Source organism: Peromyscus californicus, unplaced genomic scaffold, assembly GCF_007827085.1.
Source record: "Peromyscus californicus insignis strain IS unplaced genomic scaffold, ASM782708v3 Scaffold_7__1_contigs__length_154581171, whole genome shotgun sequence".
NCBI classification, from domain to species: domain Eukaryota; kingdom Metazoa; phylum Chordata; class Mammalia; order Rodentia; family Cricetidae; genus Peromyscus; species Peromyscus californicus.
The window spans coordinates 66,085,359-66,373,716 of record NW_026294595.1 but is presented as its reverse complement, the minus strand read 5'-3'; the positions used below and the strand labels follow the sequence as shown (position 1 = coordinate 66,373,716).

The 288,358-nt window shown below is 45.6% G+C and overlaps 1 protein-coding gene across 1 annotated transcript; it reads left to right on the top strand.

The window, feature by feature from the left end:
* Positions 1-97,665: 97,665 nt before the first annotated feature.
* On the top strand, positions 97,666-260,103 carry Ptprj (protein tyrosine phosphatase receptor type J). Its single transcript, XM_052723411.1, has 24 exons — positions 97,666-98,027; positions 211,233-211,251; positions 217,329-217,586; positions 219,489-219,701; positions 220,758-220,955; positions 224,856-225,119; positions 226,309-226,566; positions 229,080-229,337; positions 230,296-230,568; positions 231,865-232,155; positions 234,452-234,583; positions 236,280-236,490; positions 236,604-236,728; positions 237,704-237,791; positions 240,118-240,159; positions 240,978-240,986; positions 241,102-241,189; positions 242,390-242,480; positions 246,743-246,816; positions 246,906-247,040; positions 248,668-248,787; positions 252,612-252,772; positions 253,466-253,601; positions 256,415-260,103. The coding sequence occupies exons 1-24, from the start codon at positions 97,785-97,787 to the stop codon at positions 256,571-256,573; spliced, it is 3,846 nt and encodes a 1,281-aa protein (XP_052579371.1). The 5' UTR covers positions 97,666-97,784; the 3' UTR covers positions 256,574-260,103.
* The last annotated feature ends 28,255 nt before the right edge of the window (positions 260,104-288,358 follow it).

Sequence of the window (288,358 nt, the reverse complement as noted above, 5' to 3'; positions counted from 1 at the left end):
CTTTTTGAAGTCAGTTCCTTTCATTTTTAAATGACTCTAGGGATTGAACTCAGGTAGTCAGTCATGTGTGACCAGTTCTTTTACCTGCTCAGTCATCTTGCCAAACCCCAAATCAATTAAATAATGGCTACAAGAGCTAAGTTTTACTAATAGAAATTTATTTACTCTGCTAAACTCAAATTTTTTAACTCTAGATGGAAACAGTGTGTTCATTTCCTGGATTGTATCATGGGATTTAAACTGAGAGGTTGTGATGGAAAAGAGCTCAATTAGGTTTCAGTGAAAAAGATAGGATGTGAAATTCGATAGTGAATAGAATAAATCTAGTGTCCAACACTGCTTCCCTTGCTAAGGCATGTTAGAATGCTCAACACAGTCAAATTAAATTTCATTGTAGGCTAAAAAAGGATTTTCAGGGCAATGGACAACATAACTTATTTTTTTTTTGATACTGGGCTTTGAACTGCAGGAGTCACATATGCTAGGCAAACTGACTACTACTGAGACACATTGAAAATGACTTCTTGATTTTTAAAAATAATTATTACTATTGTATGTGTATTGTGTGTGTGTAAGGGTGTACACATGCTTCAGGATGTGTGTGTGTGTGTGTTGAGACAACTGGGACTTTTTAAAAGGGGAATTGTAAAAAAAGAAGAGTTCCCCCCCCACCCCCGAGTTAAAAAATGGGAGACACTATTACAATGGAGGGAGTTATGTCTCTGTATGATTCCACAATCATAAAATGGAACAATTAAATGAGGGGATAATTAACTTAGTTGTGACTTACATAGTGTTAATTATAGTCATTATCAGTCTGGTAATTCTTGTTTTATCCCTAAAAAAGTTGATTGATATTAATGCCAAATATGAGAAATTGACTGATAATATGCAAGCCCTACAACTAATTACTAAAGAAAATAATGCAATTTTGACTGCTAAGTTAGAAGCCTTAAAAAACTTATTAAAACAGATAATAGAGATATTCAGACAAAGACAAAGGAATTTAAGGGAGAACCAACCTCAACATTACATTGTTAATTAGAAAGGAGCAGCCCAAGGTTATCAAAAAACCAACCTTAATTTATCCAGTCACCATAAAGGAATAACTGCCAAATGACAGGTACCCCCAAGGCTATGTAAGAGCTGACTGGATTCCTGTGGAAATGTTAGATTTGAGGAAACTTAATAAGCAATAGTCTCATATGGTATGCATTCACCTTTTGTGAGGTAGATATTAAATTCATGGTCAACTAGTAGCAGAATTCTCCCACAACACTGGAAAGACTTGGTTACAGCAGTATTGGAACCTGACCCTCAATTACAGTGGAGAACTTGGTGGAAAGATGAGACTAGGACCATTGAACAACAAAGTAGGGCTAGAAGTATTGAAATTTCCCAAGACCAACTTCTTGAAGAGGGCAATTATGCTGATGTACAAAGACAGTCTATATATGATGACCATACCTTGGCTCTATGCCATGTAGTAGCTTTGAATACTTGGCACAGAGTTGAAGATGTCAAAAAGAGAACAGTCTGTAGCCGGAGTTATCTCCAGTCCCGCCTGGGCCAGCAGCCACTCAGGCTCAAATAAACATACAAACACTTATATTACTTAAACTGTTTGGCCTAATGGCTCAGGCTTTTTGCTATCTAGTTCTTATATCTTAAATTAACCCATTTCTATAACTCTATACCTTGCTGGCTCATGGCTTACCGATATCTTTGCATTTCACTTCTCATGGCGGCGCTGGCAGCGTCTCCTGACTCAGCCTTCCACTTTCCAGAATTCTCCTCTCTCTTTGTCCCACCTATCCTATACTTCCTCCTGGCTACTGGCCAATTAGCATTTTATTTATCAATCAATCAGAGCAACACATTCACAGCATAGAGAACATCCCACAGCAACAGTCATTTACTAAAGTTATACAAGGCCCAAAAGAAACCTTCATTGATGTTTTACAAAGATTGACTTAATCTGTAAATAGAATGATACCAAATTCAGAAGCTAGACATAATAATTGAATCTTTGGCTTTTGAAAATGCTAATTCACAATGCAAAAAGGGTAATTAGGCCTTTAAAGGCAAGATCACCACCCATAGAGGAATGGATCTGAGATACCATCAATATTGAATCTCATAACCATGATGGTGCTTGGATAGGAGAGGTGATTTCCAGAGGCTTGAAGAAAAATCAAGATGTCAGATGCTTTAATTATGGTAAACAAGGTCACCTAAAAAGGGATTGTAGGCAAAGTGTTCCTAGAGACAATGTTTTTTCTAGGAATAATCCAAACAGAAGACCCCTGCCTTCTGGAGTATGCAGAAGATGTGGCAAAGGCAGACATTGGATGAATGAATGCAGATTAACAGGGAACAGACATTTTCCTTAGTCACTGGAAAATTCCTTGGGGGACTTCTCATAGCCCCCATGTCATATTTGGTTCAATCATTGCTTGTCACCATAGGGGAAACTCCTCCATAGAGCAATTAAAGGACCTAATGCCTGTTGTAAAAAAAAACCCACACTACTCTGGATGATAGAACAGCTTTAGAACATAAAACAAAATTTCAGGAGAAACCATAAAGCAAATATTTTGTCAAACTTCTATGAGTGATTAAAGGCCAAAGTTAAAAATACAAATAAATGATATTGTAATATGTCTTGTAGACACAGGGGCAGATGTAACAATAACTGCACCAGAATCTACACATCCAAATTGGCCTCTTCAAGAGGTAAATGTTCAGCTTTTAGGGATTGGAACATTATCTCAGGTAAAACAATGGGTTGAGTGTATAGGGCCAGAAGGACAGAGAGGAAAATTAAAGCCATATGTGGCCAACATAGCAATGAATTTATGGATACATGATTTGTTACAGCAATGGAATAACCAGATTAACATTCCTCCAATCTCAGAAGCAAACTACAAACTAATGTACATTTCTGGGGAAAATATTAAAAGGCATTTTAAAGAGTAGTCACTGACTGTTCAGGTTGTACATAAACAGGTCACAAAAGATGCTGATCTTTTAAAGGTACCAACAACCGCCCTACTTTTAAAAAAATATTCTATTTATTTATTCATTTATTTATTTAAGTGTCAATTTATTTATTGAACAAATATAAGTGCCAACTTTGTACAAAGCACTGTTCTATATATTTGAGAATCCTATCACTGAACAAAATAAACTTTAAAAAATGCTTCCTTATTATAGGAGATAGACAGGAAACACATAAAACCAGTATATCATAGAGACTCCTTTTTTAAACATAAAAACAGGTTATAATTTAAAAGTCCAGGGTTATTTGAAACTGGAAAATATTTTCTCTGTAGAAAATAGTAAAAATGATAACATTTCCCAATAAGCCCCTTTAAGCCAAATAATAACTGAATTATACATATAAATTCATTAGATTCTGGCATACAGAAGAAACCTATCTTCATCTGTTCAGAGAGCTATGTTTTACTTAAATTGTGTAAATGAGATTCCTATTCATCTTCCCCTTCACTGTTCAATTTATGGCAGACATTTTTCTATAGGCTAATCCATAATCTAAAAAGATTTTAGCCTCCCCTCCTGGAAGTACAGCCAGCATAATCTTTCATCAGCTTGATACGGTAAAAATTCTTATCTTAATAGTGAAATTTTTCACTAAAGCTTGCCCAGTCATCCTAGGGTTCTCCCTCCTTCGTAGCCTCCCTGGATCTGTGGGTTGCAGTCTGATTGTCCTTTGCTTATATCTAGTATCCACTTCTGAGTGAGTACATACCATGTTTGTCCTTCTGAGTCTGGGTTACCTCACTTAGGATGTTTTCTAGTTCAATCCATTTGCCTGCAAATTTCATGATGTCATTGTTTTTCTCTGCTGAGTAGTACTCCATTGTGTAGATGTACCACATTTTCTTAATCCATTCTTAGTTGACTTCTTTGTTTTGTTTTTGTTTTTGTTTGTTTGTTTGTTTTGTTTTTTTCGAGACAGGGTTTCTCTATGTAGTTTTGATGCCTGTCCTGTATCTCACTCTGTAGACCAGGCTGGCCTTGAACTCACAGAGATCCACCTGCCTCTGCCTCCCAGTGCTGGGATTAAAGGCGTGAGCCACCACCCCCCACTGCCTGCCACCCTACTTTTAAAATGGTTAACTGACAAACCTGTCTGGGTGGAACAATGGCCTTTGACATCAATAAAATTACAGGCCTTAGTACAGCTGGTACAGGAGCAGATAAATGCTCAACATATTGAAGAATCTACCAGTCCTTGGAATTCTCCTGTATTTGTTATTAAAAAGAAATCTGGAAAATGGAGAATGTTAACAGATTTGAGAGCCATAAATAAAGTAGTTCAGCTGATGGGCTCTCTACAGCCTGGAATTCCCCTGCCTTCTCTATTACCCAAAGGATTGTCTATTATAGTGATTCTTCACTATACCTTTACAAGAACAGGACAGGGAAAAATTTGCCTTCATGGGGGTGTCTATTTATAATAATTCTCAGCCCGTTAGAAGATATTAGTGGAATATTCTCCCACAAGGGATAGTAAACAGTCCCACCCTTTGCCAATATTTTATACAACAGCTTTTGGAAATGATTCATAAACAGTTTCCTCAATCTATAATTTACCATGATATGGATGATATCTTACTAGCTGATTCAAATGTAGATACTTTAGAGAAAATGTTTGAAGAAGTAAAGAAAATATTACCCTGCTGGAGATTACAAATTGCTGCTGAAAAAATGCAAAGAGGAAATTCTATTAATTACCTAGGATATAAGACAGGTTTACAAAAAAATTAAACTACAGAACATACAAATCAGGAAAGATCAATTACAAAATCTTAATGATTTTCAAAAATTTCTGGGAGATATTAACTGGCTATGGCCCATAATTGGATTGACAACTCAAGAACTAAGTAATTTATTTCAAACCTTACAAGGTTATAAGGACTTAAATAGTCCAAGAAAATTATCAGCTGGGGATGAGTGAGAATTGGCTTTGGCAGAAAAGAAATTATGGGATGCACATGTAGATCATTTGGACCCACAGCTTGATTGTATTCTGGTTATCTTGCCTTCTACATGTTCTCCTACTGGAATTCTAATGCAGATAGAAGATAATATTTTAGAATGAATATTTTTACCACACAAACAGAGTAAAAAATTAAAGACCTATGTAGAAAAGTCTTCTGAGTTGATTATAAAAGGAAAATTGAGAGTTCATCAATTAGTGGAAATTAGACCCACCAGAAATTGTAGTACTTTTACTAATGCTGAAATTTTCTCTTTTTGGGCAGAAAATGAATATTGGCAAAGAGCTTGCAGTATTTTTTGGGGGGAGAGATTAACAACAAATATCCCCAAAACAAGAGAATGCAGTTTATAAAGAGAATTAATTGCATCCTTCCTCATGTTATATGAGGAATACCAATTTCTAGGGCCCCCACATTCTATACTGATGCAAACAAATCAGGAAAGGCAGGTTATAAGTCAGGAAATTTAAGTAAAGTGGCTCAAAGCCCTTATGATTCTATTCAAAAGTCAGAATTATATGCTATTCTCATGCTATTATTAGATTTTCCAGAACCTCTTAATAGTTACTGACTCTCAATATGCAGAAAGAGTTGTTTTACATACTGAAACTGTTGAATTTATTCCAGATGATTCAGAATTGACCTTATTTGTTCAATTACAAGAAATAATCAGAAATAGAAATCATCCCTTATATATAAAATATATCAGATCCCACATGGATCTACCAGGCACTTTAGCACAAGGTAATAATGAAATTGATCAACTATTGGTAGGAAATGTGCTAGAAGCCTCAGAATTTTATAAGAAACATGTCAATAGCAAGGGTTTGAAGAAAGATATTCCTATCACTTGGCAACAAGACAAGGAAATTATAAGGAAATGTTGTAGTAGGAAGATTTCCTGTGTCTCAGCCTGCCACTTGCCAAATCTCTCCCATTCATGTCCCCCAAGTAAACACACAGAGGTTTATATTAATTCTAACTGCATGGTCATGGCTCAAGCCTTTTGCTAGCTAGCTCTTATATCTTAAATTAGCCCATAACTATTAATCTATGTCTCACCACATGTTCTGTGGCTTTACCTGCATCCCATTACATGTTGCTCCTTGGGTGGCTCACTGGCATCTCCCCCAGCCTTTTTCCTGTCTCTCTCTTTGAATTTCCCACCTCCTTTAAGCTGCCTTGCCATACACCAAAACTTTATTTATCAACCAATCAAAGCAACACATATTCACAGCATAAAGACATTCCCCCATTAAAATGTCCTACTTGTTCTTTGTATAACCAAATTCTACTACCTGCACGAAGTAATCCAAAGGGTACTCAAAGAAATGAAGTTTGGCAAATGGATATGTTTTATTTTTCAGAGTTTGGAAAATTAAAATATGTATACCATACCATAGGTACATATTCAGGATTTCAATGGGCAACTGCTTTGAGTTCTGAAAAAGATGATTCTCTAATTACACATCGATTAGAAGTTATGGCCATCATGGGGATATCTGTACATGTTAAGATTGACAATGCTCCAGCATATGTCTCTAGTAAAATGAAACAGTTTCTTTGCATATTACAACATAAAGCATATTACAGGTATACCACACAATCCTACAGGGCAAGCAGTTTTAGAAAGATCTAATCAAACTCTAAAAGATATGCTTAATAAACAGAAAGGGGTGATAAAGACCCCCACAAATAGATTGCATAACGCTTTATTAACTTTAAGTTTTCTAAATGCTAATGAGAAAGGAACAACAGCTGTGGAGAGACATTGGAAAATAGAATAAACTGCTGAATTAGGTCAGCCTGTATACTTTAAAGATGTGATGATTTCAGAATGAAAACCAGGATATGTGTTAAGTTTGGGAAGAGGTTTTGCTTTTGTTTCCACAGGTGAAGAAAAGCTATGGATACTATTGTTGTAGAATGTTATTTTAGGTATGTTACTTTTGTTTATGTTGTATTTGCTTAACTCTGTGAAGCTGTGTTACTTTGCCTGTCTAAAACATCTGATGGTCTAATAAAGAACTGAATGGTCAATGGCAAGGCATGAGAAAGGATATGCAGAGCTGGCAGGCAGAGAGAATATATAGAAGAGAAATCTGGGAAGAAAAAAGGAAGTAGCCAGAGAAGGCAGAGGACTTCAAGGGCCAGCCACCCAGCCACCCAGCTACACAGCAAGCCACAGAGTAAGGGTAAGATTTGCAGAAGTAAGAGAATGGGAAAAGTCCAGAGGCAAAAGACAGATGGGGCTAATTTAAGTTAAGGAAAGCTGGCTAGCAACAAGCCAAGCTAAGGCTGGGCATTTATAAGTAAGAATAAGCCTCCATGTGTGATTTATTTGGAAACTGGGTGGTGGGCCCCCCCAAAGAGCAAAAACAACAATATACCATCAAAATTGATAAAGATTAAATTCTAACAAGAGAGACCTCTTGAGTAGAAGAGGCAATAATTCATCAAACAGCATGGACATTCAATCTAAACTAACTTGTAAGACTAACAAATGCATCTCATTTAATCAGATATAACTTGCCAAAAGGGAACTTCCCCAAAGTTAGGCTTGGGGCAGGTGATAGGGATTCACAATACGCCCGGCGGACCTAGACACTTCTGCCTAGCCATTTCTGGGTCAAAATAGCCATTTCCGAGTCAAAACGTCTCACGTGACCAGGACCCCGTGGCTTTGCGTGGTTGCGTAAAGCGCGATGCGCAACCATGTGATCTACGTGTATGTGTGGAGTAGCCACATGAGCCTGTGTGCGCAGGCGTGGCCCAGCCTTTGTAAGCCGGCGCCATATTCCCGGCTCTTCTCTTTATTCATGTGTGCTTTCACAGGCCTGTCACATCTGTCTCTCTTTCCTATCTTAATAAAACTCTTGTTAGTGGATTCTGTCGTGTTTCGTGACATTTCCTCGCAGGGTAAGAGCGCTGCAAATAACTAACAGCAGAGTTTTGTTTTTGTCTTTTCAGGAGAATGAAGGAATCCAGCTGAAGAATCTGAAGACCACTGGACAAATGAGGCATGTGAAGAAAAAGGATGAATTATCCAGAGAAAATGTCCCAAGAAAAAGAGTAAATTGGCCTAATGGTATATCACATTTCCAACAGTATTACATTTTATAAATCTTCCCAAATGTTTTTTTTTCTGCTGTTCTCTATAAACATATAATGCAAATGGTATTTTTGTAGTCCCAGTTCAATTAAAAATTAAAGCTGACTTTGGAATTGGAGCATGACTCTCTCCTTCTCTAAACCCAAGCATGTTTGTTAAAGTAAAATGCAAAATCTCTGTCTCATGTCAGAAGAGCCACCTGATATGGGACAGAAGCAAAACCAAAATTAAGGGACTATTCTATTGCCACTAACCTCATAATCCTTTGCTTTTGACTCTTTAAAACTTCTCTTAAGGTATAAATATCTCAAAATTTATAAAAATAATATATATATATATATATTCAACTATTTGTCATGATATTAATAGTCATATAGAGTACTAACTAATTTTAGAAAACGGCTTCATTTAGCTTTCTATACAAGACTTCAGGTTTGAGTCTCTATCAGGTAACTAGGAATTAGGTTTTTGTATTCTGGATGTACATAATAAATTATGGTCCTTTAACACCTTTGAGATCTGCTGCAAATGACATTTAAAATGTTTAAGTTTTCTGCAGTAAAACATGACTATGCCTAACAATGACTTTTGAAGTCTCCAAAAGGAGGATGGGGCCCCACAACAGCGATTTACCCAGAATCTGGTAATGACATTAAGCTGACAAACACCACTTAAAGATTTGCTTTGGACTACAAACTGCTCAGGACAATTTCAAGGTGGCTATCTGAGATGGTCCAGCCTCACAGACTACTCTAGCCAGGATTTAACGTAAGCCCTGCACTTTCCCATGACACAGAGATTGAACAACAAATGGTACAGCTAGCTCTTCCAGGACTTGACAATTATCCCAATTTTTTTTTCAGGGTCCCCTAAAGATGCTGTTACCCCCCAGGCAACAGGAAGTAATTTTAAGAACATGACACCCACATTCCCAAGAGATGGGGTAGGCAGTTTTTGGTCATTCAGTGGGTTATAGATATTTGTCATCTTTTAGAGGGGTGGTTACAAGTTATTATTGGTTATGGTCAGGAAAAAAGCTGAACAAAGGAAATTATATTCAGGGATCTTGTTCTAAAAAGAAAAAGGGGGATATAGAAATAAAACAAAAGGGTAGATTATTGAATCCACTTTTAACCAAAAAAGCAACTACTGGTCTTAAATATTTTACATTGGTATAGATTTTGTATATTGATACAAATTGGATGGTATTTTTGTTATATATATATATATGTTTCTACTCATTTAAGATATTTTTGCATATTGATACAAATTTAAGGTTATTTTTGTTAGAACATACTGTACATAGTTTCTATTTTTGTTTAAGGCATTGTACCTATACAGCTCATTTAACAATGTAATATAAATTTCCAGTCCTTGAAAATTATTATTACAAACTATTTGGAATAATAAAGAAATACACCGGGCGGTGGTGGCACACGCCTTTAATCCCAGCACTGGGGAGGCAGAGCCAGGCGGATCTCTGTGAGTTCAAGGTCAGCCTGGTCTACAAAGCGAGTTCTAGGAAAGGCACAAAGCTACACAGAGAAACCCTGTCTTGAAAAACCAAAACCAAAAAAAAAAAAAAAAAAAGAAATGCAGGTTAGTAGTTAGTCACCTATTATAATCAAACTTGTAATTGTGTTAGGTATGTTTTCAAGATCCATCACAGATATATTTTAGATAGACAGGTGATCTTCTAAAACTTCAGAGTCTACAGAATATGGCATTTAAGATGTTTAATAACATAAGGTTCTTTTTTTTTTCAAATGATAATGAGACATGTCTACTCCTGGCAGCACCAATCTACTTCAGAGAAGATAATGGGCTTTGAAGAAACTCCATATGGAGTTTACTTTCTTTGTGGCAAAAGTTAGTCACTGGGAAAGAAACTGCCCCTGCTTCAACTGCTAACAGTATGCTGTCCAAATTGGACAGTCAGGACACAAAAGTATGTGACTGCTGAACTTTGCCAAGACAAGGTGAGACAGTCCTTCAAAATTCCTGTTTCACAGAAAAGTCTGTCACGTATTCTAGGCCTGCAGGCTGAAGATGGGTGCCCCCCTATTACAGAGGAACCTTGGATGACTGACCAGGCAGCCAGTTGTTTCTGTCATTTCTTAGTTTTGGACGCTGTTTGCTGTTTACTCAGCTAATATTATATCCTTCTCAGGTCTCTGATGGTGTTGAAGACTAGATAGTTATCGTTTTCCTTGTTACCAGATGCAGAAGAGAAACTCACAAAAAAATGTGTAAAGTGTATAAGGTTGAGAGACATAAAAAGATAGTTTGGGGTTGGTAATACAAGTTAGGATAGAAAGTGAATTAGGTACAACACTTTGGACTTACCAAGATAGGATAGATAATGGAGTATTTTCTCTGAATTTGCCAATTGAAAATGGACTGGACATTCTTAGTGTAATTATTGCTGTATATATTTGTATATAGTTATTGTACTTATTGTATATAGTTTTACTTTGTTAGTTAAAACCTTTGCTTTTTATTTAGACAAAAAAAAGGGGAAATGTGTGATATTTTGATTATGTTCTGACAAACAAAGCTTGCTTGGGGTCAGGGGTGGGGCCAGCCACTAGCTCACAAAATTAACCATAGAGGCTTGGAGGATTGTAGACAGAGAGGAGACAGGAAGTAATAAGGTGGGATGGAGAGAGGATCATGGCCTCTTTTGGATGGAGGAACTGGAGAGGTAGGAAGTGACTGAGGCTGCTCCCCTGCTTCTCTGATCTTTCAGGTTTTTACCCCATTATCTGACTCCTGATTTTTATTGATAAGATTAATTAGATTAATGCTTCATAGGTCAGAGGACAACCATTGGGAGTTGGTTCTCTCTTTTTGCTATGGATTTTGTGAATGCTTTTTCCTGCTGAGTTGTCTCACTGACTTGAGACTTAAAAAAAAAAAAAGAGTTTGCTAAATTGCCCCAAGCTGTTCTAGAACTCTGTATATAGCCATGATGGCCTCAAAATTGAGATCCTCCTGCTTATCTCTCAAGGACTGGAATTACCTCCAGTGTGGCTTTGAACTTCTGATACCACTACTTCTATCTGCAGAGCACTAGGATCACACATGCACCACCATGCCTATTTTACGGAATATAGAGGGTTAAACCCTGGGCTTCCTGCATGCTGGGCAAGCACTTTACCAACTGAGCGGCATCCCTATCCCCCAACTAGCTTTTAGATATGGACTTCCTGATTTGAATCTTGCTTCTTCTTCTTCTTCTTCTTCTTCTTCTTCTTCTTCTTCTTCTTCTTCTTCTTCTTCTTCTTCTTCTTCTTCTTCTTCTCCTCCTCCTCCTCCTCCTCCTCCTCCTCCTCCTCCTCCTCCTCCTCCTCCTCCTCCTCCTCCTCCTCCTCCTCCTCCTCCTCCTCCTCCTCCTCCTCCTCCTCCTCCTCCTCCTCCTCCTCCTCCTCCTCCTCCTCCTCCTCCTCCTTGGTTTATCAAGACAGTGTTTCTCTGTGTAGCCCTGGCTGTCCTGGAACTCCCTCTGTAGTGTAGACCAGGATGGTCTCAAACTCATGTAAATTTGCCTGTCTCTGCCTCCTGAGTGCTGGGACTCAAGACATGCACCACCATGCCCAGCTTGAATCTTGTTTTTATACTTTACTGCATACTTTTTATATCTAATTCATTGCTACAGTGTTTACATCTATAAATTGGCCTTAGATGAAATATGAATGAGTGATTAAACATTGTGGATAGGAAAATCCAGAGAGAAATTAGTTGTCTAAGGTAGCAGACAGTTTCATTTATAAGAGGTCTGCCACAAATTGCCCATGGTGAAATCTGGGTGTGATCATGCATATCTATAATTTCCACACTTAGGAGGTGGAGACCAGAGGATCAGGAGTTCAAGACTAGTCTACATGAGACACATCTCAAAGAAACAAAAATTACCCACAGTGAAATGTAGATTGTGTGAGATGCCATGGCAGTTCTCACAGTACAGAAAACTATAGTAATGTAGTGTGACTTGCACTCAAGTCAAAAGGACCAGGAATTGTTAGTGAATGGCAAAGCAAACACCTCCAGTTTTTTGTTTGTTTTATTTTGTTTGTTTTGATTTTCCTACAAGAGAACACAGTGACCCAAAGGAAGTGGTTCATGGTGGGAGGGTACAGAAAGTGGTAACAGAAGACTAAGACAGCATCACAGGGGGAGGGTAGTGGTGCCATGAAGAAATTGAAAAAGGATTTATTGAAAGGCAAGTTCATAAGCCATCCAAACCAGGGTCATAAGCTCCCAGAAAAGTGGCTATAATTTCTGGTGATGAATTGGAGGAAATTTGCAATAAGGAAAAATACACCCATCTGAAAAGAAATCCAGTTCAGAAGGTCAGTCCAACCCCAAACAACCTCGGGGAACAGGAATTGGGTTCACAGAACAATACAGAGCTTAGCTGTACAGCAGCCAGCTCATTCCTTTCCAGAGTGCACACAGTTCACACCTAATTTTGTACAGAGAACTTAGACAGTCAGGAACCTTCCCCAAAACGTTTCACTGTTTCTTTGTACAAATGCATGACAGACTCTTTCACAGGATTAGTGACTGTCAAAAGTGAGACTCCAATGAAACTCCTGGAGAGTGTCACCAGAGGGTATTTTACATTAAATTTCAGCAAACAGATAGGCATGATGGTCCACACCTGAAATCTCAGCACTTGGAAGGCAGAGGCAGGAGGAGGATGAATTCAAGGCTAACCTAGGCTACATAGTGAGATCCTGTCTCAAAACAAACAAACAAACAAAACAAAACAAAAAACCAAAGACAAGGGCTGTGAGTGCAGGTGCCAGTGGTGGCCAGAGGTTCCATCCCTCTGGAGCTGAAGCTACTGGGCTCAGTCAGTAAAGTACTTGCATCAGGCACCTGCATAGGGACCCGAGTTCGACCCCAAGCACCCATATAAAAAGCCAGTGTGTGGTGGATGCTTGTAATTTCGATGCTGAGGGTGCAGAGACAGGAGGATCCTGGGACTTGTTGGATAGCCAGTCTAGCCAAGTAAGTGAGCTTCAGTTTCAGAGAGGCCCTGTTTCAAAAACATAAAGTGGAGAAACAACTGAGGAAGACATTTGGTGTCAACCTCTGGCCTTCACACACATGCACGCACACTAATCAATGCCCGTACATGGACATATGCACATCAAGTTTTTTTCCATCTTAAAAGTTTAATAGAGTTTGAAAGACAAAGCATGATTTTAAAAAAAAAAGCAGCCTTACAAAGTGTGAGATACAAAATTGATCATGTGACACAGTGTTTCAAACCTTAGTGAAAAATGAAATGGGATTTTAAATGTCTTCTCCAAAAATGATACTCCACTTAATGTCGGCAAGATTTTTTTTAATTAAAAAATATTTTTAGATAGAACATTACAGTTGAACCTCATTATAGTCGGGCCTGGTAACTAATGTACATAAATTTTTTTAAAAATCACAAACACAAAAACAAGACAAAGTAAATACTGAGAAATGAAATGCCCACAGGTACCTATAAAAACACAATCCCCATCTTATGTATACGAGGATCATTATATCTCATACCTACATAGTGATCACTGTGTGCTAGCCACTGTGCTGAGCTGTTTTATTCGACCCTTACAACAATCCTTGAAGGAAGTCACAGATGTAGGTACATATAAGCCTTCCATTTTCCATGTGTCTGTATCTCACTGTCAGACTTTCCTAGAAACCACTCTTTTTTAATCCTTTCAGACTCTTTGGGCAAGGCCCCGCTAAGAGTCCTTGGGAAAGAGGCAGTAAGTCTACCGTTCACGGACTCCTACCTCTGTGGGTTCTCTGCTAGCAGGGCTCAAATTCACATTCTTTTTGTTTGTTTGTTTCTGATACTGTGCAGCCCTGGCTGGCCTGGAACCCACCATGTAGACCAGGCTGGCCTCAAACCACAGATGCCCGTCTGCCTCTGCCTCCCTAGTGTTCGGAGATTAAAAGCATTAAAGACATGCACAGAAAACATATGTGAACAAAACACCCATGCACAAAAGGTAAAATTTAAAAAGAAGTTGAACTACTTATTTCAGTTACTTCCTATGCACCCTATTGGAGAGCGAGCGCTCCTTGCCCTGCTGTTATAGTGAGAGTCAGATACAGTACAACTACTACCGGACAAGTGGGAGCAACAGCGTTATCAGGTAAATGTGCTCACCCTGAGGGACTCGGCCACACAGGGCCAGAGGGGGTTGCACTCAGGAAACTGCAAGGGGCTACAGAAGGTAAGTGTAACAAGAGGGTGAGGTGCCCTTTGCTCCCTTAGGAAGGATATGGTTGGCTTGTTTGGATAATCCTGTGGTCTGGGAGGGAACTGAAGCCTGCCAGTCAGGGAGGAACAGGAATTGCACATGGCCTATGTGATAATGAGGTGTGTGTGTGTGTGTGTGTGTGTGTACTTGAGAGTGTGGGGTTGGACCAGAACATTGCTAAGCACATCCTCTATCACTGAGCTGCATCCCCATCCCTTATACAATGGCCCAAGACAATGATGACTGGCTAGGGACTGTATCCTCAAGAGCGGAGCGAGAAGGGAACCTTGTAATCAGGCCCTCAGTTTTACCAGACTTCAAGGCTGCACATGGTATTGATTTAACTGATACACTGTGCCAACGATGCACATAAAGGATTAGAGTCGGGTTGTACAGCTCCTGTTAAAACAATGTGGGTCCCAGGTGTAAGGATTATGTCCTTATCACGTCACCAGCCTGCGACAGTGTCCCAGCCTAAAAAGCGGGCGTGCCCTCTCTGTGCCCCCTCTTTTCGTATTCCCTCTCTCTGTATTCCCTCTGTCTTTCGCGGGTCTCTCTCCTCTCTCTCTCTCTCTCTCTCTCTCTCTCTCTCTCTCTCTCTCTCTCTCTCTCTCTCTCTCTCTCCTAATAAAGCTCTAAAAGGTAACCATAGCTCGTGATTCTTCCGCCACCATAGCATCCAGCACTCTCTTCAGCCAGCATGGCCGCCAAGGGCGGTGGCCAGTCACGAGCGCCATCACTTAACCAACACCAGGGATCGAGTGTAAACCGATTGGAAGTCTTAGAGGGAAAGACCATTAATTAAGGATTTGGTCAGATAAGACATGGAGCAGGGGCTGGAGATATAGCTTAATTAGTAGAATGCTTGCCTAGCAGGCATGAAGCCTTTGGCTCTGATTCCCGGAACTGTATTACCTGAGCATGGCAGGACACATCTGATCCCAGTATTTGAGAGTTGGAAGCAGCAGTATCAAGAGTCCGATGTCAGAAGCTGGGTGTGGTGGCTGATGCCATCAATCCCAGCACTGGGGAGACAGAGGCAGGTAGGTCTCTGTGAGTTCAAGGCCAGCCTGGTCTATTTAGTGAGTTTCAAGCCACAGAAGGATACACAGAGAGACCTTGTCTCAAAAACAAAACAAACCAAAACCCCAAACGACGACAATAACAAAAAGAGTTCTAGGCCAGGCTGGGGAGATGGCTCAGGTGGTAAAGTGCTTGCTGAGCAGCGAGAGGTCCTGGGTTCGGATCCCTGGCAGCAATATGAAAAAGCCAGGCATGTGGGTGTCTGTAACCCTGGTGTGGGACCAAAGAGGCAGGGGATGGGAAGGAGCAAGTGGGTTCTCAGAAGGGGCTGCTAAGCCGGTCTAGGCAATTGGAGAATGCTGGGCTCAATGGAGACTGTCTCAAAGATGAAGTGGAGAGCCATCTGTGGTGATATTTTCTTTGTGCACCCCAATAAAGCTTATCTGAGGATCAGAGGACAAAGCCAGCCACTGTATTAAACACAGAAGTCAGGCAGTGGTAGCACATGCCTTTAATCCTAGAATTTGGGAGGCAGAGATTCATCCGGATCTCTGTGAGTTCAAGGCCACACTGCGAACAGAGCCAGGCATGGTATCACACACCTTTAAACTCCAACACTAGTTAACCATAAAGGTTTGGAGGTCTGTGCAGACAGGAAGTGACAGAGCTGGGCAGAAGAGGAAGTGATGTAGCTGGGCAGAGAGAGGAAGTGAGATGGCAGGGACAAAGGATATAGGCATGGATATACAGGAAGTAGCTCTCTTTGGCTGAGGATTTCTAGTGGTAAGAACGTGGCTGGCTTCTTTCTGCTTCCCGAATCTCTCAGTTTTTACCCCAGTTTTTTATTAATAAGACCATTTAATGATTCATCTTACAGCCATCAGGAAGACACCGATGCAGACCTCTGGCCTCTACATGCACACCCATATGTACACTATACACAAACACAATTTTTTTTTGAATGTGTCATTCTAATCCCAACATTCTGGAGGCAGAAGCAGGCAAACCTCCATGAGTTTGAGGCCTGCTTGGTCTACATAGGGAGTTCCAGGTCAGCTAGGCCTACATAGTAAGGACCCTGTCTCAAACACACACACACACACACACACACACACACACACACACACACACACACACACACACAAATAGCTCAAGGTCATCCTTGGCTACCTGGAGTTTGAGGCTAGCCTGGACTATGCAAATCCACGTCTCAAAAGAAGACAATGGAGAAGAGAGAGATGGCATTTGTTCTGGACTCGTTCAAGCACCCGTAGGGAGCGTTCAGTGAACACACCTGTAGGTTATCTGGTGCTGTCGCCCCTTGAGGTGGAAAGGGATGTGTCTGATTACCAGTGCCTGCTGTCATTAAGCTTTTTGTTTGCTTGTAATTTTTTGTGGTTTGTTGTTCTTATTTTTATAAAACATTTTACTTACTCTCCGACAGTTTCATTCATACATACAATGCATCTTGACCGTGTCCATCCCCACCCCCTCCCACACCACCCCCCAAAATGTCCCCTTTCTCCCTCCCTCATGTCATCGATGTCCTCCTCCTCCTTCATTTTCTTCTTCTCCACTGACTCCAAATACTGCAAGAGCATGGACAACCTTCCAGCGGCCACATCCCTGAAAAACAGCAACAGCAACAGCAACAACAACAAAACCAACCAACGAAACAAAAACTCCCTCTCCCCCAACAACCATCAGTAGTTGCCAGAAGCTCCTCAGCTAGGGGTAGAGCCTCATGAGACCTTCCCCTGTCTGTGCCAGAATTTTGACTGTTGTGATCTTGTGCAGGTAACTACGCTGCTGTCTGTTCCTGAATGCAATGGCCGTGTCACGTCATGTCCAGATGACACTTCACAGCACTCTTCCATATCCTCCCGCTTTTACATTCCTCACGCCCTTTCTTCCTCCAGCCACGAGGGTGGGGTTGGGGGTGGGGTTGATGTAAACGCTCCCTTTATGTCTGAGCACTCAACAGCCACCTATTCCCAGTTCTTTGGCCAGTTAAGAGTCGGCATTGACTTCTCCCTCCTGTAAAAAGAGACTTCTCCAAGGAAGCAACACAGATACATAAATATTTGTAAGACAGTCTGACAACATGTCCATTTGCCAAAGCAACAGTAACAGGCTTCCGCTGGGGCCTATGACCTCACCTTTGTGGAGGGACTGGCCTGCTGCATGGGCAGTAGAGGTCCCAGGGCAGTTCCTTCTCATTGTCCCCTCCATTACTGGCTTCTTGATGGTGTTGTGATGGTTTGTAACATTTCTAGATGTCTCAAGGGTTCCAGATCTCTCTCTCTCTCTCTCTCTCTCTCTCTCTCTCTCTCTCTCTCTCTCTCTGTGTGTGTGTGTGTGTGTGTAAAAGCATGCATGCAAAGGGTTGAGTGAAGGGACTCACACATGCTAGGCACTCCACCAGGCCCACATCACAACCCTGCACTCCCTATTCTCTGTCAACACAACCTTTCTCGATTCAGTGGTTCTTCAGTTTTCTTAGCCAGGCTGAGTGCAGAAAACCACTAGGGAAAGCTTTGCCGAAAATGCTAAATGCAAGGCTACAGGGTTAAAGCAAGGGTTCCTCACTAGGCTGGCATGAACTGTGACCCCGGCCCACCACACGTATTATTTAATTCTAAAATAACAGAGATAATACACAATGGACTTTTTAACTTGCTGCTTTCCCCTTATCTTTTTTCCCTTCGTGAGCCTGAAACATCATGTTCTTTCATTCAGTCCCTCAGGAAAAAAGTAAACCCCTTTGGCCATTCCAATTCCCTCCTGTCCTGGAGAAGAACAGTCTCTATCTGATATTTCAGCTGGAAGGCAGGGTGGCAGATTCTTTCCAATGGGGTGGCAACTTCCTCCCGACTTTCAGAACACACCCCTTCCCAAAATTCCACCCTTTTGGGCCAGAGGCGTCAGTACATGCCCACATCCCTTCCTTTTCCTTCTACGCCCATGTCCTGGGAATGGCACAGTGCTTGGGGGTGAGGGGGGCACACTGGCAGTCTCTGGAGGGCCTGGGAGTGGCCTGTCATTCATCCCTTGCCTTCTTGGTTCATCTTTCAAGTTAACTGTCAGCAACGATTTTCCTGCATCTGAAATGTAATCATGATTTTATCCCACCTGCTAAAGAACTGCCTTGGACCCCAGCAAGTGTTTTCAAACTATGGCCTGGTATGGTTTCAAACCATAGCATGAAAAGATCACTTTATCCAGATGCAAGTTCTAGAGCTTCTGGTAGACCTTGGTGGCGGGGAGGTCTGTATATCAGTCTAGATTCTGTAACCTACAAGTGATAGAAACTCAGATTAGCTTAAGGTCTAAAAAGGGACCCATTCTTTCCTTTGACTAGGAAGTACAGAGACAGAACTGTCTTTGTCATACTCTGTGTGTGTGTGTGTGTGTGTGTGTGTGTGTGTGTGTGTGTGTGTGTGTGTGTGTGTATTGTATTTTCTTTTGAGGTGGAATCTCATATATCCTAGGCTTGCCTCTAACTCTTACATAGCTGAAAATGGCCTTGAATTTCTGATTGTCCTGCCTCCACCTTCCAAGAGCTTAGATTAAAGACATGCACCATCACACCCAGTTTATGTAGTGGTAGGGATCAAACCCAGGGCTCTGTGCATGGTAGGCAAGATCTATGGCAACTGGATCACATCCCTAGCTCCATATAGGATTTTAATTTATGGAGATGTCTTGTTAGAATTCCTAGCCACTCTCCCAGCTACATGACCATGCATGTACTGTCCAGTAGTCAGGCAAGATGCTTAGTCATCCTAGGACTTTACATCCTACATAATCCATGCACTGTGTGATCACGTAATCTATGCACATGTGTGTCATAGCTACATAAGCTCATATGCGCATGTGGGGGTGGGGGACACCTATAAAAGTGGGTTCCACCTATTCCTTCTCTCTCTTCCTGCATAGTCATTCCACAGGCCTATGCACATCTTTTCTATTCCCTTTTCTTAATAAACTCTTTTAGTGGGTTTTGTTATGCCTCATGACTTCTCTAGCAAGGTAAACAGCACCGCTTAATAACATGTCTGAGTGACACAGAATTTATTATTTATGTTTCCACAGGGCCCCATGGAGAGGGACAGGTCTGGTAACAAAGCAAAGGGGAGGGAGGACAGGGCATAGGCTGATGTCCTTTGTTGAGGTTTCAGTAACAAAGGCAGAACATAAAGGGTGAAAAGCTTGAAGAACTGAAGTGTGCTCTGGGGCCCAGGGGCTGGTACCTGGTTCTAGGTTGGTGTTTTAGGGAAGAGGATATATTGGCTTGATGTGTGCATGCTAGCTCAAGGAGATGATTTGGGAGAAGAGGACCACCGTGACTGGTGACGACTGTCAATAGAAAAGCACATATTCTAAGAAACCCAAATTCAAATGAGTACCTCCTCCCTCGGTAGGAATGAGCCAGGGGGCTGTTGCTTCTTCAGAAGAAATCAGCGTATGTGCACATACGTATCACAGCTCCCTGTGGAGGTCAGAGGACAGCTTGCAGGAGTGAGTTCTCTCCTTCCTCTCTTTGCATGCTGTGGCCTGGGGACAGAACTCAGGCAGTTGGCAAGCACCTTTACCCACTGAACCCTCTTGCTGTCCCCTGGCTTCAGTTGTATAGTGCTTCCTTGGGGCTGGTAGTTACATTTAGAGCAACCCTGTCCAATAACAACATAATGTAAACTACAAAAAAAACAACATTTTCTAGTAGCCACACTAAAAAGAGTAAAAAGAAACAGATGAAATTGATTTTAGGAGTATATTTGATTTAACCTAATATTGTGAAGATATTACTGTTTGGAAGGAGTCTGGTGGAAGACCCACCTCAACTCCCCTCCCCATCTCTTTCCCTAGACCCACCCCTTCAAAGCCCGCCAAACACAGCTCCTCCACCAGAGAGGCTCAAGACCACTCCCACAGGGTATGTAAGTGGCATCCCCCCAAAACAGACACGTGGTTCTTCCGGTCTCATGTCCCCATCTCCTCTCTGCGGGGCCTGGGAATCACCCAGGAATGCTTTACCCATTAAACCTGGGCTTTCCAATTCGGTCTGATTCAGTTTGCTGCGTCAGCAGAGAGGCCTTCAGGAGGCCTAAAACTTATCAATTACTCCAACATTATATCTACATATCTCCTTGACATACCTTACATCCCTGATTTCATACTAAGTCTGACAACCTGAGTTTGCTCTTGGATTCCTCACATGGTGGAGAGAGAAAGGGGCTCCTTCCTCCTCTTGGATGCTGTGGCGTGGGTATACCCACCCCTCCATCTCACCTCATCACCTGCACACAGAAAAAAACAAAACATAATAAAAATGTTTAATATTTTTATACCATGAAAGTTAGTCCGATCTATATTATGCATTTTTAAAATTCCTGTGTAAGTGAGAGCATCACATCGGTCATCTCCATCCCTCATGCCAGGCCTTCTGGATTCTGCTTTGCTCTGTCTTCCACTCAAGGTCTCACACAGCTTCCATTAAAGTAGTTTCTTGGCCACATTCTAATCCAGAACTCTTCTAAGAAAGAATTAATCTCTAATCTCCCTCAGGTTGTTAAGAATTCATTTCCTAAGGGATGAATGTCAAGGGTCTCTGTTTTCTTGTTGCCTGACAACTGGGAGCTGCTGTTAACCACTGAGGCTGACCACTGTCCATTGCCACGTGGGCCAGAGTCTCTTTAGTGTGTGCTGTGAGGATGGAACTCTGTCCCTCTTTGTCACACTCAGTTGGTTGCAAGGAAGTCAGCTCCCAGGCAGAGTGTGAGTCCAGGGTCTCCCAAGAGTTTGCCTTCTTAGGAGGTGTGATGTGTTGAGTCTGTTGTGTACCAGACAACATCCTGGGCACTGTTCATTAGCTGTTTAATCCTCAGCTAATATCGTGAGTTACACTCTATTACAACTGTTCTACCTTTGGAAATTGAAGTTTTGAGAAACTGACTGGATTTGTGATTGACTTTTTCAAGGTCCTACAACCAATAAGAAGCACATCTGAGACTCAAACGCAAGTCTGTTTGATCTTAAAGATTAAACCTTCAAAACTTTCCATCGAAATAGAACTATTGAAATAGTTCATCCCCTCTTCTTCTCTGTCCAGGGTAACACAGAAGTAGGGAGCACTCAGTCTCAAGGTTGGTCAGAACGGACTCTTCCTGCTATGTAGAAACTGGTTCTTTTAGGAATGTTGCAAGCTGCCTGAACAGGGACAACTGTCAACTGGACCTTGTCAATATCATTAGAAAAGAATTGCAGTAGCACTCAGGCTGTTCCTAAAGTAGATTTTAGAGGCTTTCCTCATCCTAAACAAGTATGTGAAAGGATGGTATGGTGATATTTTATTTGTACTGAAATGTGATTTTATTTGTATGTTAATAAATAAAGTTGCCTGGGGGTCAGAGCTACTAGCAAGCCATAGTGAAAGCTGGGCATTGGTGGTGCATGCCTTTAATCCCAGCACTTCATAGGCAGAGCTAGGTAGATCTCTGTGTGTTCAAGGATACAGCCAGCATGGAGATACATGCCTTTAATCTCAATACCAACCATGGAAGACCTGGAGGTCTGTACAGACAGGCAGTGACAAGGCAGTCATGTGGTTGGGTTTACAACCAATGAGAAGGCAGAACCGAAAGTCTTTATAAAGGCAGACACACAGGAAGTAGCTCTCTTTTGGAGAGGTAGGACCACCATGAGAGGAAGGGTAAGGTTTTTAGCTCTTAGCTCTGACCTCTTTGCTTTCTTCTTTGCATTGGTTCTGTGTTTCTTATTGAATAGGACGGTTACTTCTACAGGATGGACTTGCCAATCAGTCCAAATTAACACTTTCAAATTATAAATACATATGAAGTGTCATATGTGAGGCTGAGTCAGGAGTCGCCAGCCAGACACAGAGGAAGCAAGATGTAAAGTACCAGTAAACTACAAGCCACGTGGCAACTTATAGATTAATAGGAATGGGTTAATTTAAGATATAACAACTAGATAGCAAGAAGCCTGCCACAGCCATACAGTTTATAAGTAATATAAAGTCTCTGTGTGTTTACTTGGGTCTGAGCAGCTGCAGGAGCCAGGTGGACACAAAAAACTCCAGCTACATTACAATGCACACACTTATTTTTAAGACTAAACTTAAAAAATTACTATTACTGTAAGTGTATGTAAGTGTGTGCACCTGTGTGCCAGGGCATGAGTATGGATGTCAGAGAACAAAATACTAAATTATTTGAAAAATTAAATAAAAAGGAAGAATTTAGTTTATTTAAAATCCTATTTCTGGGCTCAAAGAATCTTTTATCTTTTTTTCTTCCCTGCTTCCCCGCCTCCCTTCCTCCCTCCCTACACTGTCCTTCCCTCTTTCTTGCCTTCTCCTTCTTTTTGGTGCTGGAGTCCAGCTCAAGGCCTTGCACATGCTAGGTAAGCATTCTGCCACTGATGTGCAATGCAGCCCAAAGCCATTTCTTCTGTGTGGTTTGTTTACTTCATTTGCCTTAAGCTCCGCTAGGGATAATGAGATCTAGTGTTAGGGAATGTCTGCCCAGCGTCCTGACCACATCATCTTACATGAAGTCCCCTTTAAGAGAAAACCCCTCCCCTTCTCTCTCTCTTCCTTCCTCTCTCCCTCTTCCTCTTTCCATGAGGCTATGTGCACCTCCGCTTTCTCTCTTTCCCTCTCTTTCTCCCTGTTCCCTCTCCCCTCCCCCTTTAATAATAAAACTTTCCACGTGGATGCTGTGTCTACATGGTGTGAGTAACTTTCCACTAGGCAACACTGCCTGTTTTGTCTGCAAGGCATGTCTCCTTCACCCACTACGGGGCGCCTTAGCTCAAACCTTCCAAGTCTGCTGCATGCCGTTTTACAACACCTAGTTTTTCCCAATTGGATGTAATGGGTGAAGTCATTGGTCTTTGGTCTATTTTCCTTTTCTTTTTCACTCATTTCTTTTCCTCTAGGAAAAGGGAGAGGAAAGGCAGCTTCAATTTCCCTTCTTAGAAGAGGAAAGTTGTCTTACTAGGGTTTCCATTGCTGTGAAGAAACACCATGTTCACGGCAATTCTTATAAAGGAAAACATTTAATTGAGTGGCTTACAGTTTCAGAGGTTTAGTCTATTACCATCATGTCAGGACATGGCAGTGTGCAGGCAGACATGGTGCTGGAGAAGGAGCTGAGAGTCCTACATCTTGATCTGTAGGCAACAGGAAGTGAACTACCTTCCACACTGAGCATAGCTTGAGCATAGGAGACCTCAAAGCCCACCCCACAGGGACACACTTCCTCCAACAAAACCACGCCTACTCCAACAAAGCCACCCCTCCTAATAGTGCCACTCCCTTTGGGGCCCATTTTCTTCCAAACCACCACAGAAGTTAAAATTTTATCTGGTTTCCCAATTTTGTAATTGCATCTCTCAAGTTCAAAGTTAAACAGCATCATGACTCAATGAGCAGCTGTGATTCAGCAATTGGAGAAACAACAGTTTAAAGTGCACAAATAATATGTAAAATATATGTTATATATATGCTTGTTTTATTGTCTTATTATTATTGATTTATTTTTGAGACAGAGTCTGTCTCACTATATAGACCAGACTGGCCTCAAACTCACAGAGACTCCCCCTTCCTCTGCCTCTCGAGTGCTGGTATTAAAAGGCATGTGTCACCACACCTGGCCTAAATATGTATATGTATGTGCATATCTATATCCATATCTCTATCACTGTCTATCTATCTATCTGTCTACCTATCTATCTATCTATCTATCTATCTATCTATCTGTGTGTGTATGTGTGTGTGTATAGTCTCCCGTATCTCAGGTCAGCCTTGAACTCCATATGTAGACTACGGTAACTTTGAACTTCTGATCTTCCTATCTCTACCACCTAAGTGCTGAATTGACAGGCATAGGTTACCATGTCTGTCTTATGTGCTGCTGGGACTAGAACCCAGGGCTTGAGCATGCTAAGCAAGCACTATTCTAACTAAACTACATCCCAGATAAGTTAATGAAATTTATATGCTGTATAGTCAGTTTTAAAAAAATGGCTTACTGGGCAATAGTGGTGCATGCCTTTAATCCCAGCAACTCAGGAGACAGAGGAAGGCAGATCTTTGAGCAAGTTTGAGGAATTCACAGAGTTAATTCCACAAGAGCCAGGGCTGTACAGAGAAACCCTGTCTCAAAAAAGCAGAAAAGAAAAGAGGCTAATGATGGTTATTTCCCTTGAACATCAGAGCAATAGCTTCAGAGTAAGAAAGGTTACTTTTGAAACTAGCACCCAATTTTTTTTCTTTTGTTTTAACATATTTGTCTGCTTTCCTATATTAAATGAAACCACCCCCACCTTGTTTTCTTAAAGCTTCTGTGATATCCAGTGGGGTATGCTATAATGAGTTTTCTGGCACTGAGAGGGGAGTAGTTCTTAAAACACAGGTCTTCCAGGGGTGGGAGATGGTGGTGGCCAGGATAGTTCTGTCACTATCGACAGATACTTGGGCAAGGGCTTGTCACTTCATGACCTTTATTTGGGCACTGGTGGGGAATCAACCATGTGTTCATTTACACATGTTCACTTGTGTTACACAGTTACAGCATGTGTCAGGCATGGGCACACACCCCAAATGAAACCTGTGGCTCCCACCGTCGAGGGGCTTAGAGTGGAATGGTCTCAATGGATGCTAGAATGAAGCTGAGCAAAGCATCGTTTACAGATTTCAAGGACAAGAACAGCTACTTAATTCTTCCTACTAGCTTAGAGAAAGTTCCCTGGGTGTCCACTGGACAGCGGAGGAGGTAACAAGGTGACAAGGAATGACAGGGTGTTTTAAGGAGAGAGAACAGCAAATGCAGAGGTTCAGGGAGAACCAAGAACTCGGCAAAGAAAAGTATGACTTCGTCACAGCAGGAATATCGGAAACTGGAGAGGATGGAGGGATGGGCGGGCTTCAAGGTCCCATTTGCAGAAATAAAATCAGACAGACTCAGCCAAAGTCTCCAGTGCTTAATGATTTCTGAGAGGTGCCTCAAGATGACATCTGTTTTGAGAGACCTTTAGCCTGAAGAAGGTGCCATGTGAAGAACCCCCAGGTGGGAGCTGGGGTGGGGGGTGGCTCAGCAGATCTCAGATTCAGTCTCACGTTGGGCTGCTCACAGCCACCTCTAACTGCAGCTCCAGGGGATCTGATGCCATCTCTGGTCTCAATGCACCTGCATACATGTGTGTATAACTACACACAGACATATAAATCAACAACTCAAGCAGGGGGCCCATGGCTGATGGCTGAGCAGGCAAAGGTGCCCACTGCTAAGCCTGACTGAGTTAGGTCTCCTGGGCTGTCATGGTGGAGAGCATGTCACATGCTCATGCTTACCACTAGCCCATTAAAAAACTGAAGAAGCCAGTTGATTGGCTTGATCTGTTTGGGAGACATCCAGGCAGTGGGACCGGGTCCTGTGCTCATTGCATGAGTCGGCTGTTTGAAACCTGGGGCCTATGCAGGGTCGCTTGGCTCGGCCTGGGAGGAGGGGACTGGACCTGCCTGGACTGAGTTTATCAGGTTGATCTCAGTCCTCGGGGGAGGCTTTGCCCTGGAGGAGGTGGGAATGGGGGGTGGGCTGGGGGGAAGGTGAGGGGGGGCGGGAGGGGGGAGAACAAGGGAATCCGTGGCAGATATGTAGAACTGAATTGTATTGCAAAAAAAAACAAAAACCAAACCAAAACAAAACAAAAAAAACCTGAAGAAGCCATTAATCGGGAAGCAGAGGGAGAGGTAGGTGGATCTCTGTGACCCTGAGGCTAACTTAGGCTACGTAGTGATCCCCTGTCTCAAAAAATACCACCACCAAAAAGAGAAGAGTCTGCTGGTGCCAGTCAGAATGGCAAATGGCCATAATCACAGCACTTAGAAGCCTGAGGCAGGGGGATCATGAGTTTAGATCAGCTTGGGCTATATAGTAAGACCCTGCAATCTCCCTCCAAATCCGCTGTCATTGTGGCCCAGTGGCAGAGTCTCCTGTGTGTGAGGCTCCGGCTTATATTTCCAGGACTGCAGAGAAATGAGGAAAACAAAACGGAACCTGTCGGCATCACCTCAAATGCAGCTTGTGTTTCTGCTCTTGCCTGGGCTTCCTCCTCCACTTCTTTGAGCCTGTTCCCTCATCTCTCTCTGCACTAGGGGATCACCTCAGCACAGGCAGTTTCTGGTGCATACCCATTTGATCTGACAGACGCAGGAAACAGATGCATCCTTCCAGTCCCAGCTCCACTCATGGGGTTTCTTTCTTTCTTTCTTTCTTTCTTTCTTTCTTTCTTTCTTTCTTTCTTTCTTTCTTTCTTTCTTTCTTTCTTTCTTTCTTTCTTTCTTTCTTTCTTTTTTTCCTCACCAAAGCCAGATCTTGGTTTCAATCAACACAGGGGAAAAAATAATTATTGAAGTATTACTGTTACTATTATTTCCCGCTAGGAACTGCCACATTCCTTTCTTGTATCTGATTTTCTCCCTGGTCGGGGGAGGAAATCTAAAAACAGTCCTGTCTTGGCTAAAGAATATATTAATTATTTTTAATCCTGTTTGCACTGGGGAATCTCTTTGAGGCTTTGATGAAGCAGATAAACTTCTCACACCCACAAAGTATAACAGTTTTAAGAGGCTTATACACCTCTTGAAGACTTGAATGCTCAATAGAATCCATGGACCCCAGTCAGGAAATTCTGCACTGCTGGATGCCGTGGGTCAGGTCCAGTATCCCAACACTTGGGAGGTAGAGGTGGGAGAGTCGAGAGTTCAAGGTCATCCTTGGCTACCTAGTCTGGCCAACACGAGACCCTGTCTCAAATACAACAAAACAAACAGACAGACAAATAGTAAGGTGGGGGGGGGGAGGAGAAGATACCCATGCCAACACTTAGCAGAAGAAAGTTAGAATAGCCATATTACCATCTGAGCTACGGTATCCTTAAATGAATGATGACAGCAAGAATAAGGATACAAGGCTAATGTCTGAAAGTCAATCATTTATATACCAGCAATGAGCAAACAGAATTTGAAAATAAAAACACATTGCTGGGCAGGTGAGATGGCTCGGCAGGAAAAGTCACTTGCCATCAAACCTGACGGCCCAAGTTCGATCTCCTAAACCCCCAGGGTTGAAGGAGATAACTCTCCCAAGTTGTCCTGTGACCTCCACACACAGACATGAACACACACACACACACACACACACACACACACACACACACACACACACACACACACACACACACACGTTAAAATCCCACATTGCCATTTACATTAGCACCCCTGAAATCTTTTTTTAAAAGACAGTGTGGCCTAGGCTTTTTTTTTTTTGATTTATTTTAAAATTTGTGCATGGATATTTGGCCTGGATGTATCTATGTACACCATGTATGAGCCTGGTACCTCAGAGGTCAGATCCCCTAGAGTTGGAGTTATGGATGGTTGTGAACCACCACATGGGTCCTGGGAACTCCCAGGTCTTTACAAGAGCAACAAGTGCTCTTAACCCCTGAACCACCTCTCCAGCCCCTCTAGGGTAGTCTTGAACTCAAGATCCTCCTACCTCAGCATTCTAATCTCTCTCTTCTCTCTCTTCTTTTCCTTTCTCCCTTATTTCATAATTTATTGCACACACCACTAGGGTGCAGCGGGCAGGATAACTAGATACCACCTGCCCCGTGATATATTATTACCTTTTTAATGTCAATGAAGATCTGTAGTGATGATGTCTTATCTTTCATTTCTGAGCACAGTAATTTGTGTCTTCTCTCTCTCTCTCTTTATGAATTATCCTAGTAAGAAGCTTGTTGATTTTATTGACCTATTCAAAAGAAGGCATTTGGTCTGGTTCACTGACAGTTCATAATCATGGATGGGAAGACTCAGTAGGCCTTTCTGTTGCACACAAATGCACTCATGCATTTGTGTTTAAGCCTAAGTGCTTAGGAACACACTTCACCTTTTAGTCCTGTAACCCATCACCAAATTCACCCAAATAAAATAGTCACAAATAAATAAATAAAAAGGTCATAGCCAAGGAAGTCAGGAAAGGTCCTTTTGTGGGTGTGGACACCACAGACACCAGACTGATTTGCTCTGAGGGTCAATATTTCTGCTCTCAGACCACTCTCCTGGCCAGGCCGCCCCTCTGCTCCACACAACTTGCAGTAACTGCACCAGCAGGTGGGAAACACTTTCACAAAGCTTTGTGGACTTGTTCTTGCTGTGTCTGCCACCTCAGGTCTCAGGGGGCCTTTGTCTTTCTAGAGCAGAACTGAAAGTTCACCTGTGCAGCCAGCTCTGGTGACCCCATGACTTTCATTTCCTTTTTATTCTAGGGAGAAAGTACTGAGAATGGAGATTTTACCGAGAGAAAGTGGGCCCCAGGTGAGTCGAGGCTGTCTGGGCTCTATTCGCATCCATGGCTCTAATTATCAAAATCAACTTCTTATACAGATATCTAGTCCCACCTCAGACTTCCTCTGATGGAAGTATGGAGGACAGGAGACTGTCAATTTTCTGCTTCTGATGCCTGTAAGTTTTAGGAAGCGGTGGGTGGTGACAGGGGCTCCTTGTCTCTTTCTGGCTCAAGGTGTTCTTCCTTCCTTCTGTTCGATTACATCCCCTTTTCATGCTTTTCTTCCTATAACACCGAAACATACCTTCTTTAAAAATACATTTTAAAAAAAGATTTATTTATTATGTATACAGTGTTCTGCCTGCATGCCAGAAGAGGGTGTCAGATCTCATTACAGATGGTTGTGAGCCACCATGTGGTTGCTGGGAATTGAACTCAGGACCTCTGCAAAAACAGCCAGTGCTCTTAACCTCTGAGCCATCTCTCCAGTCCCCGAAACATACCTTTATAACGGATGTTTCTTACATGATATCATATGCATTTATATATTTCCTCCCTTGCCTGGCTAAACTATTTAAGGCCAGGAACTGTACCTTATTAGTATTTTCTTTCATGCATTCAGGACTGCAACACAGTGTTGTGCAGGTTGGGTAAGTGGGATTGTAAACAGGGCTAAACCCCAACCTGATTCAGCAAGTCTTTAATTGTATCCTCTAATGATTAGAAGGAAGGATGTTTTTTCTAATACAACAAAGGCTCCAGGTAGGCTACTGCAGGCTCAGTTTGTACCTGGCTTCATAACAGTGTGAGAAAGATCTGAGCATCTATTCAAGAAAAGCAGTTTTGGGATGGGAGTGGTGGTACACACCTTTAGTCCCAGTATTTGGGAGGCAGAGACAGGAGGATCTCTGCATTTGAAGCCAGCCTAGTCTTCCATAGTGAGTTCCAGGACAGCCAGGACTACACAGAGATACCCTGTCTCAAACCAACCCCCGCCCCCCAAATAAAAGCAGTTTGGTGGTTTTGGTAGAGGGTGGGTGATCATACAGTGTTTGCCAAATTGAATAGAAAACCTTTCTCATCTCTGTCTCCCAAATCTTGTTTTATTTTGTTTATTTACTTGTTTGCTTGTTAGTTTGAGACAAGGTCTCTCTATAACAGCCCTAACTGTCATAGAGTTCACTGTGTAGATCAGGCTGGCCTCGAACTCACAGAGATCTGCCTGTCTCTGCCTTCTGAGTGCTGGGATTAAAGTCGTGCACTACCACCACCCTGCTAAAGTCTTGTTTTAAAAGTCCCAGACTGAATTTTACTTCTAGATGAAGTCCCCCTAGAAGCCCAGTGCTTTTTCTTCCTCCAGAGACTGCAGCACCCGGCTTGCACCTTGAGCAACATTGCATGTACTGGAGACGATCTCCTTCTCCCTCCCCACTCTCCAAGTCCCCATAGCCATCTTCCTCACCTGTGTTCAAGCAGTCCAGTGCACTTTATTAGATGAATGACTAGTGTTTACACAAGCATGCCATCCCAGCACTGGGATGAGATGGGATGAAATGCCACAGGCCAATGCCAGCTTGAACTACACAGAGAGAACCAGGCCCTGGGCTTCTTCCGCTCATGTAAAGGTGCAGTAACTTTAACCTCCAGCATCAGAAATGGGAGGTGCAATTCCAGAAATCATTGCTAATTCAGTTAATTACATGTACATAAAAGGGCTGGGATGCAGTTCAGTGACAGAGTACTGTCATATCATATAATATTATATTGGATTTATTTTTACAAACAAATCATACATAATTACATAATATGTATCATAATAAACATGTGATTATGTATTGTAACATATAATTAGCTTGGGCTGGAGTGATGGCTCAGTGGTTAAGAGCACTACTGCTCTTGCAGAGGGCCTGAGTTTTGTTCCCAGTGTTCACGTGGCTGCTCACAATCATGTGTAACTCCACTTTCAGGGCATCTGACTTCCTCTTCTAAACTTTGAGGGCACCAGGCACACACAAGGTACACAGACATGCAGGCTAATCACTCATACACATAAAATAAAAATAAATTTTAAAATATTTAAATAAAGACACAAAGGAATTATAAAATAATATATAATTAGCTATCATATACTATAAATATATTATGTATTATATGTGAATGCCAATATAAATCATGTTACATCTGTAACAGGTATATACACATATATTTACACATTAGCACTGTCTATATCAGCTTTCGCAGGCTACACCGTGCCAAGTTAAATAGATCCTGGCAGACCACATTGCTTGCCCTCTGATGGCATGTGAGTGTGTCCAGCACTGAGTTAGTCTGGGGTGATGGAGTCCGTGTTTCTGTTCTATTGAAGCATGCAGTTCTCGGGTTGCTCCGTGTTTGAAACTTTCTTCCAGGAGGGAGATGAGGGGAGGGGATGACATCATAACAGTAGCAGAGACTCCCCTCTGACTTCTGAAGTGTACCAATAGCATGGAGCATGGTTGGAGGAGGTAAGCCACACTCAGTTATGCTACCTCCGGGCTGTGGTCAGGACAGAGCCCTACCTTTTGATTGATCAGATGAACTTGACTGAGACAGCAGGTTTTTTGGAAGTCAGAGGAAGTTTGGGATTCTTCTAGTTTTGTTTAAATGAAATTATATTTTTACTTATTTAGTGTGTATGTCTGGCACAGCAAACTTGGACATCAGAGGACAATGTGTAGCAATTGATTCTCTCTGTGCATTCTGTGGGTGCCGGGCTTGGTATCCGTGCCGGTAATGGATAAACCAGCTTGCCAGCCCTCTTCTGCATTTTATTGGCAAATGAAAATATGAAGAAGTTCTAAAGGAAGCATTATACAAGTTGCGGTATATTTAAAATAGTTACATTTAAAAGAAGGCTGTTTTCACCAGAAAAGTTGAAATGTGACTTTACAATGTGTTGAATGTTGGATTTTGTAATAATATTAAAAAATGAAGCCTTTGGGGAAGTGAGTAAGCCAGAGCTTTGTCTCTCATGAATGAAATTCGTGACCTTACGAAGGGTGTGGAAGGTTGTGACGTTCCCCTTCCACCATGAAAGGGTGCCATGAGAAAATGCCGTCTTGAAGCAGAAGGCTCTGAGCAGACACTAGATTAGCTGACACTCAGTTCGGGACTGTGCCCCACAACTGTGAGCAATAAATGAGGAGGGGGTGGGGCGGCTGACAGAGAGACAGAGAGGGCCAAGGCTGCAGGCAGGGCAAGGGGGCTGTCACGAACGAACCCAAGTGCTAAGCGGGTATCCAGCCTGGGTAGGCAGAAGAGCATGCACAGAGTGATTAGAAACCCTGTTCCAGCACGCAAATGTGGGCCTTGTGTGGGCTTCCCATGGGACTGTGAAGGAGCAAGAGCTTGTTTAAAATTCAGGCGCAGTGTTGTTAAGAATCTCTTTGGTGTCGGGCGGTGGTGGCACTCGCCTTTAATCCCAGCACTCCGGAGGCAGGGGCAGGCAGATCTCTCTGAGTTTGAGGCCAGCCTGGTCCACAGAGTGAGTTTCAGGACAGCCAGGGATATTCAGAGAAACCCTGCCTCGGATAAATAAATAAATGAAAATAAAAAATAAAAAACCTCTGTGGTTTTCAGAGAGAAGGCCGCGGCAGCCTCCTCTTGAGTTAGATGTTACATACAGGGTGCGGATATAGAATGGAGTCAGTGAGGGCAGTTTCCCGAAAATCCTGTTCTTGTTTATGTGCATTCTTTCCCTTTGGGCTGTGAAGTCATACACTCTTCTGGAGCCCCTCTCCATACCGGAAAAGGAAGGGACATACGGCAATCTCGGAGGTCAAGGGGATGGAGAACAGCCCTAGGCATGGTACAGTTTTGGAATTGCGCTGTTTGATGGCCCCAAATTGAACCCTGATCTTGATCACAGGTTGACCCATTATCCCTGTTAAAGACAGCAATCAAGAAGGCAGGCTACGTTTTATGATAGACTGGGAGGTTAGCAATTTTTAAAATATAAATAACCAGAAGGGATATAGGCTTTCGGGGCCATAGAGTGTCTATCAGAATTACTAAACTTTGCTGTATGAAAATAACTAGAGACAATATGTAAATGAACAAGTGTGGCAATGTCCCAATAAAATTTTACTTGCAAAAGTGATAGGGCTGGGGATATAGCCCAGTTGATAGAATGCTTGCTTAGCATGAAGACTAGGGCTTGTTCCCAGCATTGCATAAAAATAGGTGTATTGGTGTGTGCCTGTAATCCCAGCACTTGGTACGTAGAAGCAGGCAGATATCTGAGTTCAAGGCCAGCCTGATCTATATAGTGCATTCCAAGCCAGCCAGAGCTACATAGAAAGACCCTGTCTAAAAAAAAGAAAGAAGTATTAAGAATGAGGGGATGGAGAGCTGACTCGGGGGTTAAGAGCACTGGATGATCTTGCAGAGGACCCAGATTTGATTCCCATCACCCACACAGTGGCTCATAGGCATCAGTAACTCTTGTTCCCGAGGATCTGATGCTCTCTTCTGACCTTCATGGGGACCAGGTACACATATGGCAGACAGCTATGCACAAAGGTAAAACATTCATACCATAAAAGTAAAGCTATAAAAAAATAGGTGGTGGTGGCACTCGCCTTTAATCACAGCACTTGGGAGGCAGAGGCAGGCAGATCTCTGTGAGTTCGAGGCCAGCCTGGTCTACAGAGTGAGATCCAGGACAGCCAGAGCTGTTACACAGAGAAATTCTGTCTTGAAAAACCAAAATAAAAACAAACAAACAAACAAACAAAAAAAGAATTGAAGATTTGTATAAGAATGTGCCTGTTAGCTGGAGAACTAAGAAGGAAGCTCCATGGCTCATAAGCCTGCAGGGTGTTTGATCAACACACACACACACACACACACACACACACACACACACACACACACACACACACACCAGGGACATCCCTGGACTCAGTTCTAAGGCACACCTGCCAAGACATTGAGCTGATCAGGGAGTTGCTATAATCAGCCTAGCCTATCTCCAGCCACAGGCTTTGATTCAAAGAGGCAGAAGGCAAATGCTAGGCCAGCCAGGAACACCTACCAGAAAGCAGGTGGATTTGAGCATGGAAGCTTGTGACCTGAGCAGCCAGGGATAGCCTTCTTGAAGGGAGGAGGTGGAGCTGAGAGGAAAAAGGAGAAACAGAAGGAGAAGACCGGAAGAAGAGGAGGAGGAAGAATGAGAAGAAGGAGGTAGGGCAGAGGAGAAACTGGGCATGGGTATATTCTTTTGGGAAAATAGAGAGATTCAGTGGCAATAGTTGAAGCTCCTGTCCAAGAGGAGTATTGAAAAAGGATGTTATTGTCAGATTAGGAAGAGGTGAGAGCCTTGGGTGTGGGCTAGGAGGTTTTTAATAAATATATAGGTAATTGGAAGATACTGAAAATACTTCATTACCCTTTTTAGAAAAACTAATGAGCAGTATGTGAAGGGTAGATCGGTTTGGCACAAGAGGAGGTCACTGGTAGGGACCAAAGCAGCCTAAAGACTGGACCCTGGCACAGCAACAAAGAGCTGGAAAGAGGAGAAGGAAGTAGAAAAAAAGATGACAGATTAAGGGTTCCATTTTATTTCTCATTTGCTTATTTATTTAGAGTTAGGGTCTTACTATGCAGTTCTGGCTGGCCTGGGGCTCTCTATGTAGACCAGGCTGGCCTCAAACTCATAGACATCTGCCTGCCTTTGCCTCCCAAGTACTTGGGCTAAAGACCAGTGCCATCACATGTGGCTATTTTGTTTTTTAAAAAGCCAGGGTCCTATCTGGGCATGGTGGTGAATGACTTTTAGTCCCAGCACTTGGGAGGCAGATCTCTGTGAGTTCGAGGCTAGCCTCGGCTACACAGTGAGTTCCAGAGAGAGCCAGAGCTACCTAGAGAGACCCTGCAAAAACAAAAACAAAAACCAACCAAACAAAAAAAAAAATGGTCTTATGTATCCTGCGCTGGCCTCAAATTCTCTACGTAGCCTAGTATGACCTTGAATTTCTCATCTGCCTGCCTCCACTTTCCTGGTGGTTAGATTAAGGCATGCTACCCAGTGCCTGCTCTGTGCGGTGCTGAGTCTCAGAGACCTTCTCTAGCCAAGTCTCCGAGAGCTGAGCTGGAGCCCCAGTCTGGACTCAGAATCTTAGAAGAAACCCTTGTCCCTTACTGAGGCCCACACTGAAGGCAAGGCTGGACACACACCGCCTCAAGTTCTTGGGTGGCTTCTCTAGGCCAATAGTTTATAACCCCAAAGGGTGAGTGCAAAGTATGAGCGGGACACTGACAAGAAGTAGAAGGTCCCTTTGCCTCAAACATGCCAGGCAGATGTTCTGCTCCTTAGCTGTATCCCAGCCATAAGGCATGCTTAGGTACATTGTGAGGATACAGCATCTTTAACGCCTCGAAGGGGTGTTAACTGAGCAGGTACACCTTGGCAAACATCAGGATGAATTTACAGTCCTACAACATACCTTTGAAAGGGTGGCGTGATACATATCAATCTGTTGAGATTTTCTACTCTTTTTAAAAAAGCTGTGTGATTCTGGGTAAGTCGCTCACTTCCCCCTTTTGGGGGTTGGGGGTAGGGTTGCATGTAGCTAGGGCTGGCCATAAGCCAGCCTAATGTGCTTACGGATAACTTTGCCCTCGTGTTCTTCCTGCTTCTACCTCCCAGGAGCTGGCATTACAGGCCTGTGCCGCCACACTGGATTCACTTTTCTTGTCTTAGAAATGTTTTTAGATTTATTTGTTTTTTATTTTATGTATGTGAGTGTTTGTATCTATGGATGTGTACCAGGTGCTGCGGGCGTGGCACCTGAAGAGGTCAGAAGGTGGCATCAGGTTCTCTGGAGTTTTGGATGGTGATGAGGCACCACGGAGGGGAGGGGGCGACTGGGACCTGAGCCTGGGGCCCCTGCAAGAGCAGCAAGTGCTTTTAACCTGAGGGCTATTTCCCACTTCCGCTTTCTGAGACAGTTTCTTCCACTCCAGAGAGGGGAGCCACAGCTAGCTTCTTCCCAGAGCTGTGGTTCTCACTTGCCGGTCTCATGGGGAAAAGACCTGCCAGTGAACAATAAATAAAAGGTAAACAATTAAAGGTGAAACACATAGAAACAGATTGAAAACAAGAAATAAAAGGTACGTTTCAAATCCTTCTTCCTCTCTTTTCTCATCTGCTTCTTGCTTGTGGGTGGCTGTCTGTCCACAGGGACTATTTTGGGCTAAACAGCCTGTTGTCATGTAGACTCTAGGACTGTCAGTCTTCTAGATACTGTCTGATATATAGGTTCATCTGGTTCTAGATTTATTGACAACCCAGATGCCTCCTACTTAGTATTCTATAACATGCTCTATAACTAACACAGTTCTTCAGGGTGCTGATTTGCTTTGGGAGCTAAATACTTCCTCACACATATAGCAGTTGGGCAAATCTATTTTCTGTTGTTGTGACAAAATAACTGAGCCTGTGTGCCCACATAGAAGAAAGGTTCATTTCACTGCATTGGAGGCTGAAAGCGTGGCCCTGCTGCTTTCGAGGTCCCCCTAGCAACGTCACATTTCAGAGGATACGGTAGGAGCACTCAGGGAAGAGATCAGACTGTAGGACAGGAAGCTTGAGGAGCTCAGTGGCCAGGCATGCTCCCCTTATAATGAGCTGTTTTTATGAGAACTGACTTACTTTTAGACCCAGCTTTAAGCTCTTCTCAGGACAATGATCCAATGAGCTCACACCAGGCTCAACCTGGTAATGATCCCACAGCTTCCCAAGATCATTGCATGAGGGGCCAAGCGCGTGACCCTTCAGTGGACAAACACTGAACTGGGAGAAAGAAGTGCTCTTCCGCAAGGGCACTGTGTGCGCGAAACACTGCAGTTGATGCGTGCCGCGCTGGGTGAACACAGGGATGGCCGGCACGCCAAAGCAAGTGTTAAGGCCACAGACAAAGTATCATGGCTGTGTAGGGGACAGTCCACAGTGCTGAGACTCCTGGGGAGCTTGCTCATCCTTCTTTCTTTTCTAAGCATATGATTTGTGTCACCCAGCCAGGATAGGACACAGCTCCTGTCTCCCCAGGATTACTCAGCACTTCGATTTCTCCCCTGGGAGCCACATTGACTGTCAACTAGACGGCACAGGAAGAAATTAGATTGCTCTAGAGTCTTTTTGGATGCATTTTATTATCTCTAAAGATAAGGCCTACAGGGACCTCTACATTGCTTTCCTTGAGTCAGTGCAGAAAGACATCTGTTTAGCATTTGAGGCACATACCTGACTCACTTCGGTTGAAAGAGAAAAAGAAATACTAAAATACAACAATCCATAGAATCACTCCTTTTGTGGCTGGCTTGCCCACTGCTTTGAGTCCTGACTAAATCTAATTTAAATTTGGGGCTGCCAGAAAAGGATGTCCCTGCCCTCCGCCCCATTTCCTCTTCTCTTTTGAAGTGGACTCTCTTTATATTGCCCATGCTTGTCTCAAATGCCTGGCCTCAAGAAGTCCTCCCACCCTCCAGTACCAGATATCCTTGCTCCAGATTAATCAGGAAGGCTAAAGATCTCCCCAAGAGAGGTCTGGGATTCCCTTCTAGAGTCTTACCTTTGGGTCTCGTATGAGACTGAAAAAAGTGCTGAGAATCTGCAAGAGTCAGAGATTGAAAGAGACATCCGCTCAGCAAACATCTTCCTTTAATTGTGAAGTACATAAACGGCCAGGGTGTTGGATACCTGCCAATTGCCTCTCCAGGCCTGTTCTCCACCCTTTCCACCCTGCACTGTCCTGGGAGGCTGGCTGGCTTGGGTGAGCTGTGCCAATGGGCTAGGCCAAGCAAGGTCCCTATACAAGGAGATGAGAGGCAGGAGGAGAGTGCAGCAAGGCTGTTATCTGCTCAACCCCCTCCCTGCCAGGACACTGGATGGGCTGTGTCTCCGCTCTGAAGGCCCACAGCTCTTACATGGTGGCTTGCTCTATGCAGTGATATCTCTGCTGAACTCACTGCCTCTCTCTTATTCTCTCAAGACCTGGGGTTAGCAAGGAGTTTTGCATCAAATCCTGAGATACTGCACTCTATTCTGTGTGTGCACCTTTGTAGAAGTCCTGTGAGTGCCCTGTAATCAAATTAGGAAGAAGCTTAAATGTACCATCTGCTTCCTGCTGGAAGCCTGACTGGGATGCTCAGAGAGGCTTAATGACTTGCCCAAGGTTGCAAGAGGATTTGATTGCATACCAGTGCTACTCATAAAACTATTACAGCATTTTTACAGTTCCTAGGAAACTTTCAAAACCAGTCTCAGGGTACAGGAAAGTCATTAAGCTTTCTACTCGCAGGCTAAGAAATTAAATTTTCAGTAAGATATGGGATTAGCTACATCCAGTGAACGTCTGTGCCTCCTCCCCCAGACCTAACTCATGGCCTATGACTGCCACAGCACAGCTCACCTCCAGTCAGAGAGGAATCTTTAACTCTCATCTAACCCAGCTCCACACACTGAGCATCAGGAAAACAAACATAACCCGAATTCCTTCTTCTAGGCCTAGAGCTTCTGATGTTATACATCCAATCCAACACCCCACGAGGCAAATGGCATTGTCCCTATTTTGCATAAGATAAAACCAAGGTTCAGAAGGCTAAATATCCTACCCAGATTCATACAACCAATATTAGGCTCCATTAGAACGCAGGCCTGCCTGCCCTACTGCTCTTTCTGCTACACCACACTGCCTCCAAGTATGGGCCGGGATGTGGGTGTCTGAAGGTACCACAGGCTGGAGGTCCAACACATGCGCTGCATTTTCTCCCTTCAAACTAGTCCCAGCTTGGCCTTCAGACTACCTCTCGGCTTCAGCACGGTCTTCCTGTTGGGCAGCTAAAGAGGTTTTTGTAGATAAAACCGATAGAAAATGGACTGTGCCTGGTGTAGAGCAAGAGATAAGAAGGCCAGGCCAGGCCGGTCCTTTGTCCCAGAGGTCCTGAGAAAATGCATTTGAGGTCTGTTTGGCTATGGAGGGGTTAGGGTTGCCAAAGGGTATTCTTTAGTTTTGACAAGTGACTCCTCCCCCTGAATGGCTGAGAGGGGTCCTCTGATCTGCCATGGTAGATCTGGTCAAATTTTTTTTTTTCTTTTAACCCTGGAACCCATTAGCTTTTAGAACATAAAAGCAGAGCCCTGGGGTTGCTTCCTGTCTGTGTGGCCCCGAGGGCCCACGTCCTCAGTTTGAGTCCTCACGGCCTCATTTCAGACAGGAGGGCGACAGATCCATAGCTCTGTTCCTCTCTTCATGAGCTCAGGGGCCTGGGGAAAGATGTGAGCCTTCCAAGATCACCCACCCTCCCTCCTTAGCAGAACGCGGGGGCACACTGTGCCTACACCATGCGTGGTACAACTTGGTTTGGAGCCAGGACAGGCTTGAGTTCCGGACCTCGCCTGGGAAGCGCTTTAGACTTCTGTCCAGCTCTCGAACGGTGTTTTGCAGTCCAGGGAGTGTCGCATATGAAGAGCCAACTCCGTCCTCCCATTACGTTCGCGGCTTCTCCTTACAACAGAGAAAAGGGGAGACTGGGGTCCTACACGGATTGCTCAGTGTTCACGGTGACCCCACACTAAAGCGGGTCCTCCAGCCTCCCTGTGTGCTCGACTCTCATTGCCAAGGGAGACCACTGGGGTGCTTGGTAAAGATCTTCATGTGTGGCTCCCCAGTTTAGGTCTGGGGATGTAGTTCACTGGGCAGAGTGCTTGCTGAGCATGCTCAAAGCCTCGGGCTTCATCCTCAACGTGAGACATAGGATGCAAAGGCACCTGCAAAGCCAGCAGTCGGAGGTGGAGGCAGGAAGATCACAGGTTCAAGGTCATCCTCGACTACATAGCAAATGGGAGTCTGGGCTACATGAATACACAACTAAATAAAAATAGATAGATAGATAGATAGATAGATAGATAGATAGATAGATAGATAGATAGATAGATGATAGGTAGATAGATAGAGTTACTGGTTTGGGGTTTAAACAGAAACGATAAACAGTGTAGGGGAAGGCAGCACAGAGAGTGTCGAGAAACAGGGAGAAAAACAAAAAGGGGCGACCCGTTGCCTTGCCAGCTTTTGAGAGCGGCAGGTTTTTTTGTTTTTTTTGGTTTTTCAAGACAGGGTTTCTCTGTGTAGCTTTGCGCCTTTCCTGGAACTCACTTGGTAGCCCAGGCTGGCCTCGAACTCACAGAGATCCGCCTGGCTCTGCGTCCCGAGTGCTGGGATCAAAGGCGTGCGCCACCACCGCCCGGCGAGAGGGGCAGGTTTTAAACTCAACAGCAAGTGAGTGTCTTCTTGCTGCTGTTGAGGGTTCGGGACCACTCAGCTTTGGGGAGGCGCTTCACCAGAGTGCCTGGGTTCTCAACTCAAGCCAAGTGGTGATGCAACCACTAGCGGAACAGAGAGGGTGAGTCTCCACCTGGGGAATGGAGAGATGGGTTCCTAGAGGAGGGTACACCCAGAGGACGGGGAGGTCCTCGGCTAATCTACAGGGGGGTTTGTTTGGGGGAAGAGTTGCCTCCTCTAATACCCAGCGTTAGATGTTGGTCCTCCTCCGACCTTAATAAACAGTTGTTTATATTTACATCTAGGCATCGAAGTCTCTGCTTCCTTTGGCCAGTTAAACTCTCCTTCCCTCCTTCCATTTCCCCTTCTCTCTCTCTCTTTCTCTCCCTCCCTCCCTCTTTTCCTTTCTCTCTCTTTCCCTCCCTCTCTTCTTCCTTCCTTTATACATTTTCTTTCAGGTAAGGTCTCTAGCCCAGACTGGCCTTGAACTCCCTATATAACTAAAGATGACCTTGAACTCCTGATTCTCTTGTTTCTACCTCCCAAGTGCTGGCATTACAGATGTACACTACCATACCCAGTTTAGGCAGAACTGGGGATAAATCTCAGAGCCTTGTACATGTTAGTCAAGCGCTCTACCAATTGAGCTATATTCCAGTTCTTGTTTTGGAGACAGAGTCTTATCATACAGCTCAAGCTGGCCTAGAACTCATGATCCTCCTGCCCCATTCTCCTAAGTGCTGGGATTATAGGCATGAGCCATCATACCTTACCAATATAGAACTTCAGCATGTTAGAACTTGTAATGAGTTTTTTTCTGTTCCACCAGCTAGCTCCCAAATAATGACACAGAGACTTCTCATTAATTATGAAAGATCAGCCTAGAGCTTAGGCTTGTTCCTAACTAGCTCTTATAACTTAACCCATTTATGTTGATCTACCACGTGGCTTTTTACCTTTCCTTCATTCTGTATGTCTGGCTCCCTCCATGTCTGTGGGAGCCCTAATTACTCAGGGTCAGAGAATCTGAGCTTGTTTTACCCAGCAGGGCTGTGCAAGGAGATGATTTGACCACAGGCATGTTTATCAGGTGTTTGGAAGGGTCTACACTCAGCTATACGGTGTGCTTTGATCTTGCAAGGGGAAGGTCTTTTGCCTCTCCCCTTGGCATATTATAAAAGGCCCTTTTGAGTAAACCTCTGGGCAGCTGTGTACAGACCCAAGGCCCTCCCGAAGCTATCCTGTGTCTCTGTCTTTTTAATCATCTCCTTCTATCTTTCTATCTAATATTTCCTCATTCCTCTCTCCTCTACCCAAGAACCCTTGGACAGGTGGGAGCAGGTTGGAGCTGGACTCCCACAGACTCCCACACATGTCTCATTGGCATCTCTTCTGTGCCTTGATTCTTCCCTTCCTTTCTCTCCCCGTAAGTCCTGCCTGTCTCTCCTGCCTAGCTATTGGCCATGCAGCCTTTTATTACACCAGTCACAGCAGCACATCTTTACACAGTGTACAAACATCCCTCAACAGGAACCAACAATGAGCTAGAGCCCCTGTAGCCTTGTCCACATGTAGGTTAGTATGTGGGCAAACGAGGATTAGCGATGGTAAGGACTCACTGGGCGTTCCATGGTCAGTTGCTGGCAGTGCCAGGCCTAAGGCACGGGTCTTCTGATTCTCTCAGACTAGACGTCTACTTCAGGTTCTACTTCAAGCAAGTAGGAAACGTCCTCAGCCAGCATGAGGTGCAAGGGGAGCTGGTGCTTGTAAACAGGTACTTAGTCACCCTAATTGCACACCCATAATAATTAAGAGTTGAAATTTATTGAGATTTTTATGATGTGCTTATTATGTGCTAGCGATTTTATGGTCATTACTTCATTTAATTTCTGCGGTTAACCCGTGAAGGACATGCTGTTAGTCTAGGCTTTTCAGATGGAGAACTTGAGACATAGAAGAAGCAGGAGACAGCTCAGTCAGGGAAGTGCCTCCTTTGCACACAGGGGACCTTACTTTGATCCCTAGAACACATACTAAACGACAACAGCAATAACAAAAGGCGGGTGTGACAGCATGTGCTTGTAACCCGGCACTGGGAAGGTGGAACCAGATATCCCTGGAGTTCGCTGGCTAGCCAGCCTGACCTATTTGGTAAACCTCGGGCCAAGGAGAGACCCTGTCTCAAAAAAGGAAAAAAAAAATGTGTCTGTCTCCTGTGGAATAACTGATCTTCTTGGAGCCTCCACAAGCGTATGAGACCCTGTATGTATGTGCACACACCTGAACATATACGGATACATATAAAATAAGTGAAGTATGCAGCCCAGGGTCACATGGCCAGTATATAATAGAATGAGAGTGAGAATTTAGTCTCTTAAGTGTAAAGCCCCAGCTCTAAACCACTAGATTAATATGTAATAATCCTTTAAGATGTGGGCTCACGATGTAGTCCCGGCTGTTCTTGAATTCACAGAGCTCCGCCAACTTCTGCCTGAGAGTAAAGGTGTGGGCCACCATGATGCTGGGCCACAGAGAACTTTTCAGCATCTCCTTTCTTCATAGTCTACTGTTTTAAATTAACCCATCTAGGATGGAAAGTCACAGTGTAAAGCCGTAGTTAACACGCTCTGGCATCCTCCAGCCTCCCTGATAGCTTCCATAGCTCCGGGTTGCTGCCCTGTCCTCCAGAGTTTCTGCCGCAGGAGGCTGGGAGTGGAGACGAGGATGTGTTGTTCTCAGCACGTTCTCTCACGTGCTGCTGCGGTGGTGCTGCTGCTGCTTGTCCCACACTTGCGCCCCAAATTAAAGACTCAAAGACAAAGAAAGGTTAGATGAATTTCCTTGCCCTGGGTTTCACTTTCACGTAAGGATTTAGGAATAAAGTTGTCGCCCTCGGAGCCAGCGATTATTCTTGTGAAGAAGTAATAATATAATCTGTCCTGTTTATCACTCCCCAAGGGCTGCAGAGGGGTTTCAGTTGGGATGCGTTGTTGTTGAGAGGGCTAAAGGCTGTGGCTGATGAGCGGAGGCTGCTACAGAATCAACGGAAGGATTCCAGGCCTTTATCGGTTCTGTTTACCACTGCTTGAAAGACTAAGGAGTCCTGGGTGAGAAAAGGCAAGCCCCCTACACTTCGGTCACATGACCATTCCTGACTCACTCACCAGGGTGCAAGGAATACGATGTTCTGGTTGGTCAAGCCTGAGTCACATGCCCCTCCCAAGCGGAAAGGAAAATGGACTCTGGGAAACAGATTCCACGCAGAGGCAGAGCTGCAAGTGCTCCCTGAGGAAGACGTGGGGAGAGATGATGGCACCAGGAAGAAGGGGAAATCGATGCCAGGTGGCCAGAGCGGTCACATATGGTCACCTTCCTAGTTGCTAAGCAACCTTTCGCCTTTCCGTTTTGGTTAGTCCCCTGTTCCACAAGCTTGCCTCACTCAAGGGCTAATCTTCCAGCATGGAGGAGGGTGGAACTCAGGAGGCCTTGAGTGAAGCAGGAAGAGATCCGGGCCAGAGCTTTGGGTTCTGGCCTGATGCTGGCACAAACGTCCTTCTTTTCAAAGCCTCTTGTTTTTCTTTTTCCTTGTGACAAAGAGACTGGGCGGAACTTCTATGGGGCCTTGCAGCTCTGTAAAAGACTGCAGTTCTGGTCAAGGTCACAGGCTGTGCCTGTATACCACATGAAATAAATGGAAGCAGCTTTTTCAGAACGTGGGTGATAGCTACCATGGACTGATGTCACCTGCTCGAAAGGGCCTTGATCTTGACATCAGATTCCTGACTTAGTTGTGGATCACCTCTATTGCTGTGCAACCGGGGCAAGTCACTACACCTCTCTGAAGCTATTTTGTGAAATAGAACTCATAATACTGTATGCCTTTGGTCGCAAAGGTTAGTGAGAGATTCAAGTGAAGCAATGGATGTGAAAGTTCTGTGTAAGCCCCGGAGAACTGACTGAGTGGAGGGCCCACTGGCGCAGGACTCCCTGACTCCTAATTCAGTGAGGTTCAGGGACTCCCTACTCCTGAGGAAGGTTAGCACCCAAAACCTGAGGGTCTAGGATGTGGCTCAGTTGGCAGAATGCTTGGCTACCATGCACAGAGTCTGAGCATGGTGGCACATACCTGTAACCCTAGCACTTGAGAGGTGGAGGCAGGGGCATGAGGAGTTCAAGGTTATCCTTGGCTACATAGGGAGTTTGAGGCCAACCTGGAATATATGATATCCTGTCCCTAAATGAATAAACCTTGTTATTCTACAGAGCAGTGTGGTGATATATTGTGTACCCCAATAAAGCTTACCTGGGGATCAGAGGACAGAGCCAGCCACTAAATTAGACATAAAGGTCAGGAAGTGGTGGCACACACCTTTAATCCTATTATTTGAGAGGCAGAGATCCATCTGGATCCTTGTGAATTCAAGGCCACACTGGGCTACGTGAGAGAAACAGAACCAGGCAGTGGTGACACACGCCTTTAATCCCAGGAAGTAATATGGCAGGACACAGAAAGGCATATAAGGCGTGCGGAAACAGGAACTCACTCTCTTGAGGCTGAGGATTTTGGAGAGGTAAGCCAGTGGCTTGCTGTTCTGCTTCTCTGATCTTTCAGCTTTCACCCCAGTATCTGGCTCTGGGTTTCTTTTATTATAAGACCTTTTGAGATTCGTGTTATAGAGCAGTGGCATGCTAGGTGGTAAACTGAGGCACCTGGGATCAGGGCGAAGACCAGAGATCACCAATGGCTCCAAATCACTCGGGGGGAATGGATCCTGGATTCTCAGCCTGGAGACAAAAGACCCAGCAAGTGGGGCCGAGGGAGCAGGAAGCGAGGCTCCACTCTTTAGTGACCAGCCTATCCTCCCAGGGGCCTCTGGACAGAGCCTCCCCTGGCCTGTTCTGGTGTGTGGTGGGAATCACATCCACTGGGAAACAGTTATGTCAAGTTAACCTTTGGAATGAGTCTTATGATCTGTCTCTACCTCTGAAACATGTTTTGTTGTATTTTTTACAATTTCATAAATGTCATCTGTAGCCATTCAGTCCCCTCCACCCCCGCCCAACACACACACACACACACACACACACACACACACACTCACACACACTCTGTTATCAAGTCCTGTCTGTTCCCTTCTAAAGCACACTTCCATTTTGGCCCATTCCCACGCTACTACCCACCCGAGACTCTGTCCTCTTTTACCTACTTTTAGTAACTATTTGGGGTTTTGTTCCCCTCCATCCCAGAATATACGCACCAGCTGTTGTAAACCTTCTCACATACAGATCTGATGTCATTACCGCCCCTCTTACAACTCCTCAAAGGCTGCTGGGTACATCTGGAATGAACTCCACAGTCCTCGGTGTGGTTACAGAGCACACCCTGTGGACCTGGCCCCTGCCCACCTCCCTGGCCCAGCCTCCTCTCTGCATGCTGTTCCAGTTCTAGTCTCTGTTCTGCTTATGAACAAACTAGTTCCTGCACATTGAAATATGCTGATGTGCTTTCCTAGGCCACAGTCCTATCTGACCAGCCCTTCTCTTTTCTTCATATAGCTCTTCCTGTTAATGGCTCAAGTCCAGGTTGAAGAAGGCCACACACGCTGTCAAAGAAGCATTCCCTATCACCTCTTCGAGTAGCACCCTGCCCCTCTTTACTTCTAGTCTTTTAATTTTAGTGTGTGTGTGTGTGTGTGTGTGTGTGTGTGTGTGTGTGTGCACGAGTTAATGGAAGGGGAGAATCAATTGTCCTGGAAGTTGTCCTCTGACCTACAAATGCTTTGTGGCAACCTCCTCCCCCCACATCACACTCACATACACCTCCACTGTGGTAGTTTGAATGTAATTGGCCTCCATAAGCTCGTAGGGAGTGGCACTATTAGGAGGTGTGGCTTCGGTGGAGTGGGTACGGCCCTATTGGAAGAAGTGTGTCACTGTGGGGGTGGGCTTTGAGATTTCCTTTGCTCAAGCTTTGCTCAGTGTGGCACTCAGTTTACTTCCTGTTGCCTGCAGATCAAGATGTAGAATTCAGCCGGGCAGTGGTGGCGCACGCCTTTAATCCCAGCACTCGGGAGGCAGAGCCAGGCAGATCTCTGTGAGTTCGAGGCCAGCCTGGGCTACCAAGTGAGTTCCAGGAAAAGGCACAAAGCTACACAGAGAAACCCTGTCTCGAAAAAACCAAAAAAAAAAAAAAAAAAAAAAAAAAGATGTAGAATTCTCAGCACCTTCTCCAGCACCATGTCTGCCTGCAGGCCACCATGTCTCACAATGATCATAATGGACTGAACCTCTGAACTGTAAGCGAGCCCCAATCAAATGTTTTCCTGTATAGGAATTGCCATGGTCCTGGTGTCTCTTCACGGCAATAGAACCCCTAACTAAGACACTGAAGCACACACACCTACCACACTGAGTGCTCAACCCCCCCCCCACATCTAAATAAACATTGAAATTGTGAATAGTGAAAAAATACACCATAATTTTTTTCACCAAGGAATTAATTGATATTTGAGTTGGCAAGCACCTTTACCCCCGAGCCATCTCTCTGGCCCTCCTCCACTTTCTCTTTCTCGGTGGTCTTTGTGTTCCCTCCATGACAGCTGCTGAAACTCACATTTATCCTGTGTTCAGACACTTGCTCACTGACTAATCCATCATTCTACTCATTTCATGAAGGCAGGAAAAACATTTTCCTGCTGTATCCCAGGGCTTTGAAACTCCACTTGTATTTCTGTTTGTATTTTTTTTTTTCATGGTGGGGTCTTGCTGTGACCCAACCTGTGGCTCAAGCTTCATGTGACCTCAGCCTCCTGAACAATTGGGACTCTAGGTGTGCATACCGTACATCGCTCTCCACAAAAAGTTAAAAGAGCCGGGCGGTGGTGGCGCACGCCTTTAATCCCAGCACTCGGGAGGCAGAGCCAGGCGGATCTCTGTGAGTTCGAGGCCAGTCTGGGCTACCAAGTGAGTTCCAGGAAAGGCGCAAAGCTACACAGAGAAACCCTGTCTCGAAAAACCAAAAAAAAAAAAAAAAAAAAAAAAAAAAGTAAAAAGAAGGACGAAATGAAAAAGAAAAAAAAATTGAGACTGGGCCCTCGATAGTCCAAGCTGGTTATGTAGCTGAAGATAACTTTAAACTTTGGGTCCTCTTACTTCCACCTCTCAAGTACTGGGATACAGGATGTGTATGTGCTCATAAACTCAGTTTATGTGGAGCTAGTGACTGGGCCCAGGGCTTCGTGAATGCTGGGCAAGCACTCCACACCTAATGATGACATCTTTAGACCTCCACAAATATCTTTTGAGTCAAAGAAGAAGCATTTGCGAAATTACAGACACTATTCCTGTGCCTTCTTCAGAAGACTTCCTCAGGCCTATGAACCAGTCATTCTAGGTAGAGAGGACAGTCCTGGCCCAAACATTGGCAACTGACTTAACTCCCTTTCCAGCCCTGAAAGTGCCTGCCTAGGGCTGAAGGGGCGGTTGAGATCCGTCTTGCCCAGCCCCTCCACAGTGGCATATGTGTCTAGCTGTGTCCCAGATGCTCAGGGCCTCTAAACTACGGCTGTACTTTTCTGCTCACACATGGCAGCAGGTGTAAGTGTCTAGACCTTTAAATTCTTCTAAAACAGATTTCATGGGAAAGGACCTGATGAATGCAGAAATACTGAATTGGGGGCTGAGATGACTCAATGTGTAAAGGGTCTTGGCCATGCAAGTCTACAACCCAGAACCCACGGGGAAGGAGAGAACCAATTCCTGACAACCCAGAACACACGGGGAAGGAGAGAACCAATTCCTGAGAGTTGTCCTCTGACTCCCACGTGCTCTGTGGTACCCCACCCCCACCACACATCTCTCTCACACACAAGTACATAAGAAACACTGACATTGTGAATGGTGAGGAGGAGACACTACAGTGTTTCTCACCAAAGAATTAACTGACATTTGTGGTGGACAAAAAATTTTGGGAGCATTTCCTCGAGTACCGAGTGCATAATTTTCAAGGCCCAATTCAACATGAATATGTGGGCCCCCTTTTAAAAGTCAGGAAAAGGGGCTGGAGAAATGGCTCATCAGTTAAGACCACTGGCTGCTCTTCCAGAGGACCCAGGTTTGATTCCCAGCACCCACAGGGCAGCTCACAACTGTCTGTAACTCCAGTTCCAGTGGATCTGACACCAGTGCCCATATTTTTTTTTTTTCTAAGACAGAGTTTCTCTGTGTAGCTTTGCGCCTTTCCTGGATCTCGCTCTGTAGACCAGGCTGGCCTCGAACTCACAAAGATCCGCCTGCCTCTGCCTCCTGGGTGCTGGGATTAAAGGTCTGCGCCACCACCGCCCGGCCCCACCAGTGCCCATAAAGTTAAGTAAAGAAAGAAAAGAAAAAGTCAGTTTCAAGATGGCAGAGCACTCAGCCAAGTGTAAAAGCCCTACAGTGCCTGGGCCATACCCCTGCCTGGGTCACAACCCTGCCTGTGTCACACAGCCAGGAGATTGGTTCAGATTCCTGAGCTGCCCATGCACTGTTGTGGACATCACAGCTTCCCAGATCCTTCCTTTCAGTGTCCATAGATACTTCTTGCAGATATCCAAGGCACACCAGGAATAGAGGAGAGTGCTGCCACTTTCCCAGAAATTTCCTTTAAGCACTATGGTTCCCAGTGAAGTTAGCTGACTCAGAGCAGAGCCAAGTTTATTATCTAGTAGCTGGAGGAAGCAGGGAAGTTGTTTTTGTAAAACTCTCTACAAGGTAAACATGACGTGTTCTTTCATTCTGTTTACAGGACACATTGGCATGGAGGGAGTTTCTGTTGTCACCACAGGCTACTGTTTACCTGTCCTTTACACACACACACACACCTTCAGCAGAAGAGGCAGCTGCTACCAGGCCCAGCCTTCCTCTTTGAAGGGAGGACCAAAGCCTGAAGAAGAGCTGTGACCCAGGGTGGTGACTGCTGGAGAATGGGAGGGGTCACTGGCTGACACTTCCTGTAGGCCGCCAGAGGAAGCTCCAGGGCATTTGCCAGCTCCTTCAAGGACATGTATTTATACGGAGTTGTCGATGTGATTATGCATTTAATTTAATTCTTTTTGAAAATTGCAATACAGTCTTTTTTTTTTTTTTTTTTTTTTTTGGTTTTTCGAGACAGGGTTTCTCTGTGTAGCTTTGTGCCTCTCCTGGAACTCACTTGGTAGCCCAGGCTGGCCTTGAACTCACAGAGATCCGCCTGGCTCTGCCTCCCGAGTGCTGGGATTAAAGGCGAGCGCCACCACTGCCTGGCCGCAATACAGTCTTAAAACTTAAAAAGTCACATGAAAGTTTGTGGTTAGGGGAAAAAAAAATCCCACTCAAAACAAAAGACCTCTTCCTTATTTCCAAATAACCCACTTCCCTTCCCTGGAAGAAGTCAGAATAACTAGTTTTTTGTTGTTGTTGTTATTGTTTGTTTCCTGGCAGCGATAGTTTGTATAAACAATGGATGTGCATGCATCTTCCCTCTTCTGTATTCTCCCCCATCCTTTTAAGACAGTGACAGTCTGCCTAAACCCTATTTGGTACCTCGCTTTTCCAGTTACTATATCCTGGGGACCATCCTATATTGCTTCACAGGGAATTTTGTCTTTATAGATGTGCATAGTATCCTGAGTACACAAATGTACCATAGTTTATGTACCCAGGCATGTCAGGTCCCACCTCATATGCTCATTCAAACTCCCTCTGAAAGGACCAGAGTTTGGTTCTTACACCTACATCAGTTTACAACCACTTGTGACTAGAGTTGTAAGGGAACCAATACCTCTGGTCACTGAGGAGCACTCACACTCACATTTACATACCTATGTGTGCATGTGCACACACACATAATTAAAAACAAAAAATATTTTTAAACAGTCCCTTTAAGACCAGACTGTGAGCCGGGCGGTGGTGGCGCACGCCTTTAATCCCAGCACTCGGGAGGCAGAGCCAGGCGGATCTCTGTGAGTTCGAGGCCAGCCTGGTCTCCAAAGCGAGTTCCAGGAAAGGCGCAAAGCTACACAGAGAAACCCTGTCTCGAAAAACCAAAAAAAAAGACCAGACTGTGTACATTGGATACGCACTACCATTCAGCTCTGCAAATTGGGCAGTGTGCATCCAGTACCCACTTTATGCTAATACTGGAGACACAGCAGGGACATCTTTGGGCCTGTCTTTTCAGGGGTACAGAATCCAAGTAAAGGGAGAAGGCATTTGAGAGAGTGGTAACTGTGGAGGTGATGTAGTGGAACATGGAGTGCTGTGTCACTGGCATCCAGGATGACTCCTAGATAATAGACGTCTCTTGGAATGACGGAGCTGTCCTTGTGGGGGTGGAGGGATGGTACCAGAAGAGGCAAAACCAAACTCGGTCCTTTGGATTCGTGGGATTTTATTTTATTTATTGTTTGCTTTAGACAGGGTCTCACTATGTAGCCTTGGCTGTCCTGGGGTTTGCTATATAGATCAGGCTAGCCTCAAAGTCATGGAAATCCACCTGCCTCTGTCTCCTTAGTGCCGGGATAAAAGGCATGCAGCCCCTCACCTGCTATGGATTTGTGTCACTTTAAGATATTTCAGACTCTGTCCCTTATCATTTGGTTGCCTAAATAGCAGCACTTAGTTTCATAGGAGTGAGGGGTGTTTAGAGGCCTTCTCTTCCCCTCCCACTACCACTCTCTTTGTTTTTACAAAAGAGCAAACATTTTTTTATGCTGACCCCAATCATGCATGCCCCTCATACTGTCTGAAGACAGACCTCAGAAGAGCAACCTTGGGGTGGCCTGGGAGTCCTTGGTACAGACTCAAGCTGCTTGAACTCAGAGTTCTCCTTCCCTCAAGTGGCCCACAGCCTTCAAAAACTGTGTCCTGCAGGTGCCTTATGGTGGTGGCAGTTCAGCTGGAGGGTCAGTGACCATCATTCCTTATTGCTCTCAACCATGTGCTTCAGATGCGTAAAGAACCTCAGGGCTCTGTGAAGGGATGCCTGACTAGAAACCCAAGGGTGTTGGTTGGGAATGGTGTTCAAGACTTGGACCCATCCGTTCAGCACCAGCATGGACCAGTCAGGCAGAAGGCGCTCTGGACCAAATGTGCCTTCTACTCCTGGGGCCGCACATGCTTTGCCACGCTGTTTGCCACCTGCCAGGCAGACAGGTCTTTATTGACCTGGATTTTGAAAGCCTTCTCGGGGCCAGATAGATGGCCCAGTGGGTAAAGCGCTTGCTCTGCAAGCCTGGGGACCTGAGTTCAGCGCCACATCCTTCGTGTGAAAGCAGGGGACAGTACACCTGTCACTCCAGAACTTGCTGGGGGAGAGCAAGCAGATCTAGGGGTCTCACTGGCTGCCAAATCTGTGAACTCCAGGTTCAGTGGGAGACCTCTCAAAAAATAAGGTGGGGATAGAAATATGAGTGAGTGATTGGGGAAGATGCCTGACATTAACCTCTGGCCTCCACATATATATCATGGGCAAGTGCATGCACTTGCACACAATCACACACACACACACACACACATTCTCACCTTCCAAATCCCAACTCAAATATGCCTTGTCTATGAAATCTCCCATCTTCTAGGCTAATTTAACCCTTAGGGTGATAGCAAGCATCACCCCTTTCCCCTGTGAGGTCTTTTGAAGCAGAAACTTTTCTGTTCCTGAGCCTGCACGATAAAGCATCGTCCATAACAGGCCTACAGAGCACACAGTTGAGTGAGTGCGGAGTCAAAGTGCTGTCCCTGACTTGCCCTGACACTGTGCCTAGCAATGCGTGCTGGCAAAGCCTAGCAAAGGGCGATTAGCACATTGTTGTTGCTTGAAATTGTTCTAGTGGGTCTATTTCCCACCCAAGTCGACACTGTCTTATTTTCTATTTTGGGTCCCATTTTACCAGAATGATTAAACAAAAGGGAAATCATCAAAAACCACAACAGAGCCTGATGGGGTGGAGGAAAAGGCAGAAATGAACATGTGGGGTTTCGGGGAGGGTGATAAAGGAACTGGGCAAGTCTTAGAGATGGGGTGGCCCAGGCTAAACCTGGACCAAGAAGCAGATGCAAAACAAGACCAGATGGCAGAGCATTCAGAGGAACAGCTTCATGAGAAGTCAAACTGAGTCCAAATAACTTCACCCTGGGAACCAGTCAGCTACCCTAACTTGTAAGAGAAGGAAGCCAATATTGTTCTAGAAGTGGCTTTTTTTTTTCCTGGAAAGAATACTGAACAGAAATTCCAGCTTGATCCTGCCCTCTCTAAGAGTTCTTTGGGACTGAGTGTGGATTTTTTTCTCTCTCTGGAGAACAGAAACCCACTGAGTGCATTCCATTCCTGGGGGCTGCTGGGAGAGAGGCTGCTGGCTTCCCCAATTCTTCCCCTTGTGGAGGAGGCTGAAAGCAGACACTCACTAGCTCCCAGTCTGGTCCCTAACGGGTCCAGAGGCCTGTCTAAGCCTGGACAGCCCCACAGTGCTGAAAAAGCCCTGCAAGGAAGAAGAGGCCCTAGCACCCCAGGGAGTCACACAAACACAATGTAGCCCAGGGAAGGGGTCCACAAAAGGAGTGCCAAGGAGACACGCCTCTTCTTGGAACCGCAGCTGCAGCTGCTGCTGCGAGCTTTTGTACCAAACCCCTCCATCAGGGCCCACAGACCCTCTGTTAGCTCCGTGTATCCCACATCCTGTCCTTCAGAGATCTGAGGCAGAAGTACTTCAGACTGACATTAGGCATAAAATACACCCTGGATTTTAAAGTCTTGCTGTGGAAAAAGAATATGAAAGACCTATTTTATAACTTTTATGATAATTACATGTTGATCTAGTAATATTTTAGGAATACGAGTTTAAAGAAAATTGTGTTTTGCTGGGTTTAGTGGTACACATCTTTAATCCCAGCCGTTGGGGTGGGGTTGGGGGCAGAGGTGAACAAACCTCTCTGGGTTGGAGGCCAGTCTTGTTTACAAACAGTTCCAGCGGGGACTACATAGTGAGACCCCGTCTGCAGGAAGGAAAGAGAGAGAGATTTGAAAGTAAGAAAGTCTGATGCATGTGCACATGTATGGGGGCAAGGGGAGGTGAGCACTCAGACTTCAGTCTTGTTTTGTTTCGTTGTTTTGAGACAGAGCTTCTCTGTGTAGTCCTGGCTGTCCTGGAACTTGCTCTGTAGACCAGATTGGCCTTGAACTCACAGAGATCCGCCTCTCTCCAGAGTGCTGGGATTAAAGGTGTGCACCATCGCACCTGGCCTTAAGTCCTATTCTTCAGGTAATGGCTGCCTTGTTATTGACCGAGTCTCTTACTGGCCTGGAGCTTCACCAACGATGACGAGGCTAGCTGGGCTGGCTGGCCGGTGAGCTCTAAGGCCCGCCTATCCACATCTTCTCAGTGCTGGGGTTCTAGTTGCCTCCCACTACTCTTGGTTTTTTATATGACTTCTAGGGATCCAGCTCAGGTCCTTTACTGACTAAGCTACCCCCCCAAACTAAGAAAATATATCCTTAAGTTTTACTTAACCTGTTCCTTTTCTAATTTTTTTTTGGCCTGTCCTAAATTGTTATTAGCTCTGTATTTTACAGACATTACTTGTGTTAGCAGTGGTGGAGGAGCTGGGGAATATTGTACCTTCTCCAAATTGCATAGCGATGTCCACCTGAGGTGCAGGCAACCTGTAGCCTTTTCTAAGACCAAGAGCCCCTATGCCTATGGTTCCAGCCCACCGTCTCCCTGAGCCTGTGGGCTGGCTTGGTGATTCACTGGGTGTCAGGATTTCTATTGAAGACTTTATGAATGGATCGATGAGAAGAACCTCAAGGAATCTGGATGTGGTATCTTCACCAACCCACTAGGTATTCCTGACTCTCAGAGCTCCACAGAAGGGTAGAAGAGGGGGTTCAAAGCCCCGGGAAATGGAGTTATAGATGGTTGTGAATGGCCCAATATGAGTGTTGGGAACCAAACTCAGATCCTCTGGAAGAGTTGTATGTGCTCCTTATTGAAGAACCACCTCTCCAGCCCCTCCCCATTAAAAATGCATTATTTCATTTGGCCAATCATAAAAACCATAGGAAGAAGGAGATTCTGGTACATTCACCATGCCAAGCAAGAGACAGACCCACTAACCTCTAGATTAGAGGACCCTTAAATGGCAGGAGCTCAATATTCTTTCTACATTTATTTTAAAAAAAATCTTGTTTTGGGTACTCTACTGTATACATGTTCTAGGGGCTGGGAGTCTAGTCTGGAACAAACCAGAGTTTTGTGTCCATGGAAAAGATAACCTTTCAGTGAAGAGTTAAACAAGACACAGGCACATATTGACAAGAAGCACCAGAAAATGTATACCGTGGCAGGGGATGCATGCTAAGTACGGAGAACAGAAAGGTCGACTGTGGATTTTGAACATGGTGGTCTGGGAAGGCTGCTCTGAGAACAGGACATCGAGGTAAGCCTTAGGGAAATGAGACAGTGAACTCTGAGGGACTCGCAGAGGAAGGCCTGCTGGGGCTCTCAGAGCACCAGGCCCTGAGCAGGAAGGGATCCGACTTGCTTTGGGCCAGTAAGGAGGCCAGTGTCTGCTGGAGGTCAGGGAGAGAAGACGAAGTCAGGGACCCATGGGGAGCAGACACACTGGGATCTCACAGGCCATTCACCTGCCTTGGGCACCACTCTGAGTGACTTGGGGCACTTGAAGAGGGATGGGCTTGAGGCATGGTGACCTGACCGACTTTACCACAGGATCAGCGGGAGGAAGTTGGGGACATCAGCGGACAACACTTTAATTAGGATGAGATGAAAGGGCAGCCGCTACCAGGGTGGTCAGGGTAGAGACGGATGATTGGTCGGGCGCTGCCTGGGTGGCCTTCTAGGTTTTCATTTCTTTCCCACAGGGGAGGCAGCAGAGCTATTCCTGAGGCTAAGGCAGGGACAGCTGGCTGGCGCTGTCCACTCCCTCACTGCTTTCTTCTGTCTCCCAGCTGCCACTGACCCCTCTGGTCGGTTGGTTCACCCAGCTCTGCTTGTCTTCGGGTGTTTGTTCTGTGGATGTGACTGTTCACTCTCCAGTTGATTTCTGGTCAGTATTCAGCTGTCTGCTCAGATGCCATCCTTCAGACAGGCCTTTCTACAGCACAGCCTTCAGGAGCCTCTAATGCTGTCAGTGCCCATCGTGACACCCTGTTTTATAACTTCTTGGTGATATTTATTTATTTATTTACTTCCTTACTGTGGAGACATGGCTGGGGTCACTGCTGTGTCTGCAATGACTAAGGCAGGGCTGAGAGGATGATAGTAGAGATAATACCCAATGCAATAAGCCATGGGTCTGTCTGTCTGTCTGTCCTGTCCCTTTAACTGGAGGTAAGGAGGCAAAAGGCATGGATCTGGACCCAGCTGACTGTGTTCATTTGCTTCCTATGGTGACCTTGGGCAGAATTCTTCAAGCCTTGGTTTTATCGTTCATAAAATGGAGATAATCTACATACTCACCTCATGGGGATGTTACAAGGGAAGATGACAGAGGGAAAAAGGAAGAGATTGGCCCGGCACCTGGCACTGTCGTGGTCACTAACAAACTTCCTGTGTCTATCATTCTCATTCTATTGTCTAATGTTTTTGTTTGATTTTTCAAGACAGGGTTTCTCTGTGTAGCCCTGGTGGTCCTAGAACTCACTCTGTCGACCAGGCCGGCCTTGAGCTCACAGAGATCCGCCTGCCTCTGCCTCCTGAATGCTGGGATTAAAGGTGTGCGCCACCATCACCTGGATATTGTCTAAATTTTTGAACTCTGGAGCTGGAGAGATGGCTCACTCCCCCAAATCAATGATTTTTAAAGTATTTATTATAAAGTATTTAATTGGCTGGGTGGTGGTGGTACACGCCTGTAATCCCAGCACTCAGGAAGCAGAGGCAGGTGGATCTCTGTGAGTTCGAGGCCAGCCTGGTCTATAGAGGTGGTACAGGACAGGCTCCAAAGCTACAGAGAAACCCTGTCTCGGAAAAAACCCAAAAAATAAAAAATAAATAAATAAATAAAAATAAAGTATTTAATTATAAAGATAAAATGGGTGTTTGCATAATTAATGTGCAAATTAATCATATTATACATTATATATACAGGTATGCAGCTCTTTGTACATAATTATAATTCAATGAAAGTGTTTTAAAATAAATGCAGTAAATAGGAAGAAAGATGGAATTTTACAAGATTTATTTTTATGTTTTATGTGTGTGAGTATTTTTCTCTGCATGTCTGTATGTGTGTCCCATGCATGCCTGGTGATGGGAGAGGTCAGAAAAGGGTGTCAGAACCCCTGGAACTGGAGATACAGGTAGTTGTTAACCCACACGTGGGTGCCGGGAACCCAACCTGGGTCCTCTGCAAAAGGCTCTGAAACACCGAGCTGTCTCTCCAGCCCCTAGATGAAGTTTTGACCAAAGTAGTTCTTTATTCTTTAGAGACTGTCTAAGTCAGCCCATTTCTCCCCCAAAAGTATCTCACTCCATAGCCCAGGCTGGCCTCAAACTCAGAGCAATCCTCCTGTCTCAGCCTCCTGAAGGCTGTAACAACGGACATGAGCCACCATGCCCAGCTGTCCTTTCATCTTATAAATAAGGAAATACAACCCAAGGGGGAAGTAACTTCACCAAAGCCCAAGACTCCGACCCCAGCTCTGTGCCTTTCTGTGAGGCTTACAGTAGATGGCCCACATATTTTTCCAATTATTTTTCCTAAGAACAAAAGCAATTAAAACACAGCTACACTACTAAATCAATCCAGATTTTCAGATTTTGTGTTCCTACTACTGAGCCTTTTGGACAGATCTAAGTTTTAGCAAAAAATGTTTGGTTTTGATATATAGAGACAAAAACACTAAGACATTCTTTGAGTTTTGTTGGATGAATGACTGTTTATCAACATTAAAAAAAATACTGTATTGTATTTTAAAATCCCAACTACTCAGGAGGCTGAGGTAGGAGGATTATTTCAGTCCAGAAGATCAGAATCAGTCTGAGAAATGTGGTGAGACCCTGACCCTGCTTCTTAAATACACACACATACACACCCATACATATACACCACACACACCACACATACATACACCCCCCACATATATATACACATACATACACCCCACACACACATATACACACACACACCACATACACACCACACACACACACACACACACAAAAACACACACACACACACACAAACACACATACACACACACACACAGAGTGCGAAGCAAGCAAGGTGGCATCTGGCGTCTATAAAGGATTATAGCATAGCTAAGAGGTAGTGGCAGAAGGATTTGAAGTTCAAGGACAGCCTCAACTACATAATGATTCAAGTCCAGCCTGGGCTATATGAAAAAGAAAGAAATTAGGCATAAAAACGCCTCTAGTTTTCTAAAGATAATGTGAAAACTAAAATGTAGGCAGGGGTGGTGGTGAGGAGATCACCTACAGTGTTACCCCTGGATGTTTGAGTCTTTTTCTAGACACTGTAATTTTCTATAGTGTATATTGTTCGAATTGTCCTCTTGCTTTGACTGGGGTGCAGTGGCATGTACCTGCAGTCCCAGCTACTCCAGAGCAAAGGCTGGAGAATCTGGGGTTCCTAGTCAGCCTGGGCTGGAGAGTCTAGCGTTCCAGGTCAGCCTGGGCTGGAGAATCTGGGCAATGCTTGTCCTTAACAGTATTCCGTTCTTTTCAAGTGGCTTCTTAGAACTCAGAACAAATTTGCAGTCCACCACAGACAGCATGTCCTCCTCTTCCTGAAAGACCCCTCATTCTGCTGATTAATTCTGTCTTAAAATGTTACGGATCTCAGCGTCTTGTTGAACAATCTTTTTAGAGGAGGGTAAAGTGTGGGCTAGAGAGATGGCCCGGTGGTTAAGAGCACTGACTGTTCTTGTGGACCTTGGTTCAGTTCCCAGCACCCACATGGCCATTCACAACAGATCCAGGGGGCCTGATGCCCTCTTCTGACCTTGGGGGGCACCAGGCACACACGTGGCATGCATACACATACACCCTGGCAAAACACTCACACATAAAATAAATACATCCTTTAAAAAAAAAAGAGAGAGAGAGCAAAGTAGAAATCAATGATTCAACACTATTGAAGAGTAGAATCAAATATCAAATAACATGAGGCTCTTCTTTCCCGCCTTCCCCTTTCTGGCCAGAGCGAGGAACAGCCTCAACAGACGGATGTTGACAGGGAGAAACCACACAACTTGTTTCTCTTCTGTTGTCTAATAACTCAGGGCTGAAGGCTGCATATGGCTCTTAGCACAGTGCTTGCCATGCACACATGGATTTGAACCCATGTTTGGACACCCAGCACTCACCTAAAAAGCTGGACATGAATGTATGTTTCTTACCTGGGAAGGTGAGGACAGGTAAACCCCTGGGGCTCATTGGCCATCCAGTCTGGCTAAGTTGGTGAGCTCTATGTTCAATGAGACCCTGTCTCAGAAAATACAATAAAGAGCAAGTGAGGAAGACATCCAGAATTGACCTCTGGCCTCCACATACAGACAGACACTGGTGAATATATACCTGAATGCACATATATACATGAATATGTACATAACACACACACACACACACACACACACACACACACACACACACACACACAAGCATCACTTTACCTTAATAAAAAGTCCTACGAGTGTGACTGACTATTGGCCTGTTTTGAAACTTTGCAAAATGCTTGGTTACACAAATAAATACATATGCATAATAATTTTCTATATAATTAGTGCACTTTTTTGGTAAGCACATGATGTTTTGTTAACACAAAGACAACTGAACTTTTGTGGTATGACTGCCTGATTGTAGTCATTAGGAAAACACCCAATAAACCCAGATAGAGCAACTTTCTGCAAAATCCCTCATCTCCTTCTAAACAACAACAACCCAATAACTTAAAAGACAAAACCAAAACAAAACCAAAACAAAACAAGACTTAGAAGCCACTCCAGAGTGCAGGAAAATAAAGAGACAACACTAGAATATAAGATTTTTCTTCTCCTGCAGTGGGATTATGGCAATAACCTGAGAAATCTGGATAAAGTCTCACAATTGAATAATAAGGTTGCCTCTCTATCAATAAAGTAGATAATATAATCTCAAATGATTCAGAACAAGTATATTTGGAGTGTGTAGGAGGAAAGGAAGAAGGGGGAAGGAAGGAGGGAGAGAGAGGAGAAAGGAAGGAAGAGAGAAGGAAAATGATAAATCAGTAACTTATCAGTTGGTGAATCTGGGTGAAGAACTCACTGTAATTCTCGTTTTGTTTTTGCAATTTCTTTTTAAGTCTGAAATTATGTCAAAATAAATTAAAACCTGCAAACTTTGAAATGTCCCCGATGAATAGGGTAGGCACAGATCTTTGAAACATAAAAAAGAAGACAGGCTTATTATTATGTTTTTCTTCTCATTTGTTTTGTAAAACTAGCTCACAATGCAGACTTGTTACTGTTTTCATAAGCATCTGATTTAAGGCTGTAACAAACGCTGGTCCAGGGCCTCAATAGAGGGCGCTGCGGCATTGCAAAGCCTAAGCCACAGCCCATGTGCCTTGGGGATCTCCACTAAAGAAGGACTCTGAAGTGTTAACCGGTAGGACGGTGGCGTTGAGATTCTCAGAGCTGAACTGTATCTACAATTTATTTTACAAACCATCCCGCTAAGATGCAGAGAGGGAAAACATGTTGCTCAAAGCCATCGACTCAAGCAGCGTCCCCCTCGTGACTTGGAGAGCACAGCTGGCATTTCTCCAAGGTTTCCTAGGTTCCCAGTCTGCACTGAGTGCTTTGGGTACAGCACCTATTTAACTGTACACCTCCACCCACTTCTATTTCTGAGCTGAGATCTGGTGGGTCAGTACTTTGTCTGGTGTCTCAACAAACAAACAAAAAAGGAAAGGAAAGAAATTCTGGCTGTACCTACAGTTAACGTGGCATTCCACAACACAGCTCTGCCTGCGAGTTTGCTCTGAAGGAACTCACCACATAAAAGGGGAAGCAGAACACAGCCGCCAGAATAGAAGAGAACTGAGAATCTCCTGATGGATACATGGTTGCTGACAAGAAGCCAGGGGCCCAGGGAAGGAAGGTTGTTGGGACTGAGGGAGGCAGAAAGCAGGGTGCAAGATCTAGCCAGGCAGTAAGAGGCCTATTACATGGGGAAAGTTGGGCTCGGCAGATGGTTCCGGGGCTAAAAGGTGCTTGCGGCCAAACCTGACAACCTGAGTACCATCTCCGGGAGCCACATGGTAGGAGAGAGCCGCTCCCACAAGTTACGCTTTCCCTCCACACTTACACTGTGGTACACACACACACACACACACACACACACACACGAATGCGTGCACATGGACATACACACGCACACATGCACACACGCATGCACGCACACAGCACCCAATCTAAAAAACGAATAAGATATGTTTGAGACAGTGAGAAAACAGATATGGAGAGAAAATAAAGAGGGAAATGAAATAGAGCAGAAAAGCTCATTGAACAGGCCCAGAAGAAGTGTAAAAATCTTGTTTTTTTCCTTTCTATTACCTTAGATCCTCCTATTGAATCTAGAAGCTAGTCTTTGTTAGGGCATCCACCAGAAACACCCAGGACCCTCTGCTTCTATCTATACCCCCGTTCTACTCTGGCCATATCATTTCCAACAAGACCATCCACACTGGTCCTCTTGCTTCTTTTCTTGGACTTCCTGTGACTCATTCTCCATGAAACAGCCAGAATCACCTTTTTTTTTTTTTTTTTTTTTTTTTTGGTTTTTCGAGACAGGGTTTCTCTGTGTAGCTTTGCACCTTTCCTGGAACTCACTTGGTAGTCCAGGCTGGCCTCGAACTCACAGAGATCCGCCTGGCTCTGCCTCCGGAGTGCTGGGATTAAAGGCGTGCGCCACCACTGCCCGGCCAGAATCACCTTTTAAAACATACACCTTAAAAAAAAATTAGTTTTTAAGCATATGTGTGAGTGTATGGCATATGTGTGTGGTTGCCCTTGGAGGCCATAAGAAGGTGTTAGATACCCAGGAATACAGTGGTAGATGGTTGTGAGTTGCCCAGCATGGGTGCTGGTAACCGAACTGGGTCCTCTGGAAGGATAGTGAGTACTCTTAACCACCAAACTGCCTTTCTAGCTCATATATATATATATATCAGCAGCTATGCTAGAAGAAGTAAAAGTTGGTCCAAGCTGTGCCACACCTCTGGCATTCTTCTATGAGGACAGAGATGTGAAATTTGGTTTGGATTTTGCTTTCTAGAGGTAGACATGAGAAGGCATACTTCTGTCCAAGGATTAGTGCTTCAACCGTGGATTGAGCCCTGAAGACTTCTTCTTTTTTTTTTTTTTTTTGTATTTGCAAAGGTGATAGGAATCATCCTATAATATTTAATTGTGATTCAAAATAATTGAGCTAATGTTCACAGTAAGTTTATTTCTGGAAAAACAAACTTTCATGCACCTCATAAATGGACTCTACTGGGAACAGCTTCTAATCAGAGCTCTCCACTGCTCTCAACAAGTCCAGAGGCCTCTCCAGGCTCCGCCTGAGTTGGCCCCTCCTGATACACCTCTCACAGAACCCTTTCTTCCTCCTGCTGCCTTGAGGACTTGTACAAATGGTTCTCACCTGAGGACTCCGTACTGACTTCTCCTGGAGTCTGGAACATTCTGTGGTCCGGCTGCAGATGGTTGCCCCCTTCCTCTCTTGTAGGTCTTCCCTAAATGTGACCTCCTGGAGAGGACTGCCTAACTGCCAGATCAAGGGTGACCACATTGCGTATCCATCCTGTGCCCTCCTTTGTGACATCACATGGTCTGGTGCTTTCTCTTCACTTGTTTCTTATTATGTCCGTCTTTTTTCTTCTAGACTTTTTTTTTTTTTTTGAGACAGGGTTTCTCTGTGTAGCTTTGGAGCCTTTCCTGGAACTCACTCTGTAGCCCAGGCTGGCCTTGAACTCACAGAGATCTGCCTGCCTCTGCCTCCGGAGTGCTGGGATCAAAGTCGTGTGCCACCACCGCTCAGCCCCTCTAGAAGATAGAATCTTGTTTTGGTCATCATACTGGTTCCCTGAGCTGTGTTTGCCAATAGTAGGGATGTAGATATAGTAAATAATTGTGAATGAATGAATGAATGAATGAATGAATGGGCTGAATGACTGAAACAGAACCTTATGGTGAAATACAGTAGAGGGCAGGATGGGGAGAAATGTTTGAAAGTCTTAGGGCAAGATTAAGGAGGCCCATAAAGTCTGGGAACAGCAAGGAAGCACTAAGAGTTGTTGATTTCTGGAAATGCAAGGCTTGCTTAACTAACAGCAAGCAGTGTTCATGAGGAATTAGAAAAGAGCTTGGCTACTGGGCGGTGGTGGTGCATACCTTTAAACCCAGCACTCCAGAGGCAGAGGCAGGCAGATCTCTGAGTTTGAGGTCAGCCTGGTCTACAGAGCTAGTTCCAGTGACAGCCAGGGCTACACAAAGAAACTCTTGAAAAACAAACAAAGCCAAAAAAAAATCTTAGAAGGAGGGTGCTGAGTTAGAAGTCAAGTCAGAGATTGATTGATGATTGATTGATTGATTGAAGGGAAAGGCTTTAGGGAAAGGTTTCCCAGAGGACTAATACCAGAGCCAAGTTTTTTTTTCCCCTCCTATTTCAGATAGGATCTCCCTGTAGCCCAGGCTGGCCTCAAACTCTCAACTCTCTATCCTCCTGCCTCCACTTCCCAAGTGCTAGGATTTCAAGTCAAGGTCACTACCCCTAGCTATTCTTAAACTAAATTTCCTGCTTTGACCACACACCAGTAAAGACTGAAGCTCACACTTGGACAGATCTTACCGCCAGAGTTTTCATCCGTGCACCTGGCTGGAATGCCTCTCAGAGGTGGGGTGGGGTGAAGAGGCTTCTGCAAGAGAGCTAGAAATAAAATCTGATTAATGAGATTGCAGTTCTTCTGGGTTCTGCGTCTGCGGTTTTCAGACAATATCATTTGAGTCCACCTTTTAAAGAGTTAACCATGGGTCACAGGATTTAAAGATTTAGAAGTCTCAGCCCCAGAAGGGACCTAGTGACTTGCTTTTTATTTTACAGATAAAGGATAATGAGATTAGAGTTGGGAGGTGGCTTGCCAAAGGCTCAGAGGCAGCAGCCTCAGAAAGTGTCCTCCTGAGGAAGACACGGAGGCAAAGTCTTCTGCCCAGGAGCTCGTAGATGCAGTGAGAGGTTGGGAGCACACAGCAAGGGCCTCATGTGAGGCTTTATTCCCATTTGGCCATAACTGCCAGCTTAGCATCAGCTGAAGCCTGGGTTCTTTCCCCAACAAGCTTTTATTCAGTGCTTACCAATGCGGGTCTTGTTCAGCCACTGAGACACTGCAGTGCACATGGCCCTTGCAATTCTTACTCTACTGGGGCTTACTTGCCAGAGGGGTGTGTGTGTGTGTGTGTGTGTGTGTGTGTGTGTGTGTGTGTGTGTGTGTTCAATGATCAGAAATGCTATGGAGAAAAGGGAGGCAAGAAAGAGGTAAAAGAGCTACCAGAGGTACGGGAGGACTGAAACTGGAACTGTGTGTGTGTGTATGTGTGTGTGTGTGTGTACCTGGGGTAGAAGTGGGGTTATCAAGGAAAGCCTCTCAGAGAAAGTGACCCAGATTCTGGGATAAATCTAGCAATGAGGAAGGAGAACTTTCCTTTTTCTTTGGAGAAATACCTGTTTCAAGGCAGCAGTCTGGAAGGGAAGGTGACTGTATTGCGTGGGGTTAGTGGTGGCACCACCATGGATTGCAGAGATGAAGTCCAGCCTTCAGCACTGTTTCAGAACATCAGATGGAATTAATTAGCTGTTTCCTTCCTGGAAACGCAACCGAAAACAAAGATTTCAGAGGTTAGCAGAGATAATTGCACTAAGACTCACCCTTGGGTTGTCATATTTCTCCTCCTTCTCTTTGTGTGTGTGTGTGTGTGTGTGTGTGTGTGTGTGTGTGTGTGTGTGTGTGTGTGCTGAGATATTATGTAGCCCAGGCCGACCTGGAACTTGTGTTTCTCCTGCCTCTGCCTGCCAGGTGCTAGTAATATAGTCATGTACCATCACATGTGGATTCAAATCTTCTTTGAGTAGCTTTCGAGTGGGGTGGGACCAACACTGGATGAGCCCTACTATATGCTGAGTGTCTCAGTGTCTGTGCTACTGGGATTCTGTTCAGGGAGTTGTCTCCTGCGCCCTCTCATTTCCCTCATCAACAAATCTGCACAATAACACCTCCCTTGCATTATTGAGTATAAAATGGGATGGTATTTACAGAGCCTTAACCCTGCACTTAGCACATGATGAACAACTAATAAATGGGACCTCATGAAACTGAAAAACTTCTACAAGGCAAAGGACACCCTCAGCAGGACAAAGTGGCAGCCTACAGAATGGGAAAAGATGTTTACCAACTCCACATCTGATAAAGGACTAATATCTAAAATACATAAAGAGCTCAAGAAAATAGATATCAAAAAACAAATAATCCAATTAAAAACGAGGTACAGACTTAAACAGAGAGTATCCAATAGAAAGAAATGCAAATGGCTGAGAAACACTTAAAGAAATGTTCAACATCCTTAACCATCGGGGAAATGCAAATCAAAACTACTTTGAGATTCCATCTTATACCTGTCAGAACAGCTAAGATCAATAACACAAGTGACAGCTCATGCTGGAAAGGATATGGAATAAGGGGAACCCTTACTTATTGCTGGTGGGAGTACAAACTTGTACAGTCATTATGAAAATCAATATGGTGGTACCTTGAAAAGTTGGGAATGGATCTTTCTCAAGATCTACCATATACTCTTGGGCATATACTCAAAGGATACTTCTTCCCACCACAAGGACACTTGCTCAACTGTGTTCACTGCTGCTCTATTCATAATAGCCAGAAGTGGAAACAACCTAGATGCCCCTCAACAGAAGAATGCATAAAGAAAATATAGCACATTTACACAATGGAGTATTACTAGTCTGTTTAAAAAAAAATGACATCATGAATTTTTTCAGGTAAGTGGATGGAATGAGAAAAAAATCATCCCGAGTGAAGTAACCCAGACCCAGAAAGATAAATATGATATGTATTAACTTATATGTGGTTATTAGCCATTAAATAAATGGTAACCAAACTATGATCTGTATATCCAGAGAGTTTAGGTATAGAGGAAGGTGCTGAGAGGCCCTGCTGGTCAGAGGTTGCAGTCTACCATGGCCTGGCAGCTCTCTCCGAGCTCAGCAACATGGACAACACCTACCTAGGGTAACACCAAATACTACTGATCTAAAAAAAAATCATTAAAATGACTTCTAATGATATTCTGCTATACTCATAGATCAGTGCCTTACTCAGCCATCATCAGAGAGGCTTCCTCCTGCAGCAGATGGGAGTAGACACAAGAGACCCACGGCGAGACATTACATGTGGAGTGAGAGACCCTGGAACACACAGTTCTAAATGGATGTCTCTATCAAATCCCTCCCCTCAGAGCTCAGGGAACCCTATGAAAGAGGGGGCATAAAGAGTGTAAAGAGCCAGAGAGGGTGGAAGACACCAGGAGAACAAAGCCCTCTAAATCAACTGAGCAAGGCGCTTATGAACTCACAGAGACGGAAGCAGCAAGCAGAGGGCCTGCATGGGTCTGCACCAGGTCCTCTGTGTGTACGTTCAGTATTCCTAAGGGACTCCTGAGTGTGTGGAGGAGTGGGTCTCTGACTCTCGTGCCTTCTCCTGGGCTCCTTTCCTTCTGTTGGTTTGCCTTGTCCAACTTCGGTATGATGGTTTTTATTTTATTTTATCACATTTTATTCTGTCATGTTTGGTTGTCATCTCTTAGAAGCCTGTTCTTTTCTAATGGGAGCCTCTGGTAGGGAGGAACTGGGAGGAGTAGAGGGAGGGGGAACTGTAATCAGGATATATGGAAGGAGACAAGAATCTATTTTCAATAAAAGGAAAAAAAAAAGAAATGAAGTTACTTGCTGAAGGTAGCTCAGCAGGTTAGCCCCAAAGCTTCTACTCCAGGGCCTCCCAGGTCTACCTCTCCTCTAGTCACTTAAAGTTTCCTTTGATGACAAAGATGAACAGCTGCCAGGTCTATAGAAGACCTGATATTCACTGCAGGAGACCAGGAGTGGAATGGGAATTAGGCCTGGACTCTATACGCTTCCCTTGCCATCCGCAGTTGGGGAGCAAGAGAAAACAGGTCTGGTTGACTTCTGCTCAGATTTACAGCCCAGCAGTCTTTATTCAGCAGAGCAGGGTACCAGACACCAGGTAAAAAAGTGTGAGTATGGGACCAAGGCTTGGTCCCAGCTCTCCAGGCCCTATGGCAGGGTAACCTTCAAGGCTGTGATGCTTTCAAGCCTTGAGTGATGCCTTCAAAGCCTCGGGGCTACCAGGCACTTCCGGTGACGTCTCTCAGGGCTTATGCTTCTGGCAGAAATTGCCAGAAACTATCCACTCCTGTGTTTGTCAGTGAGCAGTGAGAATTTAGAGCGTCTATAAAAATGATTATTATAGAGAAATAGTGGGGCTAGTTAGCAGCTGAGAATCGAGGGGGTGGTGACGAGGCCTCACAAGCTGCACAGACATGCTTTTCAAAGTGCTTTGAGTCGCAGGGTGGTGGTGGGCACTGAGCTGCCGCGTGGGTTGGTTGTCTAGGCTCCACAGCCACTGTGTGAACCTAAACTGCAATTGCAGTGACTAACATTCCACTAGGCTCCGTGCACTGGCCGTGCTGCCGCTCAGGGCCCAGAGAGCAGGGGTGTACCAGAGACTCCACTGAATGGAGCGATCTCAGAAGCGGACGTGATTTTCATTTAATACTCCCAGGTTACTCCATGATTCTTCCGGTCTCACAGTTGAGAGGGCGGAGGCTCAATGGAAATTAGAATTCAAGTCCGTCCTAGGCTCCTTACCCCATCTGTTCGTTGCGGGTGTGTGTGAGATGGTGACTTAATTTTTTCCCCCTATTTCAATGAGAAAATGCCACGTGGCGGAGGTGGGGAGCGTGGGAGGGGTGCTGGCAATTTCCGTCCGTAGGAGTGACGGCTCTCTATTCCCAGCTGCCTCCCTTTGTTTGGGAACTTCACCAGGATGGGTCTTTCTGCAAACATGAGGCAAATTCCTGCTCATCATCCTTGGGGACCAGGGTGGGGTCGCCCCAGTTTCTACACACTGAAGTGAATGGAGACGCTTGCCAGTAGACTTTCACCCTGAAGAGTCAGGGACACAGTATTCTTGGAGGGAGATTCCATCCGGATGGTTGGCACTGGCCATCAGCATTCATTCATTCACTCACTCATTCCTTCATTTCAGGAGCTTTTCCGGGCCTTGAGAAAGCTCCTGAACTTTGGGCAGAGGGATTGTGTGGTTCCTCAGCAAAGCCGCCCAAATCACCAAATCAAGATTGTAACTGAGAGGCTGGAGAGATGGAGTGGGTTCAGTGGTTAAGAGCCAGTATAGGCTTGCACAGGACTGGGGTTCAATTCCCAACACCAACATCAGGTGGTCACAGCACCTGTAACTCCAGCTCCAGGGGATCTGGCACTTGCTGCTGGCCTCCATGGGCACCTGACTTAGATGCACAAACTTACACTCACACACACACACACACACACACACACACACACACACACACACACAATTTTAAAATTAAAATTAAAAAAAAAAGATAGCTGCTGTGGATATCACTGTATAAATAAAATGCTGATTTTGTTTCCACAGAAAACAAGAGGCTATGGAATTGTTCCAGATTAAGATACATCAGGTTTGACCAGCCAAGACCCCCCTGAAAGGTCTCTGATGACACCAAGGCCCAGATGATCCAACATCCAGAACCTTTTCAAGGCAACTGGCTCAGACGATACACCCTCACGGACTACTCCATAATCCTAAAATTTTCTTTGTGTCCCCATAAGATACAGCGCCCCTCCTCCAGCAGGAAGTAGTAAGAGAAGCTACGCCCAAAATCCCAAATATACCAAGTTGGCTTTGGAGATGTGTGAAAGTTAAAACCTTCCTTTAAAAAAAAAAAAAAAGAAAAGGGGAAGTCCTGTGGATATCACTGTATAAATAAAATGCTGATTGGCCAATGGCCAGGCAGGGAGTATAGGCGGGACAAACAGAGAAGAGAATTCTGGGAAGTGGAAGGCTGAGGCAGGGAGACACTGCCAGCCGCCGCCATGACAAGCAGCATGTGAAGATGCAGGTAAGCCATGAGCCACGTGGCAAGGTATAGATTTATAGAAATGGATTAATTTAAGATGTAAGAACTAGGGGCTGGAGAGATGGCTCAGAGGTTAAGAGCACTGCTTGTTCTTCCAAAGGTCCTGAGTTCAATGCCCAGCAACCACATGGTGGCTTACAACCATCTGTAATGAGATCTGGTGCCCTCTTCTGGCCTGCAGGGATATGTGCAGGCAGAACACTGTATCCATAATAAATAAATAAAAATCTTTAAAAAAAAAAAAGATGTAAGAACTAGATAGCTAGAAGCCTGAGCCATTAGGCCAAACAGGTTAAATAATATAAGCGTCTGTGTGTTTATTTTATAAGTGGGCTGTCATACTGCTGGGGCGTGATTGGACCTGGAGAGAAAACTCTCTAGCTACAGATAGCAACTGATTCTGGTGTCAGGGAAACCTGTCCAGGGTCTTAATATCATCGTGGTGGTGCCCTCACACAGAAAAAGCATTTTGGGGGAGAACCGGAAGCTTTGGGTAATATTGATACTTGAGTATTTTTAAGTCAAGAGTACCTAGTGGGACGTAACTCTACAGTTAGAGACCAGAGTCAGGGGATGTGGCCTAGAGTTGTGCTTAGCTGCTGAAGGTTGTCTTTAAAAATTGAATTTAGATGCCAGTAGGTGGGAGGGAATCACAAACTTTCCTGGTACCCACAGCTCCCTAGCCATCCCATCTGATTCACAGATTTACCAGCCACCTGTCTAGCCTCTGGAACTAGCTGGGCTGTCTATACTAACAGCAGTTGCTTGTGAGGGGTCATTTATTCAAGCGACAGTGAACTGAACGTGGCCTTGTGTGTGGTGTGGTTTGAAACTTTGAGACTTGCTCTGACTCGGTGGTGTAAGGGAACAGCAAAGGGGAACTTTATTTGGTAATTTAGTATTTTAGTAATAATGGGAATTGATGATTTTTAAAAGAGGGTGGATAAGTCACTCATTTCACTGGTGTTTTTTGTAAGCTGTTTCAAGCCAGGCAGCATTCCAAGTGCTGGGAATACAGCTGTGAGGAAAAGATAAACACGGAGCTAGAATTCTGCTGTGGGTTGTGGGAAATCAATAGACATGATCCGTTGTTGGATAGTGGTTAAGTGGAAAAGAAAATTGATGTTAGCAGGGTGTAGTAGTGCACGACTTTAATCCTAGCACTCCAGAGGCAGAGGTAGGTGGATCTCTGTGAGTTCGAGGCCAGACTGGTCTACAAAGTGAGCTGCAGGACAGCCAGAGCTATACAGAGAAACCCTGCCTCAAAACTCCCCCCCCCAAAAAAAAACCCACAAAGCAAAAAAGAAAGAAAACAATGTTAACAAAAATTATGGGAAGCTGTTCTTTCGATTGGGCATCTTCCGACACTAGACCTCACAGGACGGGACCAAATCAACATGGAGTCACTCACACTAAAGCCACAAGATGAAACTGAAAGTTTCAAAGGACAGAGAGCAAGTTTCCCTAAACAGGAGGCCCTCGTCTGCCTGACTCAGTGTGAAAGGGAAGATCCCTCTTAGCTAATCAGGATTTATTTGTTTGTTTTTAGGAGTTCAAGAGGTTGAAATCAGGGCATTGGGCATACCAGCCGGCATACTAGGCAAACTCCGGCAAACCCTCTACCAATGAGCGCATCTCTAGCCCCGCCCCCTTTTGTTCTGTTTTCACCTTATAAACGTACTTTCTGCCATCCCCCCCCTCCCCCGGGATTGCTCAATCTATTTTGTAGACTAGGGGCTTCCCTGATTTCATGAATTGCAAATAAAAGCAATTAGATCTATAAAGTCTTATCAAGTCAAGAAGCAGCGAGGCCGAACTTTTGTTTTTTCTCAGGGGCCGATATTAGAGGAGGTTTATAAAATGGACATTTGGCACAAACTACAAGTCAGTGAGATTAGCTGGCCACAGTCACCTAAAGGCGCCGAAGTGGGGCCAGGCCTGGTATGTTGCGGAGACCTCTCCTACCACACTCTAGCCTACGTTTTCTTGCTCCTGTGAGGAGACCACCATTGTTTTTCTCATTTATAGATGGGCTAACTGTGGCCAGGAGGGCCAAGGAATTTGTTCCAGGCTGCACAAGAAACCAAGGCAGAGTTTGTGCTTCTAAATACTAAGGTATTAAATGGTTGCAGAAATGATTTCATTGGCCTGGGTAGACTCAGGTACCAGAGTTCTACCTCCAGCTGTAAGCGGACTTTCCCAGTCCTGGAGGAAAACCCTGGGTGTGGCAGTAGGAGGGAGAATGAGTCAAGCCTTGGCTGGCTTCCTGCTGAGTCACAGCTACTGGACTGAGGAGGGAGGCCTGTGGGGCTCAGTCCTCATCTTCTCATAGTGGCAAGTTCTTCTCTTTGCAGGAGACGCCTGTTGACAGGCCTTAGCTGCACACCAATACTGAATGAAGTGGCCTGACTTTCCTAACAGTTCCATTGTGAAATTGCGGTTGGGCTCCTCTTCTTAATGGGGCCCTGCAGCCAGCAAGAGGGCACAGCCATGGAGGCTGTCTTTCTGCACAGCCTAGTACTTCATTCTCCAACATGTCCTTGATAGACACATCCTGTCCCTTGTCAGTCCAGGTCTTATCCCTCTGAGGATGACCTGTTCAAAAACAGTCATGTGCTTGTCCTGCTGGATAAGAATGGGTGGAAATGCAAAGGGGAGCTGCGGATAGCACTCTGGGCTCCTGATGCTCCATCTAGACACATTCATAAACACAGCAAACAGGGAAAAGCTAAAGCATGCCAGATCTGTAGTCTTCAAAACGCAGGTTCATGAGTAATAGCCATAGCTAACACCTATTGTGCATCTCAATGGTGCCAGGCAATATTCTAATCACTTAAAATGTCTTGACATGTTTGATTTCATCTTTATGACTTTTATAACATGTTAGAAGGGATGAACTGCCCATTTGCTAGATAAGGAAATGGAAATTTACAGTTGTCACAGATGAGAGAGCAGAAAGGGAACAGGAACAAAATCCAGAAGTGAGGAAAGTGCAGGCTGGCTTGGGACTGAAGCAAAAGGACAGGGGAGCCTGGGCTGCAGCTAGTGAGCGAGTGTTGGCTGAGCATGTGTGAGCCCTGGGCTCCATCCCAAGTACCACAAAACAGAGCAGGAAAAAGGGGAATGAGTTGCGGTGCGAGAAAAGTCTGGAGGGGACAGCAAGGGCAGACTCAGTCAGGGTTTGCTCTTAAGTTCATGGGTGGTAGAGAGAAAAGCATGGAACATTATTTTCTTGGTGTCGGGGATAAGGATTGTGCATGTCAGCAGAATCCTCCACTTCTGAGCATCACCTTCAAAATGTCCTTTAAATTATTTTAAAAGATAGGGTCTTACTATGTTGCCCATGCTAGCCTCAGGCCCCTGGGCCTAAGCAATCCCCCTGCCTCAGCCTTTCTTGTAGCTGGGACTACAGGTTTCTGCCTTTGAACCTGGTCCCACTGAAACTTATTATTTTATTTTATTTTTTTGAAACAGGATCTTGCACTGTAGCTCAAGCTGGCCTTGAACTTGAAGCAATTCATCTCCTTCAGCCTGCAATTGCTGAGTTTACAAGCTTGAGCTACCAGAGCTGGCTAAAATACCTTTGAGTTGATTTCTTCCAAGCCTCAGACCTACATGCTTGCCGAGGTTGTTTAGGGTTATCTTGCAGAATGAATAGTGGGATTGAACAAAGACAGCAGGAAGAACTCAGGTTCTGTGGCCAAGAGACACATGATCTGAACCTCCTGCCTCCACCTGGTGATTACAAGCCTGCTCCACATATCTGGCTTATTTTGTGCTGGGAATTGAACTCAGGGCTTCATGTATTCTAGGCAAGCACGCTACCAACTGATATATTCCTAGCGTGGTATTTATTCTTATAGCACCTTATTCTTTTCCTGGGTGATACCAAGAACAATTTGCAACCTTGTGTGAGGGCCACCCACTCATAGGATTATGATAACGATTAAGACAGCGTAGGAAAAGTGCAGAGCTGGTACCTGTCTGAGGGGAAGTTGTTCTTAGTTATCCTTATCACCATACTGCCTTCCTTCCTGGCTAAAACCACTGGCATACCTACAGTATTGATAATTTCATAACATCTAAGGTATCATCAGCTCTACTCCACATCATTATTGGTGTCTTTTTAGGAAATTAAAAGACCAGAGAGAAAAGCTTCCCTATCACCAGAAATTTTCCTGCTCTGAGTATTCAAAAGGCTCCTTTAAGTCTGACTGTGACACGTATTTTTATTTTCTAGGAAGCTGTTTTTTTCCTGGCCTTTGAATTGTTGTCTTTCCATTTATTTATTATGTGTGAGTGCATGTGCGAGCACTGCATGAACATGGGCACAGCATAGGCACATGTGCCGTAAGCTCACGTGTGGCGATCAGAAGACATCATGCAAGAATCAGTTCTTTCCTTCCACCATACGGATTCTGGGATCAAATCCCCATCATCAGGTTTGGCAGCAGGCTCCTTTATCAGCTGAGACATCTTGCTGGTCTATTTTTGCCTTTTAAAACACTTAAAAAAAATCTCCTGGAACCCAGGATGATGTGAACTGTGGATCCTCCTGCCTCTACCTATTGAATGCTGGACACCCATGTGGTTTATATAGTACTGAGGATTGAACCTAGAGCCTCCTGCATGCTAGGCAAGCTCTTCTTAGTTACAGCCTCAGTTTCAGTACATAATAACTCTTCATTTTAGTGCCAAATCAGCTTGGGAATTTTTGAAAGACATAAATGGCCATTAAACTGGTACTTGTAGTACCAACAACGCAGCTTCCTAAACAGTGCTCTATAACAAGTCTCTTAAGATTGAAACATTCCATCTTGCAGGGAAACTCCTTCTGCAGGAAGGTAAACAACTCAAAATAGCTTCAGGAAGTACCTGAAACTGACCAGATTCACTAGGCCCCTCCCTGTCCGAGTAAGCAATAAAGCTGCCGGAAAAAATTCAGACAAGCCAAGTTGCAAAGAAGATTCACAGAGGAGAAAAGCTTCAAAGAAGGTCCAAGAGACCAGCCCAGCTGCTTAGGGAGAAGTAGAGATCAGCTGAGCTACCTGGAAGGGGTTTAGATCCACTGAGTCACTCGCAAAGAACAGTCTCCGACATAAAGAGCTGCCTGCAGGCTGTGTAGTGAGCTCCAGGTTCCCAGCTTTGTGAGCTGTCACCTGCACTGGGGTGGGCTTTGGTGACGCGGCTGTCGGAGAGTCATTGCTGCTCCTGTAAGTAACCCCTCACCTATATTCCTGTAAGTCACCCCAATAAAACTCATTGCTTCACCAGGTTGGACTTTGGTGTTGTCCATACTTTGGGTTGTCCAGGGCTCCCTATGTGGGGTGAGTAGATGTGTGTGTAGCATCTCTCCAGGAATAGTTTCATGACATGATAAAGGAGCACTTTGGCCAGTTTGTGCCTGTGTAGGCAATGACAACTACATTATGACTATTGTTAGAATAAAAAAACTGATCAAGAGAATAGAATCTCTGGCCTGGGTGCGGAGCTTCTCCAGGAAGCTCTTGAGATTTGTAGCTTGCCTGCCCTGGGGGTTTTTCTTTTAAACTTTAATGAAATTGCCCTTGAGCTTTCCATTTGAGTCCATTCTTAAATTCTTGTATTAATAAGACTAGGCACCCCAAGGGGGCATGTAATTTCCCTTTTATCATCTGACAACCATGAAGGGAGCCCCAGATTCCGGTAGTTTGTTAGTAATTGGAAGTGCCACTGATTCTGTATTGATTTGCACGTCCACGTAAAAATGTGAAAAAAAGTGTTGTGAGCTTGATGAAGTGTGTTAGAAATTAAATGACACCCCAACAGATGTATGTTTAGTGGACTTTTTTGGTTACTTATTTTTGGGATTGTATTTTAGTTATAACATTTCTCTCTTCCCTTTCCTCTCTGCAAACTCTCATACACTCCTCTCCACTCTGGTTCAAATTCATGGCTTTTTTTTTTCTTGGTTTTTTGAGACAGGGTTTCTCTGTGTAGCTTTGTGCCTTTCCTGGAGCTCACTTGGTAGCCCAGGCTAGCCTTGAACTCACAGAGATCCGCCTGGCTCTGCCTCCCGAATGCTGGGATTAAAGGCGTGCGCTACCAGCGCCCGGCGAATGTATGTATTTGTATATACACATATATTCCCAAATATAATCTGTTGAGTCAATGAATGTTACTTGTATGTTTTCAGGGCTGACTGTGTGGCGCTGGACAATCGCTTGGTGTGCTCCTCTCTTGGGGGGTCATCTCTCCTGCCCGCAGCCTTCCTCAGTTGACTACAGTTGTGAATGGTGAGGCTTTAGGGCTTCTCTCCGTGCCATTTGGCATGTTTACTGGTGTCCTCCTTGTTCAGCTCATGTTTGGGCAGTCATGTTGGCAGGACTTTATGGGTATAGATTCTGATGAATCTATGGAAACTCGGCCATGGCTTAAACCAAACTTGTTTGGGTATTCTAAGTCTTGCACGTGGCTTTGCGCCAGTTCAAGTGTAGCTAGTGGCTGTAACAGATAAACCCGAAAACCTCCTCAGTTTCTCGCTCGTGTAAAGTTCAAGTCAGGGTTCCTTGTTGGCAATAAGTTCTCTTTATAGGGATCCAGGCACAGAGATCTTGACGGTTTCAGCAGGTCATTTCAGGAGTTGGCATAAGAATAGATGGTCCCGCGTCATACCTAGAAAAAGGGTGCACAGGACGTTCTTACATTCTCCGTGGGACTGTGAGTGCAAGGCGACATCTAACCGCAGAGGAGTCTGGGAATGTAGTCCAGCAGAGTTGTCAGGAAGAAAAGGATGGATGGGCTTGGGAGCAGGTAATGACTTCTGTTCAGGTTTTTTTTTTTTTTTTTTTTTTTGGTTTTTTGAGACAGGGTTTCTCTGTGTAGCTTTGCGCCTTTCCTGGAACTCGCTTTGGAGACCAGGCTGGCCTCGAACTCACAGAGATCCGCCTGGCTCTGCCTCCCGAGTGCTGGGATTAAAGGCGTGCGCCACCACCGCCCGGCCCTCTGTTCAGGTTTTATAGGAGAGGGGTTTATTTTGTTTCTGGTTTGTTTGTTTGTTTACATTTGTTTGTTTAGTGTGTGTGTGTGTGTGTGTGTGTGTGTGTGTGTGTGTGCGTGCGCACGCGTGTGATTGCATGTGTGTGGAAGTCAGAGAACACTTGTGGAACTCAGTTCTCTCCTTACAGCATGTGGATTCTAGGGCTTGAACCCAGGTCACCGGGTTTTGCAGCAAACACCTTTATGGGCTGAGCCATCTTCTTGGCCCCATGAATGAAAATGAAGCACTGTGATAGTCACGGAGGAGAGCTTAATTCCTTTCACCCTCAAACACCATAGTGAATATTGTTCTCTTTTTTAAGATGAAGAAGCTGAGGTACAAGGAGGTGAAAAGCTTGGCTAAAGTCATGTAACTCCACAGTCATAAAGCCAGAGTTGAGTTCTTGTTTGTAGACACTTCCCATGACATGTGTTTGCTCCTCTGAACTATACAAGAAGGTTAAAAAGGGAAAGAGAGAGAGAGAGACAGAGAGAGACAGAGAGACAGAGAGACAGAGAGAGACACAGAGAGAGAGAGAGAGAGAGAGAGAGAGAGAGAGAGAGAGAGAGAGAGAGGCCATTGGTTCTTATGTATGGGATGTTTCATGTGAGGGAGTCATTTGTCCTTCCTTCTCCTGTCCCTCCTCTCTCTCTCCCCTTCTTTGAGATAGGGTTTCACAATGTAGCACAGGCTAGTCCAGACTGGAGCTTGCTATGTAGACCAGGCTGGCCTCCAATTTGGAGTGATCCTTCCGCCACTGATGGGATTGCAGGTGGGGGCCACCACACGGAGCTCTCATTTCTCTTTGTCCAAGGCCAGTGACTTCACCACTTACCAAGGATGGGATCAGGCTGTGGTGTTTGCTGCCCATAAATGCTGAAAGACCAGCAGGAGAATATATTTTGGGAACAATTTACATATTTATTTAATAGGCATAGGCAATGAGTTATATTAAACATATTTAAGAGCTATTGCAAATTCTGCAGAATATGGTAACAGTGCTGTGCTAAGTAGGAAAATGTACTTTCTTTTCTTGGCACAAGGTCTCATGTAGCCCAGGCTGGCCTTGAACTTGCTATGTAGCTGAGGATAACCTTGAATTCAGGATCCTACTATCTCTCCACTTCCTGGATTCCAGGCATAGGCCACCGCACTTGGCTGAAAAACTGTGTAGTTTTCAGAGATGGATACTGATGCACTCAAGGGTAAATGTTAAGATGTTTGCACTTGAATATAAAAGGTCACCAGCAACAATAGCAACAGAAAACAGATAAAGCAAACACGGCAAATGCTAAGAATTGTTAAAGGTGAGGGGTGCATGGATGCTTTTTATATTTTCCTGTGACACGTCCTTCTGAAGTAAGACAGTGGGACATTTGGATGAGGCTTAAATATCACTATCTAATACTTTTCTTGTGTTTGTTGTTGATCAGTCAATTTATTACTGCCTCCACTTGACTCAAACTACAGGAAAATGGGACTTTGATAGTTTTCTTTCTTTTTTTAATTAACAATAGTTTTTTTTGGTACAATACATTCTGATTATGGTTCCTCCATCCCTCACTTCTCCTAGCTCCTCCCCACCTTCCCTCCCATCTGGATCCACACCCTTTCTTTCTTCCTTTTTCTTCTTTTATTGAAAATAGATTTTTTTCATACAATATATTCTATCATGGTTTCCCCTCCTTCTACCCTTCCTAGTTCCTCCCCTCTCATCCTGATCCACCTTCTTTCTGTCTCTCATTAGAAAACAAACGAGTTACTAAGGGCTAATAGTGAAATATAATATAATATAATATAATATAATATAATATAATATAATATAATATAATATAATGTAATGTAATGTAATGTAATGTAATATAATATAATATAATATAATATAATATAATATAATGTAAAAACTAACACACTGGAATAGGACAAAACAAAGAGAAGGAAAAGGCACGTGAAACAGATATAGATGCAGAGACCTACTTGTTTGCAGTCAGGATCCCATAAAAAACTTAACTAGAAGCTATAATGTATAAACAAAGGTTGTGTATACCTAAAAAGTATTGATACATAAATAAAATAAAATAAAAATTAAAAATAGGATTTTTTTTTTTTAAAGGAAAAGCCCTGACACGACATTTTGAGACAAGGCACCTCCAAACACCCTCTTGAGTTCATTTCCACTGCTGGGCATGTAGCCTGTCCTTAAGAGTGGTTTGTTTCCCCAGCGAGACTCACTTGGAGAAAACTAAATTTTCATTTGCTAGTAGTTATCATTTGGAGATTGCTTCTGGGTTAGGGACAGGGGTACGTGTCCACGTCTCCTTTCAGCTCTAGAACCCCATCTGGTGTAAGCCCTGTGCATGTTGCCTCAGTCTCTGTGAGTTCATATGAGCGGTAGTCTGGTTGATTTAGAGGGCCGTGTTTCCTTGGTGTCTTCCATCCCCTCTGGCTCTTACACTCTTTCTGACTCCTCTTCTACAGGGTTCCCTGAGCCCTGAGGGGAGAGATTTGATGGAGACATCCCATTTGAAGCTAAGTGTTCCATGGCCCCTCATTCTCTGTGTAATGTCTGACTGTGGGTCTCTGTTTTTTCCATCTACTGCAGGAAAAAGCTTCTCTGATGATGACTGAGCAAGGCACTGATCTATGAGTACAGCAGAGGGTCATAAGCAGTCATTTGATTGGTATACTTTTTTTTTTTTTTAGGATAGTAATATTTGGTTTTACCCTAGATCTCTGGGCTATCTAATCTCAGATCTTTGGTCACCCAAGCAAGTTGGGTGTGGGTTCCATCTCATGGAACAGGCCTTAAGTCAAATCAGATAGTGGTTGGTTACTTCCATAATCTTTGGGCCACCATTACACAAGCATATCTTGCAGGTAGGACACCATTGTAGATCAGAGGGTTTGTGGATGGATTGGTGTTTATGTTTCTCCTTTGGTAGGGTGCAGACTACCTTCCTGTGCCAAAGAGACTAGAACATAGGGATGAAGGCTCAGGAAGATGGGAATTGATCTACCTCAAGACCCAGCTATATGGTGCTTGGGCATATCCCCAAAGGACACTTCATCCTGCCAGAGACACACTTGCTCAACCATGTTCATTGCCGCTCTGTTCATAATAGCCAGAAATTGGAAAAAACCTAGATGTCCCTCAACAGATGAGTCGATAACGAAAATGTGGTACATTTACACGAGAGACTATTACTCAGCTGTCAAAAAAATGAAACCATGAAAATTGCAGGTGAACTAGAAAAAAAATCATCCCAGACTCAGTAAGACAAATATGGTATGTGTTTGCTTATATGTGGATATTAGCTGTCAAGTCAATGATAACCAAGCTACAGTCTGTATAATCACAGAGGGTAAGTATAGAATAAGGGACTAGGTGGGGACAAATAGATCTCCCTAGGAAAGGGAAATAGAATAGTTAATGACGGATGGGGAGTGGGTTGGAACATGAAAATCAAGTGTGGAGAGATGGGATGAGTGAGGGAATATGGGGAGAGAGAGCTAAAATTAAGGGCCTTTTGAGGGGTAGTATGGAAACCTAATACAGTAGAAACTTGCTAATACATATGTATACACAACACATACACACATATATATGTATACATATGCACATATACATACATGCATATACACACACACACACACACATATATATATATATATATATATATATATATATGTGATTATATATATTGCTTCCTAGAACTTGCTCTGTAGACTAGGAGATCTACCCACCTCTGCCTCCCAAGTGCTCAGATTAAAGGTGTGCATCACCATGCCAATTTATTTAGTTTGTGGGTTTTTTTTTTTTTTTTTTTCGAGACAGGTTTTTTCCGTATTTGAGTTGATGGTCTGGGATTATTTATCCCTTGCGTTTTCTTTAGGTTGGTGCTTTCTTTCTAGAGACTTCCGAAGGGCTGTATTTGTAGATAGATACTGCTTAAATTTGGTTTTAGCATGGAATGTATTACTGTCTCCATCTATGATAACTGAAAGCTTTGCTGGGTACAGTGGTCTGGGCTGGCATGTGTGTTCTCTTAGAGTCTGTAGAACATCTGTCCTGCCCTTCTGGCTTTTTGAGTCTCCATTCAGAAGTCTAATGGTCTAACCTTTATATGTCACTTGTTACTTGTCTTTTTTCTTTCTTTAACAGTCTTTTTTTTTAATGTTTAGTGTTTTGATTATTATGTGCCAAGGAGAATTTCTTTCATTTATTTATTTATTTTTTATTAAGGAATGTTTTAATTCATTTTACATACCAATCACAGATCCCCCTCTCCTCCGTCCTCCTGCCCCTCCTGCCTTCCTCTCCCAATTCACCCCCTATTTCTTCCTCCAGCAAGGCAAGGTCTCCTAGGGGGAGTCCACAGAGCCTGGCACATTCAGTTGAGGCAGGTCCAAGCCCCTCCCCCTGCCTCAAGGCTGTGCCAGGTATCCCACCATAGGTAGTGGGCTCCAGAAAGTCAGCTCACGAATCAGGGATGGATCCTGATCCTACTGCCAGGGAGCTCCTTAAATAGATCAAGCTACACAACTGTCTTGCGTATGCAGAGGGCCTAGTCCACTCCCATGTAGGCTCCACAGCTGTTGGTCTAAATTTCATGAGTTCCCACTAGTTTGGTTTGGTTGTCTCTGTAGGTTTCCCCATCATGATCGTAATGCTCTTGCTCATAGAATCCCTCTTCTCTCTCTTGAACTGGATTCCTAGAGCTCAGTCTGGTGTTTGGCTGTGGATCTCTGCGACTGATTCCATCAGTTACTGGATGAAGGCTCTATGATGACACTCAGGGTATTCACCGATCTGATTACCAGGGTAGGCCAGCTCAGGCACCCTCTCCACTATTGCTAGTAGTCTAATCTGAGGTCATCCTTGTGGATTCTTGGAACTTCCCTAGCACTCTGTTTCTCCCTATCCCTATGATGTCTTCATTTATCATGATAACTCTCTCACTGCTCTCCAACTCTGTCCCTCCAGCTGGACCATCCTATTCCCTCATGTTCTCATCCCCCATCCTCCACCCTCCATTACCCCCTCTCATACCCAGTTTACTCATGGAGATCCCTCTTAGGTCTGCCAAGGAGAATTTCTTTTCAGGTCCAGTCCGTTTTGTGTTCTGTATGCTTCTTATACCTTGATAGGTATTGTTTTCTTTAATTTAGCTACATTTTCTTCTATGATTTTATTGGAAATATTTTCTGTGCCTTTCATATGGGTTTCTTTTCCTTCTTCTATCCCTATTATTCTTAGATTTGGTCTTTTCATGGTGTTCCATATTTCCTAGATGTTTTGTACCAGGGATTTTTTAGATTTAATGTTTTCTTTGTTGGAGGTATCCTTTTTTTTTCTTTAATATCTGAGATTCTCTCCTCCATTTCTTATATTCTGTTGGTGAGGTTCCTGTTTGTCTTCCTAAATTTTTCATTTACAGATTTCCCTCAGCTGGGTTTTCCTTATTGCTTCTATTTCTGCTTTCACATCTTGAACTGTTTTGTTCATTTCCTTCCATCTTTTTTTTTTCTGTCCCAGCAGCAGTTTGTGTTTTCATAGATTTCCTTAGGGGATTTCTTCATTTTCTCTTTAAGGACCTCTGTCATACTCATAAAAGGTACTTTAAGGTCTTTTCTTGTGCTTCAGTTACATTGGGATACTCAGGGCCTGCAGTGGTAGGGTTGCTGGGCTCTAGTGGAGACATGTTGTCCTGGCTGTTAGTGCCTGTGTTTTTACGCTGGTGTCTAGGCATCTGGGTTTGGGAAGACTCTAATTCCAGGGGCTGATGTCTGGTCTTGTCTTTGTCAGGTGGGTGTTTTATTCCTTTATTTCCCTCTTTGGTTCTTAGGAGAGTGTGGTAGCTGCTTGTTGCCTGGTAGGAAATCCTGACCTCCTGATAGGTGTGGCCACTGGGGGTTCCAGGTAAAATGTGTTTCTAGGTATTGGGAACTGACACTTAAGAATGGAGATGGAGAGGGACTGATGGGGGCCACAGGAGGGAGGAAAGTGGGTTTTTCCATCAGAATCTGCTTAGTCCCCTGGGAATGGGGGTAAGCAAGGAGAGCTCACACAGGTAGTTTGCTACAGAGCTGGGAATGAGGCTGGGGGACTTGATATGGAACAGAGGCAGGAGAGTGATGGTCTGAAGCTGGCCTGCTTGCTTCTCTGGCAGGCATGGCTTTTGGATTTCCAGGGAATGCCTACCTGAGTTCTTGATGGCTAAAGCAATGAGTAAGGAGAAGGAAGTCTGGAGGGGAAGATCTGTGTGATCCACTGGAGACGGAGACAGAGAGGAAGGGGAGGCCACAGTGGGGGGTCTGCTACAGAGCTGGGATGAGACTGGGGGATTGGATTTGGAGGAGAGGAGGGAGAAGTGAAGATCTGCGGTTAGCCTGCCTGCTTCCCTGGCCCGAGTGCTGGATCCACACCCTTTCTGTCTCTTGTTAGAAAACAAGCAGGCGTAAGAAATAATAATAATAAAATAAAACAAAATCAAATATAACAAAAACAAATCAGAATAGAACAAAATAACCAAACAAGAAAAAGAGCCAAAGAAAACGTACACGAAACACATAAATGTAAAGACACATGCATTCGCACACACAGAAATCCCATAAAAAACACAAAACTGGAAGCCGGGCGGTGGTGGCACACGCCTTTAATTCCAGCACTCAGGAGGCAGAGGCAGGCGGATCTGTGTGTGTCAAGGCTGGTCTGGTCTACAAACCAGCTCTAGGACAGCCAGGGCTACACAGAGAAATGCTGTCTTGGAAAACCAACAAAACGAAAGAAAACAAAACCAAACCCACAAAACCGGAAGTCATAATATGTAGGCAAAGAATCTGTGAGGTTAAAGAAAAAAAAAATGCCCTTACTTAAAATTAGGAGACAAAACCCACAAGATGCCAGATGCGTTGAGTTCGCTTTGTGTCGGCCGTCCGCTGCTGGGCGCGGGCCTGCCCTGGAGACTGGGTTGCTTCCCCAGTGAGAGTGCCTTGGAGAAAACTAGTCTTTCATGTGCAAGTGGCACTCCTGGGGGAGGGGTGGGTGTCTGACACCTAGCACAGCGGCTAGCACAGCTTGAGCTTTTAAAGTTAAAATTGTTTTCTAGTAAGTTGGATTCCCAGTGAGGTGGTGGTGGCTCTGGTGGGCCATCCCTGGCTTTGTGTCACTTCGTCCCCTCCCTGGTGGGGACGCTGTCTCTCCAGGTTCACCACTGTCGTCGTCGGCTGTGGCTGTCGTGATCTGTCCCGGCTACATCCCTGTTAGGCTGCTGGCTCCCCTAGGCCAGAGTCCTGGCAGCCCCAGGTCTTTCTCCACCTGTCTGTCTTGCTGCCACCGCACCCAGAAGTCATTTGGTTTGTTGATCGCTAACAGATCACACTCTTGCTCCAGCTTTTTCTTTCTTGATGAGAAGTGCCTGGGCTTGGGAGATAGTCTAGTCTAGAGTGAGGAATTGAGTTTGACCTCCAGATTCTGTGTCAAAAGCTGGGTGTGATGCTGCACTCGTAATCTCTGTACTAGAAAAGTGGAGACAGAAAGTCCTGGCTCAGCCTAGCTTAATTGGAGAGCCCCCCAGGACTCTGTGAAAGATGTTGTCTTAAAAAAATAAGGCAGGTGGTTTCTGAGCCTGAAGTTGACCTCTGATACACACACACACACACACACACACACACACACACACACACACACGCACACGCACATACACACTCACACATGCACACACACACATGCACCTACAAACATATACTCACACACACATACACACATACTCATACACATGTATACACAGATTCACACTCCTGAACACACATACGTATGCACATACACTCACACATGCTGATGTACACACACTCACACATTTGCATATATAGACTCACATACCCCTAAACATATTCTCTCTCTCTCTCATGCACACACAACACACACACACACTCATACACACATATACTTTCACACATGCTGATACACACTCACACACATGGATAACACACATTCATACACATGCATACACACTCCTTGAACACATATACTCACACACACATGCACACATATGCTGGTGGATGTCTTTCTGTACACTGTGAATATATGTTGTTCCCACTAGTTAATAAATAAGCTGCTTTGGCCTATGGCAAGGCAGCTTAGAGGAAGGCAGGAAATCTAAGGAGAGAGACAGGAAAGAGAAAGGCAGAGGCAGGGGAGATGCCAGCTGCCACAGAAGGAGGAGCAAGATGCCACTAGACTGGTAACGCCATGGCCATGTGGCAAAACATAGATTAGTAGAAATGGGTTAATTTAAGATACAAGAGCTAGCTAGCAAGAGGCCTGCCATAGGCCATACAGTTTATAAATAATATTAAATAATATTAATATAAATAATATTAAGCCTCTGAGTGATTATTTTATAGGTGGCTATGGGAACACAGGGCTGGGCAGGACTGGAGAAAACCTTCTGGCTACACACATACACTCACATATGCACCAGAACATACACACTGGAACATACACATAAACATACATATTCATACATACATATACACACACTCAATCACATGCTTACACAGACTCACACACCCCTGAACATATATACTCACACACAGGATTACATTTACTCATATTCACTCTCACACACCTGTAGCTGTAAGTTTTTCCTGCTCGGCTAGCTCAGTCGGTAGAGCATGAGACTCTTAATCTCAGGGTTGTGGATTCGTGCCCCACGTTGGGCGCCACTTTTAAGATCAATCCATGTGAGTCTATTAAATGGGTAACAGAATTTATTAAGATATAAATTGAGGAAATGCACTCACAAATACAGAACAGAGTAGACAGCAGAAGTCGTCCTCTGATCTGACCAGGAGCAAATCTACCTCGCAGGCAGGACCAGGGAGAAAGACATGTGACTCTTCTCCAACTCCTTATAAGAGGTCACGTACAAGGGCAGAAAGCACTGCTTCCTTTGGGCTGTAAAGTCCAAGGTCATGGGCAGAGCAAATACCAGTGCACACACTCAAACACACACATACACACACACACACACACACACACACACACACACACACACACACATGCACACACACGCTCATAAACCCAAACACACACACACACACACCTGAACGCATGTGAACACACACACACACACACACACACACACACACACACACACACACTTTAACATTTCATTTTCTCTCCTTACTATAATTATTTTTCCTGTGTTGGGGATTCATCCCAGGGCTCTGTGCATGCTTGGGAATGCTCCACCACTCTGCTGCAAACCTAGCCTTCTTATTGCACTGTTTTTAATTATACAAAAACACATAATCATTGTAGAAAATTAGAACTAAACTAAATGAAAGTAAACTACATGAAATTAATGAAATAATAAAACTATATAATAAAAAACAAACTAAATGAAAAAGCATTAAAACAATCTTAAATCTCCTCTCCTTTTGTCATTATTTGGACACATTATTAACATTCTTCTATGCATGTTTTTTTTTTTTTTTTTTTTTTTCATGACAAGGTTTCTCTGTATAACAGCCCTGGCTGTCCTGGAACTCACTTTGTAGACCAGGCTGGTCTTAAACTCACAGAGATTTGCCTTCCTCTGCCTCCTGAGTGCTGGAATTAAAGACAGGCACCACCACCCGGGCTTCAGAGGCTTTTAATATATATTATAGATTGCCTCCAGAGAGACTAGATGGGTTTCTAGTCCCAACTGCAGAGTGTGAGTTTCCTAGAGCTCCTGTGCACACCATTGTCCTTAAAGCCAGATCTCGAGGCCTCTGTGGCTTGTGTGTGCAGTGTACTGGGCATCCATTCCCTGCTCACTGTCTACCCTCTTGAGTTCTTCTCTTGGTTACACCCCTGCCTGTTGGTATCAGCTGTGGCCTTCCTGTCTGGTCCCTTTGTGCTGCGAGGCTCTGGCTCACTGACCCTGGCTTCCTGCTTGGCACTGAGCAGGTCTTTGATTTGGCCAGTCCCTGCAGATACTATCTCACCAGCTTGGGCCCCATGCAGGGCTCCCTACAGAGTCAGCACCACACACGGGCCTCCAGTAGAAGGCACAGCCAGAGAGCAAGAAGCTGACAGGCCTCTGGGGCTCTGAGGCTGAAGGAAGGCTTTATCCTTCCTTTGCCTCTCTCTTCCTCATTAATACCTCCAAGAACCAATAGGGGGTCTCCCTTGATGTACACACAGCTGGCAGTGAACCTCAGCCGCTGGGCTAAGCCTTTCGGAGCAGCAGGATGTTCTTTGACTTCTGAGGATTTGTATGTGTAGAGCAGCCATGTATTTGGATGGTGGAAATACAGGGATCCCAGAATCCTGTTCTGAGAGTCTGGGGACCAGAGGAGAACTTTATTTCTGCGTGTTCTGTATGGCAATAGTAGAATAACGTTTGGACATCTGTCCAGTTCAGTGTGTCGTCCCCCCCCCCCCCCCGCCCCCAGCTGTGCATCTGTTCCTAGTAGAGGTGATCTTTGGCGGCCATTTTTATATGACATAACTCTGTCCCTTCAGTCACATTGGTTAGATTAGAGGTGGATGTGGGATACAACCTGGGCTCATGGGATTTGAGATGGATTAGGAGAAGCTGTAAGAACCCAGAACAGATTCAGGAGGCTGAGGCTGGCTTAGGCTACATTGGGAGATCCTGCCTCAGAAACAAAAACAAAATAACAATAATAAACAGGTAGACAACAGAGAGATGCAAGAAGGAAGGCCTGCGAGCAGATGTGCGGAGGCACAGCGAGGCTGGACACCTGGTGGCTGGCCACAGGGAGGCCCTGCTGCCTCTGTGCCTAGCTGTTCCAATAAACAAGTCTCCCTACTTCCTGCTTGAACCATCTTTTTGACTTTCAAACAAGCATAGATTTTGGTTTTGTTTTTTCTTTGTTTCTTTCAGACAGGTTTTGTCTGTGTAGCCTTGGCTGTCCTGGAACTTGCTCTGTAGACCAGGTTGGCCTCGAACTCACAGAGATCCACCTCCCTCTGCCTCCTGAGTGCTGGGATTAAAGGTGTGTGCCACCACACCTGGCTACAAGCTTAGATCTTAAGTGATGTGGTGAATGGGGCTAAATGTAAGCCTGAACCTGTTTCCCACTTTTACTATGAGGCTAGGACCGACCTTTGACGGTTATCCACGGGGGCACAGGTGGTGTTCGCAGTGCCGAAGTGGACACCCACCTTCATTCGTCAGAGTCTGTGTTCATTGGCTGAAGTTTTGACTATCACTTCTGATTATATGTGAAAGAACTTTTGTGTTAATTTTTGTATCTCTTGCAACAAAATATCTGAGAAAAACAACTTATAGGAAGTATTTGAGCTCATGCTTCCGAAGTTTTAGTCCATGGTCACTTGAATCCGTGTTCTGGATCTGTGATGAGGCAGAATATCGTGAAGGAGGAAAGCTACTCACTGCATAACAGCCAGGCAAAGACAGAGAGAGGACGGGGTGGTGGGGAGGGGGAGAGGGGAAGAGGAAGTCAGGGAAGGAGGGTGGGAGAGAGAAACACAATACTATATATGTATATATGTATGTATATACACACATATGCATGTATAATCATAATTATACATGTGTATATATACACTTTTCAAAGGTATTTTCACAGTGACCTATATTCTACAATTATGCCCTATCTCCTTCTTATGTCCAATCACCTAACAGCTCAGCTCATCAATTCATTAATCCATTGATGAGGTTATTACCCTTGTAATCAAATCAACTCTCAATGGCACCAATATCTGGGGACCAGGCCTTCAACACATGAGCCTTCTTGAGGGACACTTCATATCCAAATCATAACAACTGGTTTTCATGGGTATCTGGTATGTGTGCATGTATATATACATGTTCACATGTGTAGAAGTACATGTATGTGTGTGTAGGTCCAACGTTGATGTAATGTCTTCCTTGATTGTTCTTACCTTACATTAAGGCGGCATCTCTCACAGAACCCAGAGTCCACTGTTTTGGCTACTTCAGCCATCCAGCGTTCTCTGTGGATCCCCTGTCTCCACCCCTTGAGCACTGGGGTTTCAGGCGGGTCACCACGCCCACCTGGTATCTAGATGGGTTTTGAGGATCCAAACTCTGGTCTTCATACTTTCATGGCAAGCAGTTCACACACTGAGCCATCACCCCAGCCTCCATCACAGCTTTATACATTTTAAAAATGGCATAGAAAGACATGTACATGATTTATGTATCTATACATGTAATTTTTCCTCTCCCTATCTCCACACCCATTCTGACGTTTTCTATAAACATGTCCATGCCTCGACAGGTTGTTGTCCTGTGGGCCTTTTTTTACTCATTAATGCATCAGGGTCAAATACACGTCTTCCTACCTACCTTCCAACTCTAGGAGCCAAAAGTAGACTTGGAAGCTGGGCATGATGGCACACACCAGTAAGTCTAGCACTCCAGAGGTGGAGATGAGAAGATCAGGAGTTCAAGGACAGCCTTGGCTACAACTGAGTTACAGGACAGCGTGGACTACATGAGACCCCATCACAAAACAAAACAAAACCCAAACAAAATAAAACTGGAGTTGGGTGGTTCATACCTTTGTGTGGCTCAGGCATGCAGAAAATACACCTGCTTGCGTACTTCTAGTTGGTACCAGAGGGCCAGGAAGCAGGAGTCAGGGATCCTCTCAGATGTCAAATACCAGGCCATGGGAGGGAGTCAGGCAGGTCCTTCATTGCTCTCTCCTGTTCAGATTTATGATTCTTCCATGTGGATGCAGGGATGAGAGGAAGGCAGACTTGGCTTTGTCAGAAAAGGCAAGGCCTTGGAGATAGGCAGCTTCTCTGTAGTTTCCTCTGTGCAGGATCACAGCTGCGCTGCAAATTCCTTTCTGATATATTTCTCTTTTGAGGACTATGACCAAGGTAGAAACAGGCCCAGAATCATCCCATCCCATCCCATCCTATCCCATCCTATCCCATTCCAGCCCATCCCAGCCCAGTCCAGCCCAGCTTGCTTTTCCAGGTCCCAGAGGCTTGAAATGCTTCACATTCTGCATGCCTTTGGTGATTGCAACCTTCAACATTTAGCCTACTGGCATTTCTTTACATCCCAGAAATGCATGGGGATCAGTTGAGAAGGGTGGAGGCCAGAGCAAAGGAGATTTCATTTTCTTCCCTACCAGTTACACAGAGGAGAGAGATGGCTGGACGGGTAGGTTATTACAGAAACATTGCTGGTTTCCAGAACATCTGTGTTATCATTTGCAAATCACTTCATCTTGCTGTCAGTTTCTTTATCTGTACAAGTGAGCAGGTTGAATTGTATAGCTTCCGAATTTCTTTGTCACAGGAATTGCATTGTACAGTTCCCTACAGCTCAGTGTGATAAACCCAGAGAGCAACAGCAGCTTTTAGCAGGTAGATGCAAGGCTCAGGAAAGAAAAAAAAAAAACCCTCCTGATGGAACTACCAACAGCGGAGAAATTACTGCAGCAGACGAATAAGAACAGAGGGAGATGAAGACTTTATCTGTGTCCTGAAATCACAATATACTCTGTGTATGCAGGGGATCCAGTGATCCAAGGGATCCATGCTGTCCTGGCAGGGGAGTCTGAAAGTTAAAGGGGCGAGGAGATGACTGCTTGAGGTGGGGAAGGGATTCCACAGCAGTACCTCTGTAGGCTAGGCATGCCCATCCTGGGAAATGGACCATGTAGTGAATACAAGCTGTGGCTGCAGGCAGATCTGGGTGTGCCTCCTGTGTGCTTTTGAGTGAGTCCCTTAAACCTCGTGTTCTTTGGCTTCTCAGCCATGAAATGGGGATCATGATGACACTTCTGGATATAGGTTTGGGGGTAAGGAGTTAATGAGATCAGGCGAGTTTGGTACAGAGAGCTTACCCTTTTCCTATCTAGGATTATAGTTTCATGCCACCAGATGGTCAACCACTAAGGTGTTCTTAGCTGAAGTGGCTAGGCCTTTCAAAATTATTTTTGCGTAAGCCTGCCATGGGAGTGCACACCTATATTCCTAGCACCTGGAACTGACAGTGGAGAATCAAGAGTTCAAGGTCATCCTCAGCTGCAGAGTTTGAGGCTGGTCTTCATTACCTGAGAACTTGTCTCAGAAAAGCAAAAAGAAGGGGACAGCAAGATGGCTCAGCGGATAAAGGAGCTTGCCACCCAGACTGTTGACTTGAGTTCAGGCCTAAGGACTTACATGGTAGAGAGAGAGAGCTGCCTCCCACAAGTTGTCCTCTGACCTCTCTGGATGTGCTGTGGCACGGGACCCCCTGCTCTCCACATACATACAGAATACACAAATAAATGTGAAAAACCCAACTTCACAAACAAACAGACCAATAGTGGTATGGATATAGCTCAGTCAGTAAAGTGTTCACCACGCAAGCATGAGGACTGAAATTTGAACCCCTGCACCCATGTAAAAAGTATGTTATGGTGGTATACATTTGTAATCCAAATCCGAGGTAGAGACAAGCAGGTCCCTGGGACTCACTGGCCAGCCAGCCTAGCCTATCTGATGAGCCCCAGGCCACTAAGAGACTGCCTCTACAAACCAGATCACTGGCTCCTAAGGAGGAGTGACATCTGAGGTTGTCTTTTTGTCTCCACTGGCATATGCATACATGTGCACACACACCTGCACATGTATGTACATCCATATACACATGAACATAAAAACCTTCTAGCTGGGCGTGTGGCTCATACTGGTAATCCCAGCACTCGAGGCTGTAGCAGCAGCATTGCCGTGAGTTTGAGGCCAACCTAGTCTACATGAGTTCTAGGCCAGCCTGAGCTACAGAAGCCCCGTCTCAAAACCAAACCAAACCAAACCAAACAAAAAACAACCATCCAACCAACTCCTAAAACCTCCAGAGAAAAAAATAATATTTCTCAGGATGGGAGTGGGGGACATTGACTGCATTGATGTCACCTGTGTGCTTCTCCATGCAGAGTCCTGAGCTCTAGCCCACTGGCTCAGGGTCTTTGAGTGCGTATACAGAAATGGGCATGTTAACTGACGGGTGACAAGGGCTGAGAGACATCGCCCTAGGCATGCTGATGCCCTGCCGCCCAGTGGGCTTGGCTAGTCCCTTTCAGACTTCATGTTTCTAAAAACCTAATATGCAGGGGCCGGAGAGACGGCTCAGTGGTTAAGAGCACTGGCTGCTCTTCCAGAGGACTGGGATTCAATTCCCAGCACCGGCATGGCAGTGCACAACTGTCTGTAAGTTTAGTTCCCCAGAATCTGACACCTTCATATCAATGCACATAAAATAAAGTTAAATTATTTAAAAAAAAAAAACCCTACTATGCAGCTTGTTAAAGCGTGAATTTGGATTCAGTAGGTCAGAGGCCAGAAATTCTGCTGTTTTGACAAATTTCCAGGGCTTGTCCAAGCCATTGGTCAGAGGCTCTGTTCCTGTTCTCAGGACATTTCTACCTCTGGTGGAAAGGACTGTTCCTCCAGCACTGGTTGTTACGAGTAAAGATGTTCCTTCCAGGAGACAGCACTTGATTGCTGACTCAGTTTGTCTGAGTTCAGTCTGCTGTCTGTGGTCATGACAGTGAGATACTCAGCTTCCAGGGAGGATGGGCACATTTTGTCTTCCAGTTTCGGAGACTCTAGTCTATGTTCTAGCCTTTTTGCTTTGGCTTGTGATGGGGCCATGCAACGTGCCATGACCTAAGCATGAGGTGAAGGAAACTTCTTCATCTCATGGCATCAAGGATATCAGTGTCCTCTTTGATGGCATGTCCCAGTGGCCTTACTTACAGTCATTAGGCTCCATCTTGTAAGGGCCCTACCACCTCTCAAGGACAACACAGGCTGGTGTGCAGTCCTTTAGCCTTCAAAGGACATACAAGAGCCAAACCATAAGACCTCTAAAACTCTCTGTCCCTTTACTGGAGCAATTGGCGATGGTCCAGATAGTATCTGCCCCAGCAGGTGGGTCTTGAGCTGAGGGAGGATGACATGAAGGTGTGTGGCCCTCAGCTGACCTGAGGTGGAATGTCGTGAAGACAAGACATTATGCTTATTGTCTTAAGTAATTGAAATTTGGGAGGTTGTTTGTTGCTACAGCATAACCTAGCCCATCCTGACTGATTCACACACACACACACACACACACACACACACACACACACACACACACACCCAAGACAGGATCTCAACTGTGTAACCTTGGCTGGCCTGGAACTCACTTTGTAGACATGGCTGGCTTAGAATTCCCAGAGATCCACTTGTCTCTGTCTCCTGAGTGCTGGGATTTCAGGTGTGTGCCACTTGTGGCCAATATATAGAATTTGAACTTGGTCCATCTGGTCCAAAAGACACATTCTTCTTACCGAATTATCTGCTCCAGATCTTCCAAAAAAGAGAATTTAATAGTTGGAAGCATGTTCATGGTGCTTTCTTTATTCCAGGAAACATTATAAGTGCTTTAGCTGTTTTAATGCAACTCTGAGAGGGGGTAATCAACACAAGCATCCTCACTGATAGATAAGGATATTGGAGCAAAGGGAACCGATGAAATTTGCCCAAGATCACATAGCTAAGACATGGCAGGATTTGAAATAAGCAGCCGACTCTTTGCAAGAATCCATGCCTGTACCTACTGCATTTAGTTCCTAAAGATAAAGCCTATATATCTATCTGTCTGTTTGTCTATATATCTCTCTAATTATATAATTTATATGTATAATTGAGCTGTATTCTATCTATCTATCTATCTATCTATCTATCTATCTATCTACATTTATTTATTTAGATTGTAGGGTATTTTCTTCCTCAGTAATTATTGCAGATTATTTCTTATCCTGGTTTTAGAGATCCAGATATCCTCCATATCTAGCACAATGTGATTATATTTTATTTTCAATTTGAAAAAGAGGGGAGTGGGAGACTTCTGGACCTGAACCCATTCACCTTTTCTAGACTTTATACCTCTCAGTTCTTCCTTTGTTTGAGGGCTATTCCTGCAGTGGCTCCTCTCTGTTCTGCCCCCTGCCTGCCACTCCTGGGCATTGTTAATTGTTTTCAAGCTGCATTAGTCAGTGTTCTGTTGCTGTGAAGAGACACCATGACCACAGCAACTCTTATAAAGAAAGCATTTAACTGGGGCTTGCTTACAGTTTCAGGTTTAGTCTCTTATTTTCACGGCAGCACACAGGCAGACATGGTAGCTGAGAGTTCTGTATCCCAATCTGCAGGCAGCAGGAAGAGAAAGAGACTCTGGGCTTGGAATGGGCCTTTGAAACCTCAAAGCCCACCTTCAGTGACAGACTCCTCCAACAAGGCCACACCTCTAATCCTTTCAGATAGTGCCTCCCCCTGGTATTCAAATCTATGTGCCTGTGGAGGGGGAGGGGCATCTTACTCAAAACACCTCACAAGCCTTGACAAAAAGCTCCTTGTCCTTCAGGGTCCGAGTTTGCTTGTTACTTCCTCTTTCTAGATATTCTAAGACCATGAATCTTGGGTCTGTCGTGCCAGGACATGAAGGTCCTGGGCTCACTGGGAGCTTAAGGTGGGTCTACTAGCTTTGGAGGTGGGCTGGGGACCCAGAAGCCAATGGGCTTATCATGGTGGGTATCTGCCATGGACATGCTAGGGACCCTTGAAAGCAACAGCTATCTCTCCCACACCCTCAGGTACTTCCACTGAAAAATAAGTCTTTTTGGAAGTCAGGCTTTGTTTTCAGTAACACACACACACACACACACACACACACACACACACACACACACACACACACGGGGCTGGGGGAGGAGGTGGAGCATGAGTAAATAATTAGGAAAATGCTAAATGATGCAAGTGGTTGAAGTCAGAAACAGAAAAGATGGCCAAGGCACTCCCAGGCTGTGAGCCCGGGCAGGTGATTCAGGCTTTATTGAGGGAGGAATTGAGGTCTGATGGACAAACATGGCATTCTAACCACAGCCCACTTGTTAGTCCATAGGAAACATCCTGTTACTATTATGAAGATAAAGTGCTGCTTTTTTTCCTTCTTTTTTTTTTTTTTTTTTTTTTTTTTTACAAAATTTTTCTAAACGTCTTCCTTTCCATTCAAGTTAGTGAGGCAGGAAGGTCTCAGGGCAGCCATGCCTGCAGCATTAGCTAATCAGACTCTCAAGAAACATTCCATTCCGCTTAGGAGGGCCTTGGAGAATGGTTTGCTCATGGTGGCTTTTTAAAGTACACAGAGGGTTGCCAGGCTGAATGGACTCCCTATGGGGCTGGTGACCTGGTTTGAGGTTGGTGCCCAAGCAGGCCTGCCTCCTGCTGGGATGTAGACTTGGCATTAAGGACTTGCCTTCCTCTTCCGGTTCTTGGGGTGGGGTGTGAAGTGGAAGGTCACAGACTCTATCTCTTATTCTAAAATTGGCGGGAAACGGAGGCTTGAGAAGGTAACAAAGAAACAGTTACAGACAACACAGGAGCACTGGACGTCATCTTTTATCTGCAAACATCAAGAGGTGAGGTACCATGGCAGAGTGCCAAGAAAGAAGTGGTTTTCGGTTCCTGGTTTTATCATATGCAGCTGCATGACCTTGCATAAGTAACTGAACCGTTATCTACCTACTTATCTATTATCCATCTGTATATCTCTCTGTCTATAATTTTATTAGAGATGTGATACAGGTGACTTAGTAGAATGTTCTAAGCATGTTTGACAGCAAAGCTTGCCCAAAGAGCTGGTTGCAAATATGGGCTCCTGGTATCACCCTTTAGAGTTAAGGAAGGACCCAGGCACCCCCACCCTGGGGCTCCGCCATGACTCCTACCAGGCAACTTGGGAATGTATCCCTCTTGTTTTGACATTTTTGTGTGCCTGCCCCTATATTCAATTAAACTTTAGCTTTTATGTGAAGGAGAAATGATAGAAAAAAGGTCAAATATCATTGTACTGTATATTCTCAAGGCAAATGTATCTTGAACTTTGTATAGTAGATTTATTCTTGAAAAGCTATTTTGTAAATGGAATCTGGTGTTGTGTTGTTGTTGTTTTTTGGTCTTTCGGGGCGGGGGAGCCAGTCACCCAGCTCCCAAATAAATCACACACAGAGACTTATTTTTTTTTTTTTTTTGAGACAGGGTTTCTCTGTGTAGTTTTGGTGCCTGTCCTGGATCTCGATCTGTAGACCAGGCTGGCCTTGAACTCACAGAGATCCACCTGGCTCTGCCTCCCGAGATAAAAGGCTGCTGGGATAAAAGGAGCGCCACCGCCACCCAGCAAGGCTTATTCTTAATTATAAATGCCAGGCCTTAGCCTGATTTGTTTCTTGTCAGCTTTTCTTAACTTAAATTATTTGTCTTTCGCCTCGGGGTTTTACCTTTTCTTACTTCTGTAACCCTACTTTCACTCTTACTCCGTGGCTTGTTGTGTAGCTGGGTAGCTGGCCCCTGGAGTCCTCCTCTTTCTCTGGCTACTTCTTTTCTCCCAGATTTGTCCTTCTATATATTCTCTCGGCCCGCCAGCCCTGCCTGTCCTTTCTCCTGCCTTGCTATTGGCCGTTCAGTTCTTTATTAGACCATCAGGTGTTGTAGACAGGCAAGATATCACAGCTTCACAGAGTTAAACAAATACAACATAAACAAAAGTAACACCTTAAAATAATATTCCCCAACTGTGTGTGTGTTGTATAAGTATACAATTTGTGTCTTATTTTGCTATTCAAAGGCACACGCTTAGTTTAACTAAGTATGTATAACTGGAATGACCTCTATATGTTGTGACTATAGTGATGAACAAGACACTCGCCCTGCCTTTGAGCGACTTTCTTAGGCTCCATGAGGAAGGCAGTCAGAGGTGCTTGCCTGGCATGCATGAAGTTGTGGACTCGGCACTGAGTCAGTGGGGTGTGGTGGTGCATGTCTATAATCCTAGCTAGCCCTCAAAAGGTAGAGGGAGGGAGATCAGAAGTTCAAGGTCATCCTCAGGTATAGATTGAGTTTGAGCTCAGTCTGGGCTACACGAGACCTTTTTACAAAACAGAACAACTTGGCAAACACAAAACCTTGGTCAGGGTTAAGCATAGAAAGCTATGGTTCACTGAAGAGACGTGCACACCACATAAGCTGCATAAGAGACCAGTCCCATGAAATCCTTTTGCGGAGGGAAGAATTCTTCCCCAGTTTGTCTTTGCAGAGAATCCACGTTCCCATCAGGTAACCATACATTTGCACAAAGATCCAGTGCCTACTGTGGACCGAGCACAGAACAAGGTGCCATAGAGTAGACAGAGGAGATGAGATCCTGCCCACACGGAGCTTACAGCTATCACTGTTCTTGGTTCATTTCTCACACAGAGCACTGGTCCGCCGTGATTCGTTTATTATGCATATATTAAGTTCTTCTCTGAAAAGGCTGTTGTGGGGACATACATCTTACCTGGAGGAAATCAAAGTGCATGCAAGAGTTCACACAGCTGTTTGCAGATCCAAGATGTGAATCTGTGGCAACAGGATGGCTGTTATAGGGTCTGTGAGTATCAGGCACAGCATACAGACCTAGTAGTACTAGAATTTCCTTTCCTCTGTGCACCATGGACATGAAGGCGGTTTTTTTTTTTTTTTTTTTTTTTTTGAGACAGGGTCTCTCTTTAATGTAGCCCTGGCTGTCCTGAAACTCACTATGTAGACCAGGCTGGCCTCAAACTTAGATCCACCTGCCTCTGTCTCCTGAGTGTTGAGATTAAAGGTGTGAGCCACCGTGTCCTGCTGGCATGAGTGTTTTGAAAAGACACTTGTTTCTGCCTCAAGAAGGGTGAGACAGGGAGGGACATAATTCCTCCTGGGCTGTGATAATCAGAGAGTGTTTAATGAGATGCCGAGTACCAAAAGGACAGGTGCAGTCCTTTTCCCTCTGCACCTGTCTCTCTGTGTGAAGCTTTGTTCCCACATCGCAGTTGGGGGCCCAAGGGGTGCCTGGAGACAGGTTGGACACCTGGTGGTCTACACTCCAGTTCTCAGATTAGGCTCATTTTATTATTTTTGCCACTCAAGTTTCCCCAAATAGAACGCTCAGCCTCCTATTCCTGTTTCTTAGAAGGCCAGGGTTAAAGCATCTGCCTTCTGGTTTTCTCCCCACCCCCAAGTGGCTCCCACTTCCTGCCACACTGCTCCCCTCTATCTTGCCTGGTGAAACCCAACCACCCTTCAAAGTCAGCTCAAGTGTCACCTCTACCCGTGGTGGGAATCAATCTCTCCCTTTCTAGCCTGCCTTGGTTTGGTACTGTCTCTCATTACTTCTTGGTGTAGTGGCTTGGGCTCTTCAGTTTCCTGTGAGCCTGGGCACAGTAGCAGTATTCGTGGTAATCTGTAACTCCCTTCAGATCAGGTCTTGTGATGATGACAGCTGCCAGATGGGCTCACTCTGTATTCCACCCTCTTTGGGGCCTTACCCATGATCTCATTTAATTGCTAGCCGGGTCTCTGTGGACAGGTACCAGTAGTATCTTCATTTTATACAAGAGCAAAGGGTGGTCCAGCGAGGTGGAGCATCGCTCTCCAGGTCACAACTAGGGTTAGTATATAGCACAGCTGGGCTTGCCATATGCCAGAGCTGGGGCTTTAATCACTGGACCAGCTTCTGTGCTGGTTCTCTGACTTCCCAGCCCATGTCTAGGGGAGAGAATAGAATGCATGGAGGCTTCCAGTAGTTTCGGGGTTCACCCTGTCCTTTCCCCAAAGCCCAGCCACGGGCCAAGCTTCACCGGATTACGGTCTAGAAGCAAGCATGGCTGTGACCTGGGCAAAAGGCGCACTCAACCCGGGGCCAGGGAACGAGTCCCAGGCTGGGGAGTCCGTAGTGACCATCCGCACTGACTGGTGGCTCTGGAACAGTAGAGCAGCGTCCCCGGTCCCGAGTCCCAGGAATGTGGGAGGGCTAGGCGGGCAGGGAGGGGGCGCTTCCTCTGGCCGCGGGAGGGGAGACGCCGGAGCGTGCACCGGGCCCGCCACCGCCCACTCCCCGCCCGCCGCCAGCTCGCGGGGGGCGGGGGCCGCGGCGAGAGGGCGGCGAGGGGCCGCGGAGCACGGCAGCCGCCCGGCCCGCCCGGGCGGGAGGAAGCGATGAATATTCAGAGGGGGAGGGGAGGAGAGGGGGCCGAGCGCTCGGCGCGGCTCCCTGCAGCCCGAGCCGCATGACGCGCGGAGGAGGCAGAGGGAGCAGCCGGGGCCGCGGGAGCCGGGAGCCGGGCGCCACGCGCGGGGGGTGGGCGCCGCTCGCTCCGCCCCGCGAAGCCCCTGCGTGTCTAGGGCCGCGGCCGCTCCGCGCCAAGCGCGCTAGGCTCCGCCGTGTGGCCGCCGCCGCCGCCGCTGCCATGTCCCCGGGGAAGCCCGGGGCGGGCGGAGCGGGGACTAGGCGGACTGGCTGGCGGAGAAGGAGGCGGAGGCGGCGGCTGGAGGCGGAGACCAGAGCGCCCGGCTTCGGGCACACGGCGGGGCGCGTCCCGGGCACGTTCCAGGGCGCGCAGGGCATGAAGCCCGCGGCGCTGGAGACGCGGCCACCCCCGCGCTCGCCCGGGCTCCTCTGGGCGCTGCTGCTGTTGCTACGCCTGGGCCAGGTAAGCCCTTCGGGTGGGCCTGGGCGTGTGGTGGGAGGACGCGGGCCGGACTGGCATCCCCTGCACCTGCCCGTGTGTCACCCGCTCGAGGATTATCCGGTAAGGTGCTGTGGATCGCGGTGCCGGGAGCCTTCCTCTTGGAGGGGGCTGCTGGGGATCGGCCGGCCTCCCGCTCCCGCCACCGAGCTCCTTCCCCGGTTGCCGGGTGCCAGGGGGTGGGCGGGATCCTGCCCCCCCCCCCCCCAGGGTGTCCCCGCGGTGCACCGATGACTCTCTGTGGAAGCCCCCGCGTGGGCTGCAGGCGGCGGTGGCCCGGCCTTTGCCGGAGCTGGTCACATCTGGCCAGCGCGGGCCCAGCTCGCGCGCCGGAGGCGGCCGGAGGGGGCGTGTTTGCGGAGGGCTGTGGATGCGGAGCAGGGCCGGCCTGGCCGAGCCGAGGCCGACCTCCGACCTGGCTTGGAGGGGGTCCGAGCGCTTGGGCGGAAGGGCAGGAGCGGTGGCCCGGTGCTCGGGGACAGGGCCTGGCGCAGGGCAGTCGGGCGGTGGGCGAAGCGCGGGACCTCAGGGTGGAGGGCGCTGTTTGTAGGGAAAGTTCCCAGCCCTGCCAAGGTGGCCGCTCACAGGCGTCCCTGGAGGCTGCCGGCCTTGTTCTCATCTTCACGCCCGAGATGGTGCTGGCTTTTCTGGGTGTGTACTCGTGCTTTGTGGGTGCTAGCTGACCCCCGCCCCTCCCAACTATTTTTTTTTCTTGCTTCACTTTTTCGGTAATGTTGCGCCTCGAATATTGGATCTTTCCTTTCTGTGGTATTTCCATGGCCCGAGAAGTGATGCAGGGCAGTTGGGGGGATATTCCCATTTCGCAGATAGGGAACTAAGGGAGAGAAGTGAAAAAAGAGTGGAATCACCCAGCGGGTGCTTCGGGAGCTGAGCAAGCGAGTTCTGCCTCCCAGCCTTCTGGGAGCTAGCTGGCTGTGGTCTTGAACCCTGCAGCGGAAAGTGGCCTGGAGGATGCTCTTGTCTTGCTTTTTGCTAATGAAAATCTCACGTACTTTATAGAGACCAGCTCCAAGCAGACATTGAAACACAATTCAAGTCTTGGCTAGGGATGGAACCTGGCTTCAAGGGAAAACTTTGCACGCGCACACACACAGATTTTGTCTGAGAGGAAACATAACGCACTTGGGCAGCAGAGCTGGCAGGCAGAAGAAGGGAGCCTGAGCCTGGGGGCTCCCCTCACTCTCAGCAGGAGTCACTTAGAGTTTCTAAAGCAGGATTTGCACAGGTCTCAGGGAGGCCTGGAAGGTGGTGTGACCCCCAGCAAATAATTCTCTACTGGAGTAGGTGTGAGAGGAATGCCAGTGTCTAATGAAGCATCAAGGTTGAATTTGCCTATTTTTCCTCCTCCCGTCTTCAGGAGGAAGCATCTGTAGAGTGAGGTTGGGGCCACACCATGGCTTCGTAGGAGTGTTTGTAGGGTTTCAGATGGACAGTGTCTAAGAGAATTGTGTAAACATCAGAAATTCACTTTTCAGATAATGCTTTACCAGATGGAATTGACATTAAGGGTCAGTGTGTATGGGTCGTCTTCATCCTGTCCCTGTCAGAAGTTCATGCACAGTAGTCTTTGAGGTTAAAGGAAAAGAACCGTTTGTTTCATACTTGAAGTCCCCCCAGCACCCCCTTTCCCAGGAATTCACTATTAGAATAGGGTGGCTTCAGACCCATTGAGATTCGTTTACCTCCCATGTCCAGGGATGGCCCTGTCTTGATATTCTCTTGTAAGAAAGTTTATACTGTAGAAGCATTTGATCTACTTTCCCTTTACTTTAATTTGGCACACACACACACACACACACACACACACACACACACACACATACGTATAAGTTGCAAGCTGTGCTTTGAATCAGCAGAAAGTATCTTGGGTGAATTTCTTTCTTGCTCAATCCTTCCTTGTGCTTCATTAGCGTGTTGCTGCTCTCCCCTTGCCTGGTGTTTGGTTATTTCCTTCCTCTGTAGTGTGTTCTGTGGAAACCCAAGAGTACTGGCTGCACAGTCTTTGGATTTATTACAAAATAGGAAATGTAAAAGGTTTTGTGAAGAAATATCTCCAAAAGCTCACATTCAGCAGTTTCATTCTGATAATAAGGATTACGGGGAATGGGTGCCCCACCCTGGCTTTGTGTGTGTGTGTGTGTGTGTGTGTGTGTGTGTGTGTGTATGTTGGGGCTGGAACCCAGGGTGGGGAATATGCTGCAGATGTCCTCTACCACTGAGTTACATTTTCAGTTTTAAATCAATGCCCTTTAGAACTGACTCAAAGATAGTTTCGGGGGCTTGGAGGATGGGTCATTGAGTAAGAGATCTTGCTGCACACGCCTCAGGACTTGAGTTCAAATCCCTAGTGCTCACGCATACTGTGGGTCATGGTCATGTGTGCCTGGAACCCTCATACTGGGGCCAGTGGCGATGAGAAGATGGCTGGGCCTTGTTGGCTACCAGCCTCCTGTAGATTGTGCAAGAGACCCTGTCTGAAAGGACTAAGATGGAGTGATAGATCAGAAGACTCACTGTCCTCTGCCTTAGTGTGAGCACAGGTGTCTGCATCCATACACGTGTGTGTGTGTGTGTGTGTGTGTGTGTGTGTGTGTGTTATCCTGATTGACATATTTGCAGTTCTTCTCAATCCCCATTTTTTTTTTTAAAGAAAAAAAAGATAATTTTTTTTTTGAGACAAGGTTTCTTTATGTATCCAGGCTTTTGTGGTAGAACTCATGATATAGACCAGATTGTCCTTGAACTCACAGAAATCTACCTGCCTCTGCTTCTCTAGCTTTGAGATTAAAGTTGTGCATTACCATGCTTGGTGATAGCTCCAGGTTTTGAAGGCAGCTCAAACTTGTTGTATTTAGTAGATGAGGATATTGGAGTCGAGAGAAGTGAAGTTACTTGGCAAAGGTAAGATTATAAAAAAGCCCAGAGTGGAACTTGAGTGACAGCCTGTGCCTAGCAATTTTGGCTGTATTTTCTCTGTGGGTACAGTGCTGTGTTACTGTGTATGCTGCAGACTGCTTACAAATTGAGTTTAAAAGTCAATTAGACCCGGCTCTCAACTATCTCCAGCTCCAGGGGCTCTGACCTTCTCTTTTGATCTCCACAGGCACCCACCCATACGTGGCAGACAGTCACTTAGTTAGACACACATACACATAAATAAGATAAAAATAATGAATCTTTTAAAAGTCAGATTGAGGTATTTTTGAAATTTATTTGTGTAGGAAATAAGAGGGGATATATTTGATGGTCTCCCTAATAATTGATTGGTTTTATGAGGCTTCTTTATTAAAGTGGGAAAAGAAAGAGAGGTCACAGAAAAGGCCCAGCTCTGTTTGGACACTAATGAGGACAGGGTGTGGAAACTGGAGAACTGAGATACCGGAAGGCTCAGGACTTAGTAGGCCCGGAAAAGCCATTTTTGAAACTGGCATCTCACTCCCTCTCTCCAAGACAGGAAGAGCAGTCCGAGATGACTCTAGGCGAGGACTTTCATGGTTGTGTTGTCTTAACCGACCCTTTCTGGGTACGTTTTTACACACTAGTTTTGGTTTTTGTATGTGTTAGGCAATGTGGCAAAGTGAGCTCTCCTTCCCCTCTTGAGACATATAGCCCTGCTTGACCCAGTCTGCTTTAAAATACTAGCAGTAGTAGTAATAGTAATAATTAGTAATAATGGAAACAAAACAGCAGTCGCCCCTTGGTTGGTCTTCCAGGGTTGCTTTTTGCTTTGTTTTGTTTTCTTGCTTCCTGGTGGATGATAAGTTTGTGTCTTTATGTATCATGGCTAATCCATCCCCTTGATTACTTTCCTGCTTGAACCAGAGTACACACACTAAATATTTTGGCTCCTCTAATAACTGCTTTTAAAATTCTCACAGGAGTGACTTTATTTTTGTTTTGCTTCAGAACAACAAAGGAAAACCCAACGGTTCTGTTTTGTTTGCAGACAGTTTAAGAAAACAGAGCAAATTGGTTTATGGTTAGTCTGTGACTTTGGGCTAACTTCAAGTTCAGGCCCAGGACAAAGATGACCAGGAATAACCAAGCTTTTCTGAGCAGAGAGAATCCTGGCTCCGGAGTGAGCAATTTTGGTCAGCAAAGAGGTTATTTAGCTCCTAAAAGTAATGCTTGAGGCTGAGGCCGACTTGCTGGATGGCTGTAGCCTGGCTTTTGCCAGTGCATCATAAGTAATTACTTCTTAGTTCATTCACTTCTTGGCCAGGGGAATTATTTTGAGTGCCGGATAAGATGCAATTTTCTGTGTATTTCTCTTCTAACATCACGCCACTGATAATATTGTAATTAATAGGTAGCATTAGGTGTGGCAGGTACTGTGTTAGGGCTTTTAATGCTTTATTGCATTTGACCATTGCAGAAGTTCTGGTGGGTGCTGCTGCTCACGTTCTCATTCTGTTGTGAGAAAACTGAAGTTCACAACTCCTGAAGAGTCTTAAGTAGAGCCAGGTCTCCACTGTCCCAGTTTACTGTCCTGTGCTGGAGAAGGTTTTCAGTGTGTAACAGCACTGATGAGGGACTTCTGAGGCGAGAGATGGTAGGGCTGATGTTGTTTTGGAGTCTGTGTGTCCCAAATCATGTCGAATTAACTAACACCTTCAGGAAACGCTTGGCTACTTAGGTTTCTTTGGAGCCCGAGTTTGTATACAAAGGCACACCTGCCCTGGTGTGGCCAGACTGAAAGGGGAGAGTCTGAGTGTGAGTTTTGCTCTGTCACTCAGTAGCTCCATGAACAGCAGGCAAGCCAGTCACCCTCTGTGACTCTTCATTTCCTTATCTGGGAAATGGAACTAATGCTTCCTGCTTAGCTGGGTGGTGGAGGGATCAAACAAGATAGGACAGACTCAAGTCAAACCTAAAGCCTGGTCCGTTTGCTGGCAGTGGCTGCTGCTGTTCTGTGTGTGGGTGTGTGTGTGGGGGGAGGGGGTTGCAGGGTGGGAAGGGAAGAAAGGGGCCTCAAGTCAGTTTCTAGAACAAATAGTTGTCAAATGTTTCCCAAGAAGTTGTTTTTTTAAAAAATACGTTAGGAATTATTTTAATTAGCGAAACAGTATCTGTAAATTGTATCAAGCCCATGTTTATTGGCAGACTAGGCTGCATATGGGGTCATGATAAGGAAATTGGTTTAAATATAATAGTGAATCGGAGGAAGCAGTCTGAGTAAATGATCATGGAAGTATGAGGTGGTTTTTGTGAAACTACACCGGTGATAAATGCCTGATTTGGGGGCCAGTCCCTGAGTAAGGTGATCCTGGGGAAGAAGAGCCTGCTCTCTTACGGGCTATGAAGGTGGGAAATGATTGAGCTCCACACCAGCTATCTAGTCAAAGTGATGTTGGCCACGAGTGTCGTCCCCTGTTAACCCTTTAGAGAAAAAGCTGGTGCTGGATGTGCCAGAGAGGGAATGGTGAGGAGGGGCAGAGGGTCCCTGGGTGGAGACCCCTAGAAGTGTCAGAAATCTCTGGCCAGCAGAGTCTACAGCGGGTTTCTCACCGCCTGGTAGGGCTGGCTTTCCAGTGGCTTTTCTGGTGACCCCTCAGAGGACAGGAGCTGTAGGAAACTTGTTATTACTTCCTTATTAGTGACAGCTGTAGCCATCCTATTGTCTCAGAATTTCCATGGCATGGAAATGCCTGGGTTGGAGGTGGTGGGGACGAGACCAGCAGTGCAGCTCCCACAGAAGCTCTAATTTTAGCCATGCAAATAATTTTCAGTTCCACTTTTCCTTCTTCCTGTTAGAGGGAAGCTGTGCCCTGCTGCTGTTTCGGAGGCTTGGGCAGACAATGCCCTGATTATGTCACAAACTAGCTGCTTCTCCAGGGCAGAAGTGGGGTGCTTGTTTTTCTGGGTAGATGTGCCAGGGGCCAGCCCAGGATCATTTCGTGCCTTCTGAATAACTGAGCGAGTATTAAAAGTTAGCACCAGCACGGACCTTAGAGTAGTATTCTTTGTTGGTGGCGGGTGACAAGACCCTTAGTAGAAGGGAAGAATCTTTTTCCTAAAGGAATGAATACATGTGGAATTTGGCGTCAAGTTTGAGGAGTTTTGTAGGTCATTTAGTAGACTCTTTTTTAGTTTTTTTCTTGTATTTGAAACAGGATGGCCTTAAACTTGGGCTCCTCTGGGTGCAGTCTCCTTAGTGAGGTTTACAGGTACACGCCGCCATGCCCAGACTTTTGTTCTCTTTTTCTGGTTTTCGAATAGGGTCTTGCAGTGCAGTGTAGCCTTTGTTAGCCTGTAATTCACTATGTATGCCAGGCTGGCCCTGAACTCATAAAGATCTACCTGCCTCTGCCTCCCTAGTGCTGGGATTAAAGGCTGTACCATCTAGCCTTGCCATACCCAGCTTTTAACGAACTCTTCAGAGTAGATTCCCCCCTCCCCCTTTTTGTGGTGCTGGGGTTGGAACCCAGGGCTTCTCATGCCTTGAGCAAGCACTCTCCACTGAGTTACATCTCTAGCCCCTGGACTTTTAAAATTAAATCACCTCTGAAGCCCAGGTAAAAAACCCTCCAGTGTAAACCTGTGTACAGTAGACCTTCTATATCTGTAGTCTTTCTGAGGTTTCAGTTACCTGTGCTCAACTGAGGCTAGAAATAGTAAATAGAATATTTTGAAAGAGCAACCACATTCACATAATTTTTGTTAGAATGTATTGTTATAACTTTCTATTTTTTATTAGTTTATTGTTGATAATATCTCACTGCATCTAATTTATAAATCAGATTTTATCATAGGTATGTTAGATAGGAAAGAACATTATATATAATACATGTGGAGGCCAGTGCCATCTGTGGTTTGAGGCTTCCACTGGGAGTCTTGGAATGTGGGGACCACTGTAAGCTTAGAAAACGATCAGTCCTTTTCAAAGATGGATTTTTTTTTTTGAGGTGGGGTCTCACTATGTAGCTCTGTCTGGTCTTGAATTCACAGACATGCCCCTGCCTTAGCCTCTGAAGTGCTGAATTTAAAGGTGTGCGCTACATGCCTGGCCAAAGATGGATAGTCTTGCAGGAAGAAAGTGGTTTCTTGTGATGAACAAGGTGTAGAGAGGCGGATTGATCAGAAGGTCTTCATCCTCCGTCATATAGTGAGTTTGGGACTGGCCGAACTACATGACGTGTCTCCTTCTGACTTCCAGAAATTGTTTCATGGGCTGGAGATGTAGCTTAGTGCTAGGGTATTTGCCTAACACCCCAGGTCCCCGGGGTTGATCCCCAGCATGTCTCTATAAATACTGCATTTTTATTTATGTGTGTGTGTGTTTCAGAGAGAGAGAGAAAGAGAAAGAGAGCGAGAGAGAACTAGCTAACTAGGTGTGTGTGTGTGTGTGTGTGTGTGTGTGTGTGTGTGTGTGTGTGTGTGGTGTACCATGGAGCATGTGTGGCAGTCAGAGGACAACTTATGAGAGTTGGTTCTCTCCCTCTGTCGTGTGAGTCCTGGGGCTCAAACTCACGTCATCAGGCTTGGCGGCAAGTGCCCTTACCTACTGAGCCATCTTGCTGGCCCATAGAAGCCACTTACAGGCATATTACGTACATGTCATGCTCTGTACTTAGCCTTTTAAATTTATTCAGTTATCTTGAAGATTATGCCATTTTTGTACCTGTATAAACCTGTTCTCCTGACTGACTGCCGGGATTCCAGACATATGGGCCCTCTGTCGTTACTATAACCCCTCTCCCTTTCACCGATAGTTCCTCCTGGAAGGACCCTGGCGTTTATTTCTCGTAACCGGCACAGTAAAACACAATGGGTTAAGAATTATGGAAGCATGAGGGGGTTGTTACGAAAGCTGCAGAGGTGGTAGATAGTTTAGCGTGGTCCACTGGTACAGTTCTGGCCCCAGGATCGCTGAGTTGGAAGAAGCAGGTGTTCATGTAAAATGGATGGAGCTGTTGAATGGATTTCCGATCTGTTGCCCAGTTGGACCCACACGTGTGGGTTTGAAGAGGCCTGTTTCTCCATACCCTCGCCTGGGCTGAGGATAGTTAAACTTCTAAGTATGCGTAAGTCTGGGAGGTGAAAATTTTTATCATGAAAATTATTTGTGTCTTTAATTTTCAGTTATTTGAATATCTTTTCCTGGGCTTGAGGGTCATTTAATTGTTGTTGTTGTTGTTGTTAGCTCTCAATTCAATTAAAAAAGAAGTTCTTTTTGGGGAGATGGTAAAGTACTTGGCATGCTAGCATGAGGACCTGAGGAGTTTGGATCCCTGGTATCTATGTAAAAGCCTCGAATAGATGTCTGTGGCCCTGTTGCTGGGGGAGAGAGCCGGGTGGAGGCAGGTGGATGCACCCATGTACCCATGCACACATCCACCCACATGCACACACATATGCACACACATCATCAACTGTCTTTTTGTTATTAATTTGTTCGTGTTCTTTGAAAATTAGGGGAATGAGTTCTTACACTCTCATTTCTGTTACAGACCAGCTTTTCCCTGATTGTTTTAGGTGCAACCCCTACTCCTTAGGACCTCAGATCATAAGAAAGCGTAGAACTTGGAGCCAGCCTGCTTTGTTGGAGTCCTGACTCTGGCACCTAAACTAGCTGTGTGCTCCTGGGCAACTGCTGTGACCCTTCTGACCCTTGATGTTCATATCTCTACAGTACTGGTAATAGCGGTGCTTCTTACTCAGGGCCACTGAGTGAGTTAAGTGAGATCACAGTCTGCCTTGTAAATGGATAAATTAGAAGAAACATACTTTACAAAATACTGAGGTGCTTACTTAAAGATTCTAAAGTTAAAGGAAGCATCATAACGATGGGACACAATTATGTTATAGAATCTCTTAAATTACATTTAAGAGATTAAATCCAGCTGCGTGGATTTAAAGGCACACGTCTTTAATCTCAGCACTGGGAAGGCAGAGGCAGGTGGATCTCTGTGAGTCTGAGGCCAGCCTGGTCTACAGAGTGAGTTCCAGGACAGCCAGGGCTGCAGGAAGAAACCCTGTCTCCAAAAATAAAGCAAAGCAACAACAAAAAGAGATTAAATCTACCATAGATTGTGTGCATTCTGTGCATATTCTTGTCTCCCCCACCCCATGAATATATTAAAATGTGAAATGTGGAGTAGTGGAGCTTGATAGCACCATTTAAATTATATTTCTCTTTTGATAAGTATGTATATTTGAATTAATATGGGGTAAGTGACCATGGGATATGATCAAGGAATGGCCAATGTGATCCTAGCCCAAAAAAGGAGCAGAGGGATAGTATGTCCATTAAAATAAACAGGATTCTCTTTGTCTTGGGTTGAGCATTTCTCTTTCTCTTGTGGCTGGGCCAGCTCCGGCCGTGCCCACCTCCTGTCACTGGCTACATTTTTTTGTAGAGTCAAAAGGGGTTATTTTAAGCGACCAATGAAAAGTGTAAAGGCATAATCCTTGGCTTTGACTGCTGGGAGATGGGTGGCTGTGACAGTCGGCTCCGACTCTGCCACCTGTTTCCACAGAGGCAGCCAGGGTACAGTGCATTTCCTGTTGCCCGCTGAGGGGCCGTCACTGTGTCATGGGGTCTTCTGAGCAGACTGCCGGCAGTCCTGTGTGCAGACTCCTTGGGGTATTGAGGGAGCTGCCGCCCAGAACTCACTTCACAGACTTAGGAATCAGCTTCACTATCCTTTCTAGCCGTGTGACACTGGGCTGTCTCCTCAAATGCGCAGTACCTCCTCCATCCTTGTTGCTGTTGGATCACATTTTGCTGAGACATTATCATCACTTATAATTTAAAATAAAAAATACATAGTTTTTAGGTGGTTTTTACACATACCCAAACTCATCAAACCTAACAGCACTTCCTAGGGTTTTGTTGCTTTGAAGAGACACCATGACCATGGCAGCTCTTAGAAAGGAAAGCATTTAGTTGGGCCTGGCTTACCGTTCGGAGGTTCCGTCAGTTATCGTCATGGTGAGAAGCATGGCGGCATGCAGTCTGACATGGTGCTGGAGAAGGAGCTAGAGACTGCCACACTAGGCCTCGCTTGAGCATTTCAGACCTCAAAGCCTGCTCTACAGTGACACTTCTAACAGGGTCACCTATACTCCGACAAGGTCACACCTCCTAATAATGCCACTCCTGTGGGCCAAACATTCAAACACATGCGTCTGTGGGGGTCATTCCCGTTCAGACCACCTTTCAGCATCTTTTTGAGTTTACCACTGTTACTCGGTGTGTGTGTGTGTGTGTGTGTGTGTGTGTGTGTGATTTGAATCTAATGCCTTCCCGAACATGTATAGTGAAGTTTTAAAAACCAAAGGCAGGCTCAGCACTTGGAGGTAGAGGCAGGCCGATCTCTGTGAGCTGAGGGCCAACCTGGTCTACATAGTGAGCTAACCAGGGCTTCCTTAGATCCTGTCTGCACAAAATCATAAGGAAACAAAAGGAAAGGCCCAGTGATGTACTTCAGTGGTAGAACTTGCCCAACATGTGCCAGGCTCTAGGTCTAACTCCCAGCATGGGAGTGGAAAAAAGACATCATTTGTCAAGCCCAGTGGCTCACACCTGTAATCCTAGCACCTGGAAACTGAGTCAGGAGTACTGCCGGGAGTTCAGTGTCAGCCTGGGCTACAGAGTGAGACAGAGTCCCAATGCTCCTACCTACCCTAAAAGGAGAGAAGGAAAACCAAAGGCAGTGTATTCAAACCTGGATATAAAAATCAATTTAATGAGTTTCAACCAGCTCTAAAATTGATAGAACAGAAAATATTTGAGTTCACTGGTAAGCACTGCGCTGTGAAGCTGCCACAGCAAATGGTACGCACGCGCGTGCGCACGCACACACACACACACACACACACACACAAACACACACACGTGTGTATTGCTTGTAAATTTTTTTTTTTAAACTATCGATTCAGTTGTTGCTCAAAAAATTTCCAGACGTCCAAACCCACCTCTCAGTGTGTGAACTGTGGGAGGTGCTCTGTGGGGGAAGGAGGTAGACAGCGTTTCCATCGACAGTGAAAAGCTCATTTACTCACATCATTGTGTCATGTCATGCCGGAAGCCATCATGTGGCTGGGGCAAGAAGGCCTCAGTTTTAGAGAGGGGCTTGGGCAGGCACAGGCTTGTGAGTCCCAGTGAGGCCTGCGTTCGAGGGCTGCCAGAGGATCTTGGTGGAAGAAACCATGTGTCAGTGCTTGGCATTTTGGCAACTGTGTGTGGTAGACAGCTCCAGTTACTACCTGCTTCATTGGTTTAGATTTTATTTGCTCCCTTTTTGGATACCAAGGATCAAATCCGGGGCCTCACACATGCTGGGGAAGGGCTGGAACTGAGCAGTATCTCAGCCTTGGGTATTTTAAATGAGAACCTGTAACCAGCACAGGGTGGCTGAAGCCCTGGGAAGCCACCACCATCCACCAAGTCATTCTGCCCTCAGCCCAGAACTGATTTGCATGGGGCTGGGCCACGCCCATCTAAGTGTCTGGTGTCTGTTAGTTCTAACCCTACTTCCCCAGTTGATTGCATTCACATGCCAGGTCATTTATTTTTATATTTTAAATTTTTATTATTTTTAATTTAAAAATTTAATTTTTAGAGATAAAAATTAAATATGCATGGGTGTTTTGCTTGCATGTATGTCTCTGCCTGCAGAGGCCAGCTGTGGGTGTTGGGTCCCCTGGAACTGGAGTTATGGATAATTGTGAGCCACCATGTGGGTGATGGGAATCGAACCCAGGTCCTCTGCAAGAGCAGCAAGCTCTCTCCAGCTCTTATGTTTTTATTTTTTAAAAATCAGAATATAATGGGTACCATTGTGATTTTTTTTGAGGTCCTCCTTATCCCAGTTCATTTTTTTAATTATAATTTTTTTGGGGGGCCCGGCAGTGCTGACACATACCTTTAATCTCAGCACTCTGGAGGCAGAGGCAGGTGGATCTCTGATTTCGAGGCCAGGCTGGACTATAGAGCGAGGTCCAGGACATCCAGGACTGTTACACAGAGAAACCCTGTCTTGAAAGACATGCACGCGTGCGTATGTGCGTGCACATGCACACACACACTTTTTTTTTTAATGCAATAAAAAAAAGAAACCAAAATCACCCACAGCCTCTGCTCTCCCCATATTACCTCCAGCCTGGCCTTGCAGGGCGAGGTTTGTGTTTCCAGTGCGCAACCTGTTTTACTCAGATGGTGTAACGTCCTACGCATAATGTGTTGTGACTTAGGCCTTTCACTTACTTTTTTTTTAAAGAAATTTTTTATTTTAAAGCAATTGGCGCAGATGTCTCCTTTGGGGTACCCCATGAAGCCACAAGGCAAACACAAGGCTTCTTCCGGAAGAGCCACTGCTCTGTGGAAAGTATTTTGGAAGTCTTGTGGAAACAAACATGGGCATATTAGAGGGTAGATACCGAATTTATGTCAGTGTGTGTGTGTGTGTGTGTGTGTGTGTGTGTGTGTGTGCGCGCGCGCGCACAAACACAGCTGCAAGAGACAACAAAGACATGCTTACCCTGCTGACCCTTAGGGATAAGTTCACTGCTGTCCTCAGGGGGCTTTGGGCCAGTTTATGAAGTACGGACGCTCCTTGGCAGGGAACAGTCTTCTTGTGGCTACCTTAGGGATTGCGTCCCATTTCATTATCTCCTCAGTCCCTGTGATAGAGTCTCCCATTGGTTTTTGAGTACTCTTTGCCATGCTGAACATTACTCTGATACGCAGACCTCTGATACTGGTCTTAGGATAACCTGAGATAATTGAACCAGGCAGTCATCACATATCATATCTGATAGGCAGTATTGTCAGCACTCTGTACATGTTGACTCATTTGATCCTTTTATGCAGGCACAGAGTGAGAAACTGAGGCTCACACCTCCACTGTGAGCTTCTTTTAGGGTACCGAGGTGAGGTGGGCAGGGACATCTATACAGGCTAGGGCATGTCTGAGTCTCCTGGGAGGACAGCTGGGTTGAATGGTCGTCCTCCCAGGTGGATGATGAATTCGTGGTCAGTGCTCTAAGCACCTGACAGGAGAGACATGCTTCCCCAAACCACAGAAGACCAGAGTGTCTTTGCTGTGGATTTTAGATCTTGCAGCTAGAAGTGGGTAAAGGCTGTCTGACGTTTTGGGGCCTTGGTGCTGATCAATCAAATGAAGGCTATAGTGGCATTGTGTATGGTTCCCGGGCTTCCTGTTGTGAGTGAACTTGAGTTTTACAGAGCTTGAATGTGGGCACAGATGTTAAGACTTCAGGATGTCCCAGAGGCACATGGGAAGAGCTTCAGTGCTGACAGCAGCATGGATCGAGGTGCGTGTTTTTCACTTGTAGCCATGTGACCTTGCCATTTGCCCAAGCACTGTAACCCCCGGAACGTGTGACTTCATTTGGAAATGTCAGGGAGTGCCAGGCCACGGAGACTCAGGTCAAATGAGAGGAGTGTTCACGGCACCTTCTTCAGATCGTGGTGCTTGGGCAGGGTCTTATATCCTTACCCCTGCTTACTGTGTGTCGACAACACCTAGGGCTGCTGTGTGACACAGACTTGCCGAGGGTTGTCCTGCACCCAAGGTGTGCTCTGCAACTTCTACCAGCCTTAACCCTTGATAGCCAGAGAGACCACCAGATCCTGCTGTGTGGGGAGCAAGTGTTGGGATTGCCGGCGGCAGGGGCTGGGGAGCAATCTTATTTGAGATGACATGTTGGGGGTGGGAGAGACTCAGACCCTCTGTCTCCATCTGACCACAAGGTATATCTCCAGCCTTTGACTTCTTCAGGAAGAGGCACATGGGATGTTAGCCTTGGATTTTCTTTTGATTTTAATTTTCTTTGGAGCCTGGCAGGCAGGCTTTGCCCTTGATCAGCCCTGTGGTTGAGGTGGGTGACAGTGACTTCTTTTCCTTTAGCTCAAATCTCCTTAATCTCAGCACCATTACCATTTGGGGTTGGACAGCTTGTTTCAGAAGGCTGTCCCGTGCAGTTGGGATATAGGATGTGGCATTTCAGGCCTTCTGGATGCTGGCCATGTCACTTCCTTAGTTGTGACAACTAACAGCGAATGTTCTTAGAGATTATTGACAATGTCTGCTGAGGAGGGAGGGACCACCCTGGTGGAGAACTGTGTTCTTTATAACTGTTCTGAAGTCCCGGTAAGATGGACCTGTTGGGGAATGGCCGTTTCTCCATTGCAGTAAGATCAACTTGCATTCGCTCCAGTAGGACAGTAGCCTAACTAGCAAGAGGTTATACATGGGATGTCCCCTCTGGACCCTGCTCCTTCAGATGAACGTCCTGTAGTGTGAGTCCAGCTCGGCAGTCTTGGCACTTGGTGTCGGATGCCTCTGTTCCATTTTTCCTTGTCCCAGCCTCAGTTTCCTCCTCTGCCAAGTGGATATGGCTGATACTTTAGCTGCCTTGCTTGGGATGGGACAGGAAGCCTGTGTTAATGTGATAGGACACTTTTGAGCTCTGCTGTGGGCAGGTGGGGGTGAAGGGGAGGCCCACAGTTACCGGGAGCTGTGAGGCCAGATGTGCCAAGTTCCACACAGGAGGTAGGCCCTGTGGAAGGGAGATCCCATTACAAAGAGGTTCACTGCCAAGTTCTCCCTACATCAGCTCCCTGTTCAGCTTTTAGTGTTTAGGGGCCTCAGGGCATACATACAACAGGAGAGAATGCTTTCAGAGCCTGTGACACTGGAGGATGGCAGGCATGTGGCAAGAATGAGAAACCCACTTAAAATGTGCTGCCTGCCTGCCACTGACGCTGGATTGGCTTTCTGAAGACTCGGTGTTCACATGATTGATCGGGATCCAAGAGAGACCTCCCAGCTCAGCACTGGACAGACTTGATCAGGACACTACCCAGATTCCAGAAGGCCATTCTGTGTTATCCACCCAACTGCCATGGGCTATGCTGGCCCCTTCCTTCTCTTTACAGTTAGCACGTCCATTTTCGAGATGAGGTGCCCAGAGGCAAAGGAACTGGCCCAGAGCCAGCTGTATGGCTCTTGTGTAATCTCACTTCCATTACGTACTTATCAACAGCAACTTAGCTATCAAAGCCTAAATTTTCTCACAGGCCAAATGGGGCTAATAAACACCTCAGAGGATTGTGATCTAGATTTCATGCGAAAATGTGTGTGAGCCCCTAGCATACAGAAAAGCTCCCCGTAAATGTCAGCTGCTCCCACTGTTATTGTTTTAAATACCAGCGATAGGCACAGGCACCTGCTTTGATGAGGTTTTCCAGGAACACAGTAAGGCTTTGCCCCGGCCTAATCCTGTGTTCTATCTCAGGCGCAGTCAGTAAATGTTGGAGGTGCAGCTGCCAAGGGGTGGGGTGGGGGTGGGTAAAGTGGAAAGGACAAAGAGCCCAAGATTCAGGAAATCAGGCAAAGCCTGCCCTCCAGGATAGAACATGTGATCTCATGGTCTGATCGGCCTTGCTCGGGCTGAGCTCATTGCCAGGCAAGTGGGTAGTTAATGATTGCTAGTCAAAGAATGTCTGAGTTGGAAAAAACCTTGGGAACATGAAGCTAGGGAAAGCAGATGGTTCCTAGTTTGTGTCCATCTTGAAATAGTTGATAGTGATAGCTTGGCCTCTCAATAGAAGGGCTTCTTAGACTCTGGGCTTTCTTGATTCAGTAGAAGAGAATGCTAGGATTGATTAGTTATATCTGTCATTGTCTCAAGGAAGGCAAAGGGTGGCCTTCCTATTTGTTGAATTTGGTTATAGTTGATGTCTAAGACTTTCCCTCTAGACAGTCACCCACCAAATCATGAAACTGTAACTACTTTATTTTTTTTAGGAATTATATAAGAATGTCCGGTTTATGCTGGGCATAGTGGCTTGTGCCTGTAATTCCAGGACTTGTAAAGTTGAGGCAGGAGAATTTTGACTTTGTGGCTAATCTGGGTAATTAATAAAGATGAGAAAATGAAGCAGGATAATGAGATAGAGGGGTCCGAGTGACAAGGAGCCAGGAGATCTAAAGAAGAGCACAGCAGCATGAGACAGGCCCTGAGGGAGAGGGGACAATTCAGCCACAACTGAGCAGGTGACAGAAGTCATGAAGGGTCAGGGTTGAGATGGGGCCGGTAGGGAGGTGTGGCTGGTCATCAGGATCAGAAGTTCTTGGCGCTGTCCAGATCTATATTAAGAGCAGTGTGAAGCCACGGAAAATCCTAAGAAGTGGAATAACACAGCTCAGTTCATGTCATACATGGAGAAGGGTAGGTGGGAGCAGTGGAGGGGAAGGACTAGGGCCTAGCACCTGGTAAATCTGTCATGTTCTAGTCCTGCATCTTCCAAGTCTGCCTTCTTTGCCAGTAGTGCTATGTAGCTCTGGACAGCCATGCTCCCATCTGAGCCTTGTTTCCGAAAGAGACTTGGCCTCCATGACTCTCAGTCCTGCTACATATTAGTATCACATGAGTTTGGGAAACCCACATACCCAGATTCACTTGGTCTTATATAGGACATCAAAATGGAACCTTCTGGAGGCCTCCACATGTATCCATAGTTGAGAAGGGCCCACCAAAAGGGGCTGAAGTCTTGTCCACGCTGTAGTATAATTATAACTTGGGAATTATAATACACACACACACACACACACACACACACACACACGTGGAGTAGGGAATATAGCTTAGTGGCACAGTGCCTACATCCTATGTATGAGGTCCTGGGCTCAATCTCCAGAGCCTCAAATAAATAAATAAGTCAATAAATAAAGAATACATTTCCTTTAGAGACAGTGAGTTCCTCTTCACTGAAGACTGGGAAAGAAAGGGTACTTTCTCAAAGCTGAAATTCAAAAACCAAACTCTGTGTGTGTGTGTATGTATATATGTATATATATATGTGTGTATGTGTGTGTGTGTGTATGTGTGTGTGTATGTATGTATGTATATATGTGTATGTGTGTGTGTATGTATGTATGTATGTATATATGTGTATGTGTGTGTGTGTATGTGTGTGTGTGTATGTGTGTGTGTATGTATGTATATATGTGTATGTGTGTGTGTGTATGTATGTATGTATATATGTGTATGTGTGTGTATGTATGTGTGTGTATGTATGTATGTATGTATATATGTGTATGTGTGTGTGTATATGTGTGTGTGTGTGTATGTGTGTGTGTATGTGTGTGTGTGTATGTATGTATGTATGTATATATGTGTGTGTGTGTATGTATGTGTGTGTGTATGTATGTGTGTGTATGTGTGTGTGTATGTATGTATGTATATATGTGTATGTGTGTGTGTGTATGTGTGTGTGTATGTATGTATGTATGTATATATGTGTGTGTATGTATGTATGTATGTGTGTGTATGTATGTATGTGTGTGTGTATGTGTATGTGCTGCCTGTGTGCTACGGCACCCGTGTGGAAGTCAGAGGACAACTTGTTGGAGTCCGTTCTCTCCTTTTACCGTGGGTCCTGGGCATCGAACTCAGATTGTCAGACTTGGCTGCGGTCTTGCAGCCTCACGGGCTCACACCTGGCTTTCTCGAGAACTCGATTCTGGGCATTAAACTTAGGTCGTCCCGCTTGCACAGCACGTCTCCCAGCCCCTGACCCTGCTCCTTTAACCGCTGTGGTGCACTGCAGAGTAGATGTGCTGTAATCCACTTAACTTCTCCCCTGTTGACAGTGAAGCAGCAGCCACATTTTCACCATTTTTAATAGTGCCGAGATGTATAGCTTCAGGCCTTCTAGCCTTTCCTGCGAAGCAGAGATGACTCAGAATTAGTTTCCAGACATCTTCCTAATATTTGACTCTGCTTGCCAAGCCCCTTCCCGAGAGAGATGCTGTGTTTACATGACCACCAGAATGCAGGAGACTGCCTGTTTCGGGACGCCTACACAGGCACTGAGTGTCAGTGTTTTTTTTTTTTTTTTGAAAAAAAATTTCACATTTAATATTCACATTTTCAGACATGCCAGCTGTGTGGTGGCTGTTTCACATTACTTTCTGACCATGTGTGACTCACATCGAACCAGTTTTGTCTGCTCCTTTTTTGGGGGGAGGAATTGATAAAAGATTCCTGTTTTAATTTTTTTTAAGCGTGAATGTATTTGTTGTGTATGCATGTTTGTGCATGTATGTATATTTGCCTGAGTACCTGTATAGAGGTACTTCTTTTTTGAGACATGGCCTTCTACTAAACTTGGGACTTGTTAATTTGGTGAGATTAGCTGGCCAGCAGTCCCCTGGGTCAAACCCCTTTCTCTACCTCACAGCGTTGGGATTATGGACGCATATTGCCACTCGTGGGTTCTGGGATGTGAACTTGAACTTCTTTTTTTTTTGGCTCATGGAAAATGTCTACTTTAAAACAAACACACGAGCCGGGCGGCAGTGGTGGCGCAGGCCTTTAATCCCAGCACTCGGGAGGCAGAGCCAGGCAGATCTCTGTGAGTTCGAGGCCAGCCTGGTCTACAGAGTGAGATCCAGGACAGGCACCAAAACTACACAGAGAAACCCTGTCTCGAAAAACCAAACCAACCAAACAAACAAAAGAGTATGGTCTGAATTTGAAAAATTATCAATGAAGCCAGAGTCAGCTGGACCGCGTGTTCTGTTTCCTGGCTGCAGAGTCCATCAGGTGTACCCAGCTCGTTTTCAGAGTTCACATTGAGGGGCCCTGTTACCCAGCATCTAGCTTTGAAATGATGTGATTGGTCAGTGTCTGAGAATGGAACAAGGCTGGCTAGCTGTTTTGGCCTCCCTGGCTGAATCCCCCGAGGGCAGCCTCTGCTCCCAGGGTGGAAGAGAAGACTGAGGTCAGATTCCAGCTTTGCCCTTGCTGCCTGACCTTGATCACACCCTCTTGTCTCCTGCACCTTCTCCCAATGCCACCTTTCACTTTTCCACCTGTGAGGACGAGGCACAGGCGGAAGTCCGGGGCACGGCTGTTGTTGGTACTGGCCTCACTGTAGTGTGGAGTGGGAATAAAAGGAGAGGAAAAGGGCTAGTTGGTATTTCTTTTCGGTGGCAGGTTCCAGTTTAGTTGGAGAGGTGAACTGAGCTGGCAGGAGCCAGCTTCAGGTCATAGCTGGTGCGTGCGGGCTCTAAGGGCACCGAGACAAGAGTGAGGCCGGGGCGGTAAGCCAGTAGCTACCCTTGCTACCACTGCTGCTGCCTTGGGTAAATGTTAGGAGCCTAGGCCTGCGGTGCGGAAGGCTCATTCGGGGTATGGCAGATTCAGAGTCCGTATGGCAAGAGAGGCTTGCACTGGACTTGGGTGTCAGGTACCTATGTGATTGAGATTGTCTCACAGAGGCATCATGGGGGAGTTTTCTTCTCATGTTGTACATAGCAGTCATTTGTTTTTGATGGCAATTGAAAAACTAGTTTCATCCAGATCTAATTCACGTACAATGACACTCAGCCCTTTAACGTGTACAGTTGCATTTCTTTTTTATTATAGTTAGGGCTGTATAACCACCATCACTGCCACATTCTGGAGTTTTCTCATTACCCCCAAGGAAGTCCTGCACCCTTCAGAGTCACTCCTGATCCCCCCCACCCCCCAGCCACTCACTGAGGTGTTTTTTCCTTCTGAGTTTGCCTAATCTGTATTGGTGTAAACAGAGTCATACAGCATGTGCCCTTGGTCCTTTTTTGAGTTGGTGGACCCTTGTTTTTTGCCGCTTGGCTCTTAAAAATGAAACTGCTGTGAACTCTTTTGCAAGTTTTTATTTCTTTTAAAGATCTTTTTGTATATATGGTATGCTATGTATGGTGTGTGTGTGTGTGTGTGTGTGTGTGTGTGTGTGCGCACGTGCGTGCATGCGCGTGCATGCGCGTGCATGAGTGCATGTTACAGCACACACGTAGAGTCAGAGACAACTTCTGGTGTTAGACTTAACCTTGCACGTCGTTTGAGGTAAGTCTTTGAAGGCTAGCTGGCCTGAGAGCGTCCGGCCCTTCTCTGGTCTCTGCTTCCCATCTTGCTACAGGAACATTGGGGTTATAGACCCGCAGGACTATGTCTGACCTTATCTGGGTCCTGGGGATCTGAACTCAGGTCTTAATGCTTACATAGCAAGTGCTTTACTGACTGTCTCCCCAGCCCTAGATAGGTTTGCAGTAGAGGAAGACTTAGGTTTGGGAGTCAGAGAAGGCACCTGGAGCCTTTGGGAAATGTTGGCTTTGAAACATCTGTGTGGATGTGCCCTGCCTACTTTGAGATGACCCTCTGAGGCGGGGGTCTCTGACCTTACCCCTTTGCAGCTGGGACCGCTAGGCCCCTAGGAGGCTGCCTAAACTGTGCAGTTGGAAAGTGGCTGAGGCAGACCCTGCTTGGCTGTTAGACTTCCTGAAGCTGCCCAACCCCAGGAGGCCAGTCTGGGGCCCAGAGGAGAAGCCGATGGATTGCAGAGTCAGCAAGTGGATCGGGTGGGTCAGGCATGCATGTGTTGCTAGGATTGGTTGTTGAGTAAGGACAGGTGGTGGGGGTGGGGAGCCCCAGCATGACCTCTCGAGTCGTTGTGACTGGAGAAAGTATCCTACTTTGGAATCGGGATGGAGGCTGGATTCTTAAGAGTAACCTTTGCAACCTTGGATGATTGTCCTTTGACCATCACTTTCCTCCTCTGGAACCTTTCTTTTATCCTGGCTTCCTGCCTCCCTGGAGGCTGGTATGAATGAAGGAGTGGGAGAGGGAGGGGAAAAGGAGAGAGAGAGATCCTTGAGAAGGAGAGAGGGAGAGCAAGAGAGAGGGAGGAAGGGAGGGGAAGAGGAAGAGAGAGGGGGAGGGGAGGGGGAAAGACAGGTGGGAGAAAGGGCTGGGGGAGGGGGGTGGAGTAGGAATGTACAGGAACCTGCCGAGCTCAGTGATGGTCCAGGGCGCAGACGGGCAGCTAGGGAGGGACTGTAGCAGGTGTGGGCAGGTGGCCTGCCGGTTTGGGAGGCCATCCGGTTGCCCACTTGGGGGGTTTTGGAACCTGCCAAAGCTCCCGCTAGTGAGCTGGCTGTAACCCAGCAGCTATCGATTCTTCCTGGTATTTGAGTGTGAGCCTTTGTCTCTGGGAAGAGCACAGCCTGCAGCGCTAGCCGCCTCCCCGAGCCTGGTACACCCTCATTCCTCCTGGGCATCACCTTCACTGCTGGTGAGGCTTTGCAGGGCTCTGGCAGTCCCTTGGTGGCCTGGCCTAGCGGGGCTGGCCTCTCTGTTCAAGTGACCGTGGCCTTTATCGTCGACGTGCAGCTTCCCTGGATTTTTCAGAAAGCGTGTCAGAAAATAGAGCGAGAAGCCTCTCCTCGGAGGGGTGTCGCGATGACTGGCCTTTCTCTGACTCCACTGTTTTGCAGGTTGTTATGAATCAGTCACTTTTTTTTTCGGTGTGATGAACACATTTGTCTTAATATGAAAAGCCAGAAAAATGTGATGCAAATTAGATGCCTTTAAAAACACAAAGCTAGAGTTCTCCCCCTACACCTGAATCAGAGTGCAATTGCTCTTTTGTGTTTTCCGTAATTCTGCTCAGTGCCCCCACATCAGGTGGGGGGTGGGGTAGGGGGGTGTGGGGGTTGGGGAGGTGGGGAGGGGGGCTGCCCCTCCTGCTCTGCACTTGCCATCTTTGCTTTAGGCAGCAGCTGCTTGGTGGGGAGCTACACTTCAGAGTTTGAGTTATGAATATGGTCCCTGGACATTAAAGGGCTCAGACCCAAGGGCCTAATGCCAAGCCAGAGGGGGCCTTGATGATGTATTTTACAGAGGTTGATACCAAGACCTAGAGAGAGGAAGTGACGAGCCCAAGGCCTCCCAACGCCCCCAGTGTGCTCTTAAGCCTTCTGCCTCCAGCCACTCATTCCTTCTGGCCTGCCTGCTCAGGTACTGAAGCTCTTAGAGTACACATGCAGCATGCTCAGGGAAGGGACTTGCCTCGGACGTGTTTTTGAGAGATGCCAAACTGAGCTCTGGGGTTGAATTCCGATGTGTGCCATTCCTTTGGGGAGAAGATGGAAGGAGTCCGTTGGATTCTAGAGGCTACCATTTCCTTGCCAGCCATCGGGCTGGCCATGCCCGGCCCATCTCATGCTCACACTTAGCATGCCTGCTTTGAGTGTAAAAATCGATCCAATCCCTGGATGAACTTAAGCTGGCAAAATGGGGAAGCGGAGTTTAGGAGGTAGATTAGGGGGGAAAGTAGTCCCTTCTATATTAAAATGGGCTGACATAACATCGAAAGTCATTGTCCCACTCATCCTTGGCTGAGATAGGTCACAGCATGGGTGGTATCAGAGGGGCAGTGTTTCCCTGCCTTGAGGATAAATTGGGATGAACTAGGGTTGGTTTGCCAGTTCGAAGGAGAAGCTGAGCTGTAGCCCAGGGGTACAGAGCCTGCTCAGCAGGCACAGAAACCTGGCTTTCACCCCCAGCACCTCGAAAACCAGACCGAAACCATCCAACCAACCAACCAACCATGTTCCATGTGTTGGAATCGGCCTCTATAACGCAGCAGGGATGGCTGAAACGGCTAACATGCAGTCATCACACCTTCTTTGAAAGACTGTTGAAAGATGTCCGAATATGCTTATGAGAAACTTAAAGATGTTCACTAAAACATAAAATATAAACCTAAGAGGAAAACGATGAGACAGTGAGCTTGACAGTGTCTGGAGTGCGTGTGTGGTTCTTGCTCTGGTGGGCATGCGTGGTTATTGTTCTGGAGTGTGTGTGTGTGGTTCTTGCTCTGGAGTGCATGCATGGTTATTGCTCTGGTGGGCATGCATGGTCACTCTTCTCTAGTGTAGTGCTTGAAGCAAGTGAGGCAGACCCAGCTTAGCTGAGCTTTACCATATAAAACACCTTATGGCAACGCCCTCGACCAGTGGTTCTCAACCTGTGGGTCGAGACCCCCATGGGGGTCAAATGACCCTTTTACAGGGGTCTTCTAAGACCATTGGAAAACAGATATTTACATTATGATTCATACAGTAGCAAAATCACAGTTATGAAGTAGCAATGAAAATGGTTGGGGGTCACCACAACATGAGGAGCTGTATTAAAAGATTGCAGTAGGAGGGTTGAGAACCACTGTTCTCTACTTTCTTAAGACCAGACTTCTCATCTATAGAACGAGTGTGGTGCCTTCTCCCTTAGACCCAGCTAGCCTTTCAGAGGAAGGGTTTTGTGACTATACGCTGGGATCTCCCTGGTTTAGTCAATGCACTGTAGCAATGTTGATCAGACCAGCCTAAGCCCTGTCTGCTGCTCTAAACTGAGGAAGGCTCCCTTCTGGTTGTCACACACGATTCCCATGTACGTACCACAAGGCTCACTACACCAGGTTTCGAGTATCTTTCTTTTGCATTTACATTGTCTTGTGCTTACCGTGTGTGTGTGTGTGTGTGTGTGTGTGTGTGTGTGTGTGTGTGTGTGTGTGCGCGCGCGCGCGCGCGCACATGTGCTTTTTAAAAAATTTTTTTTGTGCATTGATGTTTTGCCTGCATGTCTGTATGTGTGAGGGTGTCAGATCTTGGAGTTACAGACAGTTGTGAGCTGCCATGTGGGTGCTGGGAATTGAACCCAGGTCCTCTGAAAGAGCAGCCAGTGCTCTTAACTGCTGAGCCATCTCTCCAGCCCCTGAACATGTGCTTTTTAATCCTCGCTACAGCCTGATAAGGAATCCACACTTTAAAATTTCCCTTTGTGAGTCGAGGAATCTGATATGCTAAGCAACTTGCCAGAGGCCGAGTAGTGGAGGGCTGGATTCAACCCGTGGGGACCCAGGGTGGGCAATAGCAGAGCTGGGTTCTTTCTAACTTACAGGGTGGCCAGTGATTCTTCCTTTTCCTTTTCCTCCCCCCCACATCCTCTAGGAAAGCTGAAAATATAGATTAAAAAAATGTTAAGTCTTAATTTTTTTCCAGTGCTGGAGATTAAACACAGGGCCTTGTCTGTACAAGTGCTCTACTACTGAGCTGTGTCTTTAGTTTCCTCTTAAAATTAAGACTAAAGAGACGGATCAGCAGTTAAAGAGCACTTGCTGTTCTTACAGAAGACCCGGGTTCCGTTCTCAGCACCCATATGGTGGCTCCCAACCATCTGTAACTCCAGTTTCAGGGGCTCCTATAGCCCCTCAGATCTCCGTGGGTACCAGGCACGTGCATGGTAAACATACATACATGCAGGAAAAGCACTCATATACATCAAAAATAAATAAAAAACCCCTAAAAACCCTAAAAACTAAGACTTCATTAACAACTTTTTAACTTTAAAATTTGAAATAATTTCTCAAAGTTGCAAAACTAGCAGTTCCTAAATGTCTTTGGCTTAACTTCCCCAAATTACACAATCTGCAAGATAATCAGATCCAGGGGAGTAGTAGTATTGATGAAATGTAGTAAGCCCATCTGTAGACCTTATTCAGAGTTTTCCAGTTGTCTTATCAATGGCCTTGTTCTGGTCCGAGATGTAGTGTAGGAGCTTACATCATGGTGAGTAGTCACGCTCTTCGGTCTTCTGTCTGCCCTGGATATGACCATTCAGGAAGGAGCAGCATCAGCCACGGGCCCATAGCACTTCGCAATCTAGCCTGCTGTGGGAGTGGGGCTCAGTCTCCGGTTGGGAGTACAAATCTATTTTTAAAACACTGTTGACTCAACCCAGCAAACAAATTTGTGGGGTTGGGGAGGTAGCTCAGTGGTTAAGCACTTGCTTGCAAGCGAGAGGACTGAAAAACCCATTTAAATGCTGGGTGAGTGGAGGCCTGCTTATAACTTCAGCCTCAGAAGGCAGAGAGAGGGGATCCCCAGAACAAGCTGGACATATCAGTGTGCTCTGGGTTTGATTGAGAGACCCTGTTTCAGTAAATTAGTTGGAAGAACAGTTGGGGAGGGTTCCTGATTTCAGTGTCTGGCCTCTGCATGCACTCACAGACGAGCACCCACAAACACCCATAACCACACAGCAGTGTATGCAAACATGGACACACGTGAAAAATGGAAAAAGAAACAAAAACAAAAAACTTGAAGACCCTACTCAGTCTTCACTGGAGAAGTTGTCTGCTGGCCCCAACAGTTTGCTGGGTCAATTGGAGTCAGTCAGGGTTTCTCTGTGCAGCCCTGCCTATCCTGGAACTCGCTTTGTGGACCAGACTGGCCTTGAACTCACAGAGATGTGCCTGCCTCTGCCTCCCAAGTGCTGGGATTAAAGGTGTGCACCACCAGGGCATGGCTGAGTCAGTACTTACTTTTGCCTTGGGTTGGGCCCAGCTCTGAAGTTATCATGAAGAGGATGGGATGGATGTCTGTCAATCTGACTGGTGCCAGGTACCATGCTACACACTTCTTCATGTACTTTCTCAGGATCTCTCAAGGCAGTCTGAAGGCTGCGTTGGGTTGTTTCATTGTACAGATGTGGAAACCAAGACTCGGGGAGTCTAGTGACTACTGGGCTCACACCAGGAGGGAGGGCCTCCTGTTTGAACTTGGGTCTGAGACCGTGCTGAGCCCCTGGTATTCTTTTTCCTACATGGGAGGGTGATAACTGATTTTAGTTTTTTTCTTAAATTAATTAAATTTATTGTTATTATTAGTGTGTGTGTGTGTGTGTGTGTGTGTGTGTGTGTGTGTGTGTGTGTGTGTATGTATGTGTGTGTGTTTTGCTCTCTTTTTTTTCACCTTTATGTGGGTTCTGGGGATTGGATTCAGGTCACCAGACTTGTATTGTTAGGCAGCCAGTGCCTTTATCTGCTGAGCCATCTCGCTGGGGTCCTTGATTTTGGTTTTTAAAAATTCCCACTTTCAGCCGGGTGGTGGTGGCGCACGCCTTTAATCCCAGCACTCGGGAGGCAGAGCCAGGCGGATCTCTGTGAGTTTGAGGCCAGCCTGGGCTACCAAGTGAGTTCCAGGAAAAGGCGCAAAGCTACACAGAGAAACCCTGTCTCGAAAAATCCAAAAAAGAAAAAAAAAATACCCACTTTCAGGAAGCACCGAAGCCAGGCTTGGTGGCACAAGGCTGTAACCCCAGCCCTTGGGAGTCGGAGGCCAGCCTGAACTGTAGAGAGGTGCTGTGCTTCCAAAACAAAATCCCAGAGAAAGAGTGTGCAGTCTGGAAGGTTTTAGGGCAGCTCTGCTGAAGTGACAGCGAGCATTTGTCCCCATCCGTACATGATTTGGGTGGCTCTGTGTGTATGTGTGTTCCCTATGACTTCCTGAGGGGGATCTTTGAAGTGTGGGCTTCTGGGTCGCTGAGGTGCTAGCCGCTGCCCCTTTTACTCTTCCTTCCCTGTGAATGCTTTCAAGCAGCACCCTTGCAGAACAGTTTGTTTGGATCCACACCCTCCCACTAAAATGGTGCTTATTGGATTAAGTCACAGCTCCAAGGTCATGGTTCAGAGCTGGCCTCTGGGAGGCTGTGTCAAAAGGTGTTGTAACTGCAGCTGTCCAGATGTTGAGCATGCCTGTTGATTGAACAGGATTTCTGTGAGTACATGCCCTCTGCTATCCTCGTCTAATACCAGGAGAGTGAAGGTGTAGGACAGTGTCCCCCATAGTCAGTAGCACCCATTACCCACACGGGTTCTGTGTAAAGGTGTATGTGTAGGTCCCCTACTCATCTGCCTCACAGCAGGGGTAGACTTGGAGGAAAGATGTTCTAGGCTGCAAAGACAGCATAGGTAGACAAGTAGTGAGAGACAGGAGTTACCTGTGGAGGGGTGCTTGGAGGTGAGACTTCCAGTGTGAGGCTGGCGCCTTGCCTAGGGACTGCACGCAGGAGCTGCTTAGAGCCTTTCCAGTTTGCTTTGGAGATGCCAGTCTCCACAGTGGAAGGTCAAGCTCCTATGGGCTCATCACATCTGCCTACAGGCTGCCTTCATTTCTTTCAAATACATGGGCTACCCGCCCAGAACTAGTGGTAGTGGTACCCGGGGTCTGGTGGCCCTGTGGGATTCCCTTTAGACATGCCTGCACGTCTAAGCCCTGTAGCATCCAGGAGTCAGAGGTCAAGACCGAATTCTAGTAAGAGCTTGGGTACCTGCAGGAGCAAGGGCAGTTACTAAGTATATCCCAGTGATTGAGTGAGAACCCACAGGGCAGCTAGGGAGATGAGGCTTTGCCGCCCCCCTCCCCCATGTGTGGTAATCAATTGTCAATCATTTCCTTCCTGGTGAAGGTCCATAGTGTGCCCCGGAGATCTGTACTTACTGTGTGTATGTATGTGCAGGTGCCCATGCTCATCATTTGTGTGGCCTGACCTCCTGGTTCTCTGGGAGCCTGAGTGGTGGCTGTGGCTTGTGGAGATGGGCAGCAGTGAGTGTGGGCAGCTGTGTGTGAAAATGAGCTGTAACATAGGGAGGGAACCAGTTGCCAGGCGCCTCTGGGCTTAGTAAGCCAAACAGAACCACGCGACACATCCCGTGGGCAGGAACTCTCGGACATGCACCCAGATCCCTCCTGCCCCACCCACTTCAAGTACCTTCCTTCCAGGCGCTCATCAGCCCCCCCCCCCAAGTCTCTGAGATCTTGGCTCTTGAGTTGGGGTGTGTCTTTGCATTCAGGTGGCCTGGATCATGGGGCCGGGAGTTGGCTTTGCTGAATTGGGCTGAGCCAGCAGGTTTTAGAATGTTCAAGGGCGGCCACTTGTCCAGCTGTCCAGATGAAGGACGCTGTTATGTTGGGAGGATCCCTTTCATTTGTGTCTCAGAGTTGATAGGTGATGGTGGTGGTGGAGGGGCTGGTGTAGGGAGGGGATTCCTTTTGTTTTTGTGCTGTGCTGTGACAGCTGTTGTCTTTGAGTGGGGCCTCTCTTCCCCTTCTTAGGACCATTCGAGTCCCCTGGGGTTGAAGAACTGTTTGGGTCTATCTCATTCTTTGAGGGAAAAAGGAGTTTTGGGGTCAGAGATGTTTTTCTTGTGGGACCTGTAAGACTCATTATGCTAGTGACTTTGAGAAGGAGTTACAAAATGTGTCTCTATGCTTTTATCTTTTGTGTGTGTGTGTTTTTGAGACAGGGTTTCTCTGTGCCGCTTTGGAGCCTTTCCTGGAACTCTCTCTGTAGCCCAGGCTGGCCTCGAACTCACAGAGATCTGCCTGCCTCCTCCTCCCGAGTGCTGCTCTATGTTTTTATCTTACTGTGACTTCATGTTTTCAGGAACCGGAAATATTTACTCCTTAAATATTTATTGAGCCTCCACTATGTGCCCGTGACTGCTTTAGAGGCTTGGGCTGTAATGGTGGTCAGTTCAGACCAATATCCTTGCCCTGGAGGAACTTACATTCATTCTAGTAGGAGGGATGACTCGATCCTTATTAAACACCTACTGTGTGTTCAGGCCTGTGAGTTCCACAGTAATCTTGCTTGAGCCTCATACAACCTGGTGAAATACGTGCACCACTTTTCTTGTTTTATTTATTTTTAATTAGATGTATGTGTGTGTGGGTATGTGCACATGAGTCTAGGTGCCAGTGGAGGCCAGGTGAGGGCATCAGATCCCCTGGAGCTGGAGTTCCAGGTGGTTGTGAGCTGCCACGTGGGTTCTGGGAACTGAAATTGGATCCCCTGCAAGAACAGCATACACTTTTAACCGCCAAGGAATCTCCCTATCCGCACAAGCACCATTCTAAAGCTTGGATAACAGACTCGGAGGAGTTCAGGACTTGTCTGTTTTGACAGACTTGTTCTTTTTGGCCTCTGAATTGTGAGAGTTGGTGACGAGACAACACTCCGGAGGAGGCTTTGGTGTCTGGTGTAGGGATACTGCAGGCCATGATGGTAGTGACCGGCTGCATCCCTTTATGAGGTCTGATGAAGAAATTTCCCCAGACCTGCCAGGTTGTTTTCATGTTCCAGGAACCCAGCATCTTGTGACTGATCATGTTTCTCACTTTGTTTACTAAGGACCTCAGAACTAGATTTGTTGCCCATCTTGACACTTCTGCAGGAAGAGAGCATATGGCACTCATTTCTAGGTGCTAATCCTCCCCCTGGCTTTATTATTCTCCCTACCCTCATCTTCTCCTGGCTTGATTCCCTTGACTGTTCATTTGATTTTTTTTTTTGTGTGTATGTGTGTGTGTGTGTGTGTGTGTGTGTGTATGTAGTTTGCATTATTTTAGTCACTGTAAATACTTGATAGAATAGAGCTGGATCTATCTAAAATTTAAATGTAATGGTAGTTGATAAGAGCATAGGGACCCAATCCGGGTTCCAGCAGGGTTAGCAGTCTTGGCTTGGGCTCCAGGCTCTGTCCCTTTCCCAGTCAGAAGCTCCAGCCAGGTTCCTTTGTAGGGGGAGCTAGTCTGTTTGGCCTTTGCAGCTCCTTTGATGGGTTCCAAAGGGAGCCTGTCTGGCTGTGTTGGAGGTCTGTAGTGGTTTGAATGGATCTGAATGTCACGTACATGACTGGAAGGTGGCTCTGGGATGTAGCTTCCTTCTCAGTCAGCGCTGCTCAGCCTCAGCCAGGAAAGACACTGTGCCGGTTAGTGCTATGTCAGGGTGACACCAGCTAAGGTCATCGGGGAAGAGGGAACCGTAAGATTAATTCTTCATGTTGGACTCCAAGCTGTTAGATGAAGTAAGCCCTTTCCTCCCCAAGTTGCTTTTAGTCATGGTCGGTCACAGCAATAGAAAGCAAATAGGGACAGACATGGTAGCTTCTGACTGTAGCTTTCGGGGCATCAGCCTCTATGTGGGGACCAGTGCTGTGTGCCATTTCAGCTCTGTCCCATTCACAGTCCTCAGCAGTGCTGGTAGAGTAGTGGAGAAAGAGGGTGTTGATCAAGGAACAGCCCGAAGAGGTTCAGCTTCTCCTGTTAGGTAATGGCTGAGGCTGCCTCCCAGTATAACGTCTCAGCACCCTGGCAGTTGCTAAGCCAGGCATCCCCAGTGGGAGCTCAGTGAACCATTATAGAGAGAAACAGCATAAGAAACATGGGGAGAGTTTGGGATTTGGGAGTTGGATGAAGTAGCGCTCGGGTGCTGGCCACAACTGTGTGGGTAAATGACATCCCTCTTTAAAATAAAATGTGTGCTTGAATTCCTGTCCAGTCATTGTCCCAGCACTGCCGTGAAGAATCCTGTTTACACCCACTGAAGAAGGTAAAGCAGCTAGTTCAAGGTCAGAGACATTAGGTAGCAGAGCCATGGTTTTCCCAGGACGCTGACTGTACTGTGCTGTTATATGACCACAGAGGCAACAACCTGGGTCTGTTTTGGATGGTGATGTGTGTGTATAGTGGCCTGGTAGGGGCTCAGAGACCATATGAGTCAGGAAGGTTCTGAGAACCTGGAACTTGGTTGTACGAGCCTTGGGATGCTGAATTTATCTCTGGGCTTGGAGTTTGTTACTATAAGATGGCAATAAAATACAGCGTGCCATGGAGGGAACAGGGCTTGAGGATGCAGAGATACTTGTGCGTTGCCATGAAAATGCCTGTGATGTGTGAATTTTATCCTAAAAGCACACATGGTAGCTGCTAAGTTGGTTGGAATGGCCACACCATCTCCAATATACAGCATCAGCTTATCTCTGGGGACAAGAACCTGAGTTTCTAGGTCCATTAAACAAGCTGCATGGGCCGCAGAGTTCTTGTGTATGGGGGAAATGCAGCCTGCTGCCCTTCGCTGGGTGCACCTACCTGTGGCTGTGTGCACAAGATGCAGAGAGCACCTTGTACAGCTGCCCAAGGCCCCCCCCCCCCCCCCCCCAACAGGCTGTCTGTCCTGTGGAGAGATGCACAGGGACAGCTCAGTGTGTTGCAGTTGTCTAGAGAGCTCTGGGAAGTGACACCATGCTGTCAGTAAAGCCACAAGACAGAACCACTGGACATTGGACATTGTTTTGAGATTGAGTCTCATTCTGTAGGCCAGGCTAGCTTTGAATTTGTGGCAATCCTTCTGCCTCAGCCTCCTGAGTGCTGTGATTACAGATGTCAGCCAGCACGCCCACCCACGCTTTATAATTTTAAAAGTATTTTTATAAACTCTAAAGAGCTTTAGAGATACATTCCACCTCCCCTCCTACTGACAGGAACAAAACCGGAATGCATAAAAATGGGTAGATCTGCCACATTGGAGCAGAGAGATGAAAGTGTATGCAAGCATGAATATGATTCTAAAAATACTTTATATGGAAGAGAGGAAAGCATGAAACTAAACATAAAGCACCTGTAATTCTAAGTAGTCATACCAATTAATATATTGGTGAAAACCTTTCTAGCCTTTAAAAAAATTTAAAGACAGCAACAAAACAAACAAACAAACAACAACAACAGCACCAGGGGCTTGCTGTGCAGCCCAGGCAGGTCTCAAGATTTTCCTGCTCCAGGCTCCCGAGTTCTAGGATTACGAGCCCCACTCGTAAGGAAAATATTTTATAACTCTGCATTATGGAAGCTATTCCGCACTTTGCTCTCTTCAGTCAGTTTGCTGAGAGTTTATTTTGTAAAGTCCTGACGGTGCTGGGCACAAGTGACGCGTCTGGGATGCTGCTCTGTGGAGCTGACAGTGTGCCAGCTCTGCTGAGCCCAGGCCTGGGGTGACGGTGAGAGGGATGGAATCCTGCTGAGGCTCTTGTTAGACAGTTGGGACTGATCAGATGGCTCAGTGGGTAATACCGGGTGCTTTCTCCCTAGTTAGTGGCCTGAGCTCAGTCTCCTGAACCCCCATGGTGGAAGGAGAGCAGTAACTTTTTGCAAGTTGTCCTCTGAGGGTCACATATGCCATGGTTGTGCAGCTGGGTAGCAGCAGCTAAGTGAAAATTAACCACATTGCCTTTGTAGGTTAGAAATGAGTGCAGGAGAAACAGGTTTGGTGAGAACAGCCCCCCCCCCCCACACACACAGTAAGTGCCAGCCAGTGAGGGGCGGGTAACCCGTGAGCAGATCTGAATGGTGGCTCCCTTTACTTCTGATGAGGTCTGGATTTGGGTGTCAGCCCCTTTTATTTAACGGTTCTGTTCATTCCCTGGTACAGACTGACAAGTCTTTATTCACACAAATGGCAGGTGCCCCTGGAGGGTTAGACACCTTCGAGGGTGTAACAGAGGCTTTCCTTCTGTGCCCCCCTCCCCTCGCTGGGTGACTGGGAGGGACCCGGGAGTCAGATTTCCTGGGGTCTGGACTTTTTTGGCTCACTGTGAGTGGAAGTAAGAGGGGCAGATGGGGGCGGGGAGGAGAGAGGAGAGAAGGCACTGGTCTGAGGCCATAGTGGAGGAGGGCTGTGGGTGTTCCTCTGCCTCTGCCTTGGGACAAGCTTTGGGTGGGAACTCAGGGATGGTGAGGATGGCCCTTGCTTGTGTGATGGCGTCAGAGAAACTGTCCTGCCTGCCTGTTCTCCCTCTTCTTGGGTATATGTCCATTCCTGTCACCAGTTAATCCGTCTAGAACCTTCCTGCTACCCTGTAACTCTGCTTCCTTCCCTGAGTGTTACCGAGTGACAGGCCCCAGGAAGGGGTGGCTCCGTTAGGTCTGTTTAGTAAACTCTTGCCCAAGTCTAAAGTAAAGTGACCAGGGTTAAAGGCTGAAACAAGGTGGTATTTTGCCAGGGTGCAACAATGTGTTTTGTTTATCTGTTCCCAGTGTACATTTAGTTGCCCCCTCTCCCCCGGCCCCCGGTGTTGAATGAGATCAGACTCAGCCCCCTTCCCCTCTTTCTCTTTTTTGGAGCCAGGGTCCTACTACGTAGCCCTGGTTGACCTGAAACTAGCTATGTAAACCAGGCTGGCCTTGAACTCACAGAGATCCGCCTGCCTCTGCCTCCAGAATGCTGGGAGTAAAGGTGTACGCCACCGTGTCTGGCTCTTTCTCTTTTGTTTTCTTAGCAATTTGAGGAAAAGTTGATTTGTTTTTAGAAATCAGCATCTAATCTGGGCATAGTTTTACATGACTTTAATCTCAGCTCTCAGGAGGCAGAAGCAGGTGATCTCTGTGAATGCAAGCCCAGCCTGGTCTGCATACTGAGTTTCAGGACATCCAGGGCTACATAGACCTTGTCTGAAAAAACAAAACAAAACAATAACATGCAAACAAAAAGATCAAGACAGGAGGATTGAAAGTTTGAGGCCAGCTTAGGTAGCACAGTGAGACACTGTCTGAGGGAAGACGTGAAAGAAAAAGTAAATCAGTGTGCTCAGTACGCTCCCGCTGTACACAGGTGGGAGATTAACCCGGCTGTGCAGAATCAGTAGCAGCCTCTGTCTGTGTGCACAGCAGTAGTCCTGGGCGGTGGGTGCTGTGTGCAGCTAGGGACAGAAGAGGAACCATAAACTTTGCAGGAAAGGTTTGTTTTGGTACTCTGTTACATTTGCTTTGCCTTACATATTGTTTAAAAGAGGGATTTTTTTTTGGTGTTGTTAAGGAAAAGGAACTGTGTATTTGAGATAAGGAATAAAATAAAGTGAAATAAATAATTGGGTTTTGTGGCTATCAAAGGCACATTATTTCTGAGATCACCGTGTTTCTGCACTGTTCCAATATTTATACAGAAATTAGAGAATACAAAGTGCGGACATATCCTGAGATCTTGGTTAAATTTTCATTTATAATAGTGTTCTTTTCCCTTTGTTTCGCTGAGCTGAGTTTAGTGGTATTTCAGAAGGGTTCAGCCAGTAGCTCTCCAAAGACAATAAATATTGCTTTGTGGGAAGGTCTCCACCCTGCGCCTTACTTGGTGACCGTCAGATGGCAGCCAAATGTCAGCACCCATTATGCAAATGTTGGGGTAGACAGATTTGAGTCAGTTCCTTAGCTTTCAGCGTGACATACCATGGATTTGGTGGTGGTGATAGATGGCGTTGACCTGGGAAGTGGGGATGCTTTGTGTTTCTTGCGTTTGTGGGGACTTCACTTGTCTTTCCATCACCTTGTTGGTGTGGCTCCCATTTCCTTACTAAGTCCTGTAGGGTTCTCAGGGCTGGTGGGAACCTTGTGTACCTGCTTCCGGGAGGCTCACGTCCGAGTGTTCTATGGCTGAACTTGCTGCTGTTGGCTGCAGAGCAAGTGCCCACGTTGCAGCTGGTCATGGTTCAGTGCTGGAGGTGGGAGCCGCTGAGCAGACACCGGTTTCAGGATCCTTTGCACTGCGCTGCAGATCTTTCCCACACTTGCCAGCGTCCAGCTTGGTGCTCCCAGAAGCACCATTGAGTTGTATCTTAGCTTCAGACTCTTCTTCCTGCCTCTCATTGGTGTGGAGGAGGTTTGAGCTCAGCAGCATGGACACAAGTGACTAAAACAATGACAGACCAAGGGATTTGGCTAACTCACCTTAGATTTATGACTTTATTTTGAGTGGCATATGCTGGAATTGGGTGCAGAATGATTCCCAATGGGGCAGACTGGCTTCTGGTGACTTTTGTTTTTTTTAAGAATGAGTGGACATGCTGTTGTTCTGCAGTGGGAGGGGAGGCCGACCACAGCATAGAACTGTTAATAAATGGTTAGGCTTTGTACCTAGTCCCTTTCTAGATGCTTTCATGGGGGCATCGGATATAGGAATGAAGCTGACAATGGGTATGTCTGAAGGACAGCTGTGTCAAGAATAGATGATAAAATTTAGGCCACTGTCCAGATGAAAGGGCACAGCATACTCCACATCCCAAGCGTCTGTCACTTGGAAAAGTGAGCTGGCAAAGGTCCTTTCCTGGGAGCCTGGTGCATTCAGCCTTCTATTGCAGTTTCTAGTGTCATCGTTTGGTTTTGTTTTCAGTTTTACAATTCCTTGTTCTTCAAGGGAAATTCTTGAATAAATTTCACTTACCAAACAGTCGATGACACTCTTCCCATTTCTGCCTAAAGGTAGCAAGGGTTTCCTTCTGTGACAACTTGAGAACCCTGGCCACAGAGCCAGGCTGCCTGAGTTCAGACATCTGCTCTCCTGTCCCTGTTGACATTGGTTGAGTTACTTCATCTTTCTGTGCCTCAGTTTCCTACTCTGTAAAATGGGGAGAACAGAATGTCTGCCATCAGGTTTGTGTGAGAATTAAACATATCAGACTATGTAAGGAACTAAGAGGAGTTCGGGGCACATGGTAAGTTTTATACATACTGGTTATATAAGGTGATTAAGATTCACTGTAGGGCAGTGAGCCTAGGACTGGTCCGGCGAGTCTAGAATCTGGCTTTGCCTGTCTTAAGCTGTGTGTCTGCGGCCAGGTCTGTTCCTTTTCTTAGGTTCCGATTTCATACCTGTAAAATGAACAGCACTTTCCTTAGACTCCATAGTAATGGTAAAGGTGGGAGGCAGCACCAGAACCATGTGACAGAAACTTCTAGACTTCTGTGCCTGCTATAATTATAAGGTTTATTTCACTTAGTGGATTTTTGGCTAGAGAGAAGAAAGTTCTCTCTCTCTCTCTCTCTCTCTCTCTCTCTCTCTCTCTCTCTCTCTCTGTGTGTGTGTGTGTGTGTGTCTGTCTGTCTGTCTTTTTGTGTGCTATGCTAAAACAAGAGTGTGGAAGTGACTGAGTGAGATGATCTAAGGATCCTTTGTGCAGTAGATAAAGGAGGATGTGGATGCATCAAGGGGAGACCGGTAGGTACAGGTTGGGTTGGCATTTCTTGGGGAGAAAAATTTGGAGACCCAAGATCACATGACTAGGCTTACAGCTAAATATAGTCTGGAGGAGAGTGGTGGTTGCTGGTAGCCATTTGTTCGAAAGGTTAGGAGGTGATTTTCTTATTAGAGAGATATGAACATCTCATATTAAGGTATGAGGTTTTTTGTTTGGATAAGGGGACCAGAGTTTCCAGGAGAGATCCAAGAGGAAGAGACACACAAAAACACAGGGAGAAAACTGAGGAGGAAGCTCGGCTTGCAGGCGCTCTCCCGTTGGAACGGAACAGCGCTTGCCTGAGCCAGCACTTAGGCGGAGGCCCTGCCAGCCCTTCTCTTGCTCTCCCTTGCCTTTTCTTTCCTTTCCATTCTGATAATCGCTAGGAATTTCCCCAAACCGGTTGCCCATTCACTCACTGGCGTTACCACACAGGGATGAGGAGCTGACTTGCCAAGTGGAAAACCATTCACAGGCTAAATTTGTGGCTTTGAGTCAGATTGTTTCCTGGGCTTTGGAACTCCGCACTCATTAAAGTGGAATTTGGCTGAGATGGTTCAGTGGATGAAGGCCTTGGCCACCAAGCCCGACAGCTTAAGTTCAGTCCCCAGGACCTACATGGGAGAAGGAGAAAACCGATTCCTGAAAGTTGTCCTCTGACCTCCACATGCTGTGGCGCATGCACCCTTTGCCCTCCACAGAATAACTAAGTATAACAATGTGATTTGATATTTCTTACAGTTTTTTTTTTTCAATTGTGATGGTCCTGTACATTTTTTGGTCACAACAAGAGTTTTGACCATTTGTACCCTCCTGGGTCACTTCATATGTCCCAAAGGCTCCCCACCACCCTGACCCAGGGTGCATGTTCACATGTGTAAGTGCAGGTACATGCATCCCATAATGCTTTTGTGCAGATCAGAGGACAACCTCAGGTGTCTGTCCTTGCCTTCCACCTTGCTCGACACAGCTAGTTGGCCTGTGGGGGGTGGGGGGTATGTCTCTGCTTCTCTGTCTTTCCCACAGGAGTGCAAGGATCACAGACGTGTGCGGGGCACCCCTTTTTTATGTGGGATTTGAGCTCAGGTTGTCAGGGTTGTCAGGCAAGCGCTTTATACCCTAAGTTATCCCCCTGCCTGCCCCAAAGCTGACAGTTCATCCAGCAGGTCTCCCACCCTCCCCTCCCCGTGATCACATCCTTTCACACTTTTGGTTACTACTGGCTTTCTGTGTCTAGGGTTTGCTGTTTCGTTCTCCAGGGAGGCTGCGTGCTCTCCGCAGACAGGAGCCACAGTTACATTTCTTTGCTGCCGTGTTCAGCTTTTTCTTTTAATGATCACCAGAGCCTCGGAGTCCGTTCTTGACTCCGTCACGAATGGCTGGTGCCAACAGGAGTAAGCACACGGTCCTGACACTTGGGTGTGGAATGCTGTGCCGGCCGCCTGGATTACTAGTGGGAGAGGGTTGAACGTTTGGTGCTACAGTGTGTGTGGAGCGCGAGCTTCACACGTGAGCTGTGCTCTCACCTCCCCTAGACCACGTGGCAGCTCAACCTGGGCGACCTGCAGTCTTCTCAGGTCTCGCAGGCAGCACTGTCTCCTTCAGCTGGTTTTTTGAGCCCTGCTAGGAAGGTCTGACACACAGTAGGTCACAGGAAGAGCCCAATGTACAGAGTCCTGTGGTACTAGAGGGGAAAACAAGGATGTATTCGGTTTCTCCTAGGCTGGCTGCCCAGGCCCCTGGAGGAGCCTTCCGATTTCCCTTACCAGTGCCATCTGGCAGGGCCTGAAGGTATACAGAAGTGAGGTGCTGGGCTGTCAGGGTCTTGTAGGTGGGCTATAGGAGCCAAGTGAGGGGTGAACACCCAGAATCGGAAGGATCCTGACTTTAGGGGGCTGATAATCAGGAGTTTGCAGATCTTTTGGAGTGTGGTAGATCCCCTTTGAGAGATGCCAAGTGACTAGTGGACATTGGTTCTCAGTCTTGAAGATTTAAAAAAGATCATGTTGTGGGGAATGGAGGTTGTTTGCCTGCTCTAAAGGGAACTTAAGTTTACTTCTTTGTGGTCATATAAAAGTGTAGTCCCAGAAAATCTAAGTTTTCACTGTGATGTCTCTTGTTTCAGAAATTGTCAGTCAATTCAATTACATGCCTGCTGGCCTGTGACAGGGGATGGGGATGGGCGCGCGCGCGCATGTGTGCTCTCTCTCTCTCTCTCTCTCTCTCTCTCTTTTCCTCCCTCCCTCCCTCCTTCCCTCCTTCCATCATTGGGCCAGATTAGATGGGTGCTTTTCCATTATCCAGATGGTCAGATCGCAGTCACCACAGAGATGGACATTATGTGCAGAATAGGCAAAGTTGGCACCAGGGGGCGTTGATGATGAGGACCAAGTTTTTTGCCTGTGATAAAGGCTTCTAAGTTCTTCATCCCTCCCCTGTGTCTCTAGTGCTGCCCCCTCCTTCTTGCTACAAATTTGAATTTCCCTGCCTTACATTCTTAGGACTTCTATGCCGTGTAGGAGGGATATAATATGAGCGATGCTTTGGCTTCACTGTGTGGCCTTGACCTCCCATTCCAGTGTTTTCCCCCTAAGTCTTTCCAGATACCCAAGGCTTCAGCTGCCCTAGACCAGTGGGTGTTCTGAGACATGTGCACGGTCCTACCCCTCCCTGGTTTTACTCATGCTCTTCCAGCTTCCTGGAATACACCCCCTTCAGTTTATGGAAATCCTCCCCCCAACTCTGCCTTCAAAAGACTCAACACAAAGGCACATTTTCCCAGAACCCAGCTGCCCTCCTCACTCTGCAAATTTGGAATCAGTCATGACTTTTCTCTCGGCTTCCACGGCACTTGCCTGTGTCTGCAGCATAGCACTTACATCATGGCTCTTCAGAGGCCTGAGGTCTTCCTAGTTGATGAGGACATCACAGAAGGTTCACATCTGACTCATCACATGGCCCCTCAGGGTTTGTTAATCATCAATGAATTTATTTATTTACTTATTTTTTTTTTTTTAGTTAGATGCTTTCTGTTGGGTAATAGAGAACTGACTGTTAAGAGGAAGCCGTGGAAGGTCTACAGAGAAGCGTGAGCCAGGGGTGGTGGCTGGAACAAAGGTGTGAGGAGGAAGGTAGAGGGGATCTTGACACCTATAGGGAGCTGAAGGCAGGGACAGAACCAAGCAAACCTAAGTCCATCCTTTACTCAGCTAGGATGGTTTCTACGTATGTACCTCCTCTGATGTGCGCACATCACCATGGTGGTGTCTGTATGTTTTCTAGGGTGGTGAGTAGGTAGAGATGGCCTAGGCTTGTGTACCTCCAAAGGCAATGAGAAGAAGCAGTGTGTTATCACAAGAATCCTGGTCAAGAGCCTAGAGAATTGGATTCTAGCAGTAGATCTTCCTCTTCTAGCCAGGTGACTTTTAGTGACTTTTAGAGGATTTATTTCCTCACCCGACTTAAGTGGTAGCTTGGATCCGTTTGGGCTATGACAATACATGACTCAGGGTTAGGCTGTCATCACCATGTCACTTCATTTCCCAGCACACAAAATATGCATCCACCCAACATGAGTCGGCATGGGATGGTTGACGGGCTCTTTTGAAACAAGATTTCAGGAACATGGTCAGATGTAGGTGAGTTTCAGAATCCCTTTGAAATACAGCCAAAGAGTTGAGATCGGTTGAGATTCCAGGGCAAGAGTGTTCCCATGAAAGGAAAGGCCACCAGGCAACAGGCACAGTGTGGTCCTGATGCTGATTCGGTCAGGATTTTGTGTTGTTGCTAATATTGTGGAACTGAATTCTACAAAATAGAATATAACAGGTCAAGTTGTTGAGAAATTTGGGACATAAGCTGAGTGTTCATTGTAAAGCATAAGGAAGGTATTTCTTTTATGACCCCTTCTAGGGGTCTTGACTGTGGGGTTTCAGTGGATCTATTTTGGTAAGTGAGCAAATGTTGGGGGTACTATTTTTATCTTTCTTAGATCTGTTTGAAAGACTGGCCCAGTCTACGGCCATACCACCCTGAACGCGCCCGATCTCGTCTGAAAGACTGGCCCAGTTTCTTAAACTTTTTTTTTTTTTTGTGTGTGTGTGTGTGTGTGTGTGTGTGTGTGTGTGTGTGTGTGTGTGTGTGTGTATGTGGAGGTTAGAAGACAACTTTCAGGAGTCAGTTTTTCTACCACTTGGGTCTGGGGAGTCAAACTCAGGCTGTCGAGGCTTGGCAGCAAGTACCTTTATATGCTGAGCCGTGTCACCAGCCCTGTGGCCTTTCTGTTGATCAAGGGGTAGTTCTGTAGAGGCCAGTGGTCATCTGGCCCCTCAGAGCAGTGAAACAGCCCAGGCAAAGGTACTGTTTCCTAGTTGACTAGTCGACTCAAAGACAGTCAGTGTATGACTGGGCTGGGGCTCAGACAGTCAGGAGTAACCCTAGAGAAGGCTGGTGCCAAGGGGAGTGGGGTACCCCAGCTTTCCATGGAAAGGAAAGAAGCACGTGTATAGCCACCACTCTCCAAAGCCAGCAGCTTGTTGGCTGCTTCTGTCTTACTGATCATGACCTTGGACAGTCTGGCTTCCCAGCCTTTGTTTCTTCCTGTGTAAAAACGGGGTGGGTGAGACCTGTGCCCTGAGATTGTGGGAACTAAATAGGATGACGTATTGAAGGCACTTGGCAAGTTTGTAACTTTTTCTCACAAAACTTGTTTTGAGACAGGGTCTCACGACGACGACGTAGCCTTGGCTGGCCGTGAACCACAGATAGTTAGAGCTTGCACTTCACCAGCTTTCACGAAACTACTTTTTTTTTTTTTTAAGTTCTAGCTGTCGGTAGTGAGCATGCCGAAGGAAGGGACATCCAGGGTTAACAGCTTCTCCATCAGACGCAAAGGCAACCCCTTCCTTCCGGAGGTGTCTGTCGCCTCACCTGATTTGAAACACAAGGTCCTTGTGGTGTGTCCTTCCACTTGCGCTCCTGACAGTGCCTTGGACCCTGAGCCGTGTCTTTCTTAGAGTGCAGAAGCAGAACTGAGGTGTGGGCTCTGTGTTTGTCTCTGTGTCTCCTTCATTCACTGTTCTCTCCCCGTGTCCAGCCTGAGCCTGTGGACCCAGTGTGCCCATGATCTGATTCATGAAGAGCTAGAGATCTGGACTCTTTTTTAGACCAGGAGGTCTCAGATATTCCAGGCTCAGGTGAATTTGCTGTGTAGCTGAGGTTGACCTTGAACTTCTGATTCTCCTGTCCTCACCTCCCAGGTGCCGGAATTATAGACTGTGCTGGGGGTTGACCCTAACGCTTCACGTCTGCTATGCAAGCCCACTACCAATTGAGCTACATTCCAAGTCTGAGATCTAGACTCTGAATGTAAATATCGTAATTGTTTAAAGAGGCTTAGGTTTGTTTTGTTTTTAACCATGGTGTGAGGGAACCAAACTCATTGCAAACCTGATTTAGCTCTGGGGTCACCAATTCTTGGCCTACGTTTAGTTTCATAGTGGAGACACAAGGACTCTAATGAGTGGAAATGAGCCTAAAGCACAATTTTTTTTTTCATTTTTCGAGACAGGGTTTCTCTGTGTAGCTTTGTGCCTTTCCTGGGACTCGCTTGGTAGCCCAGGCTGGCCTCAAACTCACAGAGATCCGCCTGGCTCTGCCTCCCGAGTGCTGGGATTAAAGGCGTGCGCCACCACCGCCCGGCCTAAAGCACAATTTTTAATTATGAGTGATACTGATTTCATACCTCTTTCTGAGTTCATATACCGATCCATGGCACAGGTTGCCCCTTATGTTGTACCATGGCTTTGAATGCTGATGGTGGGCCAGGCCCTCTGCTGGGAGCCGCAGATGGAGCGTGGTTAGTGGTGGACACCACCTGCCTGTCAACTTCTGGGCATCTCCATTCATGGCTGTAGGATGCGGGCTCATCTCCCTGGGCCAAGTGTGTTAATTGTGTATCATGACTTCATTGAATATTGGTCTAGTTACTTCTAGAGCCATATAGAATTATTATTATATAAAGGGAAATATTAAATGATAAAAATGAATGCACATATATAAAATTCAAGGGGCTGGGGATGTAACTCAGTGGAATAGCATTTGTTAATCATGCATGAAAACCTGGGTTTGATTTCCATCAGCACATACACATACACAAAATCAGAATAGACAAAAAGATGGAAGAAAAAAAGGGGGGTGTTAATTTCGACTTCTCCCCCCTCTCTCCTTCCCACTTCTTTTAACAAAAATCTTATTCATATTATTATTTTTTCTTTAATGTGGATAAAATGATTTGATAGGAAATCTCCCCACCCTGTACACACACAATTGGTGCTTGTGGAACTTTTTTTTCTTTTTTGTTTATTCAGGATTTCTTTAGTGATCCCTTTGTGATTGGTGTGGAAGCATGGAGGTCAGATCTATGAGATTTGGGTGACTGAAGGCTCTAGTGCAGAGCACTGTCTTGTGTGTGATAAACATCCAACTTTAGCTGCAAAAGAGAAAGAATGAGAGCCGTAGAGATGAGTACTACGTTTTCAGAGTGGAGCTCTGCCCCTTTCTCTTCCATGTGGGAGGTTGAAATGCTTTCTGTAACCCCCTCCCCAGCTCTCCCTCAATTTCATGTTGGGTGGCTCATAGTAAGACTGGGGGTGGGGGACATTCTTCTCTTAACAAGAAAAGGACACAGGGTCATGGTTGCATGTTGTTTGGGGCCAGTGATAAAGGTGAGTCTATAGGAAGTTATGGACATTCAAATGTAAAGCAGATTAATTTGCAGGAATGTTGGATTTTTATCTGGACAGATGTTTTGCTCTCTATAGAGTCATTTGAAGGAAGAGAAGGGGGCAGGGGTTTGCTCATAGTTTGGTTTTGCTCTGGTCTTAGGTGGGATTAGCTTTAGCTTTTTTAACAATGAGCCTGATTAATAGTAATTTAACAGGCTAAAGTGATGGAAACTTAACTTCTTTCTCATAAACCACTATCCTGGAAGCAGCAGTTCAGGTCCCTCAGAGGACCAAGGCCACCATCCTCTGCCTTGATCCACAGAGCTTTGTCCCCTCTCCATCTGGGCTGGCGCCTGCACTCCAGCTGTCATGTGTGAGTGTTGGCAGGAGGTCAGAGAGAGGGTCCCTGCTGCACCAATTCTCCCTCAGCAGCCTTCCCGGAAGTCCCGCGGAACACTTCCGCTTGCATTTCCCTGGTCCTCCCATAGTCACAGGCACACAGAGAGCAGCAAGGGAGGGAGGGAGTACAGCCTTCGTCTCTGGTGGGATGTCTGACATCAACGTCCAACCGCCTTTCATCGAGGAGGAAGAGAAGAGTTTTTGTGAGCAGCAAGCTGTGTTTGCAAAGCACTGCAGCAGGCATTACGTCTCGTCCGCTGAAGTCCCTCCTCTTCTGCTTGTTTCTAGTCTCAGAACCACCCACTTGTTCTGTTCAGCGATCATGACCTATGGGATGGGGATGAAGGGCACCCAGAGAAGGGGAGCCGAAGACCAGCTAACACAGAGTGAATTGTGTGGAGTTGCAGATGAGCCAGGGGCCTGGGAGCTGGAAGAGCTGGGTCAAGCTGGGGTCTTTACTGCAACCTGGTGAAGTCTCTTCCTTCTCTGTGCTTTGTCAGTAAGACATGGCGGTCATAAGACCACCTCATAGGATGCTGTGTGGCTCCACTAACTCAGTGTTGTGGAAGGCCCTGGTGGGGCACGTTGTCTAGATCATTGGTGCTCTACTATGTCAGAGTGCTTCCAACAGTTCTGTAAAGCTTCCTGTGGATGGGATCTCCACCTGTGGGGGTGGGATTGCATGATTAGGTGAAGATCTTTGATGGAATGGCCTCTGGAAGTTGTCTCGGTACTCAGGTTCAGAATCCTGAACTCTTCTGTTTTTGAAAAAGAAAAGACTTAATTTTATTTATTTTTTAAATTATGTGTATGTGGGGCTGGAGAGATGGCTCAAGAGGTTAAGAGCACTGGCTGCTCTTCCAGAGGTCCTGAGTTCAATTCCCAGCAACCACATGGTGGCTCACAACCATCTATAGTGAGATTGGTGCCCTCTTCTGGCGTGTAGGCATACATGCAGACAGAACACTTTACACATAATAAATAAATACATCTTTAAAAAAATATGTGTATGTGTGTATTTGTGTGTAGGTGTGTGCACATGAGTGCAGTACCCATGGAGGCCAGGAGGAGATAGATCTCCTGGAGCTGGAGTTGTGGGTGGTTGTGAGTTGTCCAGCGTGGGTATTGAGAATTGAACTTGGATCCTCTGTAAAAGCAGTACTGGCTCTTAACCACCAAGTCATCTCTCCAGCTTTCTAGTTCTCCTTCTTACCAGCTGGACAGACAGCTTTGTCCCAAGGAACAAAGCACTGGAAACAGGTACCTTTTGGAGTGGTTATTTTATGATGGTTAATGAGTACTATGTAAATATTTTGGCCTTTGAGACAAGATATCCTAGTATAATTTAGTCTATTTTGAACTCATGATTCTCCTTCCTCAGCCTCTCCAGTGCTGGAATTCCAGACATGCCCTCATATTTTAAGCATTATACACAGTTCCCTCTACTACCCCACTGGCATTAGAACCAAGCACCATGTTAAAGACAGGGGCCCTGTCAGAAGGTGTCGAGAGGATGGATTAAGGTGGATATAGATGGCTACTAGCTTGATGCTCACACCTTGTTAGGGTTCGGTGACAGCTGGCAGGATTGAGCCCCGAGTGTCTCTCCCAGCCTGCAGCAGATTGTCTTCCAGTCTGGTATCGTTTTTTTTTTTTTTTTTTTTTTTTTTTTTTCAGTCCTGGGACTTGAACTCAAGGCTTATGCATGATAGGCAAGTGCTCTACCACTGAGCTAAACTCTGACCTCTGACTTCTTTTTTGTGATATTCATCACTTCTGGATGTGGTTTATCATTGATTTTAAAACATTGGTCAGCTGGGCGGTGGTGGCGCACGCCTTTAATCCCAGCACTCGGGAGGCAGAGCCAGGCGGATCTCTGTGAGTTCGAGGCCAGCCTGGGCTACCAAGTGAGTCCCAGGAAAGGCGCAAAGCTACACAGAGAAACCCTGTCTCGAAAAACCAAAAAAAAAAAAAAAAAAAAAAAAAAAAAAAAAAAAAAAAAAAAAAAAACATTGGTCAATAAAACATAGATAGGAAAAGGAGCTGAGAGAAGCTGAGAAACCTAATCTAAGTAGCTGTCGAGTAGCTGTAGCCAGTGGTTCCTAAGCTGGACGTCAACATTTAGACTTAACCATTTCAGAAAAGAGAGACCCTGTCTCAACAAGGTAGAAGGGGAGAACCAATGCCCAAAACTGCTCCTCTGACCTTCACACATGTACATCCATATAAGCATGCATGCATATCATTGTTATTGCCAAATGGCCATAAATGTGGGGCTCTTATTTTGTTCCATTGTCTGTTTATCTGTCAGTGCCATGCTGTCTTGGTTATAGTAGCTTTATAATAAATCTTAAAATCAGAAAAAAGTATTCAATCCATTCTCTGAGGCCCCAGATCCCGTATTATTTCTTTGGTCCTCGCTTTGTCCTGGCCTCAAACAATTAACCAACCGATTCATTCAGCATATACCATTTATTTCACACTAACTCTTTACTATGCTCTGCACTGTGCTAGGGATATTGAAAACTCCAACAGACCAACTCCCACCTCATAGAGCTTACCTTTGGTGGGGAAGATAGATAAATATATTAATAAAAGCATAATGTTGGATGGACTTTGCAGCTGTAAAGAAAAGTGAAGCAAGTTAAAGGGATATATACATCAAGAAGAGGATGAGTAGGTACCATTTTTATATGTTGTCAGCCAAGGAAGTTTTTGAGGAGGCATAAGCAGCAGCAGCAGCTACAGCAGGTGAAAAGGCCAATTGACTTGTTCGTGGAATAGTGAACAGCAGGTTGGTGGCATGTGGAATGGGTTGAGAGAGGATACTTTGGACTTTTGAGTTCTGGATGCCTATTGGTTATCCTCATGGAATTGTTATGCGGCCTGTGGGAGCATGAGTGTGGAGTTCAGGGAGGACACTGAGGCTGGAATTTTAAACTTGAGAGCGTTGACTGTGGGGAACCATGGGATGGGGTGAGATGACCATATCAGAGGGGTGGTACCGGCCCCCTGGTGTCCAGACTGCGAGTGTTCCTGGGTTACAGCCAGTTATCTACATCACTGACCTTGGACTTGAAGCTGGGCAGAGTGGCCAATGATTAGTCATGGAGTCCTTCCGGCATGGCTATGGGTTGGGTTAGTTACTTTGGTGTGGAAATCCTTTGGAATGATGGGACAAGGAGCAGCAGCATGGGAGATAATCACAGACGAGTCAGTCTGTTCTGGAGGTCTGGCCCCATTGCTGTGGGGGTGGGCAGGACACTCTTGGCCTTTCAGAGGACTTGAAGGTTTGGAAGGAGGGTGAGGAGGCATGGTTTGGATCAGCTGTAGGGAACGAGCAGGATGACACCTGTTCTGAGTCTTTGTAGACCAGACAGTGGTGTTTGACTGTGGAGGCAGCTTAGCGTGGTGCAGATGCTCTGTCTGCTAGCTGGCTTCTCTGCAGAGCATGCTAGGAGATGTGGAGCAGAAACTTGTGCCAGCTTCAACTTTGAACCCCCGGGTGCTGATACAGAGTGGAGCCCTTCTCCTCTGATGGAAAGTAACCTTCGAACTTGGCCTGAATTGAAATCTCCCTTTTCATGTCTGCCCCATCTTGGTGTGGGTGTTGGCCCTGGTCTTCCTAGGGTGGCCTTTGAGGAGGATGTACTCTGTCCAGAAGAACTTGGCTGCATAGGCAGAGGCTGGAGCAGAAGAAGAACAAATGACAATTCATTCAGTGCTCCCCATTAACTGAGCTGTTTCCCCTTTTGGCCTTAGGGGAAGTCTGTAAGAAAGCAGGGTGCTGAGGCCTGCCTCAGAATTTTAGGCCTTGGTTTCACATCACCTTGATGCTGTTTTTCTCCAGTTTCATTGGAGATGAAATGACACAGTGACTGTGAAAGCTAATGTAGGTATCAGTGGCTATTGCCACATTTGCATTAAAAGACACTGTTGTTCCCCAGATCCCTTGCTGATTCATCCTTTTTTTTGAGATAGGGTTTCTCTGTGTATCCCTGGTTGTCCTGGAACTCCCTTATAGACCAGACTGGCCTTGAACTCACAGAGATCCTCCTGCCTCTGCCTCCTGAGTGCTGGGGTTAAAGGGATTCATCTTATTTTTATTTATATAACAAATATTAGAACAGCACCTGGCATGTCATTATGTACACTACTGTGCAAAAGATGCACACGTACACACACAGAGCATACCTGCTTTGTACATACGAACTCATTTCATCTCCATCGTGGCTCTAGGCCGTAGAAACTACTGTTTTGCTCAGTTTACAGACAAGGAAACGGGCAGGGAGATTCAATATAAATCACCCAATTAGTAAGAAACAGAATGAGAGTTCGAATTGGGGAACCTGGCTTTGGGTCTACTCTCTTCAGCATTATAATCTAATGCCTGCTGGTTTCTTTATTAAAGAATAATGACATGGGCCTGGGGGTGTAGCACTTGGTAGGGTGTTGACCGAGCATGCACAGAACCTTGGGGTTCAATCCCTAGTAATTATTGAAGCGGCCATGGTGGTGCATGCCTGCCAGTCCCAGCACTTGGTAGATAGAGGCAGGAAGATCAGAAGTTCAGGGTCACCCTGGCTACGTAGAAAGCTAGAAAACTTGAAGCCAACTGAGACCCTGTCTTTAAAAAGAATGGCAGTGACCATCATGATAGTTGTTGTTCTTTATGTACTGTGCAGTGGGCTGTGTGTTTCAGGTGCATGAGTAACACCTTCATCCCTGCAAGGTGTTAGAAGACTCGTTTACACAGAAGGCCATGAAGGCTCAGAGCCAGTAAGTACTTTGTTCTGAGTCCAGAGCTAGTGGGTGGAGGTGGGACTCAAACCCGACCTGCCTATCTTCTGAGCCCTGAAGAGCGGTTACACTTTCCTTCCCTGGTAACATGTCTGTCACTAGATACTTCCTTTTCAGACCCACCTCATGGCCCACAGCTCCCAGTCAAGCCATAGAGGACTAGTGACCACATTTCTCCGGCCTGACATGAGTCACCCGAGCGGCCCTCAAAGCCCGAGGCTTGGCTTGGAAAGCTCTTGACCCCCTCGAGCCCCTCCACAGCCCTCGTTCTGTTTCGTGCCCGAGGTTTCCCGATAGCATTGCGGATGCCCTCTTTCTGCACAGGGGTCAGGCAGATGGACACACCAAGTGCCATTGTCCAGTTTCTGGCTGGCATCAGGGCAGGCGGGTTTCCTGTGAAGTGCCTGGGTAGTGTGAGCCCTCAGTAAGGGTGGGGACCATCTGTGTGCTCCTGTAAAGGAAATTGTTTTTTTTTTTTCCTTTTCTCTTTTTTCTTTCTCCTTTTTTTTTTTTTTTTAAGTTTATGGGAAAGGGAGCCTTGTGTCTCAATCGAGTCTTTGTGGTGTTGTATTACAGAGAGTCACAGAAAATGTTCTATGTAAATGACTATGTGCCCTGATTAGAGCCTCAATAGGCACCATTGTGTCATATTGCTATTATTGGCGATTGCAGGATACTAAATGATATTCTCATCAGGCTGAAAAACTTCAGTGTTAGCAGTGAAACTCGGGGTTAATTATACTGCTCTGAATTAGAGCATAGAATCAAGCTTTAGAAGAAGGCTGTTGCTCTTGCCCCTCTGTTTCTTCAGGGTTGTCACTGGGGAGTTGGATCAGAATATTTTTTAACCCATCTTCTAAATTTGTACTGTTGACATTTTGCTCTCTTATGAGTTACTACCCTTTTTAGTGCTGGGAAACACAGGACCAATTTATAGGACAGTTGGAGACTCGGTCTGTTTAATAGTGCATTCTTCTCAGTCAAGAGCAGCATAAAAAAATAGCACCGTGATGGAAGTCTTAGGGGAGTACTTGGTTCTCTAGAGAGGCCTCTTTAATTTAGCTCTTGTCTCTCCTGCCTTTGAATTATTGGCTCCTCTGATCCCGATTCACCTCTTAGCAGAAGTGACACACTGACCTACATCGTGGCGGGAACGGATAGAAGAGCCTGTCTCCGCTCTGCCTGGCTCAGCATCCCTAACACATACCACCTCCCAGGGAGCTAGACTAGGGCCCGGGCCGATGCTCTCGGGTCTCGCCCACTGGCTGCCTTGCTTTGTTTTAATCGCAGGGTTTTGCTCTTTGAGGCAATCACGGTGGTACATGTAGCACATCCCATTCTCTCCTTTCTTTCGTTTATAAATCGCTTCTTACCAGCGCCACACCTATGCCACACAGTCCCCTTTAGTGTCACCTGGATTTTAAATATAATTGTCATCATGAAACCCCCCTATGGAACAGTTTTCTTGAACGGAAATTTTGTAGTTCACGTGTGTCACTACTTAACCATTCACCTGTGGGATTTCCCCGCCTTTGCAGTGTTTCGGCAGTTGTAGAGGTCAGAGGACAGCCTTGAGTGTTGGGCCTCTCCTTCCATCTTGTTTGAGACCATGTCTCTTGTTTACCACGGTGTGCCAGGTGAGGTGGCCTGGGAGCTCCTGGAGATTTTCTTGCCTCCATCTCCCTTTTTGCCGAGAAGTGCTGGGGTTATAGACACAGGAGACCCTGTCAGCTTTATGTGGGTTCTGAGAATCTGAACTCAGGTCCTTGTGTTTGCATAGCACGTTATTCGCCCATTCACAGAGCCCTCCCTCCAGCCTGGAACTGAGGATTTAACCCCAAATCTGCCTGCCTTCAAATCCAGTACTATCTCTAGTGGTATTGTATCTCCTGTCGGAGTTTCAGACTCTTCCTAGCAAAACCAGGTCCGTATTGCTCATCATGACTGAGCACATCTTACTTGGGTGGTTTAGGGTGGGCTGCTCCAGAAGTCCTCTCTTTTTCCATTTCCCATGGCTGATTGTTCTCAAGGACAGTGTTGGATGAGACGGCTCCACACAGTCCTCACACAAGGACATATAGTCTTATATAGGCTGCTTCAAGCATCCCATGTTAAAGGACTATCACATTGTTTGGAAAAAAGTACACCTAAGGGTAAAATATACTGGAAAGGCTGTCTCAAGTCATGTTTATAATGTAGCCTGCATGGTTTAGAACTCTTATAGGGGTCTCAGCTTTACTGTTGGGAAGCATCAGTTACCAGTTATGGTCAGTCAAATGACGTATTTTCCATATTTATAGTATGTAAAATAGCCCTTCTCTTTCCTTCCCTCCCTCCCTCCCTCCTTCCTTCCTTCCCTTCCTTCTTTCCAGGGATGGAACTCAGAGCCTCAGATATGCTCGGCAAATGCTATCGCCGAGTCGCCTCCCGCTCGTAGACTTCTATTGTACACTCTCGATGGCCACAGCAGTCTTTTTCTAGCCTGTTCTCCTAGAACCAGGAGGCCATCCAAAGGAGGTTTTGGACTCTTCGGTCAGATGAACTGGGAGCAGCGCTGGAACCAAGGGGTTTCCAAAGTACTTGGCAGCACAGAGAGATGCTACAGTTAGGAAGCCTGAGTTTGTGGAAGCCAGTGTGTGAGGCAGAATGCAGGCAGGTACCTGTGGCCTGAGCAGATGTGGAATGGGGCAGAACAAAGCACGGAAGTCCTCGCGTGTGGCTTGGAGGGCCCCGTCCCTGCTGTCCCTGAACACTTCCTCTCTTCCTAGTCTCTGGGGATCTCTGCAGGCTGCCTCTCTGCTTGGTCCGCCTCTCCCTCTTGCTTCCACATCTTTCCTTCCCATCTGTCCCAAGGCTCACTTCAGATCTTCTTTCTTTGCTTCTTCTGCATAAACCCTCCGTGCGGTTTGGCTTCTCAGCCCCCGGCGCCCTTGCGGCCGCTCTCTGTATCTGCCGTGGGGAACCCTTGGTCTGTGTGGCATGTCGTGCCATTTTTGACTTCATCTCTACAGTGGAAGCTGCTGTACCGCCTTGGCCCTAGGACGTTTGTAGTGAACTCTCTTCGCCGTGCCCAAGATGGCACTCCTTCCAGGGCAGGTGGGTGCAACAGCAGTGCCCACAGTGGAGATGCCAGTCTCTGTGCAGGAAGCTTTCTCTCTGTTTAGCTCTCTAGGAAGGACAGCCTTTGCAGTTATTAAGTGACTCACAATAGCCTTGAGTTTTGAGCGCTTACTTATACTAATAGTTTTTTTTTTGCAAACTCTTTAATCCTACATCTACCACGGAGTTAGGTTTTGTTACTCAGGCAAGATGGCCCTTTGGCCCAGAAAAGCAAGTGCTCTACCACTGAGTTACTCCCCCAGTACTCTTTATTTTTAAACTCCTGAGAAGTGTGCTGGCGTGGGATGAAAGGCTCGAGAGTGACGGTGGTGGTTAAGGGTCCCCTCTAGTTTACCAGGTTGCAAGGCTCAGATTGTTTCTTTGGAAGACGAGCTACCGTTCCACGCCACTCATCAGAGTTCGCACAGGACACGAGCTACCGTTCCACGCCACTCATCAGAGTTCGCACACGACACGAGCTACCGTTCCACGCCACTCATCAGAGTTCGCACACGACACAGGCTTTGCTAAGCAGCAAAGCATCAGGAACTCCATGCAAGACTCTCGTGGTCCTGTGTGCATGGACACATATGCACATGTGTCTGACAGCATTTAGACCACGATGAAAAGCACAACAAAAACAAAAACACCAAACCAAAACAACAAAAACTTTCCCCAGAACCAAAATTTGGAAATATATACGTGTTTGCTATACACGTATATTTGATTGTTATTTCATATGTTTTTGCTTATTTGCAGCCCCTATAAATGGAGAACATTACTACCAGGCAAAGAGGGAGAAGGAGATGTTTCTAAAACACAGTATCTGACGGTCTCATCCCACCACTGGACATCCTCCCTGGTCCCCTCTTGTCCTCGCACTGATGGGCCGGTTGGCCACTTGTTTCTCCTGTTTCCCTAGTCCTGCTGAGCTCCAGGTTGCTACATGCCGCTGTGTCCTTCTCTTTTCTAGGCCTTTTGGGCTACAGGTAGATGTAACTTCTTGCCGGATTTCACTTTTCCCTGCTTGGCACCTCTGGGAGTTGAGACAGGTCAAGTCCGTCCTGGGTCTGTCACTCCACTGCGCTGTGCAGCTGGCTGTGCTGTGTTTTATGTCCCTGCTTCCCAGCTAGACTGCCTACCTCTTGAAGGCAGACATCTTGCCTCCTTCATTTCTGTCTCTACTGGTGCCTCACACACAGTAAGAGCTCATTGAAGGATCAGTGTGAAAACAGTGAGTGTTTCTCTCAGGTTTGTGTAGTGTTGACTACTAACTGAATGACTATTGTGTGCATTATGTAGTTTATCATTAATCCTCATGGTCTGCCTAAGATGCACGGTAATATTGCTAGTTATATCACGAAGATGAAAAACTTGGGGCTCTCTCTCTCTCTCTATTTCTTATGTGAAAATCTGCTCCACATGCACAGAACTCATGTGCATGCACACTCACTCTGGAGAGGTATCATTTGGATTTACGTGAAGGCCAAGTAGGAAATGTTTATTGAATCAATAAAGATTCTATCACCTTGAGTACGTCAGGATTTATTGAATGCTGTCAGGATTTGACATCCTTATTAGACTGAGTTCCCTTTTTGTGAGAGACACGGGGTAGATGGATGGAAGCATTGTGATGATGGGAATTATGTTATAAGGGATCCCTTCAGTGTCTTCTTGGTCATATGAGTTTTATTTGCCCAGTAGGACATGACCAAGGCTCTGAATAGTCAAAGAAAACATCTCTCTTATGTTTTTTCATGAATAGGACACTCTGTATTCTGAATTGCTTCTCACCAGGGCAAGCACATGATGTCTTTTCCTAATACTGAACTAGTAGGCTTTCTCATTTGGGGATGATCAAGGTAAAGATATGTGTGTCATGGAAAGTACCCCCCCTCCCCCGTCTCAAGCTTGAGAATGTTTGTTTTGAATTACGAGAGTAGTTTTTTTTTTTTTTTAAACTGAAGAACAGGATCTCACCATGTAGCCCTGGCTGGCTTAGAGCTCACTATGTAGACCAGCTTGGTCTAGAATTCATGGTGATCTGCTTGCCCCTGAAGGATTCAACAGTATGTGTTACTATGCCCAGATAAGAGCGACCTTAACAAATTCAGTAGAAATTAATGTGTAAAGCCAGTGATATGTCCTGGTGAGATATGAGATATTCCATGCTAGGGGATAGCAGTTGAGAACACTGGGGACTTGAGACATTTGCCAGGATGAATCTGTAACCGTAGTGTGTGTGTGTGTGTGTGTGTGTGTGTGTGTGTGTGTGTGTGTGTGTGTAAAGAAGAACAAAAGAGGGAGGAATGGAAGGAGAGGGGGAAGAGAAGAGAGAATGAAAGGGAGAGAGGTGGGGAGAGGTGAGGGGAGGGCTGGGTGTGTTCAGAGTAGAACAGAGCTCCCTGAAATGTAAGATTCATGCAGAATACTTGTTTAGAGCCATGGAATCAGGCTGACTTTTGATCTGTTCTCCTGATGAAAAATCTTCTAAAAGTGTATAAATGCGGTTGAGGGTCTTTCTTAGGAGAAAGAGCACACTCCTGCAGAGTGGATATTGACCTGCCAGGCCTGGAACCTGGTCCATGCACAGACAGTGGTCTTTCATAGCCTTTGATTAGCTTTCTTTTAGGCAGGACTTTCTCTTTTGGTCCCATATTTAGCAATGAGGTCACATTTAGTTAGATCTTGTTTTTTTCCAAGAGAACAGGGCCACACCCCTTGGTCCGGAAAGACCCAGGAAGAGGCCTGTGGAGATCTTAGCTTGAGGGTAGAGGGAGTTGAGAGTCAACTAGTGCAGTCAAAAGCAGCAGTTTTTGTCTTTAGAAAAAAAAAATTCAATGTTCAGTTAAGTAGAACAAGTGCCACCTGTATGAGATGGTGGGCGTTCCAAGCAGAATAGGGAAGGAAATGGTTGAAGTTCTATTTTGCCCTTTCTTGAGTTATTCAACCCTCTGTACCCATCCTATCAATATGGATTGTTCGAGACTGGCAAGGTCCAATGAGACGGGTCATGGGATCCTTGGGGACAAGTGGGGGAGTTCTTGGAGGGGTTCAGCTACAGTGGGCTGATGGCTTCTTCTCATTCAGTACTGGCATCATGCCTGATCCTATGTCATCCTCTGGGTGGAGGGTAAGAACCTGGGGGCCTAGGAGTGTGAGCAACGCTGCCAATATCTTTCCATTTTTGCGTGGCTCTGAAGTCCATGCTGACTGGCTGGATGGTGGCAGAAAACCCTGATGTCTTGGGAAGGACCACTGTTCTCTGAAGAGAGGCGCAAGCCTTCACCAGTGTTTTGACACTGGGAAGTTCCAGTCCTAGGTGGTTAGTTTGCTCCAAGGGTTTCTGTAGCACCAGATGTGTTTCTTCTTCTAGAGGGACGGGGCTTGAGGGAAACCTGACACAAGGTTTTAAGGTGTGCCTCAGCCCTCACAACCTTCCCTGAGATGGTGAGGTGTACTTTGGCCTTTCCACTTGGGTTTATTTCAAGGTTGACCACCCCTCCCTTTGCCCCCATGGGTTCAAACTAGTTCTTTGCCCAGCTGGGTGTAGGGTTGACTGCCTCAGTGGGTCCCATCTGGAAGGTGGGAGGTGTGTCCTCCTGTGAGGGCCACTGTACCGTTGGGCAGATTCACAGCTGCTCTAAGGCCAGGCTTGTCGGGTGGTGACGTCCCAAGGGGAATCGCAGCATCTGGGTCCAAGCTGCAACCTTGGGGTTGTAACGCATCTCCAGTGCTGCTTGGCTTGCTGTGAAGGTGGACAGAAGACTAACTCATTTGCACAGCATGTTCCTGGTATCACTTAGATTTGGGATTCCATAAGAAGCCAGTGGGGAAAGGGAGATGGTGCAAGATCACAAACTGGTGTTCCTTCTGCAGTTCTGTCAAAACCAGGGTGCGCATACCAGGCCAAGTCCTCATGACCTTAGTGAGCAAACTATGAAGGAGTGGAGTGGTAGTGGTACACAGCAGTGGTAGAATAGAAGTCTTCACAGTTGATGATGATCTGTGTGTAGCCCCTGACAGCTTCTGGCCACAGTAGGTTGGTTATCAGAATTTCTTTGTGGTTCATCTCACCTGCTTGCTGGGACTTTGGCTATGTCAATCCCCTCCAGAGTCACATCTGCCAGCCAAGTAGCCCCCTTGGCATGTCCAAGTTATTTCCCTGCACAAATGATGGGACTTTGGATTTTGTCTTAGGGAAGAGCCCTTTGTCTTGGAGGGTTAGCTTGGATTTTGACCATATGTCCGGTACAGATCAACTGTTTTTGATCTGGAAGGGAGTCCTCAGAGTCTCTTTTGCCAGCCAGGGAAAAGAGATTCCAGAGAGGCTTTGGGAGCCATGCTCTCGGCAGAGGTGGCTTTCAACTTGGTTCTTCACTGACGGTTGGCCCTGCACTGGGAACTGGACTGTGCGGTAACCAGTGCATCTTCTGAGATGTAAGGCTTTCTAGTTCCTGCTGCATGGAGCCTGGCGGCAAGCTTCTGCTTACTGTCCCCTTGTCCACGTGAAAACCCAGGGCTGCCTGCTCAAAACGGTTGCAGCTCTTAGGAATTTTTCTTAGGAGGATTGAGTTTGTTCCTCTTTCCTTTGCTTCCCTCCTCTCCACCCTCCTGCCTGATGGGGAAGGAGGGGACGTGCTGGAGCATCTGAGTTGGGTGGCTATGTTCTTTGAGTATGGAACCCACTGCCTAGACTCTTGCTTGTACCCCTGTTTATCTCCATCAGCTCCTTTCTGCAGTCTACAGCCCTGCTTTGCTGCCTCCTGCAGGGGTGAGGTAATAGCTGCCTGGCATGAGTATGGGTCTACATTTGTCCTTGCGAGTGGAGGAGCTCAGCGTACAGATGATGTGCATGTCAACTACAACCACATCCGGTTTTCTTTTGTTTGTGATCTCACTTGAGCTCTGCTCAGGAAGCACTGTGTGGAGGCCCTGGGCTGGCACGGCCCATCCACTAGCTCATTTAATCCCCATGCTGAGAGAGCTGAGTCATGCCTCTGTCTTACAGTTGAGGAAATGGATAATAGAGCTCCTTGTTCCAAGGGTCACTTTCATTCATTTGTGCATTCCACAGGGAATTATTGAGTGTCTACTGTGTGCTGAGGCTTCAGTTTAGCCTTGGTGGACAGGAGTGATAAGCTCCCTGGTCTCAAAGAGCTGAGAATCTAGGGTTGAGGGCTTCCTTTGTGAATTCTCAAGCGCACTTTGAAAAAAGTTTAAGGTTGTACCTGGCCTGGTGGTGAAGCCTATAATCCCAGCTGCTCAGGATGCAGAGGCAGGAGGATAGAAGACAGAGCAAGTTCAAGACCAGTCTAGGCATTTTATCATGACCCTGTCTCAAAATAGAAGGCAAAAAGGGCTGGGGTGGCACTGGGACAGTTGTGAAGTTGGGGAAGTGCTTCCTTCTAAGTGTAGAGATCGGAATCAGGATCCTCAGCACCTACCTAAAGAGCCAGACAGAGTTGTCGTAACCCCAGTGCTGGTTGGTGGAGGCAGGCAGATTCCTAGAGTTTGCTGACCAGCCAGTTCAGTCAATTAGTGAGCCCCAGGTTCAGCGAGAGACCCTGCCTCAAACATTAGGGGGAAGATAGGCTGGAGAAAGGGCTTAATGACTAGGAGTACTTGCTGCTCTTGCAGAGGCCTGAGAGCAGTTCTCAGCATACACATGGGAGCTGACACTCCAGGTCTAGAGGTTCTGACGCCCTCTTGTGGCCTCCACAGGCAATATACACATATGGTGTTTATATATATTTATACATACATATATATATATATGTATATATATACACACAGTCAAAACACACACATTAAAAAAAACTTAAAAAAATGGAAGAGAATGACTGAGGAAGATACCCAATGCAGAACTCTGGCATACATGCACAGGCATGCAGCCCATGAACACACACACACAAATACACACAAATACACACACACACACACACACACACACACACACACACACACGACATAAATAAATAAACAAACAAATAAATAAATAAATTGGGGCTGTGGTAGGTGGTAGCCCTCAGTAGTAGAGTATCTGCCTAGCATGTGTGATGCACTAGACTTAATTTGCAGCACCACAAACACAACTGTTGGACTTTGCTAACAAGCCAAGGGGAAGCTCTATGTCTGAGCTTGTAATTAAGACTCAGAAGAGTCTAGATTTTCTGTGGTCTGAGGTGGAGAGAGATGGAGTGGGAATCTCTGTCTGATGAAATGCATTCTGCCATGCACATTCCAGTTGGGGTTGGTGTAAAGTTTATTAAAATTGCAGGAAAAAAAATACCTGGAACAAAAAATGAAAAACAAAACCCCAGATAACCAATAAACAAAAGCCAGATGAGGTAGTATATAGATAGTAGCCTGATGCATACCCACCCTGTCAAAAACAACAAATATTGACCCTCCCTGAAAAAAAAACCCAAAACAACAACAACAAAAAACCCTCAACCCACCCAAAACACTTTAAAAAGTTATTAAACTGGACATGGTCGTACATAACTATAATCCTAGCACTCAGGGTTCTAAGACACGAGGGTCTTGAACTGAAGGCACGCTTGGGCTGTGTAGTGAAATTTTAAGTGCTGGTGACGTAGCTCAGTGGTAGAGTGCTTGACCTTAGGTTTGATCGTTTGATCTCGAGCGTTCCCCTCTCCCCCCAATTATATGTATAGAAAGAAACAAGATTTTATAAATAAACTTTTCATGTATGTTGCCATCATTAACTTATATAAATTTCTGAATAGAGATCAAACTTGTAGAAAATGGTAGTGTGGAAATTCTTGCCACTGCACGTGATCATGACTGCGACCTGGAGGCAGACGTTCTGGTGGTTTTTCCAGAAACAGACTTTCCATCATGCATGCAGCCCTCACTTCTTGTGGGGCTCCTTTGGGGTCCTGAGCTTTCTGGGTTTGTTATTGCCAGTTTGATGGGGTGCTAGTCATTCGTGGCTTTCTTGGGGATGCTGTGAACTTTGTGAGCATTTAGGGGTGTGTGTGAGACGCTGACCACTCTGTTCTCCATGTAATTAAGCAGACATGTTGAAAGGGCTGAGGTCTCACCTGGAGCCTTTACCAGCTGAACCCTCTCATTGACTTTAGGGAACTTTTTTGGGGGGTGTTTGTGTGGCACATGTGAGTGGGGATTCATGTGCGTGTGCAGACTGGTTTTGAACTTCTAATCTTCTTGCCTCTACTTCTTAATCTAATGTTTCTTCAGTTAAAATAAAGCTAACAAGACTATGTGCCTTGGGGCAGGAGACATGGCTCAGTTGGTAACAGAACTTGCTCTCCCAGCATGAGGACTAGAGCTTGAATCGCCAGCCCCTATGTAAAGAGCTGGACATAGCTGTATCTGCCTACAACCCCAGCATGGGGGACAGACGTGGGTCGGTCCTGAGAGCTCCCTGGCCAGCCAGCACAGCTGGAATAGTAAGCTTCCCATTCAGTTAGAGACCTTGTCTCAAGGCAAAAAGGCAGAGGGAGACAGAGGATGCCTGACGTCTTGCTCCGGCCTCCTTGTGCACACACATGAGCACACAGGTCTGCACATTCACACGACAATTGATTTTTTTTTTTTTTTTTTTTTTTGCTGCCTCAAAACAAACCAGAAATGAACAAGAAACTGAAAACAACCACAAACTCCCAAACTCAATAAAGTCAATCATTGCCTGGGCAATGCTAGAGGTCCTGCTTCTCCCAAAGAGCATTCATTGCATGGAGTAAACTTTCATTGATGTTCAGTCAAGAGTTTTATTTCAGAACCTTCCATTTTGGCAGGGTTCAAGCCAGCATTGGTAATGTTTGGCACTAGGTAATGCTTTTTTGGGGGAACGTGTGTGTGTGTGTGTGTGTGTGTGTGTGTGTGTGTGTGTGTGTGTGTGTATGGTGTTTTATGCATGGCAGCATGCTAACAGCATCCTAGGTCTCTGCCTAATGGATACCAGAGGTACCCCTTTTCTACTGCCCAATGGCAATTAACTGAGTGTTTGTAGACATTGCCAGATATCCTCAGTAGGGCACAAGCTCACTCAGTTCAGCACCACTGAGTCATGGCAACCATGTCAAAGCCTGCACTGGGATAGACAGTGGATGGAGACAGGCCGAGCACATTCGACGTGGAGACTGGCTTAAGAAACCTGGAAGACCCTGTTGCTTTAATTATAGGGCTCTGTGGAGAAGGCAGCTTGACATGGGCCTTATGTGAGGATGGCCTTTCATAATGAAAATTAAATTGCAGCAGAGCCTGCCTTTGGAGGCTTCATCTGTGAAGCTCCCTTCAGATATTTCCTTTCTGGAAATTTGCAGAGGAAAAAAAAATAGCTTTAGATGTGTTGAGGCTTTGTGAATAAAAGTGCTTTTTGTTAAAGGGCCAACTGAAAGCTGGAAGGGCTTCCTTTGAGTCCCCTGACACTCAGGAACTGTACAGTGAGCCGAACGTTCCTGTGCCTTCTGTAGTGAGCGCCCCGGCAAGCCTGCTTTTCTGGTTTCATAGCCTCTGCCGTCAGGTGGCCTGAGAGTGCGTGCGTTTGTGGCGTGCGCATAGACGTATGTATGAGTTGGCTCAGTACAGAGCTGATAAAGCCTGCTGTGTTTTTTATCAACTATGGTTGCTTTCTACGTTGTTTATTTTTATTGTTTTGTGTGTGGTGTCTGTGTACATGTGTGTGTGGCGGACAGGTTGGTTGGTGTGGGGTGTCATTTTGGGTTGCCCTCCACCTTATTTTTCAAGACGGGGTTTCTCAGTGAATCTGCCGAATTAGCTGGCCAGCAAGCCCCAGGGGATCCTCCCGTCTTTGTCTTTTCAGTGTGGAATTACACTCACATGGTGCAACGCTGAACTCAGGTCCTCATGCTGAGATTGCGAGCACTGGATAGACAGCATCTTCCCAGGTTTTCACGTAGCCCAGGCTGGCTTCGAGCCACTTTGTAACCAACCTGGTTTGACCTCCGTTTACCGAGTGTTGACATTTCAGGTGTGCTCCACTGTGCCGAGCTGAGGTTATTTCTAAGAGCAGCTCTAGGCTCACAGCAGAATTAAGTAGAAGAAATTTCACATCTCCTCCTTGAACCTACAAATTCATAGTCACTCCACTTGGCAGCATCTCCTGTCAGGATGGTGGATGCAGTCACTCTGTGGTCATGCCATCATCACTGAGAGGCTTTGGACAGGTGCACGGTGGGTGGCATGTGATGGTGATCTCTTCTGCCTGAGTTCCGTTAGGGCCCATGTTGGCTCTCACGTCCATTTGTAGGAATGCCTCAGTGCCTGCTCTGTACTAGGCTGTATGTGAGCCTTCGAGCATTTATTTGGAAAGTTAATTAAACGTCAGTGGGTGTGATGGGATGAGAAAATGTAATTTATCAAAGCTTCAGATGCAGTAGTAAAAGCAGAGAACTTATTTCCTTTTGATGACAAGCTCATTTGCTGAGCTTGGTGAAGTAGCACTCTCTCTGGTTAGGTCGGAGGCAGGGTGCGGTGTGCTCCGTGCTGCAGGGAACAGCCTTTTTAGAGGACATCTTCCTGCTCTGACCTTTGTATAACTTGTGGGCGGAGTTCTCCTGGGAGTCTTGGTGAGTCCAACAGAGAATTTTTTGCCAGGGTACCTGGTAAACATTCCTGTCTTCTCATCAGTGTGCCACAGCTGCCTTAGGGAAATGGCCCGTTAACCGATGACATCTTTGATTCTGTGGTACCTGTTATCTTTATTCCGAGGGCCTAATAGGAATAAATGCCACCCAGGGCTCTTCCTACCGTTAGAAGGCTATGAACTGGGAAAAGTTAGGTACCCAGCACAAGGTTACCTTAGGTTGGTGATGGAACTGGGGTTCAACCTTCACTTACCCACAAGCCTCACCTTATCCCCAGGTGGTTGGTGAAGATAAAGAACTTAGAAAATGAAGGAAGGTGTTAATGGAGAATGAAAATCCCCTAATTTACAATCGGCAGATGAACACTGTCCACGGTTTTGCTGTTTCTTAGAGCTTTACTCCCCAGAGCACATTACAGAAGGGATCATATGGTGTTCCTGAAATGATCATATGGCATAAAACTTTTTTTTTGGTATCCTATTATGAATGTTTTCTCCTATTGATAACTCTTATACCCTATTGTTAGTGGTTAACAGTCCAGAATACCTATCTCGTCCTATCCATAATTTTGGATGTGTTGTTTTCATAAAAGGTTATGTCTACTATACTACTGTGAGTGTGCATGTGTGTGGGCATGTATGCACGTATGTATGCACTGTTTTTGAGTGTAAAGGCTCTGTGATGGGGTGTTGGGATCCAAGCTAGAGATGGAAGATTCCTACATTTGATTTCCAGGTCAAGCTACTTGAGACTTTTTTTTTTATTTAGAGGAAGTTATTTGATTATATTCTTTCCACTCCCATAATATAAGGAAGTACGGAAAATGTTTTATTCCTGATGGCTGTGTTAACTTGTAAAAGTGGAAAAATGTGCTCCTTGTTTCCCTGGTTGCTGTCAGGGTATTGTGAGTTGGGACTCAATTGATGACCTGAATCTTTACAGTTCCAGTGTTTCTCTGAGGCAGCCCTTGAGCTCAGGGTTTAATGTAACTAGTCTCTGCTCTTCACAGCAGCTCTGTGAGGGCCATGTGTGGTCATTCTCATCTTACAGAGGAGGAATTAGCCCATAATAGGACTGGGATTTAAGACCCAGCTCATGCTCATGATGCTCTGAGTTTGTGCATATTCTGCCTTGTCTGTGGGTTCCTGTGTAGTTCTCAACTGGAGGTGATTTTTATACACTCAATGCCAGGAGACCTCCTGAGGGTGCTGTTGGCCTCAGATGGATGGAGGCTGGTGATGCTGCTAAGTCCTGTGCACAGGACTGTCTCCTCAGCAGCAGCTTCTCCATTCCCAGCGCAGGTTTGGAGAGACCCTAAGGGAAGCAGGAACACCGAAGAAACTGCTTTTAGGAGGCAGCCGGAAGGGAGTGGGAGCTAGTGTGCATGGGAGAGGGTGACCTCTTTCTACTTTTACCATCTGGGCCCAAGTAGCTGACGTGTTTGAGGTCAGAGTTAGGAAGTGCTTCTTCACTGGCAGCTTGAGCATGCATTCTGGAGTTAGACTCTCCAGGTGTGCATCCTTCCATCTGCTCAGACTTGGAGAAAGTCACTCTCACTGTAGCATCATTTGCTTGTCTTCCAAGGCGATGGATGGAGTCACACCTGGAGTACCATGATGAGTGTGAGTAGGACATTGGGAGCACTCAGAAGTGAATGCCTTGAGGATGGTAGTCACACCTGGAGTACCATGATGAGTGTGAGTAGGACATTGGGAGCACTCAGAAGTGAGTGCCTTGAGGATGGTAGTCACACCTGGAGTACCATGATGAGTGTGAGTAGGACATTGGGAACACTCAGAAGTGAGTGCCTTGAGGATGGTAGTCACACCTGGAGTACCATGATGAGTGTGAGTAGGACATTGGGAGCACTCAGAAGTGAGTGCCTTGAGGGTGAAAGTGATGAGGACGATGATGGTGGTACTTCAGTGAGCATGCAGGGGCAGGCTTTCTGTCTTGCTCCGTGAACTCGAGTCGCACTAACAAGTTGCATTTGAGAAATGATGTGTCAGTGTGTCCTCTGTGCCGCATACTCCGTTTGCATTGCCTGATTTTAAATTGACCCTTATTTATCTCGGATGAAGAATGAGACTTGGAGCTGTCGAGGGGCCTGTCTAGCCTGTTAGAAGTCCATCATCTTCTGACTTTGGTATCATTGTGTCCCCTGAGTGTTGGCTCTCTCTGTGGTCTTGCCGAATACGCTGGCCCTCTTGATGTCCCTTCGATGATGCCCTTCTGTGAAAAATGTTGAGTGATCTCTGAGTTAGGCTGATTATGATTCTGTTGCCATGGAGTCTGTTTCACACCAGAACAAGTTAATAACTCTGAACGTGAATTTCTTCACTGGTAAAATCAGATCACTTTTCATATCTCACAATATGTTTGGGAGGATGCAATGAAGGAGTAGATGTATCTACTATCTGTCCACACCCCACTGTGGAGCTGGTGCTTGTAGGAACTCAACATACACCCTGCCAAGGGGTATTTTTGAAGTAATATGGATTGTGGTTTTGCCTGGGCAGTTGCCTGTGAGCCTGGAACAGTAATTTTTCCTGTCTTTAAAGCCCCCAGTCAGCTGGGTCTCTGAGCTTAATATACAATACTCTCTTGCTTGCTTTCTTGTCCTCTGTTCTTTTCCCTGCCATCTCCGCCAGTGTTTGTCGCATCCTCCATAGACTATTCCTGATGAATTCTGGTCTGGGAAGGCTCAGGGGCAGGTCTTATGACTGACATGTGAAGAAGAGCACCACCCCATGCTCAGAGTCTTCAGAAGGGTCACAGGCGCCCTCCTTCAAGGAGGCCAGCTTCCCAGGCAGGGGGATACACAAGTGCCTCTCTGCCATTCCACATGCAGATGGAGTGGGGAAAGTCCGGGTGGTGGTGTCTGAGGGTGTCTTTCCATATGCAGGCCTCAGGGACAGGTCTATGAAATGCCACCAGGACTATCTTATCTCTGGCCCTGGCATTGATAATGGGGATTTTTCAGGACTCTGCTTGGCTCAGCCCTGCTAATGCTGGGGCTAGCCAGCAGTGTTGAAGATGTGCCAGGGCACTCTGATCCCTTTTCAGGCTTTTCAAGGCTGTTTTTCCAGCTTGGTTACTCGCTGGCACACATAGGTCAATATACAAGGTGTTCTTGGAGACGCCAGAGCTTAATGTTGACTTTTGCTTCCTGGGATGTGTGCTGGGGGAGGAAGTGGGTTTTCAGGTTGTGGTGGGAATAGGATGTGGTCTGGGTGATTGGTACTGCACACAGAGGATAAGGTTAACCAGGACTGGGGAGCTCCCCCATTTTGTACTTTTGGGCTGACATGCCTCAAAGGGAGCTTTGTGTGTTGGGGAGGTGCCCTCAGTTCTGTGTGTATTTTTAACACTTGACTAGCAGGCAGAAGCACACATGTTCACTTTATTGCATAAATTATTTTATTTCTGCCTCAGAGTTTATAAGCTGCAAGTTCAAATCACGACTTTGACTTTTGTTTGCTCGTTGTGTGAGCCCTCGCCGATAGACTTAGCCTGGCTCTCTGGGCTTCGTGGTCGAGCAGCAGGACAACGCTCGGTTAATGAGGCTTCAGTGCGTTATTGCCTGTAAAGCACTCAGTGCGCAGTTCTTGCCACAGAGCAGTTTGGTAATGGTAGCTTTTATCCTAATTACCGGAGAGGCGGTGGGTATGGCAGTGATGGTGACAGTGGTGTTGGTGACAGTTACTGAGTGCTTCTGTGTGTCTGCTGTTCTTTTGAGTACGCTGTATCAATTAACACACTTAATCCTCGTAATAACCCAGGGAAGTAAGTGATGTCATAACCTCTGCTTTAGAGACGATACAGTGCAGGCACAGAGAGGCTCACTAACTTGCTCGCCATTGCCCAGCTGATGAATAGAAACAGAACATGGTCCTTAGAGTCAGGGTATCTGTGGCTGGCGCAGTTGCATGCCATCTCCTCGTGGTGTGACCAGCCATGAAGTGTTTAACCATCGCACGAGACTCATGATTCAGATCCTCCTCTGCCTTCAGCCTTCATTGTCTAGTGCTGTTTAATAGTAGGTGCTTAGGTCTCATTTGCTGATTAACTGACTAGGCAGATGGTTATGAGCTTCCACAGAGCTACAGAAGTCAAGGTAGATGCTGTTTTCAGTGCTATTGAGGTGTTTATTGTTGGGGTTTAAACAGCATCTCAACCCCCTGAGAGGCACAGTGTAAAAGGATGGAGAGATCAAAACACCATCTTTATTCATGGTAGAGGCTCAGGTGGAGGATGTGGCTTGGGTGTGGGCAGCATAGGCTTCCTGGTATGAGTCTGAGGTTCAGTACATGCACACACCAGTCATGGGCAGCCTGGGTACCCAGGGGCCTCCTTGCGTGAGTGCTGGGGTTGGTGGTGGCAGAGACAGTCCCAAGTAGACGCTTACAGAGGAGTTAACTTACTCTGGCTCCCTGGGAGAGTGTAAAGGAAGGCCCCTGTTGACTCCCTGGAGAACAGAAACACAACCCATACCACTGGGTCCAGCTTGTTTCCCCCACCAGTTCCTGGCCACTCCATTCTTCCAGTTGCTCATATGCAAAGCTTTAGAGGCCTCCTTGAGGCCTGTCTTGTGAACTCTGTGTCCAGCTCACCTGCCTGTCTGTGGGCTTGACCTACAAAGCAAATCCAGAACCTGACCACCTCTTATACCATTTGGTGCTGCTTAGGTCCAAGTCATTGTCATTTCTGGTCTGGATAACTATAGGGCCACCCCACTGTTCTCTCTTCATTTGCCATAGACCCTCTGTGTCTGCTTCCATGAGGCAACCAGAACGGCCCTTTGAAAGAATTGAAGTTGGATCCCTCATATTCCTTCCCTGCTCTATCCCTCTAGTGGTCCTTACTCTCACTCAGGGAGAACGGGCGTATAAAGCCCGATGCAGCCTGTCACTCTCCCCCTCACTTCCTCCCTTCTTACTTTCTCTGAATGGTACCTTTGGCCCCTCTACTTCTTAGACCATGTGCGTCTCCCCAGTGCCCCTGGACTGCTCAGAACTTCCTCCCAAAGGACAGCTAGTACTTGACTTGCAACAGTTTAATTTAGATTTTTTTTTTCTGGTGGGAGGAGGGGCTTTAAGACAGGGATTCATGTAGCCCAGGCTAGCCTCAAACTTGCTATGTTCCTTTATCCTGATCTGTTCCCCCCAAAGCTCTGGTTACCTCTGTTATGCAGTGCTGCCCCTCCCTAGATGAGGAGACAGGTTGCAGGAGAAGGCTTGTCTGCTTTGTTAGCTGTTGCCTCTCCAGCCTCTGGGGCCATGCCTGGTACACAGGAGTTAAAGAGCAAGGCCCTGTGGTAGATGACGGAGGTTGTGCTCTGTGTACATGGGCTGGAGCAAGAATAAGATCACACAGTGCCCCATTTTCACAGGGTCTGGGGTTTTTTTGGGGGGTGGGTGGGTGATAAGGAGGTGTCCACTGGCATGGCTCTTCTGCCCGATAGGTAGCTCCTGTTGATTGCTTCCCTGTTAGAGGCCAGGCAGAGAAAGGACTGCTCATTAGTGCAGGGTTGCATTACTGCACGGTTGAGGCCAGGCAGAGAAAGGACTGCTCAGTAGTGCAGGGTTGCATTACTGCAGGGTTGCATTACTGCATGGTTGAGGCCAGGCAGAGAAAGGACTGCTCAGTAGTGCAGGGTTGCATTACTGCACGGTTGAGGCCAGGCAGAGAAAGGACTGCTCATTAGTGCAGGGTTGCATTACTGCACGGTTGAGGCCAGGCAGAGAAAGGACTGCTCAGTAGTGCAAGGTTGCATTATGGCACGGTTGCATTACTGCACGGTTGCATATTGGCTGTGGCTGTTCCTAGAGTCTGTGCCCCTGTGAACTTTTAACTCCTGCTCCTTCTGCCCATTGGCTCAAGCCCTAGTCTTACATGAATAAGAATATAGTTTGACTGGGGCGTTCAAGGGTCTTGGAGCATAGTTAATGGGGTGTTTGGGGATAGGTGATCCTGGAGAACCTGCTCCATGGAAGAAGTGTTTTAAGTAAAGAGTCCCTTGCAGATAGGAATGATTGGCTCCTCAACAACATGCTTTTTTTTTTTTTCTTCTGTTTTTAAAGGGTCTTATGTAGCCCAGGCTGGCCTCACTATTTAGTCCAGGATGACCTTGAACTTCTGACCCTCCTGCCTTGCCCTCTTAAGTGTTGGGAATATAGACATTGACCACTGTTTTCAGTTTATGTGGTTCTGAGGATTGGACCCAGGGCTTCGTGCATGCAAAGGAAATGCCAGCAGAGCCACAGTCCCCCAGTGCTCCTTCTTGCTTTGTGAATTAACTCTATCATGTAGCAAGCTTTCAAACATGAAGATATGCAAGTCTGTGAAGTAGATAGATTAAAAATATTTGTTTACTTTTTATTTATGTGTATACTTGTGTACCTGTGAGTTTGTGTCTGAGGAGGCTGGAGGAGGGCATTGGATTCCCTGCAAATATCGTTACACACAGTTGTGAGACACTTGATGTGGGTGCTGGGAACTGAACCTGGGTCCTCTGTAGTGTGTTTAATTGCTGAGACATCTTTCCAGCTCCCATGAAATAGATTTTTTAAAAACGATTTATTTATTTTTATTTTCTGTGTATGAGTATTTACCTGCGGGTATATGCCTGCTGCCTGTGGAGACCAGAAGAAGGTATCAGATCCCCTGGCACTGGACTCTGCAGTTACTGAGAATTGCATTAATTCTGAAGCATTTGAATGCAGTTGTATCTTTGGAACCGTTGTGGAGAAGCCCCTTTCAAAGTCGGGAAGCAGGCTGCACCAGAACCTTCTTTTTGTCTAGTGTACTAGTATTCTGTAAATAAAGCCAGGGCGCTGCCTCTTCACACCTTGCAGGAGCAAAAACTTTTTTTTTTTTAATTAAAATAATCCAAGCTCATGTTGCCACACAAACAGCAAAGTCAGTCAGGACATTGGAAGAGCCAGCATTTGTTTTACCCACCCACAGACTTGGAAAGATGCAGAACTGGAGAAGTCGGAAGCCAGTGAGGTAATGCCAGCTTCCTTTAGTGGCTCCCGTTAATTTTAGTAAGTCCGGAAGATGCTCCTAGGCTGATGGGTGTTTTTAGTAGGACTAACACCTCAACAATTTCTTTTAGGAAAAAAAAAAAACATTAAAAAAAAAGAAAGTGGCAGAGTACCACTGCCCATTAACAGAGGAAAACCGCTCCCGCCTCTCTTCCTCATCCCTGCTCTTTCAGGACAATGTGCTGAACAGGTTTCGGAGGCCTTGGTGCTTCTGACCTCTTTGGGGGCCTCAGTAGCCAGGGCTGCTTGCTGCCCAGGCTGGCTCCAGGGGCTCTTGTCGTCTCTGTGGTGGACATTACTGGAACTCCGGTGGCCCTGGACTCCATCTCCCAGTCTCCTTTCTGACTCAAACCTGTTTCTTAATTTTCATTTACACCAAGAGTGGCATGTGACCCTGTCCTGGCAGATGAACACAAGTGATCAGACCATGTACAGGGGTGACTCAGACGTGACAGGGGTGTGCACTCTGGGTTTAGATGACAGTGGTAGCACTCCCGTCATTTCTGAGAGTGAAAAGTACCAACAGGAATCTGTGTTAACACATCTTTTTTTTTTTTTTTTTTCCCTTCGAGACTGGGTCTCACTTTGTATCCTGCTGGTCTGGAACTCACAGACGTCCACCTGCCTTTTGCCTGGCTTTGTCATACTTTTCAAAGTACTCCTTATTAACTTGTTGAATCTTTACAGTTAACCCGGAAGGTAGGTGCAGTGACCGTCGCCATTGGACAGATAAGGAAAGTAAGGCAGGGGCAGTGGACCTGTGCAGGACAAGATGGAGTGGGTTGCATATGTAGATACCATCTCTCTTCTGCCGCTTCTCACCAGGGTGCAGGCCCCGTCCCGAAGGGTGTGTTTGGGAAGGAGCCTCGAGTGACTGCAGGGATCCTGCTGGGTGCCTGCTTATGAAGTGCTGTTTGAGAAAACCGGTCTCTGTGCGTGTTACAAAGGGCTGAATGCAGGGGCACAGGGAGTGGCAGCATTCTGCACTGGGAACCTTTGGGCACGCTCCTATAGCCTTTGCCTTATCTTGGTCTTTTCATTTGTAAAATGAGGAGATTAGTGGCACGGACATGCAGGTTTCTTAGGAACTGAACCATCTGGCATGCTGCTGTTATAGAATCCTCATCAACAACCCTGGCGGGCATTTCAGCAACCGTTGATCTCCACCTGTAACCAGTCAATGTCAGTGAACTTGGAGACGGAAATAGCCTGCTAGGGACAGGCAAGGTGCTGCAGGCATCTGGAGAAAGAAGATGGACTTGGAACGATGACGGAGGGCCCTCTGGCAGCTTTGTTTCTGAAGCACTTCCTTACCCATTTGCCTACTTCACATCCTCCCTGCCTGCTGCCAATAGGCGGGCCTGGGGTGGAGCCTAGGACACAGATTTGTTCTTGTCAGCAACTGGCTGGGTCCAGGGGCCCTGGGATTGGTCTCTGCTCCCAGCTCCCACTCTGCAGCAGTAGGAACCCGGCAGGAGCATACTTGTGGGAACAAATGAGGATCTGCAGGTAGGTAAGAGAACTGGTGCCATTTTAAAAAGTCCACCTCAGGTGTAGCTAATCCCGCAAGGAGGTAGGGTTCTGACTGTCCTGGGCACCACTCGGAAGCAGTGACTGGTGCATAGTAGGTGTTCAGGACATACTTGCCGAGTGAAGGGAACTTGGCTTCCCTTGCTCACTTCCCACTGAACGTTCTGTTTTCACGTACCCAGGGCCAGTGTCCAGGAAGGTGGCTTTTACTAGTCACCTCCCTCCTGGTTCTGACGGAAGGACATTGTATGCTTCTAGCTGCTTTTGCTCTGACAGATATGTTTGGCTTCCCAACAAAGAGCCAGAAGAGAAAGGAAGAGTCTTAGCATCATTCAAAATGCTTGCCATTCCTCTCGATTTGCGAAATCATGAGCCAATTATTTCGAGTTCACATAAAGGTCAGAGCTTGGTCTGCAGGAGGAGGTTCCCCTGGCTTATGTGAAGGGAGTTTTTCCCTTCTGTTTATTTTACCAGAGGCTTCTGTTTTTGAAGCGAGAATCTGGTATTTGTTGGAGAAACTTCTCAGCTTCTGTGAATGTTTTTAAAGACGAGCTCATGCTTTGGCTTTAGTTCTGATCCTTAGTGATACATACATATAGATGTACATACATACACATATGCATACACACATACATATACACATACATACATACACATGTACATACAGGCAATCTGCTGCCTGTGAGTTGGGTATTCTGCTCTGTGAAAGGCTAGCTCTTAAGTGTGTGCTTGGTTCTCAGTTTCAGTTTGGGAAGTGTCTTAAAAACCTTCTTTGTGGACTGGAGTTGGCCTGGCTGTCACGAGTACTTGTTTTCTTTGAGAGGACCCAGGTCTGATTCTCAGTGCCCACATGGTGGCTTACAACTGTCTGTAAATCCTTCCCAGGGGATCTGATGCCCTCTTCTGACCTGAGGGCACCAGGCATGCATGTGGTACACTTTTATGTATGTGCAGACAAAACACTCATAAAATAAGTCTAATATACTAGTAAATAAAACAGAACCTTCTCAGGCCTCCCCTCTCAGCCACTTCTGCTTGTGTGACCTGTTTTCTGTTCTAACGTTGGACTAGGATTCTCAAAGGACAGGGCTCTCCTCCCTTCCACTCCACTCTTGTTTTCAACCACCGCGGGACACACGGGTCCTTTTTCTCTTGTATATGACTTTCTGGAGGTTAAAGGAGGCAGTGAGAGCCGTGACTCCCAGCTTAGACCCGTCCCTCCCCTGGGGAACCTGAGGCCTTTCCCAGTTAGTGTTGGATTAGCTTAGAAAGTGGGAAGATGCCTGGGTTTCCTCCCAGTGTAGACGGTGACCAGGGAAGGAACTTTCCTCAGTCTTAGCAGCCCATAGCCCTGTTCCCCTCTCTCTATAGGCTCTTGGTTATTTAGTCCTCCATAAGCCCTGAGCCCTCAGCATGGGTTCCTCCCAGAACTCCATTTTCTACTCGGTCTGTCTTCTTGTCTCTGCCTGATATCTGGGATCCTACTTATCAGATCTCCCTTCTGATACAGGTTTGTATCAGGAAGCATCTAAATGTCTGTCTGTCTTTCTTCCTTTCTTGTAATTATTTATCTTTTATTATACTTTAAAACTTTTTACAAGTGTCTTCTGGGATGTATTTGTAGACCCCATCCCGTGCTGTTCTGACAAGTGTGTTTGCCTGCACATGGCTCTGTACCCCCCTAGTGCTGGGGTGGCATGCATGTGTGGCTATGTCTGACTGCATGTAGGTGCTGGGCAGTCGGAACGCAGATCCTCATGCTTGTGTATTAGTGACTTTACCTAGCGAGTCATCTCTCCAACCCAACACTTAGGGTCCATGCTTTTGCCAAGTGGGGTTTACCTGGGCAGTTGACCTCCAGAATCCTGGTGTTCTGTACCATACTGATCTGATCATCCCTGCCATATATATTTATCTTTAAAAGCATCTAGAAAACAGTATGCATTGCAGGAACAAGCAGGAAGTGAGAATGCCTGCTTCCCTAATGCTGAGATGAGCCTCACTGCTAACAAGGGCGGTCCCTGCCCTCTCTTTAATTTTATGCATGTTACAGGGGCCCCTATGTTGCCCTGGAGGTGGTGGGGCAGGGGCCCAGGAGTTGAGTCTGTGACAGGAGAATAGATACAAGGAATGGATCTGGATTTGAACTCAGGAGTTCCCTGCGCTGTAACCTACCTCCTAAGCAGCTAGATGAAGGGCTGGTTTCGTGGGAATTCTCCATCCTGTTGTTGACAGGTGGTTTTTGGAGCAGTTGTGGGCACCTTGCAGGGCCACAATGAAATGGCTAAATACATCACAATTAAATGGCTTGTTGTGGGCACCTGGCCAGGGCCACGGTGAAAAAGGGAATTGACTTCCAGCAAAGACAGAAGAATGCAGATCTTCAGTTTCACCATCTGAAACCTGTGGTGGGATATAGAGAAGAGGGAAGTAGAGGGACTCCCTTTCTGCTGTCCCTTCTCTCCTCTCGAGAGACCTTGATTCCCAGATTAGGAGGCCACCATGAAAGGAGACCCTTCCTTCGATGACAGCGCTTTCCCCATCCTCACCCCCCGAGCGATTACAGAGCCTCCAGCCTGGACACTGACTCCCTGGCCTGCAGGAGATGCCATTCTGCAGACAGTGGTGGGAAGGAAAGGAAAGTGTGTTTGCAGACGGCGGCACTGACATTTCCCCAGTGCATGCCTGGAGCGTGCGCTTTGCAGGGCTGCTGCACTGACATTTCCCCAGTGCATGCCTGGAGCGTGCGCTTTGCAGGGCCGCTGCACTGACATTTTCCCAGTGCATGCCTGGAGCATGTGCTTTGCAGGGCCGCGGCACTGACATTTCTCCAGTGCATGCCTGGAGCGTGCGCTTTGCAGGGCCACTGCAGGCTTTCACTCTCTACAGCCCATTGTCCAGGAAAGACAGTTTCAGCTTAGAGCCAGTGGCCCTAGAGTATGTGAATTTACATGAAAGTCAGCCCTCTTAGTTCTAGATTTGACTGGCTGAACAACAGCAGTTTTCCAAGCCAGAGTGAAGGGAAACCACAAGGAAAAATACATAACAAACCAAAACCAAACCAAACCGAAAAAGCAGTGAGAACAGAGCTCTGCAAGGCATGTATTAATGTTTTCTCAGGGAAGAGTCATTCATTTTTTTTAAAGACCAGTCCAAAAAGTTAATTCTTCTAGTTTCCCATCTAGATTCACAGGAAGGTAGGAGGAGTAGGAGAGGCCTGCGAGATGAGAACATGGAGCCAGGGTGCAGAGAGGGCAGCAAGAACTGAAAAGGAGAAGCAAGCCCTCAGGTACTGCTGTGCTCCAGGGACATCTGCACATACTGAGTTTCTAAGCATCAGGTCTGAAATGCTACTGGCCTGGGAAACAGTATTATTCCAGCTCAGTATGAGCAGTCTGCTAATAACTGAGTGGGCATTCTCCAAAGACCAGGCTGATAGCATTAAACCCGGAATACCCAGTGTAAGGAGACGAGTCAGCTCAATACGCCCAGCTCTTCATCACTTACTCCTCATTTGGAGAGGTGGCGTGGCTGAGGCAGCCTTGTTGGCGGTGGCTAGGTCAATTGAACAGATGGCCTTCTTTAGCCATCAGGAACTTTTTAAATTTAGGTAATACAGACTATTCCCTGCTTAGGTTCTGAAAACAGGTGAGACATAGATGGGTGGGCTGGACAAATGGCTTATTGGTTAAGATTAATGATGGAGTTTGGTTCCTAGCAACCACGTTGGATGGTTCATAACCAGTAATCCAAGTTCTGATTCTCCAGTGACTCTAGGGAATCCGACATCCTTTTCTGCATTCTTAGGGCACTCACACACATGTGTAAACACACATATACACATAAATTTTTTTAAAAAAAGTCTCAAAAAGATGTAAATGGACCTTGTTCACATGGAGTTTGGGCTTCTGTAGTGATGAGAACCCATGTGGTGTGCATTCCCGTTAGAGTTTCCCAGGCAGAGGAACTCAGTGCTTGCATGAGCCTTGTGTTGAATCCAGTGTGTCCCTTCTCAAGAAACGTCGGTGAAGTCCCCTTTCCCTCCAGTCCTCCTTTGACTCATGTGTCAAGTGAAGAACAAGGAAGCTGTGTCCCCCCAGGTCTTTCTGAAAATGAAACAGGAAAGACATAGACTCTGTCTTGCAAAGTCTGGTGTTTTTCGGCAGCTGCTATCCTTTTGTAGGCTCCTTTACACTCCAGGTCAGCCCCATGGAAGAGAATCTCCGGTCCACTTTAGAGAGAAGATGATCTTTGAACTCAGTTCTGGCATCAGCCTAGCTGGTGCAAAGGAGGTGATCAGGTGACTGTTGAGACTAGATGTGTATCCACTTTCACCTCTTGACAGTTCTAGTCGATTGTGATAATGAGTGTGCTGATAGGTAATTCATGTGCTGTGTGAGTGGAGCGCTTATTGCCTGATGAGGATGGACAGGTGCAACTGGATGTATAATACTTAACTTGGACTGTGGAGCAAGGTCAGCGTTAATGATGCTGAGTTGGTGTTCAAGGACATAGACGGTGGAATTGCATCTGATGTAGATGAGTGCATCTCGGTTTTTACAGATTCTCAAAATGAAAGTGAAGTGGCAAAATGAGGTTCAGGTAAAACCACAAGTTAAGAAATAATTTGTTGAATCATCTCGGAGTATACCAACAATATTTGTCTACCACATTTGGGAAGCACACACTTCTTAGCTACCTCCCCTTCCCCTAAGTCATTCCTTTGGAGTTGAAAAAGAAGTGCTGTATATTATATTTGATTGAGCATCAGATAAATAAATATTTACAGTTGACAGAGAATGGAAAATCCATATTGTTACAACATCGGGTCCCCGTTGGATGGTAAGGAGCGGTACCAGGGGACCGTAGCTCATTGATTGAGCAGTGCATTTGGCTACTGAACTCAGGCTCTCTCCAGAGTGTGGGTGGAACAGCTCCCAGGGTTTATTTTCCTTTCCCAGTTCTCCTGCCTTGGCAGGTACACTTCAGTTCACTTCAGTAGTACGCTTGAATGATGGACTCCCCATCACGGGCATTTTGATTTTGCTATGGCTGATGATCTGATCTTAAACAAAATTCCATTGCTTAGAGTTTGTGTTCTGTGCATTATTCTTTGTGGAAAATGTCTTAAGTGGGATTATTGAGTATGTGTTTTATTATTTACCCTCTGGCAATTTATCAACAGTACCAAGTGTCTTTTGTTGTTATTGCTGGGAAAGGCAGAACTTGCTTACTTTCTTTAATTAAAAGTGGCTTTGACATTTTCAAACGTAGAGGGAAATCTGGTAATTTAGTGTTATGTGATCGGGCCTTTAGCTGGTCTGAATGTTGTATGGCTGCTCTAATTGCTGTAGTGTATTATTACTGGTTTTCTGAGTGGAAGATTTGATTTTCCTGGGGTTGCATAGTTCCTGGTTCACTAGGACTGCCCTGCACCACTCACAAGTTAAAGGAAGGGATGAACACCATCTCGCTCATCCGCCTTCCATTGCGGGGAACCTTCTACAAGGTCCAGGAGAGACTTCGTGGCTCATAAACACGATGACTATTGATTGGTTGATTAGTTGTAAGGAACATCGAACAGTCCATCATTCCTTAGTGCTTTTCAGTCATCCTAATGAACAGTCCTGTGTCACACAGATTGCTGTTCCCCAGAATCACACGATCACATGCCAGAATAACTGCCGAGGTACTTTTGTCACAGGGACAAGCGACTAACATAGAAGAAGGCTTAACTCAGAAGAACACACCTCTATATCGATTTGCTAGAGAGAGAAGAGAGTGGGGAGTTTAAATACAGAATTGTTCCATTCAAAAGCTACCTTTTTTTTTTTTTTAAATTCATTTACTATTTTCTTGTGTGTCGTATATGTGCATTTATTGGCTTGTGTGTGTGTGTGTGTGTGTGTGTGTGTGTGTGTGTGTGCTCGCGCATATTGGGAGCAGGTGGAGGCCAGAGGCTGATGCTGAGTGTCTTCCTCAATTGATTCTCTACATCATCATTACCATTATTTTTATTATTATTGCTGTTGTTGTTGTGATTTTGAGCTCCTGCTCACCAGTTTGGTCAGATTAGCTGGCAGCCAGCTCTAGCAGGCTCTGGTCTCTGCCTCCTCAGTGCTAGGATTACAAGGGTGTGCTGTGGCACTTGGTTTTTCTGTGGGTGCTGGAGATGTGGATTCAGGCCCCCATGCCTGCATGGCGAGCACTTGCCCACCCACCCAGCTGTCTCCCTAGCCTGCCGTTGGCTTTCTTGACCTTTTCTGATCTGTGTTGCTGATCTGTTGTTGTTGGTTATGTCGATACTGATGCTTGAGATGATTCGAGGAGCGAAGTCGATGAGCATATACTTTAGTATGTACTTGGGGATGGAGGCTTGTTTCATGGTTACTCTAAATCCCATCAAATTGATCATCAAGATCAAGCCATCACACCTTCCCAGCAATGCCAACCATTCTTCATGTGTCTGGATCATTTCTGCCCCATTTTGTCCCTAATCCTAGTACTCTGGAGGCTGAGGAGGCAACCCCAGCCTCATGTGGGGCTCCCACCTGAGGTCATACTCTTCCTGGCATCTTTGGAAATGGTGCTTGCAGGATGGTCACCTTCTTCAGCAAGCCTTGCAGGGCAGTCCACCCTCCCACTCATTATCCTAACCTTGGCTTTTCCCCATGAAAACTATCTTGGTTTTCTTATCTGTAAGATGGAGAGATGACATGTATGTAAAGTGCATACATTCACATGTATATAAAATACATAACACAGTGTTTACTTTTTGCCTTTGTGGGAATGGGTTGTATTCTTTGGTCACAGAGGTAATGGCAGCTGCTGCCTCCTCCTCCTTCTCCAGGGTCTCACTGTACAGCTTTAGTGACCTGGAACTCACTATGTGGGACAGGTTGTCCTTGAACTCACAGAGATCTATCTGCCTCTGCCTCCAGAGTGCTGACATTAAAGGCGTACTTTGCCATACCTGGTATCCATGACTTCTTAATTATTAGTGAATCACTGTAACCTGAAAATGTCCAGATTTTTTGCCTCATAGTGAAAAGATCCTTTTCCAATTTCCCCTTCATACAGAAATTTCCTTCCAAATTGGGAAGGAAAAAGGATGTTCAATATCTTTACTTTTCAGTTTATTTTCTCTTGTTTTTCCTTCCCTGGCATGATGGAGAAAATCATAGTTTAGAATAAATTCTGTCCAGGGACCAGAGAGGTGGCTCTGTGGGGGAAAGTGTGTGCTCTGTAAGCATGAGCACCTGAGTTTCGATTGCCAGCATCAATGTGGGAGGGTCGGGGGGAAGGCAGCCAAGTGACCAGTGTGTGCCTGTAATCCCAGTGCGTGGAGGTGGAGACAGGACGATCCAAGGGCTGCACGGCCAGCCAGTTAACTCTAGGTTCAGTGAGAAACCTGTCCTAAACAATAGTGTGGAAAGTAATAGAGGAAAACACAGATGTTAACCCCTGACCTCCATATGCACACTTGATGCACACACCCGGACACAGGAATACACACATAACACACACACACACACACACACACACACACACACACACACACACACACAAACACATTAGATGGAGACCAATAGAAGATACCCAACGTTGAACTCAGGCTTCATGTGCATATGCACGTGTCACAGACACAGGCAGATGCATAAACCTCTCACTCATACAAGTTAAAAAAAAGATAAAATTATGTTCATGTGATATATAAAAGTAAACCCATATAATTGCACATGTCTGAAAGTTTTTTTTTCTTGCATTTTCTGTTGACTTATTTTGCAAATATGTATTTTTTCAAATTTTTCGTTTTTGAGACAGAATCTTTTTTTTTTTTTTTTGGTTTTTCGAGACAGGTAGCTTTGCGCCTTTCCTGGAACTCACTTGGTAGCCCAGGCTGGCCTCGAACTCACAGAGATCCGCCTGGCTCTGCCTCCCGAGTGCTGGGATTAAAGGCGTGCACCACCACCGCCCGGCGAGACAGAATCTTAGACTGGCCTCAAATTTATGGTTAGCTCAGTCTGGACTTGAGCTCCTGGTCCTCTGCTTCTGCTGAAGTGCTGGGCTTTCTCTTTCCCACCATATCCAACTTCATGCTGCACATCTTCAGGAAGTTAGTGTTAGATATTTTGGTTTTTGAGACTGATTTTACGTATGTTCTGTGTCCTATGCCTTATTTGTAGGCTGGTTTAGAACTCAGTGATCCTCCTGTTCTCACCTCTCGGATGCTGAGTTTACAGGCACGTGTTACACACCTGTGTAGAACACTTAAGCTAGCTTGCAGGAGTTTCCATATATTTCATGCGGCAAAATTATACTTAAGACATTAAATTCCACTGATATCATTTAGATAAATTTTTTTCTAAGAGTTAAGAAACTTTATAAAAATGTTTAAGGTGCTTTATGACCTTGAATATCTTCATTGTTCTGTGTTCTAAGTTTTTCCCCCTTCCAGAAATAATGATTTCAGCTATCTCCGCTATTAGCACGTTAGAACATTGGACTAATTTGTGCATGGGTATATTTAGATACTTTTACTTGATAAGAATAAGAGATTTCATGCCCAAATTTCTAATTACCCAGCATGGGACCTACATTAATACTCACTTTAGATTCTAGGCAATACATGATGTAAACTGGCATCATTTTGGTAGGATCAAGTCTCTCCCTGCCCATTCTGTGACCCTGGCAATGTACGCAAACTTTGTGAGTCTTTGTCTAAAATTAATTCAGCTTCTTTTCCCTTGTAACCAAGAGGGGAGCTGGTAAAGTTGGTGTGGAAAAATTCGGTTACTGCATCATGCGGTGTGGATGAAACCATGGGCTTCAGTGTGACTGTCGTGGAGACTTTGAACCTCAGTCCCGAGGCCACTCCCTCATGTTTCATGCTTTTTGACGCCCCTGTTTGATGTCCCCTACAGGCAGTGCGTCACTGTTTTTAAAGTACTTTCGGAGTTATTTCAGTCCTTGCTGAAATAATCGAAGGGGATATGGAATTTCACCAACTGAGGGCAAGCAGTCAGAGCAAGTGTGGCATGCTGGGAAGTTCAGTGGAGGTGCAGGGAGGGGGGAGTGATGGCTGCCAGTCCCATGGTCAAGTTCAGATTTTCTCTGCAAGTAGAGGAGCCAGTGAGAGTATTCCATACGGGGCGTTAGCTTCTGAGGAACGAAGAGACTAGCTGAAAACTTCAGTTTCCAACGTTTTGTTGGTCAGTGCTGTACGACAAGCTGTGATGATATTTTAACAACTCCCTCCTTTCTTCTCTTCCTCTTCCACTCCTCTTTTTTTTTTTTTTTTTTGAGACAGTGTGTCATTTTGTAGCCCTGGTTGTCCTGGAACTAGATAGACTTGTCAGGCTTTGGATTCACTGTCCTGCCTGTCTGTCTCTGCCCCAGAGTGCTGAGATTAAAGGTGCTTGCTGCCACACCTGGCTCCCCTTCTAGTTTTTGAGACAGGAACTACTCTGTAGCTTGCCTGGCCTGGAATTCATTGTACAGCCCCGGCTGCCCTTTACTCTTTGGTAGTCTTCCAGCATGTGCCCTCCCCTGACCCCAAGAAGAGATTTTCTCTGTCTGTCAGCCTTGGCTGTCCTGGAACTTGCTTTGTAGATCAGGCTGGCCTCAAACCGAGACCTGCTTGCCTCTGCCTCCCAAGTTCTGGGATTAAAGGTGTGTGCTACTACTGTTCATACGGTAGCTTCTCAGTGTTTCTCCCTAGTTATTAAGAAGAATGTTTTGATGAAGGGTCGTGTCCTTTACCTGCCTTGAAGCCCTTGGTGGCTGCTGTTTTCTGATCCATTCAACCTTGGCATTCTGTGTCCTGTGCCTTAACCCTTCCTACCTTCACGTCCCTAAACACAGCCATGTTGAGCTACCCAGCTCATAGTTTTCTCTCTGAGACCAGATGTTTGTGCTTTTCACTTGGAATGCTCCCCCTTCCCAGCTGTAGCTACTAAAAACCTGGTCATCCACTCCGCATCTTGAAGGCTCTCTTGTCCATGAAACCTCTCAAGATCTATCCCCTGCCCCCACCCAGGCATACTTTTATTGACTCTGCCCCGTGGGAAGAGCATGGAGACTTGACATGGTTCAAATTCTGCCATCTGCTTATCTGAGGAATGATAGGAGTGTATGGGTCATGTTCCCAGGGCCTCATGAAATGAGACAGTAAATGACTAACGCGCACTAAGATGCTAGAGATGGTATCAATGTCACACCTGTACAGGACTTGGCTGTAGCGGATTCTTACTCAGCATGGACATCTGACCTCTTCTGTCTCCCCAGCCGGGATTTCACTTTGCTGTTATGTTACAGTTTAGCCTTTCCCTCTTTTTCCAGAAGGCATAGTGCTTTGAACATAAATAATGTGTTGCTGATTGTGGATCAGGCTGGCCCAGAGTTAACCGTGGTAAGGGGTAAAATGGGTTTTCTTCCCCCTTTTCGTGCTTGTGTATCTGTCTTCTTCCTCATCTTTTAACTTCCATTTTAACTTCTTTTAGCATTGACAGAGCAGCAGGCTGACCTCAAAGAGTTGACTTCAAAGCCCCTTTGGTGCCGAAATGCCGGCCACTGAAGCCTATTGGGGCTGGTATCAATGGAAGGCCTGTGGCGGTTGCATTTAAGAGTTTTTTCGGAGTTCTATTTTTAAAGTCTTCCCAAAGGAAGGAGGGGAGGGTTACAGAAACATCTGCCTCTTTATAAAAATCAAATATAAACCAGTGCAATTCCAGAAAAAAATTTAAATTTTTTAAAAATAAAGTGATTTTATAATTGGAAGAAAAGAACAATTTTTTCTTAAAAAAATATTGCTTGTTCTTCCATGTCCTAGTTACAGCACTTAGGACGGAATTGCAGCCTTAACTTGAGTGCAGCATTTTTCAGAATGGCTGAGTGGGGTTAGATAGCAGAACGGGACTGGGCCTGGTGAGCCCTGTGCCCAGCTCTCATTTGAGCTGTGGGTGTGGGCTGAAGGAGATGAAAGACCCATGATCTCCACCGGCCCCTTGCTGCTCTTGTGTGTTCCTCCTTTGAGGCTGGGGAGTGATTCTCTCAGAACGAACCATAGATCCCTTGAAGTTTTTATGGTTGTCCCCGAATGTATTTCTTAGAGACCTAGTCTAACCCGTGGCTCCTCCCTGTTCCCGAGCATGCCACCTAGCCATCCTCTTGCCACCTCCCAGGCACATATCCCCTGGCCCACTCCATGCCTGTGTGCAGACCTCTCCAGCCTGAAATGTGTCTTTACTTACTCCCGAACACAGACTGCTTATCACCTCATGGGTCCTTATTCACCATTCAAGTTACAAGGTTAAAACTCCTTATGGAGGCTTTCCCTCAGCTGGTGGCTGTGTAAATAGCAATGAACTATTTATAACCCCATAAACAAGCATTATAGCTAATCTGTTCTTCTGTAATTATCTATTTTTCACTCTTGTACTAGCCAATTTTAAGTTCCTTGGTAGCTGAGTGAGTGGTCTCGAGTGCTGTAGGAATGAAGCAGGGAAGGGAAGATGTTTAAGGATGAGATCTGGGTCAGGCTTGGAGCGATCGATACAGTAGAATTGAAGATGGTGACTTTCGGTGGGTCAGGTTGCTAGAGATAATGGTGGAAAGGTGTCCTGGAGCACTAGAGACAGGAACGGAAAGGCACCATTCAAGTGGACATTTTAGGAGGAGGGAGCAGGATGGTTTGAACAGGGAGGGAGAGGTGTCCGCGGCCTGAGTGTCCCTAGTTCAGGAACAAGGGGACAAAGGTGTAGACGAGGGATCAGCATATTTTCCACCTTTTTCTTAAAATAATGATTGTATTCATTTGTCTGTGTGTGCATTTGTGCAAATGTGTGCTTGAATGTGTGGGAGTCAGAGGTCAGTATGAGGGAGATTTTGAAGGGGAAGCCTCTTGTGCAGGTGAGAGCCTGGAGGCCTTAGTTGCAGGCTTTTATTAGTTCTTAAAGAAATCACATTTACATTGTGTGTGTGTCTGTGTGTCTGTGCCTCTGTGTGTGTGTGTATGTGCCTCTGTGTGTGTGTGTGTGTGTGTGTATGTGCCTCTATGTGTGTGTGTGTGTATGTGCCTCTGTGTATGTGTGTGTATGTGCCTTTGTGTGTGTGTGTGTGTGTGTATGTGCCTTTGTGAGTGTGTGTGTGTGTGTGTGTGTGTGTGTATGTATGTCTCTATGTGTTTTCATGCTACAGCAAGTGTTAGGCGGTCAGAGGGCACTTTGTCGGCATCTGTTCTCTCCCACTGCGTGGGTCCTGGGGATTGAACTCAGGCCGTCAGGTTTGGTGGCGAGCACCTTTACCTCCTGAGCCATGTCACTAGGTCTTTCTACCTGTTTCTGTGATGCCCTCAACTGAGAATGGTTTCTGCATTTTTAAATGGTTGAAACAAGATCCAAAGAATGTATATTGTGGCATGTGAAATGATATGAAATTCAAATATCACGGTCCATAAAGTTTTATTGGAATGTAGCCATTGTTATTCATTTGATTTGTCTGTGGCCTGCAAAGGTTAGAGTATTGACTGTCTGGCTCTCTGCAGAAACAGTTGTTGACTCCTGTCTGGCACTGACATTCAGGGTGAGTGAGAGTATGGATGGCCAGGGAGTGACAGACAGAACCAAAGGACGTTTTGGAGGAAATGCATGATGGGAGTTTTCTCTTCTGACAGGACTCCTTGTCTTGATGTTGGTGCTCCAGTGGGGGTATTGCTAGAGTGTGGCATGTGAGCTCTGAGAGTAAACCCCATTACCTGGCTGGTTCAGAGTTGGATGTTAATCTCAGGGATTAAGAGAAGATGCAGGGCCACTTGCAGCTGGCAGAGTGTGACTAGGCTGAGAGTGAAACTCAGAGGCCCACTTCCGGCTGGGTGAGGTTGGAGTGGGCAGCTGTGTTCTGTAGAGAAGGCTGGGAGAGAGAAGAGTATCTGGAGAGGCTCTGGAGAGGCTGTCTTCCACCCAGCTGCAGCTCCTCAAGGGTGTGTTTGTCATGACCTAAGAAGTTCTGTTTCTGGCTGCAGTTACTACTTCTTCCCTGCCTTGCGGAGTGACTGAGTCCTGAGTGAGCAGAAGGCTGGGAGGTCAGCCCACGCCCCCAAGCCTGCTGTTTGGGCCAGTACCTCTGAGTTCTTTATGAAAAGATAGAAAGATGAAGCAAGGGTATAATGGGCGGTCCATGGGGACAATGAAGCATCAGGACAAGGCATGACTGTCACAAAGTGTAAGTGTCCTGAGTGAGTGTCCCATCAGTGCAGAACTTCAACTGTTGTAACCTTTAGAAAAAACAGAGCCTAACTGGTAGAAGGGATTTTAAAGAGGGAGCTCTTGTGCAGGCAAGAAACTAGAGGCTTCGAATAGGTACATTTACTGATACTGGTTCCTGTTTGGACTTAGTTTCAGGCTTTTATTATTATTTATTTTCTTAAAAAATTACATTGTATGTGCGTGTGTGTGTGCGCGCGCGCGTGTGTGTGTGTCTTGCTGGGAATTAAATCCAGGACCTTACTCATACTAGGCAAGCGTTCTACCCCGACCCTGGTTCTAGTTTTCTGTACATCCAATCAAACGTGTGAGCATTGGTGAGAAAACAGGAGGGCTTTAGGTTAGGTGAGGACAGGTTGGATCCGGCTCTGACCAAGCCAAAGGCGGTGCTAAAAGCCAGCCAAGGTAAGAAAAGGTGTTCTTGGTCTCAGCTCCAAGGTCCTCTCTTTGGTAAAGCTGCCCTGTAGGCCACTTAATCTCTCCCATTGTTGAGGCCTGGTGATCTTTAGCACTTAACACTGTTGTTTGCTTTAGGCCCGAGGTGTTGAGTGACATTTATTTTTGAATGTCTGCTTTATTATGTGGAAGACATGTAGCAAATGTTGGATGAATGAATGTGTGAGTGACTATAACCTCAGATTGCCAGTGATTCTCAAACTCTATTCTACGAAAAAGAATTACCCGAGGAGCTTTTAAAGGTTCACGCCTCTGACTCCAGGATGGGACCTGTCCATGCCCAGGTATGTTTCTGGATGCAGGTGGTCTGTAAACCACACTTACAGCAACTCTGGCACAGGTACCAAGCCTCCTGGAGTAAAGACAGGAACAGGACATTAAAAATAGCTCTCCATTCATCTGCCCGTGCTCCGGGGCCAAGTGCTCCCTCCTGCTGCTGGTGTCAGGTCCGGATGTGGGCCAGTTCTCAGCCCAGGGAAAATGAACAGTGTCTTCTCCGAGGTGCCCAGAACACTCTGAGTCAGAGGAGTGCGCCGGCCAGTCAGGCAGAAGGGAACTTCCACTTCTTTTTAAACCTTGGTGGGAACCGAGTTGGCACAGTGAATGGGGAGGAGAGGAAGTGCCCTGTGGGGTTTGGAGTTGGCCAAGGTTTCAGGGCTGGTCGTGCTTTGGGTGGCTGCTCAGGTCGTTGCTATATCTGCACCATCCTCTCTAAATAGTGACTTTCCCTGCTGGCTTGAGTGTTGTTGGTGACCACAGATGCGTGGCTGCTGTTCAGGAGGCTCCTGGATGATAGGGTGGGGTGGGCTGCTGTCAGGACTTCCGAGGAAAGACAAGAGAGCTGACTTCTCCTGTCACACCATGGACTCATTGGGAGATTTGGAAGGCGTGGCTTCTGGGCCCTGGGCTCACTTTTCCATCTGTGAAATGGGTGGTGCAAAGGGGCAGAGCAGTAAAGCTTCATTCTTCTTCTGAAAGAGATGTTTCAAGGCCAGGGTCCTGACTGAGCCCAGGGCTGTGGCTCTGGTCAGATGCTGTTGATGAACTCTCAGGGCACACTGGGCTCCCCAGGACAGCAGCAGTAGAAGCTGCAGGCTTCTATTCCCCCTTACTACTTAGACGCGCCGCAGCCACACTGGAGGGTCTCCATAAATAATTACAGAACTCAGGGTGCCAAAGAGAAGCTACTGCCAAGTGTCAGTCCCGTCTCTCTGCTCCTTTATGGGCTTGATGTGTGAGGAAGGGCGCGAGGAGTGAGTGGGAGGGGCTTTGGAGGAACACACTACCTTTATTTTCAGCCTTTCATCCATTTCCTCCCTCCTTCTCTTCCTTCTTCCTCTTCCTCCTCTTTTGTAGTGCTGGGGATTGAACCCAGGCCAGACATACTTAGCAAGAGCTCTGCCACTGAGCTCCTTACCCTACCACCTTTTTATAGGTTTGGCCTTTTTTTTTTCTCCTTTTTTTTTTGCCTTTCCTCTCCTCTTTACATGGCCAAGGAAATGATAAAAGTCATTGTGATGGAGTAAACCATACATTTCTTTTGTTCTTTTGTTTCTTTTAGAGTCTTACTATGTAGCTGAGGCTGGCCTTGAACTCCTGCCTCAGCCTCCCAGTTGCTGGGATTCCAGGCTAAACTATTTCTGAAGTTTATTTAGGTTAGTTTCCTCATCTGTAAAGTAGGGGGGCAGTAGTCACCCCTGTATCGTATATCCCAGCTAGTGCATATGAGCCCACTGTGCAGTGCGTGGCTTGTAGACGTGGTATCTGGGAGAATGGAGAGGGAGTGCTTGGCCCTGAGGGTTGGAGGTCTCTGACTGAGGAGAACTCTGAGGTTTACCTCTCTTAGAGAATTGGACTGGAGTGAGGACTCAGTAGTGAGCTGCAGCCCTTCTAGGCTCAGGTCATCCTGCTCTACCCCCATGTCCACAGTATTTTGGTATTAAAAAGAAAAACCCTTATTTTATCGTAAAACGGTTGAATTAGCAAAGCGCAGCCTAGCTGAGTTGGATCCCAGGGAGCACCTCCCCCTCCCTGTGTGCAGATGTGTAGTAACAGCGTTTCTTTCTTTCCCACTCAGCACCCGATGTGGAGGAGTACGTTTACTTACTTGTTGGTGTGCGGTTGGCCTCTGTATGAGAATTCTTTGCTCTGGTCATCGCTGCATTCCTAGCACCTGGCACATAGTGACATCTTGGTGGGATGAATGGATGAATGAATGAATGAATGGGAAACTTGTGGGTTCCTGAGACCCTTTTGGGAGCCTGCAAGAGCCTAAGTATTTCAGAATGATAGTAATCTGTTCTTTGCTTCTCCTCTCTGTGGAAATCTTAGTGAACTGGTAACCAAGTAACCAATGCTTGATGATGGCGCCATGTGGGGTAGAGAGCTGTTTCAAAGGGCAACCGATCCAGTATAGATACAAGCAATTTAAATTTATCCACCAGTCACCAAACTCAAAGCACAGTAGATACAAAGAGCGATGGATTTCATATGAAAAACCCACAGACACAGTTTTGGTTTCCACAACACAGCTAATGGTCTACTTGTTGAATTACAGTACAGTATCAAGAAAAATAACCTGTACTTAACCAAAAAGCCTCCGGAGGTCCTCCCCTTGACCAACTGCATGTGTGAACCCGGCATTGCCTCACACTTCACTCCACAAACTGGGTTGTACCAGTGAATGAAGAGGTAGATAGGAGAACCTGGCTATTCCTTGACTATACATAAGATACCAAAGAGATTTGCAAAAATCCAATGTTGCCATTGTGCTTTTGTTATTTTTTTTTTATATTGGAAAATACAATTTTTCATGAGATGATTATTTATGTTAATGTGGTAAGTTTATTACAAACAAAAGGTTTTGGAGACCTAACTATTTTTCTAAACATTATGGGGTCCCCAGGCTAACATGTTTAAGATGCATTGATGGGGACAAGCCCAAGGATTATGGGAGGGACTGCAGTGGCACTGTAGATGGCGGAGGATTCTTTTCTATGTGGCTGGTGACTTTTTTCTTTTTCCCAGCATCCCTCTCTTGGGAGGTATTTGATCTCTCTGCCTTTCTAGCCTTATAGGTTTGGGCACGTGCTGTCTCCATGTGTGCCAGAAGTCAGGCCAGCAGCCTGGGGGTGACAGTGTGTTGGTTTCAACCATCACTGATGTCTTCACTTTGGAGTTTTGGAACCTTCTCCACTTGTTACCTCTGCTTGCCCCTCTGAGAGCGATCTGGGAGGACTGAGGCAGAGCAGATGTCAGGGAAAGGGGCGTGGAAGCAGAATGTGGGTTGCCTGGGGTGGCAGCTTCTTGGGGACCTTGGCGATTGACTAATGGGTAACCTGGGTTCGGTCTTTGAGACCTAAGGCAGTGACTGGTGAAAGATCGTATGCTCATTCTGGGCCAAGGCATTTCTAACCTGATCCTGGAGCTTTGTTCCCTTCCCCTGTAGCCCAGGGTGGCGGCAGTGACCTTGCACAGGCTCTTTTCCTGGGGTTGATGGAGCATCTTAGGTCCTTGGCTTTAGGCCGCCTGCCTCCCCTGACTGACCAGTTGGTCTGCAAGATGACACTGTGTGTTTATTTTAGTTTCTCCTTTATAACTTCCTGCTGCTCTTTGCAGAGCAGTGGAGCTTTTAAAAGACTGTATGTGTGTTTCTGCACACTGAGCCGTGGCATACATTGAAGTCTGTTTTATTTATTTATTTATTTATTTATTTGGTTTTTTGAGGCAGGGTTTCTCTATGTAGCTTTGTGCCTTTCCTGGAGCTCGCTCTGTAGACCAGGCTGGCCTCGAACTCACAAAGATCCGCCTGCCTCTGCCTCCCGAGTGCTGGGATTAAAGGCGTGCGCCACCACTGCCCGGCTGAAGTTTGTTTTATTTCTAACCTGGAAACATTTCAGTACTATTGTGTTTCTGGTATTTTCGCAAACCTTTGATAGAAAATGGTGAGGAGTTGGGTTGGGAGAATTAAATGGGCCAGTTCCTGCAGTGCACTGAGCACCGTTATTATTACTATTCCTATTATTATTGCATTATTCTGATGATTAATGCTATTCCTCTACAGCAGTCCTGATAGGTGATTGTACAACTCATATTGTACAAGTTCATTCTGCAACTAAAATGCATTGTGCTCTTCCTGTATACCAGACACAGTGGTACATTGTATTCGTGAGTATTACAATGTGTCATAGTCACTGCGGTAGTGTTGTGAAGAGACATCATGACCAAGGCAACTCTTATGAAAGAAAGCATTTAAGGAGCTTGCTTACAGTCACAGAGACTTAGTCAATTATCATCACGGCAGGGAGCCTGGCAGCACACATGGCCTGGAGCAGTAACTGAGAGCTCCATCCTGGTGTCTGCAGGCAGGGGGGGGGGCAGACAGACAGAGAGACACATACACATACACAGAGAAGGGGGGAGAGGGAGAGAGACAGAGACAGAGACTGGGACTGGCTTGGGCTTTTCATACCTCCAAGTTCACCTCCAGTGACACACTACCTCCAACAAGGCCACACCTCCTAATCCTTTTAATCCCTTCAAATAGTGCCACTGCCTGGCAACTAAGCATTCAAATAGGGGCCAATCTTATTCAAACCATCACAGGGGTGGTTAGAAATGCATGGGACAAGAATCTCCAAAGGCTGATTTGAGACTGATACCTAGCCTGTGAAAAGTTCCCAGTACTCAGGAGGTAGAGCCAGGTGGATTTTGTGTGTGTTCAAGGCCAGCCAGGGCTACATAGTGAGACCCTGTTGTGGAGAGGGACATGGACATGGACATGGACAGACAGAGACAGACATACTGACTCTAATTCTCAGGAAGGTAAGAGTTACTGTTCATAGGACCATCTTTCAGTCAGAATGTGGCCTTCCCCAGTAGACAGCCACAATCCTGTGTTTGGTCCCATACCCCTTTATTTAAACAACACAGATTGGACTTTGGGGTTATTAAACCCCCCCTGAGGATATAAAGTTGGGAGGGGAGGAATCTAGGGGGGCCGTTACAGGGAGAAGTGGGGAATCAGTATGATCAAAATACATTGTATGAAATGGGCAAAGAACCAATAAAACATTGTGTTAAGAAAGAATGTGGCCTTCCTGTATTTGTAGGGGCAACTATTTACTTTTATTATATAAGAATATTAATACTTTTTCTTCGTGGTCCTGCGTCAGCTCTTTACTGTTTCGGTATGTGTAATGTCTGGAATAACCTTTGTCTGGGACGTCCAGAACCTTAGCATAAAACCATGAAATGTCAGGGCTTGATGGGCCCCTAAGAATTAGGAACCTGAGAACGTACAGAAGATGTGTGGCTTGTACCAGATCCCCTCGTATGTCCAAGGCAAGTCAGGGTTCAAACTCCAGGTAGCATGGTTGTGAGCCCTGGTTTTGAGTCAGCCATTCCTGTGCTCACATTCTGCTTCAGTATTTGTCAGATGAAACTGCTCCACTTATCTGAGAGGTTCACACTGTGGTTTAGTGAGGTGTTTTAGATCAGGAAACGTTTTGGCTCCAGAGCAAAGGAGACTCTCTTTCCCTCCCTCCTCCCTCTGATTCAATGCATAAATCAGCGAGGGACTCAGCAAAAGAACATTCTTTAGCAAAGTTCCTGCATCTACTACTTAATGTTCTACATGTTCGCAGCCGTTACCTGTGTGGTTTCTCAGCTCTCACAGGTGACCTTGCACTTCCTCTGTTCAGTGGTTTCGGGAGATCTGAAATGCCTCTCCTTACCGTTCTAATCTCTATTCCCAGGCACAGGTCTTAGAAGGGAGGATAAGAAAAACTTTGCCTGGGACTGGAGAACTCAGTGGTTAAGAGCGCATATTACTCTTCCAGAGGACCTGAGTTCAGTTCACAGCATCTCCATTGGGTGCCTCATAACCACCTGTAAATCTAGCTTCAGGGGATCCAGCACCCTCTTCAGGCTTCCATGGGCACCTGTGCACATGTCTGTCTGTCTGCCTGCCCACCTGCCCCCCACCACACAAATAAAAATAAATGTTAAACGACGACAAAGGCTTTTGCCTACAGTCAGTCTCTGCCCTTCCTTGAGAAGACCTTTTTCTCTTTCAGGACCCAAGATTATTTAACAATGATAGCATCCAGGTATAGTATTTTCTTCCTCATCTGGGACTTGAGTAGAAACCTTTTAATAGAATTTCGAAGGTGTGTCTGTGGTGCAGAAATTACCACGACACGCTGTCAGCTTTTGAGACCAGAGAACATCCCATCTCCCTCTTGAAGCCTCGGATAACCAACATAAATGATTTTGTGGGGTATGCTGTGGTCCTGACCTACATCGTGCAGTCCTGTACTCTCCCGGAGACTCCCATCTGTTCACAGATGATACATGATGACTTGGCACAGGGCCCCAGATCCATCTGGCTTGATGCCATAGAATTATCTTGAAGCCCGGGCGGATGGTGATGTACGGAAATGCCCACCTTTGTTTTTGCGGCCCAGTGGGTGGTCAGCACCACTGGGATGCCAGGCTGGGATCAGCTCCCAAGGCCCTCTCTCTACATGCTGTTGCCATTAAAGTATATCTAGTGTTCTTCAGGGTGGATGGACTATGCAGTCAGTGCAGGCCTGTGTGTATACCAGCATGTTTCTTCCCCCTGCTCGGGGGAAATAGCATGTGGGACCTGTACCCCATCCTTGGTCAGGGGGTTGTGTGGCAGGGAGGGCTGTCTACTGTCTTTTATTTTTGGCTATGTTGTCTTTGAGACAGGAGCTGTCTGTGTAGCCTTGGCTTCCCTTTAACTCTCCATGCAGACCAGGCTGGCCTCAAACTCACAGAGGCATGCCCCTGCCTCCCGAGTGCTGGGATTGAAGGTGGGCTCCACCAAGCCTGCTGCTGTGTCTACTCTCTTGAGGAACACCTGACTATTTTATTTAGGCTGTTTGTTTATATCCAAATGTGAGTTACATGGAATTAAATAGGATCTCATTTTTTTTTTTAATTGTAAAAAGAAGCTGTGTCCTGTGTCAGCAACACCTGTAACCACCTGGCGATACCACTGGTAATGACTTAGCAACATCGTTTCAGTTTTTATTTTTTGGGGAGTTTCTCTGTAGCCCAGGCTTACCTCAAGCCCATGATAATCCGTCTGCTTCAGCTTCCCAAATTCTGGGATTGCAGGTGTCATCGCTGTTGTAGAATGTCCTCTGAACTTAGCGACGGTCACCGTCTTCATCAGAAGAAGCTGTGACTACTCATGAGCATCCCTCTAGATTGGGCTGCTGCCATTCCCTCCTAGGAGGCAGGGATGCAGAAGCCCATCCGCCCCCTGCCTGGCATCCCAGTCACTCCCACCTGCACCTGCCTGCTAGCTGTATGACATTCTGTTTTGATTGCACATGGCCATGTGGTCTTAGGAGGGACTAGAGCAGTGGTTCTCAACCTTCCTAACGCTGTGACCCTCTAATACAGTTCCTCATGTTGTGGTGACCCCCAGCCATAACATTAGTTTTGTTGCTACTTCATCATTGTGTAATTTGCTACTGTTATGAATCATAATGTAAGTCTCTGATATGCATCCCCTGTAAAGGGTCATTTGACCCCCAGAGGGGTCAAGGCCCACAGGTTGAGAGCTCCTGGGCTAGACTATGTGCATATATAGAATGTGGGAGGTCACCTGAGGTGGGGTTAAGAGCCAGCTGTGCAGGCGTGAGGAAGTTTTCATCTATTCTGGGGTGAGACTTTTTGGTAGTGTCTCTGTGTTAGACTTATTCTGCACATTGGACTTTGGTGGAAGTGTGCTTTGGTCTGTCCTTGGAATCCTATCTAGAGTAGGAATCCCCCTGGAAAAGTGTTTATTTATTCAGTACATTCTTGTATTCGGGTACACGGACATGTGCATGCTACTCCGAGCTTGTTTGAGGTTGAGAGGACACTTGTACTGGAGGATTGAACCCAGGTCTTCTGGCTTGGCATCAGACAGCTTTATCAACTGGCTATCTTGCTGGCCCCAGCTCAGTTAAAATGTGTTAAAAATTTAGTCAATGCCATGTTATCCGTATATGAACTTTTAAGTGGAGATGATGCAGGCTGTTGTAAGGGTCATGGGATATAGTGTTGCAAAGTGCTCCTCGCCTCCCCACCGCTCCCCTCCCCACGGTTCACAGGGCATGAGGGAGGTTTTCCTGCCAAATGTAGAGTGAGTGGGCTCAAAGGCAAGCCTGCCCTGCCCCAGGCAGGGTCTTCAGCCAGCTAGTGAGGGTATTGCCTTTTTGCTTCCCTCATCTAGACTCTGGATAGTTGTAGCATCCCCCAGAACACTGTGAGGGTTTAGTGAGCAGTCCACCTAAGGCTCTGTGAAACACTGCTGCCTTAACATGTTGGCTGTTAACACTCAAGGGAAACGTGGGAAAACACATTTTTCAACAAAGCAGCCATCCCATCGACTCTGTACCCTATGAAGGGCATAATTTAATTCCCACTGAGCTGTGTGGTTCCTCATTGGCTTGGGAGCAGTGTCCCCCACCCCCACACCGGGACAGACACATTTGGCTGCTTCGGGCCCACCCTCACAGGCTTCATGTCTTCCCTTTCTTCTGGTGCACTCTTCTTTCTCCTCCAGCCACACTACTGCTTCAGCTTCCGGGTGATGAAAGGGTGGTCTCTCTTTGCCAGACTGTTGGTTCACATGGGCCTTTCTTGAAGCCCCTAGGACCTAACAGGCACTGGTAGTTGCTGTTTATTTCTGCCTCGTCTCCTGGTGTTGTGCTCCTGGCCAGAGCTGAGGCCAGTGGTCCTCTTCAGAGGTGGGTCTGTGCACCAGGGTGGCCTGCGTGTCCTCTGTGCTTCCAGGCCAGACGTGAGTGTGCGGGACTGTTCTGAGAGCCTGTGGGCTCCGAGGGGTGCTGTGTTAGGACTACGACTTCCCTGGTCTTGAGGTTTCCTCCGGAGCTGTCAGTCACCGGGTCTGGCTTGCCTGGGCATGTGGCCAGTGATCTCCATGTTTGAGTCATTCAGGCCAAGTCCTGATTCTGCTCTTGCGATTTCCAGCAATTTAGGAAAACTGCAGGGTCTGTCCCATTCCAACAGGCGAACATCTGGTGGTGGTGGTGGTGGGGCTTCCCAGCCTGTGATTCTGTCACACTGACTTCCAGAGAGATCAGAGAGGGCACTGACTTCCCTGCCCGGTGTTTCTTTAGTCTGCAGTGAGCAAAGCCCTTCTGGCTTGGGCCTTCGGGAGAGGGTCAAGAAGGAAGGCTGTATCAGGAATGCTGACACCTCAGAGCTGTAGGCAGGGTCAATTCTCTTTCGGTGTTTGTACCTCATGTTCATTCCCCATTTGTAAAATGGAGCCAGAAGCATCCCGTATCTCATAGAAAGGGTACCGTGATTTCTTCTGAGGTTGGCACAAGTCTCCTGGCATAGAGAAGAGCTTTCAGATTCTTATTCTCTTAGCAATGTCACTGTCATTAAGGTGTAAACTTGCATGTTTTGATCATCCTCGTGAGGGGTTAATTGTGAAAAGGTGATCGTACAGTAAAACTCTACACACCTCAGGGCAGGATAGGTCCTGTTTGTAGTAGTGGTTTTGGGAAAAGCCACATACCCAATTGTTCTCACCATGGCTCTCTTCTTAAAGGCAGGTCTGCACTGGCCCCTCTGAGGGAAAAACAGAGTTGTTTATGTCACAACTTTCCCTTTTGGCTCCAACTGTGACCTTTTGTTTCTTCAGGTGATCGAAAAATTCCTCAAGGTCATTTGCTTTCTCAGGATTGGTGTCAGACAGGGCCAAGTGAACCAGGGAGATTTCTCAATAGTTATGTCCTCTTCTCCAACCAGAGGACAGACAGCTCAAAGCTTGTTTTCTGGGGCCAAACATGGGCAGTGTTGCTGAGCACTGGGCTGAGGCCTGGAGCATTGTTCTGTGGGCAGCATTACCTTCTCGATGAGCCTGTAGGGTGTAGTCTCTGGGAACAGACTTTGTTACTTCCAAGTGGATACTGTTCACAAAGCAGGTGCTTCTGGCCACTGTTATGGATTAGTGGGTTATTTTGTCCAACTTCAGTATGTGTGCTGCTGAAGCGAGCATGTTATTGTCAGACTGATCCAGGGCAGTTCCAGACAACTGTCTCTGTGTGTACTTTTGCAGAGCACATTGTCATATTTGAAGACCATTTGAGGTGTGCAGAGCAGCATATAACATCTGTTAGGGTGTCTAAACGGTTTTGAGAAAGTCAAAGACAGGAAAAAGAAAAGAACAGTGGCCCAAACAGTGTGGCGCGGGTCCAGGACTGGGATGTGGGTTTGCAGGCAAACCGGAACATCCTTCCTCTGAAGGTCTTTAGACCCACTGTGGAAGAGGGGTGGTGGCCTGTGATCCCTGCCACCTAGTGAACCATGCCACTCTAGCCTCATGGCCTAGCCACACCCAACTACCTTTAACCCAATTTCTCTGATACTCGTTGCCTGTTTCCATCTCTGTCTCTTCACAGTCCTCCGGTGTCCGGGTTCTCGGCACCTTCCAGCTCCCACTCTACACATAAGCTTGTGGGCCTTTTATAAACTTACCCTATACCTGCCTCGTTAAGAAGGTCTTGATTAATCCAAGTGCTGACCATTTGAGAGAGTCTGGGATTTGCTTAGCTTTGACAAGCCAACCATTTGTGAGTTTATTAGTAACAAATGATGGGACTGATGGCAGCTCGCTTTTCTCTTGTTGCCATGCCAACTGGAAACTGTTTCTCTAGAAACCAAGGACCAGTATCTATTTGGAGAAAGCAATTGGTTCTAGGCTGTCTGTGGATGCCCCTGGGCCCGTTGATAAGGCTCTTCATTAAATGACTGAGCGTGTTACTGTGAAGGTTCTGGTGCCCTTCCTTTATGCATCCTGCCCTAGCCCACAGTGTTTATTGGGCTGTGTATTAGTTTTCTTATCGCTGTGACTAAATGCCTGTCAGGAGCAATGTAAGGGAGGAAGGGTCTGAGTGGTCTCATAGTTTAGGGGTTTACATCCCTCACAAGCATGGGGGCAGAGGCAGCTGAGTGCATTGTATCCCCAGACAGGAAGAGGAGCGTCTTTTGATGCTACTCAGCCTGCTGTCTCCTTTTTATCCAGCCTGGGCCCCAACCCCTGCAGCGGTGCAGTCCACCATCAGAGTGGGTCTCAGTTAAACAAGGCCCCCCCCCCAGGAAGGCCCTCACAGACAGGCCCAGAGGTTTGTCTCCTAGGTCATTCTAGATCCTGCCAAGTTGGCAGTTTGTAATAAGCATGGCAGGTGCATACTGTATGCTAGGCACTCTCGAAGGTGCAGAGGTTCAATAAAATACATTCCTTCCCTTCCTGTGTACTTGGGAGAAACAAGGCCAACACTAAACAGATACCTATGGGCAGGTGGAGAGAGTGCTAACCAAGGGGGGGGAGGGGTAGGTTCTGCCCCTTGCCTCCTCCCTCCTGGCAATGCTACCCTGGGTGAGTCACCTGACTTCCCCAGCTGCTCCTCTGTCGAAGTGGAACAATGTTTGGTCTCTGCCCCCCGCCCCCCCCATAAATGTTAGCTCCTGTCCAGTGTCAGCCCTGTGATGATGCCGAGAGTGGATTGTGTCCGTGGTTCACAAATTTATGTTGTGTAATATTGGGTGATTAGAAAAAGTGTTAACAGTAACAAAATAGACAGCCCAGTGGTTCAGATCACCACTGTGCATCATGTGTTCATCATGTCTGCACGTTAAGTTGTTTTTAGCATATCTGTGCGTATCTCTAGGCAGCATGTTGATTAACTTGACTTATTAAAGCAGAATCTCACATAGTTTTCTGTGGTGTGCTTTCAGCAGCCAGCATCAGCTTTCTGACATCCAGTTTGTGTTGGGGCAGTGTGCCCGTCTCCAGTGGTGTAAACCATTCACTGGTAGGAGAGTCTTGCATTTCAGCACATTTTCTGAAGAATGTGTGGTTTTTCCTTTTTTTTTTCCTTCCCTATTGGATAAAACAGAGATGCATGTTACTCTACACGTCTCCTTACGCACAGACTCCATTGTGTGTATGTATGTGTGTGTAGGGGTATAGGGCAGGGGCATCTGAAATCTCAGTAAATGTCCGAACACTGTGTTCTTAGTAACTGTAAATGCAGTGCAGTTACCTTAGCACTGTGAATTTACACATTGCCTCACTGCAAACTTGAATGGTCCATGTCTCCATGCTCACACTACCACCTCTAGAGACCACAGTTTCACTCGGTGAATTTTGTTTGTTTTCATCATAAATAAATTCATTATGTGAATTTATTTCATTCACATACTTTCTGTGTGGTGTGCATGTATGCATGTTCATAGGTGTGTGGGCACACGTACATATGTGTGGATGGAGGCTGGAAGTTGACTTTGAGTTTCTTCCTTCATTGATCATCTTCTGGTATACTGAGGCAGGGTTTCTCACTTGACCTTTGGACTTATTTTTAGATTCTGTATGCAGCCAGACATTCACTGCACAGCGATGAAATGGCATACAGCTGTGGTCCTGTAAGAGTCCATATACAGCCACACATTCACTGCACAGTGATGAAATGGCATACAGCTGTGGTCCTGTAAGATTACATACACAGCCAGACATTCACTGCACAGCGATGGAATGGTGTACAGCTGTGGTCCTGTAAGATTCCATACACAGCCAGACATTCACTGCACAGTGATAGAATGGTGTACAGCTGTGGTCCTGTAAGATTCCATACACAGCCAGACATTCACTGCACAGCGATGAAATGGTGTACAGCTGTGGTCCTGTAAGATTCCATACACAGCCAGACATTCACTGCACAGTGATAGAATGGTGTACAGCTGTGGTCCTGTAAGATTAATTTTATTGGAAAACAGTACAGGTAATCTTACACTGGCTAAGTGACCTATGAATCTTGTGTTTACTGGGTTTCTTGTATTGAGAGGCCACATTAAATGTGACCTATTCCATGTACGTTTGTGTAAGGACACTTTGTGGTGTTTGTACATCAGTGAAACTGCCTAACAGCATTGTTCTCAGAATGTATTCTCATCTTTAAGTATCAAATGACCCGGAGTGGGATTAATATTTGTCTCTCTGCCAGGCTTCTTTCATTTAACGTTTCGTTTTCAAGTTCCATCTGTGTTGTTACAGTAGCAGGCTCTCCTTAAAGGCTCAGTAATGGGAATCTCTCTTTCTTGCCGTCTGTTCTCTGTTTCTTTATTCATTTATCTATTGGCCAGCCCTTGGACTGTTTCCTGTATCTTGGCTGTTGTGAACAGAGCTGCAGCATGAGTTGATTGCCATTATTGAGTTAAGGAAGTTTCTTTACAGTCTGAGTTTAAGCATCTTCTCACATGAACGTGCTGAGTATGACTATATACCTTTCCTGTACTGTCCCCATAATCTTACAGGTTTTTCTTTTTATTCGGTTCTGTGATTAGTGATACAGTTTGTTTTTAAATCAGTGTATTCCTGAGGTACATTATCTTGGTTGTGAGTTTGTTGTTCTTACACATTGCTAGATTTCAACTAATTCTGGAAGTTGCGAATTTGTGATAATGTAAATGATGGGTCTGTAACTTTTCTCTTTTGTGCTTGCCTTGGTATTGAGGTTATATTATATACTCTAAAGAATGGGGGAAAATTCATACCTGAAAATCTGCAGGTAGGGTGCGTTGTAGATTAGAGTATGCATGAATAGGAAAACTTTTTCAAGGAAACGTTTTGTGATGACGTTCAGGAACTCTATTAAATCTTTGATTTGATTCTTTATATATTTTTATGTATGTAACACTTCTAATGTTGGCAGCCTTCCGTGTGTTCCTTTACCCCCCAGCTTCACTTATCTTTATGACATCTTCAGGAGTATAACCTTTGTTGTTCAATAGAGCTGATTGTTAAACTTTTGTCATTTACGGTTGCACATCTATATGAAGGAGAATTTTATTGATCTTGTGCAACCAAATGAATTGCAGAAACAGGTGGAATGTATTGTTATTCCATATTTAGTGTTTTCTAGAGAGGATCCTCTGTAACAAAATACTACAAATTTGGAGTTTTAGGGGCTGCCATGATAGTTCAGTTGAAAAAGTGTTTGCTTTGCAAGCCTGAGTTAGGTCTCCAACACCCACCTTTAATAAATAGCCAGGTATGGTGGTATACACTTGTAATCCTAGCACTGGGGAGGCAGAGACCAGTGAATTCTGGGGGCTTGATGGTAGCAAAGTCTGCTTGGTGAGCTCCAGGCCAAAGTGAGACCCAGTCTCAGAAAACAAGGTGTGCTGGGTGTGGGAGTGCATGCTTTTTAACCCCAGCACTTGGGAGGCCCAGGCACTTGGGAGGCCCAGGCAGATGGAGCTCTGTGAATTTGAGGCTAGCCTGGTCTCTAGCAATTTCCAGGCCGACCAGGACTACATAGTGAGATGCTGTCTCAACACAAAAACCAAGAAAACAAAACCAAAACAAACAAAAAACCCGAGGTGAATGTTGCCTGAGGAATACCATCTGAAGTTGTCCAACATATACAAAATAAACAAGGGGTTCTCAAATTAAGGCTTACTAATCTTGTTACCCATTTCCTCTGGTCTCGTTTGGCTTTTTCCCAGTATATGCTTTATCAAGAGGATTTTGCCGTTCTAAAGTGGCAATGGCAAGCCACTGGTTGCTGATGGCTCCTACAGCCCTGGCGGTCTGTGATGGAGTGCTCTTTGATTATGTGTCAAGGTGAGTGGTGCAGGCCTTTGACAGACATGTGATTGTGGTTGGAGAAAGCCCGGCATTAACTGCTGACCATGCCATCCCCAGTGAGCAGGTGTTGCATGAGCTCAGCCCCCTTCCAGCCCTTCCTTCTCCCTGGTGGGCCATTGGTTCCTGAGTAAGATAGATGCGTGCAGTAGAAGAGCTGTTAATAGCATTTACTCTGTCTTAATTCTTTTTAATCCCATTCATATTTCAGAGTCTGAAACTTGGCAGGATGTCAGAAGCCACACTGTGAGCAGGGAAATTTTTCTTTGAACAGCAGGGACCAAGTTAAAAAAAAAATCTCTAATATTTAGTTTGTTAAAACATGTCAGAGTAGGAAATTTCTCCAGATTTCTGAGTGTCACTAAGAAATCTTGCTGAGGTTTCTTATTATTTCAGGCAAACATCAGCAATCAATAGCAAGCTTAGCCATAGTGAGATATCTGTGGCATTGACTTCCCAGTGGGGAACTAACTGGGGTCAGTGGTGCTCTGTCCATTGACAGACCCGTGGGGAGTTTGGACCTTGAGCTGTTCCTGATGAGACATTAGCTTTTGCTGGGACTTGTGAGCCCAGTCTTTTGGTTAATGGGACCTGGCTATTTCTTTGTAGATTTAACATAAAAAAAATTGTGGAGTTCTGGTATAAATCCTGAAGATTTAGACCCTGGCTGTCTTGTGATCTGTTGAATCTGGGACAGGGTGGGTGTTTCCTTTCCTGCATTTACTGCAGTGCATGCATGTGTTGGAAAGCTGCATGTGGCTGGTAAGGAGCTTTTTTTTTTTTTTTCATCCTGTGGAAGTTCTTTGTCATCCAACTGCTCCCAAATGCTAGGTTTTGGATTAGACTTTGGGTCAACTTCAGGGTAGTGAGAGGATGGATGCCCAAGGACATGTTGTCTTCAACTTCCTGGCCTTCCTCTTCCAAGTTCTGGCCTTTATTGGGCAGAGACGGGTCTTGTCTGGAGGGCAGCCCTGTCTGCCATTTGAATCCCTGCCCAGCCCTGGGGTGTGAGGGTTGGCGGGGAGGGGTGGGCAAGCCATTGTAGGAGAGAAGGCTGGGAGCTCCTGGAGGAGCAGTTAGGAGTGGAGTCAGTTGTGTCTTTTAAAAATTTTACCCATTTTGGACTTGTCTGTGGAAGCAATTAGGGAGATCACAGGACCCTTCCTGATTCCTGATTCTGTGCAGTGTCTATTCAGAAAAATAGAAAATAGTCAACTGGGACAGGGGATTATTTGAGCACACACAGAGTCCTGTTGTCTCAGCAGCATGCCCTCAGACAATTTGCCTTTTAGTGAAGTTTAAACCCATGAAAGGAAATAAAAAGTGTTTTATTAGATGGCGAAGAAAGATGGACTGGACTTAGGAGACTTTGGGAATTTTAGCTTTTTTCTTTGTTCATGCAAACGTTGGAAGAGGGAGACCCTTTCTGTAATGCAATTTATTTGTACAATGTGGTAATTATTGCTAATAGTTAATAATTATCTTCGGTTGGGTAAAATGCCAGAGAGAAAGAGGGAGAGAGAGAGAGAGCACGCAAATGAGCGTGAGTTCTTGCTGGGCTGCCTTTTGTTCAAGGCTAAACATTGCTGCTTCTGAAGAAAGGGTATACCTTATACCTGGAGCCTGCTAACATTTATGAAGTGTCTGCTTGGGAGGTTCTAGCTTGGCACATGTGGGCAGTCAGGCCAGAGCATTCCTCTGTGAATATATATGCACAGACTGATGCTTCAGGATCTCTGGGGACTCACCCAGTATTCTGCAGCTCGTGAGAAACAGGGCAGAGCTACCCAACAGTGACTTCCATAACCGTTCCTTTTTCCTGTAAAATCCTGACTCATTCAGTTTGGCACAGTTCATTGAAGTTTATAAAACAGGTATACATCCATCATGCCTTGTCAAGTGTTCATTTTGTTTCCTGAAAGCACACAAAGCAAACCATGAGATCCACGAATGTGACCAGTAATGTGCTGTGTGGACAGATGGTGCCAGTCTCAGGCAGGAAGAGGATTTACTCCGTGCTGAGTGGCAAGAGAACCGGTCTTTATGACCTTGATATGAAAATGTTTCAAGTTCTTAGTTAGGGAGGAAAAAAAAATCACCCTTGGTTCCAATTCCCATGCAGGTCTATGGGATTATATCTTTTTATTTAAAATTTTTTTAAAATTCATTTTATATACCAACCATAGATACTCCTCTCATCCCTCGGGATTATATCTTAAAATGTGTTGACTTACTGGATTTGTTGAAGGGACAGCTGGGGATGTGCTCAGGAGTATGCTGGATAACTGAGGGAAACACACCCTTTGGCCTTTCTCCATCAAGGCTGGCCTGGTTAAGAGGGGAGATGGCTCAGAAGTTAAGAGCACTTGGTACTCTTGAAGAGGACGCGGATTCAATCCCCAGCATCCACACGGTGGCTCACAACTGTCTGTAACTCCAGTTCCAGGGACCTGATGCCTTCTTTTGGCACTGGCCATTCACATGGTGCACTTACACACACATAGGCAAACACTCATACACATAAAATAAAAATAAATGATACATCTTAAAACCCACACCAAGACTAGGCTGATTGAAGGTCATGGGGCAGACTCAGCCTGTATTCCAGAAAACCAGGTCCCTCTTTTGTTTTAAAACCATTGAAGATTTTCTTTAGTTTATTCTGTTTGAGTTTTCCTCAAGTCGTAGCAGCTTCTAGCTCAGCCTTTTGGGTTGTTCAGATCATCTTGGGGGTGTCCGGGTTGTAGCTGTTCCAGGTCCCAGGGCCTTCCCCTGTGCATCACAAAGGACACAGGGGCAAAGCCAAAGTAGCCTGGCACTGCAGTTTCTTTCGTGAGAAGGGTGTACCCCAACCCAAACTCAGCTAGAGTGCACACTGGGGCCGGAAGTGCACTTGGTTCTTATTCTACAGCTTGGTGACAGTGTCTTTTCTCCATTGGCTGGTCTAACCTCACAGTCTTTCTTGATTGACTAGCTTTAAAAGACTCCTGCAAAGGAAATGAAGGAAAAGGTGGTTGGTTGGCTGCTTCAGGCCATCAGATTACAGCAGAGAGAGAGAGAGAGAGAGAGAGAGAGAGAGAGAGAGAGAGAGAGAGAGAGAGAGAGAGAGAGAGAGAGAGAGAGTGTGTGTATAGCTGGAGGGGATACTTTATGTAAGCAAAAGTTTTATTACCAGGTAGGATAGATTAAAAGATTTACATAAAAGTTTTACAAGGTTGGGGGAGATTTATAGAATATTGGCCCTTGGCGGGCTAGCTGCCTTTGATAGGAAGGAAAAAATAAACATTTCACACAATGGCAAGCACTTATGGCCTCACCCTCTCCCAAGGCTCCCCCCCCCCACTTCCTGTAGATCATTGCCACCTCTTTCTCTCTCTCTCCCTCCCTCCCTCCCTCCCTCCCTCACTCCCTCCCTCCCTCTCTCTCTCTTCCATCTATCCATCCATCTTCTGTCTGTCTCTCATCTATATATCTCCTCCCTTTTCTTGGCTTAATTGCTCTTCTTTTCTTCCCCGCTGGCTGCCCAGATCCAATCCAGTTCTTGTGCCGGGGCCCTTCCCCACTTTATCTTTTCCCCACCTTCCTCCTTACTATCCGTCCACCCACCTTCCAGTCAGTGCAGGTTCTGTGCTAGACGTGAATGACTGCATCTCCACCAAGAAGCTTCTGGCCAGATGGCCAGTGACAGTACCTAGTGGCGAGTGCCCAGTGCCAAGTGCTGGCATATGCAGGAAGGAAACCCTAGGCCCCGCTGGGGAAAGGAATTCTGGGAGGCTGAATGGAGGTTCTGTCAGAGAACCGTGAGCCAGGATTGAGAAAGGAGGAAAGCAGCTCTCACTTTCGAGGTAGTGGGGCTGACATCTGGATTATTGAGGAATCTGAGGTATGTGCATAGTGGAAGGGGGCACGTGACATGTGAGCTCTTCATTTTATGACCCACTTTCCTGTAAGAGACACTGATTACATCTGTTGTTAGGGAAAAAGGTATTTATGCTGGAAGGTTCAGAGGACAAAGGAGAGATGGTGTAGAATGTGAAACACTGGATTCTACCTAGGGCGAGGGAAGAGACGCCAAAACGAGGACGCATTTCTCTGTCTCTTTCACTGGCCTTGAAGCAGTTTGGGACTAGGAAACCTTTACCGTGCTCTTCCTGTCAAGAGGGACTGGTATGTGATGAACAAATGTGTTTCCATCTCAGGTTTGATAGAACTGCCTGAGCCTCTGTTTCCTCAACCCCAAACAGAGGCAGGCTGGGCTGGGCTTGATTCTACAGTATGACTGATCACACGTGTCTCTGTTGGCTGCCTTCAAGGCCCTGAAGTTAACACGTGCCTGGTTTAGCTTTACATCAAGGAAGGCCAGAGCAGCTTTGTCCCAGGACCTGGAGAGCTGGAACTGAATGAATGTGTCTCAGGAGAGACAGTGAGTGAGGTGCTGGGAAATGTGAACTGTGTACCAGTTTGTCCTGGAGCTAGGAGTATACTGGCTTGTGCTGACAGAGAGGGTCAGATGGCTGTGTGTTGTTCAGGATGCTGTGAGCTGCTGTGAGCTGGCAGCTGTATACCCCCCCCCCCCGCCCCCGCGCGCGCGCGCTTGATTATCAGCGTTGCTCTTAAGTGCCCGTATTCATTAAGAAAGATGTCGTTTCCCATATCTCATCAGACATTGGGAACCCAGACCAGTCTTGAGAGATCCTGAGTGCTTTTTAAAACTGAGCTGATTGAAATCTAGCCCAGAGTAAAGGGACAGTGACAGTGGTAATAACATTCATCCTTTCTTGACCGTGCCCTGTGCCCGATGGCATTTCATGGGATTCTCTCCAGTGTGTGAGGGGGTTGTGTATGGACACAATCCCTGATTCAGATGAGAAGGTTGAGCTCAGTATAGGTAATATTGTCAGAACGAGGATGTGGAGCTCGAACCCTGGCCACAGGCAGGCCACTCTGCACTGCTGTAAGTCTGTTCTTGTGGTTCTGTCCAGAGCAAACGTGTGATTTAGGGCATGGCCAACCCAACTGTAGCCACTGCTTGTCTTTGCGTGACCCATGAGCTAAGAGTAGCTTTTATGTTTAAGTAGCTGAGAGAAAAAGCAAGGAAAAAATTTCATAATTAAAAAAATGAAATGAAACCCATGTAGTTATAAATAAAGCTTTATTAGAACACAGTCATGGGCATTCCTGTACTGGTGGCTGACTTCACACTATACCTAGACAGACTTGTGTAACCTGCAGAACCTAAAATATTTAATGCCTGGCCTTTCATAGAAGTTGACTGAGCCTCTGGTTCATGGCATTCATGAGGCTTAATGAGATGTTAAAAGTAATCAGTCACCTCCTTGTACTGTGCCGGCTCCCCAGTCATCTGCTCTTTGAAGCTTCAGGTCTCCTTCTATTGTTTGGATGTCATCGTGTCCTCTCTGTGCCATGCATGGCAGTGCGCACACAATGTGACTTGCTAAGGCGCCATTTTATCAAAAGCTCAGTCTCTTGGAGAGGTTTTCTCTTGGGTGATGGTTGTCCTTAGGTAGTTGTTACATACTCATTGGAGGACAGGTGGAGTTTGCTATGTTGTCCAGATCTTTGGATGATGCAGGTCTTCACTGAAATGGAAGGTTGTAGGCTGGAAGATTGTGAAGTAACCTTTTTACCACACTTGGCATTTCTGAGACTATTCTGTCACATGGTTAAGAGGGGACCCCAGATCTTGGGTTCTCACCCAGACCTGACAAATGCAGCTAGGAGATGTGACGAGTAGGGCTGATGGTAGCTTTGCAAAATGCCGGACTGAGGCAGGGTAGCCTGGTTGGGGACCCAGTGCCATTGTGGCAGTGATGGGCAATAGGAGACATATGATAACTAGCTAGTCGGAAGATTTTTAGCTCAAGTTCTTTCAGGAAATGAACCCAAGACTCCAATTTGCTCTCTTTGCTGTTCAGTCTTTGGCAGTGACAGACTCACCTTATGGGTCCTACTTTTTCTCTTTGTTGTATTTATTTTTTCCTGCTTTTTCTTGGTCTCCTTATGTAGCCCAGTCCAACCTTGAACTCAAGGTCCTCCTACCTCACTCTCCTAATTGCTAGTATTATAGATATGTGCCACCATTCCTGGCCAACATTTTCTTAGTCTTGTAAGATGGCCTGTCCCTCATCTACTTCATCTAACCCTCTTTTCTGAGGCCCTGCTGGTGGCAGTAATTGTAACAGTTACTATTCATTGTATATTCCATGTATATGAATGCTTCATGTGGGTTATATCACTTAGTAATTGTCACAACCACTCTGTGAGGTGAAATACTGTTTATACCATTAAACATGTCTTGGATTTTTTGAGCATTTGAGCCTTATAACAAAATTAGAAGTTACAGAGATACCTCACATCTCCCTAGCCAGTTTCTTAAAGTTGTGAAAATCAGCAAGTATAAACAAACGAAGTTTGAGATCCTCATTTTTCAGACTTACCAATATTTCTTCCTGCCCTTGCTACAGCTAGATATCATTATTGCTAATTGTTGACTTGGGGGTGTGTCCTCTTAACTCCTGTCCAGTGCCTGGGCGACACCCTCTTATGGGGCCCATGGTGTTTGCTGTCTTTCATAGAGTCCTGCCATGTTGCCACAAGCTGCTGAATAATGAGTCTTTTTTTTTTTTTTTTTTTTTTTTTTTTTTTTTTTGGTGAGACTATGTCCTCAAACTCATGATCCTCCAACCTCAGCCTCGCAAGTACTGGGATTACAGGTGTGTACTACTAAACCCAGCACCAACTTGGAAGAGTAGGTAATAATTTCTAACTCATTTTACCATTTCCCCCCACTGCAACAGAATACCAGAGACTGTGAAATTAAAAAAAAAAAAGAAAGATTTTGTTCTGGTTCATTATTCTGGCTGTTCAGAATTGGGTGGGTGTACATGGTGAGGAAGCCATGTTGCTTCAAGTCATGGCATGGCCGGAACGGAGAACAAGCAGATGTGTTGGGCAGGGCATAGGGAAACCCTACTTCACGACGGCATCAGCTGTTGTGATAACAATCCATCCAGCCCTGGCTCCAGCCGTAGCCCTCTCCCGAGAGCTGGGGCTCCATGACCCACGCCTCTCTTGCTAGACCTCATCTCCTGGCACTGGCCCATCACCGACTTAAGTCTCAGCAGCAGTTGTGGTGGAGACGCACACACTCAAGCTACACGTTAGATGAGAAAGCTCAAGAAGCCGTGTTACCGGCTGCGGGCCTCCGCTGACTAAAGTGGTGGTGCCAGTCTTCAAACGCAGGCTGAATGCCAATGTTCCGTTGATTTCCGACCTTTCCTCAGGTCTGCCGCTCAGGGGGATCCATGGGGAGGTTGTTGGTATGTGGGAACCGCTAATCCTTACGCACGCACGCACGCACGCACGCATTGACTTCAGAGTAGTTCTGTAAAAGCAAATAGGCTTGTTGATGTTTCTGCCCACATTGTGGCCTCTGTGATAGGATCAGCCCTGGAGGCTGTTGGGCAGAGTGTGGACTGTGGGAGATTGTCCTCTTTGTACTTTGTGGCCAGTCAGAGGCAGAGTTCATGAACTTGGAACCCGGACCTGGATATTCTTTCCTCACATCTGGGAGAAAGGGGGAGGGATGTGGAGAGAGGGACTCAGGAAGCCATGGACTGCAGGTGCACGCAGCTGGTCAGGGCTGTGGGAGCCGGTCCTGAGTACCTCAGGCCCTAGTGAACGGTATCTCTTGGCTTCTTTTATCCAGACTTTAGGGCAAATGGGCAGTGCAAGAGGAGACTGGTTGGGCTCAGGGAGTGGGTTTAGTATTCCTGTTTCAGGGTCTGGAGTCCGGTCTGCATCTGGAGACCAGCAGCTCTTACCCAATACTTTGTTCCCTTGCTGGTGGTGGGGGTGTTTGTGAGTAGAGTTGGTAGCACAGGTAGGGAGCAGGTTAGGGAATAAAGAGATCATTTAGGGGTAGAGAGAATGGTACAGCCTTTAATCCCAGCACTGGGGAGGCAGAGCCAGGCAGATCTCTGTGAGTTCGAGGCCAGCCTGGCCTACAGAGCGAGATCCAGGACAGGCACCAAAACTACACAGAGAAACCCTGTCTCACTCCTCACCCCTCAAAAAAAAAAAAGAATGGTACAGTTTATATTCTCAGTACGGACATTATTGGCAGGTGACATTGCCCAGAAAGCTCCTCCTCAGAGAAGAATTTAGAAAGTAAACAGGTCATTGGTGATCATAACCCCTGTACTCTGGTTGCAGAGCACACGACTATCAAAGGCCACGCACTCAGATGTCTTCAGGCAGTTGGAAACATAAATAAATGGAATGGGTTAAAGCATGAAAAGTCATAGAGCTTCTCAGTCCCTTCTGTGTTCACACTCGGTAGAGGAAACCAGCTGTGTGGGTGCCGTGTTGCCTGGCAACTGCTGTTTGTCCTCAGTGTTGGGGTGACAGCACTGCCAGTGGCCGTTTTTGCTTAGCACTTCCCACAGAGAGGCTCACCCCGATCCGGTTAATGGCTTGAATGTGGCCAGATAAAAAAGATTTTTTTTTTTTTTAAGATGCTGAACATCATAATTAAAAAAAAAAAACAATACCAATTCTCCCTATTCTTAAAGACTTAAGACTTTAAAATTAAACAGTGCTGGAAGCTGGGCATGCTGGTACATGTTATAACCCCAGCACTGAGGGAGGGCCATCACAAGTTTGGGGTCGTCCTGGGCTACAGACTGTGCATCACTTGTCTTACAAACAAACGAACAAAACATTATCAGTCAAATAAAAGATACTCAATTTAGCACCCCTGATTCATCATATAATGAGGAGGAAGGGCTGGGGTCTCAGCTTCTCTTCAGATGAAAACCTGAGCCTTTCCAAGCTGTCTGAGGATCTGTGCTCAGTCTTAGTGCCGTGAGGTCTGGTGGAGTTGTTGAAGTGTATGGGATCTACTTTCTGCCTTCATAAAGTCCACCGCGGCAAACGGCCAGACCCCAGCTTGTGTTCCCTGTGGTCCCTTTAAAGGTTCCGTAAATGCCTGTGTTTCATTAAAGAAAATTTCCTTAGCCCACTCTCTCCAAATGTGAGTGTTTGGGATTGTAATGAAAATATTTGCTCAACTATCTATTGCATTAAATTGAAAATTAAAGCTGTCCTGTCTCGGAAAACAAGCTGTGTACTCCCCTCGACTATCCTGGGACTGGCCATCCTCCTGCCTCTGCCTCCTGAGTGTTGGTATGTGGAATGTGAATAAAGTGGAGATGATCAGTAGCTTCACCCAGTTGCACACAGATTATTCTCAAAAGCTGCTGTTTTCATCTGGCACGCACAGACACTTATCATCCATACAGATGTGAAATGTGGAATTGTGTTCTTCTGTGTTATTCCTAAGGTTCTTTCTTGGAGGGGAGAATCTCAACTCTGCTAAGAATGCTTAGAGAAGCTCCTGGCCCAGGATTTCCAGAGCCACACCCAGCTCTGCCTCACTCAGGGAGAGCCTCCATGCCTTTGGAGGAGGTCATCATGCCTTCAGCTGGCTCCAGTCCAGAGCTAAGGCAGCTGCTCTTTTCGGTATGGGTGGTACCCATCCCATCCACTGAACCACTGAAGTTTCACCTTGAATCTTTAGGGTGTGGAGCTCTGGGTGATGCTGACTCTTACGGATGACAGGGTCAAAGGAAGTCATTTATCTGCAAATGCAGTCGAGCACGCCAGCCTGTGCTCATTTTGCTATGATTGTTCACCATGTCTGCTGTCCTGCTCAGGCCCTGCTTTTGGGTTCCAAGGTGGAATTTAACGCCAGGTATTGAGATGGGTCCTCCAGATGACACCCGCCTCTGGGGCGTTTTCAGCTGCGGTGCTTTTTGTCTGTGTTTGGCAGGATGTCCTGCCAGTGTGCCCTTTTCATAAGTCAATGATTTGCCTTTCTGTGACCTGTATTTCAGGGAGCTGTTGGGTAATATTCACAAGGAGATAAACTCTAGCTGGGAAGAATAATGGGCTTTCAGAATCGGACTCAGTTTGCTCCAAACCCTATAAAATGCTATTTGATTCTAAACATTGCTTGAAGCGTTCACATTTTGGTTAATTACGTCAGTGAGTAAAAATAACTATTGTAATATGGTGTGTGGGCTTGGCTTTAGAAGGATAAGGAGTCTATTGTTACCCATTGTGTAGTTCAGTCACTCATTATCCACTCTTGAATGCGGAACGTGTAGAATAGAAAACCTGCAGCCCTGTCGCTTGCTAAAATTCTGGCTGCTCTGGGATTTCAGCTTCTTTTGCAAAAGCTGCTTCATTCAGTCAGTTCTAGTGAGCTGATAACAAACCTGTCCCCCAGGCAGGCCAGTCCTAGCAAGGCCAGGCGTTGGTGACCTTGGCTTTCCGGAATCTGTTGAGACCTGCTAGTAGGTGAGGCTGCTCAGTGCTTCCTGGAGTTAAGGCCAAGGGTTTCAGGGTCAGGCAGACCTTAAATCTTAAACTGTAACCTGTACTGTATCGGGAGTGGAGCTTAACTTTTCCCAGGTGTGGTGTCAACATCTGTAAGATGGGGGTACACATAGCTTCTGCTCCCTGTGGTCTCGGAAGGTTAAATGAGGTGATGAATGTAACCCCTGCAGCTCGGTGAGAGGCTAGGAGGAGAGTCAGCTAGGTTTACAGCAGTCAGTCTCAGGAGTCTCTGGGGGGGCTTCCTGGCACACTGTTACATGTGACGTCAATGTCCTGACCCCTTCCTTTCTCACCCACATTCTCTGGGTCCTTGAGCAAGGTCCACCTGCTCATCTAGGCAGGTACCCTTACCCTGCCCTCCTCCTCTGCCATTTTCTTTGGGGGCTTTCCCAGTTTTGTGAGCTCTTGGTGGGCCTGGACCACTTCAGGTGCCCCCTCTGTCTTTGGTAACCCTGCCAAGGCCTGAGGCAGGGGTTTGAGTGGCCTGGACTGAATGGTTCTTACAGATCCTCAGGTGAATTGAAAGGGTAGCTTTGGGGTTTGGTGCAGAGGAAGAGTGTTAGGGCTGGAATCAAGGAACCTTGCTGTATTTGAATCTTGAGAGAACACAGATGTGGGATGTATATTGAAGATGCCCTCCCATTATTTTATTTGGTGAAATGATTGGCTTTGTGAGACCCTCATGCCCCAGAGCACAAAGGCCCTTTTTTTTTTTTTTTTTTTTTTTTTGAAAGATAGGGTCTCAGTGTGTCCTGGAACTCACTATGTAGACCAGGCTGGCCTGGAACTCGCAGACATCCACTTCCCTCAGCCTTCCCAAGGGCTGCAATGAAAGGTGTGCGCCAGCCACATGCCCTCCCCGCCCCACCTGCTTGAACTGAACTCCTTGACCACTCTTGGCTCTCACCCATCAGATTGACAGGCTCTGCAGTATAGTCAGGGGAGCCTGGGCTGCTTTCTCCATGCCCCAGCAGACCCCTGCCTATACCCCAAGAGGAGGCTGACCTCTGTGTTCTACGCCAGGGGTACGCTTGACCTCCACCTCCCTGTTTGGATAGCCCAGTGGGCACCTTCAGCCAGAGATGGGAGAGGCAGCCCCCCAGCTTGTCCCCTCTTTCCAGTTGTGACACTCCAGGATTCTTGCGCATTCCTGTCGCCTTCCCACAGCTTCACCCACAGCCTTGGAAACTCTCCCACTTACTCGGGCTGAGTGTGTCACCTGTCTCTGCCGGGCTCCTGGCTGACACTGCACACTGTCTAAGAAGAGGAACCTGGCAGGTCGGTTTATTTTCACACCGATGAAGGCCCTGGCACACAGACAGGTTAAGAAAGGGAGGTGTCAGCCAGGTAAATGAGTGAGGGGACAGGTCAGGTTTGATTCACCTTCAGTGTTGGCAAAAGGCCCCACTTGAGGAGCTGGTCTGTTTTATGTTCCAAAGAGAGGGTTCTGTCTAGAGTCACAGCCCTAATCCTACAGAACAGAAACAGAAAGACCACAGCAGATAACCACCCGTTCTGGCTCTTGTTAGTTTTATGTGTGTGGATGATGTCTTGGGAGCGTTAGAGACGGGTTTTGTGCCTTGCAGACCTAGGCTGCAGCTGCCTGTGCTCTGCAGGACCTCAGGCTGTGAGGACAGAACACGGCACAGCAGTGGGGAGATCAACACCATGGGTGCGGAGGCAGCCTTAGGTGATCCGGGAAGGAGGGTGTGTGTGTGCGTGTGCGTGTGCGTGCGCGTGCGTGTATGTGTGTGTGTGTGTGTGTGGGCATTTAGGGTTTCCAGAGTTTGTAGCCTGGGAGACAGGGCAACTGTGCAGTCACACCAGAGAGAGGGGAATAGGAGGATATAGAGGGTCTGTTTTGGTGTGTGGTGTTTTCACGTACATTTGGGGAGAATTTGAGAGTTTTAGGCTCATGCTCCTAGTGAGATCTCTGTGACCTGGTTGTAGAGCAGGAAGAATTCAGTGTTCCTTCTTTTCCTCTTCTTCCTCCTCCTCTTCTTTTTTTTTTTTTCTCCAGGAAACTCCCTTTCCTTCCTCCCTGGGAGTAGCTGAGCAAGACTATATAGTCATGCTGCATCCTATCTTTAAAAAGTGAGAATACATTTGCATAGTAAGAGGGAGCGTTTGAAAGTGCGTTTTAGCAGGATTTAGTGCCTTCCCCATTGTGCGACTGCCATCTCTGTCAGTCCTCCACACTTAGAGTTCTCACAATGACACCAGGCCTCTTCCCTTTCCAGCCCCGTGACCCCTTGCCTGTGTTCCGCTTCTGTGGAGTCTCTGTTCTGGATATGTTATGTAAATGAACTCATACGCTATGTGGGTTCATGTGTCATCTGGCCTCTTCCCTGTACCACCGTCGTTTTGAGATCCAGCCACGGTATCAGGAGTCAGTACCAGTGATTTTTCTATTGTGTGGATGTGCCACAGCCAGTGGGTCTATTTTTCCTTTTGGCTGTGTGAATAGTACTTCTGCAACACCTTCAGCAGCTCCCTGGTGCAAAGGCTGTGACCTCTGGAGCCCCTTGAGCCCTAAGTCCTCGGTTGAACTCCCTGGGAAGGGAAAGGCTGGGGGTGGGGGTGGGGTGGGGTGTGTTGCTCAGAGTGAGAAGGGAGCAGACCTTGAAGCTTGACGTGTCCCCACCTCAAGTCCATCTGTCCACACCTCATCGGCTGCTTTTGTTTCTGCCCAGGGGGAGGTAGGGAGTGGGAAGTGCGGGTCTTGTCTCTTCCCAGGGTCTCGGTTGTCCCCCTGTGCTGGGGCACAGCGAGTATCTGTGATCTTGGGTTGTGTAACCTGAGCAACGGAGTCCTTATCTGTGGATGGAGATTCTTATTTTTGTTGCCATCACAGCCACCTGGGCGGGCTGAGGACTCTGAAGGAGCCTGAGGAATGCTTACTGCTTTCCCTTGGGGGTGGGGATACCGGAGGGAGGAGAGTCTTAGCAGGGCTGTGGTCCTTACCATGTCCAGCTGTCAACCTCTGGGAAGTTGTCCCCAGACTTTCTTTTCTTTGGTATGCTGTTTTTGAGCCTGGAGACTTCTCTGTCATCTCACACCACCAGGCGTAACCACGCTTTTATTTCCTTTTGGAAGGGTGACTTTTCTGTGGATGGCATTTTTAAAGGTGTGGATGACGTGCCCACCTGGCCAGGTATCTTGCAGGTGCTATTTACAAGTGTCTTTTTTATCTGGTTTGTGGAAGAGGCTGGGGTGTGGCTGGCCTGGGCTGGGGTCCTGGCTGTGTCTTTCATTGACCTGAGCTGATCCCAGAAGAGGAATATCGGGCCTCGCAGGGTTTTTACTGTTCAGTTGAAGGTTAAGGCCAGAGTCAGTGTACCTCACTGTGTGGTGTGAACCAGTGCAACTGTGCTACAACAGAACACAGTGCAGAAGTGGGCGGTTGAGTGGTGAGTGGTGGCGCTCTCCGTGAGCTCCACAGAGACCCAGGCTGCCTTGTCTGTGGCACAGGGGCCCCTGGGTCGGTTAAGAGAAGCCTGCCCAGCCTGCCTCAGCACAGAGCACAGAGGGCTCCCACCCTGCTTGTTTTTTTTTTTTTTTAAAGATAGGAAAGGAACATGTTGATACAGTATCTTTTATAATGAATTTTTGAACCTTCACTAACCCGAAGTGTATTTCTCTCCACTTAGGAGGTGGCAGAGCCCGGTGGTTATGTATAGGGACTCTGTAGTCTGAGCACCAGGCTTCAAATGCAGGCCCTGCACTCACCTTCTTACGAACGAGTTGTTTGGAGGATTGGGTTCATGTTTGCGAGCATTTAGAACGGAGCCGGCGGTGAGCACCAGGACTGAATGGACGTCCTCACATGGGGTGCAGGGACTCAGCTGGGATTCCGTTCCCTTCAACCTGTGATCCTTGCATTTCACCTGTGCCAGTGACCTCACAGCTCGGGAAGCACCACGCCCTGCTTTTGTATACATCCTTGTTTGACTTCCCTACCACACTGCACCCAGGCCAGGGGTACCGCTGACCTGTCTCGCTAAGGCGTGGCTGCCCCGTCCTCTTCCTGGGACACCAAGGCTGTTTGCTGCAGCGCTGGCACTTTGGGGCAGTGCTTGGCTCTTGTAGGCGCTTCATGCTGGCATGTTTGTGGTCGTGCTCTCTGTCTGGAGTTGCTTCCACACTCATCTCATTTCTCTTGCTTTCTGGCAAACATTTGGAGGGCAGGATGCTGGTCTCTGATGGTTTCAGGTGGTCCTAAGATGAATGGATTCCAGGAGGGGCAGCAGCATATAGACACAGAGGAGAGATGTACCATGGGCAGGCAGGTACCAGGACTCTTACTATCCTAAAGTGTGGAGGTTTTGTAGTTGAACAGTATTTTCAAGTACTGGGCAAAATATGCTTGCTTCCTTGTTAGCCATGAGTCCTCTGTTTTCCTTCCTCTCCTGGGATCCATCATAGACACTTTGATTGACATATCGCCTGACTTGAGGGGTAGGAACTGGGGGCCCCTCAGATGAGCTGAGAAGTTTAAGGTAGTGCAAAGACAAGACAGTGGAAAGTTTTGGGGGGACCTTGGGAGCGCCCTCCCTCATTCTCAGCTAATTTGCTCTTTCCCGTGGCATTGACTGAGCATCTACGATAGGAACTGTGTTTCTGCTCTCGTGGGGGGAACATGGTAACGGAGAGTGAGGGTACTGAGTGTTCCTGGGGGGCTAGTGAAGAGACTTCTGGAGGGGTGACGTCTCGGGCAGGCCCTAGGAAAGAAGAAAGGAGGTTTCGGGGCAGTGTTCTTTTGCAAGAGGGGACAAGTGTGTAAAAGTTCTAAGGGGAAATTAGCTTCAAGAATGTCACCAAGACTAAAGGAGCCTGCTGGGTAGTAAAGGGTGGATTTTAATTCTAAGTATGGTGGGAAGTTGCAGGATGTTTTTTTCTTTTTTTAATTATTTTCTTTTTCATAATCACCATACTTTGGAAATTCCAATTTCCCAAAAGCATGTATTTAAGAAACAGTGGAACATACAACCTCGAATTACGTTATGCTTTCGGGAAATAATTTATGGTATGGAATATAATGATTCCACTAAAGGGACAGTCTCTCCCCCGAACAGAAGATTGACATTGTCAACTAAATAGTATTTCACTCCTTCCCAAAGCTGCATACGGTGATTAAAAAAATGACTGCCCTCAATTGATAGACTGAAGGTTGATTTTTGTATCGTGGAAGATCCCAAGCCCATTGACTTTCCACTTCAAGCATGTCTTTACTAGTACGCTGGCCCTGGACTTGGCTGTGGGGAGAGCCTTCGGTTCCCATTTCTATTTGTTCTGGCCCAGACCATCTTGACTTTGCTTTTGTGTCCTTCTGCCTCAGTTCATCTCACAGTGGCAGGAGGGAGCACTGGCTTACAGAGCCAGCCAAGCCGGAGAAACACTGGGTTTATGTAGTCAGCAGCCCCATGGCCTCCGTAAAACCCAGTTAGTCCTGTGTAATTGACCTGAGCTTTCCCTGTGTTTAAAGCCCCAAGACACCCTGACCGTGGCCGCCAGCCTTCCATGCACTCAACACCCACCCCAATATCAAATCCCCAGCTGCCCTGCTTCTGATTTGCATTTCCACGGCTGAATGAATCTGCTGACTTCCCTTTTCTTTTCCGTTGCAGGTCTTGTGCGCAGGTGCGGGTGAGTACCTTCCTCCTTTCCGTTCTTGTATTGTTTGCTACTGGCCCCTAGTGGTCACAGCGTTACCTTAACGGCAAATGTGGGGGGAAAAAAATCACAGAAAAATGTATTAAAACCGATTGACTTGCCATTTTTCCTTAGACATCGAGTGAAGGTAGACACAGCAAGTGAAGGCAAGTCAGTTAGTTGTTTAACCACAGCTATAAAAATTCTATGCTTTCTAAGCTGAGTAGCGGGGGTGTAGCCCTGTAGTCCCCGCTCTTTGAGAGGCTTCTTCAGGAAGAGCTACAGAGTTTGAGAGCAGCCTGGAGGACATAGTAAAAGCACCAGTTCATAAAAACATAGGGTTCTCTGTGATTTTCTTTTGCCAGCCTATACCCATGGATGAGGTAAATGAATTGAAACTGTAATACTTTGTTTTCCTATTTCATGTGCTATTATTCTGCAAGAACTTTCTTGTGTTTCTGTTTTGCTACCTTTAGAATATGGTGTTGTGAAATTATAGAATTTCTTCAGCAGCAGAGATAGCATCCTCTATCTTTTGATTTTGAGTGTCAGCCTAGAGATGGGGCTATAGGTCATGGTGGGATACTTGCCCAGCTTGTGTGAAGTTCTGAGCTCCATCATTAGATTAAAGGACTGAGTTCCAGCTGTGGCTAGGTGCTTGTTCTTTCCTTGGTCTATAGAAAGACAAGATAAATGTGATGCTTTTCTGATGATATAGTAATGATGGTTTATATCACTAAATACATCCAGCTGAAAGCATCATCTCTTCTGGTATCAAGACAGTACTGTTGGGGTTGGAGAGATGGCTCAGTGGTTAAGAGCACTGGTTGCTCTTCCAGAGGACCTGGGTTCAATTCCCAGCGCCCACATGGAGCTCATAACTACTTATAACCCCAGTTTCAGGGGTTCCAACACCTTCACACAGACATATGTGCAGGCAAAATAGGAATGCACATGAAATAAAAGTAAATACATTATTAAAAAGATTTTACTGTTTCTGTGGAAGGATAATGGTAGTTAGTACTTTTAAAAAGTGCACATTTTTGGGAAATCTTGTTAGCTTTCATTTGTCCCTAAAATTCAGGAACATTTTCCCCCCTTAGTGGAAAAGAAAAAAACCCTCAAGCCTGGGAATCATTGAAATGAAATGATTAGTAGTGTACAAAGGGGCAGGTCTCACTGTACTTTCTAATAAGGCAAATCTTTGTTAATATCAGTAACTATGCAAAGCTTTTGCCAACAATGAGGAACCCATATAGGTGGTGTCTTTCCTGTGAATCAGCCCGGTAGATAAGCTGGGAGGTAGCTGGGGCCACTGGTCTGCAGAATCTGACCTCTCTAGTGCAGTCCAGCTCAGAGGGTGCAGTGTTACTTGCAGGGAGTAAGCCCCTGAACTATTCTGAGGCAGAAGGTTTTCCCTGGGAACTGAGGACTCCTGGAGCCACCGGGAGGGCTCTGTGTTAGTCTGCTGGGGCTGCCATCATGGAACTATATGTATTGTATTTTCTCACAATCCAGGAGCTTCTCTTTGCACACAGGTGACTGTTTTCCCCTCATGTCACCATGGGGCTCCCCCAGCCCCTGTGCCTGTGTACTAACATGCTCTTCTTAAAGTGTAGCAAGCTTTCTTGTCAGATTATCTTTGGACTGCCATCCTGCAAATAATGACCTGGCTACTTATTATTAATTATGAAAGCTTGGCTTTAGCTTAGGCTTTTTCCCAACTAGCTCTTATAACTTAATTAACCCTCCTCCCCCTTTTTAAAAAGATCTACTTTTTACCACGTGGTTCGATTACCTCTTCTTAGTATTGAACATCCAACTTGCTCTGAGTTTGCATTATTTTTGTTTAGTCTCTGTGTGATCAGAAAGTGTAGAGCTTATTGGAAGTCTTGGCTGGAGTGGTCTATGAGGCTGAACTGTCTCAGCTAGCAGCTTTGAAGTTGTTCTTGATGCAGAATTTTGCGGAAATTGCAACAGAGGCATTCTGAGAGACTGAATCATGTGGGCTACTTGTTTTCATTGGTGTCTGGTCCTTTTTTTTCTGAAAACACATAAACTTTTAAAGGTAACATATATATCTGCATTAACACAAGTATGAAATGTGTGGTCTGCACAGGTCAGTTAAAGAAGATTTTTTGTTCTATGGTTTAGCAGGTAAAAGGCATTTGTCAACTTTATAAGTCTGTTTGGACTGTATAACTAAACTGTAATATAAATCTCTATCCATGTCATATGAAAGGATGACATGTAATAGTAAGTCATGAGGACTCTGTAGCCAACAAGATTTATCATGTCTCATTCATTCTCAGAGCTGTTCCCATGTAGAGGAATCAGCATATGCATCACCTGTCTTATAGTTTTCTTGTTTTTTTTCTTCATGTCTGTAGCCAAGATCCTTAGCAAGTCTCCCCCAATCAAATCTGGTCTTTATTAGTTTTGAAGACTAATTCCTGTGGAAACAAAAGCAAAACCTCTCCCCCAGTGCAACATATTTTCTGACTTCCATTCTGAAGTTAAGACATTTAGCAGTTTCCATAATCAAGTGTCTCTCAGCAGCTATTGTTTTTTGTTCATTAGCATTTAAAAAGTTTAAAGTCAAGAAAGCACGAAAGAGGATCCAGCCACCCTGTATATTTCCCATTTTATATGTTTTTCCTTTTATATTATTTTATTCTTTCTTTAAAGGCTCTATTATTTTTAAACTATTTATTTTTATATGACTGTCTATACTCATTTTCTTTTGTTCCTTCAGCATCTAAGCACAGTTTTAAGCATGCTGTATCCGTTTAGAGTTTTTTTTTCTGTCTGGACCTGACTTTGCCTGTCTGCAGCCTTCTCTGACCATGTGGCCATGGCCTGGCGGCTCACTCTGCTCCCTTCTGGTTGTCAGAGTGAAACCTCATGCCTGTGGCTGGGCCTGGAGCCCATCTATCTGCCCTCGCTCCAGTAGGCACTTCTACCTAGTCTCCTGCTACCAAGTAATGTGTTGCCATTGCTCATAAACCCCATTCAAGTCCTCGGTAGCAGGGCCTCTTAAAAGCCGTGCCTCTGTGTGTAGCAAGCACTGAGCCTACTCAGACCTCCCCACTCCCCCAGCTTTCTCAGGCCCTGTGTAGATTTATATGCTATGCAAGTAGGGCACCTAATGTAGCAAGCTTTCTTATTGGACTGTCTTTGGATCGCCAGCCCACAAATAATGACCTGGAGACTTATTATTAATTACGAAAGCTTAGCCTTAGCTTAGACTTTTTCCCAACTAGCTCTTATAACTTAATTAACCCATATTTTAAAAAATCTATATTCTGCCATTTTTTAAAAATATATATTCTGTCTTGGTTACCTCTTCTTAGTGCTGCACATCTGACTTGATCTGAGTCTGTTGGCGAAATCTCCAATCTAGATTCCTCTTCCACGCTTCTCTCTCTCTCTGGAAGTCCTGCCTATTCTCTCCTGCCTACTGGCCGTTCAGCTCCTTATTAAAGCAATCCGAAGGTGCCTTAGGCAGGGACACATTTTTACAGTGTATACAAATACTTTGCAACATACAAAATATTTTTTGTATCTGTTTTATCTGCCAATAAAATTCATTTGATTGGGAGAGGCCCCACCCTTATGGCTTCGTTTGAACTTAACCCCTTGACACACACTGTCTTGCAAGTACACACACATTTTGCAGGTACTGGTGCTTAATACTTTAATGTATGGATTTTGGGGATGACACAATTTAGCCCATAACGTATAGGGAGTGGGATTTGGTCTCAGCCCCCAGAATTGATTTCTGGATTAAGGCTGTTTACCTGATGCATCTGTAGAGTCACCCTCTGTGACAGGCAGCACAGTGAGTAATGGAGAAGGTGTTTTCACCACATGCAGAAGGTGTCTTAGTTAGGATTTCTATTCCTGTGAAGAGACACATGACCATGACAACTCTTATAAAGAAAACATTTAATTGAGGTGGTGGCTTACAGTTTCAGAGGTTCAGTCCATTATCATCATGATGGGGAGCATGGCAGCGTGCAGGCAGACATGGTGCTGGATACATCTTGACCAGAAGGCAGCAAGAAGTTGACTGTGACACTGAGTGAAGCTTGAGAAAAAGACCTCAAAATCTGCCCCCACAGTGATGCACTTCTTCCAATAAGACCACACCTACTCCAACAAGGCCACACCTCCTAATAGTGCCACTCCCTTTGGGGGCCATTTCTTTCAAACCACCACAGTAGGGTATGAGAGTTGTGTGACCCCAGCTTGACTACCCACAGTGCTGAAGTAAGGATGAAGGCCTGAGTTCCGATTATAGTGTGTGCCAAAGAGAGCTAAGAGACACATCCAGATGTGTTCTCCAGTAGCTGCAAATACACATTTTTCTCCACTGGAGATCGAGCACAGCCTGGGATAGACCTATGCTAGGCTACAAAATGCACCTTACAAGTTTAAGAATTCTGAGAGTGCTGCCAGTATCTCTCACAATCAACGAAAGCTAGAAATCCAGTCAATAGATTAAATCCAGTTAATAAGAACTCTGGAAACTTTACGGCTATTTGGAAATTAGCAATGTGCTCTCAGATAACCAACAATGCAAAGGAAAAAAAAAAGGAATTAAAACATTTGAGAAAAAAATGGAAAGACCATATTTCAAAACATACGAGATACGGCAAAAAGCTGTTCTAAGAGGGAGGTGTATATTAATAAATGACTTTTTCCTCCATAAAAGACCAGAAACCCAGTTCAACAGCACATTGAAAACTGTTCATTGTGATCGAGTGAGATTCATCCCAGGGATTTAAGTGTGGTTCAGCATATGCAAATAGCATATGTGATACGTTGGATTAATAGAATGGACAAAATCCACGGTATTATTTCAATAAGCGGAGAGGAAACATTTAGCAGAATTTGAAAAAATTGTGGCCCTCCCCATGACTATTGAAATACAGAAGTCTCTTTTCCCATGTTGCTCAGATTCTCTATATGAATGAAAAAATTTAGTTCCTAGCATATCTTTTTGCTATTGAAAATGGTGGCTATCTGGCCTGCGGGCGAGAAGAGTCAGTGGGACTTGCATATTCTGCACCTGTCTGGGCCATTGCTAACTGCCCGCCAGGGGCGCTGCTGCTGATTGGCTTCCTCCTCTTTGCTCATCACCGTTAGCATTGACTATAAATGGCAACACCCAGTGATATGTGAACTTTGTAGAGGAAACTCAGGCCAGAAGGGGTCTCACGAGATCCTTCCTCAAGTGTTTCTTTTCTCTTTGTTTCTCTTCCCCTCCTTTCTATGAACTGGATAAATTTGCACCTGCCCTGAGGTGAGACACATGATCTCATTCATGCTGAGAAGATGTTACCAGCACCTTAGGATTAAGGGCTTACCTTGTACATTGCTGTTCCTGGGCATTACTCCTCAGTCTGGAACTTAACCAGGGTACATGCACTTGCTAGGGTCACTGTGTCTTCCATTGGTTTGGGGTCCTGCATACCTGGCATTGTCCCGAGGATGAAACTGATAGTCTGAGACTTGAGACAACTTTGAATAAAATTATATGATGAGGGGCAAGTAGGATTGAGGTCTTAATGTAATGATCTTGTCTCTTTTGTCCTGATGGTTTAATAATAACCCTTCACAGTTGGAGTGGTGTATTGAGCTAAGATGGAGTAGTTTTAAGGGGCTCACCCCAAGTCACTCAGCCAGTTGGTAGATTTCCATAGGCAGTTTCCCAAGACTCATTTTGCATCTGAGATCTCTGTGTCAGCTTATGTCAAGATTTAACTCTATGTTAAACTCACAGCCAACGTGGCCAGTTTCTGTTTGTTTTGTCTTCAGTTTTAAGAACACACACTCGTGCATGAGCACATGTGTACTTGGGTGTGTTTTGTTTCAGGAAAGTCAAAGAGGCAAATGAAGAGAAGTAAAATTGAGTTCTGAAAAGTAGACATACAAGGTGGGCTTTACTCTTATATTTATTACATGTAATTAATCTCTCTCTCTCTCTCTCTCTCTCTCTCTCTCTCTCTCTCTCTCTCTCTCTCTCTCTCTCTCTCTCTCTCTCTCTCTCTTCTGTATTTAAATAGCAACAAGCTCTGTATATGACAATGAAACTGTTTCCAGCCTGACCAGCGTGGGAGTAACATGGAAGCACAATGATTCAGCTGCTTCAGATACTTACAAAATAGAGAGTAGGGAAAGTAACCGGACGTTTACTACCGATAAAAACGAAACATCATCTAACATCACAGGCTTAAGTCCAGCTACTTCCTCTACATTCTCTATCACTCCAGTGACAACCGGTCAGCCCTTGGAAGTCCCCATGGACAAAGATGTCTCAAAAAGTAAGGGACAAAGTAAACAGTGGCTATAGTAGCAGTAACATGGGGAGGTGAGGAGAGTGCCTTTACCCATGTTGGAGTCCACAGGACAGGGCTTTGTGGGAGAGAGCATGTCAGACACTGTGTATGAAAAACATTATTTTGGCCCCTTAAAGCTGAAGGTGAAAACTGTGGTGTGGAGAAGTTAAGTTTCTTCTAAGATCCCTTAGTACCAGATATTAAGCAATTGAATTGGAACCTGGAGAGCCTGATTCTAGCTAACAGAGAACCATGATATCCGTGCAGTCACCAAAATCCATTAAATTGTCTAGTTTTTTGGTGTTACATTCTTTAATAATAAAGCTAGAGAGCAGGGGTTGTAGCTCCACGATACGGTGCTTGCCTAGTATGTGTGAGACCCCGGTTCAACTCTCAGCACACACACACACACACACACACCCGCACACACGGGCTGGGGAGGTGGTTCAGTGTGTAAAGTGCTTGCTGTACAAGTGTGAGGACCAGGGTTTGGATCGTCGGCACCCACATAGTAAATGATGGGTGGGCATGGAGGCCTCCGTGTAATCCCCACTTAACTACAAAACCCAAGCAACCTACGGTGACCTGATTTAGAAGTCTGAGATACCTGATGTGAGAAGTCAGATCAAAAAGCCGACCAGTCACTTCATGTCAGAGCTGGAGGCTGCCCTCGAATCGTTTGGGCCAGTATCTGCAGTCAGCCCTCTTCAGACCTCAGGCAGGGTTCTTCTCTGGAACCCCACCACTTCTGCCTGTATGGGCTTCTCTGCACTCTCATCTCCTCACTGAGCATACGGCACTGTATGTTCTTGAGCGAGTCATCCGCCCCTTCTGCTGTCCCTGGTCTTCTGACACACAGTGAAGGGATCATTGCTGGCTGTCTGGGGACGTGCCTCTCTAGTGCTAGTCCTCAGGAGGCAGCGGTGGGAAGATGTAGCTGGAGATCTTCTCTCCGGGTTCCGCCAAGCTCCTGCAGTCCTGCAGCCCACTTATAAAATAAACACACAGACACTTATATTATTTAAACTGCTTGGCCCGATGGCTCAGGCTTCTTGCTAGCTGTTCTTATATCTTAAATTAACCTATTTCTATTAATTTATAAGTTGCCATGTGGTTCGTGGCTTACCGGTATCTTAACATCTTCTCATGGCAGTGGCTGGCAGCGTCTCTCTGCCTCAGCCTTCCACTTCCCAGACCTCTCCTCTCTCTTTGTCCCGCCTATACTTCTTGTCTGGCTACTGGCCAATCAGTGTTTTATTTATCAATCAATCATCCACAGCAGGAAGATGGTTGCAAGTTTGAGCCCAACTTGGGCTGTGTAGTGAAACCAACAAATTAAGCAATAAAAAAATTGCAAAAACTGAAGGGAGTGTATGTCTCTTAGGCTGAAATGGTTTGTGTTACCATTAGGCAAATAAGGTGATGGAAGGGCTTGGGCAAGTCTTTTAGAACATTTCCTTGGTGTTGGAGTGCAAGGATGTCTCCTGGGTTAGAACATCTGGCCATTATAAAATGATACTGTTTGCATTATTTTGAACGGAGGCTTCTAGATTTAGAAACATTTTTTTTTTTAATGCTTTGTTTTCAGCGTCTAAAATAAATGCAGTTCAATGCCACTGTATGGAAGGGTATTTTAAAGAATTTCAAATTCCTATTGGGGTTAATCTTGAACAGTGACACAGAACATAAGCAGTTTTGGCTTTAAGGCTTATTCCTTCTCATCTTTTCGGATAGTGTTTGTCCCCTGCCCCTGAGATGTCATGGGGATGTTTAGACTCCGATACAAATGAGGTATTTTTAGTGGGTCACTTTGAAGTGGCGGTGACGGAAGGGAGGGTGACTGCAGATTCCTCTCCCGCTCATACCCACTGTGTGTTTTTGAAACAGAACCTTCGCCAGTGTCTGATCTCCGAGTTGCCTTCATGGGTGTGACGCAAGCTGTTCTAGTCTGGAGCAATGCCGAAGACATTGCCTCCTACCGGATGCTTCTTGCAGGTGTCGGAAACTCCTTCAATATTTCAGACCTGAAGCCGGACACCCGTCATATCTGGCCTGTCCCAGAATCAAATGAGACGCAGAATGACTTACAAGTTGCAGAAGGTGAGTTACAAAACCGTGCATCAGGTTCTGATTTTATCATTTACTGGTTTTAAAACCCACTGTTCATGTATTTGTATAGGGTTTAAGAATCGCTGGAGGGCTTTCCTGCCACAGTGTGGTCTGACCTACATTTAGGAAGAAGGAAGAGGGCTCATGTTTTACAAGTGAGCACAGGGCTCAGCGTGGTGGTAGGACTCGAAACTTTTGGCCTTTGGAGTTCAGGAAAGTAGATAGGCTGTTCCACCTTTTACTCAGGTGAACAGCTGACAGGTGTTAACCTAAGGATGGCCAGACCAGTCATCTCCGTGGAGAAGAGGGACCCTTAGCCGGCAAACGCGCAGATGTCTTCTGTCCTTCCTTTGGAGGAGTCATTTGTAGACTTCGTAGCATTTTCAGTGGGTTCCTCTGGTAACTGTGAAATGAGAGACAGAGACTTAATCCCCATCTTACACCAAGGAAACAGAGATGCAAATTGGGTATCAGGATCAAAAACCCGACGCTAAGTGCTAAGAATGAAAGGGAATTTATGGCCCATGACAGGTAGGGAGGCCTTCAGAAGCTGGGTCACTCTCATCTCTTCCTCCTGCTTTGGTCTGTGTGTCAGGGGCTTCTCAGGGAGGTCCTTCCACATAGTTCAAGGAGAAATGGTCAGGAGATGTTCTCATCTCATCCCCTGCTGTTCCTGACACCCTCTCAGGTGTAGTCCTGGGAAAACCCTCCTGAGTGGACTTTGGTTAGCAAAGGTAGAGTGATGGGATGGTCTGTGGGAAACCGTGTTGGGGTGGTAGATAAGCTCCCAAAGGAAGGAGGAAGGTCCAGCGTACCAGAGTTCAAAGAAAGCCACAAAGTAGCTGTGGTGTTTCTGGAGTAATAGTACAAAGTGAAATATCTGGTTCTTTTCAGGGAACCGAATCTTTCTCAGGAGGAGGCAGAGAAGAGATATTTATGGAGTACCAACTGTGGGCCCTGTTAGATGCGTCATCCCATGGGCTGGGGTGGTGAGAGGTGGGAAATGGATTCTCTCGTTAATGTCTTCGCCTCCTGTGTTTGAAACAGCTACCAATGGCACTGGGAGAAGCCCAGTGGTATCCCAACCACTTGACTCTGTCGACCTCTCCTCTGTTCAAGATCCCTCTCTCACAGAGGTCGTCCTCACTGGGTTAAAGCCTGATATTGACTACACAGCCACCGTTTATTCTCAAGCAGCAGATGGCACAGAAGGACAACCTGGGGACGAAGCAGTGTTTAAAACAAGTAGGTCGAGTTTTGTGGAATGCCTTCAGCTTGAGCCCCCCAACCCCCCAATAAAGTTTTATCTTTTGCCGTTCTCTCTATCTGACTTACTTCTCTTAGCAGCTAGTTCTGTTATTAGCAGGATCTTCCTGAGAGAGATTTTGGATAGAGCCCATGCACTGGGTTTCTGCTTACCTCTGTGGCCATGGTATATCTGTTGTGAAGCTCACTGAGCAGGGGTATGGATGCAGGGTGCCGCCTCCCATCTGTATCTGAAGATTAGCCTGAGAGCTTCTGTTTGGGCCTGCCTTTGGGATTCATATTGGACTTTCTATCGGGACACTTGGTGACATTCACATTGCTGTCATTAGCTGTCATTCATAGGTACTCCCACTCTGTGAGTTGAGTATTTGGGAGCTTTTGCAGTTGGTGCTTATGATGGAATAAGGAGATGTATGGTTCCTGGTCTTGAGGGTTTTCCATATAGATGAGGCCTTGAGATACATGCATGGAAACATCTGGGCCCTTTGAGCCCAGGAGCAGACACCCCCAGCTTCGTAGCTCTCAGGGACTCGGTGTGCACTGGCTTGGGGTGTCTTAGCAGAAAATATTTTGAAAGACTATCCTAGGTCAACAGACCTGAGGGAGTGAGGGCCAAGGCTGAGGAGCCAGGTCAGAAGACAAACGGGCGTCCATGAAGTGCTGGGCCACCCTAGATCTGGTGATGTGTCAGAATTCCAAGTCCCCGGATAGATGTGGTATATCTGCTTGACGCATGGCTGTTCTGGGTGAGGGAGCTGGTGTCCCTTGGCTCTCATGTGGGTGACTAGCAGTTCCTCCCACCAAACATGTTGGCTACTACGTGGAAAGGGAGCGGGGCTGCTGCACAGGTGGTGGCTGGCTCCTGTGCATTCTGCTGCCCTCCAAATGCTGTGGACCTGGGGGGATGAGAGAGGATGGTTCTAACTTCTAGTCCTGAGGAAGGGTCTCTTACAGGGAAGATAGTAGGCCTTGGATAAGTGGAGATGGGATGGAAGGGGAGCGGGGGAAGGACACTTTAGTTGAGGAAGGGTCTTGATCAGAAAGACAGATGACAGACCTGGGGTGTGAGGCAGAGGGCAGGGGAGTATTGGGAGAGGTGGTGGCAAGGTGGCTCACCTGAGGGGCTTTGACAGGTTTATGACTCTGTTTAAAAATCTCTTCTGTCCAAGTGTTTATAAAGATAGTCCTGGACCACAAACCCCCATCCTCAGGGGCGACTGGGTAAGATAGTACTCAGAAGAATGGTCGTGGGAACAGCAGCAGATGGCTTAGAGTGGCAAGAAGCCCTAGCCAGGAGTCCAGGGGTTGGGAAGTGAGGACTAGAACCTGGGATGAGGGGATGCAGGGGAAGGAGGGGACTTAGGGGACATCTTGGTGTTTAGTGTAACTCTTAGAGAGATACTACATGTATGTCTTGAGAATTTTCTCCCTTTTAGTGAGTGGGGAGGGGCCAAGAAGAAGCACACGTTGGAATACTTGCCGGCCATGGCTGGTGAGGCTGTGTGACCTGTACAGGGTTAGAAAATGTGGAGAAGACGTTGGTTAGAAGCCATGCCTGTAAGGAATGAAAGCTTTTCCCAGCATCCGTGCTGAAGCAGGAGCAATTTGTGTCTTTCTTTTTTCCTCTTCTGGAAATGTCAACATTTTGCTGGGAAGGAGAGAGGTGGCGTGGAGCAGCTGCTTCACTCAGGGTCCTCACTGGGCTAGTGACAGAGGTGTACCGAGACTCAGCCTGAGGAAGGCTGGCTGAAGAGACTGGTGCCCCAGAGATGCTGTCATCAGTGGCCGGCAGTCCCACACATGAGGAGCTTGCATAAGAGGGTGGTCTCTGTCCAGTCCTTGTGTCCCTTACTAGGCCTGCTGAACTGGGTCCATCCAGAGGAGGGGACATTTGCCTGATTTGCTGAGAGCAGTCAGTCATGTAGTCAGGGTTCTGAATGTCTGCTTTTTAAAGTACTGTGAGAAAAGCTAAAGTTACTGTGATTGTCATGTAGACTGTTGGTTTGGATGCATACATATCCTGGGTTATGGTAAACCATCCCACGATTTGATAAATGTGGAAGCTGTGTGGTCTTTATATAGTGTTTGAGTTTTATACCTATGTGTTGGTTAGTTCTGGTTGATGTGACAAATTACCACAGACTGGACGGCTTATATGACAAACCTTTACTTTTCACAGTTCTGGGGGATAGAAGTGTGAAGTCAACTGCTAGGGATAGTTGGTCTCTGGTTGTCGCCTCCTTTTGAGTTGTGGAGCCTGTGTTCCAACATCACAGTACAGATGAGCTGCTTTTGGGCCTCTTAATAAAGACACTGATTCTATTCATCATGTTCTAACCACCCTCATGATTAATCACTTTCTTTCTTTTTTTTTTTTTTTTTTGGTTTTTCGAGACAGGGTTTCTCTGTGTAGCTTTGCGCCTTTTCCTGGAACTCACTTGGTAGCCCAGGCTGGCCTCGAACTCACAGAGATCCGCCTGCCTCTGCCTCCCAAGTGCTGGGATTAAAGGCGTGCGCCACCACCGCCCGGCCTGATTAATCACTTTCTAAAAGCCCACATTTGAATGCCATCAGCCCAGCAGTTAGGATTTCAACAGGTGAAATTGAGGGTGGGGGCTATAGATCTATAGATCTATATATCTTCAACACACACACACACACACACACACACACACACACACACACACACACACACACACACCCCATCTGGTATTCAAGTGACTGGTTGTGTGAGTCAGGGTTAAGGAAACTGTCGAGTATATTTAGGACCCAAACAAGTGGCTGGTGGAAAGCTACCTCCAGAGCTGGAGTGAGGGAAGAGAGAGTTTTCAGAGGATGTGGGATGTAAGACCGATTACTCCCCTTTCAGCCAGCCCTCAGCATCCTGCCCATCTCATTCATTGGTGGAGAGTGCTCACAGGCCATATGGAAGGTCTCCAGTGATGGCACATGTAGAATGCAGCCTCCTGGAACTCAGGACAGGCAGAAGAAAGACAGGATAGGCTGGGAGAGCAGATAACTGGATATAACAAGTCTTTTTCTGTCCTGCCAGCCAGCTCCCAAATAATTATGAAAGCTTGGCCTTAGCTCAGGCTTGTTTCGAACTAGCTCTTATAACTTAACCCATTTCTATTAATCTACATACTGCCACTTGGCTCATGGCTTTTACCTCTCCTCCTGCATGTCCTGCTTCCTCTCTGTCTCCTCTGGCATCTCTCCCCTGCCTAGATTCATCTCCTCTTCTTGTCTCTCTGCCTAGAAATCCCACCTAACCTCTTCCTGCCTAGCTATTGGCCAGCTCTTTATTAAACAGGTCAGAAGATGCCTTGACAAAGACATCTTCACAGTGTACAGAAAGATTATTTCACAACAACTAGAGGACATCCAGTTCTCTCGTTGTCTTCTTGTAAGGTTAGGATGGATAACTATCTCACAGATGAGAAAACAGTTCCGTGGCTTTCCTAAGGTCTGTCTGGCTGGTAAAGCCCAGCTGGCCTAAGAATCCAGTGTGCTCTCTGTCCAGATGTGATACCTTTAATTCATGATGAATAGTGTTTGTTCTTGGGTGGATCTGTACTTGAGGACTTTTCTGGCTCACCCTCTCCTACCCCCCGGGCAGCATGTGAAAGTCCATACTATTGTTTGCTCTGTAATCTGTAGTTTCAAGGCCTTCTCACAAACTGAAAACAGAGCATCTGTGAGGTGCAGGTGGCCAGGCTGTGTCTTCACTGATACAGCTCTGGTCATGGTAAGCTGAGAGTGAGGGTGACCAGTCCCTAAATGTTTTCCTCAGGACTAATGACAGGTCCTGATGATACTTTCTCTTCTCATTCTGACTTGACCATCCTGATGATTGTTCCTTCTCTTGTGTCTTCAAAGATTCCAGCCAGGTTTTTGACATCAGAGCTGTGAACATCAGTGCCACAAATATGACCCTGACCTGGAAGAGCAAGTATAATGGGTCATCTCTTCCCTACACCTACAAGATACATGTGGCTGGGGGGACTAATTCCACCAACCAAACTGTCAGTGAGACTGAGGCCCTCATCCTTGGACTCAGCTCGAGCACCTTGTACAGCATCACAGTACGTCCTTTCCTGAGTCACATCGAGGGCACACCAGGCTTCCTCCGAGTGTATACTTGTAAGTTCACTCCTTAGTGTCTGGTCTGGTTTGCTTTTCTGTTGTTGTATGGTAAACTCTCTGACCAAAGAAACTAGGCGGAAGAAACATGTGTACTTCAGGTTACCCTTCCAGGTAGCAAGCTGGTTACAGGTTACAATCCATGACTTAGCGAAGTCAGGACATCACTGAAGCAGAAGCCATGGAGCAACGTGGCTTACTGGCCAGCTTTCTGGCTCGTGCTCAGCTAGTTTTCTTGAACAACCCAGGCCCACTTTCCCAAATACAGCGTGCCTACAGTGGGCTGGGCCTGCCCGCATCAATCATCAATCAAGACCGTTCTCACAGCCATGGCCATAGGCCAGTCCAGTCTGGTCAGTTGCACAACTGAGGTTTCCTTTTCCCAGGTGACTCTAGGTTGTGTCAAGTTAACATTAAAAACTAACCAGTGCTCTGTAGTCCACCTTGTGGTCTATTGTGTGCCAGGTTTCAGTCCAAGGCGAGGAAGCCCTGTGCTGTCCTGAAGGAATGCCTAGCTCTGCCTGTGGCTCCACAGGGCCTCATTTGCCCTTCAGGGTGTGAGACGTAATGACAATGACCTTTGAATGGCCTCGATCACGTGCTCAGCGGTGGGCTGTTTTTGCACTGTGTCATGAATGCTTGCTTGGACATCCTTGTGGTATGGTGGGTGTTAGCCTTACTTTATGGAAGTGGAAGCCACGTCTGAGGTAATGTGGGCAGGCACCTCAGCAGGGAAACGACAGAGATGCGATTAGACCTTTGGGAGGAAGATGTTCAAGATAAAGCAGCCAGCCATGGCCAGCACTCATCCTCAAAGCCTGGGAATCCTTACCTCCTGTCTGTCATTGCCTGCGGGTGACTGGCATTGCATCTGCACTCTTGTGGCCAAGTGGTCTTTCTTTAGCCAGAAGCACCAGTTTTTGCAGGGGCTTATACTGCAGTTGGTGCTCCGGAGAAAAGCAAAAGGGAGAACAGGTCAGTGTCTTATGAGGGTTGGCCTCCCTGTCCTCTGGAGACGGACTTTATCCTTTTGTTTTTGAGACAAGCTTTCACTTTGTAGTCCAGGCTGGTCTTGAACTCGAGATCCCCCAGTCTTAGGGTCCCAAGTGTTGGTGTTGTGGGCAATGCCACTACTGTACCGTGCCTGGAGATGGAGTTCTTCGTCTAACTCCCTCTCTATCTTCCACAGCCCCTGGTCCAGTTTCTGACTTCCAAGTAACATATGTCAGCATAAGGGAAATTGGTTTGACTTGGAGAAGCAGTGACGCAGAATCCTTTAAGATTCTCACCATGCGGGAGGGAGGTGAGGTGATTCAAAATGCTACAACCCGAAATCAGAGCATCATCGTTGAAAAGTTAAAGCCTGGAACCAGTTATCGTTTTGAAATATTTCCAAGAGGACCAGATGGGACTGAAGGGCCATCCAGAACAGTCCATGGTAGAACTGGTAAGCATCTTGACCTTGAAGTTTCTTACAGGAAACCAGCTTAATTTATAGATGTCTTGTTTTCCAAATATATTTTTCTTTTTATGAAAAAGAATCTTAAAATGTTTCATGACTGTGGTGCATATCAACAATACAAAAATTAAGTCAAGCCAAAAAAAAAAAAAAAAAAAGATCACATGCAAAACCATCAATTAGGGGCCACACTATGTGTGTGGAGGTTAGAAGATAACATTTGGGATTTGGGTTCTGGGAGTTGAACTCAGGTTGTCAGGCTTGTGTGGTAAGTGCTTTTACTTACTGGGCTATCTTACCAGCCCCCCCCCTCCCCTTTTGAGATATGTGGCTCTCTGAGGTTGGCCTCGATCTCCACCTCACAAATGCTGAGGTTAAAGCCACAAGCTACCGTAGCCAGCTCCCTGATGCTATTTTAAGATGTATGCAAACATACATATTTACCTTTTATAAACTTGCTGCTTTTGTTCATGTGTGGTTTTATAATCTGCTTTCTCTTCACTTACCTGTGTATTGTGAGTATTTTCCCATCATTGTTATTTATTTATCTATCTTTTTATTTATTTATTCATTCATTTTTTGAAACAAGGTTTCACTGTGTAGCTCTGGCTGGCCTGGAACTTGTTGGCTTTGTAGACCAGGTTGGCTTTGAATTCACAGAGATCAGCCTGCTTCTGCTTAGTGTTAGATTAAAGGCGTGTGCCAACATGTCTGGCAATATTTATTTTATGGGATAATTTAAAATCAGCCTTGTATTTGTGTGTGGCCTAGGGGTAGGTTCCTTGGAATAGGTGGCAAGAGTAGGGTTGGAGTATGGTCCCAGATACTCCGAGTTCCTGTCCATTATTGAATAGCCGTCACCGTTACTCAGACATAGTGGAACAGCATTAAAGGCTACCTAGAGAGAGGGAAACAAGTATTTTCTGATCTAGTGTTCCACTTTTTGGTATCTCTCAGAAAGAATTAAAAGCAGGGTCTCAAATAGCTGTTTGTACACCAGTGTTCATTCACAGAAACCCAAAGACAGAAGCCGCCTAGGATTCATTGGCACACAAGTAGACAAAATACGGCTTTGTTTCTACACACTAGAATATTATTCTGCCTTAAGGAGGGGATCCTCGTGTATGCTGCAGCATAGATGGAGCTTGTAAATATTGGAAGTGAAATAAGTCACACACAGAAAGATAATTTTATTATTACTTTTAATGACAGGGTCTTACTGTGTAACCATAGCTGGCCTGGAATGTATTCTATAGAACAGCTTGTCTTAAGCTTACAGAGATCCTCCTGCCTCTGCCTCTCACATGCTGGGGTTAAAGGTGTGTGTCACCACACTCCTAAAAGACAAGTACTTATGCTTCCATTTATTCAAAGTGCCCAGAGTAGGTGGGTTCACAGAGACAGAGAGGAACTCGGGTAGAAGGAATGGGAAGGTAGTGTGAAGTCGGTACAGATTTTACGTTGAAAAATGATGAAAACATTTTGAGTGTGATAATGGTAATGTTTATTCAATACTAGGGATATGTTTAGCACTGCTAAAATGCACATTGACAGATGGCTAATGATAAATAGTATGCTGTGTTTATTTACCATGCAAAAGGGAAGGGAACATATGTAGCTCTTAACTGTTCTTATATGATTGAATTTCTCTCCTGTCTGTGCCCATACCTTTTGTTTACATCATTGTCATAATTATACAACTAATTTGATTTTATATTTGAACCTTTGACTCTGTGTATATAATGATCCTCCCCATAGCTAGAGAAAGGTTTCCTCAGGTAACCATATTATGGTTTATGAAGCTCTTCCTTCATTTTCCTCTTTAATGTGCCAGGCAGTTCATGTGAATGCACGTTCTTTTGAGTGAATGATAAAAAACAAGCAAACCAACACTTAACTTATTTATTTAGACAGGGCCATGCTGTGGAGCAAAGGCTGGCCTTGAACTTGAAATCCTCCTGCCTGAGCTTATAGATATTATTGGGATGATAGGTGTACAATCACACTTAACTTCAAACACACTCTTTACTGAGATACAATGTAGGTATAAAAAGTGTACCCATTCTCAGCACATAGCTTGACGAAGTGCCACAGGTTAAATGCATCAGAATCCTAGGTTAGAGTAAGAAATGGAATATAGGCCTGGAGAAATGTCTGGCAATTAAGAGCATTGAATGATCTCCCAGAGGACCTGGGTTTGATTCCTAGCACCCCACATGCATGCTCCCAGCCACCTGTAACTCCAGTTCGGGGGATCCAGTGCCTGCTCTTCTGGTCTGGTCTTCATGGATTTGGCCTTTGTGAACTCACTGGAGGCCCTTATGTTTGTTTGTTTTGTTTTGCTTTTTAAGTAGAGTTTCACTCTGGCTCAGGCTGGCTCTAGTGCGCCATGTCTAACCTCATTGGAGAGTTGGCTAACAAAGAGTTGGTTCTTTTAACAGATGCTTTGAAATGAATCCTGGAATCCTGATTAGATACTTTCCTTCCTTTTCTCTGACTAGATCGCAGTGCTGTGATTGACATCCACGTGGTCAATGTCACCACCAATGAAATGCAGCTGGAGTGGCAGAATACGGACAGTGGTCCTGGATATAAATACCATGTAGTTCTAGAGCCTGAATGTGGCCCCAACAAGACCACCACGTCTCAGAAATGGGTCACATTAAAGGGCCTCACCCCAGGCACCTTATATAATGTCACAATCTCTCCAGAGATGGAAGATTGGACAGGTGACTCCAGCTCCATTGCCCAGTACACACGTGAGTCTTGTGGGGGGTGGGGCTGGGCAGAGGGAGTGCTGCTTCCCCCTCTCACATGGAGGAAGTACAGTAGCTGATGGAGAAAGGGCTGATTATGCTCTGGGTTTCACATTGATGTGGGAGCTGCTGAACTTAAAAACATCAGCCTCGGGGGCTGGAAAGATGGCTCAGAGGTTAAGAGCACTGATTGTTCTTCTGGAGGTCCTGAGTTCAATTCCCAGCAACCACATGGTGGCTCACAACCATCTGTAATGAGATCTGGTGCCCTCTTCTGGCCTGCAGGGATACATGCAGACAGAACATTGTATACACAATAAATAAATCTTAAAAAAAACAAAAAACAAAAAAACATCAGCCTCAGCAAAGGCTCTAAGCTCTTGAGGACACTGTGCCTGGAGTCTTGTGAACACAGAAGTGTTCCCTGGAAGCAGAAAATAACATCATACGAGAATGGAGAATGTTGTAGTGCCTGCTACTTACTCCTCAGAAACATAGCCTAGAGAGTTGCTGTCCTGCCAGCCCTGAAGATCCCCTCAGATGGGGATCTCGTCCTGTGACAGTGAGAGAGATGCTTCCCTAGCATTCAGATGGAATAGATGGGGAGGTGTTAGCTTACCATATGCTGTATACCTTCTTTATTAGTCAGATTCCAAAAGGGGGTTGGAAACTATAGCGCTTTCCCTCTCTCTCTCCCTTCCCCCTCTCTCTGTGAAATAATATATTGGAAAATACATGATAAACTTAAATATTAGAAGAAGCCTGAGCATTTAAAATTCTTCTCAGATTTAATATGTATAATTTTATGACTGTCTTTTTGGGTAATCATCTTTTGAAGCAGTACATATTAATTATATTATTTCTTTCTTGAAGAAAGCCAGGCAGCTTTTGAATATAGTAAATGTAATAGTCCTGTAATTCAAAGTGGTTCATTTTATTTGTTTGTTTATTTTAAACCAAGGACCCAGCAGTGTGTCTGACATTGAAGTAAACACCAGTACCACTGTGGCAGCCATCCGGTGGAAGAATTCGGACGCAGCCTCTCCCAAGTATTCCTACCAGCTTATCGTGAAGGCTGAAGATGGCAGCAATGTGACCAAGATCATAGACACTGGAATCACTTTTTTGAGGGTCCCTGGCTTAATCCCTGGCTCTTCTTACACAGTGGAGATCTCTGCAATAGTTGAGAATGTTACATGGTCACTGGTACCTGGCTGGAAGTCGTTCTGTATGGGTGAGTAGTCCCATGTTCCTGGTGGTCCCTGTTCCTCTCTCTGTGATACTCACATTCAGGAAGCCTTGCCTAGCCTGCAGGCTACTGTGCCTGCAGTGGGCAGCCATGGACATGGAGCACTGCGAGACAGCCGGCAGCTATCAATGACACATTGATGTTGCTGCCATTGCTTCATTCAGCATGTGTTGATTGAACACTTGCTGTGTTAGAAAGGTCCCTGCATTTCTAGAACTTTTATCCTGGTGAATAAAACAGATAATAAATAAAAGTGAGCAGGTAGTTAGGTGATGATTATGGCTAAGGAGAGGGAAGAGAAAAGAACTAGGGAAGGGGGAAATGGTGTTCTTTCTTTCTTCCTTTTTTTTTAAAAGATTTATTTATTTATTATGTATACAGCATGTATGACTGCAGGCCAGGAGAGGGCACCATATCTCATTACAGATGGTTGTGAGCCACCATGTGGTTGCTGGGAATTGAACTCAGGACATCTGGAAGAGCAGTCAGTGCTCTTAACCTCTGAGCCATCTCTCCAGCCCCTGGTGTTCTTATCTAGGGTGTCATGTGAGGATGCTCCATGAAAAGGTTAAATGGAAAGGTGACTGAGCAAAGATCTGAGGAGGGTAAAGAGCCAGCCACATGAATCTCGCAGGGTTTTGACCCCTGCATTACGAGCAGAGAAGCAGCCAGTGCAGAGGCCTGAGGCTAGAGAGAACACAGTGCTGGAGGATTCAGTGGAGGCCAGGGTGGTGGGAGGGGATCTGCCGGAGCTAGACAGTGAGGGGCAGGAGGCATCAGAGCTCAGGGCTCGAGCTCTGATCTTCCTGTGATGTGGTTAAAAATCTCTGTGGCTTTAAGTGACCCTTGCTCAGTTAGATTGCATCCTACCTGGTCTACTTGCTTACTTTGTGGTTTGAGTGGTGCCTGCTGGGACTCCTGTTGAAATTGAAGCCTTAAGCAAGAGAAAAACCCACATGAGCATGTATGTCTGGGATGGATGGAACAGGAGCTGGAATCTGAACTTGGGTCCTCTAAAGAAGAGCAGCAAGCACTCTTAACCTGCTCAGCCATTTCTCCAGCCCCTCTTCTAAGAATATTGCTTGGTGACTGACACTCAACATTGCATTTAATCCTCAATCAGTGCTGAACCCAGGGCAATAAGGCGACTGACCCAAGGTCACATGGTCTGGTATCACTTAGTTCACTCAACCTGTGCATATCCAGGCTGTCTCCTTATTGTGCCGGGCCAGGTCCTCTGCTTCCTGTGAGCCTCACCTTGCCCTGTGCTTTGCTTTGCAGAACCTGCACCAGTGGCCTTCTTCCACTGTGAGATGGTCCCTAAGGAGCCAATTCTGGTTCTGAAGTGGGACTGCCCCCCTGGCATGAATTCAGGCTTTGAGCTAGGGGTCCGGAGTGACAGTTGGCACAATACGACACACCTGGAAGACTGCTCTTCAGACAATGACACAGAACGCAGGACAGAAATCACATATTTGAAATTTTCTACCTCGTACAACATCAGCCTTGTCACCTTGTCGTGTGGAAAGATGGCACCCCCCGCCCAGAATACCTGCACCACTGGCATCACAGGTGGGCTCTGGGGCAGGGAGCTGGCTACCCCTGGAACAGCGGGGCCAGCAGCATGCAAGTGTAGCCCTAGAATCCTTTTAGGGTATTTCCATTCCCTTAACTGATTTTTGTCAGCAGACCGCTTACCTTATCCTGCAGATATCCAGCCTGAGACTGCCAAGTCAGAGAGATGTGTGCTTCACATCCCGAGCAGTTCTGTGTTCTGTGGCCTTGCAGAATAGCTTGTTGCCATGTTTCCTTTCCTTTCTTTTCCTTCCCTTGCCTTTCTTCTCCCCCTGCCCCATAGTAGGGAGCTCCCTTATTGCAGTTAAGAAAGGCATTTTTAGTAGATACTGTTATATATACTAAGTCTGGACAGTAGGGTGAAACTCATGTCCTGCTGGACACTTGTCAGCACGTTTACGTCCCCTCCTTCCTTCTAAGCTGTTCTTGGAAGGATGACTCTGAAATGTGATTTGACCCTTGTTTATTTGCATTTGTAAATATTCCACATGGATTGCTTCACGATAAGGACTCTCTTTTTTTTCTCTCAGATATAGCCAGCCCATACCATGGTGTGACCCCCATACTTACAGAAGAAGACTTACAAAGCAACAGCATTATTGTGTATTTTAGTCAGGACTTATTTCCCTGGGACCTGTTGACAGAAGCCTGAGTTGCTTTAGGAGAAGAAAAGACCACATACTGTGTAGGGCTCTCCTCAGCCAACCCTTCATATCCATTCCTTCTCTCTCTCCCCTTCTTCCCCCACCCCCTGCTTGGAAAGAATTGATTTTGTTTTGTCTGTCCATTGCTCCCCTGTCTTTGCCAAACTTGTGTTTTAGTTCAACCAGTAGGGTGGTGGTGTTATATCTTCCTTTGTGCTTTTTGACTTTTAGATAAGTATTCTTCAGGGCATAATAGTATTTCTTCCAATTTCTAAAGAATTAGTGGTTGTTCTAAAAGAACCTCTTACTTGAGGAACCTGACTTGGAAAGTGGTTGAGGTATTTTATAGACAGAGGCTCAGAGTAGATAGGTGGACGCTGGTTTGAGTTCAATTTGTCCCATTTACCAGTCATGTGATCTTTAGGAAAGCTAATTAACCTTGCTAAGAGGCTCAGTTGTAAAAAGGAGAAACAGTAAGCAGGACTGCTGTACTGCACATTAAATAGTGAAAACCACACGCATGGCTGCTCAGGTGTGTACTATACAGTCTCAGGGAAAACACCATGCATGGGACTCCCTAAAGTTGTGTGGCCCACAACGGTACCCTGCCCCGTAGCACAGCACTTTGGCTTTGTAGAACATAGAACAGTGAACATTTCATCTTCCCCTCTGTCGCTCCTCTTTTCATGGTGTCCTCTCTGTATAAACTGCTCAAGAACAGAGACCAGGGCTGAGTCTCTGCTTCTTGGGCTGAGGATAGCACTTGGCGTAGAGCATAGGAGCGCATCAGAACCAGGCATCTCTGGGTCGGGGCTGTAGCTCAGTTGGTAGAGCACTTGCTTAGCATGCATGAAGCTTGAGTTCAGTCTCTGGCACTACATAAAGTGCGTGTGATAGCACATACTTGTAATCCCAACACATGCAAGGTGGAGGCAGGAAGCTCCAAAGTTTGAGGTCATCCTTGCTATTACAGGGAGTTCAAAGAAGCCTGAGATATATGAAAATAAACAAAAAAAAGGGGGGGGGAAATAAGCTGAACAGATATGACCATGCATCATTTTATGCAGCAATTCTCATTTTTTCAGTTGGTGATTTCCTTTTGTAGATGAATATTTAAACATGTATGAACTTAACACAAATTCGAGTTGCATCGTCCTTGGGTTGGGAGGTGTTGAAGGAGAGGAGAGTTGGGAAAGTCTCTGCTGGTTTGTTGTTTGTTTCCGGTGGGCTGTGGGGCGGGGTCAGTTTAGAATTCAGAAGGAGGAGTGAGAAGGAACCGGTTCCTGGAGTTGAGGTGGATAAGCGAGGTCGTGTAGTTGGGCGGAAGTGTGAGATCCTTTCTGACTGTCGTCAGCTGGAGAGCTGATGGTAAATGTGGGGACATCTGTGGAGTCATTGTCATCCGGCTTGTTCAGGATCCAGGTCTCTGCACAGTACTTCCTCCCTTCCTGCCTCCTACTTTGGGATATGTTCTGGATGAGCTCTGCATACAGCTTCCCGTACAGGGGCAGGTCTTCTTGGGCATGGGTAGATCTTCCTGGGCAGGGGCAGGTCTTATAGAGAGCATCCGAGCACATTCTCTACCTGGTGGTTTCTCGCCTTCTTTGGTTTTAAATGTTGGGTGACTCTTCTGTTTTGTGTTGTTTTAGACCCACCTCCTCCGGATGGATCCCCTAATATTACATCTGTCAGTCACAATTCAGTAAAGGTTAAGTTCAGTGGTTTTGAAGCCAGCCATGGACCTATCAAAGCCTATGCCGTCATTCTCACCACTGGGGAAGGTAAGGAGGGGCCAGCATGGGTTAACTTGTGTGGTTATAACTATCCTGGTTACTTTTTTATTGTTGTGGTAAGACACCACAATCAAAGCAACTTATAAAAGAAAGTGTTTAACAGGTTTACAGTTTCCGAGGGTTAGAGTCCGTGATGGCGGAGTAAAGGCATAGTGGCAGGAGCATCTGAAAGCTCACATCTTGATCCAAAACTGGGAAGTGTGTGTGTGTGTGTGTGTGGGGGGGGGCGGTGATGGCACACACTGGGTCTCACACTTGAAACCTCAAAGCCTGCCCCTAACGATATACCTCCTCTGACAAAGCCATATCTCCTAATCCTTCCCAAACAGTGCCACCAGCTGGGGACCCAGTATTCAAATATATGAGCCTCTGGGGGCCATTCTCATTTGAACCACCACTGTGAGTGATGCCGTGAGGCACATCAGTGACTTAAGTACATGCCTCTCTACATGGCACTGTGCTTTGGCACTCACAGGGAAGCAGGTGTTTGCTTGATGCTCTAAACAGTCAGGTAGCAAGTAACTTCAGCTCTCCTGGCCACGCAGTCTGCCCAACTCTCCAGCACCTTTGTGGTGGTGTGAAAACATGGATGGAAAATACGTGAGGGATGAGGGTGCCCATCCACGCAGCTGTTTACACACAGGTGGTGGCCAGATTTGGCCCATAGGCTATAACTAGCTAACTTAGGATGACTTGTTCTTGAAAGCAAGCACGAAAAGATGGCACTTACTAGTGGGACTCTGTGAAGGGCATCTACTGGGTGAGAGGGGAGGGGAATTAGAATGGCTTTTCTGTGCCAGTTGGAAGGGAATGATTTGAGAGTGTCTCTGATAGCTGCGTGGGAGTGTTTTACCCAAACCAGGGCTGGGGAGAGAGCTCACTTGGTACAGTACTTTCCTTGCACAGGCCTTGAGTTCTGTCCTTAGAACCTACATTAAAGAAAGGGCGTTGTGACATGCCCTTGTGATCCTGGTGCTGGGGAGGCAGAGACTGGAGGATCTCTGAGCTCCCAGGCCAGCCAGCTAATTGGCTTGGTGAAGTTCCAGGCTAGAGAGAAACCCTGACTCCAAAAAGGTAGAAGGTGCCTGAGAAATGATTCCTGAAGATGTCCTCTGGCTTCCACACCCGTATGGACACACATGCATACAAACTAGCTCACACATAGTACCTGCGCTCCAGTGAACCAACATAAACAAAATGTGCAGATCTCTTTCTTTCTCTCTGACTTTTAAAATTTTGAGTCTAAGCCCTTTGTCACTGAATTTGTTTTCAACAAATTTCAAACTCAGAGCCATGCTGAGTGAAAAAGATCCTGTTGCATGGTGACCAGGCCAGTCAGCACCAGCCTGACACAGGAAAGACAGAGTTCTTGGGCCAGGAGATCAGGGCTAGGAATCCAGCTTCACAGCGCGTGCAGTGTGGCTTTGGGCAGGTTTCTGCTAGCGCTCTGCACCTTTGTTTTTCTTGCTTGAGAACAGGCATCATAAGCTTTTGGGGGAGACTCAGGATGAAGGGATGAGGTGGTATAAGCCGAGTACTACGGAGTCACCTGCTCCCGGAGCTTGGGAGACAGAGGCTCCTGGCATCGCCACTGCCGCTTAGCACCTGTGTGGTTACTGAGCTATTTATGACACTTACGTCTTTCTGCTGTCACCCATGATTGGCCTCTGTGTTTCTTTCTTAGCTGGCGAGCCTTCTGCAGATGATTTGAAGTACACATATGAAGATTTCAAAAAGGGGGCCTCAGATACTTATGTGACATACCTCATAAGAATAGAAGAGAAGGGACGCTCTCTGGGCTTGCCTGAAGTCTTGAAATATGAAATTGATGTGGGGAACCAATCCACCACCTTCGGCTATTACAACGGGAGGCTGGAGCCGCTGGGCTCCTACCGGTAATATGGGTCTTTGCAGTTGGATGCTGAGCCTCATGAATTTAAGGTTCTGTGTACTAAGGTGATAGATGCACCCCAGTTATACCTTATTTTCTCCTTCGTTTCTCCCGTAGGGTGTGTGTTGCTGGCTTCACCAATATTACCTATAACCGTCGGAACGATGGACTCATCAATGGGGACGAGAGCTATGTGTCTTTCAGTCCTTACTCAGAGGCTGTGTCCTTGCCTCAGGATCCAGGTAGAGGGAAACAAACATCAGTGTAGTGGGTTTTCCACCTCGTGTCTGCAGAAGCCTGCTGTCCATGCACCTCTTGCAGGCACCTTGGAGGGTAGAGGTGCCTGGTTTTCTCCTCTCAGAAACTGGCATATCCCTTGGACTTTGGGTCAAGCCTAGCTCCCCACTCTGGTGTCTTCAAAAGAGCTGCTCCCCACTTCTCCTCTCAAGCCACTCACACTTCTAATCTGCAGATTACTTAGTCCTTTGCTTTCTAAGAGTCATTTGTGGGCCCGTGTGCCAGCAAGCATGCGACTTAGTTTAAAGAGTCCTTGAATGTTGACATTAGAAGATGCCACAAAAGTTGTCTTATCCAACCTCTGTGTAGAAATAAGACTTCTGAGGTCCAGTGTCACACAGTGGCTTAAGTGCAAAGCCTGGAATTTTAGCCTCAGACTCCTTGTAAAGTGCTCCTCCTACTTAGTATCACAGAGTTAGATAAACTAGTCAGGGACCCAAGGTGAGGATTCCTTTCCTCCTCTAGGATGGAGACACAGTGGCTGACTGGTCTGTTCATTTGTTATTCATAACTCCTGAGTAGAACAGATAGCCTAGAAGCAAAATTCAGGGAGTCCCTACACCTGCCCTTAAATAGCCCATGAAAAGAGAGGGGGTTCCCTGCTATGGGTGTGGTGTTGTAAGGGCTTCTGCTCATAGGTGGTGGGAAAAACCACTGATCTTGTTCTCTCAGTTCACTAAATTTGCAACTGAACTGAGACCTAGCCAAGGTCTGTGATGTTCTTAGGACCATCCTGCTGATGGCGGGCTCAGGGTGAACATCAGCCCTTGAAAGCTGTTGTCCAAAGATACTGCCTTCTTCCCCGAGTACCCCACACGCCCTTTCTCCCTGAATCCTGTGTGGGTCCCGGCTGGTTGTTGACGTAGCACATCGTCCTTCCTGAGCACAACTGAAATGCTTCTTGTTGGGATCTTCTTCAGGTGTCATCTGTGGAGCCGTGTTCGGATGTATCTTTGGTGCCCTGGCCATTGTGGCTGTGGGAGGCTTCGTCTTCTGGAGAAAGAAAAGGTAACACTGCTTACGTCATCATCATGTGCTACTGTTTGAGGAAACCTTTTGTTGTAAGGAGTGGCATCCATTTGTAAAGTCAGAAGGAAGAGTTGAAAGAGCGCCCGTGTTCATTACTCTTGTCGTCTGGCCAGACTTATTTCCTCTCTGACTCCAGCCGGGTGATTCGATTCTGAACCTCACCCCAGCCACCACATGAGACCTACACCCCTTCAAAGCAGGATGCTGCTTTGAAGCCAGGATGCTATGAATGTGTTAAGAGTTTGATATGATTGTAGAGTTGGCCAAGTTCGAACATAGGTTCCACTCTAGCCAGCTGTTGGAAGTGGCTTAGCCTTATCATCCTCTGTGGTATGGGGATGAGTGCTCGGCTCAAGGAGCTGAGGAGTGCGTGCTGACCAGTGTCTCACCCTGTAGCTAGAGTTTTCCTGCCTGGCCCACAGTCAGGACAAATCTCTCTCACCTGCCAGTCCCACAGCTGTCAGACCCAACCAAGTAAACACAGAGACTTATATTGGTTACAAACTGTATGGCCGTGGAAGGCTTCTTGCTAACTGTTCTTACAGCTTAAATTAATCCATTTCTATAAATCTATACCTTGCCACGTGGCTCGTGGCTTACCGGCATCTTCACATGCTGTTTGTCATCATGGCGGCTGGCAGTGTCTCTCTGACTCAGCCTTCCACTTCCCAGCTTTATTCTCCTCCTTGTCCCGCCTACACTTCCTGCCTAGCCAATGGCCAATCAGTGTTTTATTTATTGACTAATTAGCAACACATTTGCCACACAGAACATCCCACAGCATCACCCCATGTCTTGTTGCTCATTATTTGCTTTCCCCCACCACCCTGTGATGGAGTTAGTGAAAAGCAGCAGTTCCATTGTGGGTGCTCTATGCTTCATGGCCTTCCCGAGGCCCTGCAGGTCTTAAAAGCCCCTCTACTAGGGATGCAGCATCAGTGTGGGAAGCACCAGAGAGGAACTTGAACTTGGTCTTTGTCCTTCCCCTTGCCTGATGGCGGGAAGCCTGTGTATGAGTTGGAATTCACTCACTGCCAGATGCTCCTAGCTGGACATTCCCACCTGGTATTTGGCTTTCTCAACATCCTCCCCACCTCCATCCCCCTCCTTTTTTTTTAAAGACAGAGTCTCATGTATCTTAGGCTATTTCAAATGTAGCCGAGGATGACCTTGGCTTGAGATTATAGGCATGTGCCACTCAAGCCTGTTTTAACAAGAAAACAGTAGTGGAAAGATAATTTCCCCTAAATAAGTCAGATACTGTTGCTTCTCTGCATATGAACTAAATCTTTTATACTTAACTAAAAAAGAATCAGAACCTAGTGCAAAACCCGGAATGTTCAGGAGTCAAGTTAATAGGGCACAGGGTGCCAGGTCCCAGCAGGAAGCTGGTGGGAAGAGTTAGTCACAGCCACACAGTGGGACCTGTCGCAAAACAACAAGTAAGCCACCACCAAACCCAAAATTCAAACCCTTGGTGGTAAAAAAAAAATACCCATAAGAAAAGCAAAGAAATTCGGTAACCCATAATTACAGCAAATCTGCTCTTACCATTTCCATGTGATTATGACGCTCACCCTGGTCGAGTCCTGTTAGACACATTCATGTCTACCCTGTTTGTTCACGTAAGACAAACAGGTGGGGGGCTTCATTCCAGCATCATTTTACATAGATACCAGGTATCTACCGTCATTTCTTTAACCATTTCACTGGATACTTGAATTCCTTTTGACTATTTGTACCTAGCCTTTGGGGACACTCAGGATTATTTCTCTAGGCTAAATTGCAAGCAGGACAGTTACGGGGCCGGTGGCATGCTTCCCCCCTATTTTGGTACATGCTGCCCAGTTGCGGTTTGTCTCAGTACCGGGTGGAGCTGAGCCAACAGTGCAGGTGCTCGCAGTGGCAGTATTGGATCTGACTCTCTTTCAGGGCTCCTCCCCCTTCGCATTAGTTTACACAATGGCGTTTACAGTAAGGGAATGTAACACACACACACACACACACACACACACACACACACAGAAATTCCTAAAAGTTGCAAGTTTACAGATTTTTAGTTCACATTTCCTGCTTGGCCTGTCAGGCTGAGTATTAGTGAGCAGGTTCATGTTGGTGGGGCACTGGTGAGCGGGTTCATGTTGGTGGGGCACTGGTGAGCGGGTTCATGTTGGTGGGGCACTGGTGAGCACTTTAGTGTTTTCCAGAGCCACTGCCTGGGAAGAAGGTGTCTGCGGCCATGTGAACGGTGGCAGAGCAGGGTGAAGGTCTTTGTCTAATGCCCCTTTTCTCCCTTTCAAAATAGGAAAGATGCCAAGAACAATGAAGTGTCATTTTCTCAAATTAAGTAAGTCTGAGTTACAAACTTATTTTAAGATTCTCAGTCCCCCAGTCTGTTCAGTGACTAGCTAAAGCAATTTTTGATAGAAATAGCTGACATTTTCCCTGATTGACAGATTGGCCACAAGCATCTGGAAGTTCTTGCTGTTTTCTGCAAGGAGTCTTAGTTTTACTGTCCTCCCGAAGTTCCCTTTATTTTTGTTTCCCCACGAGCTCTTCGGTTTTACTAATAAGTAGGGTTCTCTGTGTGTGTTTCGTGTACCTGTGTGTGCAGGTGTGCGTCCCCAGGAGTGCTCAGAGGCCAGCAGGGGGTGGCTCTGCTTGCTGTGTTCCCTTGAGACAGGGTTTCTACCTAAATTCAGAGCTATGCTGGCAACCAGCAAGCCCCTGTCATCCTGTCTCTGCCCCGATCCAGCACTGGGGTTACAGGTGCGTGTGGCCACGCCTGCTTTTATATGTGGGTGCTGAGGATTGGGATTCAAGTCCTCAGGCTTGAGCGGGAAACTGTCTGGCCCACTGAGCTTTCTCCACAGGCCCCCCCCCCCCCCCCACAGGTAATTGTCACATTTTACAAAAGTGACTGGATTGTCAAGAGCTGAGGGAAAAACAGTTATTTCAAGTCACAAATATGGTCAGTTGTAGAATGAGGCTGCTTTTCTGATTTGCATTTCTTCAGTTTTTTTTTTTTTAAATAACTTTACATTACTCTGCAGCCCACACCCCTCACTGTGTCTGGCTTTGTTCTTTTGAGTTGATGCTTACTCCTAACATGAGCACATCTTTCTAATTGATGAATGTTTTTCCTTTTTCCTTTCTATGATGAAGACCTAAAAAGTGAGTAAAGCTTCATTTTTATATCTTTCATTTTTTTTCTGTTTTGAGTATGAACTTAGTTGAATGAAAAATAAGCAAAAATAAGAAAACCCAACACGTTCTTTTGTTTTCCTAGGTCCAAGTTAATCCGAGTGGAGAATTTTGAGGCCTACTTTAAGAAACAGCAAGCTGACTCCAACTGTGGGTTTGCAGAGGAATACGAGGCACGTGGTCGTAAACTGTTTCGTATTATGGTAAACCTTTGGGTGAGAGACAGCCTAGAGGGGAGAGAAGATTGTCCCTGTTCCTCTGGGGCATCCTGCTGTTGTTGGCTAGAAAGCTCACAGAGACCTTTACTTCTGGTGGAATGAATATATGTTTCGTCTTGTGGATACCTGAAGATTGTCCAGAGAGAGACAGAAATGGGGGTTAACCCTAGGGGACCATTAACTAGGGTCATTGTATGAGCAACAAAGAAGCTAGACGGGCCATTCGGAGGTCTGGGCCTTGACAGCTGTGGGGTCAGAGCTGGCCCTGGGCTAGGCGTTTCTTTCCTAGTCTCTTGCCTTCCAGGCTCTGCTACTTTCTGTCCCCCAAACTAGCCGAGGAACTGTCCTCACTCAGAAGGTACATGCCTGCTTGTTCCCCACACGGTGCCCTGTTGCAGAGTCTACTTTTGCACCCCTAGAACCCCGCCCACAGCTCCATCACAGTCCGTCCTCAATACCGACACCACCTCCTCCCAATTCCTCAGATCCCACAGGAGGACCCAGTCTCTGTCTGTGCTGCATTTGTCCCTACACTGCCCCATCTCTGGCCCGTGTGCCTCCCTCTGCCTGGCAGGCCAGTGACTCCTGACTATCCAGCCTCTAGAAGGCAAGACCCCTCCTTTTCCTTTCGTTTCTTCCTCTAGTTTAGTTTCTTAAGTGCTGCCCCATCAAAGGACCATAAACTGGGTGGCTAAAGACAAATGTACTGTCTGACTGTTCAAGAGGCAAGAGGTTCAAAACCACAGTGTCAGCAGGACCTGCTCCCCCTTAGCCTTTAGGGGAGATCCTTCTCTGCTTCTCTCAGTTTCTGGAAAGCACCATTGTCCCATGGTTTGGGGGAATCATGGCTTCCATCTTTGCCATCCACTACCATCGCCACCAAGAGATGTTTCTTCCCATGTGTCTGTGTCTCTGTACCCATATTATAACATTACCCTGCTAGGTTAAGGACCTACCCTGTTCCAGTGTGACCTCATTTTGACTCAATGGCATCTTCCATGGCCATATCCTAGAAAAGCCTACTCATAGATATTGGAGGTTCGATGCTCAGCATCTCTTCCTAGTTAGCAGTAGTTAATCTGTTCTGCCTCTGCATTCCTACTTTGTTCTCCCCTGTGCCTGATTAAATATACAGCTCACTTAATTTGTTTTCAGGATCTGAAGCTGATTGGAATAAGTCTACCTAAATATACAGCCGAAGTAGCTGAGAACAGAGGGAAGAATCGCTATAACAATGTCCTGCCTTGTGAGTGATTTCATCCCTGTCTTCCCTTTGTCTGGCACTGGCCATCACTTCTTGAACAGTAGAGAAGTGGGGAGTCAGTGATACCCACTTGCTGTCTCCACTATCACTCGGCACCAGATACTTCTACAACCATGCACCTGGTGTAAGCCGAGTACTCTATGAAGAGTTACTGCATTTAACTTAATCCTTACAGCCTCAGCTTGTAGAGAAGATGGTAGAATATTCATTTCACAGAAAAGGAAAATGAGCCACCGTGTTAGGTGACCTATTCAGGGTAGCAATTCTTATTCTAGTCTGTGTTGTTCTGGATGAAAGGGGCAGTGGGAGAAACAGATCCAGGGTCCCACTCTCTCCTTGCCCAGATCTTTGATTGGATGGGCATGTTCCACAGCTAAATGACAGTCACATTGAAGTCCTTTCCTGCTTTGGAGAATTGCCAGTGTCCATACTTGGTTTTGACTCAACCTAGAATCACTTGGGAAGGAGAGTCTTAGTGAGGAATTGTCTAGGTCAGGTTGGCCCATGAGATGTCTCTGGGGGGTTATTTTGATTGTTAGTTGATAGAAGAAGACCTAGCCCATTGTGAGCAATATCATTGTGTAGGCAGGGAATTCTGAACTGTCTAAGAAGGTTTGCCGAGAGAGCGAACAAGCCAAGGTCCATTGTTTGTTCTCTCTCTGCTCTTGCCTGTGGACATGATACTTTAAGTTCCTGCCTTGACTTCTCAAGATGGATGTGATCTGGGATTGTAGGCCATGCAAACCCTTCCTCTCTTCTGTGCTACTTTTAGTTAAGGTGCTTATCACAGCAAAAGAAATGAAACCCGAGCAGCACTTACCCAACAAGGTGAGAGCAAGCTCAAGTATAGAGAAGGGTCAGTAATGTGAGCTGGACTGTGGGAAGTCTGTTGGTGTGGGAATTAGGGCCCAGAGAGGAGTGTCAGTGGGTCTCAGCCATGCTTTGATGTCCTGAAGGTGCTTGGTATTGGGGGCGACTTTTGCACCATTTAATGACTTCATCTTTTCTTTTTGAAGCCATGCTTTTCAATAAACTTGTATTTTAAACTCTGTATTTTTTTTCTTTTTTCGAGACAGGGTTTCTCTGTGTAGCTTTGCACCTTTCCTGGAACTCACTTGGTAGCCCAGGCTGGCCTTGAACTCACAGAGATCCGCCTGCCTCTGCCTCCCGAGTGCTGGGATTAAAGGCGTGCGCCACCACTGCCCGGCTTAAACTCTGTATTTTTTAAGTCATTTTTTTTTCTGTTTCTTTTCCCTTTTACTTGTCAATGGGTCTTGGCCCTGATCAGAGAAGAGTGCCTTTGAAACCATGCTGGGGGAGCTGCTCTGCCTCTGCCCCTCTGAGACTCAGACCTTTGGCCTGCTCTTAGAGAGCTGCTGCTTCTTTTTTTTTTGTCCTTTAAATTTTTTTGTTTATTTTACATACCAACTACAGTTTCCTCTCCCTCCTCTTTTCCCATTCTCTCCCCCCCACTTCTCATCTATCCCCCCATCCACTCCTCCTCCATTTAGAAAGGGGCAGAACTCCATGGGAGTCAACAAAGCATGCCATATCATGTTGAGGCAGGACCAAGTTCCTCCCACTGCATCAATGCTGGGTGAGGCATCCCTGCATGGGGAATAGGTTCCAAAAAGCCAACTCATGTTCCAGGGACATATACTGATCCCACTGCTAGGGGGCCCACAAACAGACCAAGCTACACAGCTGTCATCCACATGCAGAGGGCCTAGGTCGGTCCCTTGTAGGCTCCTTAACTGTTGGTCCAGAGTCCATGAGCTCCCATTTGCTCAGGTCAGCTGTCTCTGTGGGGTTCCCTGTCATGGGTTGACCCCCCTTGCTATCCCTCTTCCCTCCATCAGCTGGACTCCTGGAGCTTGGCCCAGTTCTTGGCTGTGGATCTCTGCATCTGCTTCCATCAGCTACTGATGAAGGCTCTCTGATAACAATTAGGGTAGTCACCAATCTGATTACAGAAGACCAGTTCAGGCACCCTTTCCTCTGTTGCTAGGATTCTTAGCTGGGGTCATCCTTGTGGATTCCTGGGAGTTTCCCTGGCACCAGGTTTCTCCCTGACCCCAAAATGGGCCCTTCTATCAAGATATCTCTTTCATTACTCTTCTCCTCTGTCCTGCCTCCAAGTTGACCAACCCATTCCCTCATGTCCCCCTCCTGCCCCAGTTTACCCAGGAGATCTCATCTATTTCCCCTTCCCAGGGAAATCTATGTGTCCCTCTTAGGATCCTCTTTGTTACCTGTTAGCTTCTTTGGGGCTGTGGGTTGTAGTCTGGTTATCCTTCGCTTTACATCTGGTTATCCTTTACATCTAATATCCACTTATGAGTGAGTACATACCATGTCTGTCTTTCTGGGTCTGGGTTACCTCACTCAGGATGATTTTTTTTCTAGTTCCATGCATTTTCCTGCAAATTTCTTTGTGTTTTTTTTCACCTTTGAGTAATACTCCATTGTGTAAATGTACCACATTTTCTCTATCTTTTCGTCTGTTGAGGGTCATCCAGGTTGTTTCCAGGTTCTGACTTTTAGGAATAATGCTGCTATGAACATAGATGAGCAAGTGTCCTTGTGGTATGATTGAGCATTCTTTGAGTATATGCCCAAGAGTGGTACAGCTGGGTCTTGAGGTAGATTGATTCCCAATTTTCTGATAAACCACCATACTGATTTCCAAAGTGACTGTACAAGTTTGCATTCCCACCAGCAGTGGAGGAGTGTTCCCCTTACTCTACATCCTCCTTGGAGAGCTTCTGATCTGATTTGATGTCTGGGTGTTATTTCTATTGAGAAGGCTTTCACTGGAGACACATCACTCCTGGATTTACTGTTTCTGTGCTGCTCTGTCTCAGGGAGAGTGAGGCAGTGGATTCAGGTGGGGACAGGGACATGTCCTTGGTACCAGTTCCCATGACTTATCCTGACATTTGGAATTTCTTAGTTATTTTCACTTCTGGCATTGGGCACATTTGTGTGTATGCTTTCAAAATGAGAGTGATATTTAGAAAATATGTGAAATTGGTGTTTTAGATTCCTCCATTCGTAGTAGTTTTATGCATTCAGTTTAGTCTTAAATTTAGAGGTAGGGGTGTATGTGTGTGTGTGTGTGTGTGTGTGTGTGTGTGTGTGTGTGTGTGTGTGTGTGTACACACATAGAGGCCAGAGGTTGATGTTGGGTTGTCTTCCTCAGTTGCTCTCTGCCTTTTTAATATTTTTTTTCTACAATGTATTCTGATCACACTTTTCCCTCTTCATCTCCTCCCAGATTCTCCCCACCCATCCATTTTTAAGACAAAGGTCGTTACTGATCCTGGATCTTTCTGATTCAGTTAGGTTAGTTGGCCATGGAGCCCCAAGAGGCCTGCTTCTTCCTCTCCAGTGCAGGGATTGTAGGTGTGCATTGTGGGTACTAGGGTTTTGAACTCAGGTCCTTGTGTTCCTGTGGCAAGCGCTTTACTGATAGATCCGTCTCTACAACTCCAAATTTAGAAGTTTAACCATCTGTCTGTCTCTCTATCTTTCTGTCTATCTACCCATCCATCCTTCTTTAATTTATTGATTGTCTATATGTACGGGTGTGAATGTGCCATGGCACATGGTGTGTGGATGTCAGAGACCAACCTGTGGGAGTCAGATTTCTCCCTCCATCACGTGGGCCGTGGGGGTCAAACACAGGTCATCAGCCTTGGCAGCAAGCACCTCCAATGCCTGAGCCATCTCACTAGCCCTGTAACAACTTTTTAAGGCAGCGGGAAAAGGTTAACTTGGGTGTTTTTCTGCCATAATAGAATAGGCTCTGGGTTCAAATCCTGTCTGTTTCCCCAAATAGAAGGACTTGGAAGTGTCACTTGATCTCTGAAACTCTTGATGTCTTTATCTTGACCGTTTGTGAGATGGTTTTGAGGTGTGAATATGGTTGCTTAGCACCTGCCCTGTTTGAAGCAGACACCCCGGGATGCAGGGGGTAAAGGCTTGTTTCGTCTGAGAAGGTGCTGAGAACACAAGCTGGCTGCCAGGCTGCCTAGGTTCAAATCCTGGTTCTCCTCAGACTGTCACTCAGCTTCTCTGTACCACAGTCACAGAATCCACAGGGATCAGATGAGGCTGTGAGGATAAAGTGTGAAGCAGTGTGTCAGCCAAGGGCTGCCAGTTAGTACTTCTAAAAATTCTGTGTGCAGCTTTTTCTGAAACCTGCCCTAGAATGAGGATTTTTCTTTCTTTTAATGCCGCAGATGATACTTCTCGAGTCAAACTTTCAGTCCAGACCCATTCGACGGACGACTACATCAATGCCAACTATATGCCTGTAAGTGACGGCTGCTCTCGGCCCGGGGGCTCCTCAATTGGAGCGTTTCTTCCTGTGTCTTTGATGATGACTGAGCTTTCTATTTCTAGGGCTACCATTCCAAGAAAGATTTCATTGCCACACAAGGACCTTTACCCAACACTTTGAAAGATTTTTGGCGTATGGTTTGGGAGAAAAATGTATATGCCATTGTTATGTTGACCAAATGTGTGGAACAGGGAAGGGTAAGTATCTTTTGAGAAAAATATAAATTAATTTTTATTGTGGTAGGGGGTATCTTAAAATCCATTTGTCTTTTAAAAAGCACTCTTCCTAAATGTTAACCTCTCTCATCCTTAGAAAATGTTCTGTATTTTTAGCTTTTAGAGAGAAGGTTTAAAAAAAACTTGAAAAAAAATCTATTATGTTCCTTTGTGAGCTCATATTATTGTCTGTGATTGAATCTCTGCTGGAGTTAGTGAGTGGATGGGACTGGATTAGTGCAGTGGACACTGCGGGCCTGGAGCGAGGTAGCTGAGACCACACGGCTCTGCCGTCGTTGGCTCTGCACCTGGAAAGCCTGCCTGCCCCGTCTCTAAGCAAAATTTCAGACTTATCCCCAGAGGAGTCCCAGAAGCCCTCTCTCTTCTTGTGTGGCCTGGATCCCTCCTGCCATTTCTATCACAGATAAAGATCTCTTCTAGGAATAAAGTCTCATATTTCCATGAATAGAGATGAGTTGGAAAACACATGCTAAGTTAAAAAATTGTGTGCCTGAGGAATGAGAATTAATATTGCTTCATGGAGAATTATTAATTACTGTAATTTAGTGTTGGGATTGGACCTTGGCCAAGGCCTTGCTAAGCACATGCTCTGCTGCTGAGCAGTACCCCGGCTATCAGTGTTTTGTGTGGTGTTTGTTTGATTTTGAGACAGGGCTTCATTTAGTCCAGGCTGGACTTGAACTTGTAGCAATCCTCCTGCTTCAGACTCCTAATGGCTGAGTTTACAGGCATGAGCTTCCATGCCTGGAATAAGGTCTTTTTTTTCTTTTCCTTTCTTTCTTTCTTTCTTTCTTTCTTTCTTTCTTTCTTTCTTTCTTTCTTTCTTTCTTTCTTTCTTTCTTTCTTTCTTTCTTTCTTTCTTTCTTTCTCTCTTTCTCTCTCTCTCTCTCCCTCCCTCCCTCCCTCCCTCCCTCCCTCTCTCTCTCTCTCTCTCTTTCTTCCTTTCTTTTTTTAAGTGTGGATTCCTTTCTTGAGGAGTAAGAGTTAGTCTCTGAGCCAGTGATGCCCACTCCTCCCTGTCCGCCAGAGCCATCTACAGGGTGTTTCTGCCTCAGCCCTCCTTGTTGAGCAGTGGAGTTCTGACAGCTCAGTGGTATGGTATGGCTGCTGCTGCTGGCCAGGTGTTCACCATGAGTGGTGCTGTCCTAGGTGGTAACTGGAACTTGTCAGACATCATTCCTTGAAATTATAATATTGTGTGTATGATGTGTGTGTGTGTGTGTGTGTGTGTGTGTGTGTGTGTGTGTGTGTGTGTGTGTTGGAGAGTGTACATGCCACAGCAAATCCGTGGTCAAAGGTCAGCTTCCATGTGATGTTTCTGGAAATGGGATCTGAGCACGGGACACAGGTCTTCAGGCTTGCACAGCAAGTGTGTTACCTGCTGAACCACCTCACAAACCGGATTCGTTTCTCGTAAAGACTTGTTTATATGATTTGGAATTACTAGTATACGTGCAAATCTCTGTTTGGGTGAGACAGAGCCAGCCGAGGGCCCGAGCAGTCCTGCTACCATCTCATCCCTCATGAGTCTTTGCTGATGGTGGGGGTGTGACTCCTGTAGTTTCATACAACCAATCCTGTGTTCCAGACCAAATGTGAGGAGTACTGGCCTTCCAAGCAGGCTCAGGACTACGGGGACATAACTGTGGCAATGACCTCGGAAGTGGTTCTTCCGGAGTGGACCGTCAGAGATTTTGTGGTGAAAAATGTAAGTCAAGATTGAGCTGAGAAAGTGATTGGATATGAATTTGGGAATGGTATTTATAGGTTGAAAATAACTAATATTTGATGCATGAGAAAAGTGTTTTTGCTTTTTTACAGAATTAAAATGCTCATATCTACATGCTCTCTAAGAAGTCTCTAGCTTTACTCTTTTGAGGGGACTTTGATGTCCTTCCTGAATAGATGAATCTTAGGAACAGGGCTGTCAGTGACGCCTTCCTTATTTCCAGGTGACCAGAGACCTTTTGGGTCATCTGGGTAGGGATGTGCGTCGGGGGAGGTGCTTGCTGCTAGGAACAGTTTATCTTAATTCCATGGTTCAGATTCCAGGGTCTGTGCACTATCTTCTCTTTCTCCTAAAAGTTACAAAAACAAATCCAGTTACATCATACAGACAGTCTAGGAGCTGAGTTTTATTTTTTATTTAAAAGAGTGTTTGGCAGTAGAGAAAGTGCTCTGAGTCACATTGATATCTACTGCTGAGCATGCAAATGGGTTTAACATTTTTCAGCTCATATTGGTGGTCTAAAAATATTCATCCCTTTAGAGCTGGTAGGATCAAGTTTGAGTCTCTGATGTAAGAAATAATGTGAAATTCAGGAATGGGCTCATTAGTTACAGAGGAGTGTTGTTTATTAGTTTATTAGTTATTAGTATGAATTATTAGTCACAGTCTCGGTGTTGTTTACTTTCAGAAGGTTGTTTATTTAGAAGGAACAGCCTCTTTAAGAAATGAGTAAGCCCTGTGTTTATTTTCATTTCTCTTGGATATATGTCCAATGTCTGCTCTTTTATTATTACATGTTCTTTGATAATTTCATACATAGTTGCAGTATATTTAGGTCATACCCACCTCATCAGCATTATTTGTGGTGGTTGAACAGTTTGGAGACCACATGCATAGCTAGCTTTTGGAGAATGGATAACTAAACTCTGATTTATGGACATGCGGTATCATCATCCAACCTTTAGAGATACTGTGTATGTAGCTGACATAGAGCCAGCCCTTCTCACCCCTGCTGCATGGTTCAGCTGTGAATTCAGCCAGCCTGGGATTGAACATATTCAGAATAAAAATGTTGTTTGTATTTAACATGTACAATTAGGTCCATCATTCCCGAAGCCATACAGTATAACAACTATTTAAAATATACTAGGTAATACAGTTTAGAAATGATCTAAAGTATGATCACATGTTGTTGAGTGACGGGTGTATTCTGAGGAATTTGTCTGTGTGAACGTCATGGACAGTACTTAAACCTGGATAGTATAGCCTACTATGCACTTGGGCTGTGCACAGGAGTGTGTGTGTAGGTTGCATGCATACTTGGTTGTATCACTTTGGGAACCTGAACATTTGCAGATTTTTCCTGGGATCAATCCACATGGATCCTGAGGAATGTAGTTTCCACGAGGAGATGTGAAAAGGTAGTGCCAGAGATACATGCTAGGAAACAAAGCTTTGAGATAGTATCTTACTAAATAACCAAGACTGGCCTTAAACACATGAACTCTGCCTCAGCCTCAGTACTGGAATTATATGTTTGTGTTGCCTTGCTTAGCTTAGGGCTAAAACACACACACACACACACACACACACACACACACACACACACACACACACACACACAAACAAACAAACAAACAGCAACAACAACAAAAAACCAAAAAAACCCCAAAAAAACAAAAACAAAAAATCAAACAAAACAAAAAAACCCCACACAGAATACATAAAAGAAAAGCCTAGAAGTAGATTAAATGGTGTTATATTTTAACAGGGGCTGATAGATTGGGTCATAGTTTGTAAGGATGAACCTTAAACATTCCTGAAGACATAAGTGAGGCCCAGTATATGAAAACCCTGACTCTTACTAGTTTCTCAGCCTTGAAGACTCTGGCCTTAGGACATATTTCAGGTCCTCCTTTGGAGATGTTGAGCACACAGTGGTGTGACCACCTCAGTAAGTAAGGTCACAGTCAGTGAGAAACTTTTGAAATACGTCATGCTTAGGTCTGCAGGCTTTGCCCATTTAAGTCGACTGGCATGTCTGTTACCCACAGTCGCTTCTGCTTGGGGTTCACCTGGGATTGTGCATAGAGTTGGCAAAATGATTAAAGCAAATGCTAGTGCTCTCATTGTGTTTTTATTAAGGAAACTACAGATTCTGGAGATTCATGTTCCCCACTGAAGCCTTTTCTTATTTTAGGACCCAGTATAGGCTTCCACATGGCATTTTCTAATTTTGTATGCATGCGAAATGCATGCATACATTTCCCTTTATAAAATGAGAACATTACCGACAGAGCTTCACTTTCTTTTGACGACAGACTAGGAACACACATGCGCGCGCGCGCGCGCACACACACACACACACACACACACACACACACACACACACACACACAGACTCACAGTCTGCCACTTCAACATCTGGCAGGTAGTGAACAGTGAACACTATTATAACAAATCTAGTCAATTACATCAGTTTGTATTCCACCTTAGACCAAACGTGCCCGGATTACCAAAGCTCTGCCTCTGGGGCCAGTCCTGTCCTTAGTTCAACTATACTCATTTGTCCATACCTGACCTGACATATGTCCCCCACAGCTGGGCACTGGGCATCTCCATCACTGAAGCTAATTTTTGAGCCCCTGCCCCCTGCCCACCTGCTCCCCGCCCCCCTACAGAACTACTCCCAAGAAGTTCTCCTTTCCACTGTTTGCTTGTGTCTCCTTCCCTCTTCCCTGCTCCTCACAACTGGTTTCTTCGCTCGGTAAACCCTTAGGATAACATTTATGGTGTTGGTTATCTGCGGTGAGGCTCCCCAGTGACCCCTCTCCTACTTCTCAAACTTTGAATCATGTAACTTTATTGATTTTATAATGCATAAACATTAAAAATTAGCTTTGGTGATGGAGATGCCCGGTGTCCAGCTGTGGGGGACATATGTCAGGTCAGGTATGGACAAATGAGTATAGTTGAACCAAGGACAGGACTGGCCCCAGAGGCAGAGCTTTGGTAATCCGGGCACGTTTGGTCTAAGGTGGAATACAAACTGGTGTAATTGACTAGATTTGTTATAATAGTGTTCACTGTTCACTACCTGCCAGATGTTGAAGTGGCAGACTGTGAGTCTGTGTGTGTGTGTGTGTGTGTGTGTGTGTGTGTGTGTGTGTGTGTGTGTGTGTATGTGTGTGTGTGTGTGTGCTTGTGTGCTCCTTTCTTAGACCTCTATAGTTCTAAATATTTGCTTGGTGTTTGCTGCTTGTATGTTCCATAGATGATCTGGAGAGCCCAGGACTTACTAGGTGGTTCTTGCCCAGCAGGTGCTGACCTAACCACACTTAGGGAAATGATTTTGGGATTTAAGGGAAGTACCATTTCCAGGTGGGCTGTAGGATGGGGCTACTGAAGTTCCCAGGAGGAGCTGGTGTGTGGGTGAGGGGCTCTTACTGGCTGATAGCTGAGAACAGAAGTGATATAAACTCCAAATTGAGCTGGGTGTGTTGGCTCCATGTGGGATGAGTCCTGGGGGGGGGGGCACTCCCACTTCCTCTGATCCTCTGCTGCATGTCTTTAGTGTGGGGGGGGGGGTATGAAGCGCTTCCTTCCTGGGGATGCTATGAGGATTTGGCGACGGGGTCAAATGTGCTGTGATTGGAATTTCTGATTGGAACTGTTCCTGCCTGGCTGCCTGTTGTCCTGCTTGTGCGATACAGTTCTCCAGCACTGCGTGACTTCACTCACCATTGCGATATTGTCGGGTATCCTTACTCTCTAGATCTCTGACCCATTTTGTTGGCTTCTAGATGCAGACAAGCGAGAGTCATCCTCTGCGGCAGTTCCATTTCACCTCCTGGCCTGACCACGGTGTTCCGGACACCACTGACCTGCTCATCAACTTTCGTTACCTGGTCCGAGACTACATGAAGCAGATTCCCCCTGAATCACCAATCCTGGTGCACTGCAGGTATACAAATGGGCAGCTCACGCATGTGTAACAACTTAAAATGTAATGATGTTTATAAGCACCACCCTGCCAAAGAAATGCCCGAGAAGAAATGCAGTAGGCATTTGGAAACTCAAGGATAGTTTGCAAGAGGGGACCAGGGACTTAGTCCCTGAGCCACGAGACTGTAGAAAGGAGTTGGTAAGTTATATAGCCTGTGGGCCAGACAGGGTTAGCTGCTTGTTTTTATATATATAAAAACAACCTCGTTGGTTTTATATATAATGGCCCACTGGCTTACATATCATTTGCATTGCTTTTATACTGCAGTGGCATGGTCTGCTAACCTGAAGACATTTGCCATCTGGTCATTTACAGAAAGGATGTGCTCACTCTTGCAGTAGAACAGTAAGAATTCAGCATTAAAGACCACAGAATTAATTTAGAGCAGGGGCTTCATAAATAGGTGGAACTTTTTGTCTTAGGCTACAGGGCCATTTGAGTGGCATGGAGTAGGAGATGGGTTAGCAAGATGTTTTGTTTGTGACCTTTAACTCAAGTTAGTTCCCTGACTTGCTTGAAGATGCAGTCGAGCAACAATGTTTTGTGTTAGCCTCAAACAGTGATAATGGAGATGTGGGTACTAGTGGGGGGAACCGAGAGAGCCATGGTGAAGGCAGCTGATGGTGATGAGCTCATGTCTCTGTTTTCCAGTGCTGGGGTCGGAAGGACGGGCACTTTCATTGCTATCGATCGTCTGATCTATCAGATAGAGAACGAGAACACCGTGGATGTGTATGGTATTGTCTATGATCTCCGGATGCACAGGCCTCTGATGGTACAGACAGAGGTGAGGCCCTGGCTATGTTTGATAGTCTGCCTTTCCCATCTGCCTCTAAAACGTCATATGGAGTCACATGCGGGGCTCCTAGGTATTTCTGGCTCTTAGTTATAAATTTCTTTGCAGATCCTAATCTAAGTTGTAATGAAATCAGCGAACACAATAGTTCCAGTGGAACCACACGTGCAGATAGTATCAGGAGTCCTTGCTGCTTCTGACTTTTCAATCTTCTTTAAAATGAAGAGATTGTTTATTTTTATTCTGTGTGTATGGGTGATTTGCCTGTGTGTATGTCTGTGTATCACAGGCCTGCAGAGGCCAGAGGAGAGCTTGGAAATGGAGTGACAAGTAGTTGTAAGCCGCCATGCGAGTGGTGGGAACCAAACCCGTGTCTTCCGCAAGCCCTCTTCGGTGGTCTGAACTGCTGAGCCATCTCTCCAGCCCTCAGATTAATCTTTTTAAGTCTTTCGGTTTGGTTTCCAGATTTTAAATTTATAAGACGTAGTTTTTGGTCTTTGTTTCTGAGATGATCTGACCGTCCTTGAGCTAACAGAACAGACTTGCCAAACTTTAAGGGTGGGAAATAGCACATTACCACTGAAGCGCAGAGGCAGCAACTTACCAGCCTTGAATGTTAAAGAATACCGATGGCCAGGGCTATGGGAGGACGGCTGAGCAGTGAGAAAATGCATGCTCAGGGCTGTAAAGCTCTTGGATTTGTTCTTCCTAGTGTCCCTGGTAAGCTCGTGGCTGAGGCACGTTCTCATCACAGTATAGTGGGAAGGGGCTTCCTTAGAGGTGGATATTCCCGGACCAGGATGAGAGCAGAATATTCATTTTGTTCCAGGCTGTTACCTGTACCAATTTAGAAACTTATGAATATGTGCTGTGTTTGAGCCTAGCAGGGAGTGTTCTAGAGGTCTGGGTACATGGTGTGCTTTGGGGTGAGTTGCATGATGGTGAGAGAAAGAATGAAATTGTGCTTCTGTGTTAGATTTTCATTTTTCTGCTATAGTTTTAAAGAGCAAGAAGAACAGAAATCTTATTAACTGTCTGCAGCCTTCCCTCATCTCTCTTTTCCTATTTTTTTCTTGTGTGTGTGTGTGTGTGTGTGTGTGTGTGTGTGTGTGTGTGTGTGTATGTGCGTGTGTGTGTGTGTGTGCGTGTGTGTGCAATTGTCCTAGATTACTCTTTCACCTTACGCAGCGATGCAGGGGCTCACAATCAACCCAGAGCTTGAGAACATGGCTGATCTAGTTAGCCCGCTTGCTCTGGGGTCATACCCTTCTTCCGAGGCCACACCCACCACGCATTTCCGTGGTTTTGTGGATCTGCCGTTTAGTCCTGCTCCTACATGGCTAATGCTTTAACCGCAGATCCACCTTTCCAGTCCCCGATCTCTTTTTCGTATTTCAAAAATAATATGTTAGAGACTAGCATTATAGGTCTACACAGAATCCATTTTCCCCCTTTTATTTCTCCAGCCCCACTTCCTAGAGGAAGGCCATGTTTACCTTTGGCTCGTGTGTTTGAACATGTGGTCCTCAGCTGGTGGTGCCACTTGGAAGGGTTGTGGGACCTTCAGGGAGCAGAGCCCTGCTGGAGGAAGTGGGTCACTAGAGGCGGGCCTTAAGGTTCTATATTGGGGTTCTATTTCCTGTCTGCCCTCTGCCTCCTGACTGTGGATGCAGTGTGAACAGCTAACTGATGATCCTGCCACAGTCCTCTCCCAGCTATGATGGGCTGTATCCCTTCTTAGGCTGTGAGCCAGAAGACACCCTTCTTCCCTTAAATTGCTTCTTGTCAGGTAATTGATCACAGCAGCAAGAGAAGGAACTGACATGGCAGGTGTCACTACAGGACTCTGTGCACACTGTGAACATGTGCCCACATACATAGGTGGGATATTTGGAAAAGATCAGATCATGTTTTATATATAACGCTTCCTTAGGAGGTTTTCTCTTATGGCACCTGGTCATTTTTTCTGTGTCAGCATATTCTTCCTCTATTTAAACAGCTATCTGTAGATTCTGATACACTTATTGTATTAGTTACTGTGCTGAAGTTTGTTTGGCCTCATGGTTTGGGGTACAGTCCATCATGGAAGGGACAGTGTACCAATGAGAATGTCTCGTACGTTATGGCAGCAGCAGGATGAGGTGGCTGGTCACATTCTGTCTGCCGTTAGGAAGGAGGGAGATGGATGTTGGTGCTCAGCTCGCTTTCTCCTTTTCACTCGCTCCAGACCTCAGCCCCTAGGATGGGGACACACACATCTAGGATGTGTCTTCCCTCTTCAGGTAACCTTCTCTGGAGATGCCCTCATACACACCCAGAGGTGTGTCTCCTAGGTGATTCTGATTTCTTTCAGTTGATGATTAATCATCACACTTCACTAAAGAGTGGTCCCCACTCAGGTCCCCCTGACCTCCTTTAACCCTTCTGTTCTTTGGAGGATTAAGTTTACTCTACTCCACACAGATTCCTTAACCACGGAAATCTGGCTGGACTTTTATTGTCTGAACGTGTTTTAAGTTTTATTTCCTCCACATCTTTGTCCCGCCCTCCCCAGGACTCTGATGTTTCCTTGGTCGGGAAAGGTGAGGGTGTCCCTCTGTTTAAGCATCACTGATAAAGAAAGCCATGATATGTGGTTCTGAGTTTCACCAGGATGTTCTTAGATCCCGAGATGTGTTAATTTGAACTGTTTGCTGCTGGTGTTTGCGGGTGATGTGGTGGTGGTTATTTGTTTGGAAATCATCTTGAGTGTTTATCCCTGGGACCTGTGCTTACTGATTCTCTCTCCTTGCCTTTTCTCCCAGGACCAGTATGTTTTCCTCAATCAGTGTGTTTTGGATATTATCAGAGCCCAGAAAGACTCAAAAGTTGATCTCATCTATCAGAACACAACTGCAATGACAATCTATGAAAACCTCGAGCCCGTGAGCATGTTTGGAAAGACTAATGGTTACATCGCCTAGTTCCAAAGCCAACCCTTTCAGAAGTTAACCAGACCGTCACACCCACAGTGAAGGAGAATGCCCTGATGTGGACATGTTTTTATATGTCTCATTTCTCAGTTCTTTGTTCTGTTCTGTTAGAACTGCCTTGGAGGGCATGAGGCTGTGCGTGTAAAACATGGCAGATAGGGAGTTGGGGTTGTCAGGGGCTGTGGACAGGTGGTGTATAAATCAGCTGCATTCCTGAATATCAATGGGATGGGGTCTCTTTTTTTCCCCTTGAGAATTGTGGAAAACCAGGAAAAGTGAGCTATGATTTTTTTTTCCAAACCGGTTTGTGTTCTCTCTCTCTCTCTCTCTCTCTCTCTCTCTCTCTCTCTCTCTCTCTCTCTCTCTCTCTCTCTTTCTCTCTCTCTCTCTCTTTCTCTCTCTCTCCCCCCCCCCCCTCTCTCCCTCCCTCCCTCCCTCCCTCCCCCCTCTCTCCCCTCTCCCCCTCTCTAATTTTTTTTTAGGACTTTTATATGATTCACATGCTAAAGCCAGGATTATGTTGAGTTGAATATATTTTAAGTATCAGAGGTCTATTTTTACCTACTGTATCTTGGAATCTAGCTGATAGAATACATGACTGTGGGTGTTTATCATGCACGGAGGGGCACACTGTGCCTTTTCTGCATGGGTTTCTATTTGAACATGTGCCTTTTTTGAATTATGCTTCCACAGGCAAAACTCAGTAGATGTCTCTATTTTTATATTGAATCTCATAATTGGAATATACAGAATATTTAAATAGTAGCTTAGTATCAAAGGTCTGCCTTCTCAGTAACATTCCTGTTCTCATTTGATTAGAGGAGGCTTTCTCTTTGACCCACCCTGGACATACGTTTGTGCTCCATTCTTTTTTCTTTTTTTTCCCCTCCCAGTTTTCTCCAAAGACTTCTGTTGGTGACATTTTCATCCCATTGGTTGGGTGAGAATAGAAATTAAAAATATTACCATGAGACTCTCTGTGGGGTGGGATGGGGGGCGGGCGGGAGAAGCAGAGGAATTGTCGTACCATGGTGTCTTCTACTTGCTCTTATTTCTGTCTTTGGTAAGAAGGATGATTTAAAGGTGCAATATGTGACTTAGCGGATCACGATGCTCTGGGTTTTTAGTGATGTTTTACTCAGGTTGGCATTTTATGTGTGTCTGTGTATATGTGTGTGTGTGTGTGTGTGTGTGTTTTATAGTGTGGTGATCTGTGAACATTTCAGTGTCAACTCAGATTAACCCCTTTCCCCCCCAAAGTCTACTGGCTTTAGACTCTTATCTGCAGTGACACACGTCAGTATCTACTGTATATATAAGTACTAAACGCTTACACCAGTCATTCCTATGAATTGAGGTGTACAAAGTTTGATTTGTATCAAAGATGTAATTATTATTTTTAAAACCTCTTTCCACTACACTGCTGCTGTAATTATTTTGATTTTTAAAGAAAATGTAGTTTTTTTGTTTTTGTTTTTTTGTTTTTTGCTTCAGGTGTGTATTCACCAAGAACTTCAGAATTTATGTGGATTTATTTTATTGGTACATAATCTGTAAACCTCTCAAGGCATTAACATGACAAGATTTGTGTCTTTTATTTTTTATCTTGTGGCTCAGGTTATATTTGAAGAAGTTTTGAGTTTATTCTCTAGTAGGCAATGAAGTATATAAGGTCTTATGAAGGAATCACCAAGTCCCTGGATCCTGTGGCTGTTTGCCACAGTGATACATCCTGCTGTACGTTTGGGACAATGGTATCCTGTTGGAGATGAGAGCGGGGTCTTCTCTGCGGGTCCTGGCCACTGTGGGCCCTGGAGTAGCCCTCTGGTGTTCCGCTCTTCACCTCACCAGCACTTTGACGGCCGTCTGGACATGATCATGAGTGTTTTAGGGTTGTAGAGGGTGAACCACGATATACTTACCCTTGGTGTGGTCAGAGCTGTAGTGCTCTATGTGTTCTGTCCCCCTTTCCTTTGAGGTACTGAGAGGATTGAAAGGAGAGGTCGGGACATTGTCACGCTTTGGGGGAGAATTTTACTTCTCAAATGGAAACTGCACTTTTTGCTAAATCTTTTGCATTTTGGTGTTCATTTTGTGTCGGGCCCTTCCGGGAAAGGACTGGCCAGGGTAGGTTGGGCCCCTTGACTCAACTTCACTGGGGACTTTGATACTGCAGTTGTGAATCAGGGAAGCCTTGCTGTTCCCAGGTGTGGAGTGAAGTGAACATGGGCTCATTGTTCCCGAATCCCATTTGGTCTGCCCCCCTAGCATGTGCTGATTCTGGGGTGCTATACAGATGGGCCCATCCGGCAGTAGTTCTGTGTACCACCTACCCACCTCCTCAGTGTGTTAGGAACCATTGTAGTGGGTAGCAAGGTGTCAAATCCAGTGCAGCGCCTAGGCCCTGCCTCCACTGCCATGGGAAAGGCCGAGGAAAGGACTTGCCCCTAACAAAGTCCTGTAAAAGATCGGAGTCTCTTAAAAACCGAAAGCAACATAATCATAAACATACTGTATGCAAATGCAAAACACAGAAACCTTCTCTACTTCTGCCTGTATGGGTCTGGGAAGTCCTTAGGCACCAGCCCCAGCAAGCCACACTCTGTCATTTCCAGACCCAGGAGGAAGGCTAGTGGCAGAGAGGTCAGGAGTTCCAAACGGGCAGGTCACACGAAGGTCACCATGCCATTCCACATCTGGAGGAGGACTGTGTGGTGGGGTTTGCATAGCACAGTCATGGGAAAGGGACGATGAACATGTTGTTAAGAAGGACTCATGACAGAGGCCGGGGTTGTTCCGAGGTGAGGGGAAAGTACTTCTTCTGTATTCCCCAAGCCCTCGATGGAAGTGTGAACCAAAATTTGAAGAGTCTGGTGAAATTGGAATGATGGAGCTCCCTGCTCAGATGTAAGGGTTGCCTGGAGAAAAGCAGCCCGTGTGGGACTCGCCATCAACGAAAGGGCTACAGACTGGTGGCCAGCTGCTGTGGAGGACTTGGGCCATTGATGTCTTCTCAGAGAAGAGACTTTTCCTCCAGAGCTGAATCTAGTGACAGTGGGCACCAGAAGGAGGTTCCGTGTCTGTTCTCTGCGGTCACTGTGATCTCCAGCCAGACTCTGGCACAGTGGACCCTCTGGATTTGTGCTTTGTGGAGTTGGAGGCTCTGGGGGGGTGGGAATGGGGAGGAGGTAGGGAAGGGTCAACTATGCAGCTGATTCAGACTTGTTTTGCTGGGATGGAGAAGCCCAGTTTTCTTTTGCAATGCTTGATTGCGCTTGTGGAGCTAAACAGCCCTGGTGACTGAAGTTGATTCTCCTCAAAACCACGTCGGAATTCTGTGTTTTCAGACTACCGTGTAGCAACTGTGTGTAACAACTGTAGCTTTTTCTCCCTGGGGCACAGAATAGAAGTGTTGATGTGGACTCTAAACTGTACTTTTCTTGTAACTATTTTGGAATGATGCACATTTCTAATGTCTGTTAGACTTGTACAGAGTATTGCTGTTGGTTGCTTTTTTTTTTTTAAGGAAAAAAATGGCCTGAAAAACTTTTTTTAAAGACTTACAAATACCAAATATAAAATATGTCAACACATTATGTCTTTGATTCTTTTCTTTCCTTTATCCCCACTCCCCTTATTCTATGTCACTTTACTGGTTCGTTATATTTGACCAGCGCATCCCTAACAAAATCATGTCTCCACTAGAATTTTTCATATTGTTTTCTGGGGTCACCACTGATTCAGATACCATGGACTATGCAGTTTATGCCAAAAGAGTCATCTTTTTACAGTTCTGGAAGCTAGAGAGCAAGAGGTGACAGTTCTAGTCTGGCTTTCTCGTCCACATGTGGCCTTTCCCCTAGATTAACCTTCTCCCCATTCACATGTGGCGTTTCCCCTGGATTAGCCTTCTCCCCATCCACATGTGGTCTTTCGAGGATTCTAGAGATACTGGTTAGGACCTTATCTACACCATCTTGTCTTACCTTAATTACCTCCTTAGATCCCTTCTTCAAATAGAGTCACATTCTAGGTACTAGAGGTTTATACTTCAAGATACGGGATTTAGAAGATGTGGCTGCATTGGTGTACAGGGCTAATGGTGTGGTTCTCAGTTTAGTAGAAGTATGCTCACCCTAGGAAGTACCCAGAATCTTTAGATGGTCTTTTGTTGACATGTCTAGGGAATCTCATAATTATTGGGATATAGTGACAATTTCATAGAGCAGCTGGTTCTCAACCTTCCTAATGCTGTGACCCTTTAATACAGTTCTTCATGTTATGGTGACCATAAAATTATTTTTGTTGCTACCTTATAACTATAATTTTGCTACTGTTCTGAATTATAATTAAATATAAGTGTTTTCCTATGATTTTAGGCAACCACTGTGAAAGGATCATTTGACCCCGAGGGGGTCACAATCCATAGGTTGAGAACCACTGTGATTTCATCTTTTTTGTCCCTTGGTAAAAAATATTTTTTGATGTTGAGACAGGGCTTCATGTAGCCCAGGCTGGATTTAAACTCCCTATGATGCAGGGCAATGATGTCGAATGCCTTTAATCCCAGCTCTTGGGAGGCAGAGGATCTTTGAGTTCGAGGCCAGCCTGGTCTACAGAGTGAGTTCCAGGACAGCCAGAGCTGTTACACAGAGAAAGAAGTCCTGTTCAGAAAAACAAAACAAAAAAACCCGAACAAACAAACCTCCTTATGACCTTGAGTTTCTAATCCTGTTGCTTTTACTTTCTGAGTAAAGTAAATAAGATTGTATCATCATTCCCAGCACATTTTGAGTCATTTAATGTGAAATGAAATTTCCATGTAATTTCTTTTAGTATGTTCAAGTTGACTGACTCAAGGGTCCTTTTTTTTTTTGTAACTTTTCTGATTAGGCAAAAAGCACAAACTTGGGACAGCTGATAATGTTGTTATCCCAGATAGGCTTAGTCTCCGACTGAGGCCACAGAGTGTTTTGCTTTTGATGTACGGGATGTATGGTGATGCAAGAGTCATACCTGTCCAAACACTGAGGAGTCAGGGCCTTTCCTCCACCTAAATTCACCTCGCACCTAAACCGAAGGAGTCAAGACCACAGGGCTTTTTCCGTGTGGTCAGCATAAGGTGGCAGAGAGCTGACGGTTGTCAGGAGAGTGAAGGGCACAGAAGTGTTGGCTTATTGAAGACGTGGGTCCACATAGAAGGGCGTGGATTGACATCTTGCTAAAGCCAAGCAAGTTTAGACTTGCTTCTAGCTTGTTTAGACAAGCTCCTAATTGGGAATCCTGCCCCAGGTGCTTGGATCCCTGATGTCATCAGGCCATCGAATCTATGCTCACCTCTCGGACCCTGGTACTTACTTGAGGGTAATTTTGGTGTTTATCAGTGCCATGACAAAATACCTGATCAGAAGCAACTTCAGAGAGGAACAGTTTGTTTAGCTAAGCGTCGTCACGGCAGTGGGAGAGGCTGCCGCTTACATTGCATCTGCAGTCTTCTGAAGTAAAGCATGAGCAGGAAGGACGACCAGGTTTAGGGACCCACTTCTTCCCAAAGGTCACAGCCTTACCAAACAAGAGCCATCAGCTGGGGACCCAGTGTTCAAAGACACAAGCTATGGGAGACATTTCACATTCAAGCCACAATATTTCAGTAAGAACAAAAAGATGACAGACCTTTGGCACCTTTGATGTTATAACTTGATGTGGTAACATGAGGCACTTCATGTATTGCCTAGAATTCGATGGTGGCTATTCAACCTCAGGTTTATGTCTGTTATGCTGGCAGTGAGTTGTACATTTGTGGACAAACCAGACGACATCTCTTGTGTGGAATTTGAGGACCTATGAGAGAGACGGAAATTAAAGGGAGTCAAGCGTGGCTATACTGGTATACTGTGGCTAGAGTAAGTCAGCCTTGTGTTGAGGGTAGAAAGGATAGACAGGAAGAAAGAAGGAATGGTGTGTGCTGAGATTCTGAGGCAGGAGACAGTTTGGCAATTTGAAGAGTATTTGGGAGACTAAGCTTTCTGGAAATGATGTGGCGAGGAAGCAAGGCTTCGTCAGCCATGGCAAGGAGATGGGGAGTTGGCCTATGAGTGGCAGGAGTCGTCAGAGTTTCACACTGGACAGTGTCGTGTTTGTGTTGGTCACTGTATAGTCAGTGAGCTACAGTGGAGACCGTTCTGGTCTCGCTTAGCTGTGGTCTGGGAAATAAATGATGGTGACTTGGCAAGTGCTATAATGTGTACATATGCCCCCCCCCAGCCCCTCTTCACACATTGGAAGTATTAGGACTGGGAACTTGGAGGAGGTGATTTTGTCAGGAGGGTGGAGCTACAAAGCAAGTTTGAACTGCTTGAGACACCTCCCTTTAATTGAAAATAGATTCTTCTCTCATATAATACATCCCAACCATAGTTTTCCCTCCCTCCACTCCTCCTAGCACCCCCCCCCCCCGACTTCCCCTCTGTCCCAGATCCACTCCCCTTCTGTTTCCTCTTCAGAAAAGAGCAGGCCTCCAAGAGACAACAGCCAAACCAAACCAAACAAGAAACAAGAAGACAAGAGCCCTCATACCCAGCCTGGACAAGGCAACCCAATAGGAGGAAAAGAGTCTAGAGAGCCTGCAAAAGAGTCAGAGATACACCTGCTCCCGCTGTTAGGAGTCTTACAAGAACACCAAGCTAACAGCCATAACATACACAGAGGACCCCTCAGGCCCTGTGCTTGCCTCTTCAGCCTCTGTGAGCCCATGTGAGCTCTGCTTACTTGACTCATTTGGCCATGTTCTCCCAGTGTCCCCCATGTCCTCTGAATCCTACACTCTTTCCTCCCCTTCTGTGAAGTTTACTGGTCTCCAAGGGGAGGGTCCTGATGGAGACTCCAGTTTAGATTCTCTCTCCAGATTGTGTCTGGCTGTGGGATTTTGTACCCACTCCCATCTGCCGCCAGAGGGAGGCCTCTCTGATGACTACTGGACAAACTACCTGTCTATGAATATAGCAGAATATCACTAAGAATCATTTCATTTCATTGATTTTTTTTCCAGTTGTATTTGGTGCTACCAGGTCTCCAGTTTATGGACATCCAGGCAGTGTTAGGTAGGCATGGGCTCCCTCTTGTGGATTGGGCCTCAAGTTAAACCAAACATTGGTTGCCCACTCCCACATGTTCTGTGCCACCATTGCCCCAGCACATCTTGTAGGCAGGACAGATGGTAGGTGGGGGGTTTTGTGGCTGGGTTGGTGTCCAGGTTTCTCTTTCTGAAGCCTGCAGAGTACCTTCTTGTGCCAAAGAGACTAGAAAGTAGGGGTAATGGATCCGAGCCTATACCAGTTCAACCTCTCTACATTCAATGAGCTGTGTGGAAGTTTTCCTCGGCAATGGGGCCCCACTCTCAGTTTTCAGAGAGCGACCTTCTGTTCTAGTATCTGCCAGAGTTGTTTAGGGATCTCCATGGAACCTCCTCTGCCAACAACTCAACTGAATGCTGGGAAATGCAAATCAAAACTACTTTGAGATTCCGTCTTATCCCTATCAGAATGGCTATGACCAATAACACAAGTGACAGCTTATGCTGGAGAGGGTGTGGAGCAAGGGGAACACTCCTTCATTGCTGGTGGGAGTGCCAACTTGTACAGCCACTATGGAAATAAATACAGTGGTTCCTTTGAAAATTGGGAATCAATCTACCTCAAGACCCCGCTATTCCATTCTTGGGCATATACTCAAAGGATGCTCAATAATTCCAATAATTCCACAAGGACAATTGCTTAGCTATGTTCATAGCAGTGCTATTTGTAATAGCCAGAAACTGGAAATAACCTAGATGCCTCTCAACAGAAGAATAGATAAAGAAAATGTGGTGCATTTACACCAACAGACGCAACTAGGAAAAAAAAATCCCTAGGCAACACAGACACAAAAATAAAAATATGGTATGTATTCACTGATAAGTGGCTATTAGTTGTTTAGTAAATGATAGTCAAGTTAAAATCCATAGACCCAGAGAGGTTAGGTAAAGAGGAGGGCTATATGGGTAGGGTGGGGTTGGAAATCATGAATCTCCCTGGGAAGGGGAAATAGAATAGATTCTATGGGTGGACTAGGGGTGGGGGGATGGTAGTGTGAGGGATCAGGTTGAGGAGGAAGGGATGGAGGCAGAGAGTTTGGGGAGAGACTTCTGGAATTGGGGTGCATTTTGGGGGATGGTATGGAAACCTAGTACAATAGAAACTTCCTGGAATCTATGAGGGTGTAGTAACGGAGGATGCATTCTGAGGTGGCCATTTGTTGTAGGCAAGCAAGGCTTCAAGTGGTGGGGACTGGATGCTAGGCTTTTATGATCCCCGACAACTGGAGAGATTTCCTGATAGGACAGGTAAATTGTACAGCTGAAGGACACAGTTTTAGAATTTGCCACTAGAGGGAGCCAGAGCACTGGGCTGAAGAAGCAATTGTGCAGTGTAAGGCAGGAAAACAGGATCCCAAAAGGAATCAGACCGCGGGCGCGTTTACACCCAAGAATTCCCCAAGTCAACAGGCCAAGGAAGTGCTTTTGCCAGCAGCTGGTAGCCTTTCCAACCATGCTTATACATAATACATTTATGGGGGGGGGAAAGGTCAAGAAATTCAAAAGGGAAAAATAACAGAACCACGAGAAATCCTTTAAGAGTGTCTCCAGCGACTTTGCTACTTATTATTTATTCACACCCCAAGAGCCCCCTCCCACTCTTTCACAAGATCGTTTGTGGCTTACAGAATGGTGGTGGTACCTCCAGTCTGGGATCAGGTCCTAAGAGTGAAGTCCCCCCCACGCCCTCTCCCCATGTTCTGAGCCACCATAGGAGAGGCCCATGGGGTGGGGATCTAAGTCTGCCTCAGCTGCATAATGACTGACTGGCCTTTTAGGGGTCGATTTCCAACTCCTTGTTGTGTTTGGATGCCAGAGGCAGGGGACTTCAGCTTGAATATGGTCTCACTTAAGACCTCCACAGAGAACTATTGGTGAAATTATTAAGGCCCCTCCACGTAGTTAAAAGGAGATTTATTTAATGGCATAACTTACAAATTGAGGGATAGGCCGGGCAGTGGTGGCACACGCCTTTTATCCCAGCACTTGGGAGGCAGAGCCAGGCGGATCTCTGTGAGTTCGAGGCCAGCCTGGTCTACAAAGTGAGTTCCAGGAAAGGCACAAAACTACACTGAGAAACCCTGTCTCAAAAAACAAAAAACAAAACAAAACAAAAAACAAATTAAGGGATAGGTAGGTCTTGGGGTCTGGGGAAGGTGTATCACAGTCCAGTGGTGTTCTCTGGAGCTCTGCTTGGCCCACCTCCACCTTCCAGGGTCCCGGAACCGAGAGAGAGCACTGGCCCATCCAGATCTCGGGTCTCCAGGCGCCTCCCTTGGCCCCGCCTTGTAGGCGTGACAGTTGCCAAAGTCTCAATGGGGGTTGGAACTTCCAGATCAAAGCTGGAATGACTACCCACTACATCTCCCCCTTTTTGTCTAAATAAGAAAGTTCTAACCTAATACAAGACTATATACAAAAGAATGGTTATCAAATATTGTCCAGGAATAATGAGGGATAATGACCTAGATAAGATGGAACTACAACCAATGCAAACAATATCAAGCAAGAAACACATACTAAAATCCAGAGAAGTATAGAGCATAGGTAAATGGCATGTTACAAAGATCATTCCAAAAGGTGTCCTATCCTAAAGAACCTGAATCTAATACTTAATATGTTCTGTCTACTAAGTTGTAACTATAACTGCTAGTCTTCAATCCCATCAAAGACCTGAGAAGGAATATAATGGTACCTGAGGAATGGTAGATGGATGCAAGCAACTTTCGGGAATCTTGCAAGAGTAGACCAAGACAGCTGGCAGCCTGGACAGTCACCTAATGTTTCTCAGCATTGTTGGTGCATTCAACTTGGCTACAGGCCTAGAGTATCTGACAGACCATTTTCAGAAGCAGGAATTCTGAAAGACCATCTTACCCTGTCTTGACAGAGTACAGTGGTCGCTTTCCTTGTGTCCCACTTGTCCAGAAAGGACAGCAGGCGCCTCCCTTGGCCCCGCCTTGTGTAGGCGTGACAGTTGCCAAAGTCTCAATGGGGGTTGGAACTTCCAGATCAAAGCTGGAATGGCTACCCACTACAGAGAACCAGAGTCAAGCTGTAGCTGGGTTCTCCTGATATGTTGAGAGGTTGTTGCTGTTTCAAACAGCTGTGTGGAACCATTTGCTACACAATGGGCTGCTTCTGCAGTTGCCATGGTAAAGTACCCAGACAAAAGCAACCCAAGGGAGAAAGTTTTCTTTCTTTTTTGTTCATAGTTCCAGGGTACCACGTTGGGGAAATCAGAGAAAGGAACTTGAGGAGCTGGACTCATTATACCCCCAGTCAAAAGCAGAAGCCATGAATTAATGCCTGTTTATTAGTACTCACCTTGCATTCCTTTATCATACACACAAGATTCCTTGCCTAGGGAATGGTGCCACCCCATTGGGTGGGCCTTCCCACCCTAGTTAACATATTCTCCCAGGGACATGCCCAGAGTCCATCTCCCAGGCAATTCTAGGTTTTGTTAAGCTGACACAACTAAGCATTGCACACGACAAAAGATAAACAACGTCAGCTAATAAACGGCATCAGCAACAATGTCAGCTAGTAAACGCCATCAGCCAGGGGATACCACTGTTAGTAATTTGATTTAAATAATTTCAAAAGCTTTCAATGCTTGTATTCTCTCTCTCTCTCTCTCTCTCTCTCTCTCTCTCTCTCTCTCTCTCAGTGCCTCTTCCACCTTCTCTCCATGTTACATATGCAGTTTTCCTTTGAAACACTGTAGTAATATTCACACCTCTTTTGATGATTACCATACATTTTGAATAAAATTTTCATTGAAGCAAGATAAAGACAGAAAAAATACACCAGTTACAGATTGGTAGTTTAAAGAGATAAAAAAAAAAATGTGTCTACTCCTGTAACCAGAATCAAAATCAAGAGGCAGACAGGATATGTGTCCTGTGGTATACAGGTGACTACACATATGTATACACACACACACACACACACACACACACACACACACACACAAAATAAAATGCAATTGAAAACAAAACAAAAAAGTATCATGTAAATATAAATTGTTTGTTTTAGGAATCTACATAATATTGCAAACACAGCAATTTGAAGCGTTTTTGAGGAAATAGAATCTGCATGTTCATTATTGCCATTCTGGGCCTTCAGGACAGTACTAACAGCAGTATTGAGATTTGACAAATTATGAGTTAGTTCTAGCAACAACATCGAAACATTTGATTAGTTGTCTTTTGTCCTGAAAACTCAAAGCATTTCACGTAGGTTGCAGTATGTGGCTCAGATTAACTGTCTTGGGCAGAATGAGTAAGTATGTCTGAGATATTGCCAATCTCTTATTACTTCTGTTGTTTTTTGAAGGCATAGCTATGACACAGCATATAATGTGGGCTGCAGTTTCCTGATTGGGAAGAGCGAGAACCACAAACATGAGTTCCTCACCCCAGCTGGTGCTGCTTACTAGTGACCAGACAGAGGAGCTGATGTCCAGAGGATCCTTTGATCTGAAATTATTGGAATTATTACCGTTAACTTCTTAGTCAGCCTCACTATGTATAGATAGAGGCATAAAGCTAAAATCGGTCACATTTTCAAGTTTACCAGATTAGCTGCCAAATAATGAGATCTGGACATACAACAAAGCTGTTGCCTGTCATTAAAGAATCCAGTGTGTAGCTATGACATGGTTAGTGCATTTTCTCATAACTTTCCCTTTTATCCTTAGGAAATTTTGTAAGGAAGGTAAGGTATCATTGGCTTCCCTTTTCATAGATGAACAAACCATCCAAATGGATGAAGTTTTATTTTTTTATTTTGTAGCAAATTATTGAGCTAGTGACATTTAGTTAGACGAGAAAGCTAGTCTGAGGAGAAGCCAGAGAGAAACTGGAATTCTTGGACGTCAGCCTTTCATAATATAACATTCCTGCTCTGGAACGGCTTTGGTGCTTCTAAACAGAAAGCCCTAGAAGGCTGACTCATCGAAGAAACTGGAGAGTATACTTCCAAATCAACTAAGAGTAACACTCATCACACAAAAACATGGCCAGTGGTCATGCTCAGAATGGGAAATGCATGTGCCACCTTTTAAAAGTTCTGTGTGGGTGATTGACCGTGCCATTTTATGAAAGGATTTTACTTTCTGTGCGTGTGTTCTGCTCCAGATGTCACACTTTGGAACTTTTACGGTTATATCTGGACTTACGACTAATACTTTCTTGGAAGAGGTATACAGAAGTTTGTGATGTATAAATCCACCACATGACTGGAGTCTTCCTAAACTAAAAAGGGAACGTGCTGACATCTCAGAAGTTTACAATTCCTATCTCAAAAAGCTATTTTTTTATACAGTGCATTTTGATCATGTTCTTTCCCCTCCCCTAACTTCTCCCAGGCCACCCCACCTCCCTACCCACCTAACTTGATGTTCTTTCTATTTCAAAAAAAATATCAAAGAACAAACCTCCTCCCCAAAACTAAATGCAGCCCACAAAAACACAAAAGTAAAAATCAAAACAAATAAGCAAAGGCCATTAAGACAAAAACATGCCCAACCAAAACCAAACCAAACCAAATCAAAATATATCATGCCCCCCTCCCCCCCCCCAAAAAAAACCATTGAGTTTGTTTGGTGTTGGCCAAATGCTCCTGGACTTGGCGTCCTTCTGGAGTGTGTTTTATATGCCTAGTGACATTCCAGTGGAGGGAAACCTTTATTAGCAATATCCACTGCAGACAGCTTCTTGGTTAGGGATGGGACCTAGTATCTATCCACTCCCCCTCTCAGTGCTGGGACCCTGTCTGGCTTGAACCTGTGTAGGCTCTGTGTGTGTTGCCACAGACTTTGTGAGTTCCTATGTACATCAGCCCTTTGTGTCAGGAACACACTGTTTCCTTGGTGTCCTCCACCCCCTCTGGCTGTTACCATCTTTCCACGTCCTCTCCTGCATACCTCCCTGACCCCAAGGGGCTGGCTTTGATGAAAATACCCCATTTAGGATGGAGCACTCCAAAGTCTCTCCCTCTCCGCGTGTTGTCCAGTTACACCTTACGTCATCTTTACTGATATCTAATGTTAAATATAAAGGGAATTTGATAAAGTATTTAAAGCAAGTAGAGTCAGTGTTTTGAACATCAAGATGACATAAATCAAAGCAACAATTTGAATTCTTCAAACAAAATATTTTAACAGTCACAGAACAGATGGTACAACCCAGGAACAGACAATAATTTGAGCAGCTCTGTGGGGAATGAGGAAGAGGGAAGTTAACTGGCCCATTGAATAGAGTTTTCAGCTCCCCTCACACTCAGTGTCCTAGAACAGCAGAAAACCTCTTCCTGAGCTCCATGGCCCTGCCGATGCCTGCCTCACTGAGTCTGCACCGAGGATCAAGGGCTTCTCTCAAGTCTTGTGGTTTGAAGATGGGTTCAGCATTATATTCTTTGAAATAAAAGCAGCACCTTGGGGGTGGGGGAGGGATGACAGCATTCTAGGAGCCCCTTGGGGACTCCTCCAGGCACATCTCATAAAGCCACACACTATCCTGTCTGTTGCCACCATATGTCAGTTTTAGGTTTATTTTTTGAAAATTACTTCTTTTTTTTTTTTTTTTTTTGGTTTTTCGAGACAGGGTTTCTCTGTGTAGCTTTGCGCCTTTCCTGGAACTCACTTTGTAGACCAGGCTGGCCTCGAACTCACAGAGATCCGCCTGGCTCTGCCTCCCGAGTGCTGGGATTAAAGGCGTGCGCCACCACCGCCCGGCTCGAAAATTACTTCTTATACTTGATTTATCATGCTCATCTTCTGATAACAGCATAGCATTCTCCAGTGCAGACATATGACATTGTACTTTAGTTTTTTGTTGATTGACATTAGATCATTTCTGTTTTTATTCTCCTGTAAATAAGACCATGCCATTTATTTCAGTGGCTCACTATTGCAGACATTCACAATTCATTTCATAGTAACTTTTCTAAACTCTAGTAAATGTAAAGCACACAAAACGTTAAGGCTTCAGATAAAACCCTACTCTACCTCTGTCTAGTTAGCAGTTTGTACTCTCATCTGAGGAGAAGAAATTGCATCTTTACTGTTATGGGATATTTTGATCGTAGTCTGACACTCCCGAGACTGCCAATAAAGCTTGCTTTGAATCAGAGGGTGAAGCTAGCTACTAGCTGTCCAAAATTAGCCATAGAGGCTTTGGTAGAAAAGAAATTACAGGGTGGATATGTGGATTGCTTCAGTCCAGGGCTTGAGTGTGTTCTGGTTATTTTACCTTCTATACATTCTCCTACAGGAATTCTTATGCAGAGGAAAGATAATATCTTAGAATGGCTATTTTTACTGCATAGAGTAAAAAAATTAAGGACTTGTGTAGAAAAGGTTTCTGAACTGATTCTGAAAGGAAAATTGAGACTTCATCAATTAACAGGAATAGACCCAGCAGAAATTGTGGTACCCTTTATTAATGCTAAAATTTCCTTTTTATGGACAGAAAATGAACATTGTCAAAGAGCTTACAGGAATTTTTTGGGAGAAATTAGCAACAAATATCCCCAAAGCAAGAGACTTCAGTTTATAAAGAGAACTAATTGGATCCTTCCTCACATTGTATGGGGAATACCAATTTCTGGAGCCCCTACATTCTATACTGATGCAAATTAGGAAAGGCAGGTTATAAGTCAGGAAATTTAACTAAAATGGATCAAAATCTTTATGTTTCTGTTCCAAAGTTAGAATAATATACCATTCTATTCTTAGATTTTTCAGAACCCCCAGAGAGAGATTACACAATGTTTTATTGACTTTAAATTTTTAAATGCTAATGAGAAAGGAATGACAGATACAGAAAAACACTGGATAGTAGAAAAAGATTAAATTAAATCATCCTGCATACTTTGAAGATGTGTTGACTACAGAATGGAAACAAGGATGTGTGTTATAATGGGAAAGAGATTTTGCTTTTGTTTCTACAGGAGAAGAAAAGCTATCAAGATTTACCATCAAGATTGATAAAGATTAGATTCAAACAGGAGAGACCTCTTGATTTGGAGAGGCCATAGTTCATCAAACAGCATGGCCATTCAATCTGAACTAACTTATAAGACTAACAAATGCCTTTCATTTGATCAGATATAACCTGCCAAAAAGGGAAATGCCCCAAAGTTAGGGTTTTGTTTCTGTCCTTCCAGGAGAATATAGACATCCAACTAAGGAATCTAAAGACCACTCACTGGACAAATGAAACATCTAAAGAAAAAGGATGAATCATCCAGAGAAAATGCCCCAAGAAAAAGAATGAATTAGCCTAATAGTATACCACATTTCCAACAAGATAAAATTTCACAAATATTCCCAAATGTTTGTTTCTGCTGTTCTCTATAGACATATAATGCAAATGGTCTTTTGTAGTTCCAGTTCAATTAGAAATTATAGCTGACATTGGAGTTGGAGTGTGGCTCTCTCCTTCTCTAAACCCAAGCATGCTTGTTTAAGGAAACCCAAAATCTTTGTTCTCATGTCAGAAGAGCCACTTTGTATGGGACAGAAGAAAAATCAAAATTAAAGGACTATTCTATTGCCACTAATCTCATAATCCTTTGGTTTTATTTTGACTTTTTAAAACTTTTCTGAAGGTATAAATATTATCTCAAAATTTGTAATACATGTTATGATATTAATGGTCATATAGAGTACTAACTAATTCTATAAAAAGGCTTCATCTAGCTTCCTGAACATGATTTCAGGCTTGGGTCTAAATCAGGTAAATAGGAACTAAGTTTGTGTACCATGGATGTACTTAACAAATTATGGTCCTTTAACCTCTTTGAGATCTGCTGCATATGACATTTAAAATGTTTACATTTTCTGCAGTGAACCCCGACCATTCCTAACAGCAACGTTTGAAATTTTCGAAAGGATGATGGGGCCCTACAATGACAATTCCATCTGGATTGTGGTAATGCCACTAAGCTGACAAACACCACCCAAAGATCAGCTTTGGACTACAAACTGCTCAGGACAATTTCAAGGCAGCTAGCTGAGATGGCCCAGCCTCATAGACTACTCCAGCCAGGACTTCAGATAAGGCCTGCACTTTCCCATCAGACAGAGACTGGACATCAGCTAGCTCTCCTGGCACTTGACCATTATCTCAATTTTCTCAAGGTCCCCTAAAGATGCCACCACCCCCAGACAACAGGAAGTAGTCTAGAAAACACAATGCCCACATACCCAAGAGATGGGGTGGGTGGTTTTTGGTTGTTTGGTAAATTATGGATATTTATCATCATTTAGTAGGGTTGATTGCAAATTGTTATTGGTTATAGTCAGGGAGGAAACTAAGCAAAAGAGATTAGATTCTGAGATCTTTTTCTGAGAAGAAAAAGGGGTATATAGAAATGATAGGATAAAAGGTAGATTATTGAATATATATATATATATATATATATATATATATATATATATATATATATATATATAGGTTTTTTTCGAGACAGGGTTTCTCTGTGTAGCTTTGCGCCTTTCCTGGAACTCGCTTTGGAGACCAGGCTGGCCTCGAACTCACAGAGATCCGCCTGGCTCTGCCTCCCGAGTGCTGGGATTAAAGGCATGCACCACCACCGCCCGGCGAATATATTTTTAAACTAAAAAAGCAATTACTAGTCTTAAATATTTTACATTGGTATAGATTTTGTATATTGATACAAGCTAAAGTTATTTTTTGTTAGAACATACTATACATATGTTTCTACTCTTGTTTAAGGTATTGTACTCATACAGCTCATTTAATAATATAATGTAATTTTCTATCCTTGAAAGTTATTATTACAAGCAATTTAGGATAATAAAGAATTGCAGGTAAGTAGTTAGTCATCTATAACAATCAAACTTATAGTCATGTTAGGTATGTTTTCAAGGTCAAACAAGAGATATATTTTAGATAGACAAGTGATCTTCAAACACTTCAGAGATCTATAGAATATGGCACTTAAAATGTTTTAGTAACATAAGGCTTTTTCATGACAATGAGACACGTCTGCTCCTGGCAGTACCAATGTACTTCAGGGAAGATGATTGGCATTTAACAACCTCAATATGGGGTTTGCTTTCTTTGTGGCAAAAGTTAGTCACTGGGCAAGAAACTGCCCTTGCCTCAACTTGTGACAGTATGCTGTGCAAATTGGATAAGTAAGACACAAAAGAAGGTGACCACTGAACTTTGCCAAGACAAGGTAGGAGAGTCTTTCAAAATTGCTCCTTCACAGAAAAGTCTGTCAGATATTCTAGGCCTGTAGGCTGAAGATGGATGCTCCAACATTACAGAGGAACCTTGGGTGACTGTCCAGGCAGCCATCTGTTTCTGTCATTTCTATAGCTTTCTAAGTTATTTATACTGAATTTCCTGTGTACTAAGGTAATATTATATCCTTCTCAGGTCTCTGATGGGGTTGAAGACTAGACAGTTATAGTTACAGTTTTCCTTGTTAGCAAATTTAGAAAAGAAACTCACAAAAGAGGTGTAACATGTATAAGGTTGAGAGACATAAAGCTTAAATTAAGAAAATATTTTGAGGTCTGAAAAATAGTTTTGGGTTGGTAACACCAGTTAGGATAGAAAGTGAATTTAGTATAAAACTTTGGACTCACCAAGATACAATAGATAATAGAGTATTTTCTCTGAATTTGCCAAATGCAAATAAACTGGGCATTGTGAATGTAATTCTTACCTGATAATTGTTCTTATTGCATATAGTTTTACTGTGTTAGAGTTAAAGCCTTCACTTTTTATTTAGACAAAAAAGGGGAAATGTTGTGGAATATTTTGATCACATTATGCTTTGAATCAGAGGGCAGAGCTAGCTATCAGCTGACCAAAATTAGCCATAGAGGTTTTGGAGGACTGAGGACAGAGAGACACAGGAAGTAGTAGGGCAGGACTTAAAGAGAGTCTCAGCTCCTTTGGATCAAGGATGAGAGAGTGAGGAGGTCAATGGTAGTTTCTCCACTACTTCTCTGATCATTCAGGTTCTTACCTCAATAACTGACTCGAGTTCTTATTGATAAGAAATAATTAGATAAATGTTTCACTTTACATCTGTCATGGTTAATACTGATTGCTAACTTGACAGGACCTAGAATCACCCTGGAGACAGACATCTGAGCATATCTGTGAGGGAGTTTCTAGAGTGGGTGAATTAAGATGGGTAGACTCCCTTTATGTGTGGGCAGCATGATTCCGTGGCTGGAGTTTCTGACTGAGTAAAAATGAGAAATTGAGCTGTGCACCAGCATTCATCTCTCTCTGCTTCGTGAATGTGTGTACCATGTGACCAGCTGCCTCAGGGCCTTATTGCCATGACTTCCCAAGCTTCTTGTGTCAGGTATGTTGTTACGGCAGTGAGAAAAGTACCATATAATATCTTTGTCTAAAATGAATATCACAGCAGTAAAACAGTCCCACCCTATTTTTTGTGACTTGAATGGGCAAATTAAAAAGAAAAAAACCACACACAGAAACTTCTGAGAGATTTGCATGATATTAGAGGAGTCTGATCCAACGGCATTGCTATTGAGATCTATTGAGGCATAGGGGCCCAAAGCTCCCAAGATGGGAAGGATCCCTGAAGACCTTTTGAACCAACCCTGTGTATATACCCAGTCTTAGCTATTATAACTAGCTTGGAAGCTTGCCCACTTCCAGAAACTTTGTGCCTAGGATGCTCCCTGTCCCACCTGCTTCTAGTATTTGCTGAATCTTGTGGAGATGAAATTGGCCTCCTTCTGGCTGTGGCATTACTGCTGCTGGGATGGACTCTGTCACTGCTTCTGCTTCAGGATGCCTCTGTGTAGTTGCCTCAGGTCTAGTAGTCTGGAGGTCTTTGTAGCATCTTGTATACCTTGGGATGGGTAAATGGAGTGTTCTAGATCTCTTGCCTGTTGCATCAGTGTTGCTCTGGGGCTCCTATCCCATGTTGAGGGTGAGGAAGAAGTTCCTGTACACACATTCTCAGAATCTTAGCTTTTCTAGCTAACTTTGTTTTTGAGAGAAGCTCCTACTCCCTTTGCCTGGCATAAAACTCATGGTATTCCGACCTCAACTTTCTGAGGAGCTGAACTAGTTATGTGCCACCTGTGCCTGACTCTACCTGATTGTATTTCCTTGTGCCCCCATTCCCCTTCTCTTAGATCATAGGATAGGAGGGTGGGGCTGTCAGTATCCCCAGGGTCTCTAGGCCTGTCCATTCTGAAAGTGTATTTCTGCTCCACCTTCAGCCAGAGCCTCTTCCCTTCTCCCTGCGACACACATGGGTTTTTTGCCTCCTGCAGTTATAGAAAAGTTGTCTGTCTGGAGTCTGAGCTTTACTCCCCTTGATCTCTGCAGCCACCTCCTCCACCTCCCATACTGGATACTGAACCTAGGGCTTCGTGTATGGTGGGCATGCACTCTGTCACTGAGCTACAACATCAGCCCTTTTTAATTTTTATTTTTTTTTAGATAAGATTACATTGTGCTACCCAGGCACACCCTGAACTCACTCTGCTGCCCAGGCAGTCCTTCAACTCAAGATTCTTCTGCTTCAGGTTTCCAACTAGTGGAGACCACAGACCTGCACCACTGGGCTTTACTATTGATGAGTGTTGTGACTTGGGTGTGAAATGTCCTCTGCAGGTTCATATGTTGTGGGACTGGTTGCCAGGTGATGGTCATTTTTTTGAGTTCTGACCCAACCGATGGTTTCTTGGTAGATTTATGATATAATGGCATTATTGGAAGTAGTGAATAGGATCTGGGAATACTTTAATGAAGTAGGTTATTGGAGAAGTATCCAGGAAAGACATAATGTTGTCCTCAGCTCTTCTCCCTCTGTTTCCTGGCGGCTGTGAAATGAGCAGCCTTGTTCCATCATGCTCTTCCATCACTATGCTGTTCCTTACCTCAGACCCACAGTGATGGAGCAAGCTTCCCACGGACAAAACCTCTGAAATAAGGTAATGCAATCTTTCTTTCTTTCAAGTTGATATTTTCTCAGGTATTTGTCACAGGGACAAAGAACTGAATAAAACAGCGAGTAAAAAAATTAGTTTTTGAAATTGAGAAGCTTCTACTTTTCACATAAGAGTTTTAGCCATCCATGTTAATAGCCAAAGCCAAGCCAGAATTTTTTTTATAGTTAATAGCTACCCTTCATATGAAATATTTCATGTATTTATTTATTTTTAGTGTGTGTGTGTGTGTGTGTGTGTGTGTGTGTGCACTTGTGTGTGTTTATATGCCATAGTGCATGTATGGAAACAAGAAGACACTCTGCAGGAATTGATTCTCTCCTTCTACCGTGTGGGTTTTGGGGATTAAACTCAGATCGTCATGCTTGGCATCCAGAACTTTTTTTTTTTTTTGGTTTTTCGAGACAGGGTTTCTCTGTGTAGCTTTGCGCCTTTCCTGGGACTCACTTGGTAGCCCAGGCTGGCCTCGAACTCACAGAGATCTGCCTGGCTCTGCCTCCCGAGTGCTGGGATTAAAGGCGTGCGCCACCACCACCCGGCTGGCATCCAGAACTTTTACTCAGCAATCAATCACCTCACATGAAATATTAATTCATTGTTCTGATGGGCAGGCAGCAAATGGGGAAAACAGGTTGGTTTTGCAGCAAATAAAGGCAGTAACCCATCACTCTAAGCTCAGAAGAACACTTATTAGGAAAGAAAATGAATAGTGTCTAATCTTTATAGCTAAATTTGCCAGATTGTTTGTCTGTCTGTCTCCCTAAAGAGTTCTGTCCAGGATGACATTTTTTCATATATGTATATCATGTATTTTAATCAGACTACCTCTACTTTGCTCACTCTTGTCCCCTCTCTGGATGGTTCCCTTCCTCTTCCCAAGTAGTTACCTTCTACTTTCAGGTCACAGATCCCTATCTGTATATCCTCTCTCTCCCTCCCCTCCTCTCTCTCTCTCTCATCTATTTGTCTATCTATCTATCTATCTATCTATCTATCTATCTATCTATCTATCTATCTATCTAAAATCCATATTCAGCCCATGAAAGAAAACATGATATATATCTTTACATGTATGGTCTATTTCACTTAACATGATGATCTACAGTTCCATCTATTTTCTGGAAAATGACATAATTTTATTTGAAAATAATTTCCTTTCATTAGATTTAAAATTATTTATATGTGCACATGAGTGCTGGTGCCCGTAGAGGTCAATTATATTTATACACATATTATATATGTAATACATACATAAATTATGTATGTATAACATACACATGCATGTGTATGTATGTATGTAACAAAAAAACATTTAAAGAAAAAGAATGATTTTGAAAGTGAGCTGAGTAGGGCTGGAGAGATGGCTCAGAGGTTAAGTGCACTGGCTGTTCTTCCAGAGGTCCTGAGTTCAATTCCCAGCATCCACATGGTGGCTCACAACCATCTGTAATGAGATCTGGTGCCTTCTTCTGATGTGCAGACAGAACACTGTATACATAACAAATAAATAAATAAATAAATAAATAAATAAATAAACAAACAAACAAATAAATAAATCTTTAAAAAAAGACAGTGCAGGGAGTGCGTGAGAAGGTTTGTAAGGAGGAAGGGAAGTGGAGAATGATGTAGTTACTTGTTCTTTAAGTTAGGAGTATCCTGTGTACTCCAGGTTTACTGTGAACTCCACAAGTAGCCCAGGATAGCCTTAAACTTGAGATCTTTTGCCTCCACCTGCCAAGTGCTGTCACCATAGGTGTGCACCATCATTCCTGGCACTGTAATTTCATTTTTATGGCAGGGTACAGCTACATTGTATATATATAGTCTATTTCTTTAATCACATGCCTGTTGATGGATGGCTTGGCTATTGTGAATAGTGCTGTAATAAGCAGGGGATGATTATTCACATTTTTAAAAGAGGCATGTGCTAAATTCAAGATTAAATGCTAGTTCCTTTATGTGGACAGAGACAGAAATCTGCATTTGAGTAAGTGTCTTTGTGATGAGATCAACTGAGTACCCTACTTGAGGGTGCACATGTGGTGATTAGAGGTGTGATTCCACCTTCCTGCGGCAGAGCAGAAAAAGTGCCTCTCCTTGTGTATGGAATGTTTTCCTTAAGTATTCAGAAAATGAAGACGGTGGGACCCCTAACATGTTTTCTTTAAAGTCTAAGGGACGCCCAAGTTTTGATTGAGATTTGCAATTAAGGAAACTTACTTTAATGGTTCTAAGGAAACTTACTTGAATGGTTTAGAGTGGCATTGACCATGATCTGGTTTCTTAAAAGAATATTGATAGTTTCACTAGGGATCTTTCAGTGAGGGAACAGTTCCTGTGTATGTGCAACTTTGAGGTATGTGGGGAGCTGGTGTGTAGAATGTTGATCCAGCCAACTTGGATCATTGCGTTTTAGAGGAATTCATAGCTGGACATATGAAGATGAACAAGGAGAACTATGACCTTGGAGCTCCAGTGTGGAGGCCAACTATGAAGTAACGGAGGGCCAGACCTGCAGCAGCATTACTGCAGGTGTAGATCCATGTTCACCAGACCCAACGGGACCTACATAGCAATGAACTACAACCATGACCAGTTAGAATATTAGTTTTCTTCCTGAAATTTCATCACTTTCATCCGTCGTCCATGCAACATTGATTTGCATGTCCAGGAAGAAGAGAACTGTGAGTGTTGGCATCGTCTGCCACACTGGCCAGTTGGTTCAGTGATTGCACATGGAACGTGTGCCTTCCTTAAATGACAGTATCCTCCCTTCCATTTTGGCCTGCCTGGATAAGAAGTAGAGAGGAGGCTTCTGTTTTCCTGTGTTGGCATGGTGACCCAGCTCTTCTGAATATATTGTTCAGGATCTAATGGGGGCATTGGTAGGTTACAATATGGTCCACACTGTGGTTACAGATGGAGATTGGAATCACATATCCTAGCTCATTAGTGACTTGAACTTATTGTTTGTTTTTATTTTGTTTTTCTGAGACAAGTCTGACACTGTGGCTCAGACTGGTATGGAAGTGACTCATCCAGTTCATGAGCACGTGCTTCTCCTGGTCTGTAATTGTACCCTTAGTTACGGATCTGAAGCTTCTGGGAATCTCAAGGAAGTAGAAGTTCTCAGCTCTGAAGAGCCTCCAAGGCATTAATTTGCTTCTTTGCAAACTTTTCTTGACTCTTTACCTCAGCTCCTTCGGGTTTAATTAGTTGCTGAAGCCTGCTGCAGAGCTACAAAGCCTGGGCACAGGTCCAGAAGCAGAAGACTGGTGGCTGACCTTAGAGAACAGAGGACTAATTGGTCCCTCCTTTCCCCGGAGACCAATGTATCAGCAGAGAACATTTCCTACTGAGCTCAGAGGCTGGTGTCTGAGTTGTGGAGGGCTGGTGGGAACAGCAAGTACTTTTTCCACCTATGGTAACATCACATGCATAATTCTGCAACTTGCTTTTTTCTTCATAACAACCCTTTTTGGAACTTTTCCCAACGTCAATGTGTATACACATATTCATTATTTGTGTGTGTGTGTGTGTGTGTGTGTGTGTGTGTGTGTGTGTGTGTGTGTGTGTGCGTGTGCATGTGTACTTTCGAGTTACCTTTATTTTTACTTAATAACACTGTTCATTATTTTTTCTTTTCTTTTTGAAAGTATAATATAATCACATCATTTCCCCTTCCCTTTCCTTCCCTCAAAACATCCCATATACCCTTCCTTGCTCTCCTGCAAATTCCTGTCCATTTTTCTGTGAATTGCTGTTACATGCATGCATGTATATACATATATATTCCTAAATATAACATTCTCAGTCTGTATGCTGTTACTTGTATGTATATGTTTTCAGGGTTGACCATTTGGTATTGGATAACCAATTGGTGTGCCCTTCCTAGGAGAAGACTATTTCTCACGCTCTCAGCATTCCTGAGTTGCCTGTAGTTCTTTGTGTAGGGTTGACAAGACAACACCTATTAATTATTTTTAACATTTGCAAATATTTTATTTTGTACACATCATTAAGTATGTGTGTGTATACATTTATATACTTTTGTGATTGGGGATATAAATTAATTTAGCTAGTATGAATGTTAATGGAGTTTCCTCCAAAAACTAAAAATAGAACTACCAAATTATCCAGCAGTATAACATCTGGGAATGTGCCCAAAGGAATCTAAGTCAATATACAAAAGAGATGTCTGTGTGCATGTGTTATTGCTGTGTGACTCACGATAATCAAGGTGTAGAAACAGCTTAAGTATTCATCACAGATAAATGGGTGCAGAAAATGTGATATCTATGCTTACCTCTCACTGTATATATTTTGGTTCCTCTCTATATATGTGACATACACATATGACAGAGTTTTGTTTTTAACTTTTTAACTGATTCTTTGTGGATTTCACATCATGCATTCCGATCCCACTGATCTTCCCATCCTCTCGTCTCTACTCTGTGCCCTTGAGACCTCCCCCCAAACAAAACAAAATTTAAAAGTATAGCCAAAAAACAAAAACAAATAAAAACAAACCAAAAAGAAGAAGAAAATATCTGGGTGTGGAAGTGTAGTGTGGCCCAGTGAATCACACAGTATACCCCTTTGTCCACACATTTTCACTTGTAAATATTCATTCCAGTGGATCATGGATTGTTGGTCTGGCTCGAGGCCTCCGGCTTCTGCTACTCTATTGATACTGGGCCTTCACTGGTTGTCTTAGTGAGGGTTTTTATTGCTGTGAAGAGACACCATGACCATGGCAACTCTTTTTTTTTTTGTGGTTTTTTGAGACAGGGTTTCTCTGTGTAGTTTTGGTGCCTGTCCTGGATCTTGCTCTGTAGATCAGGCTGGCCTTGAACTCACAGAGATCTGCCTGGCTCTGCTTCCCAAGTGCTGGGAATAAAGGCATGTGCCATTACCTCCCAGCTTAAAATTTTTTTCCATGGCAACTCTTATAAAGGAAAACATTTGTTGGGGTGGCTCACTTACAGTTTCAGAAGGTCAGTCCATTATCATCGTGGTGGGGAGCATGGTGGCATGCATGTAGACATGATACTGGAGAGGTAGTTGAGAGTCTATATTTTGCAGGCAACATGAAGTCAACTGAGACACTGAGTGATATCCAAGCATAGGAAACCTCAAAGCCCACCCCCACATGACACACTTCCTCCACCAAGGCCATACCCATTCCAACAAAGCCACACTTCCTTATGAGCTTATGGGGGCCAATTACATTTAAACTACCACACTGGAACTTCCTGAGTAGCCTTTTGTTGTCCTGTGAAATGGAGATTTTGATTGGCAGATCCGGCCCCTTCACATACTCCAGAAGTTCATAGATGAGGTGGATGTTGGGGTGGGCTAACTCATAGTCCTGGTTCTGGGCTTAGGTGGTAGCCTCATCATTACCAGCAGGGTGAGCTCTCTAGCACTGCCCCAGCTGGCTCACCCAATGCAGTAGGCAGCAAGGACCAGGGCCAGTTCTCCTGCCCTCATGCCTGTGGGTCTGGCTTACACCACCAGGGCTAGTACTACTGTTTTGCCCAGGTAAGGTATACGGCCTGCCTGCTCCCCCAATTGCTGAAGTCAGTGAGGGGCAGGCCAGCTCTCTCACTCTCATGACCCCTGGAGCCAGCTCTTCCACCTGCCACAGGTGACAAGGGGCGAGGGTGGCATCTTTCCTTCACCTATGCCACCACATGGCAGGTGAGGGGGGCAGGGTCACAGAGTTCTTTATATTGGTTTACTTTTATATTATGTGTATGGGAGTTTTGTTTGCATGTATGTGCAAATGTGCACACAGTGCACACGGAGGCCAGAAGAGGGCACTAGATTCCCTGGAACTGGGGTTACAGACAGTTGTAAGCCACCATGTGGGTGTTGGGAGTCAAACTTCAATCCTCTATGAGAGCAGCAAGTGGTCTCAACTGTGGAGCCATCTTTCTAGCCTCCCAAACGGGCTTTTACTCAGCCATAAGGAAGAACAAGCTTGGGTCATTTGCAGAAAAATAGACAGAATTGGGGATCACCATGTTTAAAAAAGACAAAAACCAAAAATACAGGCCAGACTTAGGAATAAATACCAAGTGTTTTCTCTCATATGTGGAATATAGATTTAAAATTAAAAAAATTTTTCTTTTATTTTTTGAGGTTATAATGTAATTACATTATGTCTTCCTTCCCTTCCGTCCCTCACAAACCTCCCTTAAGAGCCTCTTTGCTCTCTTTGGAATTTGTGTCCTTTTTTCATTAATAGTTGTTACATGTTGTCTTAGTATTCTATTGCTGTGAAGAGACACCATGACTACTGCAATTCTTATAAAAGAAAGCAGTTAACTGGGGCTGGCTTACAGCTTCAGAGGTTCAGTCCATTATCATTGTGGTGGGGAGCATGGCGGCCTGCAGGCAGATGTGGTGCAGGAGTAAGAACTGAGCTCTATATCCTGATCCACAGGCAGCAAGCAGGATGAGAGGGATTCTGGGCTTGGAATGGGCTTTTTGTGACCTCAAAGCCCACCCTCAATGACACACTTCCTCCAACAATACCACCAAATCCTTCCAAATAGTGCCATTCCCTGGTGGTCAAGTATTCCAATTGATGAGCCTATGGGGACCATTCTCATTCAAACCACTACACATACATAAATGTATATGATCTTAACTCTTGGGCAAATGGAATTCTATTCAGAAAGTACTTTCCTCCATATAATTAATGTAGGGTACTGACTTGTTTTTTTTCCTAGCAGTTTCAGTGTTTCAGGTTTTATGTTTAGGGCTTGGATCCATTTGGAGTTAGTTTTTGTGAAAGGTGATCGATACAGATCTAATTTAATTCTTCTGCATGTGGACATCCAGTTTTCCCAGCACCATTTGTACAAGATGCTTTCTTTTCTCCAGCTTATGTTTTTGGTATCTTTGTCAAATATCAAGTTGTTGAAGTATGTATACTCAAGTTTAGGTTTTTGATTTTGTTCCATTGGTCTACATGTCTGTTTTTGTGCTGTACCATATTGTTATTATCTCTATGGCTCTATAATACATATTAAGATCTGGAATGATAGTCTCTTCAGCATTGTTCTCTTAGTTCATGGTTGCTTTGTCTACACTGGGTCTTTTGTGGTTCCATATGAATCTTAGGAATTTTTTTTCCTATTTCTGTGAAGAATGAGATGGGAATTTTTTTTTGGGGGTGGGGGGTCCAGAGTTCCTTTCTGCAGTTCCTTTCTCGAGCACAAACCCTGACCCAGATAAGGTCTCAGGGCTTCAGGAAAACTGCAGGCAGGAAATAAAGCCTAAGAGGAACACCCTCTGGGGCAAAACAAGGCCAAAAGGGCAAAAGGAGTAACTCAGATGAAAGGGTCAAAGATGCTGTTTGGTCAAGCTCTGCTTGTAGTGCTGTCTCTAGTAGCTAGCTAAACAATAATATACAAACAGCAGTGGGAAAATAAAAATAGTTCATTCTTGGAGTGAATGATGATTTTCACAATATTAATTCTACCAGTCAATGAGCACGGGATGTCTTTCCATTTTCTAGTGTCTCTCTAGTTCTTTCTTCAGAGGTTTAAAGTTTTCATGATAAGGTTCTTCATTCCCTTTAGGTTTATTCCTATATAATTTATTTTCTTTATGCTATTGCAAAGGGAGAGTATCTATTATCTTCTACTCTGTATGTTTGTTGGTTGTGTATAAAAAAAGCTATTGATTTGTGCAAGTTGATTTTTTTATCCTGCCACATTTGCTGAATCTGTTTGTTGTTTCTAGAAGTTTTCTGGTAGAATTTTTGGGATCTCAAATGTATTGGTGAAATTATTAAGGCCACTCCACGTAGTTAAAAGGGAGATTCATTTAATGGCATAACTTACAAATGAAGGGATAGGTAGGTTGCGGGTTCTGTGAAAGACGCAGCGCAGTCCGGCGGTGTTCTCTGGAGAACTCTTCTTGGTCTACCTCTAGCATCGCTGGTCCAAGTAGGAAGAGAGGCGGCCCAACCGGATCTTGGGTCTTCAGGGTCCTCTCTTCACCCCACCTTGTAGGCGTGACAGTTACCGAAGCCTCAATGGGGGTTGGAACTTCCAGATCAAAGCTGGAATGGCTACCCACTACACTAATGTATCATGTCATCCTCAAATAGGGATAGTTTAACTTCTTTTCCCCGTATTTATGTCCCTTTAATTTCCTTCTCTTGCCTTATTGCTCCGGATAGTACTTCAAGCTCAGTATTGAAAAGGAGTAGGGATAGTGGACATTCCTGTCTCCTTCCTGATTTCAGTGGGATGCTTTAAGTTTTTATTCATTTAGGTTGATGTTGGCTATGGGTTTTTTCTTTTTCAATATATTTTTATTGACACTTTGGGAATTTTACATCATGCACCTTGATCACACTCACTTCTCAGTCCTTCCATGGCCACCCCAGCCCTTCTGACTTCCCTCCAAAACATAAAAATAAAAATAAGAAAAATAGAAAAAAGTATCTGTTATACATACACACACACACACACACACACACACACACACACACACACACACACATGATCACTGGAGCATGGTCAAACTCTCAGTGGCCTATCCCTTAAATAGAACGGAGTTCAGCATCCTCATACTTTTAAAGACTTCTCTTCAATGGCTTCCTGTTTAGTCTGTTACTTTTTTGAAGGGGATTTGGGGTTGGGATTGGGGTAGGGGTTGCCACAGAAGCCTTGCATGTCCCTCTTTCTCAACTGTTTGTCTATTGTCATCAATATCACTGTAAAAGTCAGTGAGAACATGGATCATGGGCTTCCACGTGGTTTCTGGTGACGGCACAGACCACAAACCTGGCCCTGGCTGCAGTAGGACCAAGGACCCAGACAAGACCCTCAGAGGCAGCCCAGACCACAGACATCAACATGGCTTCTCCAGCACATATTTGTTCTTTGTAGTGTCACCTTGTGAGGCAGGGTAGCCTGGCTCAGCTTTGGGTTTCTTATACATAGCTTTTATTATGTTGAGGTATATACCCTCTAGCCCTACGTTCCCTAGGAGTTTTATCATGAAGGCATGTTGGATTTTGTCAAAGCCCTTTTCTGCATCTATTTAGATAGTGATGGTATTTGCAGTCCATTTATATGGTTTCTTACATTTATTGACTTGTGCATGTTGAACCATGCTTGAATTCATGAGTAAAGCCAACTTGGTCACAGTGTATAATCTTTTTGATGTGGTCTGTTTGCTCATATTTTATTGAGTATTTTTGACTCTATGTTTATCAGAGATATTGGCCTATAGTATTCATTCTTTTCTTTTCTTTCCTCCTCCTCCTCCTCCTCCTCCTCCTCCTCCTCCTCCTCCTCCTCCTCCTCCCCCTCCTCCTCTCTCCTCCTTCTTCAAATAGTTTAAGAAGGTTTGGCTATAGATCTTTGAAAGTCTGGTAGAATTCTGTCTTAAATCCTTCTGGCATTGGCCCCTCTCTTTCTCTCTGTCTTTTTTGTTCTGGAAGGGTTTTTATTACCATTTCAACTTCCTCATTTGTTATGGGTCTATTTAGATTGTTGACTTCTTGGTTTCATTTTAATGATTTGGCTGAATACAAAAATTTATCCATTTCTTTTAGGTTTTCCAGTTTCTTGGAGTACAGATTTTAAAAATATTCCCTTATAATACTCTAAATTTCTTTGGTGTCTGTTATAATGTTTCCCTGTTTATTTCTGATTCTGTTAATTTAAGTCTCTCTCTCTCTCTCTCTCTCTCTCTCTCTCTTTCTCTCTCTCTCTCTCGTTAGTTGGGCCAAGAGTCTCTTAATCTTGTTTATATTTTCAATGAACCAGCTTTTAGATTTGTTGGCTTTTGGCATTGTTTTCTTTGTTTCTATTTCACTGATTTCTGCTTTGATTTTTTTTTATTATTTCTTGCCATTGACTGGATTTGGATTTGATTTGTTCTTGTTTTTCCAAGTATTTTAGTTTCATCATTAAGTCATTTATTTGTGCTTTTTCTGAATCTCTTTTCTTTTTCCCCTTCCTCCCCCTGCCTCCCTCCCTCCCTCCCTCCCTCCCTCCCTCCCTCCCTCCCCTCTCTCTCCCTCTCTCTCTTACTTTCTTTCTTTCTTTCTTTCTTTCTTTCTTTCTTTCTTTCTTTCTTTCTTTCTTTCTTTCTTTCTTTCTTTCTTTCTTTCTTTCTTGAGACAGGGTCTCTCTACATAGCCTTGGCTGTCCTGCAACACACTATGTAGACAGGTTGGTTGAACTCATAGAGATCCATCTTTCTTCTCATCCCAAGTGCTGGGATTAAAGGTATACAACACCATGACTTTTTGATTCTTTAATTTTTTTTTTAAACATTTATTTTTATTTATTATGTATACAGTATGCCTGCATGTGTCCCTGCAGGCCAGAAGAGGGCACCAGATCTCATTACAAGTGGTTGTGAGCCACCATGTGGTTGCTGGGAATTGAACTCAGGACCTCTGGAAGAGCGGTCAGTGCTCTTAACCACTGAGCCATCTCTCCAGCCCGATTCTTTAATATTTTAACGTAGAAATGTAGAGCTACAAATTTCTTTGAAATTCTATAAATTGCTTTCAATGTGTATCAGAAGTTTTGTTGTGTTGTGTCTTCATTTAGTTCCAGGAAGTTTTTTGTTTTATTATTATTGTTTTTTATTTTATTGAAAATAGATTCTGTTCTCATACAATATATCTTGATTACAATTTCCTCTTCTTCTCCTCTTCCCAGTTACTCCCTACCTCCTGTGCCCTCCAGATCCATTCTTTTTCTTTCTCATTAGAAGAGAATAGGCTTCTAGGAGATAACAACAAAACATGATAAAATAAAATGTAATAAGATAAAACAAAAACCATCACATTGAGGCTGGACAGGCAACCAAACAGATGGAAAAGAGCCCAAGAGTAGGCATAAGAATCAGAGACTCACTCATTCATTCTCTCAGGAGTCTTATAAAAACACTGAGCAGGAAGCTATAATATATATGCAGAGGACCTGGTGTAGATCTGTGTAAGCCCTGTGCTTGCTGCTTCAGTCTCTGGTGAGTTTATATGAGCCTTACTCAGTTGATTCAGAGGGCCACGTCCTCCTGGTGTCCTCTATTTCCTCCGGCTCCCTCACTCCTTCTACTTCCTCTTCCATAGGGTTCTCCAAGAAATAAAAATTTTTTTTTGATTTCTTCTTTGCCTCATTCATCATTGAGTAACAAGTTGTTTAATCTCCATGAATTTCATATTTACTAGAATTTTTTCTGTCAGATTCAAGTTTAATTGCATTGTGGTCCTATAGGGTTGAAGGGATGGGTTCAATCTTTTGAATTTGTCAAGATTTGTTTTGTGTTCTGGGGTATGGTCTATTCTAGAAAAGCTCCCATGTGCTGCTGAGTAGAATGTGTATTCTGTAATGTTTGGATAGAAAATTCTGTAGAAATCTGTTAAGTCCATTTGATGTATGATATCAATTAATTCTGATGTTTCTCCATTTCCTTTTTTGTCTAGACGACTATTAGAGAAAGTGGGGCATTGAAAAATAACCTACTATTAATTCATTGATATTAATCTGTTGTTTTTCTGTCAGCTTAGCAGCCACACCTAAATCTGCTGATATTTTAACTACCATCTGCACCCCACTGCTCTATCAATCTGTTTACCAATAAAGACTCAGGAGTCAAATGTTGG

Coding starts and splice junctions, on each gene's coding strand:
- Ptprj (XM_052723411.1), top strand. CDS start 97,785: ATGTCCCCGGGGAAGCCCGGGGCGGGCGGAGCGGGGACTAGGCGGACT. Junction 225,120..226,308: donor CTTCCTCCGAGTGTATACTT/GTAAGTTCACTC, acceptor TATCTTCCACAG/CCCCTGGTCCAGTTTCTGAC. Junction 229,338..230,295: donor CTCCATTGCCCAGTACACAC/GTGAGTCTTGTG, acceptor TTTTAAACCAAG/GACCCAGCAGTGTGTCTGAC.